Consider the following 288,358-nt stretch of genomic DNA (forward strand, 5'->3'; position numbering starts at 1 on the left):
CGATTCTCAATCGTATCTTGGAAAATCCAATTCGTCGATTGGACCGTTACGAAATGTCCATGTATTATTGTGAAGAGCCAGGAGGACCCAAAGAGGTTATTCAGTTATATATTAATGAAACCGAAACCGAGGAAGGAAAAATTCCCGTCTACGTTATTTTTAATCTTTTCGAGTTTATTAAAATTCATCGCAATTACTGTTTAAACTATTCCACTTCGAACAAGATGCTAGTAGATCAAACCAGGAACACGATCAATATGAACACCTATTATGCTAATCAGGTCAATGTAGATCAAACTCGATTTTATCGTAATGAAACGACATGGCAATTATTATTCATTTTTACTTTACATGCCTTGGCTCATTTAGATGTGTTTGATTTATACGATCACGCTTACTATGATACACACCAGCACGTTCGAGATTCAGTTTTCTTCCGATTATATTTCTATGGACAAGTCATTTGGGGAATATAAAGCAAAAAAAAAATGTCTTATCCTTCCAAAGTTCCTATTGAGTATGTTCAAAAAGTGTTAGAAGAGAAATTAAATCGAAACGTGCATCGTTCTGAATTGACAGGGACATGTTCGTTGGGGCACGTTTTATTCGACTTGTCTCATTTACAAAAATTTTTTCCCCGCTATAGTCCAGAAGAGTTTATAAAGTTTCGAGACGATAAATTTATAATCATTCCGGGAAATTACTGGTATGACGCTATGAGTGAAGAACCTCGTGTCCAAGACTATGTAAAACGTTTCTTAAACCGTAATAAAGTAGAAATAAATCCAAATATGCGGCGTCGATCTCAACGTCAACGTTCTAGAAGTCGATCTCAAAGTCCAACGAGAGTCCGAACACGATCTCAAAGTCCAACAAGAGTCCGAAGTCGATCTCCAAGTCCAACAAGAGTCCGAAATCGATCCCGAAGTCGCTCTTCGAGTATAGATATACCCATTCGGCATTACTTGGCTCCTCTACCCAAAAAAAGAGGGAGAAAGAGAAAGTCCAAACTCAAAGCTCGTGTTGGCTACGATCAAAAGTTTATAAAAGCCCTCGAGACAAACGAATCAGGTCTGATTCTAAAACCGACTCGAGGAATGGCTCGAGATTTAAATTTGCCGGGATCTATTTGTCGGGGTATTCGCCAAGTCTGTCGCTACAAGGATCCTCAAACGAAACGTTACATCAATTTTGTTCGTGACGGGAGTGAAGACGATGAGTACGTGCTGCAGCTGGAATATTAACAAATGATGGGATTTTCTAACGGATTAAAAGCCAGCGGGACAAGAGCCTTCCAGTGATCCGAATAATATAAATTATAAGGATCGTAATCATATACATAAGACGGTAAAATGGCTTTATCGGTATGATTCTTCCAAGCATAATCATCTCGAAGGGACAATAATACTGATTTAGAAGTGCACGGTGACAATAAACCTTGAATCATGCGTGTTTCCAGTAAAAGAGATGAACGGGGTCCAAAATATTCGGGATCCATAATTTGATGAGTGATCTTGGCCGTTTTATAGTTATACACCCATAGTCGTATGGACTGGGGTAAATATCGAATACTTTCGTCGTGAGTTAAGTTCAAAAATTCTCGAATGGCAGGAATGTTACTATTCAGATACATTATGAAATTATAAATTTGTTCTTCGAACATCTTGTATTTAAACATATCAAATTCAGCAAGATGGTGACTGGACAGTTTAACACGAAAACATTTTTCCGGATATTGATTTATATTAAAATCTTTAGGATCGATTTGTCGTCGAATAACCAATTTACGACTCTCGTCCGAAGTGATAAATTCCAGTTTATATGGATTGGGTTCTTCTAAATATCTTTGATTCAACTCGAAACATGGGGAGTCAAATCGTTTTACTTTCCCGTCTGATTTATAAACCTCTTTGTAATAAATATCCATGACCACATAACCCAATAAAATGGGATATTTTTTCTGTTTCAATAAATCGAGGACGAGTTGTTTATAATCCATCTTCTTGTTTATCTCGCAGAAAGCCACGTTCGAATGAGTTGACGAATAGGCTCATGGGGCATGAGTTCTTGAAAAGTATCTAAAACCTCGGCCAGACTGCGTTGTCGACTTTTACAAATCAGTTGATGCGTTACATCGTTGAAGACGACTTTCTCGGAGAGAATGCATTGACCGCGACATTTCTTCTTAAAATAATCCGGATGCATGAGTTTCACGTACCGAATAATGTCTCGAGTCGTTCGTCGTTTCAAGAACCGATGCCATTTCTTCTCGTTTAAAAATTCTCGATGACCGATGCGTTCTCTCTTTTCCACATTCAGAGCTCCAATATCCACGAGCACGGGATGATGGTCCGTGTACACAAAAGAACATAATTTTAAAACGGGAGCCGTTCCTCCGAGTCGATAACAAATACTACACAAGAAAACAATGAACGTGTAAAACGTTTCTGCTAAATATTCCGGTTGAAGAATGCGAGCACTATAAAGTCCAGGATTCATTTCAAAGAGACCTATTGTATATCCCGAACGTTCTCGGAAATGCGTTGCAAAAGGCAACACATACTCCGAACTCAATTGTCGATGAAGAAGGATCAAATCGAAAAAATTTTCGGGCAAGTCACAAGAGCTGCTGGCACTGTAAGATCTCCACTGCATCGAGTGGGAAGTAAACAGGCAGTGTCTTTGATTGAAATTATTTAAAATGAGGAAACAGGTATAATCAAAATGCCAAGGACATTTGGAAGGAGCATAATAAACAATTTCTTTCACGTGTTCAATAATAGTATGAGTGGTGGATCGACTCATCTTCTTCTTTCTTTAAAAAAGAAAGATGGTGGTGGTCTGTGTCTTAGATATGGATGAGACGCTTGGATACTTTGAAGGAGAAACATTTCAAATTCGACCCAAAACCAATTTCCTGATCCAGTTTTTACGTCTTTGCAATATCGATATCATTTTGTGGAGTAAAGGTTCGGATGATTATGTCGAGCGAGTGATCAACAGTTCATTGCACGATATTGCACGATATGCGTATCGGATATTTGGCCGCACACAATGTGAAAAGTCGTGCCGAAAGTATAATATTTCAAAATGTTCGGAACATATCAGAGTCTTGTACGATTACGACATTCTTTTAATTGGGGTCGATGATAACGTCAATGAAAATATGGACGAGCGCTATGATTTAAGAATTCACGTGAAGCCGTACAAGCAGATAGATCCCCGTGATCAAGAACTGTATAAAGTCGTGGAAAAAATTACCCAATTTTGTATAGATCATCAACGAGAGTTGTAGATGAAGCGAGATAGGGTTTTTGCTATGTCAGCTGGGAACCCCATTCCGTATAGAGAAGTGAATACGAGAAAGTTATGTGTATATAGTTCTTGAAGCAATGACGTCATTTTTAAACAAACCAATAGTGAGCCAGTTTTAAAAAATGATGATTGGGAAAAGGTCGGTTGAAAATCTGGCTGGAAAAAATATGTCAGAAAAATTTACAACCATTAAAAAAAAAAAAAAAAAAAAAAAAAAAAAGTTTTGTTAATTTTTATCATGTTTTCTAGACATGATAAAAATTAATGACCCCCTTTTTTGTTTTCAATGATGTCTCAGCACCATGTTTCTAAAATACACCATGACTCACCATTTCTAAAAATAAAATTCCAAGAAAAGAATGAGTCATAGTTTATTTTTAGAAATGGTAAGACATCATTCAGAGACAAAAGGGTGGTAGTGTTAATTTTTATCATGTCTAAAGACATGATAAAAATTAACAAAAAGTTTTTTTTTTTTTTTTTCCTCCAGATATTTTTCTTCCAGCTCTCACAAATTTTTTTTTCCACTCGACTTCATCAACCAAACAAGACATTGCAAAATTCTTTCTAGAATGAATTCTCGCTTATCTATTTAAGTCATCCCATTTTCGCTTCAGATCAGTTTGTGCTGCTGAAGAGGTAACATCTCCTAAGGCCAGTAGTCTAATAACCAAGATACTACATTCTACTTTGTTCGAAAAGAAGAAATCTATTGAGTAAGAATGGATTATTCGTTGATTATCAAGAATATTCTTTCTTCTCCCATCCTTGAGAAAGCTATCGACGAATTAAAAGAACGTCAAGGTGCTCTCAACTTAATATGTCCCGACTGGGAAGATGTTTTAAATCACGATCCGCTGTACGAGACACATTGTCAACAAAAAGTTCAATTTTCCAAAGGAACTCGAAAAGATACTGTTCACATCCGAAACATTATTGGTTTACAAAATTGCTATAATGTTCTCGTGGCTGGTTATTGGTATTTGAAACCGGGGGAGAATAATAAAACAGGAACTTCGTTCATGACTCGACTGTGTGCTCCTTTAACTAAAATTGGCGAAAGCATGAAAGAGAATCCGCAACACAAATTTGCGGAGAATTGTCGTTTTTTCATGGACCGGTGCGATCCCGCGTTTTGCTCTGCTTGTAAAGGAGCCCAAGATAAATTTCAAATTCATAGAAATATGTGGTGTATACGAAAGAGTCGGATCTTTAATGGAGAGGGTTTAAAAAATACTTTTCAGTGTTCGATTGAAAATATGTTTGGTACGACGACTTCTTTTCTAGGTATTCTAAACCTTCAAATTTCTAACCGGTACACGTTCGGAGAAAATTCGTACAAGGTAGGAGGTTTAGTTCGCGAATTTATCTTATTTAAAGAATCTGTTCTGTTCTCGACCGATCTGGATATTGAAACTCCTCTTTCCCTCCCTGTAGTCGAAGAGATGGAAGAAGGGAAAGAGAAGTGTCCCGAAATTATCGGCATTCCCAATTACTTCAAACCCGTTACTCATTTTTAAATAAGAAGAAAGCATTTAGAAATGGATTTATGGAAAATCCATCGTCGACATTTATTATCCAAACGACGTTACCGATTTTTTGCCAAGATGGCTCAAAAAGAAATGGATCAACTTCCCTATCTCACCCCTCATAATATGTTTATTCATCGAGGTTTATCGGAATCGCTGTTGAGTAACAGTTTTGTGATTACCGATCATATGCTTTCCAGCATTATACACCGAAAAGATAATATTGATCCTCAGTACAGTCAATATTTGAACAAAATCGTTCCTTGCCGCAATTTTAATCAACCTCTCCTCCTTCAGTTAATAGCCACCTCGATCGCGGAAAAGGTGAAAACGGAACAGAAAGAATTACCGATGGACACAAGAGGACTTCCTAAAGACCCAATAGAGGATCCAAATGCTAGGAAAGTAAGTGTTATTAAGGGGGGTCCAGGAACCTCCACGGAGGATGCACTGAATCAAATGTTTGGCGTAAACAAGTAATTTAAAAAATAATGGACGACCCTGTCAAAATGGTAAAGGTTCAACGAAACGATATGGTCTACAGTGTTCGAAAATATTTATTATCGATCCAGAATCTACAAACCAAATATAAACTTTTGCAATATTTTGAACAAATAGGGGCCCAACGAGACAATGCCGGTCTGGTGCATGAAGATCGAGGCGATAAAATAAAAGTTGTGAACCTCTATTGAAAAAAAGAAGATGACGCTTTGGATATTTCTTCTCGTCTTTTATCTTTACCTGATCATGATCTACCTGTTTCGAAACGAGTCCCAAACGACTACAACCCATCCTTGGCAATCCATTTCTTACCACCCTCCTCAGCGGACGACGCTTTATTCGACTTGCATTCACGCAACCGATTGTGACGACGATCAAATATGTTTTCGGGGTGAATGTTTTCCCAAACTCCTTCCCCATGCTACTTGTTCTTCAGCTACGGGAGAGTGGGTTCTGGTGAATCAAAAAGGATTGAAATTCGCGACCTGTTTTTGTAAATACCCTCATCTCGTCACGCAAAAAGAACGCGGGGGGAATTGTGACGTAGACATTGCTTGCGGACCTCACGGCCGATTAGAAAGTTTAGACAAAGATCCTTTGAAAGAAGGTAAATGTGTTTGCGATTTTGGATACAAGCCGCTTTTGCAAGGTTTCGGGTGTGAAGAAATGACCGCTCACGAACGATTAGCATTTTCGAAGGAAGAAGAAAAAAACAACGTATGGGATCCGACTGTATTTTCCGAAAAGTATCTCGCGTCTTTCCAAAAACCCGGTTACTTCCAGCAGCCCTGTTCCTTCGATGCTTTTACAGGTCAGCCTTTAAAACATACTTTTTATCATGCAGAATTTGGAAGTTGTGTGTGTGATCCGAGGTATGGGAATATCGGGGTGCGACTCGATCATCCCTATTATTTGAAAAATAACGATAAGGGCTATAATGCTTGCGCGAATATTTTTAAAAGCGAACCCGATTCCCAGATCCATCATGTGAAACTGTTTGCCTATTTCTACATGTTTGATTATTCACCGGTCGCGTTCATCGAATTTGAAAATTTAGACCCGACTCAATTATCCTATCCTTTCAATTATTACGTGGTCCAATCCAAGAAACACCATCTACAAATCGAAGAAACGTGGCCTTTTGACTACATGCAATATGTTTTTAAGTACCTTCCCTTTACGGTGCATACGCGTCACTGCCACGAAGATCCTATTTTTCATGTTAAAACGTGCTACGAAACCATTATTCGACAAAACCAGCTCACGCGTTGCCAGTTGATCGAGCAAGAACTGGATGGAAAATTAAGTCAACACGCGAACGCCTACACGCTCCTGTATCGATATCCCGTATGTCTTTTTTCAGAGGAGGATCGACGCGTTCCCGAAATTTATCAAGGCCATGTCGTTCTCAATCCTTTCCATTTACTGTTGAAAACCCTCCCAAACCTTCTTCGATCGAACGGTATTCAGATGAAACCGAATGAGGAAGGCATGTGGCATGTTACGTTTGCTCGAGCTCCTTATGTAGAAACATATGCGGCGACGTTAGATCCAGCCGTCTTTCCCGATATTAAAGGAGAACCCACGAAAGCGTTGGAAAAAGGTAATTTCTTTTAAAGAGAAAGAGAGAGAAAATCAAAATAAAAGAAAGGGAGACATATAATCAAAATAAAAATGAAACGCGCTCATGAAGAATCCGAAAAGGAAATGGACCATGAAGAGGGGGAGAAGGAGGAAGAAGAATCTACCCATAAACGAATTAAACAGTCGGACGTGTCTCTATTATTAGAGCTTCAAAATAAACACACGGATCCCGGTCAGCAAATGAATCGAGAATTGGAAACGGCTCGCGAAAAATATCTCGTTTCTTATCTACGGAAAGTCATTGAAAAACTGCCCATGAGTAAACACGTTCTAGATTCAACGACCGAAATTCCAGAAGGCTACGAAGGATTTTTAAAAATGTACAGTATCGCTAAAACATGCGTCCATTCGGAAATTCAGTTAAAAAAATTGATGGCGTTTAATTCCATCTTTGACATGTTGAATGGCGTGATCGGGAAAGTCATTCACGATAAATATATCGCTCCATATTTAACGAAACTCGTTACCGATCATGATTTGAATCGGGCTTTTGCCGTATTCCAAGAAACTCTGCATGCAGACGATACGAACGTATCCACGGAACTCCATTGCGTTTCGTTTTTGATTCAAGACGAATTGTCGAAGAAGGAACCTCTCAAAGTCCCCAATCCTTTGTATAATCGTTTCACACAGCAAATGTATGCCGTCAGTAAATACGTGACAAGTATATTAATGGCGATCGCAGCGAATCATGCAACTGCATCTACGCCTGACTTTGAAATGATCGGAACACCTAGAAAAGGAGAAAAATAACCAATGAAAAAAAAAAGCTTAGGAATACGAAAAGTCCATTAGTAACAAAACATGACAATGTCAGTTGGAAAAATTTTCTAAGAGCTGAAAAAAAAAAAAAAAAAAAAAAAAAAAAAAAAAAAAAAAAAAAACTTTTTGTTAATTTTTATCATGTCTGAAGACATGATAAAAATTAACTCTACCCCCTTTTTCTTTTTTGTTGTGAATGATGTCTCACACTTTCTAAAACTAGATTTCTAAGCAAAAGAATGAGTCATATCGTTCTTGGAAATTTATTTTAGAAACATGTTGACACCTGATTCAAACCAAAATAAGGGGTGAGGGGTAGTAAAGTTAATTTTTATCATGTCTAAAAACATGATAAAAATTAACAAAAAGTTTTTTTTTTTTTTTTAATATTCAATTCGATGTGGACAAGAAGTTACCCTTTTTTAACCAGAATAAACTTTCACTTAACTAGTTAAATCGTCAGTCAGTGCTGTGGACTGGATCCAAGCTTATACTCCATCATAGGAAAAACCTTCTTATTTGGGTCCACATTCTTAAAAGAATTTCTTTTTTTGAATGTCTATTCTCCATTCGATAAACCACGCAACCAACACCAGAAACACGATCCATCGAAACTGAAATATATAGAAGAGTTTAGGAAAGAAATGAAATCCATGGAATATAGTTTCGGCCGCTTCATGGTATCGTAAACGCCGATCAAGGTTGACGAACTGTTTAACCGGTTCAGGAGCGATTAATAATTGTCTGTCTTGATTCACCAGAATCACGGAATGAGCCCAATCCACCTCATTTAAAGAATCCACGTTGAATTTTTCTGCCGAGGGGTAATTGGGATAAACATGTTCCGTTACATATCGTAAATGCGCGTCTAAGAGTTGAGCTGTAAAAATAATATTTTTGGGATACGTCAATAACAATTGACTTCTTAGAAATTGTTCCTGATAAGGAATCCAAGCTGATGAACGATCAAGAATCGTTTCCATCATGATATTATTTCATGTACTCTGTTTTTTTCTTCTTTACCTATTCCAATATTTCATGTACCGAAATTTACTCGTCTATTATTCGGGACAATCGATCCCTTTTCATTTCAATCTTCTTCAATGGTATCGACAAGTCCATCAAGAAATCACATAATAAAGGAATCATTAGTGGATAAAACAATGTTTGGTTTTAATCTTCGTTCGACTCTCGCCATAACCATTTTAATATGTCTGGTGACAACACTGGTCATCATGGCCCTCATCGTATATCGTCTCTCCTACGGCAGTGTGGCTTTCGTTTACGATGCTGCTGATCCGAATAAAGTCACGACCAAAGGAACGACAGCGAGCGATTTCTGGACCAACAATAAAATGTTGCTCATTGCTCCAACGGTTGTCAATGTGATCAATATACTAATGGTCGGTTTATTACTTTACGTGTAACCGAAAAGAGAATAAAGACTAGATTCAAAAATACATCACGATGGATACAAAGGCTATCATGGTAATTATCTTATTAGGAATTGTATTTGTCTCGTTACTCAATTTCGGCTACCTGGCAACAGCTATTTACAGTGATGCGACACCCAAAACAGGAGCCGAACATTTTAATCAACGCAACTGGATGTTTTACGGAAATATAATGCTACATATTATTGCTCTGATGCTAGGTGGAGGCATTTTTATGAAAAAGTACTGATTTAATTTAAAAAAATATGACAAGACCTACCCAAGATGAATCCAAAATCTTTCAGAGAAATACTTTCATAGATAACGATGAGTCACTCGTATTCATAAACACGTTCAAGGTGATGGACGGGCGTAACTTCAATCCAAGAAGAAATATACCAACAACTGCTTTTATTGACATCTTGCCCACTCAAGAAGGAAGAACAAGAATGATCAGAGTCAGCTAGAAAAATTTCCCAAGAGCTGAAAAAAAAAAAAAAAAAAAAAAAAAAAAAAAAAAAAAAAAAAAACTTTTTGTTAATTTTTATCATGTCTTCTAGACATGATAAAAATTCACTCTACCCTCCTTTTCGTTTTGAATGATGTCAACCTGTTTCTAAAAATGAATCATACTTTTCTTGGAAATCTATTTTTAGACACATGTTGACATCATTCAAAACGAAAAGGAGGGTAGAGTTAATTTTTATCATGTCTAGAAGACATGATAAAAATTAACAAAAAGTTTTTTTTTTTTTTTTTTTTTTTTTTTTTTTTACTACTAGAGAATATTTTTCTCAGCTCTCAGAAATTTTCCCAGCCAACTCGATTGACCAGACCACCATTTTTTTACAATAATGAACTTTCACTTATTTATTTAAACCATCCCAGTTTCACTTCAAATCAGTTTGTGCTTGAATACAAGCTTCTGTTCAGGTATGTTAATAATATATTTTTTGTTTCTTTGGCTTTTCGCGTTTAGTTTATGTGATTCGTCTTTCGCTATAGAGATCCAATATTTTATAATGGCAATTTTGATTTAAGATGGTCACCATTTTCGCCATTTTCCGTAGCGCTTGATCTGCTCGAGTGTCCATGTTGCGTCTATCTTCATAAGACATATCTAAATACAGCTCATTGGCGTTCGGTTCAATATTTAGGTGATACACTTCATGATTGCGTTCTTTGTCCATGAGAAACTTGAACACATCAAATTCATTTGGCCGGCGATCGGATTTGAACGGTTTCAGGACTCTCGGACTGTAAAGTCGTTTCCCCTTCGGATCAAAGACGAAACCCGGACAAGGTCCACCTTTTTGAGAACGAACTTCCACCTCGTCCGGTTCGACATCTTCTTCGATCTGTCGGCCATTGTCGGAACGATACTGTAATTTAAACCGTCGCCAATTGTCAATAAACGCGTCGAGAGTATCCTCCGATTCTGGAAAATATTGTCGGTAAAGCGTTTCGGCTTGAGTTTGTTCTTCGGGTAATAAATTGGCATACTCCACATATTCAGTGAACAATTTCCGGAAAATAGGATCTTTCTCACTTAAATAAGTGGCCATTTCATCCAACGTCATTTCGTATAACTGTTCGACAAAATTCATGATGGAAGTGCTTTCTTCTTCTTATTATTATTGAATTTTCAAAGCGGACATTATATCTTCCATTCTCTCACATTGATAGCGGTATTTTAAATATTTGAAAGATGTGATGGCCATGAGCGCTAGAAAAATGACGAGCGTTAAGACCGTGAAATGAAATTTAAAGTGAGTTTCTTCCTCATGCACAATCAACACGCAAATGGAATAGAGTAATCCGCCCGCTAAAGCAAAGATACCGAACGGTTCTAGCTTCGAAATATTCATGGGGATCCTAAAAGCGACTGGGCAACTCTCAAGTTAGTAAATACTTTATTCCAAAATTCTTCGTGAATAGCGAGCGAATTTTCTAAAGAGGCCTGGAAGTTTCGTACTGAGGCAGAGTTTGAGCAAACTATAAAATACAGTCTTTGGGATTCTGCATCGGCGTATGAACTAACCATTCGCGTAACCGGTTCCACGTCTCGGGCCAACATTGAATTTCTTGGTTGAACCGATCGGCAATCGAGGGACTGAACGTTTCATTCAAAAACCAAGAAATGCAAGCTACAGTTTGTTTCATAATCGTTTCTGAATTCATGGTTCCTTATTTTTAAATATTTTTTTCATTTATTTCAGAAAAAGAAAAAGAAGAGCAAAGAATGAATCATTTAGACGAATTGTTTCAGTACCTTCTCCAACACAAGAAAACAATTGTGTTTGGGAACCTGAGTCGATTACCCTATGTGATCAACGATTACATTTCCAAACATTTATCCCACCTCACCATTTTTGTCATTTGTCCCTTTTATACGTACCCGTCTTCCCCTCATGTGCGTGTGATTAAACCGGAAGAATTGAGCACGAACACGTGCGATTTATTATTCTACATTGAACCTTTTCCGCATGCCGTTTTACACCACGACATTAAAACGGCTCAACACCTCGTCATTTTAACGAGCCACATGATTTTTATCGATCGATACCATACGTGTTCCTATTTATCCTATTTTCATTTCCCGGGAAGTTTAGAAAGGTATATGGAAAAAACCAAACAGCTGATGGATTTGGAACAGACGTTCCTTTACAAAACGGATCTACCCGAAGTTAAAGAGTCCAAGAAAGCTCTTTCGATCGGTCCTAGTCCTACCCTGGATCGATGGATCAGTCCCGAGAATCCCGATCCGACTCCCTTAGAAAACATGTCATGGATTTTAATCGATCTCACGTCCTTCCGGAATACGTCGTCACTGTTATTTCATTTTTGGACAGCTTTTGATTACATGCTGAATCATATTGATCGCATTGAAGGCTGGCAATTGTGTTTTAAAATGTCCGCGGAAGCTCGTGCTTATAAGAAACTCGTTCAGAAATGGATCGATTATCTCTGTTGTAGGGAATTCCAGCACGGGAACGTGTTACAATTGAATGAAATTCTCTCCCTCACGCCTTTTTATCGAGCAGGGACGGTCGATCTTCCCATTATTTTAGAAAAGAAACGATTCGGACCTTTGGAATATATTCTTTGCACATCGGTTCAAGATGCGTATCGAGCTTCTATGCGATATAACTTAGATCCTGTCGTTGGATCCGTGTTTCGATTGAAATAAAGTCAGAATGAATGACCCTAACGAGGATGATGTTTCGAAGGAAATTCCACCTCTTGGAACACCCGAAGTTATTTATTATGACGATATTCTACCTTCACAAATTCAAAACCAAGTCGACCTTCCCGACGATTTAGAACTTCAATTTCCTCTCCACACGTATGCCAAATACGATGTAACCACTAGCCCTTACATTATTCGACCGTCCGTTTCTCCTTCTTCTCGAAGTTCGAGTCCAAGTTCAAGAAGAAGTCCAAGAAAACGCAGTCCGAGTCCAAGAAGGAGCAGAAGTCCAAGTCTAAGCAGGAGCAGAAGTCCAAGTCCAAGAAGAAGAAAAAGTCAGAGAAATCGTAGTCGTAGTTTAGAAATACGTCATTCTAGAAGAAGAAGTCCTGTAAGAAGAAGTCGTTCGGCTTCCTTTTCATCGTCTGCATCTTCTTCTTCCTCTCCTTCCAATATCAATCGTAGAGGAACACAAAGACCCATTCGTAGAAGACCTATGAGAAAACGTCGAGGATACGTTCTTGGATCTCGAACCGTTCGTGTGGGTCCTAATCGATTGCTTCATAAATATGGTAACCATTCCATTACGTTTGTGACCGAAGGTGGGGCCCACATACGAAATAAGAAAATTCCCAATAAAGCTTGTCGATATCTATTAAGTCATTGCTCACGACGGCATCCAACAGCTCGAGATCGATTGCCACGACAAGCTCGTATTGTTTTGAGAAAGAAAAGAGCTTAAACACAACGAGTTGAAAAAGAAACAATATCCAAGCAATTCAACAAAATAATAAAGTTCACTTACCAAAATGTGTATATAATAGACTTTAACTGAAGCTCTTTCGAGGCTGGTATCCAAAGCACAGACTGATCTGAAACCAAAACTCGAGTAATTTAAATAGTTAAGTGGAAATCCTTTTTCTGGTTTTATCGATCGAACCAACTGCGAAAAATTTCCAAAGCTGTATTAAAAAAAAAAAAAAAAAAAAAAAAAAAAAAAAAAAAAAACTTTTTGTTAATTTTAATCATGTCTTCAGACATGATTAAAATTAACTATCCCCCCTTTTGTTCAAATGATGTTAATCTGTTGTCTCGATATGTTTCTAAAAATAGAACATGACTCATTTCTTTCTTGGAAATTTATTTTTAGAAATATGTTCGAAAAGATGAGACATCATTCCCAGACAAAAAGAAGAGAGAGTTAATTTTTATCATGTCTAAAGACATGATAAAAATTAACAAAAAGTTTTTTTTTTTTTTTTACTACCCAACTTTTGTTTCTCCTTTCTACCTCCCCCCCTTTCGTTTCACAGTATATAAACAGCTGGAGCTGAGACGATTTTCTCATTTCATACTGAGGACAAGATGGATCAGGAAAACACTGTAACCCTGGAGCCTTTGACATTACCCTTGAAGGATCGTCTCAAGTACGTGTTGGATGAAGTCGTGCTGGAAGAATTTAATCAATCTAATTTGTTTACGACTAAAACCACCGTTCAGTTGAGAGTTTTAAAAAGAATAGCTAATATGATGATGTTTCCGTGGACCTTGATTCAAGATTTGAAACCTCTTGTACCCGTCCATCGATACTGTTTAAATACCATTTGGCGTTTATGGATGGATGTGCAACAGCAGTTGGTACAAAATAAAACCATCTCCATGCCAGATGAATGGAATATGATCGAGAAAGTTTTATCTAAAGACTATTCTAGATCGACCGATCTAATAAGACTTTCCAACATCTTATTCAAACGACAGGAAATACCTAAGATAGAAGTGTATAAATTATTTGCCGTAGACGGATTGCTGGGCGAGGATCTGCAAAAGTATGTTTTTAATCTACAGTACGGAGGAGATGAAAAAACACCTTTAAACGAACAAGAAGCTCTAGATTTTAAAGCAGTTCATGCTCGAATCGTCCGTTGTTTATATCACGAAGTTTCCAAACGATCGGAATCTCTTCTCTACGTGGATGTGATTCGACGTACTATAGAAGAAATAATAAACACTACACCTTCTACCATTGATGAAGTAAGCGAATGGGGTGCATTGTATTTAAAGTATCTTGGAGAGGATCTATTTTCAAATATATTTTACGAAATTAAAGTCTGGAAGACGAAAGAATTGGAACAATACCAGGCGAAAAAGAATCAACAAGAAAATAATTCTCAAAAGAGAAAGAATGTGAGAGAGGATCCTAGAATCAAGAAGAAAAACAGAAATAATATGTCGGACCCTACTTTAGCTTCGAGTGATTATTTCGACCCTTCGATTGTCGATTTACAACCTGTTCGTTATCCTTCTCCCAAGAGTCCACCTCCATCGGAAAAGGGGGAAGAAGATCCTATTTCTCCCGAGAGTCCACCTCCATCGGAAAGGGGAGGAGAAGATCCTGTAGAAGCTTCCTTCGAAAGACTAGAGTGTGAAGACGAAAATCTAGAAACTACAAGTAGTGAACAAGGCAAAATGAACCCCTAGAGACTCGGAACATTTTTTCCATGGCTCTTTAATGGAATATAAAGAGTGGACAGTCCAATAATACATTGAAGGTATGTGGGAGACTATATATATATTTTTTGGAATAGATTTAAATACTTTAAATGCACAAATATTAGACGAAATGAACTTGTTTTTGTCCTTTACAAGAAGAACTACTAACCATGATAAAATGTTTTTCGAATAGCATCCTTTCCAAAATATTTTTTCATCAGGTTCCATCCTCAACTGTAAAAACTGATTTTGACAAGATTTTATAGATAAGATAGTTCATTAAAAAAAATTTTTGAGAACTGGTTTTTATCGCTATTCCATACGCAACTGTAAAAACTAAAATTTATAGGATTTTATAGTTGAGACAATTTATTTTTTAATTAAAAAAAATTTTTTTTTCGAACTGGTTTTTGTATATGTTCCATACGCAACTGTAAATACTGAATTGAATCTCATTTTATACTTGTTACTATATAAAAAAAAAGAATCCTTTTATTTTTGTTGTTAAAAAAAAGCAACAACATCGAACATTTTTTCAATATATAGGAACAAAGCCCTCCTCCAAGATGAAATGGGATTCGTTTCAAAATAGAAATGAATATACTGTCACTTCTTACGATCTCGATCACGCTATTCGGTATGCTCAAGAAGCGACTCAACTCTATATTTACGAACAAGCTCTTCAAAGTCGGTACGCTTTTATTTTTAAACATACCACCTTCCAAATAAGAAAAGCCGACTCCAAACGGGATTACTACATACCTAAAACTCTCGATCCGGAACAATGTCACGTCGTCGAAAAATTTGTTTTTACGCAAACGGGATGTGACATGATTGCCTGCTTCCCTTTCCAAGAAAATTTAGAATCGTGTTTCCCGGAAGATGAACCGCGATGGATTCGACTCGGAACGGGTTTCAGTTTAGCTTGCCAACCCGCCTGCGATCGTTTATATTCCAACACGCAGCAGAGTATGGACACGGAATATCGAAAGGCAAAATGTGTAGCCGTAAATCTCGCCAAGAAATTATTAGCTCTCTTGCCCGAACAAGTTTTCTTTCAATCGAATCATCCTTCTCTTCCTCGTCATAATGCCGGCCTCAATCTCGTCGAGGGTCATTTACGACTCAACCAGCCTTATTGTGAAGCGTACGGTCTTGTTTTCAACGGGTCTGATTGTGTGACGACGACGGGGCAAGATATTGGCGAATTTTTCTTGGGAAGCAGTATCTATCGATCTATTTCCACTCTGCAAAAAAAATCATACATTACCACCATATCCTCCTCATCTTCCCGACTTTGTACAAAACTGGCCCAAGAAACATGTGAAACGGTCCTTGGTTCATGAATTGGCGATTGATATAGGGATCGATATCGGATTAGAAGCCGCGCAAAAAATCCTTGAAAAACGGATGCCTAAACTCTTAACCAAATTGAGTATGCAGTCTCTTCCCATTCAATCGGCCATCCTTCAAGCCGTCGTTCGGACCCAATTAAGTACGCTCGCAACACTTTCCAGAATCGCCGCGACAGGATTCTCGGTTACTTCCAATGTGCTGACGGGTATAAGTATTCTGTCCGCCGTACTCGATATATTGGATCCGTTTCATTTCAATAAAGTGCTGACCGCTCGAACTCTTTACGATATCGACTGGCGGTTAGACATTCAGTTTTATCAATCGGAAACGGACCATGTTCTAGAAATCACACCCGATCTTCTATGGGACGTGTTAGAAGAAGATGCGAGCGATCGATACCTCTTCTTTGCCGAGAAAGTGCAAGAATATTTAGATGCTATCCATAAAGTACCCATGACCGATCGACCCCAAACGCGAATGTCATTTCTCCAAAAATCACGAACAGACGAAAGAACCCCGAAAAATTGGATTTATTTCACGATAATTGTTTATTTGTTAACAGGATTCATCTTCCTATTTCAACCCTACATGCATTACTTATGCGTGACCATATTTTTCCTATTTGTGTTTTATTTTTATCGTCATTCTAAATGAAAGCTGAAGATTTTTGGAGGGGAAAAAAACGAATGACTTGGAGGGAGAGTAACTAACCAGTGAATAAACTAAAAAATCAGTTAGTACTTACAAATTACAAGATGTTTCTTCTTTCACAGCACAGAGTGATCTGAAGTGAAACTTGGAGTTTAAATAGATAAGCAAGAATCCCTTCCAGAAACAATTTTGACATGTCTGGTTTTGTGGATCAAGTCGGCTGGGGAAAAACTGTAAGAGCTGAAAAAAATTTCTAGATTAAAAAAAAAAAAAAAAAAAAAAAAAAAAAAAAAAAAAAAAAAACTTTTTGTTAATTTTTATCATGTCTTTAGACATGATAAAAATTAACTACCTCCCCCTTTTGTCTGGGAATGTAGTCTCACACTTTCTAAAAATAGACCATTACTCCTTTCTAAAGAATAGAATTCCAAGAATGAGTCCTGGTTTGTTTTTCGAATGGGTGAGACATCCTTCCCAGACAAACAGAGGGGACAGTTAATTTTTATCATGTCTATAAGACATAATAAAAATTAACAAAAAGTTTTTTTTTTTTCCTTCAGCTGTGAGAAATTTTTTCCCAGCCGACTCGATGGACAAGATACCATTTTTTAATAATGGACTCTCGTTTACCTATTTAAGCTTTCCAAGTTTCGTTTCAGATGAGTCCGTGCTGCGGATACTGTTCTCCTGAAGATCTTTCAATAATACCACTTTCTCGGATAAAATTCATCACCATTCGCTTTTTTAGCATAACTTAGATAGATATAGAGAAATTCCTCGTTTTTATGATCTTTCGGGTAATACTCATTTCCATTTTCGTCTCGTGCATATCGGATGTAATTCGTCTCTGGCTTTTCCCGAATTCTATCCTGTATATAATATTCTTTTCCAATGCTGGATTTAGGATAAATCTCTCCTCCCCTCGCATTGACAGCATACGTTTTCACATTTACATCCAATGAATTTAACGGGTATTCTCCTCCATTGTTTAATTTAGGATAAAACTCGTCTCCGGAATTGGATTTGGCGTACCGACGAGGAAGCGCTATATATTCATGACCCCGATATTCCACAGCGTAATATTCATTTCCATGCTCGTCTTTGGCAAAAATAGGTCGATTGTCATTATCGAAATAATACAGCTCCTGTTTAGGTTTTTTAGGATCTTTCGGATATCGTTCTTTTCCAAATTCATCTATGGTGTAAACCGAAACCATGTTTTTTTCCTTTACCGATCTTGATATTTACATGAGTCACCTCCGATTATCCAGTTATCTTTTGATACATCTTTCGAATCCAGTCTTCAATCGATTGGCCCGTCGTTTTGAGATGTTCGGAATTATGAACGGTCAAATAAGCCATGTAAGCGGCTAGACCAAACGTGAGGACTAATAAAAATAAAAAGATGAGCCGGTTTTTTAAGAGGGTGACTGCGACTAGGATGATGCTGATATAAACCGTAGAGTAAAACAATATGCCTTGACCTAAATAACGATCCATTTTTTTCTACTTTATTCCATTTGAATCAACGAGTCGGCCGAGACCGGATAGTCATCGGTCGTGACGGGCTTTTCGGTCATTTCACCCGTGTACAACAACGTCATGTCAGGATCGGGGAGGGCTTTTAATTTTCGGTCTTCCCAGTAAGCTGAACGAGGATGCGTGACGAGAATTCTAAAAAACAATTTCATGTCGCGCTCGGTCCAAATTTCATAGACTGAGGTAAGGAGGGGGATACCTTCGGGATGCTGCGTCGCATCAAAAACAGCTTCTCGTCCATCTATTTTATATCGCGCTCCATGTTCCGGTACAATACGACTCAGCTCTTGAACTTCAAGTCGAAGGGTTAATCCAACCGGTAAAATTCCTTCATAGGCTTCTTCTTTGGGTACGCATACGTGATACCCGTACGGAGTGGCTCGAATTCCTTCTGTGGAGGAAGAAGAACAAAAGACAAAAGGTTGACGCCAATTACAAGTGGCGTATAATACGGAATCGGGAATAAATCGTCCCGATCGTATGCGATGGCCTTCACGACACGTTTCGGGAACGCTATAAGTCGAAGCCTGTTTCACGAATCGCTGCGACCAAAATTTCAAACCTTGCCGTCGAACGCGTTTCTTTCGAATTTTTCCCTTTTCGAAAAGACACATGTGAGGAGAAGTGGGTAAATAAATAGCTGTTTTCAATTGTTTGAGGAATGGGTACGGCGTGCAGTCGGGATGAGAACAAATATTATAGCCGGGAATATAAACTTCTTCGTTGATTTCGTCACAAGAGGCACGAGGTTCATGATCAAGAGTCGTCCAGGGCCGAATCCAATTCGCAACGATCGATAAATGATCGAATTTAAACACATCGAGATGCCGATACTGAAACGCGCCGGGGATGCGCGGTCGACATTCATTTCCGTCAAAAAATGTTTGAGGGGGACACGTTTGAATTTCCCTCCGAGCGCAATCAAAATATCGATCGCTCGTATCGCCTATCGCGAGTTTTGACGATGACGACTTATCCTCACAAGCCCATTCAACCGTATATTGATCCGACACTCGATAGCCTGGTTCTAGAACCGTACGTTTTCGGGTTGGATCACACGTGTAAGCTACAGCTCGATCCAAAGATGTTGAAAATGGATAGGACGGGAGATGTTTCGTATACTCGTGAGCGGGAACGACAGTTCCTTTTGAGCTCGATTGAACATTTTCACAGAAAAGAGGCGGTTGACATGTTTGGGACGTTTCGTCGTACACCATCGGTAAATGGAATAAGGCATCGCCGATCCATGTATCCCAGGAAAGAGGACAGGATATAGTGTCGCGAACCATTCCGTTTTCACAAATCGCGTAACCCGGAGAGTACAGAAAAGATCCTTTTTGGACGATGGGGAGAGGTCGTTGCGTATTATCCGGAAATCCGTCGCAGAGATCAGACACGCATCGCCGATAATGTGTCGAATATTTTTCTCCGGGCGAACATCGAAACATTTTCGGTCGATGGCCACGACACTCGATATACGTCACCTCGTTAATCGGAAAACGTTGACCGTCTTCACAGTAAGATACGAAATGTTTTCGCGAAGTGCAAGCGTCGTAGTAGAAAAATGTCTTGGGCGGACAGGCGATTCGAATCGGTTGTTCGTTCTGGCATTCGTAATAAAAACGTCGATTGGTTGGATCGGGTAAAACCGATCCGTCATGCTGATCGATGCAGGGATTGACGGGAATGCAGGTAGAAGGAGAATGTTCTTCTTGACACATGAGCACGTCTAGAACACGACCGTGCCGACATCGATAATAATAATACATCATGGACTTTTCGCGGGGTACAAAACTCTGCGATCGTAATAAAAACAGGTAGAGGTTTTTCCACGTTGCGGGGAGCTGAGTATCATCGGGCTGTCCAAAACATTCATCTTTTTCCCAAATCCGTCCTTCCGCGAAATAATATTCGAGTGGGAGAGGAAACGTCCATGTTTTTCCCGTGGAGGTGTGAAACGAAACCTCGTTGTCGTTTGAGGTCTCGATCTGATATTGGAAACGCGTCGTTGTCGTCGGAGGAGAAGAAGGAACTTTCGGGGACGGGACCGAAAAATTATAGAAATACAAGTAGCAGTAGTATAAACCCAAAACGAATAAAAGTATGGCGAGCATCCAGCCTTTATTCATAAACGAGATGTGCCAATTATGGAAAGAGCAAAAAATTCCGAAAAAGGACGCAGCAGCGTGTTGTTCCAAACCGAATTATCGACATTTTTTAAAACAAGATCGCGCGTTGGATGAAATGCCGGCTCTGTATCGTGAATGTTTATCCTGTCAACAAAAAAGAAAGATCTTGGCGCGATAAAAAAGTAAGTCAGAATGGATTCGTATCGTCTAACCCGACGTTATTTTCGTCAATTGCAACGGCTTCACTTCCTCTCGCAAATGCGGCAACGCGATTGGTATCATCATATCGTCATCCAATACGTGATGGATCCCCAAAAAGGACGCCATTTCACACTCTTTCATCCGGCTATGGATACCCATACAGAAGAGTCGCTGGTTTTCTTTGGAAAACGTCGCTTGTTTCTTACGTTTATGTTGAAACGGATCGTTCACCAAGGTTTGAATGCCGAACAACGGTTACAACCGAACGCGTTATTACCTCTCAAATCGCTCGACGATCCCGTCTATGAAACACAACGCAAGGCTATTCAAAATATTTGGGAGGTCGATGCTCATTGGTATACTACGGAGAATAAAAACGATATTGCCGTGAAGAATACGGCTCCTTTCATCAAAACCGAACCTTAAGCTCTGTAATTTAAAACATCCATCGGATGGGTGAGATGATTCGGATACGACACGATTTCAATCGTATGAGGCCATTTTAGCATGTATTTATAATGTAAAAGATCGTGCCGTCTCAGCGTATCGAGCCAGATAGCTGAAATATAGGTTTTTTCTTCGTTGGTTTTCTCGTACAAATAACAAATACCTTGATCGACGAACACGTAAACGTCTTGAGGAAACAGTTGCAGAAGCAACTTGTCCTTGGAAAAGTGTCGAATCACAGTATAATGAGAACTCGTAGGGATTGGAACCGGTTCTAATTTATAAAGGAGGAAAGAAAGAAAAATGATACACCCGAGCGCGATCATTCTATGCATTGTATTTCTAGTGACTCTCTTGAATCTTTTTTATAAACCCGATCTCCGGATGCCTTCTATTCCTCCCTCATCATCATTAGCCTTACCAGAAATTTCAACCGAGACGTATTGCCCTTTCCAAATCTTTCAGTGTCCCGATAGCCATTGCGATTGTTCTCAGCTCTGTGAAACAAATCCCACGTTTTACGAAAAACTCACTCTTTCTGATAAAACATGGAATCATCTCGAACCGGGTACTTATTGTATTCCCCAAGGAATACGGACCGCTTGTCTTTCTTCCTCGGAAATTCCTATTTTTTCGGCCTCGGGATGGCTCTGTGCTCCTCGTTCCTCTTTCACTCATCCCTGTCAACATCCAGAAGCCCGTGATCCTTCTCTCAATGTTTTAATAGATCGTCGAACCCAACAACCCGCTCAAGAAGTAGCCGATTATTACGAAACGTTAGAAGATGGATCGTTCCGATACCAATGTCAATGCCATTCTTTAGATCGACGAGGTAATCGAATGATTCAAACATCGCCGTGGGTCTGTTCTGTCGATTACAGCGTTCGAGATTTGTGGAACGTGCCCGGACTAGGATGGGACGCCGAACGACACGTCTGTGAATGTGGACCCTACGTGCATCGAGTTCTGGGTGATCTATCTTCCCCCTGTGTTTTGGAATATACACACATAGACGAAAAGCATAGGTTAACGGGAAAACGAGAATGTATGACCGACCAATCTATTGAATTCCGACCGATTTATTGTCCAGAGAATCAGTCGGTTTTACGGTTCACAAAACGGGTCTTGCGAGGCAACACAGCGTACGATTATGTCATTGTACATGGAACAAGTGTTCCTAAAATTTCGAGAGGTCAAGAATGACATCTCATTTCAAACGAATCGAGAAAAATTTTCAAACGGACCAAGAATTGAATCGGTTTGAAAAGGAAGACGAAAGCCCCAAAGAGGAAGGATGGTCGAAGAGACAAACGTTCGCCATTCATTTACTACTGGTAACGGCGGGTCCTACGATTCTTTTTGCTTTACTGGGTAACGTATTGAAGATTCATTATTATGTCGTCTGTTTAATTCTATTATTTTACTTTGGAGCTCTGGCCTACTTGATACGATACCGATTTCAGTGGCTATTGCAAGCTTTTAAAGAAAGCCAGAAATATATTCGTTGAATATGGGACTTGAAGAGTGGATTATATAAAAAAAACTTTGAAAAAAAAATGAAGAGGGAGAAGAATAATAAAAAAGGAAGAAGCAATAATTTAACCATGGCGATGGATCCTGTACTTATTCATCTATCTCCCAAAAATTCTGAAGGTAAAGAGTTAGATTTGGAAATATGGATAAACCCCGATGATACGGATGACAAGATTATAGAAATACATCGTCATAATCGCAAAGACAAAACGAAAGAATTTGAACCCTGTTGTCAAAATCCTTTTTTAACTCCTGCTATCCTCCAACGTAGAGAAAATGAAAAGAATAAGACGATAGATAAAACATTAGAATTGACCAAAGAAGCCATTCACATGTTGAAAGAAGTCTTTTCGGGAAATGGAGAATTCAGTACAATGGAATTTGATGCATCGTCCACTGAGGTAAGAGCTGATTTTAGACAGCCGACCAAAGAACCTGAAGTTGAGAAAGCAACAAGTTGTCAAGGTCGTAAACATAAGAAAAGAGTTAATAAAAAGAAATAATACATTTAAAAAGACCTCCCCATCCTTCTATGAATTTCTTGAACAATGAACTGTTTTCACGAGACTCAATCCACATCTTTGCTGGATCTAAAGAGAATATACACACATAGACGAAAGGCATAGGTTAACGGGAAAACGAGAATGTATGACCGACCAATCTGTTGAATTCCGACCGATTTATTGTCCAGAGAATCAGTCGGTCTTAAACTGTTTCCAGGAGAACTGAAGTGCAGGCTTTTTCAACAGCACAGAGGGATCTGAAACAAAACTTGAAATGCTGAAATATATAGAAGAGAAATTCCATTCTTAAAAAAAACTGGGATGTCTTGTCAATCGAATCAGGTGAAAAAAAAACTTTTTGTTAATTTTTATCATGTCTTTAGACATGATAAAAATTAACTCTACCCTCCTTTTTGTTTTGAATGATGTCTCACCTTTCCTAAAAATAGATTTCTAAGAATGAATCATACTTTCCTTGAAGTCTATTGTTTACAAACATGTCTAGACAACATATTGACATCATTCAAAACGAAAAGGAGGGTAGAGTTAATTTTTATCATGTCTAAAAGACATGATAAAAATTAACAAAAAGTTTTTTTTTTTTTTTTTAAGGTTAAAGAATTTTTTCTCCCAGCTCTCAATCAAAAATATTTACGATGTCTCGATACTTCTACCTACTTTTATTTCCCCCCTCCTCCTCTCTTAGTATATAAATGGTTGAAAAAGAAATCGGAGTTCATTCTGTTTCGTAAAAAGATAGCGAACACATGGCAACGGATAACTTAGTCATTTCATGTGAAGAAGATCCCTTTGAGGATATTCCAGATACGGAACCCACTTTCTATGGACCATTTTCACCCGTCTTCTCCTTCTCCAACTCATTCTTTGGAAATACTGTCTTCTCCTCCCTCGTTATCCACTCATCAGTGCTCTAGAAAGAAGAAGTCCTCACAGACCAAGCTCCACCAAAAAATTGTTGGTGTGTTGGCTGTCACCTCTGATGGATATACTCTTACGAACTGCGTCCGGTTTATAGCCAGAGACCTGAAAACACATACGAAGGAATTTATTCAATTGAATGCGGATCTGGAACGACTTCATATTGAAAAACTCTACGTGGCGAATGAACCCACTCGAGAAAAAATTCATCAAAAGGTACATCTCAAGTTTTTATGGACTGTTATTTACAAACCTCAACATCGTCAGCCACAGCAATGTCCATCTTGTCGATCGAAATCTTGTCATCGATTTATGGTCATGCTAGCGCTCCAACAATTAGTGAAATTTGCTGTTCATAAATGTATTCATTAAGTGGATAGGTAATCAAGGAATTTTTCTCTCTTTTTCCTTTTTTCAGATGATCCAGAGAAACAAATACTCTACTTCATATGGTTTAGTGGTAAAGACCGCATCAGGACAGGTGGTGATGATTCATCGAAAAATGCCATACTGTTTTCAAAATTATTTAATTCAGCTTTTAAAAAATAAACGTATCGAACCACCCTTCGATTTGGAAAAAATATCGGTGCTTCAAGATGAATTTGAAAACCATATTTATCCAACTCTCCATCCCAATTTATATCCAATATTATACGATTATGATCGGTACAAGGCTAAATTAGCTTATGAAGATGAATGGGATTTCCCGCATGGACAAATGGATAAAAGACGCTTCAAGAAAGACGACAACCCTCGATTCAAATGGTTCAGAGTTGCGTATCAGGAATTTGAAGAAGAGTCCGGCTACCGATTCGCCTACCAACCCTCGGACGTGGCTCAGTATCCCTTAATCAAACTAGAATTTACGGGATTAGATCAATGCATTTATACACAATATTTTTTTATAGTCGAACATCCTAAACATTTACGCCGTAATACCTACTTTGATAATTATTCTCCTTTCCAATCTCAAGCTGCTTATAGAATGGCTCTCGAACGCAATATCGGGAGTATTGATGATCGGATGGTCTATCGGGGTTACTTAATTAAAATCGAAGAGGCTCTAAAGTATCTAACACGTCAACAGGAAATGAAAAAGGACGGGAAGGATCAAGTGTTGCTATATTTTTAGAAGGAGATAAATGGAATCCACCCGATTCTATTTGTTATTTAGAAAAGTAAAAAAAAAATGGAATAAGATCCCTTAACCACCCCGCATTTCTCATTTGAAGAATCCATCCTATCTATTCTTTTTTTAAATGTCTAGGGATGTCATCCGACGCATTCTCTCCACCAAAAAAAAAACGAGTTCCTCCCACCTACCCCAAAAAGAAGAAGAAGAAGAAATTTCCCATGAGTCTTTTCGAGAACCCTCCCCCCTCTCTCTTCCTATATATAAAAGAAACCGAGAGAAAAGTTGTCTTTTCTTTTTTTTTCCATCTCATCCTCAGGAGAAAGAGAGAGAGAGAGAGAGAGAAAACCAAATGCCATGGAGTGGTTACGGCGACAGTCTTTTTATCTCGCGATTCGTTTCCGTTTCGCCAAGACAATTCCCCTCACGTTTTACTTGGGGTCGAGCACGCTCTATTTTCGAGGATCGGAACTCGTGACTTGCCTCTCCCAGCAAGGGACTTGGATGAGTTCGAAAAGTCAACGGACTATTCAGCAATGGATCTCTCGAGCCCCTTTTCGCCCTTACCGATCCTTAACGACGGATCTCTGGATTGATACGTCGGACCGCCCTAGCCGGATTCTCCGCTATACCCCTTTTATCACCTTCGATTCCCTGGAAAGACTCCTCAACGATTTGGGTCCAGACGCTCTCCTCTTTTCGACCTGGCTTCAGAGTTGATGAGAGAACCTCTTCAAATCCAAGAAGATTCTCAGACCGGGGAAACTTATTTTAGTCCCGTGGAGAACAAGGTGATGGACTTTTAGTTTCAAAATTTATCGGAACTGTTTCAATGTGCTTTATGTTTTTATTCTTCTTAAAGAGGAGTGGGGGGGAAAGAAAACCTAAAAATTGTAGAATAATCATAAAAAATAATTTTGTTTTTCTTTAAAAAAAATATTGAGATAGTCCAATCTTGTGGAGGTGGTGGAAAATTCAAAATTATTATCTAAAACAGATATGGCGGTCAGTCCATTTCGATCCACGGAGGAGGATATGTGTGAGATTCTCTGATCCATAGAGGGTTTCAGGAAAAAAAAACTGCGAAAGTTTCCCCCCTATCTCCAAAGAATGGGTATCCAGGTTGAATGCAGAGTACAGACTGATGGGAAGCCGAAACTCAAGTTCCTTAAATAGAAAAAAATGAGAGCTCCTTCTAGAAACAATTTTAGATGTCTTGTTTGGATGAGTGAGTCGACTGGGAAAAATTTCTCAGCGCTGTGGAAAAAAATTTTGAGTTAAAAAAAAAAAAAAAAAAAAAAAAACTTTTGGTTAATTTTTATCATGTCTTATAGACATGATAAAAATTAACTATCTCTTCTTTTTGTCTGGGAATGATGTCTCACCGTTTCGAAAAATAGAACATATCCCATTCTTGAAATTCTATTATTTTAGAAAGGATTATGAGTGATGGTCTATTTTTCGAAACGGTGAGACATCATTCCCAGACAAAAAGAAGAGAGAGTTAATTTTTATCATGTCTATAAGACATGATAAAAATTAACAAAAAGTTTTTTTTTTTTTTTTTTTTTTAATTTAGGAAATTTTTCTCTGAGCTTTGCCAATTTTTTTCCCAGCCAGCTCCATCCATAAAACAACACCTCTCAAAATCTTTTCTCACTTATCTATTTAAACCACTCGAATTTTTTTGCTTCCAATGAGTCCACGCATCTTGGCCTTTTTTCCACTCTGCTCTGAGAAAGATAAGGTAGATTGTTTTGGGTGGACCGTCCTGTTGACGCTTCCGATTTATATAGAGAGTTATATATAGATAGGGTCCCTCCTAACTCCCTCTATTATGACTATTAGTCTTTTCTTCTTTTTTTTTTCCAAGAAATATACAAAGAATGATCCACAGTTTTTTTTTCCGTTAATGAAAAAACAAATATGCTTCTACCTTCCGACTTCTTTTTAGTACCTCTTTAGGTGTCTCCTCCTTCTGGATCTTTTCCTTCTCGTCTCTTCCTCGCGAGCAGGGAATTGGAAATGCTGTTCAGGATGCAACGCTCGTAAAGACTCCATTTTCTTCCTGGAGAGGGCGTCTACGGCAAACAACGTCTTGTCATAAAATTGGAGTTGGTAGTAAAGAGGTCCGTGAATAATATACACGGAGCGAGCTCGCAGTCGATAGGGAATCATACGATACCCGTCGGCTTCTGATTCCATTTCCCATCCATAAAGACGGATAGAAGCTTCTCCGGTTTGAAGAATATGAACCCACTCGGGTGAAACGTAAAACAGTTTTAAAAAGGTTCCAGCATCGACGGCGATCACATTTTCCCATCGCAGATAAGCGTGTAAGCGAAAGGTTCCTGCCTCCATCATCGATTGGAAAGCAAAGTGCTTGAAAACTTCGATGGACGAAAAATAATGCAGGATTTTTCCATCGTAACAGGATAAATAGCACATGGTTTCTTGGACGATTTGTTCCATACGCTCCGGGTCCCGAAACCATTCTTCGAAACGGGAGAGAGGTTCCCATTGATCAGCTACTTCGAGATGACAGACGGGCGTGATTTCCACCAGGGTAGGTAGAACTGCAACGGCATCGGTCGACATTTTAGTTTTGCTCGGTTGGGAAGAAAGAACGAGAATGAACCCTGTAGGCAGAAAAACTCGGATCTATATAAATACTAGAGGAAAAAAGGCGGGGGGAAGGGAAGTTCTTCCTTCCTCCCAAAGAATAAGAAAAGTGGGTGGAAAGAAAAAAATCATTTCACTCTCAGGAAAAAAAAAAGAATTTTTTTTCTTGTCAACATGTTGTCTAAACATGTTTCTAAAAATAGATTTCCAACAAAGGTTCATTCTTTTCTTAGAAATCTATTTTTAGAAAAAAACTAACATATCCTTCACAACTAATTTCTTTTTTTCCCTCCCTCAAGCAGCCAACTGGATGGGTAAGCATTTCGGGTCAGATCAGTCCGTGCTGACATTATTTTTTTTAAATACAATGGAATTAGTATAGGAATGTACTAGAAACTGACCCAAGGTTGAAAAGAAAATATCAAAATCAATACTCACTTCTTAACGATTTCTTTTTCCAAAAACCTGTCGAAGAATTCTTGATGGGTTATCCAATCTCTAAACCTGTCTGAAGGGAATTCAATCTAAGGTGAGCGCGCATTTACCTGACGCGAAACTCGGAATATCTGCATAAATAACAAAACGTCCATTCTTAAAAACTTATAGTCTAGTCCATTGAGTTGGTTGGGGGAAAAAAATTCTCAGAGCTGTGGAAAAAATTTTCTAAGTAAAAAAAAAAAAAAAAACTTTTTGTTAATTTTTATCATGTCTTATAGACATGATAAAAATTAACTGTCCCCTCTTTTTGTCAAGGAAGGATGTCTCACCGTTTCGAAAACGAAACCAAAACTCATCCTTCTCATGGCAATTATTCCAAGAATGAGTCACGGTTTGTTTTTCGAAACGGTGAGACATCCTTCCCAGACAAAAAGAAGAGAGAGTTAATTTTTATCATGTCTAGAAGACATGATAAAAATTAACCAAAAGTTTTTTTTTTTTTTTTTCATCACTCAGAAATTTTTTCCAAAGCTCTGAGAATTTTTTCCCAGCCGACTCGATGATCCAAACAAGACAGATCCAAATTGTTTCTAGAAGGAACTCTCCCTTCTCTATTTAAACCACTCGTGTTTCCAACATCAGTTCAGTCTGTGCTGTGAATTCGACCTGGATACGCACTTCTCCCTCCTGGAAAGAATTTCTGTGAAGGTATGCGAACATTTTTCTCAGCTCTTAGAAAAATTTTACCAGCTGACTTGATCGACGAGAGACATCTCGAACATTCTGTTATCTGCGGAAGTCGTTTCATTTTCGTGCAGTCCATGCTGTGGACTCACCTGAATATCCATTGCTCCCTCCCCCTTCTGGAAAGAGTCGTAGCTTTTTTAGATCCTCGTCGCTCTTTTTACGTTTCGTTGGATATCTAGGACGAACATTTTTACCTTATTCCTTTCAAACTCTAATATTGAGGTTGGAGAGCCGTCATGGAAAATCAGCCATGATTCTGACGAATCTAAACCGACTCCTTGAAAGCAGAGCTATGTCATGTTTTTTTTTATGACAGATTTCCAAGCTCCGAGTGATGAGAAATTTAGAAATTTTGCAGTGTTAACGGAAAGGAGGAGACAGAAACCTGGAGAATGGAAATGAAGCTGAGAAAAAATGCTAAGAGCTCAGAAAAAAAAGGCTCTTTCCAGGAGGGAGGAAAAGCGCAATTCTAGGTTGAGTGCACAGCACACACGGATCTGAAGTTGGAAACGCGAGGGGTTTAAATAGAGAAGCGAGAGTTTCTTCTAGAAACAATTTTGGATGTCTTGTTGTTTGAATAATCGAGTCGACTGTTTGAATAATCGAGTTTGAATAATCGACTGACTAATCGAGTCGACTTCAACATTTCGTTGCAGGGGAAGAATCAGTTCTCTCACGACGTTTAGATATTCTTTCAGAATGCTAGAAAACTCATTCAAAGAAGAAGTATCTAAGGGTGGAGTTGCCGGTTGAGGAAAATTCACGAGTCTTGGAACCGGATTATGCGAATCCGTCTGTATGCCAAACTGTAAAGGAGAACCACCCGCTTTAGGGGAGCATATAATAGTAAGATCCATCTTTTTCCAATTTTCTGGGAAAAAAAATTCTCAGAGCTCTGGAAAATATTTTCTGAGTGAAAAAAAAAAACTTTTGGTTAATTTTTATCATGTCTTCTAGACATGATAAAAATTAACTGTCCCTCCTTTTTGTCTAGGAAGGTTGTCTCACCGTTTCTAAAAATAGATCATGACTCATTCTTGGAATAATTGCCTTGAGAAAGGGTGAGTGATGGTCTATTTTTAGAAAGGGTGAGACATCCTTCCCAGACAAAAAAGAAGAGAGAGTTAATTTTTATCATGACTTAAGACATGATAAAAATTAACCAAAAGTTTTTTTTTTTTCAATCTCATCCAGAGAATTTTTTCTAGCCGACTCGATCGACAAGACATGACATGACCATTGTTTCTTTTTTTTTAATAATGGATTTTCACCTATCCCTTTTAACCCTCCGAATTTGGCTTTGGATCCGTGTCCTTGCTTCCACATTCAGAGCTCTTTTCTTCAACATTTCGTTGCAGGGGAAGAATCAGTTCTCTCACGACGTTTAGATATTCTTTCAGAATGCTAGAAAACTCATTCAAAGAAGAAGTATCTAAGGGTGGAGTTGCCGGTTGAGGAAAATTCACGAGTCTTGGAACCGGATTATGCGAATCCGTCTGTATGCCAAACTGTAAAGGAGAACCACCCGCTTTAGGGGAGCATATAATAGTAAGATCCATCTTTTTCCAATTTTCGATTTGAATATACTTGTTTCTTCTTACTCGGAACATTTTCCTTTTTCTTCCTCCTCATCCAGGAACTGAATTCCAGGTGGAACGGAAGCATTTGTAATAAACTGTTGTTTCTTGGTTCCACACGCCTGACATTTTCCCGTGACCATCGGCCGTCGATTTTTCGACATGCGATAGTGGACGTCGACCGTATCGGTCTTGGTTCGGCATTTCACACACCAAATCGAATACGAAACAGGTTCCGCGTCAGAATGCTCCATTGCAGTAACACACTCTTTATTATTTTCTTCTCTTTTGATAGAGAGAGAGAGATCTTAACCAGAAGTGTAGATATAAAATTTAGGATACGTTTCGGATCCGTCGGCTCTTTTCGCATACCCCACTTCTTCACAGAGGTATTCCGTTTGCTGATCCGCTCTTCGAGGATAAAACTCGTTTCCCCAAGCATCACGAGCATAACGAATTCGATCGCCGGCCGTTAAACAATATTGGACTCCATCCGCCTTTTTAGGATACATTTCATGCCCCGATTCGTCTTTGGCATAAGGGAATAAAACAGACGTATAAAGCGAATACTCGTCCCCATTTTGAAATTTCGGGTAGTATTCTCGTCCAAAAGACGTTCGGGCATACCGTCGAGGAGCTAAAATGTATTGCTTTCCGTTTAAATCTACCGCGTAATACTCATGACCATTTTCGTCTCGAGACAAGATAGGATTTCCTTCAGGATCCGTAACGTATAATTCGTAATGAGGATGTTGGGGGTCGGTCGGGTATTGTTCTTTTCCCGATGCGTCTACTCGATAAACAGACATGCTTAGTTCTCGTCGCCTGCTCCTTCCTTCCTCCCACTCGAGACCCGTTGAGATGAGGGTATGAGGTTGATATCTATAAAATGGGTTGACCCTTTCAAACTATTCCATTGTTTAAAGACGGGTGGGTTAGGAAAAAAAAATATTAATAAAAGCAAATATCTGAACGGTTCAACACAACGGGTGAATGGAAAAAGGAATAGTTCTCTCTCTCCACTCACAGGATGGTTTCTTCTTCTTGAACGGCTCACACTCAACTGAAGCGAAACTCGGAACTCGAAATGTTTAAATAGATCGTAGAGTCCATTCCAGAAAGAATCCGGAGATGTCTTGTCCATCCAAGTCGGCTAGAAGAAAAATTCTCAAAGCTTTGAAAAAAAAAAACTTTTGGTTAATTTTTATCATGTCTTATAGACATGATAAAAATTAACTGTCCCCTCTTTTTGTCTGGGAAGGATGTCTCACCCATTCGAAAATTCGAAAAAACAAACCATGACTCATTCTTGGAATTGTTGCTATCAGAAAGGGTGAGTGATGGTCTATTTTTAGAAAGAGTGAGACATCCTTCCCAGACAAAAAGGGGGTTCATTAATTTTTATCATGTCTAGAAGACATGATAAAAATTAACCAAAAGTTTTTTTTTTTTCAGTGTAACAGAAATTTTTTCCAGCCGACTCGATCGACAAGACGTCCCCATTTTTTATTTAAGAATGGATTCTTGTTTATTTGTGTAAGCATTCCGAGTTTCGTTTTAGATGAGTCTATGTTGTTGAAGAGGAAACATGGGTACCCTCATTTTTTTTTCCTATCTGATTTCTAAGATGAATTCAGTGAGTTACCCTTGACCTTTTCAAATTTTGTTTGTTTACTTTTAGCCCAGAGGTCGACGGATAAATCGTTCTGATTTTTTATATATTTTTTTTGTGTCACTCTCTCTCTTTCTAAGAAACCTATCTCGTTCCAAGTCTTCTCGAAGTGCTATTGGTTCGTTTCGAGACGAGGTCATTTCACACACACCCCCCTCCTCAAAAAGTATATGTATATAAATTAAAGGAAGTGATTTTCTATACACAGACTTCACCTTTTTGAGTGGTGTCACGATGAGCCTATCCAGTAGAGAACGTCTTAGGGAAAGAATGCGTGAACAGAAACGACGCTGGCGAAGCAATTCAGCTAAAAGAGAGCGAGAACGAATACTTCAAAGGGAACGTTATGCTGTTCTTAAAAAGAACTCCCGAGCGCGAAAGAAACATCTTCCTCCCAAGCAGTGGGAAAGCTATACGAATTTGCAGTATAAGGATATGTGGTCCGAAGAAGCCTATCAAAAATGTATTCGACAATGTAATAAAGAGCAATACAATTTCCTGATCTACGTTCTCGTCCGTTTGTACACCTATTACGCGTTACCTGAATCGAAACGTCCCCCTCCTCTGGATATTATTGTGCAAGGATCTGCCGGAACGGGTAAATCTTTCCTGATCCAAGCTTTATACCAAACTCTGATTCGAACGCCTCTTTTTAGCGAAGCGTGCTCGGTTCTCAAACTCGCACTTAGTGCTCAAGGAGCGGTTTACATTACGGGAGATACTTTGCATCATGCCCTGCGTCTTCAAATGAACGGGACTTTTGTTCGACCTCTGACCCAAGAGACTTTAGACTATTACAGACCCCTGTATGCTCCTTTACGGATGGTGATTTTGGATGACGTTTCCACAATCGGATCCAATTTATTTTCGCGCCTCGACCAGCAACTTCGACAATTGTGTCATGTGCCGGATAAACCGTTTGGGAATGTGCATAGGATTAAATTCGGAGATTTGCAGCAGCTCCAACCGATTCGAGACACGCCCATTTTTTATTCTGAAGGGTGGTGGACGCCTCAATCCACGCTCTACTATGAACTAGTCGAATGTATGCGATTCTCTCTGGATTACGAGGAGAGACTCGATCGTTTAACGAGAAATCACTTTTTAGAACCGGACGATGTGGCATTTTTCCAGTCCCGCGTTCGCAGTTTCGACGAAATTCCTCGCGAAGCTATTATTCTCTGTTTTTCGAGCAAGGATGCAGAGAAATATAATATGAAACGTCTCCAATCCCGAGGGACGTACTGTTCGTGTCTGGCTCGAGACGTGATTTATTCCGAGAGCGAAAAATTGCGGAAGAGGATGATGAAACGGAGTCAACATTTACATCGATCTCAGATGGCGAATCTCGAATCCGTCCTCCATTTACAAAGAGGAGCGCGATATCAATTGACTATAACGCTCGACAGATCCAAAGGATGGATGAATGGAGCGATTGGAACACTACACCAAATAGACCAGGATGAAGACGGAGTTGTGACGCGTGTCTGGCTGCAATTTTCGAATAGTCTAGCTCCTATCGATCGCGTCTCCATTCGTATTGACACGTGTTCGACAAAAACACTCGCATTTTATCGCGAACAGTTTCCTTTGATGTTAGCCGAAGCGATCACGGCTCATAAAGCCCAAGGAGCCAACTTTCCGTCGATCGCAATTTACATGCACGGACCTTTTAATCGATTTCAGCAATATGTCGCTTTTTCTCGAGTGACTCAACCCCAGGGATTGTATATTCTGGACCAGTTTCGTCCCCGCATGAAATTGGCGAGCAAGCAAAAATACGAGGAGGAACTGGAGCGATTGCAAAACATGTCCCGGATTCCGTATGATATATCGGCTCGAGAAGAGAACCAAGATCCGTACGAGTTTCTCATGAACCTTCTTCAATGTGGGAATCGTCTTTCCTTCCATCTTTCCAATAGAAACATCTCCCAAGAAAAAGAAGTCGTCAAACTAGAAGAAAAACCTTCTTTCCATGTAAAACCTGTTATAAAATGTCAATCTTAAATCTTTTTTTAAAAATTCAATAAAAAGAAATATTCTCCATCAAAACCCCTCCATTCTTTCAAAGCTTCACAAAACGCTCAACAATGTCCACACAATGGGAAGAGAAAAATCGATCTCAACGGTCCACACAACATGTTGACTCCTCAAAATATCTCTCTCCCAAGTGACAGGATGCTTCTTCTTCAACGGCTGACACTCATCTAAAGTAAAACTGGGAATGCTTAAATAGATAAGCGAGAGTTTATTCTTAAAAAAAATGGCGCTGTCTTGTCAATGGAGAATCGAGTCGGCTGGGAAAAAATTTTGAGAGCCGGGAAAAAAAAATTCTCTAACTCTAAAAAAAAAAAAAAACTTTTGGTTAATTTTTATCATGTCTTCTAGACATGATAAAAATTAACTCTACCCTCCTCTTGTCTGGGAATGTTGTCTCTCCGTTTCTAAAAATAGACCAGAACCCATTCTTGGAATTTTATTCTTTTTAGAAAGGATGAGTGATGGTCTATTTTTAGAAACGGTGAGACAACATTCCCATTCCCAGACAAAAGGGGAAGGTAGTTAATTTTTATCATGTCTAAAGACATGATAAAAATTAACAAAAAGTTTTTTTTTTTTTTTTTTTTTTTTTTTCAGAGTTAGAAAATTTTTTTTCCTGGCTCTCAAAATATTTTCCGAGCCGACTCGATTCTCCAATTGACGACACAGCGCCATTTTTTTAAGAATGGATTCTCGTTTATCTATTTAAGCATTTCGAGTGTCACTTCAGATGAATGTCAGCCGTTGAGGAAGAAAAACGCAGATTCCCATTTTCTCATTTCCTTCAGAGAGAGAGGCCTAGATTTTCGAGACTCGATGACTTTTCAAGCACTTTTTGTTTAAGCTATTCGACTTCATATTTGTCTGACGTTCAAGAGTATGATCTCTCGTGGATGGATCTCTTCCACCTCATTCTCTTTCCAGTCGATTTAGAAGGGGAAGGGGAGATTTTTTTCCCTCATGGAGGATGTCTCCTGAATACCGTTCAAAGAGTCTATGGAGAAATTATATGGTCAGAGTCACGGATTTCCAGGGCAATCTGCTTCTCAGCTAAAAAAAGGATCTCTCTTTCCCAGTCTGTCTTCGATTGCCTCGTTAACTGTGAAACCCATCGCTTTTCCGATTTTATGGTTCTCCCAGTATAATCAGACAGTCGGTCACAAAAGTATTCGAACACCGGTACCCTATCAGAAAATGACAAGATGGCGTTTTTTTTCTCTTTCTCTCTGTGTGTCGTGTTATTCCATCCTAGGTTTTCTTCTCCCCCCATCTTGGAAAAAACTGGAAAAAATTGGTCACGATCTCTTTTTGAATGGGGAGATGCCATTTTGAGAAAAAGCTGACGACCCTATCTTGGAGAATGAACATGACCGCTCTACACACCCTTTTACTCTCTCTCTCTCTCTCTCTTTGAATTGGGAAGCCATTTTGGGAAAAAGCAGACGACCCTATCTTGGAGAATGGAAATGAACGCCTCTCCCTCTCTCTTTGAAATGGGAAGTCATTTTGGGACCCTCTATTCTTGGGGAGGGAGAAAAACTGAAGTCTGCATTTCGCTGTCTCTGAATACGGAAAGCCCTTTTGGGAAAAGCGGACCCTCTTCTTTTGATCTTGGAGAACTGGAAATGAACGCTCTACACGATCTCTCTTTGAATTCAGAAGGTATTTTGGGACCTTCTAATGTTGGAAAACTGAAATGAACGCTCTACACCTTCTCTCTCTCTCTTTCTCTGAAATGGGTAGCCATTTGAAAACTCCCTAACTTTGGAAAAAACAGAAATGAACGCTCAACACCATCTCTCTTTGAAAATGGGGGGGGTGTCATTTTGAGACCTCCTTCCCCTAAACTTGGAAAAAAAAACTGAAATGAACGCTCTACACTTTCTCTCTTTGGACATGGGTAGCCCTTTGGGGACCCTCTCCTCTTGGTAGAAAAAAAAAGAACTGAAGTGAAGGCTCTACACAATCTCTCTTGGAATGGGATCCATATTTCGGGAAACGTGGATCACCTCATGCTGGAAAACTGAAGTGAACCACCAAGATTGGACTCTATATAATATTTTTTTTAATTGACATCATGACCCTCCTCCCATTTGTTATAAAAAAAATTTTTTTTGTTTTGGTTTTTATCCCATTTCCGATGTGATTTCAGAAATGCAATTCCATAACAGTTCAATTTCATTCGAGGTTAAATGATCTAAACAGTCTTTGACCCACCCATCCGTATGATTATTTTCTTCTCCTTCCTGTTGCACCAAATTTTGTAAGTCCATAAAATCATTCCATACGGGAAGGGTTGGATCCTCACAAGGCTGTCTTGAAACACTTGGAGTCTCTTTGGGATGAGTGGAGGGATCTAGGATGTCTGGACCCGGCTGAAATTCTACCTCCATGATTTCTGGACCCGTTGGAACTTGTTTACCCGGCTGAAATACTACCTCCATGATTTCTGGACCCGTTGGAACTTGTGAACCCGGCTGTGATTCTGCCTCCATGATTTCTGGACCTGTTGGAACTTGTGGACCCGGCTGACATTCTACCTCTACGATGTCGGGACTTTTTGAAGCTTGTGGACCCGTCTGACATTCTACCTCTACGATGTCGGGACAGGTTGGAGGAGAAGAAGAAGAAGAAGAAGAGGATACTGGAAGAGGTTCTGTCTGTGAGGAGTCCGAAAGAGGTTGCCTGTTTGAACAAGTCGGGGAAGAAGAAGAAGAAGAAGAAGCTTCTGGATTCTGAAGCGGATCTTGCACGCCAGGTAGGTTCCGGTAAGTCGACCGTTTTTTAAGAGGTAATTTTTTTCTTCCTCCTCATCTTCAATTGTGATGACTTCAATTTCATTCCGTTGCCGGGTCGATTTTGTTTCGGAAAATAACGGTTTGGTCCAGCTCCTCTTATCATCTAAGGAAGGGATGGGTAAAGGTGGCGGAGGGTTTTCTTCTTCTTTTTCTTGAAACATCATCGGCGATTGGAAAGAAATCTCCTCTTTCAATTGTTTCCAAAGCGAGTACGAGCACCGATCGACGAGAAAGAGACTCTTCTGGGTCGTGACGATGAGATATTGCGTTTTCGGGGGAACGGCATAGTTTTGAAAAGGTCTTAGAATATATTTCTTATATTTCATCCTGTCGCTGACTTTAAAACTTCTTTCCTTCAGATTGGGGGACGATGATTCGTAATAGGCGAGAGGAGCGGCTGTGGTTTGAACAATATGAACTTCGTCCTCAGCCGTCGTTCTCACTCCAAACGTAAAATATCGTTTCGTGAGAAAAATATTCTTCCACCGAAAACTCGTGCGCGGATCTGTATATCGCCGGTCTGTTTGAATGGGCCGTCTCAAAGCTCGATCCATCCGATTCCAAGAGAAGGGAGTTTCCTCTTTCGTTTGTTGCGATTCGAATAAATTTCTGTATATATTCTGAACGAGCAGGTTGGAGGATTCGACATCTTGGTTGAAAGAAACGATCGCTTGATGAGGTGGTAAATGCGGAATAAATGTCGCACAATGACACGCCAAAAAAATTTTCAAGTTGGAGATTTGCTTTAGCGTCTTCAAATCCTCCCCGTTCGAAATCCGTTGAGTTGGAAAAACGTCTAATAGCGACATGGCTCCCAATGGAAAAGAAATGATCTCGCACAGTACTCTCGTCTTTTTATATATCTATATAGACACACACAGACACACATAGAGGCTCTATGACGTCCCTTTTATTTGTTTTTTTTTTTTTGATTCTCTCTCTCTTCTTTCCAAGAAATCTTATCTCCATGACCTCTTTTTCTTTTCTTAAAAAGATGAATGTGTGTGGGAATGAGGAAGTGAAAGTAATAATTTAATAAACAAAAAATTATCCAACCATGACCTTCTTTTTTTCAAAGTCAACCTTTCCAATCCAAGGACGTCCAGAGGTAGAGGAAGCAGGGAGAGAGGAGGAGGAGGGAAGGGAAGGTCACACTCTCTTTCTCTCTATAAATAAAAGGGGAGAGCCCCAAAGTCGTATTTTTGTCCAAGTGGATCATGAGGAGGCATCCCCAGCTCACTACGTGTATTCCTTTCAAATATAAATATGTTGATCTTTCCTTTTATATCATCCAAGGAGTCGTTTACCTGAAAGCCTCCGATTTTTCAAAATGTGCGGGTTATTATACCGTGGGGAGTTATCAAAAGATGCGGGACGAATTTTTGTCCGACGAAAACGTGTTGATGGCTCGTGACATTCCACCTTTGGATGCACAAATTTTGTTAATGAAACGAGCCAAATATTTTTACACGTCCCACTTTCTAACCGTCTCGCAAATGAATAGGATTATGGATCGTCTTGAGAAGACAAAAGGGATTCTCGTTCATTTTAGTGAATGGTTGCACAAATGTTTGCACGAACCTCTCTCGATCGAGAAGACTGGGAAGAATACCTATTATATTCTTCTCGAGGACTCTCCTCCTTCGTCTCATCATAGAGAGGCCACGACTTTTGAAAAAATCCTCGAGCAAGAAAAAATAGAATGGTGGAACAACTACCCCATCCCTCTCCCCGAGCATCAAGAGGAGCCTGTTCAGAAGAAAAAGAAAAAACCTTTCCAAAAGCCTATCCTTATCCTCCTCGATAATGATGGGGATGAGGAGAAGCCTGTTCAGATTCCTCTCAGTTTGTCAAAATCCGTCGAGGATGAAAAACCTCTCCCTTCCTCAAAACCCCTTGAGGAAGAGAGACCCCTCGAGAAGGAGAGATCTCTCCCATTGTCAAACCTCCTCGAAGATGAAAAACCTCTCCCTTTCTCAAGACCCATCGAAGATGAAAAACCTCTCCATTTATCAAGACCCCTCGAAAATGAGGGACCTCTCGATTTGTCAAAACCCCTCGAGGATAAGGGAACCAAAACTTCTCTCTCTTTCGAAGAGGAGGGACCTATCAATTTGTCAAGACCCCTCGAGAATAAGGGAACCGAAAATCCTCTCCCTTTCTCAAGACTTCTCGAGGAGGAGGAGGAGGAAAGACCGCTTCATGTCTCAAGACAGGACCCCCCTCTATCTCTTGAGGATCCGAGGGAAACGATTCCTATTGAAAAACCATCTATCGACGATCCCCAGAAAAGGTCTTCGGAGGAGATTAGACTTCCATGTAGAAAACGAATCTGCCACAATCATCATCATCATCATCATAATAATAATAATAATAATAATAATATACCCCTTCTCAACAACAGAATCCTACAACATTTGCAGATAAATGCATTCAAACTAATCCCTTTATAGTAACCCTTTTGATTGGAGAACCCGTGCATTACCCTCGAAAAATAAAATGAGATTCTAGACTGTTTCTATGACCAGAATGTTAAACCAATAGATAGGTCTAGCTCAGAATTTTTCTTTTAAAAGAAAATAAATAAATAATTCAAAGACTATTCGTAAATATAAATGGTAAAGTCTTGAGTCGGCTGGAAAAAAATTTTCAGAGCTGAGAAAAATTCTACAACTCAAAAAAAAAAAAAAAAAACTTTTTGTTAATTTTTATCATGTCTTAGACATGATAAAAATTAACGACCCCCTTCCCTTTTCGTCTGGGAATGTTGTCTCACTCTTTTGAAAAACAAATCGTGATTCATTCAGGGAATGATTGCCATTAGAGAAAGGATGAGTCATGGTCTATTTTTAGAAAGGGTGAGACATCCTTCCCAGACAAAAAGGGAGGGTCATTAATTTTTATCATGTCTAAAGACATGATAAAAATTAACCAAAAGTTTTTTTTTTTTTTTTTTTCCAGCTCTGAGAAATTTTTTTTCTCCCAGCCGATTCGAAACTACCATTTTTTTTAAGAATGATTTCTCTCTGATCTATTATTTCAAAATTCCAAGTTTCGCTTCAGAACCATCTATGCTGTTGAAGAAGTAACGTGATATATGTATTTTTTTTTTAATGAGTTCTGTCAAGATTGAATTGTGCAGGATCGACCTTGCGAATTTCTTCTCTGTGTCTTTAAATAATAATGATACCTAACTGCTTTTTGTAGAGCGCAATGGAAAAAACCTTTTGTATGGTTAGGACAATTCATGTGTTCGATCCCATTGTATTTGAGAATCTCTTGCGTCGATCCCGAAATGTAATAAATGGATCTTTGCAACCATTTCTCTAAAAACCGCCGTTTCATTTCTCCTCGCACCCAAATCATGGAAAAAGGTTCCGTCAACATCGTTAACACCCATGGAAAATAACTGTACGGAATTTCTCCTTCGTACCACGACAAGCCGTGATAATAATCACTCGCCCACACAGCGGTTCGTTTTTCTTTTTCGGTGAGCATTTGCCATGGAAACGGGGATTTAAAAACAAATACCCCTCGAGAAGTACCGTCCAATGTGACGTAAGCCAATTCTTTCACAATAAAGGCTCCTTGAGAATCGTAGAAACCTTCAAAGTCGAGCACGAGTTCCATGTTTTTTATTTCTTTTTCTTTCCAAGGTGACCTTTATTATTATGATGATGGATGTGTATTGAGATACGCACGATATTATTCAAAAAACAAATATATATACGAATGTGACCTTTCCCAGAATTCATACGACCTGTCACGTGCAACCTTCTCTCTCTATATATATAAAAGAGGAGACGGCGAGAGAACGCTATCCATTTTTTCCTTCAGGACACACAGCGAGAGAGAGAGAGAGAATTTTGTTTTCTTTTTTCCTCAATTGAAGAAGATGGACATTTTGAGTGCCAAACCTCTCAAAGATTCCTACATTGTTCTGGACATGGAATACTTTCACTGTTATGATGCAAAGACGGGAGATATATGTTTCATCTTGAAAGAACTGGGCTACATCACTTGCGATTTAACCTTATGCGGATCCATGATTTTTCTCCCTCCTGTCCATTACGATGACTTATCGTCCCGCAATCAAGCTGTGGTCAACCAGACTACAAATAACCGACACGGCCTGCAATGGACCGAGGGTCGTCTTTCCTACGAGCATCTTCCTACAATCCTGAAAATACTGGCGGAAAATGTGGAGGTGATCTACGTCAATGGATACGATAAAGCCGAATTTTTCAGCAAGCTCTGCCAGCGATCCGTTTATGAGTTTTACATCCCAGGGAAAACCGAGTGGCGGAACAAGTCGAAATGCACGCGACAGCAATATTTCCAAAAGATGATTCATTGTGCCGAGAACAAGGTGAGAAATTTTCGATACCATTTGATGGAGGGTAGTTACGTTTTCCGGAAATTACATTGTAACCCCTCCGAGAGCAAAGCTGTCGAAGACGAAGAGGAGGCGGAAGAATCTCCCCAGGAGAACTCGTGCGACGATGAGGAGGAGGAGGAGGATGAACTTTCTAATAATAATAATAAATGTCTAAGTTGGGATGCTTTAGAGACCCAAGAATATTGGTCTCAACCCTTATCTCACCTAGACCTGAAAGAGGATCCTCAAGTGTACTCTTTGTGGTCCTCTTCTAAAATTTGGTCTTGGAGAGAACCCTTGAATGTTCATGAATGAAATGGTATGTAAATCCCTAGAGAAAAAAAAATAGAAAAAAAAAGTTCCTTTTTTTTGTAATATGTTGATTTCTTTCCAATCCCATTTCTTTTCCATAATTCCACCCCAATCGACGAGAAGAAGAAGAATTTTCCAAGTTACACAAGACGTAGAAATATTTCACAAGGATTTATAAATTACACGCTCCCACATGATATATGTATAGAGAGAAAAAAACCCTCTGTTCTCTAGCCAATACGTCAAGACTTCCCTAAACTAAGAGAGATCATGAGTACCGAGGAAACCTTAGCAGAGCAAGTGGAAAGACTTTCAAAGAGATTAGAAGAGTTAAGACGGGATAGATTTACAGTTCCGCCGACTAAAGAGGAAACTATCATCGATTTCAACAAACCGCTGTACTTTCAACCCTTACCCCAAAGAATGAGACGAATGGACTCGCCGTTGAACAGTTCCAATGAGAAACAAAATGTCACTTATTTGAATAGCCAATTTCAACACATGAATATTTCATAAGTATTTTTTTTGTTTTTTTCCCTAAAGCGTAGGGAGATCGGATCAGTAGTTTTTCCCTTTCCATCGTCGAAAAAGATTGGGAGGAAAAATCTTTCTCAGCTCTCTCAGAAAAATTTTTAAGCCTTAAAAAAAAAAAAAAAAAAAAAAAAAAAAAAAAAAAAAAAAACTTTTTGTTAATTTTTATGTCTTAGACATGATAAAAATTAACTCTACCCCCCCTTTTGTCTGGGAATGTTGTCTCACACTTTCTAAAAATAGACCATCACTCCTCCTTTCCTAAAGAATAGAATTCCAAGAATGGGATCTGGTCTATTTTTAGAAACGATGAGACCCTATTCCCAGACAAAAGGCGGGTAGAGTTAATTTTTATCATGTCTAAAGTTCAGGGTCCATCCATCTTCTTTTGTGAAACGGTGACCCTGACAAGATCAAGATAAACAAGTCCTGTGAGTTGTTTTGTAATCTTGACGCGATCCAAGAAAGACTTTTTATTTTTTTTTTTTTGAAATAGGCGGGGGGTGGGGAGAGAAAATATTCTCACGACCCTCAGATATCTTTTCATAAATATATTTTTTATCAAAGTGTTTCTTTCATTCCGATCCTTTTAAGAGGTTGGAATGACCCTGACATTTAGATGGGGTCGCGATCCCGACAGATGTCGCGCGAGTATAAAAGTGTGTATCCTCCGCGAGGTTTCTTCAGAGAACAGAAGAAGACGTGAACTGAGCTGGTAAGTCCCTTTGGTCCTATGAATATGGTTTAATCATAACTTCATTTAAAAAGACCTTTGAAACTTTGAAACTTCTTAACCCTTTGAAAAGAACAATGTCTCTTTCAAGACGACGACTCTAAAACGTTTTATTGTTTTTTTTCCCTTTCTAGATCTTCCCTGTTATACATATATACCTTTTCGATTCTTTTTTTTGCTCCTGTTTGTGGAAGACATCACCGTATTCATCGCCATGGCGTGTTCAGAAAATTTTATCGTGCTCGATCTAGAGGGTTTCCAGTCCTACAACCACAAGAAGGGTGAATTTACCTACGTTTTAAAAGAATTGGGCTATGCGACAAAAGATTTTTTGACCGTGGGATCGTTGACGTTTGCTCCTCCTCACCCCTTCCACCAACTGAATGAAAAAAACCAAAAGACGAATGCCTGGCTGACGAGAAACCGGCACGGACTTCGTTGGAACGAGGGTCATATTCCCTACAACCATTTAGGACGCATTCTCCAATCGCTCACTCACAGCTTCTCCACGATTTATGTGGTGGGATGTCAGAAAGCTAAATTCTTTGCTAAAGCCTTGGATTATCAAAAACCCGTGACGGAAATTTATGTGCCAGATGGAATCATTTGGAAGTATCGGGAAAAATGTGCCCGACATCATCAAAGGATGAAATATTTCCATTGTGCCGAAAACAAAGTGCGCAACTATCGATGGCATATTACGGAAGGAGATTTTCATATCAATCACGTCTATCCAGACGGAACGGAGAAAGAGGAGAGGATTCAGGAGGAAGCAGACAATCCTCTGCAAGCTTTTGATAAGGCCTACGATCAGTTAGAGAAGGATCCGTCCCCAAAAGCGTACGATAACCTCATCCAGAAATGGGATAATCTGTCCTGTTTCCAAGTGATGGAACATCCGGATGAGCATACGCCTTTAAACTTGATGGGCTCTTCTACTTCTTCTTCTTTGTCGTCAACTTCCTCCAATAACTCGAGGAAGACGGAGGGTTGGGGAGACATACCTGAAAATATTCCCCATTACGATCCAGCAGCCTGTTGGGACGAACCTTCCAAAGAATCTCATGAGACCCCCAAAATATCTTCAGAGGATCCAAAGACAAAATCCACTGAGTGTTGGGACGATGATCGGACGACTCATGCTCTAAAATCCACTAAGACTATGTCCACTGAGTGTTGGGACAATGAACAGACGACTCATGCTCCAAAATCTACTGAGACTATGTCCACTGAATGTTGGGACAATGAACGGACGACCCATGCTCCAAAATCGACTGAGACTATGTCCACTGAGTGTTGGGACGATGAAACCGAAAAGACGACAGAGAATTGGGATGACCGTTCTCAAAAGTATTTGAATTGATATATACATAAACTCAGGAGAAAAAAAAAGAAAAGATTTTTAGAAATAAGTAGAGAAAGGTTCTCCGCTTTCCCTATATTTATGGAAATGGACTGAGGAGAGAGAAAGAGAGACGAATCAGGAGACCAAAAAAAATGGTCTTGGAAGCAATGAGTGCAAATGCATTCGATTCCTTCCGAGACCCATTTTTTTTGGGTCCCTCTCTCATCCAATCTTGGAAAAGAACTTTGTCCTATTTTTCTAGGTCCATTCAAAAAGAAATGAATCTATCCATAAATTTTCTTAAAAGAAAAAAAACAAAAAGATCCTTTACCTCTTGACGGTCCAAAGTCGAGAATCTTGGAAAAAGTTATCCACTCTCTCCATCCAGTCAAGCTTCTCTGTAGAAAATCTAGTAGGTGCATCTGCATTCTTGAACACCCGGCAGTTATTATTGGACGCGAAACGTCGAATGCTGAAATAGTTAACAGTGAGCCCATACTTAAAAGAAACGGGGATGTTTTATTCATCCAGTCGAGTGCGGAAAAATTTCTGAGAGCCGGAGAAAAATTTCTATGACTGAAAAAAAAAAAAAAAAAAAAAAAAAAAAAAAAAACCTTTTAGTTTGAAAATTGATGTCTTCAATTTTTCGAAAATTGAAGACATCAATTTTCAAATTTTCAGACTAAAAAGGGGGGTAATTTATTTTTCAGAAACTTTTCCCAGCCGACTCGATGTGAATAAAACTTTACTGTTTGTTAAGAATGTTATTTAATGGATCGATTTCAACCTATCGAGTTTCGCTTGAGTTCCGGCCGTGCTGTGGGCCCACCTGGATACAAGTTTTCCTCTTTTGGAATAGAATAAAACTTTACTGTTTTTCAAGAATGTTATTTAATGGATCGATTTCAACCTATCGAGTTTCGCTTGAGTTTTAGATGTGAATAAAACTTTACTGTTTTTTAAGAATGTTATTTAATGGATCGATTTCAACCTATCGAGTTTCGCTTGAGTTCCGGCCGTGCTGTGGGCCCACCTGGACACAAGTTTTCCCCTTTTGGAATAGAATTTCCGTCAAGGTAGGCTACTTTTCCTCTTTTTGCATTTTTCATGTCATTTCATTTGTATTACAATATACTGAATACGGGCGTTCGAACTGATTTCTAGGCTATTTCTATACAAATGGAGCTCGATCCAAGAAAGAAATGATGTCTTTTTTTTTATTTTGTGGACTGCCAATTTGTATTGGAATATACTGAAAACGGGTGTTTGAGTCGATTTTCAGTATATTTCAATACAAATAGAGCTCGGTCCAAGAAAGAAATGATGTCATTTTTTTTATTTTGTGAACTGCCAATTTGTATTGGAATATACTCAAAACGGGTGTTTGAGTCGGTTTTCAGTATATTTCAATACAAATAGAGCTCGATACAAGAAAGAAATGATGTCTTTTTTTTTTATTTTGTGGACTGCCAATTTGTATTGGAATATACTGAAAACGGGTGTTTGAGTCGGTTTTCAGTATATTTCAATACAAATAGAGCTCGATCCAAGAAAGAAATAATGTCTTTTTTTTATTTTGTGGACTGCCAATTTGTATTGGAATATACTGAAAACGGGTGTTTGAGTCGGTTTTCAGTATATTTCAATACAAGTGGAGCTCGATCTAAGAAAAAAATGATGTTTTTTTTTATTTTGTGGACTGCCAATTTTGTATTGGAATATACTGAAAACGGGCGTTCACGTCGGTTTTCAGTATATTTCAATACAAATGGAGCTCGATCCAAGAATGAAATGATGTTTTTTTTATTTTGTGGACAACCAATTTTGTATTGGAATATACTGAAAACGGGCATTCACGTCGGTTTTCAGTATATTTCAATACAAATGGAGCTGGATCCAAGAAAAAAATGATGTCTTTTTTTTATGTTGTGGACAGCCAATTTTGTATTGGAATATACTGAAAACGGGCGTTCACGTTGGTTTTCAGTATATTACAATACAAGTGGAGCTGGAACCAAGAAAAAAATGATGTCTTTTTTTTATTTTGTGGACAGCCAATTTTGTATTGGAATATACTGAAAACGGGCGTTCACGTCGGTTTTCAGTATATTACAATACAAGTGGAGCTCCATCCAAGAAAGAAATGATGTCTTTTTTTTATTTTGTGGACAGCCAATTTTGTATTGGAATATACTGAAAACGGGCGTTCACGTCGGTTTTCAGTATATTTCAATACAAATGGAGCTCCATCCAAGAAAAAAAATGATGTCTTTTTTTTATGTTGTGGACTGCCCTATTTTGTATTGGAATATACTGAAAACGGGCGTTCGAGTCGGTTTTTCAGTATATTCCAATACAAATGGAGCTCGATCCAAGAAAAAAAATGATGTCTTTTTTTTATTTTGTGGACAGCCAATTTTGTATTGGAATATACTGAAAACGGGCGTTCACGTCGGTTTTCAGTATATTACAATACAAGTGGAGCTCGATCCAAGAAAAAAATGATGTCTTTTTTTTATTTTGTGGACTGCCAATTTTGTATTGCAATATACTGAAAACGGGCGTTCACGTCGGTTTTCAGTATATTTCAATACAAATGGAGCTCCATCCAAGAAAAAAATGATGTCTTTCTTTTATGTTGTGGACTGCCTTATTTTGTATTGGAATATACTGAAAACGAGTCGGTTTTCAGTATATTCAAATACAAATGGAGCTCTATCCAAGAAAAAAATGATGTCTTTTTTTATGTTGTGGAAAATGAATTTTGTATTGGAATATACTGAAAACAGGCGTTCGAGTGCTTTTTCCGACTATTTCTACACACATTCCACTATATTAAAATGACGTCATGGTTGAGTCCAAACAGAGTCGTCCCCGGACAGAGTCGTCTCCGGACAAAGTCGTCCCCGGACAATTTTATACCGAATTTGTATAGAGATATACTTAAAATGGGCTTGGAGGGGAGGGCGCTTTCTAGTATATTCCTATATACATTCGGTTGCATTCAGAAACAAAAAGAATGTCTTTTTGATGGACAAAAAACTTTTTGTTAATTTTTATCATGTCTTCTAGACATGATAAAAATTAACTCATCCCCCTTTTGTCTGGGTATGTTGTCTCACCGTTTCTAAAAATAGACCAGAACCCAGTCTTTTCTTGGATTCTATTCTTTAAAAGGATGAGTCATGGTCTATTTTTAGAAAGTGGGAGACAACATTCCCAGACAAAAAGGGGGGGGGGTGAGTTAATTATTATCATGTCTAGAAAACATGATAAAAATTAACAAAAAGTTTTTTTTTTTTTTTTTTTTTTTTTTTTACATTTCAGAATTTTTTTCTGAGCTCTGAGAAATTTTTTTTCCTAGCCGATCTCATTTCGTTTTTCGACTTTCACTTTCAACTCTTCACTTTTCTATAAAAGCATTCCACGTTTCTGTTCAGAACAGTGTCTCTCTCTACCCAAATCTGAAACCCTAGTCACGAGAGAATATGAGACTAGAAAAATAGTTTAGCTTATTGATCTAAAAAATGTCCCATGCTAGAACTCAGAATTCTAATCAGAGCGGGGCTTTCCAGTATCCACTTCCAAGATTTTAGATTTGTCATGGGTGACATGTTCCCAAATTCATAAATTCTTCAATTATAGTCCCCTTCTTTGACAAATGGCTAAGAAATTCTTAAAGAATATCATGATAAAGATTTAGCTATCTATATATAACATTATGTTTTCTTTTCAAAAAAAAAAAATCCAGTCTTGATCGAAATGGACTTTACGCACAATTTATTGTATCCCCACCTTTCCAAGATTGGTTTGAAGAAGTAATAAAAAAAAATGGGTCTGGAAGGAAAAGGGTGCATTTCGAGAAAAGAAAAGAGGACCCTCTTTTTCTCGCAATGCACCCGTTTCCTTCCAGACCCATTTCTTTTGCCTCCTCAGAACTCTCTTTCTTAAGAGGGATTGAAAGAAAGAGGCTAGATGGAAAAGTTTCTTTTTTTTTCTTTCGAGAAGATAAAAAAAAATTTGGAGGAGGGGCAAATTTTTTTTGGGTGGTGGTGGTTGTTTTTTTAGAAGGTGATAACTTTAGTGACATTTAAAGAGACCACCAGAGGATCCGTTTGAGTCTCGACGACCTTTTCTTGACGGGGGTCTGTCTGGAAATAAGCGCTGGCATATTGTTTAGGGTAAGTAGAAGAATCCGTCATGCCTGGATGAGGCGGTATGTAGCGCACTCCCAGATTAAAGAGGGTGATGAAGGGAAATTTCTCCCCCGGATAGAGCAGTCGGTAAACGGGTTGATTGGGTACAACTCGAACCAGCGGCTGAGTTAAAATGCTATACACCCAGGCCAGAAGCTGATTATTTTTAGGATTATTTTCGGCCAGATGTAACATTTCTTCGCTGGAGAGGACATATCCCTCTTGACAACTGCCGAGACTCTCAAGATCTTTTATTTTCCTGAAGACGTGGTGTTCGTCGAAAAACACGGAGAGAATGTCCCAGGTTCTTTTACTGGAAGTATGAATCAGAGGCAAAATGTCCGTAGCGTTCCAAAACAATCTTCCGTCATCCACATAACAGCGAATGCTCACAAACTCATTATATAAGACGCGGATCATCATCTTGAGTAGAAATATGGATACGCACAGCAGTCTCTCTCTCTGTCTTCCACTAGCCTCTCTATATATACGAGAAGACCACGTGATGGGTGACGTGACGGTTGACTTCTAGAAAAAAAAATCAACTTTGTCTATCTCTCTCTCTATGACCTTCTATTTTTTTCCTAAAGGACACCCCGTCACCTTTTCAAAGGTCATGGGATTGAGAGGAACGAAAGAAAAAAAACAACCATCCTTTGTATACTACTTATGACCTTCTCCTAGAGACCCCTGTCATTTTCTTCTCGAGAGCTACGTGATGAAAGCTTTTTTTTTTATTCTAAAGTTTATCAACTTTGTAGACACATGACCCCGTCACCTTCTCAAAGGCCATGTCGTATGGAATAGGACCCTTTTGGTTTTTTCTTTTGAGAAAATAAAAAATAAAACAACTCTATAATCATCTCTCTATGACCTTCACAAACACTCATTTCGTTATCATTTTTTTTATTTTAGAATTCATCAACCTTGTTCCTCCTCCTCCCCTCTCCCTCTCTCTCTCTGAGGAGTCTATATAAACGGATCGCCAGAGAGCTCTTGTTCATATCAGACGAGTATTTCGCCTTGAGAACGGAAAAAAAAAATACAAATGCCATGCTGCTCAAACTGGAATATAACGATGACTATTACGTGCACGCGTATGTGGATCTAGGATTCCTGTACTGGAATGCCAAAGATATCTTGACTCTCTTGCCTACTAACGTCTCGCATACGACGAGTGTTCTCCAAGTCTTTTTTCCTAATCGACACCATTTTCTTCGACTAGGCGATTTGGACAACTACTCCAAAGAATGGGGTCAACCGAACCAGATTGTCCTCACTTCGAATGAAGCGGCCTTCGTCGCTTCGAAATCCCTGCATAACAAGTCGCTCTTCCCTTGGATGTGTAAAATATTCATGAGACCTCTGACGAAAATTGAGGAGGACGGGGAAACGTATATCACCCTCCGAGAGACTGTGCAAGACGAACAAGAAAGGAAAAAGAGTCCTCTCTTTTTCATCACTCAATTCGGGATCCATCATCTCCCCAAAATCATCCAGAGACATCAAGCCTTCGTTGAAAAGTATCAGAAAGAGGATGATGATGATGATGATGATGATGCGATATGGTCTCCAGTCGCTTAAGGAAGGGGAAACGTTCTCCGCTTTCCCTATACCATAGACTGGAGAGTTGAATCAGGAGACCAAAAAAATGGGTCTTGGAAGGAATGAGTGCATTTCAAAATGCATTCGATTCCTTCCGAGACCCATTTTTTTGGGCCACTCTCTCCTCCAATATTGGGAGAGAGAGAGAGAAAAGAAATTTATCATCTCCTGTCCACCCAAAAAAGAAACTATGTATTTTTGTTTTTCTGGATGCGGCCGAATTTGTAGAGGAATCGTCCAGAAACCGGCCCTCAAGCCCATTTTCAGACTATTTCTATACATATTCGGTCATCAAGATGGTCCGGGGACGACTTTGTTTGGACATCATCTCTATATAGATGGTGAAATTTGTATAGCCATTTCTAAAGAATCTCAGAGAAAACTAAAAGCGAGATTGCAAAAAAAGAAATAGCCTCCAGTGAACACAATTCCAACGACAGTGGATAGGAAAAGTGAAGAGTTGAAAGTGAAAGTCGAAAAACGAAATGGGATCGGCTAGGAAAAATTTCTCAGAGCTGAGACAACATACCCAGACAAAAGGGGGATGAGTTAATTTTTATCATGTCTAGAAGACATGATAAAAATTAACAAAAAGTTTTTTGTCCATCAAAAAGACATTCTTTTTGTTTCTGAATGCAACCGAATGTATATAGGAATATACTAGAAAGCGCCCTCCCCTCCAAGCCCATTTTAAGTATATCTCTATACAAATTCGGTATAAAATTGTCCGGGGACGACTTTGTCCGGAGACGACTCTGTCCGGGGACGACTCTGTTTGGACTCAACCATGACGTCATTTTAATATAGTGGAATGTGTGTAGAAATAGTCGGAAAAAGGACTCGAACGCCCGTTTTCAGTATATTCCAATACAAAATTGATTGTCCACAACATAAAAAAAGACATCATTTTTTTCTTGGATAGAGCTCCATTTGTATTTGAATATACTGAAAACCGACTCGAACGCCCGTTTTCAGTATATTCCAATACAAAATAGGGCAGTCCACAACATAAAAAAAAGACATCATTTTTTTCTTGGATGGAGCTCCACTTGTATTAGAATATACTGAAAACCAACGTGAACGCCTGTTTTCAGTATATTCTAATACAAAATAGGGCAGTCCACAACATAAAACAAAGACATCATTTTTTTCTTGGATGGAGCTCCATTTGTATTGAAATATACTGAAACCCGACGTGAACGCCCGTTTTCAGTATATTCCAATACAAAATTGGCAGTCCATAAAATAAAAAAAAGACATCATTTTTTTCTTGGATCGAGCTCCACTTGTATTGTAATATACTGAAAACCGACGTGAACGCCCGTTTTCAGTATATTCGAATACAAAATTGGCTGTCCACAAAATAAAAAAGAGACATCATTTTTTTTCTTGGATCGAGCTCCATTTGTATTGGAATATACTGAAAACCGACGTGAACGCCCGTTTTCAGTATATTCCAATACAAAATAGGGCTGTCCACAAAATAAAAAAAAGAAATCATTTTTTTCTTGGATCGAGCTCCACATGTATTGTAATATACTGAAAACCGACGTGAACGCCCGTTTTCAGTATATTCCAATACAAAATTGGCTGTCCACAAAATAAAAAAAAGACATCGTTTCTTTCTTGGATGGAGCTCCACTTGTATTGTAATATACTGAAAACCGACGTGAACGCCCGTTTTCAGTATATTCCAATACAAAATAGGGCTGTCCACAAAATAAAAAAAAGACATCATTTTTTTCTTGGATCGAGCTCCACTTGTATTGTAATATACTGAAAACCGACGTGAACGCCTGTTTTCAGTATATTCCAATACAAAATAGGGCAGTCCACAACATAAAAAAAAGACATCATTCTTTCTTGGATCCAGCTCCATTTGTATTGGAATATACTGAAAACCAACGTGAACGCCCGTTTTCAGTATATTCCAATACAAAATTGGCTGTCCACAAAGTAAAAAAAAGACATCGTTTTTTTCTTGGATCCAGCTCCACTTGTATTGTAATATACTGAAAACCAACGTGAACGCCCGTTTTCAGTATATTCCAATACAAAATTGGCTGTCCACAACATAAAAAAAAGACATAATTTTTTTCTTGGATCCAGCTCCATTTGTATTGAAATATACTGAAAACCGATGTGAATGCCCGTTTTCAGTATATTCCAATACAAAATTGGTTGTCCACAAAATAAAAAAAAGACATCATTTCATTCTTGGATCGAGCTCCTTTTGTATTGAAATATACTGAAAACCGACGTGAACGCCCGTTTTCAGTATATTCCAATACAAAATTGGCAGTCCACAAAATAAAAAAAAGACATCATTTTTTTCTTGGATCGAGCTCCACTTGTATTGAAATATACTGAAAACCGACTCAAACACCCGTTTTCAGTATATTCCAATACAAATTGGCAGTCCACAAAATAAAAAAAAAGACGTCATTTCTTTCTTGGATCGAGCTCTATTTGTATTGAAATATACTGAAAACCGACTCAAACACCCGTTTTCAGTATATTCGAATACAAATTGGCAGTCCACAAAATAAAAAAAAAGACATCATTTCTTTCTTGGATCGAGCTCCATTTGTATAGAAATAGCTTAGAAATCAGTTCGAACGCCCGTATTCAGTATATTGTAATACAAATGAAATGACATGAAAAATGCAAAAAGAGGAAAATTAGCCTACCTTGACGGAAATTCTATTCCAAAAGGGGAAAACTTGTATCCAGGTGGGCCCACAGCACGGCCGGAACTCAAGCGAAACTCGATAGGTTGAAATCGATCCATTAAATAACATTCTTAAAAAACAGTAAAGTTTTATTCACATCTAAATCTCAAGCGAAACTCGAAAGGTTGAAATCGATCCATTAAATAACTTTCTTAAAAAACAGTAAAGTTTTATTCTATTCCAAAAGGGGAAAACTTGTATCCAGGTGGGCCCACAGCACGGCCGGAACTCAAGCGAAACTCGATAGGTTGAAATCGATCCATTAAATAACATTCTTAACAAACAGTAAAGTTTTATTCACATCGAGTCGGCTGGGAAAAGTTTCTGAAAAATAAATTACCCCCCTTTTTAGTCTGAAAATTTGAAAATTGATGTCTTCAATTTTCGAAAAATTGAAGACATCAATTTTCAGACTAAAAGGTGTTTTTTTTTTTTTTTTTTTTTTTTTTTTTTCAGTCATAGAAATTTTTCTCCGGCTCTCAGAAATTTTTCCGCACTCGACTGGATGAATAAAACATCCCCGTTTCTTTAAGAATGGGCTCACTGTTAACTATTTCAGCATTCGACGTTTCGCGTCCAATAATAACTGCCGGTTGTTCAAGAATGCAGATGCACCTACTAGATTTTCTACAGAGAAGCTTGACTGGATGGAGAGAGTGGATAACTTTTTCCAAGATTCTCGACTTTGGACCGTCAAGAGGTAAAGGATCTTTTTGTTTTTTTTTTCTTTTAAGAAAATTTATGGATAGATTCATTTCTTTTTGAATGGACCTAGAAAAATAGGACAAAGTTCTTTTCCAAGATTGGATAAGAGAGGGACCCAAAAAAAATGGGTCTCGGAAGGAATCGAATGCATTTGCACTCATTCCTTCCAAGACCCATTTTTTTTGGTCTCCTGATTCATCTCTCTTTCTCTCTCCTCAGTCCATTTCCATAAATATAGGGAAAGCGGAGAACCTTTCTCTACTTATTTCTATAAATCTTTTCTTTTTTTTTTGTCCTGAGTTTATGTATATATCAATTCAAATACTTTTGAGAACGGTCATCCCAATTCTCTGTCGTCTTTTCGGTTTCATCGTCCCAACACTCAGTGGACATAGTGTCAGTCGATTTTGGAGCATGGGTCGTCCGTTCATTGTCCCAACATTCAGTGGACATAGTCTCAGTAGATTTTGGAGCATGAGTCGTCTGTTCATTGTCCCAACACTCAGTGGACATAGTCTTAGTGGATTTTAGAGCATGAGTCGTCCGTTCATCGTCCCAACACTCAGTGGATTTTGTCTTTGGATCCTCTGAAGATATTTTGGGGGTCTCATGAGATTCTTTGGAAGGTTCGTCCCAACAGGCTGCTGGATCGTAATGGGGAATATTTTCAGGTATGTCTCTCCAACCCTCCGTCTTCCTCGAGTTATTGGAGGAAGTTGAAGACAAAGAAGAAGAAGAAGTAGAAGAGCCCATCAAGTTTAAAGGCGTATGCTCATCCGGATGTTCCATCACTTGGAAACAGGACAGATTATCCCATTTCTGGATGAGGTTATCGTACGCTTTTGGGGACGGATCCTTCTCTAACTGATCGTAGGCCTTTTCAAAAGCTTGCAGAGGATTGTCTGCTTCCTCCTGAATCCTCTCCTCTTTCTCCGTTCCGTCTGGATAGACGTGATTGATATGAAAATCTCCTTCCGTAATATGCCATCGATAGTTGCGCACTTTTGTTTTCGGCACAATGGAAATATTTCATCCTTTGATGATGTCGGGCACATTTTTCCCGATACTTCCAAATGATTCCATCTGGCACATAAATTTCCGTCACGGGTTTTGATAATCCAAGGCTTTAGCAAAGAATTTAGCTTTCTGGCATCCCACCACATAAATCGTGGAGAAGCTGTGAGTGAGCGATTGGAGAATGCGTCCTAAATGGTTGTAGGGAATATGACCCTCGTTGCAACGAAGTCCGTGCCGGTTTCTCGTCAGCCAGGCATTCGTCTTTTGGTTTTTTTCATTCAGTTGGTGGAAGGGGTGAGGAGGAGCAAACGTCAACGATCCCACGGTCAAAAAATCTTTTGTCGCATAGCCCAATTCTTTTAAAACGTAGGTAAATTCACCCTTCCTTGTGGTTGTAGGACTGGAAACCCTCTAGATCGAGCACGATAAAGTTTTCTGAACACGCCATGGCGATGAATACGGTGATGTCTTCCACAAACAGGAGCAAAAAAAAAGAATCGAAAAGGTATATATGTATAACAGGGAAGATCTAGAAAGGGAAAAAAAAACAATAAAACGTTTTAGAGTCGTCGTCTTGAAAGAGACATTTTTCTTTTCAAAGGGTTAAGAAGTTTCAAAGTTTCAAAGGTCTTTTTAAATGAAGTTATGATTAAACCATATTCATAGGACCAAAGGACTTATCAGCTCAGTTCACGTCTTCTTCTGTTCTCTGAAGAAATCTCGCGGAGGATACACACTTTTATACTCGCGCGACATCTGTCGGGATCGCGACCCATCTAAATGTCAGGGTCATTCCAACCTCTTAAAAGGATCGGAATGAAAGAAACACTTTGATAAAAAATATATTTATGAAAAGATATCTGAGGGTCGTGAGAATATTTTCTCTCCCCACCCCCGCCTATTTCAAAAAAAAAAAAAAATAAAAAGTCTTTCTTGGATCGCGTCAAGATTACAAAACAACTCACAGGACTTGTTTATCTTGATCTTGTCAGGGTCACCGTTTCACAAAAGAAGATGGATGGACCCTGAACTTTAGACAGATAAAAATTAAACTCTACCCGCCTTTTGTCTGGGAATAGGGTCTCATCGTTTCTAAAAATAGACCAGATCCCATTCTTGGAATTCTATTCTTTAGGAAAGGAGGAGTGATGGTCTATTTTTAGAAAGTGTGAGACAACATTCCCAGACAAAAGGGGGGGGTAGAGTTAATTTTTATCATGTCTAAGACATAAAAATTAACAAAAAGTTTTTTTTTTTTTTTTTTTTTTTTTTTTTTTTAAGGCTTAAAAATTTTTCTGAGAGAGCTGAGAAAGATTTTTCCTCCAATCTTTTTCGACGATGGAAAGGGAAAAACTACTGATCCGATCTCCCCTACGCTTTAGGGAAAAAAAACAAAAAAAATACTTATGAAATATTCATGTGTTGAAATTGGCTATTCAAATAAGTGACATTTTGTTTCTCATTGGAACTGTTCAACGGCGAGTCCATTCGTCTCATTCTTTGGGGTAGGGGATGAAAGTACAGCGGTTTGTTGAAATCGATGATAGTTTCCTCTTTAGTCGGCGGAACTGTAAATCTATCCCGTCTTAACTCTTCTAATCTCTTTGAAAGTCTTTCCACTTGCTCTGCTAAGGTTTCCTCGGTACTCATGATGTCTCTTAGTTTAGGGAAGTCTTGACGTATTGGCTAGAGAACAGAGGGTTTTTTTCTCTCTATACATATATCATGTGGGAGCGTGTAATTTATAAATCCTTGCGAAATATTTCTACGTCTAACTTCTACGTGTAACTTGGAAAATTCTTCTTCTTCTCGTCGATTGGTGTGGAGTTATGGAAAAGAAATGGGATTGGAAAAGAAATCAACATATTACAAAAAAAAGGAACTTTTTTTTTCTATTTTTTTTTCTCTAGGGATTTACATACCATTTCATTCATGAACATTCAAGGGTTCTCTCCAAGACCAAATTTTAGAAGAGGACCACAAAGAGTACACTTGAGGATCCTCTTTCAGGTCTAGGTGAGATAAGGGTTGAGACCAATATTCTTGGGTCTCTAAAGCATCCCAACTTAGACATTTTATTATTATTATTAGAAAGTTCATCCTCCTCCTCCTCCTCATCGTCGCACGAGTTCTCCTGGGGAGATTCTTCCGCCTCCTCTTCGTCTTCGACAGCTTTGCTCTCGGAGGGGTTACAATGTAATTTCCGGAAAACGTAACTACCCTCCATCAAATGGTATCGAAAATTTCTCACCTTGTTCTCGGCACAATGAATCATCTTTTGGAAATATTGGTGTCACGTGCATTTCGACTTGTTCCGCCACTCGGTTTTTTCCCCTGGGATGTAAAACTCATAAACGGATCGCTGGCAGAGCTTGCTGAAAAATTCGGCTTTATCGTATCCATTGACGTAGATCACCTCCACATTTTCGGCCAGTATTTTCAGGATTGTAGGAAGATGCTCGTAGGAAAGACGACCCTCGGTCCATTGCAGGCCGTGTCGGTTATTTGTAGTCTGGTTGACCAGAGCTTGATTGCGGGACGATAAGTCATCGTAATGGACAGGAGGGAGAAAAATCATGGATCCGCATAAGGTTAAATCGCAAGTGATGTAGCCCAGTTCTTTCAAGATGAAACATATATCTCCCGTCTTTGGATCATAACAGTGAAAGTATTCCATGTCCAGAACAATGTAGGAATCTTTGAGAGGTTTGGCACTCAAAATGTCCATCTTCTTCAATTGAGGAAAAAAAGAAAACAAAATTCTCTCTCTCTCGCTGTGTGTCCTGAAGGAAAAAATGGATAGCGTTCTCTCGCCGGCTCCTCTTTTATATATATAGAGAGAGAAGGTTGCACGTGACAGGTCGTATGAATTCTGGGAAAGGTCACATTCGTATATATATTTGTTTTTTGAATAATATCGTGCGTATCTCAATACACATCCATCATCATAATAATAAAGGTCACCTTGGAAAGAAAAAGAAATAAAAAACATGGAACTCGTGCTCGACTTTGAAGGTTTCTACGATTCTCAAGGAGCCTTTATTGTGAAAGAATTGGCTTACGTCACATTGGACGGTACTTCTCGAGGGGTATTTGTTTTTAAATCCCCGTTTCCAAGGCAAATGCTCACCGAAAAAGAAAAACGAACCGCTGTGTGGGCGAGTGATTATTATCACGGCTTGTCGTGGTACGAAGGAGAAATTCTGTACAGTTATTTTCCATGGGTGTTAACGATGTTGACGGAACCTTTTTCCATGATTTGGGTGCGAGGAGAAATGAAACGGCGGTTTTTAGAGAAATGGTTGCAAAGATCCATTTATTACATTTCGGGATCGACGCAAGAGATTCTCAAATACAATGGGATCGAACACATGAATTGTCCTAACCATACAAAAGGTTTTTTCCATTGCGCTCTACAAAAAGCAGTTCGGTATCATTATTATTTAAAGACACAGAGAAGAAATTCGCAAGGTCGATCCTGCACAATTCAATCTTGACAGAACTCATTAAAAAAAAAGTACATATATCACGTTACTTCTTCAACAGCATAGATGGTTCTGAAGCGAAACTTGGAATTTTGAAATAATAGATCAGAGAGAAATCATTCTTAAAAAAAAATGGTAAAGTCTCGAATCGGCTGGGAGAAAAAAAAATTTCTCAGAGCTGAAAAAAAAAAAAAAAAAAAAACTTTTGGTTAATTTTTATCATGTCTTTAGACATGATAAAAATTAATGACCCTCCCTTTTTGTCTGGGAAGGATGTCTCACCCTTTCTAAAAATAGACCATGACTCATCCTTTCTCTAATGGCAATCATTCCATGAATGAATCACGATTTGTTTTTCAAAAGAGTGAGACAACATTCCCAGACGAAAAGGGAAGGGGGTCGTTAATTTTTATCATGTCTAAGACATGATAAAAATTAACAAAAAGTTTTTTTTTTTTTTTTTTTGAGTTGTAGAATTTTTCTCAGCTCTGAAAATTTTTTTCCAGCCGACTCAAGACTTTACCATTTATATTTACGAATAGTCTTTGGATTATTTATTTATTTTCTTTTAAAAGAAAAATTCTGAGCTAGACCTATCTATTGGTTTAACATTCTGGTCATAGAAACAGTCTAGAATCTCATTTTATTTTTCGAGGCTAATGCACGGGTTCTCCAATCAAAAGGGTTAATATAAAGGGATTAGTTTGAATGCATTTATCTGCAAATGTTGTAGGATTCTGTTGTTGAGAAGGGGGGTATAATATTATTATTATTATTATTATTATTATTATTATGATGATGATGATTGTGGCAGATTCGTTTTCTACATGGAAGTCTAATCTCCTCCGAAGACCTTTTCTGGGGATCGTCGATAGATGGTTTATCAATAGGAATCGTTTCCCTCGGATCCTCAAGAGATAGAGGGGGGTCCTGTCTTGAGACATGAAGCGGTCTCTCCTCCTCTTCCTCCTCGAGAAGTCTTGAGGAAGGGAGAGGATTTTCGGTTCCCTTATTCTCGAGGGATCTTGACAAATTGAGAGGTCCCTCCTCTTCGAAAGAGAGAGAAGTTTTGGTTCCCTTATCCTCGAGGGGTTTTGACAAATCGAGAGGTCCCTCATTTTCGAGGGGTCTTGATAAATGGAGAGGTTTTTCATCTTCGATGGGTCTTGAGAAAGGGAGAGGTTTTTCATCTTCGAGGAGGTTTGACAATGGGAGAGATCTCTCCTTCTCGAGGGGTCTCTCTTCCTCAAGGGGTTTTGAGGAAGGGAGAGGTTTTTCATCCTCGACGGGTTTTGACAAACTGAGAGGAATCTGAACAGGCTTCTCCTAATCCCCATCATTATCGAGGAGGATGAGGATAGGCTTTTGGAAAGGTTTTTTCTTTTTCTTCTGAACAGGCTCCTCTTGATGCTCGGGGAGAGGGATGGGGTAGTTGTTCCACCATTCTATTTTTTCTTGCTCGAGGATTTTTTCAAAAGTCGTGGCCTCTCTATGATGAGACGAAGGAGGAGAGTCCTCGAGAAGAATATAATAGGTATTCTTCCCAGTCTTCTCGATCGAGAGAGGTTCGTGCAAACATTTGTGCAACCATTCACTAAAATGAACGAGAATCCCTTTTGTCTTCTCAAGACGATCCATAATCCTATTCATTTGCGAGACGGTTAGAAAGTGGGACGTGTAAAAATATTTGGCTCGTTTCATTAACAAAATTTGTGCATCCAAAGGTGGAATGTCACGAGCCATCAACACGTTTTCGTCGGACAAAAATTCGTCCCGCATCTTTTGATAACTCCCCACGGTATAATAACCCGCACATTTTGAAAAATCGGAGGCTTTCAGGTAAACGACTCCTTGGATGATATAAAAGGAAAGATCAACATATTTATATTTGAAAGGAATACACGTAGTGAGCTGGGGATGCCTCCTCATGATCCACTTGGACAAAAATACGACTTTGGGGCTCTCCCCTTTTATTTATAGAGAGAAAGAGAGTGTGACCTTCCCTTCCCTCCTCCTCCTCTCTCCCTGCTTCCTCTATCTCTGGACGTCCTTGGATTGGAAAGGTTGACTTTGAAAAAAAGAAGGTCATGGTTGGATAATTTTTTGTTTATTAAATTATTACTTTCACTTCCTCATTCCCACACACATTCATCTTTTTAAGAAAAGAAAAAGAGGTCATGGAGATAAGATTTCTTGGAAAGAAGAGAGAGAGAATCAAAAAAAAAACAAATAAAAGGGACGTCATAGAGCCTCTATGTGTGTCTGTGTGTGTCTATATAGATATATAAAAAGACGAGAGTACTGTGCGAGATCATTTCTTTTCCATTGGGAGCCATGTCGCTATTAGACGTTTTTCCAACTCAACGGATTTCGAACGGGGAGGATTTGAAGACGCTAAAGCAAATCTCCAACTTGAAAATTTTTTTGGCGTGTCATTGTGCGACATTTATTCCGCATTTACCACCTCATCAAGCGATCGTTTCTTTCAACCAAGATGTCGAATCCTCCAACCAGCTCGTTCAGAATATATACAGAAATTTATTCGAATCGCAACAAACGAAAGAGGAATCTCCCTTCTCTTGGAATCGGATGGATCGAGCTTTTAGACGGCCCATTCAAACAGATACAGATCCGCGCACGAGTTTTCGGTGGAAGAATATTTTTCTCACGAAACGATATTTTACGTTTGGAGTGAGAACGACGGCTGAGGACGAAGTTCATATTGTTCAAACCACAGCCGCTCCTCTCGCCTATTACGAATCATCGTCCCCCAATCTGAAGGAAAGAAGTTTTAAAGTCAGCGAAAGGATGAAATATAAGAAATATATTCTAAGACCTTTTCAAAACTATGTCGTTCCCCCGAAAACGCAATATCTCATCGTCACGACCCAGAAGAGTCTCTTTCTCGTCGATCGGTGCTCGTACTCGCTTTGGAAACAATTGAAAGAGGAGATTTCTTTCCAATCGCCGATGATGTTTCAAGAAAAAGAAGAAGAAAACCCTCCGCCACCTTTACCCATCCCTTCCTTAGATGATAAGAGGAGCTGGACCAAACCGTTATTTCCCGAAACAAAATCGACCCGGCAACGGAATGAAATTGAAGTCATCACAATTGAAGATGAGGAGGAAGAAAAAAAATTACCTCTTAAAAAACGGTCGACTTACCGGAACCTACCTGGCGTGCAAGATCCGCTTCAGAATCCAGAAGCTTCTTCTTCTTCTTCTTCTTCCCCGACTTGTTCAAACAGGCAACCTCTTTCGGACTCCTCACAGACAGAACCTCTTCCAGTATCCTCTTCTTCTTCTTCTTCTTCTCCTCCAACCTGTCCGACATCGTAGAGGTAGAATGTCAGACGGGTCCACAAGCTTCAAAAAGTCCCGACATCGTAGAGGTAGAATGTCAGCCGGGTCCACAAGTTCCAACAGGTCCAGAAATCATGGAGGCAGAATCACAGCCGGGTTCACAAGTTCCAACGGGTCCAGAAATCATGGAGGTAGAATTTCAGCCGGGTAAACAAGTTCCAACGGGTCCAGAAATCATGGAGGTAGAATTTCAGCCGGGTCCAGACATCCTAGATCCCTCCACTCATCCCAAAGAGACTCCAAGTGTTTCAAGACAGCCTTGTGAGGATCCAACCCTTCCCGTATGGAATGATTTTATGGACTTACAAAATTTGGTGCAACAGGAAGGAGAAGAAAATAATCATACGGATGGGTGGGTCAAAGATGGGTGGGTTAGATCATTTAACCTCGAATGAAATTGAACTGTTATGGAATTGCATTTCTGAAATCACATCGGAAATGGGATAAAAACCAAAACAAAAAAAATTTTTTTATAACAAATGGGAGGAGGGTCATGATGTCAATTAAAAAAATATTATATAGAGTCCAATCTTGGTGGTTCACTTCAGTTTTCCAGCATGAGGTGATCCACGTTTCCCGAAATATGGATCCCATTCCAAGAGAGATTGTGTAGAGCCTTCACTTCAGTTCTGTTTTTTTTTCTACCAAGAGGAGAGGGTCCCCAAAGGGCTACCCATCTCCAAAGAGAGAAAGTATAGAGCGTTCATTTCAGTTTTTTTTCCAAGTTTAGGGGAGGGAGGTCTCAAAATGACACCCCCCCATTTTCAAAGAGAGATGGTGTAGAGCGTTCATTTCTGTTTTTTTCCAAAGTTAGGGAGTTTTCAAATGGCTACCCATTTCAGAGAAAGAGAGAGAGAGAAGGTGTAGAGCGTTCATTTCAGTTTTCCAACATTAGAAGGTCCCAAAATACCTTCTGAATTCAAAGAGAGATCGTGTAGAGCGTTCATTTCCAGTTCTCCAAGATCAAAAGAAGAGGGTCCGCTTTTCCCAAAAGGGCTTTCCGTATTCAGAGACAGCGAAATGCAGACTTCAGTTTTTCTCCCTCCCCAAGAATAGAGGGTCCCAAAATGGCTTCCCATTTCAAAGAGAGAGGGAGAGGCGTTCATTTCCATTCTCCAAGATAGGGTCGTCTGCTTTTTCCCAAAATGGCTTCCCAATTCAAAGAGAGAGAGAGAGAGAGAGTAAAAGGGTGTGTAGAGCGGTCATGTTCATTCTCCAAGATAGGGGCGTCAGCGTTTTCTCAAAATGGCATCTCCCCATTCAAAAAGAGATCGTGACCAATTTTTTCCAGTTTTTTCCAAGATGGGGGGGAGAAGAAAACCTAGGATGGAATAACACGACACACAGAGAGAAAGAGAAAAAAAACGCCATCTTGTCATTTTCTGATAGGGTACCGGTGTTCGAATACTTTTGTGACCGACTGTACACAATTCTGGGCAGTTTGTAGCTTTTTCTGGCAGATTTGCACGAATACGGCCAAACCGGGCAGGCATAACAAAGTATGGGACGAAACATGGATTTATAATAAGTAGCTTGTTGTCTATGGAAAGTACACTGCTTCGAGGAATTAAGGGAAAGAGTAAGCGTTTACATACTCGAAACTTTTTAAAGATAGATGTAATGTGTGGATACCATGAAGGAGCTTTCCTGAGGATCGCCCCAAGATAAAGGACTTGCTTCGCCCAGGGGATAGATACTCCGTACAGTTGCAGGTTATATTTTAACTTCTTTCTTTTCGTGAAGAGTATAGCTTGTGTATTCTCGACATTGACTTTAATTTTCCACTTGGTCAACCAAGTCTCAAGTGTATCTATGTAATCTTGTAGGCGTTGTACGGCTGGGCTAACAAATGCCCTTTGAAAGAGGATCGTAGTGTCATCAGCATACATCGCGAGTGTCGTGTTGGGTGTAGTAGGAATGTCGTTCACGTATGTATTGAAAAGTCTGGGTCCAAGAAGGGACTCCAGCCTGGATGGGCCTGCGAGTGGAGAGTGTTCCTGTTACTTGAAAGACAAAGTTCTACCGATCAGGTAGGATTTAATTATGTTAGTGATGTATCCTGGGAAACACAGGCTGTGTAACTTGCATATGAGGGCATTCAGCCACACACGATCGAAAGCCTTGGCAATGTCCAAGAACAGGCTTCCAGTAACAATCTTTTTTCTTGTCTCTCACTGATCATTTCAACCACTCTGTAAAGTTTGTCGTAGAGTGCTGGCTTCTAAATTCAAACTGGTGAGGTATCAGGATATTGTTTAGCTCCATATGCTGGTTGACTCTCTTCAGAATAATGGCCTTCGTGATCTTGCTCAAGGATGATAACGGACTTATAGGGCGGTAACATTCGGGAACATTTGGTGGCTTGTAAGGTTTCAGGATTCATGTGATCTTGACGGGTTTTCAGCTATCAGGGAAGTGTTGCAATTTCAGTACGAGATTAATGATCTTGGTGAACTAGAGTATAACTTTAGGAGGGAAGCTTTCAACCAGCCGGTTGTTGATTCCGTCGTTTCCAGGACTTTTATTTTGCTTCAGCATTTTGATGTAGGTGCAGACTTCCGATGGCATGACTAGAATTATGTTGTCTGTGTATGGGCTTGTTTTGTAATTCGAGTGAAAGTCATCAATTAATTGCTCAGTGGTATGATAGTTATGTTGTTTATGCAAAACTGAGATTCCAGATGTTGAGCTAAAAGTTCTGCTTTCTCAGTTTCAGTGTAGAGGATCCGTTGGGGGCCATTAAGGAGCGGAATATTGTTGTGGTATTTTTTGTACTTTTAACTGCTTTCCACAGAGAATTATCATCTGTGGTGAGGGATTTAAGGTAGTTAGTCCAGCGGAGTTGTGCATAGTAATTTGTGATTTGACTGCTTTACACAGAAATTGCCTCCTGGCAGCATTTCGTTTCTGATGAGTATATTATCACCTTGGGTCTGGCTTGTTTATGCTGTTTAGCTTCCTTTTGCGCTGCTTTATACACATCCTGGATCTTGCTGGTGAAATTCTTTACTAAACTGTCAATGTCATTTTTTTACTAAACTGTCAATGTCAATGTCTTTTGTCTGGTGTAGTATAACTACTGATATTCAGCATCATACGAACTGGATAATTCTCTAATGATAACTCGTCCAAAACCGAGACATCCAGTGGGACGCTGGTGTTTTTGAGGAGGAAGTCAACGATGCCGGTTGTAACAGCTTTAAATATTATTAAAATCTTGTAGTTTAAAATAAATAATTTAATTAGATGAACATTAAAGTATATGTGAATGGCAATGTTTGAAACCAGGTTTGAGTGCCACGTGCAACTCTCGCACGAAGAATGTATTTTATTTTAAAATTTTAGAATTCGTTTCTTTTTCTTGTTTTGTATGTCGCCATTTTGAGTGCTAAATAAAGTTTTTTTCTGTGTTCCATCAATGGAGTTGCTTCATGTTGCCAAAGAAGTATCACACTGTGGAACCAATAGGATACCAAGTTGGTGTTTTAGGAGCTGCTATGTAGAAAGGAGTCTTATGAGCCAAGTTGAAGATTACATCGCCTATAGTATTAGAATTTTAGCACTTCCACGCACGGTACTTGCGTTTAGGTCTCCACCTATGATGATATGTGTATCAAGTGTGCGCAGAACGTTGAAATCATTTTCAACTATTGCATATTGTTTGCTGGGATGTATTATAGGTGGAGATAAAAGTGTATATTGTGTTAGTGTTTATTGTGATGGAAATAGCTGTAGCCTCGATGGCTGAAAACTGTGGACTTGTCATATGAAAGTGGGGAATGCAGCGTTTAACAAGAAGTGCTGTTCCTCCTCCTCTGGGTCTGTGAGCAGTCGGATCTCTGTTGGTGCGATAGACACAGTAGTTGGCAACATAAAGTGGAATTGAGGGGGCAAGGTGGTGTTCTTATAGGAAAACATGTACTCATTTATAAAAATCCCGCAGCTCATTGAGTCTACGGAACAATCCATTTGCGTTCTATGTAATTATGTTTACACAATTATTCACAATAGACATAAACAATTCTATATTCCTAGAAGTAAAGATATCTTCGAACAAGGCAAAATTAGTGAACAATTTGTCAATAGCATGCTCAGCAGCATTCAGCTTTGAATTTTTCAGATATTTTACGAATAATATTGGCGATAGAAAAACCTTTAAACATGTCACTAAGTTCCTTGATAAATTTAAAAATATCAGCAAAATCACCAAAGCCTACATCAGTAGGTCTCTTTTTGTCATTACCATTTAGAGTTCTATTAGGCACATTTACATTATTATTAATCATTTCAGTCCTTCATTTAGCTGCGCTAGCATAGCTAACACTTGATTTGACATTTGAACTCTTATTAACATTAAAGTATATTAACAGTTTCGTTACCAGTAGCAGGTTTCTGTAACCTTAGATTTGTCTTGTACAATATTTGATTGTCTTACAAAAGGGAATTTCAGACACCCACGATAGTTCGCACTGTGTCCGGTTTGTTTACAGTTACAGCACATAGTAGTATCTAGCATTTTAGCTGAACAATTTTCAGTTTTGTGAGGCCCTGCGCATTTAACGCTACGGGGCTTCAATTTGCAATTATCAGAAGACTGGTGGAAGTGTTGGCAGTTGTGACACTGCACAACACCTCCACTTGTTTGATATGGAGTAACACTGACATAAAAACAGATAAAGTAATTTAAATCATAAATTTTGTCACTTCCAAGTAAATTTTCCAATTGCACTTGGAAAAGTGGCATGGGTACTTTAGATTTAACTCTGTGCATTTGGAAAACCTTTTCACTTTATGCCCAATATTTTCAAGCTCTTCTTACTCTTTCATCAAAAGAACAGTCGACTGGGAGTCCTCTAAATGCGACCTTAATCGGTCTTTGCAATTTGTTCGTAATGATATAATAGTATATCTTCTTATCGTCTAAGTACTTAAAAATGTGTCTGTGATTAGACTCAGTCAGTGGAAAAATTTCAAGAAACTCACCAGTAATTTTGAAGGCAAATTCAAGTTTTGTTTCTGCTTTTAACACTTTGATAAAATCTGAAAACTTGACTATAGGTTTAATTATTATTAAGAATTTTATTTTAGGGTGCACTATTTCCGCAACATCATGCTCAAACTGTATATCCATAGCATTATTATCATTATTAGCATTTACATTATCAGCTAAACTATCGAATTTATTATTAGTAACAATATGAACATTACACGTCACCAATTTAGCTGGCGCGGCTGGATAAAGCCATCAGTATCTAACAATACATTAGCACTTCTTTCTGATTTTTAGAGGGCCTTTTTGGCTTAATATATACAACGTGAGGAATGCTTTGTACAATACTTTTGATACAGATTTGATACAGAGCTAGAATCATTTCTATTTTTACATGCACCTAATTCACTATTTTTGGCAAAAACCTCATTAGCAACATCATGAACAGATATATTAACATAAGCAGGATTAATCGCACAAAAAGATTCACACTTACCTTTAAAGAGCTGGAGAAGTCCTTTGGGCGAAACCTTTTTTTTTTCATGATAAGGAGAAGGAACCGTTTTATTTTCCATGTTTAGTTTTAAACACAAGGAATCGATTATTCATATCCATATCCATTTATTTAATACACGATTTGAGAGTCGAAATTTGTTGAAGAACGCTGAGATAGTCCTTTATAGAAAATGTATCTTCATTTATTAATTAGGTCCAGTTGTCGTCAGGTAGAGTATTAGCATAATTATGAATTTCATCCGAAAGGCCTGCAACACGTTTTCGATCAGCGGCAGCTGTATCCGTAGAATTAAGCGGAGAAGATTCACTTTCCTCCATATCACGTTGTGATCACAAGCAGGAAAAACTGATGAGCACAATACAAAAATTTACACACACTTTAAATCGAAGTAATTCACTGGTAAGTAAAGGGTGTCCCATAATTAACGCAAGATTTGAATTAAATAAAAAAAGGCAGTTTTTTCTTTAAACTGTTATTTTTTTATTGAATTGTAAAGTACACCGGATAGGGTTATGTATGGAATAACACATCGGGCAAATAGCCTCCACGGTTTTGCTGTTATATACTTAATTTTGTCGAAATTTTTCATGACCATTTTACATAAATGTGGTTGAATTTCGTTGATCCACAGTTGAATTTTCTACTTCAATGCATGTGTGCTTGAGGGCTTCTTGCCATAAACATTTGACTTCAAATAACCCCATAAAAAGAAATACAGTGGTGTTAAATCACACGACCTAGGGAAGCGATTCCCATTACCTAAACGAGAGATTACATGGCCAGAAAATGTCTCACGCAGTAATTGAATTATTTCGCGAGCTGCATGGCATGTGACACCGTCTTGTTAAAACCCAATGTCGTCCACGTCCGTATCATCCAATTTAGGCAGAACGAACTGTGCTATCATCCCGCGATATGCAGCACCAGTAGCATTGACTGCTTGACAAGTTTTAAGGCCCAATGATGCCTCCAGCCCAAATTCCTCACCAAACAGTGACACTTTGAGGACGCATTTGTTTTTCGACAGTCACATGTGGGTTCCTGGAACCCCAAATGCAGCAATTTGGAGGATTAACAAAGCCATCAATGGCTTTGTTATGGCTTCATCGAAATTTTCGAACTATGGCCGCCAGACTTTCATTAGTACTAAAATATTTTTCAACAATGAAAACACGTTGTGCTATCGTGTGATGCTTCTTTTCGAATACCCTAAACTATCAGGTATCAAATTTTATTTTAATAAGGTTGCCAACATATAACTGCACAAATAGTGCAAAATTCAAATCTTGCGTTAATTTTGAGACACCCTTTAGAAAACACAGCACGAACATATAGACGGCTGCTTCTTAATAGCGATACATGCGCTCACTGAGGAGCTCTTGAAAACACAACCTACTCCTACAGTGTCGAACGGTAGAACGGTCGCTCATCTACTGATGAAGGCCCTAATTTCCTGTTGTAAATATGTATTAGGGTGAGTGAGATGCAAAAAATACTAACCTAATCTAAATGAAAAATGGTAAAAAAGAAAGAGAGGATTGTAACTGAGCACTCCTGAACATTTGTTTCTTACCAGAGGAGAAAAAGAAGTTAAAAAAACTCTGATGAGGAATGTGAAGCTTTGAAAACTCTTTAAGTGTGCTTGAGCTAGTTGAAAGCACCGTCGGAAAAGCCAAACGAAAAAAAGAATCGGAAAGGTTTCCGACTTTTACGGTTATCCAAAAGAGCTTGTTAAGCTTTTAACGCTCTCGCTGAGTTCGCAGTCTACCAGTCTGCTGTTATAAGCACTATACTACCCTGTTATAGTCTTTTTAGCTTTGTTATTAAGTAATATTTTGTTCGCACTTTTACCATATACAATTCAACAGCAAAATAGAAAAAATTTAAAAGCAGCACAGCAGCACAAGTTTAGAATTTCCGATGCAGCGTTAAATTTTACCATACATTTTACTTTTTTTTTCCTCTCAGTTTTTTCTTAGTTCGTCATATCAGTGTTCAGATTCACAGTTTCGTAGAAACGTTCGTAGACATTACTGATTTCAAGGAGCAAAAACTTCTCTTTTGCCTTCAAATACTGATCGTTCGATAGGCATGTTACCACAACACAATCACATGAATTTCGTTTCGGTTTAACGTTAATTTGATTAATTCTTGACAAGCCGGTTTAATTTTCATAAAGAAGAATACAAGATATATTTTTTCTTTGCATTTTGAAAAACTTACTACTGTGTGAGATTGAATGAAGCGGAATATTTTCAAAGGTGGAGAACTGGGGCAGTGGCGTAGCTAGGGTGGGGCAAGAGGGGACATCTGTCCCCGGGCGCAGCATCCAGGGGGTTCCAAATTGATGCTACGAAAGTTTTTAATGGTATGTTTTCCATTCTTGGCACACAGAAAGGGACGAAAATTCTTCAGTTGTCCCCGGGCTGAAAACCGTAGCTACGCCACTGAACTGGGGCATCATAAAAAGCCATAATAGGTGGCATTAAAAATAGGGGTAAACAAAAGCTTTGTAGGATGAAAATTATGATAAGCAATTTAAGTGTTTCATATGCTAAGTGTTTCATATGCTATATCCATAATTTGCATCTCGTTATTATCCAAGTAAATGAAATAAATTTCATTTAATCTTCTGCTGAAAGGATTGGCAACATCTCAGCTCAATTTCATGATAATCTAAATCAGCGTTTCTTAAACTGTGGATCGCGACCCCTAAGCGGGTCGCGGGACCTGCAGCAGGGGGTCACCATCACTGAAAAATTTAGCAGTTTTGATATTTCTTTAACTTATTATAATAATTTTACAATTATCAAATATTTTTACACAGTGTATCTGAAAATAGATTAAGACAAGACAATACAAACAAAGAAAAAAGGAAATCGTTTTGACGCATTCTTTTTATAACAGAAACGTTCATTTTACTTGCTTTGCACGTGGCGCTGTCATTTCGTCTGTTACTTATTTAAAATTTTCACATTGTTCTATGTCTTAAAATTAGAAATGAAAGTTAATGAGCTAAAACTGCAGTAGTATATTACAGTACAAGTGAAAAAAATTGACAGTTTCACACAAGCGTGTGTCGGATTTGCGCAATGATTATGGGGTCACACAAAATTTTCGTAAATATTGTGGGGTGCTGGGGATAGCAAAAGAATCTCAATGCTAAAAAGGGGTCACGACTGAAAAAAGTTTAAGAAACCGTGATCTAAATTGACGGCTTTTATGATTGAAATGTTTTTTTTCGTCTAAATCTTACATAATTTTAAGTGTAGGAGTTTTATTTTCACGTTGGTTGCAAATAAAATGATTAAGCGAGCTATCCAGATAGTGTAAAATTTTTTCAATAATTTATGGCTACAAATTTAATCATATCAAAATTTCCTACGTGAATTCTGTTTAAAATTTTTAAGAGCTTAGGAAGGGAAAGCTAATAAACATTCCAAATTAAAGCTGATAATTCCAAAGTTGTGCAAATAAGGTTAAATTTGGGACAGCTAAGGCATTTCTTTCCACATTTAGTGAAATTAAAGGTACTTTCACGTTATCCGCCCAGCGGAAAGAAGAATTACCGGGCAAAGCGCTATGTCACCAAAGTAGGCAACCCAGGATAAAACGGAACATGTATTTTACCTGACAACCTAGTAATGGTTTCGTATATATATGCTAGCATGGGATGCTCGCCATTTGGGAACTGGAGGATTATATTTGTGGTTTTCCTCTGACTACTGTATGGTTTTTTCTTGTAAGGAATTGCAATGAATTTGTGGATTTTGCCTGTTAATGAAAAAGGCAGTGTTTATAAAAATTTTGCTGAACTTAATTTTTGAACTATTCTCGGCTGATTCTGATAAAAGTTTTCTCCGAATAAGTAGAATTTTCTGATTTTTTTTTTGAAGTTAAAACATGTCGACGTGTACATGGAGAACACTACCAATTTGCACTGTGATGCCGATAATTCTGAAATTTTCTGATTTTTTAAAATTAACAAGTTCCTGTGCACACGAACTAAAATAAAAATGTACGCGTTTTATTATGAACATTTGTTGACTTTTTTATTTAGTTAATATATTACTAGTTTATAAGGTATTTCCTCCGCCTTCCTGGCGTGCCTTCGTGGTGTAGTGGTCAGCACATTGAGCCGGTATTCAGAGGTCTGTGTTTAGATTCCAGGCGAAGGCGTTTCTAATTTTTCATCTTGCCTGCTTCCAAAAAAATACCTAATGTCCCTACAAGTTTATGTAAATTTGAGTGTTACGTTGTGGATGTTTGTTAAACAATTTTGACGGCTTAGTTATGAATGCTTCTTGCGCTTTTAATTTCGTTACTCTTTCATATTACTTTGTGATGGGTGCCACCATTTTTACTTCCTTGTACGAAGTAGAAAGTAAGTACTGTAATCAAGAAAAATTTCGGGTATCATATTTCAACAAAAATATCCATTTTGACCGCTATCGAAAGCAATTTAGCGATCCGTTTGCTTGACATCTGTAAGTAAGGACCCTTTTTCGTAAACGAATTATGAAACTGATTTAAAATGGATTCAGCAGGGGCTCCAAATAAGGGAGATTAATCCTTGCAAATTTACTGTCTTAATTTTTACTTTCTGCATCAAGCTAAATATCTTAAATACTTAGAATTTTACATTGATGTTTATCACGTATTACATTACTTGGTAGAATTCATGTCTTCTTACTGATGAGTTGCATCTCTCCTTTTAAACTAAATTTCAATTTTTAATAAAGATATTTTGAGTTTTTAGGAATTTTTGCTTTGTCACGAAGTGAAAACTAATTAATTGAATGAAAAATGCATCTCTAATGAAATTCGAGGAAGTAAGTTTAAAATAAAGGCAGGGAAAATGCTTATAATTTAATACTCCGTACAAGGAAGTCATGTGGTATACACACCAGATTTTTTTAAAGTTAAAAGGGAGCTTATATTACAGTTTTTTTCCTTTAAAGTAGCCCATTGCCACACTTTCCCATTTGCGATCGTAATGCATGCCGTCATCATCGCCTAGCATCATTTCCTTTACCTCATTTCAAACTGTAATTTCAGTCAGTCTTCACTCCCTTACTTTTCTTGATGCAAAACAAGCTAAGTGGAAATGGAATGGACGCCTTTTGGAAACCATCTGCCATAGTTGTAATTCCCCTGTTTACGAGGCAAACTGGACAGTGAACCCTTGTACTTTTTATAACTATCTAGCTTTGAATAGAATATCACATAGTTACTTCTGTGGTTATTCATCTAATCTAACAAATATTAGATGGATTCAATTCCTTGCTATGAGGATCACCTTAATTTCGAAGACGAACTACTTTCCTATAAAAGAATCTTATCTCTTACAAAAATAATAAATTGACATGCGCAGTCAAAGGAAATGTGTTTATTTTAAGATTGAATTTAAAATTCAAGATTTCATTTGTCTGCATAAAGAAATTAAAATATGTATTTCCACTTTACCTTAAACAATTCGAAATAATCAGGCATCCAATTATGGTTGCATTTCTGATCAAACAGCCTGATAGCGAATAATTATTTTTTTTCACGATCAAGCCAATACAAAATATTAAGATAAATAAATAAAAAAATAGGTAATAAAAATTCTGAAAGCTTTCATATTTTAAATTACGCACAAAGGGACTTTTTTTAACCTTTTTTGTGACACTTTTTGTGTTATTAAATATCATGTTCTTGGCACTTAAACCATAAAATTCAATTCAACAGCCAATATCGCAAAATAATTTTAATGCAAAACAAGCCACGTGGGCAATTTGTTAAAATGTTAGTAAAAATGTTAATTACACACAAGTTAAAATGAGCATATCTTTAGAATTTCCGATGCACAGTCTTGCGCACTGGAGATTAAAAAAAAAAAAAATTTTTTTTCTCGTACAGTTTTGTTATTGCTCGATTTGAAATCGTCGAGTTTCTTAATCAAAAATTCGTTGAAGTGTTACAAAATATGAAATCGATAATAAAACAAATTTCAAACTGCAAATTAAGGCTTCCAGATACCCATATTCGGTGGAAGATTACGTTATTCAAAATTAGATGTTTGTAACCATTGTTTTATCACAATGCTAGGTACCATTGTTTTATTACAATGCTAGAAACATACATATATGTATGCAGATTCTTCATTATTTAACTTCTTTAAATATAAAACAGGGCGATAATGATTGGCGGCAACAATTTGGAAAGTGAACCGACATTTGTTTTCAACGCAAAATGCCAAAGCGAAATTAATGGCTCTTCCGGGCTAACGCTGTTTGAGCTAATAACTCACCTTGTCTAAGTGATTCAAGATAGTCTAAGAACATCAGAATTCGTGATCTGAAATGCATAAAATTGTCATTTTAAGCATTTAGATTAACAGACAATTAATAATTATGATAAGTCCGGCATACAGCAGAAAAGTTATGGAGTAATTTTCGATAATCCTTTTCAATTTAAGGTGGTATATTCAAATGACAAGGAAGTCATGTGAGGTATATGGAGTTCATATTAATTAATAAATTAGGTATACACTTATCAGACATTCCAATTTTATTAACGAACCTTTTCATAACTATTATTCGATAAATATTTATAAAATATAAACAATAAAAACTTACAGAAAAAACTCTCTATAGAAAATAAATAAAAATATATTCATAAAATATAAATATTATTTAAACAAAAGTTAAAAAGACAAATATTTTTTGCAAGCATTAACAAAAAGGTTTTTGGACAAAAGAACGTATACATTCTATGATTTTCTTTGTGCTGAGAAGTCCAATATATGAATGCAGAATTATCGACATTATTGTGCATAAGTTCCAATATAGTGTGAGAAAGCTTTAAATCTCTTAACAATCAAACTAAAATGGCACAGATCCAAGCATGTTTCTTCAGACTTCATAACTCAACAATTCTGGAATGTTGCAAAAGTATTTCAGACTTTCCGGGTTCCTTATGTTATTAACTTGCGGAATCTGATTGGTTGCCACTATCTTCCGAACAACACTTTCCATTCTTTTGTTATTCAGGTTGTACTGAAAATAATATTTAAAATATTAATTTTTTAGGTCTGCAATGGGAAACATTACTCACTTTTTGACAATAAAACATTTAAAAAAAATCTAACATTCATAAACTAATCGGAAACAGAAATGTCCGTAAATAATAATAATAAGAAATCTTGAATTCAGGTTAATAATTGAGGTCAAATGCAAAATACAAAAATATTACCAAAGACAGAACTCGAAATTCGAATTAATTTATTTGTATTGCAACGCAGGAAAATCATTCACTGAAAGAATTATTAGTTACATAAAGGGTTAATAATGTCTTTACAGAATAAATATTGATAAAAAGACTCTTTGTAGCTCTAATCTCTATCTATTATTAAATAACGAAAGGTTTATATGCATGTTCTTGGCACTGCGGGAAAACGAAGTCACTTAGAACGACCAATTTTAAATCCCACTCGAATATGTGCACTTAGACGCCAGAATTTTCAATAAAAATACTGTTAGCTAACTCAGTGAATTAAAAGCAATGCGTTGCCACTCGCAAAGCGTAAGATATTTATGTTTCAAATTTAATCGAGAAACTCGGATATTTATTAGAAATACGTTGCCACTCGGCAAACAGCAAGATACTTGTCGTTCGAATTTAATCAACAAAAATCAGCGATTTAAAATAAACGTGTTACCATTGCCCGAAATAAAATATTTTTTATCTTGTATGCACCACTGTTTTGCCATTCGGCAAAGAGTAAGAATTTTTCTTTCAAATTTAATCTGTCTGTTACTGAATGCTGGCCGCGGAAGCGGTTAGTAATTAATAAAGATAGATAACTGCAAAATCTGTAAACAACAGCTGACAAATTCTTTTACGTAGATACACAGATTTATTTTAATATTTCAAATAATAATAAAAAAAAAACTTACTAAAGAATCATTACATTACGCACTTTTCACATAATCTATAAAATTACTTTTAGAATATATGTAATATGTTACCTACATAAATGCCACTCTTTACATAATTCATGTAACATGAAATATACATAATTCATGTAACATGGAATATACATAATTCATGTAATATACATTATTCATGTAACATGGAATTCTTAGTTTAACTTGTAATGCCACTCTTTAGATATATTTTTGAGTTGGTTATTTTCGTTTCAATTCTAAAAATAATAACATGCTTACAATAAATATCTCTGAACTTCATTATTTTAGAATTAATCCACTTGCTTTTATCCTTGCACAGTGTTAATGGCACAATTGTTTTCATAACGGCAAAAGTGATCTAAAGTCTTTTAGGCAGTAATAATATTAAAATTTACAATCCAGAGCCTTAAATGTGAATTAGAAATAAAGCGGAACCGTAACTTCAATATTTTTAAATCTAACATTCTACGCACTTCTTAATCTCGCTTGCCTCTGTACTGCCAACGCCACACGCAGCTTCTGTGCTATTGTTAGTTGCATTTTTATCAATATGGGAAATCTGTGCTTTTTTTTGTTTTACTTAGATACATACTAGCGGAAGTACCCGATGCCAGTTAAGTTAAATTGAGAGTAATGCATCTAACACGAGAAAGAACGATGCCGCTGTAATAATTTCTCTAATAAAAATGCAAAAAATACGATTCATAGTCATACATTTTTCATTCTGATGAAATATGGAACCCACATAAAAATTTCGATAGAAAAATAAGCTAATTATATCAGCAACAATCACAAGCACTTTTTAATGATTTTCATCTTTCTAATCAAATGGTCGTATTTCAGTCAAATGGTCAAGCGCAGGTTCAATCAAAAGTTCAAGTTCCGTTCAATATTTCAACTGTATATAATTTTAGTCAATTAAATGTGGTAGACATAACAAGCAAACACAACAGACATTCTTCTTTATACTCGTATGTATACATTTTGTAAAACTTATAAATTTTTGATTAACAAACTCTACGATTTGAAAGCGAACAACACATTTCGAAATAAAGCATTTTTATCTCCAACGCACGAGACTGTTGGCACTTGGAGAAGTAAGTGCGAAAATTAGCGTTTTCAGAGTTTTTAATTAATATTTCGGCTGATTAAAGTCGTACGAAGATGGGAATAGTCCAAATGGCTTCCCACGAATTTTTGGAATCGGGAATAATGTATTTAATGTTTGGCAATGCTATTTTCATTTCATTGTAAAACTTAAGAAATTTTTTATTAATAAACTCAACTATTTGAAAGCGAGCAGTGGCAACAACTTTCGAAATCAAGCAGATTTTCATCTCCAGCTTGCGCGACTGTTGCCACTGGGAAAAATTATAGTTTTTCCGAGTTTTTAATTAATATCTATTTTTAGCTATTTTTGAGGGGGAAGTGGATGTCGACCTTTTCCAGGACCCAGAAAAGAATCGCAGAAAGTTTGGCGACGGTAACTATAGTAGTGACTGAGTTATTACAGGACAAACACAAAAACTTTCTTCTTTATATATATATTATAGATTATTCAATGAAATGCTCTTCAGTAAAGATGATCGATGAACACTTCATACATCCATTTCAGTATTTTCGACTGTAACCGTACAAGGTAGTTCTTCCCTCATATCCAGCTGATAATTAAGAGGTCCTCAATTCGAATCTTGGCGACGGCATTGAACCTTTTTTACGTCTCTTCCGAAATAAGAGGCTGAATGATCTCTACAACTATCCAAAAATTTACGCTATTGACAAACGATCATTATTGGCAATGGTTATTGACACATCTCTATTTGCTTTCATTTAAGCTTTGCTGTCTTTCGAAAAGAAGTTTGAATGCAAATTTTTTTTTCATTTGGTTTGTATGGCAGCTGATATTTATCGTTATGGATTTAGTAATTAAGCAAAAGAAACAAAAAGTTTTCTTCGCTAAATGAAGGTGTTACCAAATATCTTTTATTGCAAATAAATATGTTAGTCTCCATACTCTCTAGATCTGGCGCATGCGGAGACTTTATGTGTCAAAGTAAAGTTAGATATTACCCACCGCGCCAAGATCGCGATTTATCACCAGTTATGGGTAGGCGTGAAGTAACAACACAATCATAATAATATCTTCACTTTCGTTTGATGTAATCCCGATCGAGTCTTGAAAAGTCACGTTTCATTTTTATGAATAAGAATATTAACTAACTTCGGTATTTGAAACAGATGAATAAACTTTCGGACTTCCTTTCTGCAGAATAGCAATCAGTGAAACATTTTTTAAGTTATGGGGCATTACCATTAAAAAACAAACGCGTGTATTAATGAACTCGATTTGGTCAACAGAATATGGCCGACAAAACAGTAACAGACTGGAATATTAACCTATGAGAAGTTTATACTCATAGAGTCCTAAGCAGAGCTTCCAGTAAAATTGAAGATTCTAACAAAAAAGTAGAAATCGATGAAAATCTTTATACGAAGCGGGTCAGATACTAATTATTTATTAAACATAGAGGATTTACTTCATTCAGAATTCTGCAGGAAGGATTGGCGTAACTTTGGTAGGATCTCTGCTAATTTTCATGGTTCAATGGTAGCCAACTTCAGTGGTCTACGGGATAGTACGTAAGTACCGATATCGCTTCAAATCGTTTGCGGCAAGTCCACTGTTTTAGCTCAACTGCTTTGAGCATCATGCTACGATCTGAATGATCACGGGCTTTCTTCTGAACAGTTAAGAGTATCGACCTTTACGGATACCATCTATCGGCGAACCTTGCCATTAATAACTGCGAGTTGCATAGAACAACCAAATGACACTGATTACGAAATATAGACGAGGCTACGAAACTTGCATAGTCTAAAACTTACAGATGAACACCACCTACTGAAATGCCACACACTTCAGAACACTGAAGGACAATAGCTTTTAAAAGCTGACATGTGCGAAGATGGTTTGGTTTATTTGATTATGGCTATCGACTCAAAGGCTATCTGCCAAAGGGAACAGGATGCTTTCATTGACGACTTCAAGGGGAAAACTGGCTTGTATCCATTGCACACATAGAGCGAATCATGAAAATGGCACATGCAGAACTGTTCCCCTGGAATATAACTCAGATCGAATTACCCGTGTTGAACGACTTTACAGCTCGGCGAACTTTACAGCGAAGAACAAATCTTATGTGCATAGTAAAAGATTATCGGCATTGGGAAAGAAATGTGTGTAGGCACCTAAACAGTGATACAGGTTTTTACTTCAGATATTGTTGTTTTGTGAACTCGGTCTTAAAAACTTTATATATTTATTGTGTACCTGCAACTGTCAGGAGATTAAAAAAATACCTTTAGATATCTTTGACGAAATAAAATTTGACCACTTACTGGTATGTCAGGCACTTCAAGAATTACTTGCGGTACGCAGTCCTCCCACAGTTCTCTGTCAATTGTTCGGGCGATCTTTTTCCTGAGGTCGGATGTGAACTCATAACCTGGCTTCAACTTGACGAAGAGAACAGCTCTGCACTCACCATCACTCCTGCTCTGGTTCACGCATATGTAGTCCATTATTTCTTCCATCTCGTGGACTGAAATATAACGCGAGACCATTAATATAAAACAAAGATAATTTATTGTTAAAATAGAAAATAATTTCTCTCAGCAATTTGGTTTGCTTTCAAGAAATTAGAAGTAACTTTAATTACTTTTTGTAATAAGAAGTATAGTTTAACAGCGTACGATTTGAAATCAAATTTTAATTTAGAAGGCAGAAAGAAAATAAGGGAATAAAGCAATGTATTTCCCGTGTTTTGAACTTTCATTGCATTGAATATTTTTATTTAAACATAAGGAATTAGAGTGAAAAATACTTTTTTAACACAATAATGCATAGAAAAAGATGCTCAATAATTTCAACTACAGAGGATGTCTCAAAGAAAAATTTACCCAGACTGAACCGAAAATCATGCAAACTGATTTGTGCAATTAATATGTTACATACAGGGTGTCTCAAAAGGCAGTTGCTAAACTTAACATGCTGGCCTGTCGTACCACGACAAACAAGATTTTCACTGGAATTTGTGTCCGAAAATGTGAACGGCGAACGCTAGAGGGCAATGTTCGCAAGCTTATGGGAGAGTGGTAAGTGTTGTGACATGGTCACATAGATACTCTTTGTCTGGTTGTCCAGGGGCACTGACACACCAGACGATAGATCTCCGACCCAGTTCCATATTCTAGAGGACCCATACAGAGTTTAGATATCTATGGCCCAAGGAACCTCATCCTCGCGGGCGCAATCCCCGCAGTCACCGTCCGGCTTTTACAAAGCATTGGGCAGAACGAAACGTTGCTATGTTAAAACTTTGTCGCCTTTCCTCCGGGCACCACTTCATCGGCAAAACTTACATTGTTGTGTGTGCTCTGTCCACTCTGTCAGTCTCCGCCACGAGAACTGAATGGGCTCAAACCCCCGGGGATTCGGACGACGATCTCCGATCTAGCTTCACCCCAGCCGAAGGAACAGACACGACAATACGGTCCCTGCCAAGCCTGAACCAACCTGAATACAATACTCGGGTTCTAGTCTTGTGAAGTCAAATTATATACCCCCGTGGTTGAGACTGCCTAGGTACAGATCCTAACCAGTACTTCCCAGGCGTTCGCCTGAGTCAACCCCCGGGGAGGATGTCCAGGGGGACTGATTTCCGAATGCAGTGGTACCTCTTTCACACCAGAGGAGATATCCTGTTGCATCGAGGTCACTTTGTTAATAATTCTGTTTTCGGCCTCGAAGGTCACTCCAACAGTTCCAGAAATAAAAGAAGGGGTTCAGAATGTGGACAATTTGTTTCATGCTAGGAGAGGAATTTCTCCCTCCCCCCGGTTTCAGCGGAAAATTCTTAGATAATGAATCACGGAAGTCAGAGAAAAATTTCAGAGAAAGTTTAATGATTACGAAATTAGAGACAGGGCAGTTCATAAACTAATAAATAAATTTAAAAGAACTAGATCCGTAAATGACGAGGTGAAGAAGACAGCCAAGGAGAGACTCAAGAACGAAAATGAAAAAGTCCAACAATTGTTCCAAACTAAACTAGCAACTTTGGTTGGGAACGCCAGTCTGAGACACACAGGGCTTAAGACAGCAGTTCACAGAGCCTTGCTTTCTACACTTCTGTAAAAGGCCTTCCCGTTCACATTCCGTTAGTGTATTCCCTTCATGAAGATTATCCAAATCGAGCTTGAAACATATTACTTACTTAGGATAACAAAGTTACTTTTGTATTTGTTTTCATTTGCCCTTTAATAAATTTCTGAAATTACGGGACTGAACGTATCCAAGTCCCATATCGACATGAAACGCAATTGTTAAAAGTCTTTTTTGAATTAAAGTTCATGTTATTGTTAGAACTTGAGTTAGAAGGTTATTTCGACTCTCGATTATAACAGCAGCTCTGGGTAGCAGATTCGACCACTACACCACAGTTTAGGCGAGGATGTTGGAGGAAAAGGATGAATCGGTTTACTAACTCAGTTCTTTATGGACATTTTGTGTGATATTTTGTGGAAAGAGTGTTGCTGGATCTGTTGGTTGAATATGTAATGCAGCCAAATTAGGTTTTGAATCAGATATTAGAAATACTTGATTCAAAATTTTTCAATCAGCAATGGCTTAAAAATTTCTCCTTTTTAATCAGCAATGGCTTAAAAACTTCCCTTTCTAACTTTGAAATAAAGTTAATTCTAATTATAATGACGTTTGGATTTTGTTTTAATTGCAAGTGGTTTTCCTTTCTTAAAAACTTTAGCAATCCACACAAAGTTCATAAGGAATTGAGATAAATATAAAATAAATCTTCTTTAAATATATACGCTCTGAAAAATTACGAGAATTTGCCTATTATGCCTATTTTTTACCAAAAATACTAAACCAAAGATACTAATTATCCTCCGAACAACTATGCAAGTATTCAGAGTCTAATATGTAAGCGTACACGTGCGTGTCTGAGCAGCTGCGATTGTGGAGGGGAGTGAATGAACCAGGGGTTTTCGGCGATTTATGTGTTTTGTTCCTTCACGACATTCGTCGTGTTTCTTACAAGGGTTGGGTAAAATTTATAAGGCAACAGGTAAAATGAGAAGCCGCGAACATATGGATGACGGTATGAGATGGAGAATGGTCGGTAGATTGGAGGTAGGCCAATCGCAAGCGCAGGTGGTTACAGGAGCTCAAAATAACGCCCAGTGTCATATTCAGTTCATGGATACAATTTCAGAATACTGGACTCTTATCGAGAAAATGTGGACAAGGTCGATCAAGGTCCACAACATGAATGAGGATCGTTGGCACTTTCAGCCCGGCGGCACAGGATTGTTATAGTTCTGGACCACGATGCTATCCTTAATACGGTGGTGGAGATATAAAGGTTTGGGCGGGCATTATGTTGGACGGCCGTACACCCCTACATGTGTTTGATGAAAACCCCTATGAGATACAATTCTATGTGGTACAGCGAAGAGATCTTAGAGCCAGTGGTACAGCAAAGAGTCCGACTTTTCAGGGAAGCAGTGGGTCCTGAATTCTTGTTAATGGACGACAACGCCCATCCATAGGACGATTATTTGAAAAGTGAGGATATCCGCTGCATGGATTGGACAGCCAGATTTCCTGAGCATTCCTGACGTTAATTCTGAGCATATCTGGAAGGCTTTCGGAACGACAATTTCATCTCCCCTTCCCGTCCGAGAGCTTCTGCTTTGCTGCAGGAGTGGTGTTGACTACCACAGGGACTCCTCAACTGCCTCCTGTCCAGAATGCTGTCACGCTAAGCGACCTGTCTGGCTGTAAGAGGGGACCGTACTTTATATTAGACTTGTTTTCAGTTCGATATTAAAACACGAATTTTGTACATCCCTGCAGTAAGAGCTTTACTGATAATTATACGTACATAAAATAACTTTTGAATGGCACATCTCATTCTCTGTTATAAATGTATATGCACAGCAAATTTCATTAAAATCTCACCATTAGATTTTCAGAAATTCGACATAGACATAATGAGCAAATTCTCTTAATTTTACACAAGTTGTATTATTAACAGGTGTGATGGTGAGTTTATGAACAATATTAGTGTTGTCATAGTCTATCATCCTTCGCACCCTCTGCACATATATTTTAAAATAAGCTATTATCTTTTGCAAACTCAAAATGGTTTGCTTATTTTTTCGTACTAGTTACTGATTTCTTTTAATTTAATTATTTATTCATTTTTATTTTTATTTATCGCTTGGATATGATACTTATAATTACTGAATTCACCTGTGCCATTTATCTTACACAAATGTTTTTAGGTAAGAGCTAATTATTTTTAAACATTTCATTACCAAATTTACTTATTTCTGTAGGAATACATAAGCAACATACTAATGTAATGTACTTGAGATATACTGTAATTCTGGATTGGTTCCATGTTTAAAATTTGTTAATTTTCAAAAATTCAAATTAGTTTCCGAATTTATTTATAGATGACAGAACGTGTTATAAAATAACTAAATTGCATTAGTTTCGAGTTTATTTTGTGATTAGAAATATTTTTTTTTTAAATAACCAAAAGCCATCTTACTACAGTCCCCCAAATTATTGTATAAGATATGTCATAGGAAATAGCTTTTTTAATTTCATAATTTGCGTAAATATTTATAAAATATTCAAACTCTTAAGAACAATTTTTTTGTCTGCTACCTATCTAAGCACGCATTTCATAATCTAATTTTATTATATTCTAATATCCTATAATAAATAGCTATCATTTTAGCGACACTTCCGCAGCAGGTACATTTAGATTTCTCAGCTGGAATTTACGAAATATACTTTGGGAAAGTTATAACATGGAAGCGAAGTTTATTTTATAGAGGATTGATGAACAACATATCATCATGCGACATGCAACATGCGACGAAGGTCGTGGGCACCATCCTTTTACCATATGGTTAATTGGTGTAGCGCCACGTCCACCAGTGTCTATATAAATATCAAGGACTCGGACGCTAGGTGCATTAGATTTCACTTATTGCGCCTGACTGGCGTAAGATAAAATATTCTACTGTACAAGGTTATATACATGCAGGGGTAGGATATGGAAACAGTAAGATGATAATGCATAAAACAATTATATGTGGAGACATGCTGAAATATAACATACCAACACAGATATCATAGATACATTAAACATACCATCATAGAAATTCGGAAAATTGTTAAAAAAATCGGTGTTGTGTGAATTGTAAACACACCTATATTCTATGCTGCGGGAACTATAAAAGTCGCCGAAATACAGAAAATCGAAATTACCATGCTAGAATTAAAAGAAAAAAAGGCTTATCACAAAATACATTTGAAGTGTTTATTAAATTACTACTTACTAGCAAAATAAACATCCGCAGCTCCAAATCGCTCCCCGTTTTGAATTAGGGTATCATCACTAAAAGAAAAATTAAGCAAATATTAGATTGTCACGAAAATGTTATAACAAGACCATTATAAAACAAGGTGAATTTAGAAGAAATGTGTTATCTTTCTGCAAAGCTTAGGATATTATGTTTGAAATTTAATCAGAGACCTCAACAATTTAAAAGAAACATGTTGCTACTGCTGAAAATAAAATATTCGGCAAGTAACTGTGGAATAAAACATTATAAAAGACAGCTCAGCATATAAAACTTTTAACTTATTGGTTTGGTTGGTTTATGAGGTTACGGCAAAGCACTCGAAGGTTATCTGCTTAAGGGTAGAGAAGCCTTCGTGAGGGATTTTTTAAGGAAAACTGAATGGTATAACAGGGAAAACCACGAAAATGCCCGTGCTGCCAGCCCATTTGTCGAATTCGAGCCTCGGATCGAACTACCAGTGTTCAACAACTTTACCGATCGGCCGTTATTGGACCCTGGCATCAGATGTTAAAAAATATGTTTTACATTCTAAGGATGAGCTTTTTACTAAATGCAACTGTGGCAAATCCTCAGTAAGATTGCAAGCGATTTATCGCACTTGGATGAAGCACAGAAATGTAAGAAGAGTGTAAAAGACCCCTTTATTTAAAACTAAATAAGTTGAAGAAGTTGAATAACAGAAAGCACACCTGGTGCTTACAAATCAGTCAGGTATTATGGCCGGAACTCAAAGCGGAATTTAAAAATTTAAAACTAAACGTAAATATACAATAGCTAAAGGCTATGCAGAGTAATTTAAGCGTGAAAGTTGGCTCTTAAGCTTACACCGACACAAAGTACTATCTGGTAGAATAAAACAACGCGAAAGAGAGGAACGCTTATCTTAGAATAGGCAACTGGTAACGTGGCCTTCAGCAGGCTGAACACGCTCTGTCTAAACAATCTCAAACCCTCACTTAAATACGCGAGAGCCAATTTGCCGTCTCGTAGGAAAATGGAAAGAGAGAAATGAGAGTACAGATTCAAAACATAAAATAACTGGCTAATTAACATAAATAAACCCTACAACATCATAAAAATAGAAAAATACAGTACGACCAGAACCAACTCACCAGCGGGCAAGCGGTAAAGTAAGTTAGTTTTGACTGTGGTTCCCATCCCGGCGAACGGTCTGGTTGCGTGGTTGGTTTTCGTAGTTTTTCCCATGTGTAACGTGTGTCCGAGCCAGCTCCCCTTAGGAAGTCCACCACGGAGGCATCTTCCCTTTAGGCAGATAGCCCTCGAGTGCTTTGCCATAATCAAATAAACCCAACCAAACCAATCGCGGAACTGTGCTACATGAGATTTTATGTTATATGAGATATATTTGTGTTACATGAGATTATGGACGCTAAATACCGTTTCGAGACTAATATCCCGTTCGGGACTAATGTGCCTGTTGGGCTAATAAATAAAATTGGCAACCAAACAAAAGAATAATTTTCATGTCATTTCACACATACATACTGCTAATAGATATATTTGCCTACCTCCTTCCAATGACGACAAGTCCCCCTGTTTCTGGATTGATCCAACATTCATCGTTCTGACACCATACTCCTGATAAAAAAAAGAAGATACTATGTTTGAAAGCATGAAGAATTTACCTTATCAAAGATAAGATTTAAATTAAAAATCAAGCCATTCTCATTGGAAATGGTCATCGACATTTACCTGGATACTTGCTGAGAAATGTGTTTTTCAGTATGGTGTTATCGACATCTTTCCACAGACAAATGGGAAAGGATGGACTGGGCGTGGCTACCACGAGTTCTCCTCTTTCACCGATGACAGAGCGGCCTGTAATGAAAGGCATGCAAGTTTCAGTTTCAAGAACGCAAATTTCAAGCTGATGTAAAATTCAACATAATTAGATTAAAGAAAGTGAATCGCTTAAAAATGGATAATTAAGATCACGGACATAGTTTTCTTGAAAAGGCATAAAGTATTTTATCCCTCTTTTCTGCATGTCTTCGTGGTGTAACGGTAACACACTCGGCTACCGTTACACTCAAAAGGTTCAGGTTTGAGTCTCGGTGAGGATGTTGCACATTTTTCACGTCTCCGTTTACAAAGTCGTCTGTAAGTTTTACAAAGTCTATACAAAGAAGAATGCTTATTCGTTTGTTTTTCACGTTCTGATCAATTATGATAAATTTTTGTCACATTTAATCAACTAAAATTGAATATAGGTGAAATATTGAATAGATATTCAATTTTTACGACCATTCAATTAGAACGACAAAAAATCATTAAAAACAGTGCGCCATTGCTGCAGATATAATGAGAATTAGTTTATTTTCCTATGGGAATTTTTTATGTGGGTTCCATATCGCATCAAGGGAAAAATGTATGACTATGAATCGTACTTTTTTTTTCATAGTTATTAGAGAAGGATTTCAGCCGTAGCCTTCTCTCTGCTGCTAGATACATTACTCTCAATCTAATTTTACTGGCATCGGATACTTCCACTAGTATGGAATAATTTAAAGAGGTTAATGAAGAAAAATCATTCTTTTAAAACAGTCGATGCAAGAAAAGGGTTGAAAAATTTCTGGACTAAGTTATGTCTCATCCAAAAAAACTAACCGAGGTATTAAATCAGGCTGTAGAGTCATTAGGATTTTCGATGCTGGAAACGTGAAACATGTGCAATGACCGCGTCGGAATTCGAAATCCGGATCTCCCGTATGTGCTTCGAGTGAGTGGCCTGTTGGTTGCACCACGAAGTTATGCGAAAAGGAGGAAGAAATGCCTTATATACTTCCCCTTTTAAAGGGCGACTGGGAATGAACGGACCCAATAGCCAAATCCAGGTGGTGACAAATTATCTATCGCCCACCACGTTTTATTTCGGACATCATTTGTAGAAATATTAAGATTTTCGATGCTAGAAACTTGAAAAATACGCAGTGCCTTGTCTGGGATTTGAATTCCGGACCTCCCGAATAAGTGTCGAGTGTGCTTCCAATTACACCACGAAGGCATGTAGAAAAGAGTGAAAAAATACCTCCTAAACCGAGAAGAGAATGAATTACTTACCATTGCAATCAACAATCCTGATATCCATTCCCAGAGCGAAGGCCTGAACTTCGCCAGCATAGCCAGGTAAGTTATAATCGAAGCCAGAAAAGGTTCCAAATGTCTCAGTGGCTCCTAAGAAATAATAATAATAATAATAATAATAATAATAATTAAAAAAAAGACATACTAATGAAATTCAATTGTTAAGTTTTTTGTTCGCAGTTTGTTGTTCCATTCGTTGAGTTTATTAAGCAACGCAGTATTTTAAATTGAAAATAACTTGACGATCTCATGCCATATCAAATGATAATACCGCTTTAAAATGGCTATTTCTGCAGCCTTATTGATGGTAAATAAAAGAAATTATGCCATTTTTGAAAGATACAACACAGTTCAATGGCGCGTGCATAAAAATAGCATGCTAAAGAAAAATAATGCGAAGGGTGACGGGAGAGGGGGAAAAAAGAAAGACTAAATTGTGGATTCTTCTAACGCCCGATAAGGAAGCTTTTTGGGGTTAGGTTAGGTTATTTGAATGCGTCAAAGCAAATGAGAGTTTCTGTCTCAAGGGGAGATGTTTTCGTCAACGACAGTGGCTGGCATTCAATTACATATGGGATAAAAAGTTACAGGATGAAGCAAAGCGGCACCTGTGCATACAAGGTAGGCATATTAAGCATTGCCAGCCTTCGCTAACTGCTAAGTTCCCGCCCCGGATTGAGTTCTGAGAAAGAACACACTAGAATGCGGTCCGAGGGTCTCTCACTAACTTCTCGAGATGAACTCGGTTCGTACTGTAATTCCCTTTTATATTTATATATACACGATCTCGGTTCCTAGTAAATTTGGCGTCCCTTGCCGCACACACACTATATCCTTACAAATATCCATGATTTCTCCGGGATTCGAATCCCGGCTCGTCAGTCAGAGTCTTTAATCACTATCTCGTCTAGGCGGCGTATGGGGTAAACGACGAAAACAACCATGTAGGTCACGTTCGTCTGGCCTCAAGCGACTATTCAGAGGCCTTAGCCACGGCCACTGATGGAATAAAGCTGTTTTGCGAAAACAGTTTATAACGTTGCGCGCCTCCAACTTGCACGCAACCAAGGGTGACTGTGAAAGCTTGTATAAACCACAGAGTCTTGTAAAGGGTTTAAGTCCCTTTTTATTCAACGTAATAAATTAAATATTTGTAAGCGTCCTCTTGACGCTTACAAACTGTGCCAACTTGGCAGTCAAAATAAAAGTAATAACCTGAAAAGAAAGTAAAGACAAGATTCTAACTACGAGGCTCTCTAAAATAACTAACTCACCGTGTTTTACAATACCGCTGCTAATTCAGCAGACTTGAAGCTCACTGGAACAATTTCCACTACTTCCCGCCAAGCACATAGGCCGCAACACGGGGTTCTTCAATTCTCGCTAACTACCTCCGCGCTCGCTAAGTAAGAATCTCACACACCGAACTTGTTTCCTTCTATTTAAATCAGAATACTTCCGCTGATAATTTGAATCCTTGCGCGTTCTACTCAAATTTACATATTCTGGCATTGGCAGTTCCAGGGGAAAGTAAGGCTTGACAGGAAAGATGGTTTAAACTTAAAATAAATGTTAGTTAAAATAAATATAAACCCTACATTTGCCGCTGCCAGAATTTGGAAAACTTTGAAGCAGGTCCTACAAACGACCTGTTGTAAGTTTCTCTAATTCTGAACTAACTGGCGAGAACCTCGTTTACACAGAAAAAAAAAAAAAAAAAAAAAAAAAAAAATCTTATGTCACAATTATACTAAAATTCTGTTGCTCGTTACAAAGCTTTCTTCTTACAGCAACTTTTCCTGGACTTCATCAATCAATCTTGGTCTTTCCTTCCAGCATCTGGAAGGAATAAGTATCAGTATCTTTCTACATACATTATAATTTACACTTTCTTGACACAATAAATTTTTGTTTTTTAAACGATTCGTTTTTCTTAGTTATTGCTTACTTCACATTCATTCAATTTTTCAAGCATTAATTTAACTTTACCCTGGCTCTCCACCGTGTGTGGTGTCAAACCGGAATATTCGTGTTTTAGTCTTACAACACTTCCCCTAACCACCATGATTTGTTAGAATTCAACGACCAAATAGACACACCTTACTCGACATTCTACAACTCAATGAGCTACTTTAATAGTCTTAAAAATTCAAATGTAGGTGGAGAACCCTACAAAATACATTCATTCTAACTTCCCCCTCATTCATCTTTAAACATGCAGGCTTTCGCTCTAAAGCATGACTTTATAGTTTAATACTTAAATTTTGACTTCATTGCTTTTAAGCATTAACTTTTAGCATCTACAATTTTATGCTTCTAGACTAAATTCTACTTTTACATAACCTTCAAGTATTTACATACATTTACAAATTTTTAATACATATGCTTTTTACAATTTACCATAAAATGAATAAGAGAAAATAAATTTTTACTTTACTCATTCTTCGCCAAGCTGGCGGCACTGAAAGTAAAATTCTTATTAATACAAGAATACGAAGTTATTTTTATCTTCGGCCAAATTTTGGCTTTAACATAACAGAATTAGTCTTTCGACCAACAGAAAATGCTTGTTTTTAGCTTTTACACTCAAAGAAAATAATACTTTTGCCTTAGCTAAATAAAGTAAAACAAAACTAAGTCTCAACCGAGACATATTGACTTTCGTCAAAACATAGAACTTCGTACTTATGCATAACATTTCGGAACAAAAGAGAGAAAAATTTATAGAAGGTTTTAACTTATCTTTGAGTTTTCGATGCTTGAAACTCCGTCATCCGTTTTTGGCAAAATTGATCCCAAGTTAGAGGTTTCATGGATGTCAATCTTCTCCTTATTGATCTCCGAGTGTCGTCCCCGTTGCTCTTTCTTTTGCGTCCTCTACATGCTGGCCTCTTGACGGAGTAATCGTCTGGTTGTTGGCCTTTGCGTTTCTGCCTGGGACGGCTGGTCTTGACGTCCTCCGGTGTGGAGTCCTTCTTGAATTTCTTCTGTTCCTCGTATTTTTGTGCCTCCTGCTGGCGTTTCAGTTTCCGGAACGGCGGCCTTGCTGGCACCTGACTCTGTGGCCGTGTGCGCGTTCTCCTTGATGTGTAATTTCTTCTGCCATCCTTTGTAGGTGGTGTTTTTCTCTTTACCACGGTTTCTTTACCCGGTTCATCTGTATTTTTGTTTTTCTTAAACGCCGGAGTTTGAAAATCATTTTTTCTTTTTGATACCGACGTCCGGGTTGTAGAAGTGCTAGGTCTCTCTTCAGTTCTCTGTTTCTTGGGTGGTGGAATAGTTGTTGTAGTCTCTGGCCCTTCTATTTCGTTTAGACTTGAGTCCTGCAAGAAACTTTTAAGGATTTCAAAATCATTTGGATTATAGTATTTTTTCACCTGGTCGGGACTTGCTTTACAGATTTCCCCTCTGTCGTTCTTAAGATATAATACTACCCCTTTGATTTCCTGAATTACATAGAGGCCTTCAAACTTTGGAGCTAGCTTTGCCATGAAATTGTCTGGAGCACTTGATAAAGAAAATTTCCGCTTCAATACTTTATCCCCAACTTTAAAATCTGCTTCACGGCGTTTTCTATCATAATAAAGTTTCTGCCTATTTCTTGCCGTATCCGAGGTTTTAAGCGCCTGATCAATCAACTTTTGCACATCTTGTTGTTTAAACTCCTGCTCTCTTTGTTGCACAAAGAATAATTTATCTAAAGGCGTAATTAACTTTCTGCCTAAAAATAATTCTGCTGGAGTTTTTCCCGTAGTATCATGATGTGCCGTTCTTAAAGCATAAGCTAATTCATTTATGTAGACATCCCAGCGCTTGTGATGTGTGCTAACGTAACTGCGAATTATTTTTACAATGTTTTTATTAACTCTTTCTGCTATGTTAGCCTGTGGTCTATACGGAACCATTTTGATATGGCGTATGCCAAGTCCATTGCATATGTTTTCAAATATTTGACTAATGAACTGTTTTCCGTTATCGCTAATAACTTTTATCGGTGCACCGTATTTTAAAATGTATCTGTGTAAGAATGCATCTGCGACTGTTTTGGCTGACGCGCGTTTAAGAGGAACAATTTCTATCCATTTTGAAAAATGATCTACTATTACTAAAAGAAAACGATTTTTATTTAACTCGCTCTGGGGGAAGGGACCAAGGAGATCTATGCCTAAAATTTCATTCGGAAATGTAGCGCGAATGCTATTTAAGTACCCGGCCGGGCTGTAATTAATATCATTTATTAACTGACATTGATTGCAGGACCTGACATACGCCGTTACTATTTTGTATAATTGCGGGAAATATACCGCCTCGCGTACCCTTTTTATAGTCTTTCTGACCCCGAGGTGGCCCGCTGTTTTTTTTTCGTGCAACTCCCTCAAAATGCTTAATCGAAGCGAGGCTGGGATGACTGTCAAGATTTTCGTTTGTTGTTTTCGTATAGAATAATAAATTATCTATTATTTCATAGTTTTTTGCTCTATTTCTTATCGCATCGATATCTGTGTGCTCAAAGCTTTCGGGGTCTTTCAAATAAGCATAGATATTTCCAAATTCAGGATCAGCTTTCAGTTCAGTAATAACCGTATCTCTAGAATCTAAAATTTTTGAAGTCAACACAGCGCATTTAAGTTCATTTCCTTCGTCGTCCAGTTTTATACCAGAAAGTCGTCAGCTACATTGTTTTCCTTACCCGGTTTATATTTTATTGTGATATTATATTCTTGGAGTTTTAAAGCCCATCTTATTAACCTGGGCGTTAGATTTTTCCCCGAGTAAAGTCTACCAACAGCCGCATGATCCGAAAAGACTGTTACTGGCGATTTGCCGAAATAAACTCGAAATTTGTGTACAGCCATTAATACGGCTAATGTTTCTCTTTCTGTAGCTGTATAATTCCTTTGTGTCTGATTCAATGTTTTACTAAAAAATGCCAGCGGATGGTTATTTTGCATAAGAACCGCACCCACCGCATAGTCTGACGCATCTGCTGCAATTTCCAGGTTTTCGTCCCCCTCAGGGAATTTTAAAACAGGGGCATTAATAAGCGCTTCTTTTAATCTTTCAAAAGCTGTGTTAGCTTCCGCTGTCCACGTAAATTTACTCTTTTTTCTTTTGATTACTAAGAGTGGTTCAACAATATTAGCGAAATCTTTTATGAAAGATCGATAGTAAGAACATGATCCAAGGAAAGACGAAAGTTTCTTGGCGGTGTTGGGCGGTGGGAAATTCTTAATAGCTTTTATTTTTGAATCTTGCGTTTCTATACCCTTTTGCGAAATTTTATAACCGAGATATTTAAGTTCTTTAGTTGCGAACTTGCATTTTGAGGCGTTAATTGTAAGACCGGCCTCTTTTAATAATTTAAAAACTTGTTCGAGGTCATTAATGTGTTGTTCCAACGTACTACTCGTTATAATTATATCATCTAGATAAATTAAAGTTGATTTTCCTAGGACAGGCTTTAGAACAATGTCCATAGCTCTCTGGAATGTTGATGGGGCCCCACACAACCCAAAGGGCATGCGTAAAAATGCATAAGTGCCCGATTTTGTTATAAACGCGGTTTTGTGTATATCTTCGGGTCTCATAGCTATTTGATAGTAGCCAGACGTTAAGTCCAAAGTAGACATATATCTTGTCGATTTGATCTGTCTAATGATCTCGTCTATAACCGGCAAAGGGTAAACTGGAAATTTAGTGATACTATTTAGTTTTCTATAATCGATAGCAAACCTCCAAGCCCTTTTATCTGAAGGAGGAAACTCGTTCTTTTTCCTACATAGTACGACTGGACTCGCGTACTCACTATTTATGGGCGTTATTATTTTATTCTTTAACATCTCCTGAATATGTTCTTCGATGATTAAGTCTTTTTGTTTATCATAGCGATACGGTTTAGTCCTACAAGGTTTTTCGGCATTTAATTGAATCTTGTGAGTCACGATTTGACAGTTTCCTGGTTTTTCTGAAAACAAATGAGAAAAATTACTCACCACTTGCTGTATTGCTTTACTTTCCTGGTCATTCAAATGGCTAAGGTCCACTTCAGGTGTCTCCACAGGTTCCACCACCCTCTGGTCCATCTCCAGCACCACGGAACTATCTTGAAAATTTAATTTGGCCCTCGCGGCTATTAAAAAGTCCATACCTAAAATAAGAGAGTGTTGCAGGTGTTTCACCACAAAAATTAATACTTTGAGATTTTCCTCTTTTACCTGTACGTTTAATGATACTTTCCCGATGCAGTGACATGTTTTTCCTTGCGCCGCTATAATTTCCGTATTTCTGGTTTTAAATAGTCGTATCCTATAAAAATTCTTTTTGAAGAACTTTTCACTCATGAAATTTCCTTCTGCTCCTGTATCGATGAGGGCTTCTACTGGTACATCGCCAACCAGGACTTGTATAATTGGTAGCTGTGAGTTTTTTACGATGACTGTATTTAAATGTCTATTTGAGGGTTTTTTTAAAACTTCCGGGGTCTGGACCCTCCCTTTCACAGGCCCCTCTAGTCGTTTAAAGCTTTCCTTTCAATCTGTGTCTTCTGGGTACGCGGATGCTTATTTTCAAATTTTCTTTTTGGGCCTTGACCTTCGAGTTTCGATGCGTTAGCTTGATAGTTCTTTCCCCCATATGAGCGATTTCCATTTCTGGTTTCCTCCTTCCTTCGGGTATGTTGAGAATATGTTTCCCCTCTCGCTTTTTCCGCTATTCTGCGATTTTGAAACTTCACCGCCAATTCGAAAAGTTCCTGCAATGTGTTTGGGTTTCTAATTTCAAAGTAGTCTTGGACAGCGGGTAACAATCTTGGTAATATTATTTCAATAATCTCCGCATCGGGTTTTTTCCCATACAGCATATCCGTTAGCTTGATTTTTCGTAAAATAAAGTCCGTCAAATCTGCTGTATCCCGTTGATAGAAACTATATAGCTCGGCTTCCAGCCGTGCGAGATCTTTCACTATGGAGAAGGCCTTTACTAACGATTTTTTGAAATTTTCAAATGTATACGTCGGGCTTCCAAATTCACCTAGAAGAAATTTGCCTATATTTTTCCACCATAGCGCGGCCTGTCCTCTTAGTGCTGATGTGGCGATGGCAACTTTTTGTCTTTCAGGCACAGGGTAGAGCTGAAAGTGGTTTTCTATACCTTCTAAAAATACCGCCACCGAATTTTTTCCGTCGAAATAGACGTTTGGCTTGATTGATGCTCTCAAAGTCTGGACCAGGTATCCAAATCCTTCTAACTGAGTTGTCATTTCTTGGTGTTGTCCAGCGGCTTCCATACAGTTTTCGGCCATTTCAGTCCGATAAGTGTTCGGGCGCCAATATAACGTTGCGCGCCTCCAACTTGCACGCAACCAAGGGTGGCTGTGAAAGCTTGTATAAACCACAGAGTCTTGTAAAGGGTTTAAGTCCCTTTTTATTCAACGTAATAAATTACAATTGCGTCCTTTTGACGCTTACAAACTGTGCCAACTTGGCAGTCAAAATAAAAATAATAACCTGAAAAGAAAGTAAAGACAAGATTCTAACTACGAGGCTCTCTAAAATAACTAACTCACCGTGTTTTACAATACCGCTGCTAATTCAGCAGACTTGAAGCTCACTGGAACAATTTCCACTACTTCCCGCCAAGCACATAGGCCGCAACACGGGGTTCTTCAATTCTCGCTAACTACCTCCGCGCTCGCTAAGTAAGAATCTCACACACCGAACTTGTTTCCTTCTATTTAAATCAGAATACTTCCGCTGATAATTTGAATCCTTGCGCGTTCTACTCAAATTTACATATTCTGGCATTGGCAGTTCCAGGGGAAAATAAGGCTTGACAGGAAAGATAGTTTAAACTTAAAATAAATGTTAGTTAAAATAAATATAAACCCTACAAGTTAAAAAATATAAAGCATATAAGGTTTTTAGTTTCCCACCCTCAAATACTGTTGCAAGTTGCAAAGTTTTCAAGCTGTTTTTTTCCAAATCAGGAATGTAGTATGTCATCATGGCATAATTCCTGCAGAGACAAATTTCTCACATTTTCTTGCCATGTCACACATTAAGAAACCACAGAATTACTTGTGCAGGAATGATAGTTTGTGAAGGAAATTTTACGGGAAACTAGATCGCAATTGCGTTTTACATGGAGAAAAACACCAACAAACAGCAATGTAGTCAACCTGTTCGACAGGATACTGAACCCAGTTAGAATTTCAATGAGGTCAGCAATCTTATCATTCAGTCATTGTCCCAAGCCTGAAAAACATGAAAATCATCTATCTGATATGTTATCTTGTCAGTTTCCTCCTCAAATTGCATTCATCTAAAAGGTGTAGATTTAACGATATTGTAGCAGATTGCTGAGGATTGAAGGATATGATTTTGGGCTTTAAGATGAAAAATATTTCAGTGTCATTATTCAAAAACTTGAAATGATAGCACTACTAAAACCTAGGAGTCCAAAAACAAGCAAAGGGTATAATCGGTAACGGTAAAACCGTCAGCCAACTGATGGAATCATCTACCATCCGCTACATTTATTAATGAATTTTGTAAAATATACCTGAATAATAAGAACATAAAGTTGTAACATAGTAATTGTCTTAAAACATAACATTTGGAATTTTTTAAAAGTAAAAATTAAATAAGAAATTAAAAATAATGATAATGGAGAAGTATTAAATGAATTTTAAAAAATCAAAACTCAAAGAGTCTTTATTCTGTAGAGTTAATAATAAAAGGTATATAGAACACGTCTGAATTTGAAGTGTCTGATGAGACTAGTCTTATAGTGTCAAATAAATGAAGTCTTTGATAATTATAATTCTTGACAGTATTGGAACTATGCACTGCTTGATGAAGAAGACGATGAAGAAAAGGAATTGAGAAGATGGAAGGAGACGATGTTATAGTCTAAAAATAAAGTACATGGCAATAAACGATGATATATATATATATATATATATATATATATATATATATGATATAGGAAAGCGATGATGATGTAGATGATGGATGAAAAAAAGAGATGATAATGAGGTTGGGTGACGAAGAAGTGCTATGCAGGACAGTAACAGAGGATGAATGTGTTGATAAGTAATGATAATAGAAGACTGACGAAGATGGATAAAGATGATAGATGATGATGATAGTTTCTTGACATTATTGAAGCTCATCATTGCATGATGATCAAGACGATGAAAAGAAGGACTGAGAAGATGAACAAAGGTAGATAGATGATGGCAGATGATAATCATTGACAGATAACGTTGATAGATGATGAGTTGAAAGAAGGCAAACGTTGACAGATGATTTTGAAGGAGCATGACGATAATTAATGATTGTGAAAGAATTAAGTAGCTTTTAGACTATCGCAATTAGTCGAAATATAGTTGATAAGATTGATGACTGATGGACTATGGAACGTAGTGGAAGAGGAATGAAAATCGTTAGGCCTGAAAATTTTATGAAAAGCCCTTTTATCACAGAAATTAGGATGCACATCTATGGTGCAGAAAAGGGCTGACGAATCGAACATTAAAAAAAAATATTCTTTGCATTTTAAACTGTAATTAAATGGCCCCTAAATCATTCTAAAAATGTGTAAACATCTGAATTTTTAACGTTTTGATGGCTTGTATATTTTGACAACTCATCTGAAAATAAAAATGATACCGAATACTGCTAACGGCTTGCCGAAGGTTTAGTTGTGTTGTAACTGATGGGTGTGACAATGGTTTTATACTGTCAGTGTAAATAACACGTAAGTATAAGGTATAAAGTTGAGAAGCTTTTTCGTTATTAATATTGAAATAAACCTACCGTATTGGCTACCCATGAATAAATCCTTTTTAATCCTGTTCTGTATGTACAGAAAATTTTGAATTTTGGCAGGACAGCCACCGATAAACAACGTCTTGAAATGGTCTAAATTTGAATTTTGGCCTGGAATGGTAAAAAAGAATTATAAGCATTTGAATTAGAAGGAAGTAATAGTAAAGATTTCAGAAACTGCAATTTCGGTTGCTGAAATAAGTGCTTGCCATAATTTGAAAGATTATTATTTTATTATAATTTGTAAATAAGCAACTTAATTAACAAATAAATAAAAAGGAAAAGGAAAAAAGGGGAAAAAATCTGAAAGATTTAGATTTTATATTACCCCCAAAGGGGCGTTTTTTCATTTACACTCACACACACGTTTGGAGAGCATTTAGGCTAAAGTTCCTTTGGGCTAAAAGTATTAATAAAAAGCATATTTTTAGAATCTGCGATAGACAGTGTCGCGCGCTGGAGATAAATTTTTTTCCCCCCACAAAGTTGCAATGCTCGATTTTAAATCGTTGAGTTCGTTAATCAAAAATTCGTTAAAGTTTTACATAATATGAAATAGATAATGAAACAAATTCCAAATTCCAGATTCGGTCTTCCAGGTGCCCGTGTTAGGGTGGAGGGTTACGTTATTCAAAATTGGATGACTCTAGGTACCGATATTTTAACACAATGTGAGAAACATTCATACACCCATGCAGAATTTTCATTATTTAATTTCTTTAGATATAACACAGGACGATAATATTTGGTGGCAACAATTTAGAAAGTGATTCTTCGTTTATAGTGTATTACGCAAAATTCCATTTCGAAATTAATAGGCCATTCGGGCTAGTAAATAAATAATTAAATATTTAAATTCTAAATTTCACTTACTGAATATTTATCAAAACTTTCATGAGCAATGATAAGAATTGCGGAAAGGAGACAATCCAAATTTACATTGATTTTCGATCTGAAATCTAAAAGTTGGTACTTGCAAAAAATTTCTGTTGGTTAAACTTTGTTATTAAAAATCTTCGAAATCATTTCTTCCATATTTCCTTAACTTACCTACCATTTTTTTCAATTTATTCATTAGCCTTAATTTTTTATGCATAAATTGGAACCAAAGGCACAGAACACTACAAGCTAAACATTCTTCATGGTAATTCATTCATTCATGTGTGTCTACGACATCTCATCACAAAACAAAATTATGTAGTCATTTAATATGAATTCCAGAGCATTATATAAAGACTTACTCGGCACAATATTCAGTTTCTCCAGTTTGTCTACAATACTAGTTACCAGAAAAGCATATTTGACTTTGTATCGAGCGATGACATCCCATATATTCATTCCTTCTTTCATTATATAGGGACTACCGCAGTACAGCAGCATTTTGATGCCCAGAGCCAGACATGGAACGAGACTATCCCAAAGACTCCAACCCACCTAGAAATTACACAAAACAATTATAAATCTGTCAGAAAAAGAAACATGAAAATCGAATAAGGAAAGTAAGAGTAAAGAAAAAAAAGGAGTAAAGAAAAAAAGAGTAAAGAAAAAATGAGTAAAAAAAAAAAGAGTAAAAAAGTAAAAGTAGTAAGAGTAAAGAAAAAGAGTAAAAAAGTAAAAGTAAAGAAGCAAGAGTAAAGAGAAAAAAGAGTGAAGACAAAATGCGTAAAGAAAAAGAGTAAAAAAGTTAAAGTAAAGAAGTAAGAGTAAAGAAAAAAAGGCTAAAGACAAAATGTGTAAAGAAAAGAGTAAAAAATTAAAAGTGAAGAATTAAGAGTAAAGGAAAAAAAGAGTAAAAAAGTAAAAGTAAAGAAGTAAGAGTAAAGAAAAAAAGAGTAAAGACAAAATGCGTAAAGAAAAAGATTTAAAAAGTAAAAGTGAAGAATTAAGAGTAAAGGAAAAAAAGAGTAAAAAAGTAAAAGTAAAGAAGTAAGAGTAAAGAAAAAAAGAGTAAAGACAAAATGCGTAAAGAAAAAGAGTAAAAAAGTAAAAGTAAAGAAGCAAGAGTAAAGAAAAAAAAGAGTAAAGACAAAATGTGTAAAAAAAAAGAGTAAAAAGTAAAAGTGAAGAAGTAAGAGTAAAGGAAAAAAGAGTAAAAAAGCAAAAGAAAAAAATTAAGAAAGAAAATCACAAAAAAATCGGTTGCTACCGTCTCATTGATCTGTTAAAGCTTTTTATGTTCTTATTAAGCTCGCATTTGATCAATCTGCTCTTTGACCCAATCCTGCTGATACACGTGTTTTCGGCTATTAAACTTTATTATTAAACATCCCTTTCTTCACACTTATGCCACATATAATTTAACAACAAAATCAGAAAAATTTTTAAAAACGGTATTTCTTTAGGATTCTAGATACAGTGTTAAGTGTTGCCATATATTTTTTTAGCCCGGAAGGGCTATAGTTCTCGAACATCACTTTTGTGTCTAATCACTTTTGTCGTCAGTGGCACTTTACAAATAACTACCCGCTTTCGTGGCCAGCGGCCTAAAGTAGTTAATATAAAAAAGGAAAAAAATATAATGCTTTAAATATATCAATCTAGTGTTATTTTGTAGTTGTTTATTTTAATTCATAAAACAAATAAAGAACTGCATTTATTGCTGTTAAATCGCTTAGGGTAACAAACAGATTAAATTTAAAAGAAAATTTAAATACCGTATTCTTCGTTAAATGGCTAAAAAATGGTAAATGGTATAATTTTAGAATTCCTGATAAAATATAAAATGCTGATATGTTTTTTATATTCACTCTATTATTTCTTTAAAAGTAAAACAAAAGAAATACCATTTAATAGCAACATCCTTTGTTGCCACCGTCAAAAATGCATTCCTTACTGCGATATCAACAGTTCGGTTAATATAATCTAAATATTATCGAATATTTTTTTTAATTGATAAGTGTATTATACATTTATACAGATTCTTCGTTATATAATTTCTTTAAAAATAATACAGGGCAATATTATGTGGCGGGGACGATTTGAAAAATTATTCTAACGAAATATGGATTTAAAGACTTAAAAATAAATAAAAGGCAACTCGCTATTGCATGCAGTGTCCAAAATTTGCTTATAGTGGACATTATGTTCCATCTTTTCTTTGTCAGCGCCTTCAACAAACGACATTACAGAACAGAAGAGGCTACAACTAATGAACTTGGGCGGTGAGGGGAACGTTCAAAACTTCTGAACAGATACATCCCAAACACGAATCCAATGTTTGTTTCTCTATGTCGAGCTATGTGGCATCAGCTATTGCTGTCCGCATTGGTTACATAGAGATACTGATTTTGTTTATTCTCTGCAAAATAAACGAAGCTTCAATTCTTCTTGAAACGTATGTTGCCCATGCAATAAATGTGATTTTGATAGCTTTAGTCTCCCGTGCATATTTAAGGGTAATATTAAGTGCATATTTACTGGTTAGCACAGAACATTTAAATTGTATGCTTTATATATAATGATTTTCTGCTTTCTTAAAATAATGTAAAATTGAATTACCGCATAGGGTGCCATAGTAACATCACCGCTAGTCAAATTGTAGTGGAAAGCAATGTTTTCCAAATGAGTGATCAATGTCTGAAAATAGAAAAATGAATATATTTCAGGATAGCAAATAAAAATTGCTTCAATAAATTAATAATAATAAAAAATGATAACTAAAAATTATCGCTAAATCTATGCAAAGAATATGTCTTATTTTCTTTTACATTTTCCGTTTCCAAGTAAAAACAATAAAAAAGGAATAAAATATTCTAAAGAAAAGAGATCAAGTAAAATTCTAAAACTAAATTTAGCATATTTTACTGAAACTAAACATGATTAACTGTGTGTTGATTATTGTAATTAAAACAGTTCTGCTTCATTTACATTGTAAACTATTTGGGCATAAATTTTAATTTGGATTAATTGATATACAGGATATTCACAAATGATGTGTGCAACTTCATCGTTCTGTACAGAAAAAACACCTCCCTTTTTTTCCCATTCTACAGAAAAAAAGTGACAACGTCATAGTTTAACAAAAATGCTTTAGCACTGTGACGAGTAGCTAAGCTAGTAGATTCAGTAAATGGAAATGGTGGTCTCAGTTATCAAAAAATTAATCTTACGGCTATAATAAGCATGTGGATAAAATTCACGCATGTTGATAATCTTCGAACATTCTTTACTTCAGCTTTTCGATATGCCATTATTTGAGAATATTCAATGCACACACAAAAAGGGGGGAGTTCTATATCTCCCGTTCTATTGGGCCGATTGACGAAATTTAACTTGCATTTTCCATGTCTCGAAAGCACGACTTAAAATATGTAATAGATTTATTTATACACAGCATTGTTCTACATTAGGAAATTTGATATAAAATCGGAATTTTTCTGAAGTAAAATACCGATGTTTTTCCATATTTCGTTTCTACGACTCAAATTATGCCTAAATATCAAATTTTATAAAATTTGGAGCGGAATTTATGGAGATTAAAAATTCATCTTGGGGGCACTTTTTTTCAGTTTGTGCAAAATGGCGAATATGCGAGTGGCAAGAATTTGGTCTTGAGAAGTATATTGTTTGAAGGATTGAAAAAAATCTCCCAAAACAATTACTAGTTTACCAAGCAGAACAATTCATTTAAAATTTATACTGATCGAGACTCTTTACTTTTTGTTGGTTTAAAGTTGGCTTTCTTGTTGATTTTTGTTGGTTTAAAGTCGTATTGCTTGTTAAATTGCAGTACTTTCACATTTAACACAGTTTTCAAATAAACTTTTGTTACTCTTCTATAAGCCTTAAACATCAATACAATAATAATGTGATAAAAATTTGTAAAATATGAATTGTAGATTTTGCATTAACTTAAATACCTTTTCTGCTTTTGGAACAGAAAGATTATAGAATTACAGCTTCGGTCTATAGAATTATAGCTAGAAGGATAACTGTCTAAGAGGAATTGGTATAGTTAAGAATTATTGATAATTTTTGAAAGCATCGAGAGCTTCAGTTTGTGAATTAACTTGGAAACTGTAATGCAAGCAGTTGGCTTCTATCATCCTGAAAATACATATGTAGGCTTTCTCAAAACGCACCAGCTTTTTCTGCGTTGAAGTTTTCCTGGCGCTTTTTATAAGTATAATTCATATTGCGTAGAAAACGAAGCTACCCTCTTATAAACATATGTTTTTCCATTGGCGGGCATATGCCGTTATAGACGTTGGTCACTACTAAGCTGATCTATTTATTATGGAGGTACCTAAACTGGGGGGGGGGCACCGCTCTCTCCTACGAAGGGACAGACAATTTACATCCATACCTTCTCCAGGATTCAATCCCGGGGCCTTCTGTACTCTAGTCAGAGGCCCCAACCACTTTCTCGTCTGGGAAAAAATTTAAGATAAAGATTTTTGTGCGAAAAATTGTTATAAAAATCGTTATAACCAACGTATTTCTCCTGAGTATAAGATGCACTTTTCTCTTTAAAAATTTCATGTCTAAAAACTAACTTTGTCTTATACAACGGTGGTGCCTGCGCCTATGAGTGAAAGAAACGAAGGGTAAACTATCATTGACGACACAGATGGGGGCATGCGTGTTAACTCTTAGCATGCTAAGCTCCTCCTCTATGGAATGGTGTTTGCTACATCTGGGTGCCTGAGCTATAGGCTCTACCCCATGTAGAATAAATTAGAGATTTCGAAAGATGATATAAATTAACCTAACAAATCAGCATAATTTTATTTAAATATTTTTTTTAGATTTATGCTAGTAGAAAGTTCAAGGCCTAGTAACTAAAAATGAGCATGATCTAGCTGGGGAATTAATAAGCTGTTAATGACTACAGACGCGAGAGGCTCTCGAGCTGGTGTGATGTCACAATATAAGATAAGTGCAAATATTGGGAGTCGGAAATAACATATATATATATATACAAGCAGAATACACAATATGCATGGTATAATCATAAAGGAGAAAGCAAAAACATAATACAGAGAACACAGACAGCCAACTTGCGGTGACACATAACATTTGCAGAGACACGGAAAGAAAGTGTGAGTGTTTACTTTATCCAGATATTTAGTTCGGCCCTGAGCCTGTCAGTGTTGTTCAGGTTATTGTAGTCATAATCACATAACTTTATACTAGGGTTATAGGGTTATCCATAAGTTGTTGTCTATCGGAAAAATTTTTTGCTAGTTTATAGTAATGAGTTCTGAGCAACTCAACACTAAGTTATTGTTGTTTCGAATGTACCATTCAGCATTTATAATTTGCCTCAGTACACTGTTTAGCATGCTAAGGCCTACGCTCAACTTTTTTTTTTTTAAATCGAAAAAAAATTTCATTTGAGATTCACAACAGTTTCTTCCTCCAGTTCATTAACGAACAAACTGATGTGAAAGTATCAAATGATGTCGCTTCTAGTTCCTAACAAAGGAGCTTTCCTCTTGAGTGTACTAAGTCACCTTTAATCTAAAGATAAGGAACCACAAAAGAGTCCTTTTAGGTCAAGACTGTGTTTAATAATGATGAACGGATACGAGAAACTGCACTTTAGGCCATTGTGTACTTTAGTGGTACACAGATAAGGTCCACACAGGTCCAGCTAATGGATTGGAGCTCTGACAGTTATAGCGAGTTGCATACTGAATAAACGTACATTTTAATAAGTTTATGTAATATTTTTTTCCTATTAAACTATAGTCTAACGGGCTATTAAAAACCTGCGTCTATACCAAATAATTATCTATTAATTTTTTTACTTTTCCGAGTTCCAAAGTCAAGATGCGTCTTATACAAGGGGAAATATGGTACATTAGATAATATTACGCGGGCATTTCGAAAAGTAAAGATACACCGTACGCCAGAGGAAAAGAAAAGTTTTGGTGAGCAAGTTAGCAACACAGGTGTTAATCTTGAACCGTTAGCTTTCTCCTCGCGGTCGTTCGGTATTTCAACGTTGATTCTGGATGGAGTAGGTCGTGTTTAAAATGCCTGCGCCGATTCAGAATCCCGCCAAATGCGAAGGGCGCTCCGTCATACGTTTTCTTCATGCAAAAGTTCAGCGACCAGCGGATATTCAGAAAGAAATTGTTTCTATTTATGGGAACATTATGAATCGACAAAATATAACGAAATGGTGTCGTCATTTCTCTGAAGGTAAGACCGATGTTCATGACGAACAAAGAACAGGTCGGCTCTCTGTGATCTCTGATGCTCTTCCTCAGAGAACAGAGGAAGCAATTCGTGCGAATAGACGTCTCAAATTGGAAGAATTGCATCAGATCATACCGGAAGTGTCAATGACAACTTTTTATGAAGTTGTGACTGTCAAGTTAGGGTACAGAAAATTGTGTACGCGCTTTGTTCCAACAGGCGGCAACCTTCTGTGACTGTGGGATACAAAAGCTTGTGCACCGACTTAACAAATGTATGGATAACGGGGGTGATTATGTCGAAAAATAATAAATAATACAGTTAATAAGATGTAACTGACGTTTTCTAAATAAATGTTTTTTTTTAAGGAATGCGAGCCATTGTATCTTTACTTTTCGAAATGCCCTAGTATATATAACTAAAATTCAGAAAATTATCTGCTAGAATAAGAAAATATGAAATATGAACGAGAATAATGCGTTCCATCAAAGCTTATATAATTTTTATAGCAGGAGAGAGATAGCGAAATTAGATCCAATACTCATACACATTTAAGTCAGTTTTTTAATTTCCCTATATTAAAAAGAAAGTTCACATTCTAGTGTAACTTTTCTGAAGATTTATATACTACAGCGTTAAAATGAAGCACATTGTAACATCCCGAATACTTTTTAATTCCAAACACGAGTCGGAAACTGAAATTAATTACATTACAATAACAGATAATTTATGTTATTGTAATATAATTTAGCTAAAGAAAAAAAAGCAAGTTTCGATATATATCGAGAATCACATGATAAATTTTTATAATGCAGATGCTATGACAATCAGATGGAAAAAATATCATAATTACTCCGGCTGAGTGTACTGGTCCTTTCGGAAGACCTGTAGTACCAGAAGTGAAGTTGATGCAGATAGGGTGATTGAAGGGAAGCTGTTCGAACATTATATCTGGAATGCTACCATCTGGATTTCTTCCAACTTCTAGAAACTGCTCCAAAAAGCAACTGGAAAACACACAAAAAATTAAATTAATCTTAACTGGACGTTTTCTCAATGCATACTGAAACAAATTGTGCAGATGCACTAAAAGCTTTAAGGTTACTAGGTTTCCATAGACCATTAAAATGAAAAACAAGATATGCATTTTTAACGCGAGGAATATCTATAAAAGTAGAGCATGCTAGTTTTGGTACTTACGTAAGTACCAAAACTTGGCGCAATATGAGACTCTTTTATAGATGAAAAAATAAAAATTATTTACCGGTGCGAAGTTGGCGTTTTCCCGGACTTTTTTTTAAAAAAAATTCAAAAACTATCTACATTAAAAAAGAATAATAATAATAAAAAAAAATTAAAATACAAATTTAAATCATTAGCTAAGGAATCATCATGAATTAAAACTAAAAACCCGTTTTTCACCTAATGCTTCTCTAATTTTTTTTAGTGCTGTTCTTCTCCCCATGTAGACAGCGATCTCTTTTCGCTTTAAAAAATTCAAAAAATTGCACAAATTCGATTTTGCGCACTGTTATCTATCAACACATTTTAACCTGTTCCCTTTAGCAATTTTGAGGCAAAATAGCAGAACTTGTACCACCGTTTCTTCGATTGTTGGCAAATTCCACAAGCGGTATTTTAAAAATGAGTTGAAGGCGAAAAATAATAAAATTCGTCTGTAATAATCGTTTAAAATTGGAAAAAATGCATGCGAAAATGACGATATTTTTAATAATATATATAACTAATTTTTAATAATATGATATAAGACTTTTATGAGCATGGTCACTTGAAAAATGTTTATGCTCATGCTGTCGGAACATTTTGAAAATCTGGCAACATAAATTCAAATTCAACTAACTTTTTTTTTATGATTATCTCCTCGGAAAAGAAAAGAAAAATTATTTTAAATTGAATCTATTTGAATAAACTCTTAAGAAGATTTAGTGAAAATTATTAAACTAAAATATGTAATTAGACATAGAAGAAGTTTAAAACTGTAATGTAAATTATCAAAAATTCTACAAAAAAGCATGCAATTATATAAAGGTATAAAACACAAACGCACAAACTAAAAACGTGTTAATTATTGTTGATCTCGTAGAAGTAGCTTGATTTAGCAAAAAGAATTCAGCATTGTTCCTTAAAAAAGACACGCGTGCGGTTTTTCTGTAATTCATTCATGAAGTCTTCTTGCTTCTCAATAACGTTGATCCAACCTATTAAAATGCTTATTATTGCAATTAGGACACCACTTTTGTTAAACTGCGGTATCTGATATGCAAATTAATACTTTCAGATATGTCCTCCAAGTATTGTGGTGTTGCGAAGTACCCAGCGGCCACGCGGTGAGATAGCTTAGCGGGCTTAGGGTTGCGAGAAAGTGGTAGGGAAAGTCAGGGTTGCTAGATTTGGTCAAAACCACCAATTTGGCAATTTTTGGCGACAAAATTGGTGATATGTCATAGGCGGAGTGAGAAGATTCTAGAAGACATTTTTAGCGGTTTTCTCGAGAATATTCTTGAAGGTAGGTTAAAGCTATATATACCCTGCCTGTCCTGGGAGAGTGCAGTATCTGGAGTTCAGAGAATAGCTTGAGAGCGATCGACCGAATCGAGAGCTGTATTTAATGCTTAGCCGTAAAGTTGTCTTCACTCTATAGCCTGAAGGTTCTGCACTGTTTGTTTCAGCATTTTATCGTAGTTATTGCCGAGTGTAAACGTGTTTTTGGAAATGTCCTGTGTAACAGTGCTTACTGACGAATAAACTATGATTTGATTCTTCTTTACGTGCTATCATTAATTACTGCAAATCCACGCAATCCGTAGAACGTGGCAGTGGTTAAAACGTAAGTGGTGTTTTAAAGAGTAAGTCCAAAGGACAAAATTTCTTCGCTTTTGTTTAAGAACATTTGAAGTTTAAACGCTATTTTCATTATCTGCCAAACGCTTAGAGTATCAGAAAGTCCATATTGAAAACGAGAATAGTTTTATTACGTAAACAAAATATCTAAGAAATTAACAATATCTGTATGTTTCACACTTAGATCTTGATCACCTTTACAAGTTAACATATACTGTCGAAGTTTTATCGAACTGAAAACTTGAAGCATTTGAATTAAAAATACCTGTGTCATTTTATGCTCAACAAATCCTAACCATAATATTGATAGCACATTTTTTTTTCAGCCAGGAAAGATCAGAAAACTTATAAGGTTATTATTCAGTAACCAGTTCATTTATAATTTCAGCTTTATTATCAGTTCTCCTTTCCCATTGCCTCACCAGGATGCATACCATTTTAAGAGTATTTAAGTAGAGAGATTTGGATTGTAAGGCAGATCGAGTTTCTCTTTCTCACAGTCGCATTACTGCGTTCAGAAACTCTGATAAGGTTGTAATTCTTTAGCTTTGCGTTATTGCTGCCGATATTTAAATTGTTACGCCGGTGAGAAGTTCTGAGCCAACTTCGATTTAAATCAGTTGTAGTGTAGGCTTTAACTACTAGGCTTAGTTTGAATTTGAATTTGTCTGTTACTTTAAGTCACACCGCTACTAGTGGTGGTTGATTTGTAAGCACGCTACGTGTGTTTTATGTTCAAGTTCTGATTTCATAAAAAGGTTTCGTTAGACCTTTCCAAGACTCTGTGGTTATTTCAGGTCAAGCGAAAGCTTCAAGTCTGTTAGAACTCCGGTTTATACTACCAAAGAAAACCAAACTCTATAAACTAATGATTTAACAGAGAAAATTAAAATGATCACCAAAAGTATCACCTGTTTCGGATGTGTGAAATTCCATCAGCCAGAGTGTCTTCTCTAGTGGGAATAACTATGATTTTTTCAAGAGTCGAACAACCTGGAAACAATAATACGTGAAATTATATTAACTTGTAATCTCAATCTATTAAGTACGTGTTAAACTTACTGGAGGTGCTAATGCAACAACAAGCAATATTATATTCATACATATTCAGGACTAGTTTCGAAGCTATAAGTACAGAATATACTTCTTTATCTACATAACTGCAAATGAGGAAAGAGAAGCCTATGCTCAGGTGATAAAATGGAGAGGAAAGCAATCAGACTAGTGGCACCATCTATTAATAAAAAATTAAAACGACTTGTCTTAGAGCCTCCAATAATTGCTAGTCTGTGCGTTATTTTAACTCAGATATGCTAAAATATTCAGGAAAGTAAACAAGCAATAAAAAGAGATTCGGATAGTTGTATAGGTATCATAAGACAATTAAAATTAATACATACGAAAACGATAGTGCGTGATTACATATTGCGTTGTTATAAAGATAGTGCGAGTATAACTATTAGTTTAGGGTATGTGGAGCTGGGTTACTTACTATTTGCTATAACAATTGTATTTTCCAAAAGATTGAAATCTGTTCCATTGTCTACATGATGATCGACGATGATCAAGAATTTGGGTTCCATCTTGTTAATAATATTTGCTGAAGCCTGGAATTAAAAAAAAAAAAATATTTATAAATGTTTTCGACTCTCTTTAGAAAATTTTAAACAATTATGACTCAAAAGCTAATGAAGAAGTGACATGTTTAATAAAAGCGTATTGTTGTACTAGGCTTTAATTCAAAGATAAAATTTGATTTAACTGCCTTTTCGATATGATGATTCTAGATTTTAAATTGTTTACAGATCACATCTAACTTTACCATAATTAGAACGGAAAAAAACGGGAGAGAAGCAGGTTTCTAGACGTACTATATTAAAACATTTGTTTGAATGCCGAAAAATTATTGAATTTAAGAGAGGTTTTGCGTTGGTATTGCTGCTAAGTGAACTGAAATGTTTTAGCATATTTATGCTATCTTCCTAGAGCAAAATCCATTGTTATGCTTTCAACAAACGGAAGGTGTTATCTAGACGAACAATGAAAAACAACACACAACACTTCTGTTTCATCGCTATATAATTTAGTTTAGTTGAACTTAAATTCATTTTAAGAGTCTTCATCGAATATGCCCTTAATGTCTTTGATATTTTCAATTTGTGACTGCAAATTATTGGAAAACGTAGTAAGAAAATTTAAAGAGTAAAAAATATATCATGTGGTTCCCTATTGCAAATATAGGACGAACAGCTAATACTTTAGAGTACTAACAAAGTCTAATTCACATTAAGCTTTTGTGTATTTTTCTATCTTTATGTGTTTTGCTACCGTTCTAGTGTGTTTAAGAGGAACAGGTGCGGCAAACATACATTGTTTTCATTCTTGAAGACCCCTATCTGCACGTCAGTACCGTAATAATTGGTTCCACTGATGTAAACTTATTCACGAATGATAACTGATTAAAATTCGAACACAGTTCAATATTTGCAGAAACGAGACACTAGGATGTTTACTCCAACAACAGGAGGAATAGAGGTAAAATCATAATATCCCATTCAAAATATGACGTGTGGTCAATCTAATGTTTCACAGACATGACAAAAGTCATAGGATAGAAGTATGCAAATTTACAAGTGGTTCTTGAAAAGTGTTAGATAAGAATCAGATATTTGTTGGTGCCGTTTGCTAAATTCTTGTGAAACGTTTAATAACGAGATAATTGGCCATCGAACAAGAAATAACCGAGTTTAAACACAAAATTATAGCTATTGCTTGACATACGGGATGCAGCATTTCAGAAGATGTGACATTTTTAAGATTCTACGCTCCACTGTGTCAGGGGTTCTTTGGGAGTACTTCATTGAAAGCAATGTCTTTCACAAGAAACAGCGTAATGGCCGGCCACATCTGTTGAATGAATGAAACCGGATATCTAAGAAAACGCGAACGATGCTGCGTGAATTGTTGCAGCTATCTATGAAGACACTGTAGAGACATGCCTGTAAGGATTTTGCAACGAATGTGGCGTTGATAGGCTATGGCAATAGAAGCGAGGCGAGGGCCTTTACTCAAATCATAGCAAAGACTTCAGCACCTCACCTGGTCTTGAGAAAATTGCATTGGATCCGACGTAAGCTGAAGATGGTAGCTTGATCCGATAACTATGCTTCCATTTGTTAACGAAGTGACTGCTGACTTTGCTTGCGGTGCAAACTCTACGAGACTTCAGCTTTTTGATAAGGCAACATAAAAGCTGATAAGAGTTCGGTAATGGTTTGGAGCATGTTTCATGAGAATTTATTAAAGATCTCTTAAATACTTTGAAATAATTATTTTGCTTATCAATTTGTTGTATGGAATAATTCTGACATAAAATGTTGCAAATAGTTATGCACAAATTAATTTTATTTGATTACAAAATATTATTTTTTAGTCCGTCGCAGATGAAAACGTAAACGAAGAAGGTCAGAAATAGGTCGACATACATTAAAATGCTATATTTGATATTCATTTATCATAGTAATTTTTTAATAGCCGAATTTCACACGCAGGTATATTTATAGCATTGTAATCAAGTTCGAACACGGCATCTATAAAGATCGGTCAAAAAATAATGTACGATCCACAGTAGTGTAAGCACTAGATAAATGAAATTTTGTAGGTATAAGCATCGGCCCTTTACCACTTAATGTATAATCCAACTTTTATTTTTTGTTGCTAAAAGTAAGCCACCATGGATGACCAACATGACTTGCCATTATGCTAAAATGCAGTGATCAAATTCCTCTACAATCCAGGCATAATTCAGCAACATTAATTAACAATAAGCATTACCAATCTATGAGGGCAGCGCAATGAATCAAAGTAATGCGTATAAATGGCTTTAGATATTTCAGAGTGGTGATTGCCCAGGACCAGCCAAGGGCAGGTAGATCGTCAACCATTAAAGTCGATGAAAACGTATCAGTCATCATGAAGTTCCTTCAAAATGACAGATGAAGACTTCAAATGACACAAGATATATCGTGTCAAAAGGATTTGAGTTTCCAGGATTGAAATACAGGAAATCTTGTGCTTGTTGTGTCCCACAGCTTTTGACAAGGATAGTAATGAAGATTTGGAAGAACATGTATGATCATCTTCTACAAAGTGTTTTTTGGGATTATTAAGAAGCTCTCAAGGAGTCATCATGTGCTATGAAATTTGGTCGTTTCATTTCGATCCTTAGATCAAAAGCAGTCGATGGAATGGACGTGCATCCGCGTCACGGAAACAAGATGGTTACGGTGCAATAAAGCAGACGGATCATATACTGAGCGAAACTTCCGAAATACCGAACGACCAATGTTTCTAACTACAAAATTTCATTTCTCTAATACTTTTCAGGCTACAGTGGGTTGTGCATTACATATTGACCGACCTATGTTATATTGGCCACGGATCTAAGTTGAAGTTCGTCTAAGGATATGTAAATCTAGTGCTTTACTCTTATTGGATGCGTAGTTATTTGATTGACAGCTTTGTCAAATATAATATCTTCACTTAGATGGTAACAGTACTACACACTATAAAAAGGATAAAGACAAATTAAAAGCCTGCTGCATTTTGCTAATACTTACTCTTGCTCCATAATATGGTTGAGGTCCACTAAAGATTGCACCGATGCTTGTTGCTGCCAGCATGGTAAACAGTGCTTCCTTTCTGTTTGACATGTAACCTGTAAAGAATTTTCATAGAAATTTTACGGGAAATTTTTATCATTCAAAAATGTATTCAATAATAGTCATAATCAGCCATTCCAGAAAGTAAGGAGATAGCCGAACGTCAAAAGAGACAGGATACTATAAAAATCAAGGATAGGCAGTTATTTCGATTTTTAGACCTTCGATAAATCTCTAGGTACTAGAATGCAAGGCATATGAATCATTATCCTGATTCGAATTCCAAACAGTTTGTACACATTCTAAGTGAAGGTTATTTTTTCAAATTTTTTTTCCTTCCAAGAGGATTTTATTTCTCCTTTTCACTTTGAATTGCTTCAGTGTAACTGACATTAGAATCTGATGCCGACGTCGAATGTCTTCCGAAACGCGAAGCATTTTCCAGATAATCTCATACATAAGGAACTCCTTATTAGTACTTCAAAACTTTAATATGGTGGCTTTATTAAAGCCCATATAAAATCTGATAAGTGCTCTTTGCTGCACTTTTCAATTTCATCTGAGCTATAGGACACATATCCGAACTCAACGTCATTCACTACAAGAGTTAGCAAACAGAACATTGTTCGGCGCACCTTTATGGACTGAAATTTATAGCTATCTCAAGCTCAAGTTAGTAGTTATCTCAAGCAAATGGAGTATTAATTGGGCGTATAGTTATGAGTGAAATTGTAGGCATTTCAAGAAAACAGAGTATTATATCAGCGCATTTTTATGGACAGAAGTTTTGTGTCGGCGTTTGTGTATGGACCGAAATTAATTATTCCAGTCTTACAAACGGGCACTATTGGCGCAGTTTTATAAACTGAAATTGTACCTATTCGGAGTTTACAGATATTCCAGAAACCAAACTTGTATCGGAGCATCTTTATGGATTTAAATTGTAATTATTACCAGTAAAAAGAGCATTGTAACGGCGCATCTTGTACCGAAATTTAGCTATTTTAAGTTTGTAGTTATTCCAGAAATGGAGCATTTTGTCAGTGCATCTTCATGGAATAAGTCTATTCTATTCTAAGTTTGTAACTGTTCCAAGCAAACGGAGCGCTGCGTTTCTCTACAGATTGAAACTGTAGTTATTCTAATTTTATAGCTATCGCAGAAAAAGAGCATTTTATCAACGCATGTTTACGGACTGAAATTTCAGCTATTCCAAGCTAACAGTGCATTCTATCAGAGCACCTTTATGAATGGAAACTGTAGCTATTTTAAGTTTGTAACTATTCGAGAAAATGAAGTTTTATATAGACGCATGATTATGGACTGAAACTGTAGCTGTGAGGATTTCAGGTATCTTCACAGAATTGTTTTACATAGCTCATTTTTTTCCACACTTTAGGTTTCTCGCTTAATTGCAGGATCAACATGGCACATTTAGTTGTCTGTAACATACGGATTTTGCTCATTATTAGTTACTTTGGATTTTAAACTTGCAATTCGGTAGTTACCTATGGATATTATGACGTTTATAATTCCACTGATAGATGGCGCCACCACTAAATCATTAAAGACGGACGGTTGTTATCTTTGTAAAAGTGCATTTGAAATTTATTGTTTTTGCAATTCGAAAATCGCGATTTTTTTATTATTTTAACCGATAAGTAAGACGTGATAGAAAACGGAAAAATAAAATTAAAGGTGTATTTGGGAAAAATAGTGTTTGATACTCTTTAAAGACATCGTATTTGTAATTTCTCTTAAGCATTTGGAAATTATGATATCATCTCATTTTTTTGACATTTTATCAGGAGTTAAAGTACAACAAAAGAGTGATATTTATTAAATGATGTTATATATAATTGTTCTATTTCATGTAGTTCTATAACATCATAATAATAAAGGATCATAATTAAAAAAAAAAAAGTTTCATATAATTTTTTCGCTTCATGTAATTCTGTAATTTCCTGTAATGCTAGACTGTATTTATTCAAAAAGGTTTTCTGGAATAAATTTAAATAATTCTTAAAATAATCTCAGAAGCTAAAAATTCCGGGAGAAATATTGCAATGTCTCAAAATACATTACAATGCCTCAGTTATTGGAAGATGTTTTATTCACTTCTTGGGGAGAGGGTGAGAATAACAGAACTGTACGAGATCTTCTTCAAACGCTTGAACTATTTCTATAAGAAGAATTTATGTTTACTAATCTCTTTCATTTAAATCTACGTATATGAAATTTCATACACGAATACTTTTATCAAAACAGATTTAAAATCTTTATTAATTTGAGCTCAAGAATCTACTCTTGTTGAGCTAGAAATGCAGCCCAAAAACGCTCAACATCCTGGAAAATTTTGCTGTAAAAGTTTTAATTAATTTGGTTTTTCAAAACCATAATCCATAATCTAAACGTATTTTACGAGGACGAAAATAAAATGAAACTCACATTTATACTAAGTAAAGAAGTATAATAAATAAAGTAATTTTTTAGAGAAAATAAAGGAAAAATGTTTAGTTTTCAAGAGTGCAGCTGTTTTGTACACCGACGTGTTAAATTTCATACATTTCACACAATTATCATTTTGCTTTGTTTGCAGCTTAAAATAAGAAGAACATTCTTGAGACCAGTTTCCAATTTTGAATTAAATTGTACTTACTGTTTTTTAAATTGCTACTTACAAGCCACTCTGTCTCCTTTTTGTAATCCATGTTTTCTGAAAGCCGCTGCATATAGTTTGACTTCTTCGAATAGCTGAGCAAAAGTCACAGTTTCTTCGTACCCATTCTCCTCTGAAAAGGAAAACAAAATTACAATGTGTTCAAACAATGTTTTAATTACAGTTCTTTTGAATTCCTGGTTCAAAGAAAAGGAAGTATTATAATCAAGAAAATTTTCGGGTACTATATTTAAACAAAAATATCCATTTTGATGTCTCTCGAATGCAATTTAAAGATGGTTTTTAAGTGTCATCTGTACATAAGGAAAGAGTAAGGATCTCTTTTTGTCAAAACGGATTTAAATTGGACTCAGAAGAGATTTTTTTTCGTGAAGTCTGTACGTACGAACGTATGTATGTATGTATCTTGCATAACTCAGAAACGAGTAGCCTCAGAACGTTGAAATTTTGTATATAGGCCTACCACTATAACATGCAGTTGTGCATGTCCCTTTTAGGTTGCAATCGGACGCACCAAAACTATAAATAAATAAATACATATATACCCTGTTACTCGGCTTCATGACCTCATTTTTTAGTCTTATATGTTGGTAAACTGTGCATTTTTTGCTTTCAAAATTATTGCATTATGTTGTTTTTATTTTCCAGTTTTTTTTAAGTTAAGGTTTTATGCGTTTAGTTAATCTGCATGCAATAGCTGTAGAATTATCAACAATTTAAATTTGTTTAAGTAGGCTAAGTCTATTCTTTTACCATAGCAGTAATACTTGTTTACATTAGACACTTTGCAGAATTGGGAATTAAGTCAATTTCTGCACCTTCAGTGTCTTTTCGCCGAGTGGGAACAAAAGTAATCTTTCAGGTTTGTGCACCGAAAAATCTGCCTTCTTGCCCGATGGCCGAAGTGCTTGTTTTTGAATAGCAACTCTAATTTTTAATTGTAAAAATAGTTTTTTTTTTAAATTGTTTTAACTGTATTTGGTGTTTTATAGTTTTCAAATTTTAATAAAGATATGTATTTTCGCCTTACCACGATCTGAGAATTGAATGAATTGAATGAGAAATATATCTCGAACAAAATTGGAGGAAATGAGTGTATACGAAATGCAGCAAAAGATGAGTATAATTTAATATTCCGTGCGGGGAAGTCATGTGGTGTACACATCAGACTTTTTGTTGTTAATAACTAGCTGCTAGCGTCATCAGCCGGCTGAAGTAATCATTTTAAAAAAGAAAAGAAAATGTGTAGTAATTTTAAAGACCTTAATTTCACCATAGAATGGAAGAACTGCGTTTATTGCTTTTAAATCGCTTAATTTGCTAATCAACAACAGAGAGATTGAATTTAAAGGAAAGATTAGATATATTGCTTGAAGATAAAAGCGTTTTATCTCCGGCAGTGGAAACGCATTACTTTCTGTGAGGATTTATTTATTTATTTTGACTAATAGTTAATTTTGAGTTAAAGCAACTTTCTTGTCGCTCTCTTTTTCACCCAGGCCTTTCATGCCAGAACGTCAATTAGATAGCGCGGATCAATATAGAGAGATATAGAGATATAGAGAGATAGAGATTCAGATATAGAGAGAAGGAACTGCTATTAAGCAAGGGTTTTGCAAGCTGATTTTAGAGCGCGTTCTGCCTACTTGAGGCTATGTGGTTACAGTGCCTAAATAGTAATTTTGGCCTAAATTTTAATTAGTCTATGGCGGAGTGCTTCTAGCCATTAAGCTTGTCTCGCCGGCTTCTACGAGCCATAGCCTTTCTGCGCGTATACTTTATGCTGTCAACCATTAGTCTAAATACCCTTTTATTTAATGTTCAACATCATTTGTTTCGCGAGTTGATTTTAGAGCGTGTTCTGCCTACTTGAGATTATGTTGTAACCGTGCCTAAATAGCGATTTGATTCTATGGGGAGAGCTTCTAGCCATTCGGCTTGTCTCGCCGACTTGTAAGAACAGAGCCTTTCTTTTAATTAGATGCACTTTTAATTTAATCGGTAAATTTATCACCAGATTTTATAAAATTTCTTATTTAGACATAATTTGAGTCGCAGAATTGAAATATGGAAAAAAAAAAAAAATTGGTATATCTTATCAGTAAAAGTCCGATTTTGTGTCAAAGTACCTATGTTAGAACAATGCTATACATATATTTAATATATATCCCAAGTCGCTTTTTTGAGATTTCGAAAAACACAAGTTCACTTTTGTCAGTCAGCCCAGTAGGCGCGATATAAAGGACTGCCTCCTCCTTTCGTTTTGTGCAGAATGTACGTACGCAAATGCATGTACAAATACACGCATACATGCAGATTCCTCATTATTTAATAATAAAGGCACTGATCGTGAACTGCACATGAAAGCGCAGTGATCGTAAAACTATTCTCAAAACAATTTCAGTATTTTGAGAATTTTATGAATAGTTAATGATTAAGATGAACTGGTGAGATTAATTACCAACGTAAATAAGAGCAACTCTGTCATCTCTTATCCTCAGAATGTTTTCCGCGTAATTGAAGAGTGCACCGGGAAACCATTCATTGTCCAGGAAACCATCGCCTGTCTTGACTACGACCTGAAAAAAGAAGGCAATGTCTAAAAGCTGTAACACGAAACAAATAAAATATGCAAAAACTACAGTTTCGTGTAAAGTACTGAGTGAGGCAGAAAAAACTTTAAAACGAAACAACAGTAAATATAAAGAACTTCAAAGAAATTATTTTCATTTTCCGCAAGCCTATGCTCTGTTATGAATTTTGTACATTTGTAAATAATTTTAGTGAAATTGCAGCATTTTTTTCTGGATAATGTAACCATGGACCTTATAAGAGGTAGACTAACACAGTGGGCGGGGCGCACGTCACACACATGTCCGCAAGAAAGAGTAGGGACAATCTGGTTTACTTTAACACAGAAACCTATGACGTTTGAATCAAATAATTGTTTTTAATTATTAAATGTGATACGTTCCCGTCTAGCAGGGGCTGTCGATAGAAGGGATAACCTCTTTGTTCAGCGCCTGTTAGTATTCGTCAATGAGGTTTAATTAGGAGCCATTAGGTTTAATTAGGAGTTTAATTAGTTATCTTTGTATACCTTCGGCTAAAGTTGAGCAAGTTAGATTCGTTTCTTATCTTCCATCTTAAGCTAAAGCCCAAGTGGAGGCTTTCCTGTAAGCTCGAGTGGAGGCTTTCCTGTAAGCTCGAGAAGGTGCCGACTTTCATTACTTCTTTGAGTGAATAAAAGGGTATTTTAGCCCTTCTTTGGATTTATATTTTATAGAATTGTAAGGAGACCAGCGAATAGTCGCTAGGCACTGCCATAACAGTTCTAGTAGCCAAGGACACGTAAATAAATTATAACTTTATAGGCTAAAAATATCATAACAATACTAACACTGTATGAGGAATTCTAAAATGAGCTGCTGTTAAATATTTTGCAATTTTTCAGTCTTAATAACTTGTAATAAAGTAAAAAAAAAGTAAAAATAAAGTAAAAATAAGTTGTGTTAGTAGAAGTAAGTCCAAGAGCTGACTGATGCACTGCGAACTCAGTGAGAACCTAAAAAACATTTGTAAACTTCCTAATGCGACGTTAAAATGTAAGTACTTTAAAATTTGCGACGTTAAAATGTAAGTACTTTAAAATTTACTTTCTTTTTTAAAAGTTAAGTTCATTAGAAATAATACATCCAGCAGTCTTATCTTTCATTGGGTAATGATTAAATAAGCACGTTTTTGTAGATGATTGTTTGGTAGATGATTGTAGATGATTTTTGTAGATGATTGTTAAATTCCTCATTTCATTGATGTCTTAACAATTTACAATTGCTAAATATTGGTTGAGATTACATGAGCAATGGGCTATTTAGTGTACAATGATATCAACTTAAAAGAAAACTTACAAATACATTTTAAAGGAAGATACTCAGAGGTACTAACAATTTATACAAGGTTAAAAAAAAATAATGTTATAATAAATTTTAATGATAGCTTTACTGATTAAAACTGTCGCTTACGCAGCCAGCCGCCTAAATTAGCAATTATAAAAAAGAAAAATATCTAAAGAAAAGGATAAAAAAAATCTGAAAGTTTTCAGGTTTTATATTACCCCCCCCAAAGGGGCGTTTTTTTAACGTTTGTGTTAATTTTATTTATTAAATATCATGTTCTTCGCACTTAATCCATAAAATTCAATTCAACAGCAATATCACAAAATTTTTAAAAGAAGCATATCTTTAAAATTTCCGATACACAGTCTTACGCGCTGGAGAAAAAAAAAATTTTTTTTCCTCCAGTACAGTGTTGCCATTGCTCGCTTGGAAATCGAGTTTGTTAATAAAAAATTCGTTAAAGTTTTACAAAATATGAAATAGATAATTTCAGATTTCAAATGAATTTCAAATTCGAAATTTAGGTTTCCAGATGCCCATATTAAAGTGTAGAACTACCTATTTTAAAATTTGATGTCTGTAGGTATCAATGCTTTTTCACAATGGGAGAAATAAATAGCTCTTCTAGGCAAATTACTCTTTGGGCTAATAATGATTTTAATGAATCCGGCTATTGCACTTTCTTAGGTCTAGCTAGCAATTAATAATACGTATTTGGGTTTATTACTTTTGGATCGCTTAGTTTGTTAATGAATTACATTGTAAATTTGAAAAAAAAAATTAAACATCATACCCCTCAGCAAACGGGAAATGGTAATGAACAGGAAGTTGAATGAGCAATGGCAACATATTTCTTTTAAAAATACCGAGATTTATGATTAAATTGGAAACCTAGATATCTTACGTTTAGGAGAGTGGATACACAAAACTTTTATACTGTTGAGTTTTTATTTAAAAGTTTTTTAAATTTTCACAAAATAAGAAATAAGCAATAAAGTATTTCAAAATTCGGTTTCGAGGTGCACGTGCTCGGGTGAATCAGTTCAAAATTTGGTGGCTGTGGATGCCGCTGTTTTCCTACAATGTGAGTAATTTCGAAAGACAAATGCATTTCATTTTGCTAAGTGGCAACACACTTCTTTTATTTCGCAGAGTCTTCTAATTAATTTGCAGAGTGGCAAAACAAAGCTTTTAAATCGTTCAGCTTTTAGTCAAAAGTTCATTTAATTCGCATAAAATATGAAATAACTTAAAAAACAAATTAGAATTTGAAAATTCGGGCTTCGAGGTGTCCATGTTCTTGTGGAGGACTACGTGTGTTCAAAATTGGATGGCTTTAGTTGCAGCCATTTTTCCACAATACGAGGAACAAAATACAAACAGTTTCTTCATTATTTAGTTATTTCATTAATAGCCCAAAAGGGGGAAAACTGTAACGAATTTTTGATTATCACACTCAGGTATTGCAAAACGTGCAGTGAGAGCACTGTACGGAATAAAACAGTTTTATCTCCAGTGCGCGAGTCTGTCTATCCGAAATTCTATTGTGATTTTGCTGCTGAATCGAATTTTGTGTGACGTAAGCGCCGAGAAAATTATATTTAATAAATAAAGTAACCACACAAAACGTTTATAATAAAAGGACAAAAAAGTATTGTAAAGCCATCACTAAGAATACCGAACATTGATATGATAAAAAAAAAAAAAAAAAAAAAAAAAAAAGGGTTAGTATGAGTGAGTGTTACACAGCAGAATTGCAGACTGCCAGCCAGCTCAGAGAGAGCACAAAAAACCTTAACAAACTCTTCTGGGCGATTGTTAAAATTTGAAACCTTTCAGGTTTTCTTTTCTTTTTTTATTTAATTATTTTATTATTTATTTTATATTTTTCGAGTCACAAAATATTTTTACTCACACTATTGTTTTAGTTAATTATGCTAGAAAAAAAGTAAATTAAAAATATGGAAGCGAAATCTTACCTTATCGTAAGGTTTGGACGTAATGACCCCAAAATAATTCCATATTTCTTCCCAGAAATTTGCGTAATTCTCGACAGACCATTTATGAAAATCCCAGTAGGAATCTGTAATTGAAACCACACTGCTGTATTAGCACTCAAGGTAACAATAAAGCTATCCTTTTTCTCTGTGACGTTGCCAAAAATCAAGAACCATATATCGAAAATAATACATTTTTCCAGTATCACAACAATAATATAATATCAATAAAATAACTTTTCAATCAAAAACTAAAATTCTGTTGGTAAACACAAGGGGCTCTAAGCAACACACTCGAGCTCAAAGTTCGGGTCTTACTCGGTGTAAATATCGGTTGACAATAAAAATTTTAAGAGTTAGGATTGAATGTTATCTCGACTGCATTCTTATCTTCAAAAGAAATGTCACATTTTGCAAGTAATAAATTCTCAACGTCTTGTCAAAACGATGAGAAAGCTACTTTGAAATTACAGAATGAGTCAAGGAAAACACAGCAGAACTAGAATTCTTATCAACAGGCTTATCAGAAAATATGCAAGTATTTTTAAAGTTCCGGTTCTGGAAAGAAATTATCTGTATGAGATAATAATTACACTTCAGGTAAATAACATTTGTTTATAGTTAACCTTCAACTGGTACGGCACCAATTACTAAGATGTCTTCGGAATTATTTAGAGTGACAGCCCAATTTCCTGTAAACTAGATTAGAAATATTTTATCGAATGCTATAATTTTATTTAATCCTATAAAATTTCAGTTATAACTTCTAGCGTATAAAGTATAGAAATACCCTAAAGATATGTGTAGATATTCTTTACAACATTGTGCAGAGATTCTATAATAATTTGTATAGTTTCTGAAGTTCCCACGTCTAGAAGCTTATGTGATGTACATAGAATCCATTAATAGAATTAATTATATTGAAAATGTCACACGCATTTCATACAAAAATTGGTCTATATAAAGTAGTCTATATCAAGTCTATTTCAAGAATATCAAGTAGTCTATATGAAATATGTTAAGTAATCTATATCAAGTATATCAAGTAGTCTATATCAAGTTTATCAAGCAATCTATATCAAGTATATCAAGTAGTCTATATCAAGTATATCAAGCAGTCTATATCAATTACACCAAGTAATCTATATCTAGTCTATATCAAGTATATCAAGCAGTCTATATCAACTACACCAAGTTATCTATACCTAGTCTATATCAAGTATATCAAGCAGTCTATATCAATTACACCAAGTAATCTATATCTAGACTATATCAAGTGGTCTACATCGAGTGGTCTATATCAAGTATATTAAGTAGTCCACATGAAGTATATATCAAATAGTCTTTATCAGGTGCATCAAGTATATCAAATAGTCTATTCAGGTCTGCATCAAGATCTATATCAAATGTAGAAAGTAATCTATATCAAGTAGTCTGTATCAAGTATATGGGGCACTCTATATTAGGTATGTGATGTATTATTTCAAGTTTGTCAAGCAGTGTACATCAAGTATATCAAGTGCTCTACATGAAGTGGTCTATATGAAGAAGTCTGTATCAAATATATCAAGTAGTGTATATTAAGTATATCAAGTAGTCTATATCAAATGTATCAAGTAATCTATATGAATTACATCGAGTAGTCCATATAAAATGTATCAAGTAATCTATATGAATTATATCAAGTAGCCTATATCAAGTGTAACAAGTAGTCTATATCAAGTAGTTTATATCAAATGTATCAGGCATATCAAAGATATCAAGTAGTCTATATCAGGCCTATGCTAATTAATCTATACCAAATCTAGCAAGTAGTCTATATCAAGTATATCAAGTTAAATGTATCAAGTATATCAAGGATACCAAAGTAGTTTATTTTAAGTACATGAAGTAGTCTATATCAAGTCTGTGTCAAGTATTCTATTCCAAATATCGAAAACAGTCTATATCAAGTATATGAATTAATTTGTATCAAATAGTGTGTATCAAGTGTACAGCAAATAATCTGTATCAAGTCTATATAAAGCAGTAACATAGAAAACTTTTTAGCATGTGCTGTTCTATAACAGAAAAGATTCCACGAAGCTTTCAATTATATATCATTCTTAAATTTAAAATGCAAATGAAGGATTTTATGATTTAAATATTTACCAAATTTGTATTCGGCATTCATTTAGACTGCGAAAAATAATGCCAGCTCATCATTGGCTATTTATATTGCATAAATCTACATTACACATACTAAGTTTTAGCAATAAACGGTTCAAATATATTTTGTAACATTACTTATTATAAAATAATGTTTAGTTAACTTGCCGAAATGTAGCTTGAACTTCTCCTCCACGACTTTCTTAAATTTATCAAGCTCTGTGTTCGACACTTTTTTATTCCACACCAGTGGAGGACGACTTCCTAGGCCATTCGCCAAACTCCTCTTTGTTTTCTTTTCTGAAAGATATAGGATAGAGCTGTTAAAGATATGGTGTTTTTCAAAAATATCCAAAATGGTATAGTGCCTAAACAAGGATAAATAAAATCTATCTATATATATATATATATAAAGGTAAAATAAATCTAAAATAAAATTTAAAATAAAAATTGCCAAAGTGTTGATAAATGTTACCAAATCAGAGCTTAGGTCTCCAAACAGCTTGGTTTTTGATTTCAGTCAGTCATTTAAAATTAGGTAACAATGTAACATTTGTTTGACGTAAATTATGGATATCGATTTTGAGGGCTATCAGATATAAGCCTTTCTTCTTCAGTGGAAAAAAATAATCTGTAGGCCTTTTTCTCTTTTGGCGTGGGGAGAACGAATTTTCTGAAATCATCTATGATAAATTAAGGGTGATTTTTTGCATAATTTAAATTTTATGTTCTCAAATTCCGTTCTAGTTATGCATACCTACCGAATATTTAATTATGCATGCCCTTTACGAAGGGTTCACAAATGAACATTTTCATTAAAAACATTACAAACAGCTTAAAAAAATAACATTTGCATTTTTCTATTGAAAATGCTGTTAAAATACCTATTAATACGTTTTTGATTATATTCATATTAAATGTATTCAACCCCGTTTCTATTCAGAAGGCTATTTTTACCGCACCGTTTAATGTAATCATTCAGTTAATGTTATCAAAATAGTGGTGGACAAACATGATCAGATTAAGTGGCGCGTAATGTACATAATTTGTTACATATAATTTGAATATGAAACCGGAAGATATGAATTTTAATTCACAATCTACAAAATGATATTTTCTGTTTGACATAGTAATCTGTGTATCTGTATTTTATAGTTTATATAGGCTAAATATACGTAAATAGGAAGAAGAAATTTCATGAAAGGGTTACTTTTCTATGGGGTAAGTCATAAAAGCTAAAATAGCCCAACAGCTGATTATATCCTGGTTTACTTTTTAATGGAAGTGTATAGTGTCTTCGCGACATGAGGGTACTTAAAATACACTAAAGGTCAAAAGTCTTATCGAGAGATTGGTGGAGTGAGAAGAAGGGTAAAAGGCTTTCGGATTTGACCCGGGAAGGGATTCTTCTTCGAAAATGGGGCATAACTTGAAAATTCATACATTCACCTATAAGGTGTCCAAGGTGATAATAACCTTATAGAGTGTAAGACAACTATAATTCTTAAAAATTTAGAGTGATAATAGAAAATATTTATAATATTAAGGGAATCATCATAACATGATTCTGAGTTATGCAATTGGGAAAGAGAAACCAGCCGATTGGTTTGATGCGAGATTGCCTAAGTAGAAGAAGTTAGTAAGTAGTAGTAATATTAAAAATAATACTCAAAGTAAAATATAATACACATGATTATAAAGTATGGTATATTTAGTATATTGAAATTTAAATTGTGAAGTTCTTTTCGCTAGATCTGTGTCACGAATAACATCAATTGCCCTCCAAAAGCCTCGCTATATATTTGTTGTAAATCTAGAACTCTTACATAAAAAAAGTATTCATCATTTAGAAATAGCGCAATATTATGTAAATAAACGGATAAATATCTTAAAATACACACAGAAGTGAATAACGCTAGAGTAAAATTTAAAATTAGGCGAAAAAAGCAAATCTAGATTGGCACAGATTAAAAACAAAATAATTTGTTTAAAATCAAACAGACAACCAAAATAATTTTTAAAAGTTGAACAAATGCTCAGCTTTTACAAATTATGCAAGTTGAACAAATAATAAGTAGCACAAGTTGAACAAATCAATCATAAAAATTAGTTAAATCAATCATACACTTAAAAAAATCAGTCATACAAAGTTGAACAAACGAATCAATCATACAAGCTGAAAAAAATCAACGAATCTTACAGGTATATGAGTTCAGTTCTACAAGTTGAACAAATAATTTGAATAAGTTGAACAAAATAATTTGTTTGCTTGCAGATTTTGAACAAAATAATTAATCACAAAAATATTCCCCCCCCTTTTCTCCTGAAGAAGAGAGACCTAGGTCTGATCCCCCTCGAAATCAATAATTTTGTTCAAAATCTACACCAGTCTAAGATAGCTTTTTTGTTTAATTTTAAATTTTACAGCAATGCGAAAAAAATAAAACGTATTAGCAAACTTACTTCCATCCATTTTATTTCTCTCAAAGAATTAAAAATTAAATGTAAAAGGGAGCAGAAGACTGCGTTATTATATAGTGGTCCACTGTTGGGCTTCAAACTGATAAAAACGATGTAACAGAAATGATTATTTAATTATCGTACTGATTGTTGTTGCTTACAGGCACCGTAAACAAAAACGTGGTACACAATCGCTATAGTCGCATTTTAAAATTTGTCCTCCAAACTATTGCTGTTGCTCATTGTCAAGGATGTTACTATATTTATAACGCCATGCCAAAAACATTTGGTAATGCTCAATGTCATCTCAGATAATGGAATGCAATTTCAGCGTTATATTATCGACAAAAATATCAAAATTTTGTATCAAAATAAAACTTCAATGTTTTAATTGATAAAGATAATAAATACGCATTTAAAGGCAGAGACTGGTTTTTGTTTGCCTCGTTTCTTTGCATCCCATTTACAGCATTTTATATATAATATCGACTGTTCCTTTTTCGACATGCTAATCCAGCTAATAAGCGTTTTAAAAGCAGCGTTGCCACTCGGCAAAGCGTAATAAGCATGTCTTTCATATTTAATGAACAAACTCGGTGAGTTAAAAGAAATGTGTTACCGCTGTCCGGAATGAAATATTTTTACCTTCCAAATTCCAGTGTGTTGCCATTCAGCAAAGCGGAAGATATTTATCCTGTTTTCCAGTATGTTTCTTCTCTTTTTACTTCCTTGTAAAGGAAATATTGCAATCGCGAAAATTTTCGGGTATCATATTTCAACAAAATTTTGACTGCTCTCGAATTCATCTGAACGATGTTTTTGCTTGAGATCTGTATGTACGGACAAAATAAAGAACTGTTTTACCAAAATGAATTGTAAAACGGATTTAAAATGGAATCAGAAGAGATTTTTTTCGCTGCGTCTGTACATACGCATATATCTCGCATAACTCAAAAAAGATTAACTGTAGAACGTTGAAATTATGTATATGCGACGACTATAACATCTAATTGTGCACTTCCCTTTTTTTTTATTAAAATAGGGAACTAGCAAAAATATATATACCCCCTCCCTCCTTACCAAAAATTAAAAGTCCTTACCCGGTCTTTATTTTCGCAAACGTTGGTCGTAGTCATATACTTCCAATTACAGAAGTGTTTTAAGTGATAAAAACATTTCTCTTTTGGTAATATCAAATTTTAAAAAAGTTAATTTTCTAAAAATAACGAAATCTAGTTTTTAGTGCGTTTCCGGTCGTTATACGTATATTTGGAAAAGTTTCTTACTCGTTATGAAAAAAAATGAGGTTCGAATTCCGCGAACGGGCTGGCTGCATGGGTATTTTCGTGGTTTCCCCCATGTGTAACGTGTATACAAGCCAGTTTCCCTTAGAAAGTCCTCCACGATAGACATCCCTTCCCTTTGGCAGATAGCACTAGTGTGCTTTGCCGTAATTAAATACACCGTCACACCACACCGTTATGAAAAAATAAAATTATAGGAAAATTTTATTTTTTCACAAAAATTGACCTTGACAAAAATTGACCTGGATATTTAATTTAAAAAAGTGGCATTTTTTGATGTCATTTTTGACTTGCCTCAAGAGATCGAATAATTACGTTAAAATAATTTCAGGAAATAAGTTTAAACGGAGTTCAGCAAAAATGCGTATAATTTAAAAGGATGTACAAGAAAGTCCTGTGGTTTCCGCATCAGATTGTTTTCACTAATTTTATCGTAGCAGAATTTAATTTCTGACGCACATGCTTATAGTAAAAACATAAAAAATGAAAAGTAGTCATGGTAACAGGCAACTATTTCTTTAAGAGAAAGCTACATTCGAATAAGAATACATAGTAAATATTAGCAATGAAATATCTCATAAGATACATTCACTTCAACTTCCCTGTTATTTTAATCTCACTCGTTCTTATTATTATCATAGCTGCTCCTCACGTTCAAATTTGTCTTGAAGAACTCCTTTATGCTGATTTCTAATATAATTTCGTATATATTTTGATGCTATGTTTGTATCTGTAAGAAAAATGATAGCGCTGGTTTCAAAATATACATAATTGTATTGTAAATATTTAGACAACTGAAAATTAATGATATTGATAATGATGATTGTGTATTTTATGTATTTAGTTTATTATTTTGCTTTTATATGTTCACCTTCTTTTCCTTTTTTTTTTTTTTTTTTTTTTTTTTAAATTTTGCACTGGGATGACATTTAATTCCGCATAGTTCGACCTAAGGTAGATACTGTTCTCTGTGTTACTCCTTCTTTACACCTCAAATCATACATAAATAATTATAGAAGATTTTTTTTTTGGTTTATGTGATTACGGCAAAGCCTCGAGGGCAATCTGCTTTAGGTGAGGGATGCCTTCGCAGAGGGCTTTCTAAGGAAACTGGCTCGTATGCGACTTATACGGCCCACCAACGGCCTAGCGGTAAAAGCCGCTGAATACTGGTAGTTCGTTCCGGGGTTCGAGTCCCGGCAAACGGGCTGGCTGCATGGGCGTTTTCGTGGTTTTCCCCATGTGTAACGTGGATACGAGCCAGTTTCCCTTAAAAAGACCTCCACGGGGCATCCCTCCCTTTCCGTGTAGTGCCTAAAGGCGGAGCACGTAATAAATAAATAAATAAATATGCAACTTACACATGGGGGAAAACCACGAAAACGCCCATAAAGCCAGCATGTTCACGGGATTCGAACCTCGGACTGAACTATCAGTGTTTAGCGGCTTTACCGCTCGGCCGCTGGTGGGCCCTAATTATGGAAGGTGAATGTTCAGCCTACTCGATGAAATCATAGTCAATTCATATTTGATTCAACGTGATGGGTCGGTTCTTGTATTAGGCTAGCAGAAAGTTTGATAGTTAGAAGGGCAAGGATCGGTGTGAACTTCTCAGGTAGCTTGAGTGGTCCATCCTTGTTAGTGAGACGAAAACAATCCCTACGTTCATGTATTCTGTTTAAAATTTAGGGAAGCTGTTTCGTGAGGCAGGGGAAATTTAGACGAATAATTTTTGAAATTTGCAGAGTCTGGCGCTAAAAAGCAAGAAGCAGAAATACGCGACGAAGCACGGTATTTATTAGCTCAAAAGGCGTTAGCCCAGGAGGACTATTAATTTTGTTTTGACATTTTGCGTTGAAAACTTTAAATATCGGTTAACTTTTCAATGCCACCCAATATTATCGCCCTGTGTTACATTTAAAGAAATTAATTAATGAAAAAATCCGCATAAATATATATATGTTTCTCGCACTGTGAGAAAACAACGGTAATTAGAGCCATCCAATTTTGAATCATGTAATCCTCCACCGAACATGGGCATCTGGAAGCCCTAATTTGGAATTTGAAGTTTGTTTTAATATCGATTTCGTATTTTGTAACACTTCAACGAATTTTCGATTAACAAACTTAACGATTAATTTAGAAGTCAAACAACAAAAATCAGCGTTATATTTACAAATCCTGATGGTTGAAAATGTAACGCCGATTTTTTTTAATACTTGTTAGGCGTGTAATGTTGTATCTTAACGATTTTAAAGCGAGCAATGGCAAAACTGTACAGAAAAAATATATCTCCAGCGCGCGAGACTATGTATCGGAAACTATAAATATATGCTCATTTAAAAATTATATTGAGATATTGCTGTTGAATTGAATTTTATGGTTTAAGTGCAAAGAACATTTAATAAATAAAGGTAACACACAAAAGGTTAAAAAATGTTCCTTTGGGCTCAGTGTAAAATTTGAAATCTTTCAGATTTTATTTTCTTAATTTTAAAGTTCTTTAACTTCTGTTTTATATAATCTAGCGGGGGTTGGTAAGAACAATATGGGAAGCAATGTTGTCACAGTATATGAATCTGAGCAATAATCCACGCAAATATTAAATTATTACTGGTCATTCTTTGAGTAGGAAATAATTTCACGAGTCTCAGATTTTCCATATATTCTAACTTTTTTTGGATTACTCTGGTTTCCTAACATTAAAGATAACTAACAGTTTAAAATAATTATTATAAAAGGAAAAATATATAATGACTTTAATGAGTCCAGTGTGTGTCATTTCACGGATTTACCTAGTAAATTATAATAAGAAATGAAGAAATGTTTATTGTTTTAAAATCGCTTGATTTGAATAAGACATTGAATTTCAAAGAAAATCTGAGTATCTCCCGCATTGTCGAATGGCAGCTCACTGGCGCATGTATTCTAAAAACATTTTTCTTTCGTGCAGTGGCCATACATTTCTTTTAAATCGCTAAATTTGTTGACTAAATTTAAATCGCTAAATTTTCGCTAAATTTGTTGCGATTAAATCGCAAAATCGCTAAATTTGTTGACTAATTTAAGACAAACATCTTACGCTTTACTGAGCGGCAATATATTGCTTTTAAATTATAGAGTTTTCTGATTAAATTTGAATTATAAATACTCTTATGTTTTTTATTGACTGGTTGCTCTAGAATTCCCGATAGAGTGGTAAATGCTGCCATTAATTCTTTTCAGTACATCACTTTTCTTAATGAGATGACTTACACTTTTTTTCTTTTTATGATTAACTTTTGTCTTTTAACCTTACGTAAACTAATACGTAACCATATCTTTACATGCTACATAAAATTCAACAGCAAAATTTTACGCTTCGCCAAATGGCAACAAATTGACGCGTGGAAGACAAATTTACATTTATTTTACATCTGGCAGTGGGAACATATTTTTTACTCAAAAACGATTAGCCGTGGAAATTTGAAATTTTGCATATGCAGTTGCTGTAACATCTAGTTATGCACCTCCCATTTTTATTGCAATCGGAAACTACCAAATATATGTACTGTAACCTCCTTACCCAGCTTTTATTTTCGTAATCGGTTGTCTTAGTAATATAATTCAAATTGCAGAAATGTTTTAAATGACGAAAAACATTCACGCTTTTCATGTTTTGGTAATGTCAGATTAATTTTTTTTTCTACAAATAATAAAATCTAACTTTTAAATCAGTCTCTCGGTTCCTATAGTTAAATAAGGGAAAGTTTTATACTCGTTATGAAAAAATAAAATTGTAAGAAGTTTGACTCCCGAACGATAAATTTGACCGGCATGTTTGATTTTAAAATTTGCAATTTTTGATTTCATTTTCAACATGCCTCGACGAATCTTTAATTAAGTTAGAATAATTCAAGGAAATAAGTTTAAAAGAAGTGCTGCAAACGATTTGCATAATTTAATGGGCCGAGCAAAGTCATGTTTTGTCTACAGCAGATTTTGTAAATTACTGAAAGATAAATATCTTATGTTTGCCGAGTAGCATTACATACTTTTTCAACTGAGATTTTTAATAAAATGTCGAAACCAAATAAATTACTCTTTACTCAGTGGCAGCACATTTCTATTAAACTTTGGAATTTTTTTATTATATTTAAAAGACAAAAGTTTTACTCTTTAGAATTAGAATGACGATAAAAGGAAGATTAGAATGGCGAAGATTACAGTTTTCAAATTCGTATCTTTTACAAGATTGGCAAGATTCTAGGATTGGAATTTCATTCTCGATTAAAACATTCCAGTTCTCAAACATTTTCGAACAAACTTTCTATTTGGAGTATTTTAAGAAAATTAAACTATTATGAAAAAGAAATAAGTTATTTACCTTTGACATCTCCTAAACTGCCTTCAGAATAAGGTAATTTGGTTTTCGAAACTGAAACTGGCATATTGTATATTGAAATAACTACTGAATTCAGTCAAAAAGCTTACAGGCAATGTGTGGGTGCCTCGCACTTTAAATCAACTGATTACTGGAGTCTCCAACATTCGATCTTTAAAGCTTTATTCTGTTGCTTAATGTTCACTCCCCCTTCATCACGTTCTAAAGTCATTCGTTCCACTTCTTTGATCATGGCAATGACGGTATCTTACTACAAGCATTTGTAACTCATTCTTCGAAATGAAAATTCTTTTTTTTTTTTTTTTTTTTTTTTCCTTTCCTTTTGTTAAGCAGATGCTAAAAGACATTCACTCTCTGGAAATAATAAAATTTATTTTGCATTTAGATTTCAATTATGTTATGTGATTTTTACTTGCTTTCTGCGAGATATAATAAACACCTTTGGAATTACGATTCAAGTTATGTGTTTGGATTTTGAGAAGAAATTTTGCTACAAATTCGGAAAATAATATTACGAAAACTTGGTTTTTTTCGTATAAATGGCAAAGCATAAAAAGTGTAGAAAATATTATTACAGTAAACTCCGCTTAATGTGATCATATTTGTCCACCGCTATTTTTAAAACATAAACGATAATATTACCATACAAGAAATAAATGTTCTTCTAAATGGCAATAGAATTTTACGTATATAATATAAAATATCATTAGAAGCATATAAATAGGTATTATTTTCATATAATTTTAATTAGGAAGAAGAGCAAAAGTATTGTTACGACATTCACTGTGTTGCTGACGGCCGAAAGAGGACGCTGCTCGTATTCATAAAACACTAAAAATAATTAATTTCTACTTTTAAATAAACCATGTTATTCGATGAGTTTGTTTCAGAGATGTGGCAACACGCAATTATTAGCCTAAAGGGGCAATTTCACAGAAGGGCTGTTAATTTCGTTTTGGCATTTTACATCGTCCACTATGTAACGGCGTTTCACTTTTCAATTTGTTGCCACCAAATAAATATTAGAGCCCTGCACAATATTTACAGAAATTAAATAATGAATAATTTGCAGGAATGTGTGTAAGTTTTGCGCACTGTGACAAAATAACGGTATCTAGAGACATCAAATTTTGAATAACCTAGTCCTCCACTCGAATAAGGGCATCTGGAAGCCCAAATTTGGAATTTGTTTTATTATCTATTTCATATTTTGTAGAACATTAACGAGTTTCTGATTAACAAACTTAACGATTTCAAAGCGAGCAATGGCAACACTCTACGGAGGGGGAAAAATTTCTATTTAACTCCAGAGTATATTTTTAAATATTACTCTTTATTTAACTATTTAACTCCAGAGTTGCGAGACTATATCGGAAATTCTAAAGATATGCTCTTTTAAAATTATTTTGTGATATTGCTGTTTAGTTGAAATTTATGATTTAAGTACGAAGAACATGATATTTAATAAATAAATGTAACATACTAAACGTTAAAAAAAGGCTCATGTATACGGAATATCAAATAAGAAAGTTTCCAGATTTTTTAAAAAATTTTAATTATAACTTTCTTCTAAAGATGTAATGTTGTGTTTGCATTTTGTATGTTGAAGCAAAGTAAATATTTGTGTTATTTATTGTATAAAGTTTGATTTCCATTCCCCTGTATAATGAGGTGAACAAATATGTTTAGCAACTGTTTACAATGCCTTTGACGCAAGTTGATATCAGAGATCTTGATATCTATCGAGAAGAATGGAATAAGCAATACAACTTAAGGGCAACTGTCCAAAGGGATTGGATTATGTTATTTGGATTATGGCAGATTACGCTAGGATTACTTGACAAAGAGGAGAAATGCCTTCATGAAGAACTTTATAATGAAGAAGGTTTTGCAGACTTAAATTTTTTGAAAAAAAATATATATGAATCTATTCATTAGAAATCATAATAGTAAAAAATTAGCTGTTAATGTTCTATAGTTAGGAAATTGAAAATTTTACGAGATTTGGTGATTACAGGACTTTTTGGCGAATTTCAGAATACAGTTTGAAAATTTGGAATGTCGCCAAGCTGATCAGTTTACAAATCGAAAATACAGACTAATGAATGGGAAAAAATTGCTGCTAATACACAGCAACTTAAAATGAAAGATTAAATAGGGTTAATGATGGAAACTTAATCTTTGAAAATTTATATCATAATGCAAGAAATTTTTGAAATCCTTTTGATGTGGAAGATATCTCACACCGTAGTTATTTTAGCGCATGTTTACGCTGTACTTGATAATAAACACACTCATTAAAGCTTGACTCTGTAGCCCAGACAAAGTTCAGTAAATAGAGGATCAAAGCAGTAATCAGGTTTACAGCAGTTGCAATTAGAGTACGGAATCGAAATACAGACGGTGCAAAAATTAACCTTTTAACTGCCATGCCCGAAATAATCTCGGGCAGAGAGTTGGTATTCCAAAATGTCACGCCCGAATATTGCTCGGGCTAATTTTTTTTGACTGCATCATATTGTTATACCCGAATATATATCGGGAGAACTTTATTTCGGCTTCAATTTAACAGATGGCAGAACTTTACTGGAGGTTTCAAAGGATAGAGGTTAAAGTTCAAAGTACGCGGCATTTAAAAAAAAAAAATTGACTGCGAGGCAAATATTCCATTTTTGGAATAAAAAAAATTGACAATTTATTCACCCACATCATCAAAACAACTTGACAGTTAAAAGAAAGGCCACTGGCAACCGAACCAACATCTGAACACAGCACGGACTGACTACTACATGGAGTTTTGCGTGGTTTTCTTCATGGGTAATGCAAATACGAGTCGTCTTACTTAAAAAGCGGCCCACCAACTACCGAGCTGTAAAAGTTGTTGAATACTAGTAGTTTGACCTGGATTCGAGTCAGACGAAAGGGCTATCTGCATGGGCGTATTCGTGGTTTTTCCCATGTCTAACTTGGGTATGCGCCTATTTGCCTCGGAAAGTTCTCCACAAAGGCATTCTTTCCTTTGAGTAGATAGCTCTCGAGTATTTCGCCATAATGAAATATGTAAAAAAATATATCAATATACAAGGGTGTAAAGGACCTTTTATTTGACCGAAATAAAGTAAAATAGTCGGCACGATTCGTGCTCATAGAAGCCAGTGTTTATGGCTCGAATCAAATTAATGGATAAACTAAAACTAAAGAAATTAAGTATGGCCTAACGGCTTCACAGTATAATTAACGCGCAAGCTGTCTCTGACCGAAGTCGGCGTAAAAAAGCTTAATGGCAAGAATAACTCAACGCCGTAGAATACTAATCAAGAGAATCAAAGTGGTCTTCAGGCAGCCAGAACACGCTTTGTTTTTATCCTCTAGAACCTTCCTTTAAACACTTTCTACCTGATTTGAATATCGCGCGAACCAGAAATTTACATTCTGGGAGGGAAATGGAATTATAGGATAGCTATTTAATAAAAAATAACTGGTTACAAATTTAAATGACTCTTCATAATACAAAAAAATAAATTCCTTTAATTTGAATGCGAGTCATTCGATTTCTTTCCACTTTCTTTAAAAACAAAAACACTGTAGTTTTTTTACACATGTTTGGTTTTATTTTGCACATTCGAACGAGCAGTATTTACATTCTTTTAATCACATTTTTTTAAAAATATTTTGTCAGAATTTCTCGGCATTTGCCTTAAAACCCTGTGATACATGATTGAAACTTCGTTTCTTTCCTTCTTTTCTCTCTCTGATATTTTGAGTTTTTGTATAAAAAACATGGAAAATATATCATTTTCCATAATCAACAGTTCGGTTAATATGATCAAAATATGATAGAATAAAATTTTTAAAATGAAGTAAAGATACTAAATAAAAGATAAAGTCGCCAAAAGGCATTACAAAAGGCCAAAAATACATTACTGGCAAGTTACAGAGAAAAGTGACCAAATGAAGGATTAATTCGGCAAGCACCTTAATTTAGTTTTAGTTAACCATTTAAAATTAAGCATAAAGTAGCCATAGTTTGACTTAAATTTTCAACGACTCTATCGATTTTGAGGGAATCAGACACAGGTCCCTCTTCTTCAGGAGAAATAAAAACTGCCAGCAAAATTTTTTGTTCCTTAAAGAAAAGAATATTCTGCGTAGATATATTGTTCAAACTAAGGTAGCTTTCTTGTCTAATTTTGAGTTATATGAGTTATTTGAGTCTAATTTTGGCACATTTTGAGTTATACATTTTGAGTTATACACATTAATTTTGAGTTATACTAGATGTGACTCTGTAATCTTTTTTTTTTTTTTTTTAAATTTAGACTTAATAAATGTCTGCAGGGCGGACATCATACTGCAAGGGCTTGTTCCCGGTCAGTAGTCCTCCTTAGCAGTGTAAAAGTAAAAAAAAAAAAAAAAAAAAAGTTATACATTGGCAGACTCTTTTGCTATGAGATATGTTCTCCGAGTATTAGGATTAAGAGACAGAATCGGTCAAATAATTTCCAGAAATATTATGAACCAGAAAGCGGAATCTTAGGTATTATCCCGACGAACGTTAGCGGAAATTTCGGCAACGGTCACCAGTCGCTAATCGTTGTAGCAGAATTCTAAAAGACACCGTCACCCATAATTGGCGCTAAATCGTTCTGCTTGGCCGATCGACGGAATAATAGGAAAGTGCCCGTTCATAAATGAACTTTTGCATTAAAAACATTATGAGCAGGTCATACACAAACGTTTACCATTTCCTAGTGAAAATGCTTACTTAAATGTTTGCTGATTTTTCCATATTAAATTAGTTAACTTTCACTGCTGTTTCGAAGGATAATTTTTCTCATCTTTAAATGTGTCATTCGGTTAATGTTATCAAAATAGCCTAGAAAAACATTATCACCTTGTTTATTAACATTTAAAAACATTATCGCATTAAGTATTTAAGAAGCAGGAGAGATGAAAAATGAGTACTGCCCTCGCCGGGACTCGAACCACGAACCTCTTGATACGCGTCGAGCGTGCTGACCACTACACCATGAAGGCATGCTAAGAAGGCAGGAGAAATACCTTGTAACCTTATGCATAACCTATTACACCAGTTTAATACCTAATGTTCTTAGGAAAACGAAATACATTCGTTCAATTAAGTATAAGTGAAGTCCTAAAACATACTAAAACAGGACAAAGAACTTTAAAATTTATACCAAATGTTTCAGCTAAACTGATATCATCATCTTTTACTATTACAACATTTTTAACTGGACATGGTCCATTTCTAAACATTTAAATAGATTCAAACTCAAAGGTACGGACATTTGCAATTGTGGCGAAATAGTTCCGACCTATTTTTTGAATGTGAATATACAAAAGAGTACCACTTAAATAAGTTTTGGAAAGGAATGGACAGAAACATTTATTAAAACAGCCTGCTTTATGTAATAAATTTTCAGGAACAATAGGTTACCGTATCAATCTTAACAAATAATCTCAACAGTTATTTCATCAACTAATTTCTTTTTTTGGATTCTGATATTAAACAATAGCATTCATTATATATTTTAATTATTTATTCCGTATATATCAAAATTAACCTATTCAATGATCATTTAGAAAAATGACCATAATATTCGGCCTAAGATCTAAATTGGAACTATAACTGATGTTTATATCAATCAAGAAAGACTTTCTGATCAATGGACCAAGACCTCACCCAAGATCATCCGAAACATTGAACTGCTGTAACATTGATCATCTGAAACATTGAACTGCCGTAGCATGCAAATGCAAAGAAGACTGCAAATAATTTTCACTGTCATGAAAAATATTCATTTTAAAAACTCTGTAAAAAGTATCTTTTCAATAAACAATTTCCATTGGGTGGGCTTTTTCCATTAGGTATCACCTTAGGTCGGTGCAAAGTGCAAAGTATACGTGAAGAAATAAGTTATATTTTCTATTTGGGTTCGCAATTAGTTTTACGTGTTAGATTAGTTTTATGTGTTTATTGACATTCAGCGTGATTTCCTTCGATTATTTTTGATGATGATGTCAACAAAGATCAAATCATTACCAAGGTCAGCTAAAGTGATTGTTAGCCATTTCAGACAGATAAAATTAATCTGAAAAATAGAACGGTTGGCGGAAACAAATATACAAATGTTTAATTCAAATTACTTCTTTTTTCAGATAAATTCTCTAAACGAAAGTTTGAAAATGCTTATCAAATTTACGCAATTATATAAAAAAAAGGTAAAACTACTTTTGATAAATATTTGTTAGCAGTTAGTAATTTTGGAAATTAGTAATCGTACGTTATCAATTTTGTAAATTATCAATTTTAATTCATTAATTCTGCAAACAAGGTAAAGTGTGGAATTAAATTTTTGTTATTTCGAAAAGTATGTGGTTTTAATACCACCCTTAAAAATTATCAATTTTAATTCATTAATTCTGCAAACAAGGTAAAGTTTGGAATTTAATTTTTTTATTTTGAAAAGTATGTGGTTTTAATACCACCCTTAAAAAATGGTTATTTTTTTATAAACAATTTTTAGTTTTTTTCTGCTATTATTTTCAGTCATTTTCCAGAAGGACTATTAATTTCGCGTTTCGTTGTTTGACTATAAATGGCGTTTCACTTTTCAAATTGTTGCCACCTAATATTACAGCCCTATATTATATTTAAAGAAATTAAATAATGAAGAATCTGCAGTAATGTGTGTGTGTTTTTTGCACTGTGAAAGAACAGTGGTACCTAGAAATATCGAATTTTGAATAACGTAGTCCTTTACTCGAATATGGGCATCTGGAAACTAAAATTTGGAATTTGATATTTGTTTATTTATTTATTTAATTTTTAATTCGATGACGGGTACTCGCTTATTCAGCATTGGCCACTCCTAAGGTCAGAATTGGTGGCCATTTTGCTGTGGAGGCACCTAATAGGCGTTAGTTAGTGATTTGCTCGTTTTATCTGGTGCGTGAAAATTTAAGTTAGTTTAATTTTAAACTTCATTATTTTTCAATGCAAAGACAAAATGAAATGTAAGAAATATCCTCTTCTGTCAGTCATCACAACAATTCATTAAAATGATTATACTTCATAGAAATCATTCTTTCATTCATTATTTACAACGTATTATTAATTATCACTTTTCAATTCATCTTCACTATCGCTTTATATTATAACTCAACCAACGATCGAACGGATAAAGGCAGCTCAATGCTAGTATTTCGTCAAATGTCAGTTAATGGGCTGGCTGCAAAGGAGCTTTAATGAGTATCTAATAGGTGTTACGTGAATAAGAGCCAGCTTCCCTTACACAGTCTTCCACGAAATCATCCCTTCCCTTAGGAAGATAGATCTAGTAAACTTTGCCGCAGTTTAAAAAATATAAATCCCTTTATGCTGCAGTAGAAATGAGAAATGCATGAATTGACAGTGATCCATGCTTTTATTATATTGAAGGCGTGGCCATATTGCATCTTTTTTTATCCTTGAATGCGGCTCTCGTCATAAAAAAGAATAGTTCTCAGAGTACTTTTCTGCCAATAGGGTGCCTGACTCGCCGAATATATTAACCTGTTGAAATCGCGTCGTGTTACACACACGCAATGTCAAGGCTGTGAGCGATGCCGAATTTCTGCAATTCTCTGTATTTTTTTAAATATTAAAAACAGATTAATGTGCACTCGAAAGAGTTATAGAAATGTACTAATTTGACATCTCTGACAGCTTCGTCATTGGTACGACATAATTTCTCAATAAACACTAATTCCAGTTTTAAATTATATTATACGAATGCTAATTTTAAGCAAATTCAAACTCCATTTCTGGGACTTATGACCGTAAAAGCTATAAAACAGGCGATGGCATAAAAGGCAAAAACATTAGTAAGATATTTCGTTTTTGATATACCTAAAATTTTATTGAATAGCGCTGGGATTATGTTTCATTATAACATATATTCCAAGCAACAAAATTTTTCCGATACCCCAGTTTCTTTTAAAGAGTTAAAGATTAGTTTTTATCTTGATACATTAATAGGCAGTGCAAAAGATATAAATGTTATTTTTTTGCGAAACCCTAACTACGTTTTCAACTTATTTTAATTAATTTTAATATATCGAACTACAGTTTGTGCGTTGAATCTCATTTATTTTAAAGCTAGCAATAAAGACTGAATAGCTTTGCTCTTCCTATCCCTGCGTTATTCTTCACTGAAACGAAAATGTTTTTTACATCGCTATAAATTCCCTATGTGTTATTTCTTTACTACTTCCTACGCAGTAGAGAATCATATTTCAACAGAAATATCCATTTCGACCTCTTCGGAATATATTTGAGAGATTTTTTTTCCGTGACATTTTTACGTACGGACAGAGAAAAGGACATCTTTTTTCAAAACGGATTGTAAAATGGTTTTAAAATGGATCAGAAAGGGATATTTTTCGTGACATCTCTACGTAAGTATGTACCTCGCATAACTCAAAAACAATTAATTGTAGAAGATGAAATTTTGTACATGGGACTGCTATAGCATCTAGTTATGCACCTCTCTTTTTTTGTAATTTTCAGTACTAAATACACAAACACACGCACACAGACACATATATATGTATACTCCTCCTCTTACCCAGCTCGGTGAATGCTCTATTTTATTCTTCTAAGTTGGTAATGTTTTGCTTTAAATGTGACTCATTTAATAGTTTCTTATATTCCGGTTAAGGTTTTTATGCTTTTAGTTAATCTGAATGCAATAGCTATAGAATTATGAACAATTAAAAAAAGTGTAAGGGGACCTAAGCCTATCGAGTTAGCCTTTTTTTAAAATATGTAACTCTTAGTAATCTAGTGAAGTAAGTCAATTGGTGCACTAACTTCAGAGCCCAGTGGGACTAAAAGTTAACTAAATTTTGGTGCACTAAAGATTTTGTTTTTTTCCTCCGTAGACTGAAATTTCTACTTTTAAGGAAAAACTCTAATTTTTAATTCAAAAAACTTATTCTTTAATAATTTTTAATTGTATTTGGTGTTTTCGTTTTTCTGTATTTTACAATTTTTAATGAAGATGTTTGAGTTTTTATGTATTTTTACCTTGCCGCGCGGTGAGAACTGAATTGATTGAATAAGAAAAATATCTGTAAAGTAATTCGAGGAAATAAGTTTAAATGATGTGCAGCAAAAATGTGTATAATTTAAGAGACCATACAAGGAAGTCAAGTCGTGGTTTACGTGAGATTTTTCCATTTTATTCTTGTTAAAATTAATTGGTAGTTGTAATCGAAATACTTTCGGCTTAATAACAGGATTTTCATTATGTCGTACAAAAGTACGAAATTTGATTATAGTAACAAGCATACTTTCTCGAATATAGTGCAACAGCAGTAAGAACTATTTATTCATATTTTACGAAATAACTGTATTAATCATAAAATGCAACATTGTGATTAAATTATTTGAATCACTTTTTTATTTAAATTTACAATCGTTGTACTGCTTTTAAAATAAGATAAATTATGCAGTTGTGGCTGTTAAATAAATTTATTTGCTTCTCTTCTGTTTCCTTGGATTCTAACAGGTTGTTCCTACTGTACGTGAAGTTTGCCATCCCACTGCTGTATTGATTCTCCTTCCTTAATTCAGCTACTTGCAGACTGTAAATGTTAAGCGCAACTAATGACGTCATACGTTAATAAAACGAAACAGATTAGATATGAATTGTAATTTATTTGCAGAGCTGCGTTTAGCTGGTAACTTTGGTTATTAGACCGAAGGAGCAATTTGCCTAGAAGGGATAGTTATTTCGTTTTGGCCTTTTGCATCGTACTCTATAAAACGGCGTTTCACTTTTCAAATTGGTGCCACGAAATATTAGAGCCCTTCTAATATTAATATTCTTAATTGTACATTTCTATTTAAAGAAATTAAATCATGAAGGATTTGTATGAACGTTTGTATGTCTCTCGCACTAGAATTCTACTAAAAATACCAGTTTCAATTTATGGAAAATTAGATCATAATTCTAAAGAGTTTTAAACATGTTTCCTTGTTTATTTTTTTATGAAAGGTCCTACACAAGCTGTTTCTAAAGTCAATACATTTTTGGGGGATTAAAAAGAGGAATTAAATTTTCATTTGTGCATAGAATTTTTTAACATTTTCTAAATTTTGAAGTATGTGTGGCACGAAAAATAGGATATAAATATTGAGCACATATGTTTCCTGATATTGAGCACATATGTTTCCGATATTTTTCGCGTTTGCAAAACTTCTTTTACTTCGTACGAGGAAGTAAAAAGAACAAATTTTCGAGATTTCAGTTCCTCTTTCAATTGAAAGATTAATTTTGAATGAACGAGACGTCACCATGTTTACCATTTCTAGAAAATCTCTATCTGGTATCTCCCTGTATCCAATCCTATCCAGATTTATACAAAGTATCTATTGAAATCAAGAAGAATGGAAGAAAGAAATGTGCCGTTATATCGTCTGATATGGTGACTCATATATTGAATAAAATGTAGAATTTTTCTCCTCTGTCGATAACAGATACATATTCCCAATTAATAATTTTTGCTTTGTTTGTCTGATAACGGCAAAACGTGTAATGGCTATCAAACTAAAAGAAGGGATTCTTTGGAGGAAAACTTCCTGACACAAGCTGGCTCCTATCTACGTTACGCATGCAGAAAAACATGGGGAAAAAATCTGAAACCTGTCAAGTTTTATATTAAGCCCTAAACAGCGTTTTTTCCCCCGTTTTGTATGTTAACTTTATTCATTAAATATTACCAACCAACGGTACAACGAAAAACCAACGGTACCTAGAGATATCAAATTTTGAATAACGTAGTTCTTCATTCAAATATGGGCACGTGGAAGAACGAATCTAGAATTTGTTTTATTATCTATTTAATATTTTTTAAAACTTTTGTAAATGAATTTTTGATTAACAAACTCAACGATTTCAAAGCGAGCAGTGGCAACACAGTACGGGGAAAAAAAAAAATTATCTCCAGCGCGCGAGATTGTGTCTCGGAAATTCTAAATATATGCTTTTTTTAAATATTTTGTAATATTGATGTTGAATTGAATTGTAGAGCTTACGTGCGAAGAACATAATATTTAATGAATAAAGTTAACATACAAAACGGGGGAAAAAACGCTCTTTTGGGCTTAATATAAAACTTGACAGCTTTCAGATTTTTCCCCCATGTTTTTTTGCATGCGTAACGTAGATAGGAGCCAGCTTGTGTCAGGAAGTTTTCCTCCAAAGAATCCCTCCTTTTAGTTTCATAGCCTTTACACGTTTTGCCGTTATCAGACAAACAAAACAAAAATTTATTAGTTGGGAATATGTATCTGTTATCGACAGAGGGGAAAAATTCTACATTTTATTCAATATATGAGTCACCATATCAGACGATATAACGGCACATTTCTCCTTCCATTCTTCTTGATTTCAATAAAGATACTTTGTATAGATTTGGATAAGATTGGATACATAGAGATACCAGATAGAGATTTTCTAGAAATGGTAAACATGATGACGTCTCGCTCATTCAAAATTAATCTTTCAATCGAAAGAGGAACTGAAATCTCGAAAATGTGTTCTTTTTACTTCCTCGCACGAAGTAAAAAGAACACATTTTCGATATTTCACCTACTTCAAAATTTAGAAAATGTTAAAAAATTCTATGCACAAATGAAAATTTAATTATTCTTTTTAATCCCCCCCAAAATTTATTGACTTTAGAAACTGCTTCTGTAGGAACTTTCATAAAAAAATAAACAAGGAAACATGTTTAAAATTCTTTAGAATTATGGTCTAATTTTCCATAAATTGAAACTGGTATTTTTAGTAGAATTCTAGTAACTGATTCTATATGAATTATATAAGATTGTATGTAGGAGAAACTCTGTACAGATTTTTACAGGATGTTTGTACAAATCTCTGTTGAGGCCGACTAGTAAAGTCGCCGAACGCTAGTTATTCGATGTGGGCTCGATTCCAAGTGAACGAACTAGCTCGATGTGTGCTTTTGTGGTTTTTCAAGTGGATCAGTTTCCCTTAGAAAGTCCTTCCCGAAGGTATCCTTCCGCTTATACAGATAACCGTTGCGTAATTTGCAGTAATCAAAAAATCATATCTCTATAAAACGTCTACATATATCTCTATAAAATCTTTAGATGGAGAGCGGTAAAGTAGCTGAACAATGGCAAAAAATAGGGGATGAATTTTTAATACATTTCCTTATAAATAATAGTATTTAATAGGAATTGAAATATACCAATAATCAGTCTTATTCTAACTTTCGTCGACTATATTCTTTTTTATAATTACATTTATGCGTATTCGGTTGTGTATGCTATATTCGGTTGTGTTTTCTGACATCGCTTTTTTACACGTGTCATAATTCTTCCGGAACGGCAATATTTTGTCCAGTAGTTTGAACTGCATACATAACGGATTCTTCTCTTTGGGGACAGATTAAATTTTTTCTATAATGAGAAGCTTAAAGGAGTGGTGACCTCCTCAAGGACAGATTCGAACTTGGAAAGCGTCTTGCTTGATTTAACGTAGCGGTTCATATCGGAGTGCGTATCGGTTGCTGTTTTGCATGTTAATATTTTGGTAAAAATTTAAATACTGAGCAGCAATTATTATTAAACGAGATTTTAGTTTATTGCCCCCAGAACGTTTTTAGAAAAATATACTCTAGTCTTTATGCCCCTAATGGGTAGTTTTATGTATTTTTCTTACATGCTAAGCCATATTTTACTAGAAAAAAGACAGAAAAGAACCAGGTGTCGATATTTGCATATATTTGCATCCCCGAATGTTTGTACTGGAGAGCAGTGGTCTTAAAACTCAAATTGCATAGAACTTAACGCACGGATTTGAAAAAAGTTCACGGACCGAAGTATTTTTTCTTCCTTGTACGAAGTAAAAAGGAATTATTGTAATCGCGAAAAATTTCGGGTATCATATTTCAACGAAAATAACTATTTTGACCGCTATCGAATGCAATTTAACGATCTTTTTGCAGGACATCTGTACGTAAATACAGAATAAAGGACTCTTTCCTCTCAAAAAATTATAAAACTGATTTAAAATGAATTTTGAAGAGATTTTTTAGTGGTGTCTGTACGTTCGTACGTACTCGCATAACTCAAAAACGAGCAGCCTCTCAGAACGTTGAAATTTTTAACATAGGACATCTATAACATGCAGATGTGCACCTCCCATTTTGGTTGCCATCGGCCGCTCCAAAAGTATATGAATAAATGTATATAGATATCCACTCTGTTACTCGGTAGACTTCATTTTCTTTATTCTTATATGTTTGTAAATTATGTATTTTTTTGCTTTAAAAATGAGTGAATTATGTTTTTCATATCTTCTGGTTAAGGTTTTTATGCCTTAGTTAACCTGCGTTCAATAGTTGTGGAATTATCTAAAATTTAAAATTTTTTTAAGTGCGGCTAAGCCTAATTTTTGTTTAGGATAGCAGCCATATTTGTTTACATTTGAAACTTAGCAGAATAGTTATAGTTGATTTGTTGCCAGTCTAGAGAAACTAAGTCTGGCAACAATAAAATAACGTCTTATCCTATTATTGCGAATTAAATTATACTTCATTCATTTTGGAATTATCATTTAAGTTATTAGCTTGTTTTTGCGTATGAACTGTAATTTTAATTGTAAAAATTGTTTTTTTAATTGTTTTAACTGCACTTGGTGTTTTATGTTTTTCTATATATTTCAATTTTTAACAAAAATATTTAGAATTTTTATGTATTTTTGCCTTACCGCGAACGTAGAACTGAATTAATTGAATATGAAATATATCTCTAAGGAAATTCGAGGAAATAAATCTAAATGAAATTCAGCAAAAATATGCATATAATTTAATATTCATTAGAATGAAGCTACGTGGTCTCCACATCAGATTATTTTATATAAATTTAGAAATTATTCGCTTAGATTATTGAACATTTATTGTCGATTATTTATTCTTTCAGGAAAGTTTGTATTAATGTTTCAGTCACGTTGTTTACATTTTATACGCTATTTTGTCTAATATATTATCTATAATTTTTCGCATAAATAATGGTACAGTAGAGCAGCGCATATTAATTATGTATTTATATACAGTCAAAAGTCGTTAATCCGGACTCGTCGTGTAATACTTCTTTGGCGAAATGAAGCAACTCCAATGATGGAACACAGCAATAACTTTTATTTAACACTTAAAAAAAAAAAAAAAAAAAAAAAAAAAAATGGCGACATACAAACAAGAAGAGAAAACATATTCTATCATTTAAAAATAAATTACATTCTTCGTGCGAGAATCGCACGAGGCACTCGAGTCTGGTTTCAAATATTGCCATTCACAAATACCTTAATGTTCATCTATTTAAATTATTTAAACTACAAGATTTTAATATTATTTAAAGCTGTTACAACCTCTCCCCCAACGAAGAGACTTTTACCTCTGTAAATTTCGAAAGTTTATAAGCTCGGCTTGCTCAATTGCTTAGAGAGAAAAGATAACTTCTCTCATAAGTTTTCAAATTTTCAGGCCGAAAATTTTAAATTTTAAACAAACATTTTTACACCACATTTAAATAGGAAGAAAATGGACAGTGTTCAAATTAGTCTTCTTTTTTTTTCTTGACGGCGCCTAGATCTCTTCCATGGTGGACCAGTTCCTCGCCTATAATTCACAGCAAAGCCTTTCCTCAGTTCCTCTGTGCCTTTCCGATAATATTCAATTCCCATTTGCTTTAGGCAATTGTTTTCTTCGTCTATTAGTAGTGGCTTTGATAAACTGCTTGGAAAAAACTGCTTGGTTCATTAATTACCTCTATCCGCAATACTTTTGCAGAACAAGAAGTGTACTGTGCAAGTCTGCAAGGAAAAATTCAGCTGCTGCAACAGCAACTCAGCGTAAATGATAATCGTTCTTTAACAGTTCCGGCCACATCAGAAGACCTTCCAGAACAGACGGAAACAGAAGAAACCCCATTTACCGAAGTCAAAAAGAGAAAAAGAAAAGCACGAACTGCGCAACTTAACAAACAGTTATCAGACCACGTCCTCCTATTAAAAGCAAAAGAAACAGATAGAACTCCAGAACAAGTCAGAACACAACTGACTACTGAACTTAGTGCCAGGGAACTGGGCATTACTGTTGAAGAAGTGCGGCCCACACGCTCTAACGAACTTTTAATTAGGTGCAGCCACAGACAAAATATAGAAACACTCAGGAAAGCGATTGAGGAAAAGCCCTCACTCTCAGCAGCAGTCATGCTCAGAGAGCCCTCTTTCAGAAAGTCCACAATAATCGTCTTTGGTACCCCCACATCCGCAACAGCAGATGACATACGTGAAGCTTTTGCGAGCCTGGTGCCCTCAGCAAGTGAAGAACAAATACATCCAAGAAATCCTATTCGCACAACTATCGGCCACACCTGGATCGTCGACCTACAGCAGAATCTGTACGAGGATATTAAGGACCTTAGAAGAATTCTTATAGGATTCAGCTCTTGTGCTTTCAGAAAATACTTTCAAGTTGCAAGGTGTTTTAATTGTCAGCGGCTAGGACACTTGAGTCATTCTTGTAAAGCAGCGTTGGCCTGTGTAAACTGTGGACAAGCTCATAGCCAGGATAACTGCAAAGCAAAGACTCCACACTGCGTCAATTGCGCAACTCACAATAAATCCAAAGGCACTAGCTTCGACACCACACACCCGTCTAGTGCAAGACAATGTCAAGCCTACAAGGCATAACTATTCAGAATGAAATCAACGGCGCAGTGGTAGATGAACAGCAAGCTATTGCATATCCAAGTACAGTACATGGTTTTGCAATTCTTCAAAGCAACTTGCAACGCAGCCAAGCCGCAACTGTCCATGCAGCCCAGGTTATTCTAGAAAACAATGTAGATCTAGCCGCACTACAAGAGTTTCATTCCATTAACAACAGGATCACAGGATTCAGCAACTTCAAAACTTACCATTCAGTAGGCAATCGAGCAGCCATCGCCTACAATGGTCCACTCACGCCCCTGCTAATGCATAACGGAGATTACACAGTTACTGTACAACTGGAAGGGCCTTATGGTCAAATTGCCATCACCAGCGTGTATTTTCCTCCTTCGCACGACATTGTCACTGCACTCCAGGAGCTGGAACAAGTCATGATGATTCCGACTAGGAATAAGATAATCGCTGGGGACTTTAACGCTGCTAGCCCTCTATGGGGTGCGCCAGAGGAAAACAGGCGTGCTTGCCCTGTCCTTGACTTCATCACTTCTCATAACCTTGCAGTCGTCAACCCCACCGACAGCCCTCCTACATACTGGACTACCAGGGCTCAGGGGTGGCCTGATATCACTTTAGCCACCACTGGTATTCTTAATAATATTCACAATTGGAAGGTTAGCGAAACTCCCTCGTTCAGTGACCATCGCTACATTGAGTTCAGAATAGATTCGGAGCACCAATTTATAACAAAGAACAGATGGAAAACGAAGTATATAAACCTGAACAAATTTAAAGATGCACTTTCAACCCATATTGAAAGTCTCGTGGCACAATGTAACAATTGCAACAGTAGTAAAGACATCGACGCCATGCATGAAGATCTTATGCAAACACTGCTCTCAGTGTGCGAAAAAGTCTTGAAAAGGAAACATTACGCAGCCCCGAAATGCACTCCTTGGTGGAGCACCACGCTGACTGCTGAACGCAGCAAAGTCCGTGCCCTAAGGCGCAAAATGCAAGCATGCAAGGATCCCTTAGAAAGAGAGACACACTCGCTAATTTTTCGAAAGCACAGAGCTGCTTACAAAAGACAGATTGCAAAAGCGAAGTTTTCATCCTGGGAAGAGTACTGTACCAACACTGCGAATAAGTTCGGAACTGTCTTCCGTATTGCACATGACAAGATGTTTACACCTACTAATCTTACTGCCACAATAAGCCACGGAGCAGCAACTAGCACAGAAGTAGTTGCGCACATTCTGGACAATATCTTTAGACCTGATAACGCAGACACAGATAATCCCGCACAAAGAAATATCAGAGCCAGCGTTGAGCAATATTACAATACCAAGAAAACAGATTTTGAACCACTGCCTAACGCCAAAGAAATAAGCGACATTGTTAAAGCGTTAAACACCAATAAAGCACCAGGTCCTGATGGGATAGATAATGGCATTCTGCAAACCATTAACGTATGCATCCGGAGTTACTGCATGCCTACATCACTGCATGTTGGCGCAACAGATATTTCCCAACCGGCACGAAACTTGGTGAGGTGGTGCTCTTCCTCAAAGCGAAAAAAGACCCTAATGTACCAACGTCTTACCGGCCTATTTGCCTTCTTCCTGCCTTGGGTAAAGTACTAGAAAGAGTCGTCCTTCAAAGACTTAAACACTATATCCTATCTGGACAAAGCATAAATGACAAACAATACGGCTTCATTCCTGGCAGATCGGTGGATCACGCGCTGCAGCACCTACGAAAATTAATAGCAAATAACAGAATAAATAACCAACATAGTCTCATTATCTCTGTGGATATACAGGGCGCTTTCGACTCGTTGTGGTGGCCCGATTTACTGAAGAGATTACAGGACATGGGTAGCCCTAAGATTCTCTTTGACCTTATTTACAGCTACCTAAGTGATCGCCGCTTACAAGCCACTACGGACGCAGGAGTACACTCACGTTCCATCAATAGAGGCTGTCCTCAAGGATCCTGTCTGGGTCCACTGCTCTGGAATCTTGTAGCGGACACAGCGCTGACCCTCTTTAACACAGATCCTCACACGGAAATACTGGCTTATGCCGATGACCTTTTGCTGGTAACCAAAGGGCACAGCCGCAACGCATATGAGACTAGGGCACAACAAGCAATGGACAAGATGGCCAAATGGGCCAATGACCATAAGTTAACTATTGCCAACTCAAAAACCCAACGTATGCTTATCTGTCCAGGTAAGCGCCATCGAAGAACCCCGTGCATCAACCTTCATGGGAAAAATATTAAAATAGTCAGAAACTTGAGGTACCTTGGAGTTATAATTGACGACACATTGACTTGGATGCCACATTTAAAGGAGGTCAAGGCACGACTTCACAGGATATTTCATTCCATGCTTAGAACAGCAGCACCAACATGGGGAGTTTCTTCGAGGATGCTTAAGACGTGGTACTCTGTAGTTGCTGAACGTATTGCACTACATGGAGCCTCCATGTGGGGCATAACGATCACTACTAAAATGGAGAATCTGCTACGCTCAGCACAAAGACCATTCCTCCTGAGCATTACCCGAGGATATAAAACCTCGCCCACTAATGCTCTAAACGTGATTTCAGGACTACCGCCTCTGCATCTCTTAGCTCAGCGCGAGAGTGCAATAGTGCGAGTGCTCCGACTCAAAGAGACAATAAGTTTATGGGATAGGACTTATGTTTACACCGACTATGAGCAAAGCATTCCCGAGCCACCTTGCCACCCGGCCGAATTCAATATCTCGATTAACTGCAGGTCACCAACGTGGTTCAACACCACTGCAATCTACACCGATGGTTCCAAAGGAGAATGTGGCACCGGTAGCGGATACTGTGTTCTACTTGGGAACCAGATCTTAAAGACCTGGGAAAGAAAGCTTAAGCACCACAACTCAGTTTTTCAGGCTGAACTGATTGCATTAAAAGCTGCACTTGTCTACGCACTGGAAAATAACTATTCCAGTATATATTCAGACTCAGCCTCTAGCCTCCAGGCAATCCAAGGCAAATGTAGTAAAAATCCACTCGTCAGGGCCATACAAAAACTCTTACTAAGAACACCTAAATACTATAGGCCTGAACTCCAGTGGGTACCTGCCCACACTGGAATACTGGGTAATGAAATTGCAGATGCAATAGCCAAAAGAGCAGCAACTGACCCCCACGTTTGCACACTTGACGTGCCTCTCCCGGGTTCGTTCTTAAAAGCTGAGCTCGAGAGAGAATTACTCAAACGTTGGCAACATCTGTGGGAGACAGAAACCACCGGCAGAAGAGTTTACAGATTTTTTCCAAAAGTCTGCCGGCTTCTAAAATCTGGCTCGTCTCACTTCACTCAGTATCTAACAGGACATGGACGCGAAAACGAGCATTGCTCATCCGGGATGGTAGGAGATCCGGACCACTATCTGTTCGCTTGCAGAGAGACCGCTAAATATCATCTTAGGCAACCAGTAGCAAACCACATCCATGCATGGGTCGAAGCTACTTCAAAAAATCGCAATGCATTGAAACGCATATGCGATTGCATAAACATTGCACGCATAATCTCAGACAGGCTGGAGTAATTCTCAGCCACCATCCTCGTCACCAGCACAGCCCCTGTATGCTCTGTACCTGTAGCGAATTAATTTTATCTTAAGTTAGCTTATTCGGCTTTTCTTATTCCCTGTATATATTTATCTTCTTGAACTGTAAACCTTGAATTATAAACCTTAAACTATGTATTTTGCCTTATTTTATGTATTGTTTCTACTGTTTTGCCTTTTTTTTATTTTATGCATTGCTTTACTTTCTAGTATTTTACTTCTTATTACTTTTAGTATTTGTAACCACCTATCCATTACTCTGTAAATATGTAACTGGAATTGCTCTTCACGCCCGCAATGCACCCTTCTTCCATCATGCGCTATCGTCTTCGTCCAGCATTTGTTTGCACTGCCCCCAGCAGTCGTCTTGAGCACAATATGTATTTATAAGTGTGTCTTTTGTTCAAGTTATTTCCGTCAGCGGGGCTACCTGGCCGATATGCTAACTACCCAGTGGACCGGCTGCCTCGCTGTCGGTGGAAAGAAAGAAAGTGGCTTTGATATTAAATCGAAAGACGAAAGATGATGATAACGCTGCGTTGCAAAATGATTCTCGATATTAATTTTTTTATCGTTTTTCAAATTTTCGTGAAAATCTTCTATGTTTAATTCCGGTGATTTAACTTCTTCTTCAAAGATATCTCTGGATGCTTTATTTTCTTCCTTCATCGGTTTCAAGATCTACTCTTCAGCTGTTTTTCTTTTCCTTTCAGCTCTAGTAAAAACGGCATTAAAATAGTATCGCTAAGTTTACGTTCAAGTGATGAACTAATAAAATAAGGCAATTCAATATTAACAGGAAGTTATGTTCAGTGATGAACTAATAAAATAAAGTTATTCAATATCAACAGGAAGTTACGTTCAGTGATGAACTAATAAAATAAAGCAATTCAATATCAACAGGAAGTTACGTTCAGTGATGAACTAATAAAATAAGGCAATTTAATATCAACAGGAAGTAATAATCTGGTATCACTAATATTACGTTCAGTGATGAACTAATAAAATAAAAATACGCACGATTATTCGATCTCGGTCGGTGCCTCCAAAATAATTATGACTGTGATACTTCTTTGGCGAAATGAAGCAACTCCAATGATGGAACACAGCAATAACTTTTATTTAACACTCAAAAAAATGGCGACATACAAACAAGAAGAGAAAACATATTCTATCATTTAAAAATAAATTACATTCTTCGTGCGAGAATCGCACGAGGCACTCGAGTCTGGTTTCAAATATTGCCATTCACAAATACCTTAATGTTCATCTATTTAAAATTATTTAAAGCTGTTACAGTCGGGACTTCGGCGATTCCGGATTATCGATTTTTCCGGATTATAGATCATCAGTTTAAATCTCGTAAGATGGCATGCAGGAATTCTAAAATTAAAAATATGAAACCGTAATTTATGAAATAAAGAACAATTATGATCTAAAGGGTATCAAAATTTACAAAAAAAAAAAAAAAAAAAAAAAAAAAACCCTTAATATTTATTTGTTTACTTTATTAAACTTTTTTCAATGTAAGTTGTTTAAGTTGCTTCGTTTTCTGTGATAATACTTTCTCTTTAATTCTATAAACAGACATAATTTCTTGTTCAGTTACAAAGTTCCGCTGTTCAAGTCCCGTAATTACTGTGCCGAGAATACCGACTTACTTGTCAATCGAAATGTTTTCGTTTTCAATAACCTCTGGGTCACTTTCTTCACTATCGGAAGCGAATTATAATGACGAGGAACTTGATTTAAATCATATCAAAGACGGAGTACATCGAGATGAAATACTACACTTAGTAAGGAACTATAAGCCAAATAAAATAAAAACATCTGCCCTGAAGATAATGATAGTGCTGACAGATCAACTTCCAATCAGCGGCGTGAAATTGATAAAAAGATTTCGGATTTCAAAACATACTTTCGCTTTGTAGATACAAATTACATATTAGTAAATATATATCGGAAATTCTATTTGACATAATCGAAAGTTCAAGCTTACTTTTATGAAATTGCTCTAACAGTCTGCAAAAAATAATAAGCCGGATCCAATTCGAAGATTAAGGAACAACGCAATCTGCAACATTAACTGAATTAAATAATTTTAGCTTAGCTTATACCTCCGTTACACATTAAACGCGCATGCGCACAAACATATTCGCAGCCGTAAAGGTCTTACGCGCTCTCGTAGACGCCTGTGCGCATGCGTGAACGCGACGCATGCGCAGAAAGTTTGTAGCTTTGAGGTCCGGATCATTCCGGATTATCGGTGTTCGAATTAACGACTTTTGACTGTATTCCACCTTTACGAAGGAATCGAGGAGGATTGCTGTATTTAGTCAACCGCTAATAAAAATGCACAATTGTGTACCTACTTGCGGCGCACAACCTATTCAAATCAAGATATGTCTTTGAAGTAGCGCATGCGCATTAGATAAGTGGCGCTGAATTGTCTGTGAAAAACTGTTTCCTTTTTATTTGTTTAATTTCTTTTATGCATCGTTTTAGATTTAATATAGTATTTGAATAGAACTTGTGGTAATTCTTCAGATGATATAATTTTTGTGCACTCCAAGTTATAAAATGAATGAGATGTAACGCTGTTAAGTGATGCTAGCGCCGAAGTATTGCTATGGTAAATAAATATAGTGAACTTTAAAGAGTGCATTTATTCTATCGTTATTTATGCGCTATCGACGAAGTAGATTTAATTCAAAATTCGTTAACTGTTAATTTATTTCATGGTTTATTGCTTCTGTTTTAATAACAATTAAAAATTTCTTCATTGATAATATGTACAAAAATACCGAAAATAAAAACAATAAATATTTTTGGAATACAATGAGCTTTTAAATTAAATGATAATTATAATGATAATGACATTTATTGCATGAAAAGGAGAAAAATAATAAACTAATAGTTTGATAAAAGAAAAGGTTAGAGAATATTCATCTACAATTTTATACCGCGAATGATAAATGCGTGGAATGCCTAAATTCCAGAATCTGTCAGTTTAACTGCAGTGTCAGATGTATAAGACATTACCTTTTAAAATTTTCTGTTCACTTAATAGCATTGTCAAATGTAGAAGTCATTAACTTTTTTAATTTATAATGAGCGCTTCCCGCTTTCATCATTCGTGATATAAAATTCTAAGTGAATTTAGTTAGTAGAATTATTTAATCTATTATTTCTATTAAAGTATGCAGAATCTGTTAGCATATTTTTTAGACCATTTTGTTTTGCTGTAAAAAAAAAAAAAAATATGACATGTACACCACATGACTTCCTTGTACGAAGTATTAAATTATACGCATTTTTCTTGCATTTTATTTAAACTTATTGAATTAAAATTATTTCGTCGATAGCGCATAAACCACAATAGAATAAATGCATTCTTTAAAATTCGGTATATTTGTTTACCATAGCGACACTCTGGCGATAGGTTCACTTAACAACGTAACATTTCATTCATTTTTTAACTCAGGATGCAAAAATTTTATATCATCTTAAAAATTATCTAATCGTTGCCACATGTTCTATTCAAATACTATAATAAATGTAAAACGATGTATAAAAGAAATTAAGCAAACAACAAACAATAACACCAAAAAAGAAACAATTTTTGACGGACGATTCAGTATTTATCATTCAATTAATTCAGTTTTCACTTCGCGACAAGGTAAAAATACATAAAAACTCAAAATATCTTTTTTGAAAATTATGAAGTAAATCCTAAACACTTATTTTCTCGAATAAATTCCAGAATGGATTAAGCATGATTTAATTCGAAATAATAAAAGAAGGCGTTATCTTTGTTATTGCAAAGCTTATTTTTTCTAGATTGGCAACAAATCTGCTATTCTGCTGTTTCAAATGTAAACAAACATGGCTGCCATAACGAAAATAATAAGGCTTAGCGGCACTTCAGCAACTTTTAAATTGTTGATAATTAGAAAAATATATATTGCATGCAGATTTACGAAAGGCATAAAAACTTTAACCGGAAGATAAGAACAACATAATTCAATCATTTTTAAAGCAAAAAATGCACACTTTCCAAACATAATAATAAAGAAACTGAGATCACTGAGCCGAGTAACAGAGTGGATATATATACATATATTTATATACCTTTGGTGCGGCAGATTCAACAAAAATACGAGGTGCATATCTACATGTTATAGCACTCCTATATACAAAATTTTAACGTTCTGAGGCTACTCGTTTTTGAGTTATGCCAGATACGTTCGTACGTATGTACATACGTACGCACAGATGCCACGAAAAATTCTCTTCAGAATTCATTTTAAATCAGTTTTATATATTTTTTTTTTGGGGGCGAGGAAGATAGTTGGGTAATCTCCGCACCCTACCTCACGCGCTTCATTAACGGGTCATGGACCTTTCCCGTCTTATTTCAAAGACGGAGGCATATATCTGTGTCTTCGGCAATGAAGGGTCGCCTGATCATTATCTTGTGGAATGCCCTTTAACACAGAAATGGCACATTAGCTTCGGTGGATCTGAGGTATTGTTCAAGCGCTTTCTAATAAAACAACCGCGCTTTCTAACAAAACTTACAAATAAAATTAAATGTATAATGGATAAGCTCGAAGCGCTTGGACAAGAGCTGTGTCAAGCAGAATGATGTCTAAGAAGCTCCAAGTAGTGAGCTAAGTTATGTGCAGCAAAATATTCGCTTAGTAAGTCTATATTTATATGCCTGGTACCATTACATATGTACTGCTTGACGTTCTGTTTTTGTCTTTTTGTACTAATTCAAAAAAGGTAATGTCAAAGAAAGGTAACTTTTAAAAGGTAATGTCTTATACATCTGACACTGCAATTAAACTGACAGATTTTGGAATTTAGGCATTCCACGCATTTATCATTCGCGGTATAAAATTGTAGATGAATATTCTCTAACCTTTTCTTTTATCAAACCATCAGTTTATTATTTCAAACGATGTATAAAAGAAATTAAGCAAACAACAAACAACAAGTCATGTTTCTGTATGCAATGTTGTGTAGGCCATGTATGCTATGACAATATGCTATGCTATATTCAATCACATTTGTCTATGCTATGCTATGCCCACCTGCTGTACTGGTCATGTTATGCTGTTTATATATATATATTTTTTTGTTTATTATAAAAATGGTTTGTCAATATATATGCCTCTAAACTATGTTCATATGCAAGGCTATGTTCTGTATGCCGTGCTGACTATATGACGCTGTGTATTTTATGTCGTAAATCTGTGGTGTCAATATGTTATGTCGCATTACTATGTATATTATGTCTATGAGATGCTATGCTATGTCGCTACGCTATAGCCATCTTTCATGTAGTTACGTTGTATATTTAATGCTGTAAATATGTAATCCTTATTCTATACTATGTCACATGATGGTGCAATGTTAATGCTGTGTCATGTTATGTCTACGCTAAGCTATGATATGTCATAGTGTCGCATAGGTCATGCCACACTGCGAATTGTATGTTGTAAATATGTAACCACAATATGTTATGTCGCTATGTCTTATCTATGCTTAACTATGTTATGTTGCTATTCTATATCCACCTGTCATGTAAGTTACATTACGTTGTGTATTTAATGTTGTAAATATGTTATGTCACTATGCAATGACTGTATTCTACACTATGTCCCGTGAATGCTATGCTATGTTATGTCTGTGCTGAGCTGTGTTCGCCATGCAATGCTCGCCATGCAATGCTCTCCTGTCGTGTAGGTAATGCAACTCTAGGCATTTTATGTTGTAAACATGTTATGCTCTAGATGGAGCGGGTCCCGGACTATACCCGATTAGTCTTTGAAAGCCGTCCGGGTGTCCGGCTCTGCTGTCACCTATCACCTGTACGGATGTCACGCAAAAACATTGTTAAATTGCATTGAATAGCAATCAAAATCGATATTTGCGTGGTAATATGATACCCGAAATTTTTCGCGATTGCGATACTTCCTTTTTACTACATAAAAGTAAGTAAAAATCCTCTCGGAATTTTTTTTTAACTGCAACTATATATTTGAAAGTATATATTATCATTTGGTTCTTGACAATCTTGTTTTTATGCAAAATGTCGCTTTTAAAGAAGCAACGGATGAAAGGCTACGTTCGGTAGTTAATACTGTCAACAAGAAAGGAAAAAACTTCAAAGTTTGGCTTCGAGAAGAAAAATTGTTCCAAACACATTTCCAAGGAAAAAAATTGTGTGTTTCAAATATTGCAAAGATCCTTAATGTTAAAAGAAAATCTGCCAAGTTAAAGAATTGCAAAATCCTTAAAATGATTCACGTCAACTGGAAACAAAGGGATTAGTGCCGATTTGAATTTTTAAAAGGTGGAAAAGTATAATGGGCATTGTCATTCCTCCACAGCATATCGCCGAATAAAGAACGCGCTGCAGGATTCTTCATGCGAAACATTTTTCCGGATAAAAATGGAAAAATGTTATCATAATAAGTGAATCTTGGGTGTATTTAAATTATACGCATTTTTCTTGCATTTTATTTAAACTTATTGAATTAAAATTATTTCGTCGATAGCGCATAAACCACAATAGAATAAATGCATTCTTTAAAATTCGGTATATTTGTTTACCATAGCGACACTCTGGCGATAGGTTCACTTAACAACGTAACATTTCATTCATTTTTTAACTCAGGATGCAAAAATTTTATATCATCTTAAAAATTATCTAATCGTTGCCACATGTTCTATTCAAATACTATAATAAATGTAAAACGATGTATAAAAGAAATTAAGCAAACAACAAACAATAACACCAAAAAAGAAACAATTTTTGACGGACGATTCAGTATTTATCATTCAATTAATTCAGTTTTCACTTCGCGACAAGGTAAAAATACATAAAAACTCAAAATATCTTTTTTGAAAATTATGAAGTAAATCCTAAACACTTATTTTCTCGAATAAATTCCAGAATGGATTAAGCATGATTTAATTCGAAATAATAAAAGAAGGCGTTATCTTTGTTATTGCAAAGCTTATTTTTTCTAGATTGGCAACAAATCTGCTATTCTGCTGTTTCAAATGTAAACAAACATGGCTGCCATAACGAAAATAATAAGGCTTAGCGGCACTTCAGCAACTTTTAAATTGTTGATAATTAGAAAAATATATATTGCATGCAGATTTACGAAAGGCATAAAAACTTTAACCGGAAGATAAGAACAACATAATTCAATCATTTTTAAAGCAAAAAATGCACACTTTCCAAACATAATAATAAAGAAACTGAGATCACTGAGCCGAGTAACAGAGTGGATATATATACATATATTTATATACCTTTGGTGCGGCAGATTCAACAAAAATACGAGGTGCATATCTACATGTTATAGCACTCCTATATACAAAATTTTAACGTTCTGAGGCTACTCGTTTTTGAGTTATGCCAGATACGTTCGTACGTATGTACATACGTACGCACAGATGCCACGAAAAATTCTCTTCAGAATTCATTTTAAATCAGTTTTATATATTTTTTTTTGGGGGGCGAGGAAGATAGTTGGGTAATCTCCGCACCCTACCTCACGCGCTTCATTAACGGGTCATGGACCTTTCCCGTCTTATTTCAAAGACGGAGGCATATATCTGTGTCTTCGGCAATGAAGGGTCACCTGATCATTATCTTGTGGAATGCCCTTTAACACAGAAATGGCACATTAGCTTCGGTGGATCTGAGGTATTGTTCAAGCGCTTTCTAATAAAACAACCGCGCTTTCTAACAAAACTTACAAATAAAATTAAATGTATAATGGATAAGCTCGAAGCGCTTGGACAAGAGCTGTGTCAAGCAGAATGATGTCTAAGAAGCTCCAAGTAGTGAGCTAAGTTATGTGCAGCAAAATATTCGCTTAGTAAGTCTATATTTATATGCCTGGTACCATTACATATGTACTGCTTGACGTCCTGTTTTTGTCTTTTTGTACTAATTCAAAAAAGGTAATGTCAAAGAAAGGTAACTTTTAAAAGGTAATGTCTTATACATCTGACACTGCAATTAAACTGACAGATTTTGGAATTTAGGCATTCCACGCATTTATCATTCGCGGTATAAAATTGTAGATGAATATTCTCTAACCTTTTCTTTTATCAAACCATCAGTTTATTATTTCAAACGATGTATAAAAGAAATTAAGCAAACAACAAACAACAAGTCATGTTTCTGTATGCAATGTTGTGTAGGCCATGTATGCTATGACAATATGCTATGCTATATTCAATCACATTTGTCTATGCTATGCTATGCCCACCTGCTGTACTGGTCATGTTATGCTGTTTATATATATATATTTTTTTGTTTATTATAAAAATGGTTTGTCAATATATATGCCTCTAAACTATGTTCATATGCAAGGCTATGTTCTGTATGCCGTGCTGACTATATGACGCTGTGTATTTTATGTCGTAAATCTGTGGTGTCAATATGTTATGTCGCATTACTATGTATATTATGTCTATGAGATGCTATGCTATGTCGCTACGCTATAGCCATCTTTCATGTAGTTACGTTGTATATTTAATGCTGTAAATATGTAATCCTTATTCTATACTATGTCACATGATGGTGCAATGTTAATGCTGTGTCATGTTATGTCTACGCTAAGCTATGATATGTCATAGTGTCGCATAGGTCATGCCACACTGCGAATTGTATGTTGTAAATATGTAACCACAATATGTTATGTCGCTATGTCTTATCTATGCTTAACTATGTTATGTTGCTATTCTATATCCACCTGTCATGTAAGTTACATTACGTTGTGTATTTAATGTTGTAAATATGTTATGTCACTATGCAATGACTGTATTCTACACTATGTCCCGTGAATGCTATGCTATGTTATGTCTGTGCTGAGCTGTGTTCGCCATGCAATGCTCGCCATGCAATGCTCTCCTGTCGTGTAGGTAATGCAACTCTAGGCATTTTATGTTGTAAACATGTTATGCTCTAGATGGAGCGGGTCCCGGACTATACCCGATTAGTCTTTGAAAGCCGTCCGGGTGTCCGGCTCTGCTGTCACCTATCACCTGTACGGATGTCACGCAAAAACATTGTTAAATTGCATTGAATAGCAATCAAAATCGATATTTGCGTGGTAATATGATACCCGAAATTTTTCGCGATTGCGATACTTCCTTTTTACTACATAAAAGTAAGTAAAAATCCTCTCGGAATTTTTTTTTAACTGCAACTATATATTTGAAAGTATATATTATCATTTGGTTCTTGACAATCTTGTTTTTATGCAAAATGTCGCTTTTAAAGAAGCAACGGATGAAAGGCTACGTTCGGTAGTTAATACTGTCAACAAGAAAGGAAAAAACTTCAAAGTTTGGCTTCGAGAAGAAAAATTGTTCCAAACACATTTCCAAGGAAAAAAATTGTGTGTTTCAAATATTGCAAAGATCCTTAATGTTAAAAGAAAATCTGCCAAGTTAAAGAATTGCAAAATCCTTAAAATGATTCACGTCAACTGGAAACAAAGGGATTAGTGCCGATTTGAATTTTTAAAAGGTGGAAAAGTATAATGGGCATTGTCATTCCTCCACAGCATATCGCCGAATAAAGAACGCGCTGCAGGATTCTTCATGCGAAACATTTTTCCGGATAAAAATGGAAAAATGTTATCATAATAAGTGAATCTTGGGTGTATTTAAATTATACGCATTTTTCTTGCATTTTATTTAAACTTATTGAATTAAAATTATTTCGTCGATAGCGCATAAACCACAATAGAATAAATGCATTCTTTAAAATTCGGTATATTTGTTTACCATAGCGACACTCTGGCGATAGGTTCACTTAACAACGTAACATTTCATTCATTTTTTAACTCAGGATGCAAAAATTTTATATCATCTTAAAAATTATCTAATCGTTGCCACATGTTCTATTCAAATACTATAATAAATGTAAAACGATGTATAAAAGAAATTAAGCAAACAACAAACAATAACACCAAAAAAGAAACAATTTTTGACGGACGATTCAGTATTTATCATTCAATTAATTCAGTTTTCACTTCGCGACAAGGTAAAAATACATAAAAACTCAAAATATCTTTTTTGAAAATTATGAAGTAAATCCTAAACACTTATTTTCTCGAATAAATTCCAGAATGGATTAAGCATGATTTAATTCGAAATAATAAAAGAAGGCGTTATCTTTGTTATTGCAAAGCTTATTTTTTCTAGATTGGCAACAAATCTGCTATTCTGCTGTTTCAAATGTAAACAAACATGGCTGCCATAACGAAAATAATAAGGCTTAGCGGCACTTCAGCAACTTTTAAATTGTTGATAATTAGAAAAATATATATTGCATGCAGATTTACGAAAGGCATAAAAACTTTAACCGGAAGATAAGAACAACATAATTCAATCATTTTTAAAGCAAAAAATGCACACTTTCCAAACATAATAATAAAGAAACTGAGATCACTGAGCCGAGTAACAGAGTGGATATATATACATATATTTATATACCTTTGGTGCGGCAGATTCAACAAAAATACGAGGTGCATATCTACATGTTATAGCACTCCTATATACAAAATTTTAACGTTCTGAGGCTACTCGTTTTTGAGTTATGCCAGATACGTTCGTACGTATGTACATACGTACGCACAGATGCCACGAAAAATTCTCTTCAGAATTCATTTTAAATCAGTTTTATATATTTTTTTTTTGGGGCGAGGAAGATAGTTGGGTAATCTCCGCACCCTACCTCACGCGCTTCATTAACGGGTCATGGACCTTTCCCGTCTTATTTCAAAGACGGAGGCATATATCTGTGTCTTCGGCAATGAAGGGTCGCCTGATCATTATCTTGTGGAATGCCCTTTAACACAGAAATGGCACATTAGCTTCGGTGGATCTGAGGTATTGTTCAAGCGCTTTCTAATAAAACAACCGCGCTTTCTAACAAAACTTACAAATAAAATTAAATGTATAATGGATAAGCTCGAAGCGCTTGGACAAGAGCTGTGTCAAGCAGAATGATGTCTAAGAAGCTCCAAGTAGTGAGCTAAGTTATGTGCAGCAAAATATTCGCTTAGTAAGTCTATATTTATATGCCTGGTACCATTACATATGTACTGCTTGACGTTCTGTTTTTGTCTTTTTGTACTAATTCAAAAAAGGTAATGTCAAAGAAAGGTAACTTTTAAAAGGTAATGTCTTATACATCTGACACTGCAATTAAACTGACAGATTTTGGAATTTAGGCATTCCACGCATTTATCATTCGCGGTATAAAATTGTAGATGAATATTCTCTAACCTTTTCTTTTATCAAACCATCAGTTTATTATTTCAAACGATGTATAAAAGAAATTAAGCAAACAACAAACAACAAGTCATGTTTCTGTATGCAATGTTGTGTAGGCCATGTATGCTATGACAATATGCTATGCTATATTCAATCACATTTGTCTATGCTATGCTATGCCCACCTGCTGTACTGGTCATGTTATGCTGTTTATATATATATATTTTTTTGTTTATTATAAAAATGGTTTGTCAATATATATGCCTCTAAACTATGTTCATATGCAAGGCTATGTTCTGTATGCCGTGCTGACTATATGACGCTGTGTATTTTATGTCGTAAATCTGTGGTGTCAATATGTTATGTCGCATTACTATGTATATTATGTCTATGAGATGCTATGCTATGTCGCTACGCTATAGCCATCTTTCATGTAGTTACGTTGTATATTTAATGCTGTAAATATGTAATCCTTATTCTATACTATGTCACATGATGGTGCAATGTTAATGCTGTGTCATGTTATGTCTACGCTAAGCTATGATATGTCATAGTGTCGCATAGGTCATGCCACACTGCGAATTGTATGTTGTAAATATGTAACCACAATATGTTATGTCGCTATGTCTTATCTATGCTTAACTATGTTATGTTGCTATTCTATATCCACCTGTCATGTAAGTTACATTACGTTGTGTATTTAATGTTGTAAATATGTTATGTCACTATGCAATGACTGTATTCTACACTATGTCCCGTGAATGCTATGCTATGTTATGTCTGTGCTGAGCTGTGTTCGCCATGCAATGCTCGCCATGCAATGCTCTCCTGTCGTGTAGGTAATGCAACTCTAGGCATTTTATGTTGTAAACATGTTATGCTCTAGATGGAGCGGGTCCCGGACTATACCCGATTAGTCTTTGAAAGCCGTCCGGGTGTCCGGCTCTGCTGTCACCTATCACCTGTACGGATGTCACGCAAAAACATTGTTAAATTGCATTGAATAGCAATCAAAATCGATATTTGCGTGGTAATATGATACCCGAAATTTTTCGCGATTGCGATACTTCCTTTTTACTACATAAAAGTAAGTAAAAATCCTCTCGGAATTTTTTTTTAACTGCAACTATATATTTGAAAGTATATATTATCATTTGGTTCTTGACAATCTTGTTTTTATGCAAAATGTCGCTTTTAAAGAAGCAACGGATGAAAGGCTACGTTCGGTAGTTAATACTGTCAACAAGAAAGGAAAAAACTTCAAAGTTTGGCTTCGAGAAGAAAAATTGTTCCAAACACATTTCCAAGGAAAAAAATTGTGTGTTTCAAATATTGCAAAGATCCTTAATGTTAAAAGAAAATCTGCCAAGTTAAAGAATTGCAAAATCCTTAAAATGATTCACGTCAACTGGAAACAAAGGGATTAGTGCCGATTTGAATTTTTAAAAGGTGGAAAAGTATAATGGGCATTGTCATTCCTCCACAGCATATCGCCGAATAAAGAACGCGCTGCAGGATTCTTCATGCGAAACATTTTTCCGGATAAAAATGGAAAAATGTTATCATAATAAGTGAATCTTGGGTGTATTTAAATTATACGCATTTTTCTTGCATTTTATTTAAACTTATTGAATTAAAATTATTTCGTCGATAGCGCATAAACCACAATAGAATAAATGCATTCTTTAAAATTCGGTATATTTGTTTACCATAGCGACACTCTGGCGATAGGTTCACTTAACAACGTAACATTTCATTCATTTTTTAACTCAGGATGCAAAAATTTTATATCATCTTAAAAATTATCTAATCGTTGCCACATGTTCTATTCAAATACTATAATAAATGTAAAACGATGTATAAAAGAAATTAAGCAAACAACAAACAATAACACCAAAAAAGAAACAATTTTTGACGGACGATTCAGTATTTATCATTCAATTAATTCAGTTTTCACTTCGCGACAAGGTAAAAATACATAAAAACTCAAAATATCTTTTTTGAAAATTATGAAGTAAATCCTAAACACTTATTTTCTCGAATAAATTCCAGAATGGATTAAGCATGATTTAATTCGAAATAATAAAAGAAGGCGTTATCTTTGTTATTGCAAAGCTTATTTTTTCTAGATTGGCAACAAATCTGCTATTCTGCTGTTTCAAATGTAAACAAACATGGCTGCCATAACGAAAATAATAAGGCTTAGCGGCACTTCAGCAACTTTTAAATTGTTGATAATTAGAAAAATATATATTGCATGCAGATTTACGAAAGGCATAAAAACTTTAACCGGAAGATAAGAACAACATAATTCAATCATTTTTAAAGCAAAAAATGCACACTTTCCAAACATAATAATAAAGAAACTGAGATCACTGAGCCGAGTAACAGAGTGGATATATATACATATATTTATATACCTTTGGTGCGGCAGATTCAACAAAAATACGAGGTGCATATCTACATGTTATAGCACTCCTATATACAAAATTTTAACGTTCTGAGGCTACTCGTTTTTGAGTTATGCCAGATACGTTCGTACGTATGTACATACGTACGCACAGATGCCACGAAAAATTCTCTTCAGAATTCATTTTAAATCAGTTTTATATATTTTTTTTTTGGGGGCGAGGAAGATAGTTGGGTAATCTCCGCACCCTACCTCACGCGCTTCATTAACGGGTCATGGACCTTTCCCGTCTTATTTCAAAGACGGAGGCATATATCTGTGTCTTCGGCAATGAAGGGTCACCTGATCATTATCTTGTGGAATGCCCTTTAACACAGAAATGGCACATTAGCTTCGGTGGATCTGAGGTATTGTTCAAGCGCTTTCTAATAAAACAACCGCGCTTTCTAACAAAACTTACAAATAAAATTAAATGTATAATGGATAAGCTCGAAGCGCTTGGACAAGAGCTGTGTCAAGCAGAATGATGTCTAAGAAGCTCCAAGTAGTGAGCTAAGTTATGTGCAGCAAAATATTCGCTTAGTAAGTCTATATTTATATGCCTGGTACCATTACATATGTACTGCTTGACGTCCTGTTTTTGTCTTTTTGTACTAATTCAAAAAAGGTAATGTCAAAGAAAGGTAACTTTTAAAAGGTAATGTCTTATACATCTGACACTGCAATTAAACTGACAGATTTTGGAATTTAGGCATTCCACGCATTTATCATTCGCGGTATAAAATTGTAGATGAATATTCTCTAACCTTTTCTTTTATCAAACCATCAGTTTATTATTTCAAACGATGTATAAAAGAAATTAAGCAAACAACAAACAACAAGTCATGTTTCTGTATGCAATGTTGTGTAGGCCATGTATGCTATGACAATATGCTATGCTATATTCAATCACATTTGTCTATGCTATGCTATGCCCACCTGCTGTACTGGTCATGTTATGCTGTTTATATATATATATTTTTTTGTTTATTATAAAAATGGTTTGTCAATATATATGCCTCTAAACTATGTTCATATGCAAGGCTATGTTCTGTATGCCGTGCTGACTATATGACGCTGTGTATTTTATGTCGTAAATCTGTGGTGTCAATATGTTATGTCGCATTACTATGTATATTATGTCTATGAGATGCTATGCTATGTCGCTACGCTATAGCCATCTTTCATGTAGTTACGTTGTATATTTAATGCTGTAAATATGTAATCCTTATTCTATACTATGTCACATGATGGTGCAATGTTAATGCTGTGTCATGTTATGTCTACGCTAAGCTATGATATGTCATAGTGTCGCATAGGTCATGCCACACTGCGAATTGTATGTTGTAAATATGTAACCACAATATGTTATGTCGCTATGTCTTATCTATGCTTAACTATGTTATGTTGCTATTCTATATCCACCTGTCATGTAAGTTACATTACGTTGTGTATTTAATGTTGTAAATATGTTATGTCACTATGCAATGACTGTATTCTACACTATGTCCCGTGAATGCTATGCTATGTTATGTCTGTGCTGAGCTGTGTTCGCCATGCAATGCTCGCCATGCAATGCTCTCCTGTCGTGTAGGTAATGCAACTCTAGGCATTTTATGTTGTAAACATGTTATGCTCTAGATGGAGCGGGTCCCGGACTATACCCGATTAGTCTTTGAAAGCCGTCCGGGTGTCCGGCTCTGCTGTCACCTATCACCTGTACGGATGTCACGCAAAAACATTGTTAAATTGCATTGAATAGCAATCAAAATCGATATTTGCGTGGTAATATGATACCCGAAATTTTTCGCGATTGCGATACTTCCTTTTTACTACATAAAAGTAAGTAAAAATCCTCTCGGAATTTTTTTTTAACTGCAACTATATATTTGAAAGTATATATTATCATTTGGTTCTTGACAATCTTGTTTTTATGCAAAATGTCGCTTTTAAAGAAGCAACGGATGAAAGGCTACGTTCGGTAGTTAATACTGTCAACAAGAAAGGAAAAAACTTCAAAGTTTGGCTTCGAGAAGAAAAATTGTTCCAAACACATTTCCAAGGAAAAAAATTGTGTGTTTCAAATATTGCAAAGATCCTTAATGTTAAAAGAAAATCTGCCAAGTTAAAGAATTGCAAAATCCTTAAAATGATTCACGTCAACTGGAAACAAAGGGATTAGTGCCGATTTGAATTTTTAAAAGGTGGAAAAGTATAATGGGCATTGTCATTCCTCCACAGCATATCGCCGAATAAAGAACGCGCTGCAGGATTCTTCATGCGAAACATTTTTCCGGATAAAAATGGAAAAATGTTATCATAATAAGTGAATCTTGGGTGTATTTAAATTATACGCATTTTTCTTGCATTTTATTTAAACTTATTGAATTAAAATTATTTCGTCGATAGCGCATAAACCACAATAGAATAAATGCATTCTTTAAAATTCGGTATATTTGTTTACCATAGCGACACTCTGGCGATAGGTTCACTTAACAACGTAACATTTCATTCATTTTTTAACTCAGGATGCAAAAATTTTATATCATCTTAAAAATTATCTAATCGTTGCCACATGTTCTATTCAAATACTATAATAAATGTAAAACGATGTATAAAAGAAATTAAGCAAACAACAAACAATAACACCAAAAAAGAAACAATTTTTGACGGACGATTCAGTATTTATCATTCAATTAATTCAGTTTTCACTTCGCGACAAGGTAAAAATACATAAAAACTCAAAATATCTTTTTTGAAAATTATGAAGTAAATCCTAAACACTTATTTTCTCGAATAAATTCCAGAATGGATTAAGCATGATTTAATTCGAAATAATAAAAGAAGGCGTTATCTTTGTTATTGCAAAGCTTATTTTTTCTAGATTGGCAACAAATCTGCTATTCTGCTGTTTCAAATGTAAACAAACATGGCTGCCATAACGAAAATAATAAGGCTTAGCGGCACTTCAGCAACTTTTAAATTGTTGATAATTAGAAAAATATATATTGCATGCAGATTTACGAAAGGCATAAAAACTTTAACCGGAAGATAAGAACAACATAATTCAATCATTTTTAAAGCAAAAAATGCACACTTTCCAAACATAATAATAAAGAAACTGAGATCACTGAGCCGAGTAACAGAGTGGATATATATACATATATTTATATACCTTTGGTGCGGCAGATTCAACAAAAATACGAGGTGCATATCTACATGTTATAGCACTCCTATATACAAAATTTTAACGTTCTGAGGCTACTCGTTTTTGAGTTATGCCAGATACGTTCGTACGTATGTACATACGTACGCACAGATGCCACGAAAAATTCTCTTCAGAATTCATTTTAAATCAGTTTTATATATTTTTTTTTGGGGGCGAGGAAGATAGTTGGGTAATCTCCGCACCCTACCTCACGCGCTTCATTAACGGGTCATGGACCTTTCCCGTCTTATTTCAAAGACGGAGGCATATATCTGTGTCTTCGGCAATGAAGGGTCGCCTGATCATTATCTTGTGGAATGCCCTTTAACACAGAAATGGCACATTAGCTTCGGTGGATCTGAGGTATTGTTCAAGCGCTTTCTAATAAAACAACCGCGCTTTCTAACAAAACTTACAAATAAAATTAAATGTATAATGGATAAGCTCGAAGCGCTTGGACAAGAGCTGTGTCAAGCAGAATGATGTCTAAGAAGCTCCAAGTAGTGAGCTAAGTTATGTGCAGCAAAATATTCGCTTAGTAAGTCTATATTTATATGCCTGGTACCATTACATATGTACTGCTTGACGTCCTGTTTTTGTCTTTTTGTACTAATTCAAAAAAGGTAATGTCAAAGAAAGGTAACTTTTAAAAGGTAATGTCTTATACATCTGACACTGCAATTAAACTGACAGATTTTGGAATTTAGGCATTCCACGCATTTATCATTCGCGGTATAAAATTGTAGATGAATATTCTCTAACCTTTTCTTTTATCAAACCATCAGTTTATTATTTCAAACGATGTATAAAAGAAATTAAGCAAACAACAAACAACAAGTCATGTTTCTGTATGCAATGTTGTGTAGGCCATGTATGCTATGACAATATGCTATGCTATATTCAATCACATTTGTCTATGCTATGCTATGCCCACCTGCTGTACTGGTCATGTTATGCTGTTTATATATATATATTTTTTTGTTTATTATAAAAATGGTTTGTCAATATATATGCCTCTAAACTATGTTCATATGCAAGGCTATGTTCTGTATGCCGTGGTGACTATATGACGCTGTGTATTTTATGTCGTAAATCTGTGGTGTCAATATGTTATGTCGCATTACTATGTATATTATGTCTATGAGATGCTATGCTATGTCGCTACGCTATAGCCATCTTTCATGTAGTTACGTTGTATATTTAATGCTGTAAATATGTAATCCTTATTCTATACTATGTCACATGATGGTGCAATGTTAATGCTGTGTCATGTTATGTCTACGCTAAGCTATGATATGTCATAGTGTCGCATAGGTCATGCCACACTGCGAATTGTATGTTGTAAATATGTAACCACAATATGTTATGTCGCTATGTCTTATCTATGCTTAACTATGTTATGTTGCTATTCTATATCCACCTGTCATGTAAGTTACATTACGTTGTGTATTTAATGTTGTAAATATGTTATGTCACTATGCAATGACTGTATTCTACACTATGTCCCGTGAATGCTATGCTATGTTATGTCTGTGCTGAGCTGTGTTCGCCATGCAATGCTCGCCATGCAATGCTCTCCTGTCGTGTAGGTAATGCAACTCTAGGCATTTTATGTTGTAAACATGTTATGCTCTAGATGGAGCGGGTCCCGGACTATACCCGATTAGTCTTTGAAAGCCGTCCGGGTGTCCGGCTCTGCTGTCACCTATCACCTGTACGGATGTCACGCAAAAACATTGTTAAATTGCATTGAATAGCAATCAAAATCGATATTTGCGTGGTAATATGATACCCGAAATTTTTCGCGATTGCGATACTTCCTTTTTACTACATAAAAGTAAGTAAAAATCCTCTCGGAATTTTTTTTAACTGCAACTATATATTTGAAAGTATATATTATCATTTGGTTCTTGACAATCTTGTTTTTATGCAAAATGTCGCTTTTAAAGAAGCAACGGATGAAAGGCTACGTTCGGTAGTTAATACTGTCAACAAGAAAGGAAAAAACTTCAAAGTTTGGCTTCGAGAAGAAAAATTGTTCCAAACACATTTCCAAGGAAAAAAATTGTGTGTTTCAAATATTGCAAAGATCCTTAATGTTAAAAGAAAATCTGCCAAGTTAAAGAATTGCAAAATCCTTAAAATGATTCACGTCAACTGGAAACAAAGGGATTAGTGCCGATTTGAATTTTTAAAAGGTGGAAAAGTATAATGGGCATTGTCATTCCTCCACAGCATATCGCCGAATAAAGAACGCGCTGCAGGATTCTTCATGCGAAACATTTTTCCGGATAAAAATGGAAAAATGTTATCATAATAAGTGAATCTTGGGTGTATTTAAATTATACAATGAAAGAAAATCAGTTTCTTTTCATCAAAGAGGACCAAAAAAAGAATCTTAAAAATAAATAGTCCAGAGAATCTAAAGAAATTTTTTCCAAAAGGATTTATGATTGTTGTTAGTTTTTGATATAAAGATAAATAAAAATTTTTAAAAAATGGTTGGTTTGGTTTGGTTTATTTAATTACGGCAAAGCACACTAGGGCTATCTGCCTAAGGAGAGGGTGCCTTCGTGGAGGTCTTTCTAAGGGAAACTGGCTCGTGTGTGTGTGTGTGATCATGGCAAAGCCTCGAGGGCTATCTGCCTAAGAGGAGGTATGCCTTCGTGGAGGACTTTCTAAGGGAAACTGGCTCGTATACACGTTACACATGGGGAAAACCACGAAAACGCCCATGCAGCCAGCCCGTTCGCGGGAGTCGAACCTCGGACCGAACTACCAGTGTTCAGCGACTTTACCGCTCGGCCGCTGGTGGGCGGAAACTGGCTCGTATACACGTTACACATGGTTTTTTAAAAATGGAGAAAACTGTTAAGACCAACTCCATGTGATATTATCAGGAACATATTTTATTCCCAAAATTTCAAATATGAAAAATCTTCTCTTTACCCACGCTGCCATCAGTAGAGCTGCATCAAGACTGAGCAAGCAGCCAGTTGTCAAAATCCGCTGTTAATTTCTTGAAAAAAAAAAAAAAAAAAATAGAACAAGAAACTAGTGCCAAGGTTATATCCTTCTCTTATAACCCTACTAAATCACCCGGTAATTACCTCATGGATATTTGAAATTTTGGAAGTTTAAAAAGTGAATTGTTCAAACGTCAACCTACAACACGCTTGGACTTTGGAAAGCTGTTCCAGAAGAATGGTATAATTAGAATCTTGGAAATTACAGTGCAGAAAGATAGCGAAGAATAAGAGTTATCAATAGAGCATTTAAAACACAAAAATTTTAGGTAAAATACTTCTGTAACTACATAGAAAGTCGTCTGAAAAACGTGCAAACAAGCTTCTGTATAATAAAAGATTTTTCTTTTTGTAGTGTATTATTTTCCAAAAGCTCCTTTTATAAATATTTTTTTTTCAGTTGTTAGTCCAAAAGGCCAGTCTACCCTGAAGGACTATTAATTTCGTTTTGGCATTTTGCGTTGAAAACTATAAACGGTGAATCACTTTTCACATTGTTGCCATCAAATATTATCGCCATGCATTATATTTAAAGAAATTAAATAATGAAGAATCTGCATGAATGTATGTATATCTCTCGTATTGTTATCAAACAATGGTACCGAGAACCATTAAAATTTTAGTAACGTAATCTTCCATAGAATATGAGCATGTGGAAGCCCTAATTTGAATCTGAAATTAGTTTTATTATCGATTTCATATTTTGTAACACTTCAACGAATTTTTGATTAAAAAACTCAACGATTTCAAAGCGAGCAATGGCAACACTGTACGAAAAAAAATTATCTCCAGTTTGCGAGACTCTGTATCGGAAATTCTAAAGATGTACTCATTTTAAAATTATTTTGCGATATTGCTGTTGAACTGAATTTTATAATTTGAGTAGAGCATGATATTCAATAAAGATAACACAAAACGTTAAAAGAAATTCTCTTTGGAAGTAATTTAAAATCTGAAAACTTTCAGATTTTTTGCTTTGATTTTTTTTAAATTTTTATTTTGATTGGGAGAAATTACATTTCTGATTTTATGAAAATAAACTTAAAACAATGCTTTTAAAATAGTTAAAAGCATGCTCTAATCGCCCAACAAATATCCTTTATTTTCGATGATGCCTCAATATCCAACAGCATCAAAATATAACTGTCCTCTTCTTTTCTAGAAAAGCTTTAATTACTAATATCCGGTAGTTCTCCGTAAAGTTTCATACCAGTGACCCCAACACAGAGATTGCCAATGTTTACTACCTTTGACGTAAAAAGTCGTCAAGGTTGGATTGCTACGTCGAGGTCATAGTTACGAGTTGTAGTAAGTTCCGTTGAAATACTATACGTAAATAGATACAGGTGCTTATATAAGTGGTGTCATTAGTTGCAGAGTTTTTACGTTAAATGTTCCCGAATAAGGAGAAGTATTTAAGGTGAATTAATCACTAAGTTGTTTATATTGAAGTTAGTTTTTTATATTATTTTCAGTTAGTTATATTTTTTGAAGTCTTGCGTCATTTTTAATCTTAAATTGACTGTGGCTCGCTTAATATCAAGAATGATCATTACATTATATTTAAGCACTTAGTAAATTTTTAGTTTTTGCCATTCACTGGTTGTCATAATATTAACAGAAACACGACGCGAAGCGTACTTTTTGTTAGTTGTCTACAGTTTGTTCAACAATATTATCAGCTTGGTGATTAATTAACATTAAATAGTTCTGCTTATTCTAGAACATTCACTTAATTAATTCTCAATATCATGGTTTCATTCATTTCGATAAATCCTAAATATTATCTATAGAAAATGCTAGAGTCTGACGCTGAAATAGCTTAGTTACTTGGTATTTAATTACGCTTATCTATGAATGCTTCTGATGCTTAATTTTTAATTAACTAGCCGCTTATGCGGTCAGCCGCCTAAAATTGTTCTGATAAAAATAGGGTACTATTCGGTTTCGAGGGCAGTACAAAATCGCCAAACTATTGTTGATGCCAATGCTGCCAAAAATAATTGCGGCAACCCTAATAATTGCGGCAAGAAAGGAAGTATAATAGTAAATAACTATCTAAGATAGATGTTTTAATTTAGATGAAAGGTTAATTTCATATAATACTTTTTTATTATTCTAATTTATATGAAAAAGGTTGAACATGACTGAATGGAAGCATAAGAGTAAATAACTATTTCAGATCATTATTATAATTTATATAAAAATTGCTAAACATAACTGAATGGATGCCTGCATCGCTATTTCGCTACCGACTTATCGCTAGAGCATAATTTCATCTCGTTGGTTGTTCAAACGTAATTTTCTATCATGAATGATGCCTTTTCTTTGAAAATATTCTCGGTAAAGTGCAGAATCTCACTTATTTGTTCGCCGCTTTTTACAAGGGTAAAAACAATTGGATTTTTGTCAATTTTCTTTTATTTTTTAAGTGAAAATAGGTCGATGTGTACATAGATAAAGTCAAGGGTGTGCGCAGTGCCATTTTTGTGCAATTCTAGGATTTTTTTTAAGTGAAAATAGGTCGATGTGCACATGGATACCGAGTACGTGCAATTCTTAAAAACGCGTCAAGCAGTGGGTGATTCTGCACTTTACCCAAAATTCTATTGCCGACTTTTCGTCAATTCCCAAATTGTTAAAGCCATAGGATATCAAAAAAGGATTTAAAATCAAAAAAGGCTTTTAAAAATTAAACTAGTATTTCAATGGCGTCTTAAGAAATATAGAACTATATAAACTTACGCAATCTGAAATCAACGCGTACGCTAGATTTGGCGCGCTGTTAAATGAGCACGTTTGCTAGATTTGGCGCTTTTGCGCATACATTTTCGCTGCAATTTTTTTTTACGGCCCTCAAAACAGAATAGTACCAAAAATAGAAATATATGTAATGATTTGAGTGAACGCAGGTAAGGTCATTTCACGTTTCCATGTAGTAATTAATAATAACTGAAATAAATTTGCTTTTATTACTTTTAACTCGATTAATTTGTTCATTAATAACAGAATAAGTATAAACGAAAAATTGATGAGGTCAAGCAAAGTCATTGCACATTTTTCACTTCTAATGCTTCAAAATAACCTAATGACTCTAAGTGCGTCCGACCTTAGAGGTGATGAACAATAATTCGTCATCATCAGGATTTGACGACTGAATGCTTTTCTCCCCCTTTCGCCCTTTAAACGAGAAGTATATAAGATATTTTATCGTCTTTCTAACATGCCTGCATGGCGTAAAGTAACACACTCGACGCATATTGGAGAGGTCTAGATTCGAGTCCCGGCAAGGACACTGCACATTTTTCACATCTCCTGCTCCTTCATCAAACTAAATAATATTACTGATATAGTGAATTCGCGGTTCACAAAATTAATTCGTTCCTAACAAGTAGAATGCCGACTATTATTCATACGCAGACGTTTTACATGGAAACACGTACACATGGCGTACGTCTGCTATGCGTACGACTTCTTTCCTCAAGCCATCTGTCGGCGCCCCCGCATATACCTGGACGGCATCCGCAAAGATTTAAATTTTGGAACATTAAATATGTCGATATATATGTCATGCTATATCAGCGTCATATTGGCACATTTTGACTTATTTTTCTCTGCTGCGTTATTATGGAAATCGTAAGCAGGATAGTTAGAAGAAAATAATTAAGGCGGTTTGAAATTCTCAAAAATAAACTCACTAGAAATCTTGGGATCTAACTTGGCCCTTTTCCCACTGAAAATTTGTTCAATGTGATTTGTTCCTGTCGGCGTTTCAAAATGTTCCTGAATTGAGACAATTTATTGCTGCTTTATCAGAATAATAAATTTTATGAGCATTTGCATTCTATTTTGCACAAATTTCTCGGATAAAATATGCAGGAACACCCTCTTTTTAATTTCTTTTGAAGGTTATATACTGCTCTAAGGTGCATAAATTATATATTCGAATATCATTTATTGCAACCTTACTTGCTCGTTTCTCGGGACATCTTCCCTCATCCACCATTTTTCGTTTAAAAATTTGCCCTTGAACCAATTAACTCATGAACCAATACGTTCGTGAACCAACGTTTCACTTGTACTCTTATTAATAAACATCGCTTTCTTCGCACTTATGCCTCATAAAATTCAGCAGCAAAATCATGCATTTAAAAACAGCGTCCCAATTGAGTGTTAGAGAATTAATTGAGTGTTTAGAAATCCCAATTGAGTATTAGAGAAAGTTGCATACATTTTTAGCCCAAAGGAGCTCTCCCTGAAGGACTATTGTTTTCGTTTTGCGATTTTCCGTTGGTTCATTATAAATGTCCGTTTCACTTTTCAGACTGTTGCCACCAAATGTGAGAGTCCTGCATTATATTTGAAGAAATTAAATAATGAAAAATCTACATAAATGTATGTAAGTTTCTCGCATTGTGGTAAAACAACGGAATATAAAGCCATCGAATTTTGAGTGAGGTAATTCTACTGCGAGTATATGCATGTGGAAGTTCAAATTTGAAAGATGGAATTTGTTTTATTATCGATTTCCTATTTTGTAAAACTTTAACGAATTTTTGATTAAAAAACTCAAGGATTTCAAAGCGAGCAATGGCAACGTTGTACAGAAAAAAAAAATTATCTCCAGCGCCCGAGACTGTGTATCGAAAATTCTAAAGATATCTGTTATTATCCTTGGGGGCAGTATCCTTTTATTTGGGTTGCCATGTATGTTTTTCAAATCACTGTATTTATTGTTTTTAAAATAATACATGGTAATAATGTTTGCGGACAATATCTTTTTATTTGTTCTGCTAAGCTCTTTTTTTTATCTCTGTGTTATTTCTTTAAATAATACATGGTGATAACATTTGACGGAAATATCCTTTTATTTGTGTTGCCATACATTTTTTAAATCGTTATATCATTCCTTTAAAAATAATACGTGATGGTATCAGGTATCATGGTATGATGATCAAAGTATGAAGTCTCTCTTTCTAATTTTAATTTTTAACATAAATGATTCTCTATTTAGTACATAGAAAAATCACAAGGATTGCAAGTAAAATGCTTCAAATTCAATAAAATGAAATACATGAAAATGTGTAAATAGTAACTATACTCCATGATAAAACGTATTACACCAGTGGAAATTTCAACGGTATTTTACGCAAATTATACCTAAAGACATTTCTCTGAGTCTTTGGACGTTGATATTTGCTTTTAAAGTCAGTGTAAATTTATTTAACAATACGTTTCACACTCTTACCCCTAAGCTGTGTGCCGGCCATGATAAGTCGTGATGTAACGTTGTTGCCATTACCTTGGCTTCATTTTTGTGACGTCATGCGTACGCCATCTATTTTAACCTCCTTGGCGATAATGTCTTTCTATTTGTGTTGCCATACATTTTTTTTTATAAATTGCTGTTTTATTTCTTTAAAAATAATATATGGTGATAACATTTAGCGGCAATATGTTTCGAAATGTGTTGCCAAAGCTTTTTTGAGGAGCCCTCAGGGACTATTGTTTTTGTTTTGCGATTTTGCGTCGAATAACTCTGAATGTCCGTTTCACTTTCAAACTGTTGCCACCAAATATTATCGCCCTGTATTATAGTTGAAGAAATTAAATAATGTAGATTCTGCGTAAATGTATGTATGTTTCTTGCGTTGTGATAAAAAAGGTGCCTAGAGCCATCCAATTTTGAATGACGTAATCCTACTGCGACTATGGGAATCTGGGAGCCCAAATTTAAAATTTGGAATTTGTTTTATTATCGATTTCATATTTTGTAAAACTTTAACGAATTTTTGATTAACAAACTCAAGGATTGCAATGGCAACGTTGTACAGAAAAAACATTTTCATCTCCAGCGCATCAGATTGTGTATCGGAAATTCATATAATTTAAAATCTGAAACCTTTCAGATTTCTTTTTTTTTTTCTTTTTTTTTTTTTTTTAATTTCTGTTTTGTTTCTTTAAAAATAACACATGGTGATAACATTTAGTAGCAATATTCATTAATTTGTGTTGCCAAAACTTTTTTTAATGTCTATATCGTTTCTTTAAAATAGATGTGTTCGTTCGTCATCCGAGATTTTACGTTGAAAAATTTGTTCGTTAACCGATTTGCTCATGATCCAAGGTTAAACTGTAACTTTAAACGGTAGGTTTCAAGTAAACATTATAAAGACCAATGCTAGAAATAACAAAATTTTTTTTTCTTATACTACTAGATTGTAATCTGAAAGATCAGCTTGCAAGTGTTTTTATTATTTTTTTTCCTTAACCAATTTTGTCTTTATTTTTCTCTTTTCGAGAATGAAGAAATTATTGAAATTTATTTACCGTAAACAAAAGATTTAAATTGAGGAAGTCACATCAATCTTTTTATTTTTCTATTTTTGTAATTTCTTTTCTTAAGAATGGGAAAGAAATTTCTTGAATGTCTCTTTTGTTTTTTATATGTCATTATTCGCTTTTTTATGTGTTTACAGAACGAAAAGTAGAACACAACTTTTGCAACTTCCCTTAATTCGATGCATGAATAACGCGAATTTTCATTGAGGGGAAAAATGTGCCTTCATCAGTTGATAATAATTCGGGTGTTGGTAATGCTAATTATGTTCTGGCTGCTCATTTCCGCTGCTGAATACTTACAATGAATGAGATAAAAACTTATTGTTGATACATCAACTTACTGAATTTTATAATGTGTTTATATGTACTATTAAATAAAGAATCTGTATGTGTGTATGTTTGTATGTTCCCTGCATTGGGGAAATACGACAGCACTCAGGGCCACCAAATTTTAAACCAAATAATCTTTCATCTGAGCATGGCCATCTTGATGCTCGGATTTTTAATTTGAATTTTTTTTATTTATTTCACATTTTGTGAGAATTAAACGAAATTATGACTAAAAACTCGCCAGTTTGAGAGCTTTGAGCTGACAGTGTGCAAAGCGTAGTATATTTTTGTTTCGGTTACAGGCGAAAACCATCGTGGCAAAGACATCACTGACGAAAACGTCGCAGAGAAAACATCGCCCTGCGAAACATCGCGGGAGAAAAGAAAGGAAAAAAACATCATGGTAAAGTCATCGTTGTCAAAAATAAAGAGATTCAAAAATCATCGCGGTTTTAAAGCATCTTCGTAGAAAACATTGTCATAAAAATATGAAGCACCTACAAATCATTGCTTGACGATAACATCGCAGACGTGTGTTTTTCAGGTTTTAAAAGTTGTAAATGTATATTCGCATAACGATTTGTGAGTCCAAGAAGGAATGAGGAATACTTTTAGCTCTAGATTTCATATTTTTGAATTATTAATAATTTTTTCCTTCAGCACGGAATTCTCATCGGTGAATCAAGTCATTTTCTTGTTAAATTTTCAACTGGGAAAAAACTCTCTTCATATAGTATAAATGAGTTCCGAACAAAGACTTTATTCTTAGCGCAAAATTTCCTAAGTGAGCATACAGATGTTTGACAAGTACGAAAAGTTACAAAAATGTTTATCTTCACGTCTTTGAATAATATTGTTGCGTGCGTACGGGTTCGCAATAGATTGAAAGCACACAGATCCGATGATAGGTTAATAAAATTTATTTTTTATAAGATGAAACCCTCAAAGTTCTGGAATATTCGTTCAGGTGTTTATAGTATCACAGAGTACAACCAGTAGTTACACTTCAAACTACTACGAATGTTAAACACAACGAAATGGAAAGCCTGAAGGGAAAGCTAATTCGTTCACGCTGAATCAACAACTCACAGCAACAGCAATTGGGAGCACATGTTCTCTCAGGTCTTACAATCGTTTTCAACCAGCCGCCGAAATATTTCTAGTACTTTTTGCTTCTCGAAATTACCGGAAAGCACTACAAGGCTTGAACTACGGTTACAGCTAATATAGTGGTCAATTACATTTATTCAATTACAATACCTATTACGGTGATAGAGGGATAGCTCGAAATTGTCGCCAAATGCTCGCCAAGTTTGGCATTTTTTGGCGTATACCGCCAAATTTGGCGCTAAAATTAGTGGCCACAGACGTTGTCAGTTTGGAGAGATACCTAATTACTCACTGTTAAATGGACTTACCCCTATATTCTTATTTTTCCGGTATTTTGTCTCCATAAGTTTTTGTTTTCGCGTTATATTACACAGAAAAATAAAACAATTTCACGTATAGTTTCACTAAAATCATCTATCTATGCATAAATTTCGCAACACTATTATTTCACATTGTAAATGAATTAACTCCAGTCATAGATTTTCTGGTGCGTTATTCATATTCGTTTTTCTAATGGAAATGAAAATAATGTAAATCAGTACTGCAAACAGCTATAATTTTGAAATCTTGGTAACGCCACATTTGCAGCAAATACATAACTCAAATGTCGTCAAGGGCTGCCAGTTTGAGATAAGTGATTTACGTCACAGCAGCTCACATAGGGAAATGTCTCATTGTCTTATAACTCGAGTTTTTAATTTCGATGAATCTTTTTGATTTGTGTTCCTATTTCCATGCTGTTGTACTGTAGTACATTTGCTTGCCATTGATGTATGATTAGCTTAACTTGAAAATTATTGCTTATATGTGCAACAGTGATAGATCTTCAGCTATTTTAACCTCTTATAATTATCATATTTTCCCCGAATCACCCGATAAGTAAACATTCAAACACACATAACTGCCTATAGCAAAAAACGTGCCGTATATTACGGCGTATAAAGGGTATCTGTAATTTCAAATTGCCTTTCTTAATTTTTAGGTATATTCGCCGTATAACGCAAGCTCTTTTCGTTGAACAATATATATGTGAAAGAAATGCTTGATGGAGTAAATAATTCTGCAAAGAGAGTGGGCTGTATTCAGTGCAGGTGTGCACAAGAATGTTAGTCTAGGGTTTCGAGGAAAGGGGGGAATAATTTAGGATACGCAAATATTTCCGACCGGAATGAATTCTCGGAATCAAAAATCAGGTGTTTTCTTTTTCTGTATTCATTTTAAGCCATGATTTTGAAGTGGCTTTAGTAAATCGCATTTGCTTTCACTTAAGTGCAGTTCATTTAGTGCTCATTTTAATAGTGATTAATAATTTGACCTTTTAGTAGTAAATATTGCTCTTGTCGAACGAAACAAACAGAGTACTGGTTTCGAATGCAAAGTCATTCAGTTTGCGAAATAAAATCAAAACTGTGCATCAGAAGGGATGTTTGATGGTGGTGGAAGTTCCACACGGGAGTGGAAGAAAAATTATATCACAAATATTTAATATGTCAAAGAATGAATGTGCTTTGAGGAAAGGAGTAACGAAACGGCTTATCCTAGAAGAAAGTGTTGTGAATTGGGTCCTAGAAAATCGCCACTGATAGCAATTAGGTACATTGCGTAAAAAAAGGGGGGGGGGCAGTTCTCCCGTTTTACTCGGGCTATTCTCCTGGGCCGACTATACCTCCCGTTCTACTGAGCCGACTGACAAAATTTAAATTCCGATTTTCATGTCTCGAAAGCGAGACTTATGATATATATCTGATTTATATATAGCGCTGTTCTAATGTAGGTATTCTGACACAACATCTGACTTTTTCTCAAATGACATGTCAATGTTTTTCATATTTCGATTCTACGAGTAAAATTATGCCTAAATATTAAATTTTGTAATTTTTGGTGAGACATTTACCTAGAAATTAAAAAAAATTATCTTGGCACATTTTTTTTTTTTTTCTTTTTTTCTTTTTTTTTTTTTCAGTTTGCGCCAAGAAAAATTCACTTGGTGTACTTTTTTTAATTCATGGCAACCTATTTTGTTTTCCTTTTTTTCACTGTACACGAGGGTAAAAATGGTCATCATTCGTACTTTCAAATAATTTTAACAAAGTGCGTAAACATTTTAACAAAATTCGTTATAAGCGGTAATAATACCACATTTGGTATTATTACTGCTTATAACGAATATACCAAACTTCAAAACGTGCGAAAAATGTGAATTCACGTATATCTTCGGAAATTTTGAATAAAAAACTACAATTTTTTGCAGGTATGCTTAGAAATACATCTACTTTAAGCAGATGATAAAAATTTTATAGATTATAATTCAAATTTTTTTTCGAAACATTTATAAAAATTATTTAAAAATACAAATTTTAAAAATAAATCATAAAAATAGGCGAATTTTATTTGAAGGCCCCTAAATTTCGAAATATCAAATGAAGAATCAAATAAATTTTATAAAAAGAGAGATATTAATAAATATATATCAAATTCAGTTAACACTGAGGAGCTAAAATTTTAAGAGTTAACTTTTTAAAAGCTACTCCTGCGATTTTTACAAAAGTTGGCAGTTTGGCAGAATTTGAGTTCTAAAATGGAAATCTGGAAAAAAAAACTGGCATGTCATTTCAGAAAAAGTCCGATTTTGTGTCAAAATATCTGTATTAGAACAATGCTATATATAAATCTAATACATATCCTAAGTCGCGATTTCGAGACACGAAAAGTGCAAGTTGAGTTTCGTCAATCGGTCGAGTAGAACGGGAGATATAGAAATGTCCCTTTTTTTGGCGCAGTATACATGTACAAATCAAATTTTTGTGTGCCCGTATTTTTCATATTTTAAAATTTATCATATTTATATCCGCCGTATAACCTGCACCTGTAAATTTCGATTTCAGGTTATACACCGGAATATACTGTACTTTTATTTTTTTTTCAAAATAGTATACTTTCCTATTAAGATTGTTCTTGTTGAGAATGAAAACATCTGATCTTTCTTTAATTTCTACCTCATTTTAATTGTTTAAATATATTGAGTTTCTTTTATAAAAGAGAAATATATAATGATTTTAATGAATGCAGTTAGTCTCATTTCATTACAAATATTTAACGTTTTTAATAACAAGCGAAAAGTTATCTTTTTTGTTTACACTAATATATCCAGTCGTTCCAGTAGCATGATTCTGGACATAAGATAAAATTTAAATTATGCTGTGAGCTTAGTGAATTTCGCATCCGAACCTGCAACATCTTAAATCTGACAATTTTCTTTAAATATGCTCTGGAAAAGCCCGAGGTGAAGAAAAATCTATGAAAGCGTTTTATGTTTCATAAAGCAGCTTAATCTTTATCAATTTTTAATAAAGGTAATAAAAAATTTACTATAAATAATTTACTATAAAAAATACTATTCGGTTTTGAGGGCCGTAAAAAATCGCCAAACTATTGTTGATGCCAGAAATAATTGCGGCAACCCTAACACAAGAAAGGAAGTTTAATAGTAAATAACTATCTAAGATTCATGTTTTAATTTAGATGAAAGATTAATTTCATATAATACTTTTTTATCACTATAATTTATATAAAAAAGGCTAAACATGACTGAATGGAAGCATAAGAGTAAATAACTATTGCAAATCATTATTATAATTTATATAAAAATTGCTAAACATGGATGCCTGCATCGCTATTTCGCTACCGAGTTATCGCTAAAGCATAATTTCTTCTCGTTGGTTGTTCAAACGTAATTTTCTATAATAAATGATGCCTTTTCTTTAAAAAAATTCTCGGTAAAGTGCAGAATGGTCCACTTATTTGTTTGCCGCTTTTTACAAGGGTAAAAACAATTGGATTTTTGTCAATTTTCTTCTACTTTTTAAGTGAAAATAGGTCGATGTGTAGATAAAATCAAGACTGTGCGCAGTGCCGGTTTTGTGCAATTCTAGGATTTTTTTTTTTTTTTTTTTAAGTGAAAATAGGTCGATGTGTACATGGATACCGAGTACGTGCAATTCTTAAAAACGCGTCAAGCAGTGGGCGATTCTGCACTTTACCCAAACTTCTATTGCAGACTTTTCATCATGGGCAATTCACAAATTGTTAAATACATAGGATATCAAAAAAGGATTTAAAATCAAAAAAGGATTTAAAAATTAAACTAGTATTTCAATGGCGTCTTCAGATATATAGAACTATATAAACTTAACGCAATCTAAAATCAGCGCGTACGATAGATTTGGCGCGCTGCTAAATGGGCGCTTGCGCATACATATTCGCTGCAATTTTTTACGGTCCTCAAAACGGAATAGTACCAAATTTTCATCTTATATTTTTCCTTCAGGCGTTATCAACTATGCTTCTACTATTCTCGGTACGTTAATGTACGTTTTAGTACATACTGGCAGAATGGATAGAATTTTAAGTATCAATTATTTGGCTCTATTGTTTGTTATAAATGAAGACTGCGAACACAAATATCATTCTGAAATAATCATCACATATATTACCGTATTTCCTCGTATATTTCTCCCCTAGCTTTTCAGAGCTAGGTTAGGAAATTAAAAATATATTCACGTAATTTTCGCCTTACTCAATTTGTTCACGGAGCGAGCTCTCCTAAATTGTAAAATGGATTCATCCATTTTAAAATTTAGTAGTAGTGGTTTCGTCTTATTAACAAATGCAAAACCTCGCAAACTGTCAAATCTACGGATCTTATAATCTGTGAAATTTGAAACTTTATATCTGACATACTTTTAGATGTTTAGATTGTTAAATCATAAACTTCAAATAGTCTAATTGAGCGTGATAAAAAATAATAGATAATAATAATAAAAATAAATAAAAATTCGGCATAATATTTAAAAAAGCGTCAAAAATCCAGAAATTTAGTTACAGTTTTCCATACAAATTTCATAAAAAACGCTTTTCTTCTCTATTCCATGTTGCGAACAACAAATTCTGATATGCTTAGCTTGTTCGTTAAAAGAAGATATGTAGGAAAAGTCGTTTAAATATCAAGCAAAAAATCTGAGGGGAGACACCTTATGACTTCCTTGAATGGCGTATAAAAATATACATATTTTTTGCTGCGCATCATTTAAACTTATTTACTCGAATTATTCTAACTTAATTAACTGATTCCTCAAGGAAAGTTAAAAATCACATCAAAAACTGAAAATTTTCAAATTAAATACCTCGGCCAATTACTGCCGCAGGGGAGTCAAATTTCTTATAATTTTATTTTTCATAACGAATATAAAACTTTCGCAGGTATGAGTATAGAAACCTGGAGACGGCAGTAGAAGTTAGATTTCGTTATTTGTCCAAAACTAAATTAAAAAAAAAATTGACATTGCCAAAACATTAACTTATTCGTCATTCAAACATTTCTGTAATTGGAAGTATATGACCATAAACAACAATTGCGAAAATAAAATCTGGTTAAGGATTGTTAAGCCGAGTAAGAGGTGGATATATATATATATACGTTTGGTACTGCCTATTGTAATAAAAAAGGGAGGTATACAACTAAATATCCTAAAATTCCCATACACAATGGTTCAACGTTCTGCGGGCCCACCAGCGGTAAAGACGCTGAACACTGGTAGTTCGGTCCGAGGTTCGAATCCCGCGAACGGGCTAGCTGCATGGGCGTTTTCGTGGTTTTCCCCATGTGTAACGTGTATACGAGCCAGTTTCCCTTAGAAAGTCCTCCACGAAATGCATCCCTCCCCTTAGGCAGATAGCCCTAGTGAGCTTTGCCATAATTAAATACACCACACACCACCAAACACATCAACGTTCTGCGGCAAACAGGTTCTGAGTTATGCAAGATACATACATACGTACAGCAGTCACGAAGAAATCCATTTTACAATCTGTCTTGGAGAAAAACGTACATGGGAACGGTCAAAATGGGTATTTTGATTGAAATGTAATACCCGAAAGTTTTCGCAATTTCAATACTTCAAAAAAGGAAATAAAAATCTAAACTGAATTTTGAAAACATCTCTTTGTGACACTGCATTTTCACTGATAAAGTGTGTACAAGTTCTGTACTCGACAGCTTGTTAGGGAAAGGTTAAAAATCGATGACAGATTTCCACTCAGAGTGAAACACTATCAGTAAACTAAATAAAAGATGAAGAGTCATTAAGTTTTTTTTAAACAGGAGCCTTAAAAAATGTGCAATGCCCTCCCCGGGATTGGAACCTGGACCTCTCGAATACGCGTCTAGTATGCTTCCAGTTACACCCCGAAGGTAGGAGGAAAGGAGAGAGAAAATATCTTATTAAGCTTATAAAAGTTTCAATTACTTTTGTTTTATTTAAACAATAATAATCGTAGCATTATATTTAGCAATTAAATGAATGCCCTTTTTAGTAAATACATAATCCATTACTCACAGAAATATTCAGTTATCTACTTTTGAGTCAAAATGTGTTCACTATTTTAACTGAAAATGATCATGATGCGCTTTTAACACAAAAATGTCATTGGCTTAGGTATTTAATGCCGAGCAATGAGACTTGTATCAAGGGATTTCCAATATGAAGGTTAACTCAAATATTTCAGTTAGTACAATTTCTTTTTTTCTGTTTCATTTTAAGCGTCTTTCCATACCGATATAACCGATTTTGTTTTCTTATTATTGCTTTCAAGGACTTTTCTGAAGTATCTACTTTTTACGCAACATTTAAGACAATTAATTAAAATTCAGTTTGTTTTAGAAGATATGAATCATGGATGCTTCGAATTCAGCTGAGATTTTCTACGCCAGAATGCTTGATGTGTTCATGCGCCGATGGAAAACATTATCGATCTTTGTTGATAAATTGCTTCTTACGAAGCTTCTGAATGCTGAGTTGAATGCTGATGAATGTGACTTAAAAACGTCGAAGCATTCAGAAAGCAGCGAAGCGAATGCATTTGTTCTTACGAATATCATATACTTGATTGGTTTCTAATCTTAAAAGGAATTGTATTAATTGCTTATTGAAGGTAATAAAGAATAAATTATTCAGTAGAGATTTTATTGAAGGTAACTGTAAACCAGATGAAAATATTAATTACAGCATGTTGTTCCACTAAAGGAATATTTGATGTGGACACCACATGAGTTCCTTGTACGCCTATTGAATTATACACATATGTTGTTGCACTTCATTTAAACTTACATAATTAAATTTCATTAACGATATATTTCTGATTCAATCAATTGAGGTCTCACGTTTCGACAAGTCAAAATTACATAAAAAATCATTCAGGCAAGTCAAAAATAATAATAAAAAAATCAATCTTCATTGAAACCTATAAAATGCAAAAAATCTAAAACACCAAATAAATTTAACCCTTTGAGCGTTATGACCGACTTTATCCGGTCATCAGAACTTACGCTACTTGGCATTAATTAGCTTATAATTTAAGATATTTTGCTTTCTTACTTTCTTTAATCCTCTAAGCGGCAAGGCCGTATATATACGGCTTTGAATATTTTTTGTGATATTTGTAAGAACGTATATATACGTGAATATTAAAATATGTCAAAGAAATTTAGGCAATATATAAAAAAAAAATCCTGGTATGATATACCATTTTTAGAGGAGAGGTTTTACATTAAAATCAAAAAAATAATTTGTTCTCATAGTAGATTTGGGAAATTTGTGCTTTCTTAGCGAAAACCCTGGCCGCTCAGATAATGCAAATATCATCTTAATGTATGTAAGTTTGTGAAAATATGAACTAAAATAAGTATTTACACAAACTCAATTAATAAATGCTGTTTAAATACCGGTTTTTATAACAGATCTGAAATTCTGTAAAGCTCAAAGGGAGTTAAAAATATATATATATAATTAGTTTCTACATCAAAGCAAACAATATGGCCAGCGGGCAGGAACACAAAATTTCCGCTGCACAAAATTGGAAGTTAACTTAATGGTTCCACTGGGCAAAAAGACACTAGACTGAAAGTTAAATTTCGGTGCCACTGTGCTAAAAGACGCTGAAATTGTTGCACCGACTGAATTCACTGTTCTACTAAGAGTTTCAAATGTGAACAAATGACGGCCTGTTACGCTTAGCAGTACTTAAACTTTGTATTGTTGATAATTCTACAACTATTGCATGCAGATTAACTAAAGGCATAAAAATCTTAACCGGAATATCAGAGCATAATTCAGTCACTTTTAAAGCAAAACATGCACAATTGCTATGTCGATTCTAAATACAGTTTCATGTTATGGCAGGTGCCGTATACAAAATTTCAACGATCTACGGCTACTCGTTTTTGAGTTATGCGAGATACATACATGCGTACGTACGTACGTACAGACGTCAGGAAAAATATCTTCTCAATCCATTTTAAATCCGTTTTACAATCCGGTTTGGAAAAACGATTCCTGTATTCTGTCCGTACGTTCAGATGTCACGCAAAATCTTTGTCACAAATGTATTCGAGGGAGGTCGTAACGGATATTTCGTTGAAATATAATACCCGAACGTTTCCGCGCTTACAATACTCCTTTACTTGGTACAAGGAAGTAAAAATGGTGCAAAAATCTAATCTAGTTTAGGTTAGGACTGTTAAGCACGTAAACATATTTATGTCCAGTGGTATCAAACTGTTGGCTCACATGTGAATCGCAGATCTGCGAAAAATTGCACGATCTGGCAACATTGCGCTCGAACTAAAAAGAGGGTGGCTGATAATTTGTCATCACAAGGATTTGGGGATTCGGTTCCCTCGTCTCCAGTTCGCCTTTAAAAGGGGTAGTACATAAGATAATTTCTCCCTCCTTTCAGTATGCCTTCGTGGTATAATTGGAAGCACACTCGACTCGTATTCGAGAGGTCCGGATTTAGTGGCTCGGATAATGCAATGTACATTTTTCACGTCTCCTACTTTAAGAAAATCTAATGACTCTACAAATTCGTCCCACGATATTCTAAAACTGACATTAAGACTCGCTGAATGCAGATCATAAAATTAGATCATAATAATAAGACTTTGAACATCCTATTGGCCGTATTATTGGAATCTTAAAATTCACAGTTCTAAATATATAATAATAACATCTTATATGTTTTCCTACATAAAAGTGTAAACACTTTGGATTCCATTTTCAATAGCTTTGAAATCGTTGCCATTCTCAGCTTTGAAACAAGGAGTCCAATGAATTAACTATTTTGAAATTTTCTAGTGTTTTTAAATGCTGAGTTAGTATTTTTGTGTGGCAACAATTCGTATAAGCTCTCCAGGAGAGCCATGGAGAGCAAAGAAATGAGCTGAAAAGTTTGAATTTACTTTACACTCCAAGCAATAACAATTTTTACACATGAAGATGTTCAGAGCGAATACGGATATCTAATCAATTTGCATCTCAAATGTAAATAGTGTTTCGATTATAAAAAAAGTATGGCAACACTTAAACACTCAGTAAACGTTAACATTGATCAGCTGTATGCTTCTCGCCACACACAATTTTTTTCTCTTAGCTATTTCTAATATAATATTGTTTGTTTAGACCTCAAAATTTGAAGTTTTCCTGCGACGAACACTTTAATGAAGGGGGATCTTGTGGATATGAAAGGTCGCCAATCAACGATGATTAAATTTATTAGATGCTAATATCTACAGAATATATAGTGGTTTGTATGGAATCCAATTCTGATGGTTGAATTGCTGATTCCATGAATTTACGTGCTCTGCATAGTTATTCAATAAACTCTTCAGATTCATATCGATTCATATTCCAAAAGTGTCTTCTGAGGGAACTCTAGCTTTCGATTTGGAGATTTGTGTAATTACTTTTATTGGATTTGAATGCATTAGTTTCGCTTTGGTGCTTTTTATTGTGCAAACATCACTCTTAATATGTCATAAATACGACAGTCAACATGTATCTTTATTTCCCGAGAAATGCAATTAGTAATAAACGTTGCGAATAGAAATCATGTCAACCATATTAATAAGAAATGAGAACTATGTCAAGTTCGATAATTTAGCGGAAAGAGTTTCTTAATGAGAGCTGTAAATATACGTGACCAAAACCCGATTATATTAAAATTCTTATTCATAGAATGCTAAATGTTTACCAAAATAAAATAAAAAAAGCATTTAGACAGGTTACTTTATTCTTATATGCACTATTGTAATAATTATATTTTAATTAAAATACATAAAAAAATCTGAAAGGGTTTAAATTTTAACGCCGCAGTCTCGCGCGCTGGAGGCATATTTTTTCTTCCGCATAGTGTTGCCACTTCTTGATTTGAAATCGTCGAGTTTGTTAATAAAAAATTCGTTAAAGTTTTACAAGGTATGAAATAGGTATTAAAACAAATTAGAAATTCCAAATTCGGGTGGAAGACTACTTTATTCAAAATTGGATGGAGCTAGGTATCGTGGTTTTTTTTGCAATACGAGAAATATGTATACATTCATACGGATTCTTCATTAGATAATTTCTCTAAATATAATACCACAGCCATAATATTTGTTGGCAACAATTTGAAAACTGATATGCGGTTTATAGTGATTCAACGCTTCAACAGTAATATCCCAGTCGGAATTAACGTCCCTTTGGGTTAAAAATATTAAATTGTGAAAAGTTTAGACGACAAGATTGCGTTTGAAATCATATAAATTTCTTCGTTCTATCATAAGCAAAATTTTTGCCGGTTTGTTATGTTTGGCAAGTTATGGCAAAGCATATAAACGCTATCTCTTCAAGGGAGAGGGGATACCTTCATGGGAAAATTTCTAGAGAAAACAACATGTGATTCATACCAAAATCACAAGAACACTTGCACATTTTATTTTACTTAATTTTATCAAACTTATTTTAAATTTAAAGCAATTGTTCTCTCTTTACCGGTATTACATATTCAGCAATTAGTTCAAAATGCATGATATATAACGCATACATTTTTTGTAGTTTTTTATTTTCTGTCAGTTTCTGGAATTTTCTGTAGCTCAAAGTAAAAAGATAGAAGTATTACACTAATGCAATAATTGAAAAACATATTTTAAGTCTATATATGAAGATTTATTGTGCAGAAATAAGTTTCCTTTATATATATGAGCTACCGTTTTTTGGTGCTTGGGAGAGCAAAATATTAAGAGATTACATAAATTAATGCTGGCGGTATATTATAAGGTAATTATTATAATAGTAAAAATTAAAAATATAAATGAAACACAAAGTTAAAAGAATTTAAAATTATTCTTCTACAAAATAATCTGAACATGTTTTTCCGAATTTCAAAGCCTTCTGCGTAATCGTACATCTTTATGATTTCCTAGACTACAAAATTGTGAGGCAGTAAATATGGAAATAAAAAAATCTCGTAAAACTTTTTATCAGGCATGAATAATCAATATATAGATAATTTTTCCGTATTCTTCGGACTTGAAAATGCTTAAATTAATTTTTCAATCCTCAGCTCCTTTTCCCATCGGTTTTACACCAAGAGAAAAACAACTTTGTCCTTTTGGAGGTCAGTTGTTATTGTGTGTGTTCATCAATAGATGGCACCACTATTACATATTTGGAGGGAAACCGTTTTTTCGCTTCTAATAGTAATTGCGTAAAACCATTTCGTTTCACGTAAATCTATTACAAAAAAAAAAAAAAAAAAAAAAAAAAATCTGAAATGTTTCAGATTTTAAATTACGTCCAAAGGGGCGTTTTTTTAACATTTTGTGTGTTACCTTTCTTTATTAAATATCATGTTCCTCGCACTTAAACCATAAGATCCAGTGAAACAGCAATATCGCAAAATAGTTTTAAAACGAGCATATCTTTAGAATTTCCGATACAGAGACTCACGCGGTGGAGATAAAAATGTTTTTTCTGCACAACGTTGCCATTGCTCGCTTTGAAATCCTTGAGTTTGTTAATCAAAAATTCGTCAAAGTTTTAAAAAATAGGAAATCGATCATAAAACAAATTTCAAATTTCAAATTTGGTCTTCCACATGCTCATATTCGTTGGAGGATTACGTTATTCAAAATTCGATGACTCTATGTACCGTTGTTTTATCACAATACGAGAAATATACATACATTTATGCAGATTTTTCATTATTTAATTTCTTCAAATATAGTGCAGGACTCTAACATTTTGTGGCAACAGTTTGAAAAGTGAACCGACATTTATGAGTCCGACGCAAAATGCCAAAACGAAACTAATAGTCCTTCGGGATTCAAATCCCTTTGGACTAAAAAGGGGAAAACAAAATCAGTTTGGAAACCTTAAATTACAGTCTAACATCTCGAACAGTTTATCATTAAAATCCCAAGAAATTAAAAATAGATATATTTCATTATTTAACTATTTTAATATATATATATATATTAAAAAATTAAAAAAAAAAGCATGGATAAAAATAAGAAAAAGCTCGACCTGATATTCATATGCAGAATTCAGTTTAATACCTGAAACAGTTTTAAGCTGAACAGAATGAACCCTGCTAATTTTAGAATTAATGTCACAGTAATTAAATGTGTGGAACATAACATCTTACTTTTAAAGGCAGATGTGAGAAACGTCAAAAACCAAATAGCACAAAAACTTCCTAGGCTGTCGCTTCATAAGAATTTAAGGTATTAGGATATTTGTGCAATTATTTTACAAAGGAGCGTATTCAAGAACGTAGCTGTGGATTTAGTTCATCGGATCGCGTGTTCACGAGGCTTGAAACAAATATTTGTTTTAAGTAGAAATACTTCGTGTTTCTAAGTAATTATTAATTTTTTATTTAGGATTATCTCCCAGGAAAGTAAATATAAAAACAACTGAAAAGCAAACTGAAATTAGGAAATGTAAATACTTTAGAAGACTGTGTTAAAACTGTAGAGTTATTTCCGAGTGGACTGTAATATAATTTAAAATGCAAACACAATTTAACATTTTTTAATAATTTAATTTAACTTTTCAAATCATATTTCCAATGAAGCAGCGAAACAAACGAACGCAGCGAAACAACTGAAAGTTTTTCTTTTCTTTTTTAAACTGCATTATCGTAGCAACATAGCGAAGCCATATTAAGCAGTACAAATATAGCCAATTTAATGGAGCGGACGATTAACTATTTCACAAAGTGGTGTTAACAAAAACTAATAAATTGCAAGGTATGTATTGAAATAGTACATTTTAAAAAAGCAAAAATACATGAAAGTAAAGTAGAACAGTACGTACATAAAAAAGTAAATATATTATCGGAAAGTAAAGTAGAACAGTACGTACATAAAAAAGTAAATATATTATCGGAAAGTAAAGTAGAACAGTACGTACATAAAAAAGTAAATATATTATTGGAAAGTAAAGTAGAACAGTACGTACATAAAAAGTAAATATATTATTGGGAAGTAAAGTAGAACAGTACGTACATAAAAAAGTAAATATATTATCGCTGGTTTTCCAGGAGAGGTTGGACATATTAAGGGGAATTTAATCCTCCCTCAAAAATATCGAAGAAGTTCTTTTATGACACCCTGTATCTTTGTTATGTAAAATGAACGAAGAAGAAAGTAAAAACTGATTCAAAGTTTCCAAGTTGCGAATTGGTCATCAGAAATCTGTTTTAAGGTCCGCCATCGGCCGAGCGTTAAAAGCCATTGGACACTGCTACTTCGATCCGGATTCCGAGTCTCGGTGAACGGGCTGGCTCCAAGGACGTTTTAGTGGTTTTCACCATGTGTAACGCGGATACGAGTCAATTTCTATTAAGAAGTCCTACACGGGTCATGCGTCCCTTTCCGTGTTGTGCCAAATGGCATAGCACGTAACAAATAAATAATAATAATACAACAAATAAATAATAATAATAAATTAAATTTTTTGATTGCACCCATTTCACTCATTGCTCACATCACTAAAGTTTTGTCGAGTTTTCTTTTTGTTCGCGTTTTAGCATTTTTTAATATTAATTTCTTTAACACTACGAAAGTTGATAGCAGATTTTAAAAGATAAGAATAAGATAAAGTGGTGTGGTATATTTAATTATGGCAAAGCACACTAGGGCTATCTGCCTAAGGGAAGAGATGCCTTCGTGGACGACTTTCTAAGGGAAACTGGCTCGTATACACGTTATACATGGGGAAAACCACGAAAACACCCATGCAGCCAGCCCGTTCGCGGGATTCGAACCTCAGACCGAACTACCAGTGTTCAGCGACTTTACCACTCGGCAGCTGGTGAGCCTAAGAATAAGATAAGAATATTCATTAGGAAAATTCCGGTTTTCAAAACTATAAAAAGGTCTGTAGCTTAAAAATTTATTCCTGGTCAAAACGCGTTGACGATAAATCAGGGAATTATAACAATACAAAACTGAATTTAAAATTTTTAAGTAAAATCTCAAAGTTTCCAGAATTTTTATTACGCCTCAATGGGCATTTTTTCTTTTACAAATATATACATGTTTCGAGAGCATTTATTTATATTACGCCTCAATGGGCATTTTTTCTTTTACAAACATATACATGTTTCGAGAGCATTTGGGCTAAGGACACATTGGGGCAAAAATATTTAAAATCAGCATATCTTTAGAATTTCCGATAGACAGTCTCGAGCCAATAGACATTCTCGAGACAATGTTTTATTCCCTACAGTGTTGCCAATGCTCGCTTTGAAATTGTTGAGTTTTTAATAAAAAATTCGTTAAAGTTTTACAAAGCATGAAATAGACAATAAAACAAATTTCAAATTTGCGCTTCCAGGTGCCCACGTTCGGGTGGAGAACTACGTTATTCAAAATTTGATTCTAGGCAGCACTGTTTTTTAACAGTGTGAGAAACATACATACATCCGTGTAGATTTTTCATTGTTTAATTTCTTTAATATAATACAGTGGGATAATATTTGGCGGCAACAATTTGAAAAGTGAAACGACATTTATAATGAACCAACGCAAAATACCGTTTCGAGACTGATAGCCCTTCTAGGATAAAGCCCATTTGGGCTAATAACTAAAGCTATTATATATTCCGTGTGCTACTGCCAACTGTTTGAGCATTTTGGGCGAAATGTTCATCAGATGCAATTACTTCTTTTTCCCTACGTCTCCATAAGAACAAATCTCTCAGTAATATTTGCTCTTTACTTCGACACAGTGCTAAAATATAAATTTGCTGCTTTCTTCCTTGAGTTGCTTATGCATAGAAAGCGATTTATCGCTGTATCTAAGATGAACATAGAAACGTAAGAAGGTTGTAAAAGACGCTTTCATTTAAAACTAAGTAAGCTGAAAAGAAGGCACACCTTATGCTTACAAATCAGCCAGCAATTATGGCGAGAACTCTAAGTATAATCTTAAATTAAAAGATTAATGGAAATATAAACTAACCAAAGGCTATGAAGAGTAATTTAAACGTGAAAGTTGTCTCTTAAGCTTCACCGGCTTGAAAACCATATCGGCAAGAATAAAGCAAAGCAGCTCCGAATTTTTATTTTAGAATAGCAGATTAGTAACGGGGCTTTCAACAGGAAGAACACGCTCTGTCTAAACACTGATACTGATTTTGAATTTGCTTATGTGGCCCCAGAAGGGGCCTGAATAATACAGGTAAGAAAGGTAAGCCACTAACGGGACATGACTTTATGGCAGAAGCTGTCGGGTGAAACTCCAGGAACAGTCAGGAAAGTTAGGTAATAGTTGGGAGACCATTGTCTCCTTTACTGCATGCATGCCAATTTAAAGCAAAGCGACGAGAGACAAAAACATGTTCAGCCTCGTGAGCACGCGATCCGATGAACTAAAAATCACGCAGCGTAGGAAAACAGGTACTCGTCGACAGTCAAAGCTAGGTCACGAAGTTGTATTCTCTAAGCATGTGAGTAGCAAATGGTCTGATTAAATTACTTTCTGGATTGATCTGGTAACTAAGAACTTCTGAAAAATTTGCAGCATCACAGCTAACTCCAGTTTCGAAAAAAACTGCTCATCAAGTATAGTAATGTGGTTCACTTACAGGGTCGATTTTCAAGTCGTCAAGGATCAGTTTGTAAGATTCTCACTAGCGTAAATCTCAGTTACTGGAGAAAGTGACGAATCTTAAGAACTAGTTAGCGAATAATCGCTTAAGTTCGTGTCCCAAGAAACAAGAAGATGGAAGGGTAACTAACCCTTTATTATTCCAATAAGATTTAACAAAACTCCGTCTTGGAGTGTACAATCAAAGCCGAAACTTGCGCTTGAACTTAAGAGACTAAATATTAAACTAAAACTAAGATTAACTAAAGAAATATAGCCGAAGCTATCAAGATTCTGGCTCCTTAACTCAATTTGACTACGAAGCTTAACAAGCGCCTGAGTACGGCCGAGCGTAATAACAGCTTTGAGAGAGAGAGTGGCCAAAAGGCAGATGGGCGTAAATCAGAAACTCTGATTCTCTCTAACTAAGAATAAAGAACTTCGCGGTTAAATACCGCTCTTCCTCATTATGTATTCAGACGTGATTCTAAAACAACGTTCTGGCCGGAAGTAGTAAGTTGAAGTTAAGAATTTGACAGGAAAGGAACTTAAAATTTAACTGTTAATAAAATTAACTTAATCCTTGCAAGTTTGTTTCTAATCAGGTAATGTGCATTTACAGTTCTTCTCAGAGTCTTATTCTGTACAGCCTGAAGTTTGTGGAAGTCTATCACGTTTGTGGCTGACATCCAGTCTATAGCACAGAATTGGCCTTATAGAGTCATAGCACAGAATTGGCCTTATAGTGATAAGGATATACTTATAATGTATATACTGTCTCTCAACAAAAAGAAATAATTATACTATCTCTCTCAAAAAAAAAAAAAGATAAGGATATACTTATAATGTATATACTTATCTTTTTGTTGAGAGACCGTCTGGACCAACTTCCAAAGAGTGCAGAAAGTTGGTTAGCCGTACTTACAGACTTTTCCTGTGACGTGTTTAATATGACAAGTCCATGTGAGCCTTTGGTTAATGATAATCCCTAGATAACTTATATTAATTTAACGGCTTATAGTTTTCCCAAATAAATAGACGCTGTTCAGTGCTTTATCCTAAAGCTTGCGCGTTCTTATTGGTAAGAACCATATGAGGATTCTCAGCTATTTATACTAAAACTCCCGTTTCCGCACCCGCCCTCAATATCTAAAATAAAATATTGGAGTTTAGAGATGTCATTTTGAGTTGGCTAGAGCTCACGTCTACCGCCGTATCTTTGGCATAGCAAGTTAACAGACAGTTATGATCTCTGTCTAAACAATCTCAAACACTCATCTAAATAAGTGCGAGCTGTATTCTGGCAGGAAAATGGAAAAGAGAAGTAACAGTGTAGATTCTGAACATAAAATAAAGACTTATTTAATTTCATCAATTGGAATACTGGCTTATTTTAATGACTTTTCGATTGACAAATTTGACGATTTGAAAGCGAGCAGTGGCAACACTGTACGGAATTAAATATTTTTCTCTACAGCGCGCAAGACTGTCTAGCGGAAATTATAAAGATAGGCTGTTTTTAAATATTTTGTGATTTTGCTGTTGAATTTGTGTGACGTAAGTACAATGAGCGTGATATCTAATAAATAAAGTTAACACGCAATACATTAATAATAAAGACACAAAAAGTTTTGCAAGCCATTTTACTAAGAAACCTGAACGTTGATATGATGAATTGAGAAAAGAGTGAAAAAATTAGAAAAACGTATGTCAGCAAACACTGCATAGGGAATTCTAAACTTATGCTGCTTTGAAAATTTTTGTAATTTTGCTATTGAATCGTATACGGCGTAAGTTGGAAGAAAATAGTGCTTGATAATAAAGCTAGTAGGAACAATGAAATAGCAGGCTGGTATACTGTGAGATTAGGAATACCATAAATAACCTTAAATACTTTTAAATTAATAAATTTGTTTTAGATTTCGTTATTTCCTAATTTTTTTCCTGATTCATCAGTTACTTTTAGATCGAGTACCCGGCCCTCTCGCAATGTAAGTTTCCGACTACTGGTTTAAATGACATAAATATCCATGTTTTGACATTTTTACATTTTAAAACAAATTTGTAAAAGTTGCCAAATCTAACATTCATGCACACCTTTGATACCTGCAAGTATATTTAGTAAAACTTTATACTCATCCAAAATGCAAAGCGCAAAATATTCGACTACATTATGACATAAATTGCTGTTAATGATTAATTTTAAATTTTAGAATTTTTGGTGACTTTGTTATAAGAAGATCGTCAAGAATTCTGTACTATAGCCATATCTAACATTGCTTTCTATGCTACAGCTTTCCTTTAGGAGTCGGTTCAAAAATAAATTTTAATCAATTTCTTGAAGTAATTAATTGAAATTTTTTGTGCTTGGCTAATAAGCAACATTGTTTAAAATTTGACGTCTTATTCCGGGGTCGTGCAGAGAATAAAATATTTGCATACGTATGTAGCTAACAATGAAATACATCAACAAATAAAATGACATGAAACAATAAATAATAATGAAAATGATGAGTATTTTTATGTCGCGAAAAATCTTCCCAGTATTAAACATTGGTACGAATTTTGTATATATGTAAATAATTTAGTGTAATTATATGTGAAACTGGAGTATCTTTCTTGAAAAAGCGAAGCTCTTTCAAGAATTTCAGGTTAATAATAAAGGGTAGTCATGAAAAGTAAAGTTACAGAGGCAAGTCTATATAACATTGAGGAATAGGTTTTGGTGACTAACTTTGTCGCCAAATTTGGTGAGAAATCGTCAAAAGTCTCGGAATTCGGTGACCATTTGGCTACATTTTGGTCTGGTCCCTGCATGACTATAATTGGCTTTTTATTTGAAATGTGTCTAGTCCTTTCATGTAATTTAACCGTATGTGCCTCCTAGTAATTTCGAGAAATGGAAGGTTCTAGATATTTCTCGAAATTAGAGATTTTCTTACAAAATTGCAAAAATTTTAAAAGCAGCTTAGGAATATATCTTAGAATTCTCGATGAAACGTTAAGTGTTAGCATGCTTTTTCCGTTAAGTCTTTTTCTCAGTTCGTAATATCAATATTCCGTTTTCTGACTATGGTTTAAATTTTTTTGTCTTTTTAATATAAACATAAATTGCCCTTGCCCCTAGAAAAACGTTTTCTGTGTTTACTTCATTTATTAAATATCACGTTCTTAGGGCTTACACTACATAAATTTCCATTCAACAGAAATATCACAAAATATTTAAAAACTGCATATTTTTAGAACTTCCGACACACAGTCTCGCGCTCTGGAAATAAAAATGCTTTATTCCGTAAAGTTTTCCCACTGCTCGCTTTGAAATCGTTGAATTTGTTAATAAAAAAGTCGTCCGTTAATTGAATAAGATTATTTTCATATTTTAATTACATAGGTTTTACAAAATATGAAATGGATAATAAAATAAATTTGAAATTCAAAATGCGGGATTCCAGGTAATCCTGTTGGGTGGAGGACTACGATTTTTAAAATCTGATGTCTCCAGGTGCCATCGGTATTTTCACAATACAAGAAACATCTATAGATTTATGTAGATTCTTCCTTATTTAATTATATCTTTATTCTTTTTTAAATATAATGCAGGACGATCCTATTTGGTGGCTACAATTTGAAACATGATACGCCCTTTATAGGGATTCAACGCAAAATGTCATTTCGTGACTAATATCCCATTCGGGACTAAAGTCCCTTTAGGCATAAAAAATTTGCGTTTTCAAATTTTTGAATAAAATTATATCACACTGTAAATTACTTTTCTTCATTTATATATTTTGTGGTGCGTTATCAACGTTCGTTTTTAATGGTAATGAAAATAATGTACTCGGACTTCAAACAACTAAAATCTTGAAGTTTTTCCAACAAATACATATTTGAAATGCGTTCGAGAGCTGCATATGGGCCACCAATTTGAGAACTCTGATTTAAGCATTTGACTCAGCAATGCATAAAATTGAGCAATGCAGCAATTATTAGACTTCAGTCAAAGACTGTCTGAATTCTAATCGTTGCTTCGTTTTTACATCTCTGATTCTGAATGATGAGATATACAAAATTCGAAAACAGTGAGCAGATTAATAATTTTTATGTATTTATTTCTTAGTTTTGACGTTCAACGAGAGAAGCTACATCATATCAGTAAGCAGATCCTCCAGATACTGAGAATGCTTATTCATTGTCGTCCGGATATTACCAGCGAGGACTTCAAAGATATCTTTTGTAATGTTCATGGTTTACGTAACAAGTTATTGCGTCAGCTCAGAGCGAAGATTCGTAAATCTTCAAAGACATATCTTGATTTGAATAGGTTGTGCTTCGCAAGTAGGTACATAAGTGTGCATTTTTATTAGTGGTTAACGAAATACAGCGATCTTCCTCGATTCCTTCGTAAAGGTGGAATACATAAATACATAATTAATATGTGCTGCTCTATTCTACCATTATTTATGCGAAAAATGATAGATAATATCTTAGACAAAATAGTCTATAAAATGTAAACAACGTGGCCTTAACGTCAATACTAAACCTTCCTGAAAAAATAAATAATCGACAATAAATGTTCAATAATCTAAGAGAATAAATTCTAAATTTATATAAAAAAATCTGATGTGTACACCTCATGACTTCCTTGTACGGAATATTAAATGATACGCATTTTTTCTTGCATTTCGTTTAAACTTATTGGATTTAATTAAATCTACTTCGCCGACAGAGCGTAAACCACAATAAAATAAAGGCATTCTTTAAAATGCAATCTATTTGTTTAACATAGCGACACTCTGGCGCTAGGTTCCGTTCATATTATAACTCAGAATGCACAAAATTTATATCATTTAAAGAATTATCTAATCGTTGCCACATGTTTTTTTCAAATACTATAATAAAGCTAGAACGATGTATAAAAGAAATTAAGCAAGCAAAACAAAAAAGAAACAGTTTTTCTCAGACGATTAAGTATTTCTCATTCAATTAATTCAGTTCTCACTTCGCGACAAGGCAAAAATACATGAAAGCTCAAACTATCTTTATTAAAAATTAAATTACTAATTATTAAAAATTAAATTATTAAAAATTAAGTAAATCTTAAACACTTATTTCCTAGAAAAAATTCCAGAAAGGATTAAGCATGATTTAATCGCAGTAATAAATGAAGGCGTTATCTTTGTTGTTTCAAAGCTACGTTTTATTATTAACAAATCCACTACTCTGCTGTTTCAAATGTAAACAAGCAATGACCGCCATCAAAAAAATTATTAGGCTTAGTGGCACTTAAACAACTTTAAAATTGTTTATAACTCTAAAAATATTGCATAAAGATTTACTAAAGGCATAAAAACCTTAACCGGAAGACAAGAACAACATAATTCAATCATTTTTAAAGCAAAAAATGTACAATTTACAAACATATAAGAATAAAGAAACTGAGATCACTGAGCCGGGTAACAGAGTGGATATATATATAAATATATTTGATGCGGCCGATTGCAACCAAAATACGAGGTGCACATCTACATGTTAAAGCAGTCCTATATACAAAATTTCAACGTTCTGAGGCTACTCGTTTTTGAGTTATGCGAGATACGTACGTACGTACAGGCGCCACGACAATTTCTCTTCATAATTCATTTTAAAGCAGTTTTATAATTTTTTTGGATTAAAAGAGTCTTATTCTGTCCTTACGTAAAGATATCAGCAAAAACATCGTTAAATTGCATTCGAAAGCGGTGAAAATGGATATTTTCGTTGAAATATGTTGCCTGCAACTTTTCGCGATTACAATACTTCCTTTTTACTTTGTACAAGGAAGTAAAAATCTGATGTGGCGACCTTATGACTTCCTTCTATGGAATATTAAATTATATGTATTTTGTTTGCTGCATTTCATTTGCACTTATTTCCTCGAATTTCATTAGAGATATATTTCTCATTCAATTAATTCAGTTCTACGTTCGCGATAAGGCAAAAATACCTAAAAACCTCAAAATATCTTCATTAAAAATTGAAAAATATAGAAAATGATGAAACACCAAACACACTTAAATAATTTAAAAAAAATACATTAAAAATTAGAGTTTCTACGCAAATCAAGCAATTTGGGATGGGGGGAGGAAGAAGACAGATTTCCCGGTGTACAAAACTGAAAGTTTACTTTTGGTACCACTCTGCAAAAAGACAAACAAATATGGCTTATGTGGAACCCAAAAAGGACGTGCACAACTACATGTTATAGCTGTCCTATATACGAAATTTCAACGTTGTGAGGCTACTCGTTTTTGAGTTCGGGATCTGTCCCTTGAATCTTCCTTCTCAGTTTCAAAGAAGGGGGAGAAAGAATTTCTCCTCTCTGATGGGTTTCTTCACTTCCCGTGGAGCATCCTGGGCAAAGTTCTTGGTCATGGGATGGCTAGATGACCGATGGATATTGTCCATTTTCGACACATGCATTAAATTGCAAGTGTTGGGCTGTTTCGAACAACATTAAGGAAGAGTAAATCCTCTTACACTTCAGTAACGATTTTTCTTTTTTCGTTTCGTGATAGCTTTAGTAGTATGTCTGGATTTTTCTGTGACGTAACAATACGCACCAATAATTTTCTGAAGACCGACGTATGCTCCAAATTTTTCCATCAGTTACCATTAAATAAAATGCGTTGCTCTTATATCTTACCGCACTTTTCTTGTGTTTCAAATTAAGTACGGTCATTTAAAAGGTTTTGAAACGTGTCATTTTATTTCATTCTTTCCTTTACTGATATAGTTAACTTAAGAGATATTTTCTCAATTTAAAAAAAATTTAGATTTTAAATTACGTTCAAAGGGCCCTTTTTTTAGTCCAGAGAGATTTGAATCCCGAAGGACTATTAGTTTCGTTTTGGCATTTTGCGTCGGACTCATAAATGTCGGTTCACTTTTCAAACTGTTGCCACAAAATGTTAGAGTCCTGCATTATATTTGAAGAAATTAAATAATGAAAAATCTGCATAAATGTATGTATATTTCTTGTATTGTGATAAAACAACGGTACATAGAGTCATCGAATTTTGAATAACGTAATCCTCCAACGAATATGAGCATGTGGAAGACCAAATTTGAAATTTGAAATTTGTTTTATGATCGATTTCCTATTTTTTAAAACTTTGACGAACTTTTGATTAACAAACTCAAGGATTTCAAAGCGAGCAATGGCAACGTTGTGCAGAAAAAACATTTTTATCTCCACCGCGTGAGTCTCTGTATCGGAAATTCTAAAGATATGCTCGTTTTAAAACTATTTTGCGATATTGCTGTTTCACTGGATCTTATGGTTTAAGTGCGAGGAACATGATATTTAATAAAGAAAGGTAACACACAAAATGTTAAAAAACGCCCCTTTAGACGTAATTTAAAATCTGAAACATTTCAATTTTTTTTTTTTTTTTTTTTACTATTTTGTGGGTTACTTTTATTTATTAAATATCACGTTCTTCGCACTTAAACCATAAAATTCAGTTCTACGGCAATATCACAAAAATAAGCATTAAATATTTCGTACATTTTTACCGCTGCTCGCTTTGAAATCGTTGAGTCAGTTAATCAAAAATTCATTAAAGGTTTACAAAATAGGGAATCGATAATAAAACAAATTCAAAATTTCAAATTTGGTCCTTCACATGCCCATATTCGTAAGAGGATTACGTCATTTATGATTCGATGGCTCTATGTACCGTTGTTTTATCACAATGCAAGAAATGTACATACATTTATGCAGATTTTTCATTATTTAATTTCTTCAAATATAATACAAGACTCTAATATTTGGTGGCAACAGTTTGAAAAGTGATTCGACGTTTATACTGATTTAACACAAAATCGCAAAACGAAAACAATAGTCCTTCAAGGAGAAAGCCCCTTTGGACTAATAATAGTTTACTTCCATGCCTCTCGAATTATTTTACATTGTCCTGCGTTGGCAATACGCTTTGGGATTTGTCGTCGACAGAATTCGGTCGCTAGAACGTAGCTGACATGTAACTGTTCTAATACTTATTTTAAAATTTTAACTGTGTTATTGGAATATTACTAGATGTTTACCGTATGGTTATTCCATTATTATGTGTTTGTAGTTTGGTTTGAATAAACTGAGAGTAGCTGAATTTGTTAATATTTTGAAGCGAAACTACTCTTTCGGTTTCCGCGCCATTCCAATATAGAAATTTGAACAATAATTATAATTAAAATAAATAAAAAAAATCTGAAAGTTTTCAGATTTTATATTACAGCGAAAGTGGTCTTTTTTTTTAACTTTCTGTATGTTACCTTTATTTATTAATGCACTTAAATCATAAAATTTAGTTCAACAGCAATATCACAAAATAATTTAAAAAGGGCATACCTTAAGAATTTCCGATACACAGTCTCTCGCGCTGGAGATAAAAATGTTTTTTTTTTTTTTTTTTTTTTCTTTTTTTCAGTGTTACCATTGCTCGCTTTGAAACCGTTAAGTTTTTTTAATCAAATTTTGTTTAAGTTTTACAAAATTTGAAATAAATAATAAAACTAAATCCAAATTCCAAATTTCGGCTTCCAGATGGCCATATTCGAGTGGAAAACTACTTGCCCCTTTGTACTAAAACACACAAAGGGACATTTCATCAAATCATGGCGTGCAAGAATTTGATAAAACGACTACCTACACAAAATTAAAAAGAAAAAATACTTTAGATTAATCTTAACTGCATTGATTATATCTTCTCTCTATCTTTTACTAGATTTTTCTTTTAATATTTTGCTGTCATGGCAATGAAAACTAACAAGGTTTAAAAAAAGTGAAACACTCAAAACATTTTAATCGAAATAAGCAACGCAGTAGTATAAATCAAGAGCTACGCAGTTTTGCCTTGGCCTAATTTTGGATAAAAGGTACTTCAAAAAATGAAAATAAATGCTTAAATTTACATGTGAAATATATTCATTATGCAGTCAAACTTCGGTTGAAAATTTTTAACAGTAAAAGTTACTTACACATAAATAAAAATGCGTTAAAAACGATCACATTAAGTGAAGTAAGTTAACTAGAGTTTTAAACACGTATCCTAAATTCATTACATTTTATGAAAGATAATTTAAAGTAAGATAAAACGAACAAACAGTAAAAGATCTATGTGGTCAAAAAATTTTGCGCACTGTGCTGCAAAATTTAGAAAAAAGGTTAAAAGAGAAATCCTAGTCCGTACGCTAAAAAGCCGCTGAAATACTAATACAGTGGCTCAGTGAAAACATTAACATAAGCAAAATAAGTTGCAATGAAATGTGTTACAAGAGAAAAAAATACAACATTTGAATATATACAAGTAAAAATCAATACTAATAGTAAGCAATATGCTAATCTAATAAAGGTAGATTTAAAACATTAGTAAAAGTACTAACAAATTATTTGAGCAAAAACATAAAAATATATACAAACTAAGAAGCGGTAAATGGCAGATTAGCCTAATTCGAATCTCATTATGGCTCATCAGGGAAAATTATTTTTTAATGAATTTCGAATCAAGCTAACTCCATATCGCGTTTCGCCGAAACAGACAATTGAAACTGTACGCGAAAAATTTTTTAATGAATTAAAAAAAACTTTGTCAATATCTTAAGTCTCAATTCTCTGTTCCGATTCCCCGACGGGTCCGCTTGAAGAAACACATTAAGCTGTAATAAAGACAATAGATAATGGAATGTTAATGCCGATGTACAAAATAAAATAAATAGTAATTTGCTATTAGTCAAAATATGCAAGATTTTATGGGAGGACATACTAGCTTAAAGAGTTAATACTTTGTAAAAGTACCAAAAAATTAAATTTAAAATTATAATAATAATTAAACAGAGGTATTGAAGCAAGGGTCTGGCCAAGACCAAAAATTTTTTCAAGAGAAAAAATATTGTTCAAAACCAGACCTGGAGAGGCGTCGTCATTCCGTGTTGCCATATTACGGGAAAGATGTAAAATTATCGTTATGAAAGATAATTTTACATTTTTCCCGTAATATGGCAACACGGGCCAAACAACTTTCTCTTCAAAGATATATGCGCCAGGTTGATACTTTACGGAAGAAAACTTACTCTAATCGTCAGTTTATTGCCCACCAGAGGCCGAGAGGTAAAAGCCGTTGAACACCGGTATTTCGGACTCGGAACATTCCCCGAATAGTCTATGAAAGCCGCCAGACCCTGTTCTCACGTGGTATTTTGATCTGAGGTTCGAGACACGGGGAACAGGTTGGCTGCATAGGCGTTTTCCTGGTTTTCCTCGATTGGCAATGAGGATACAACCACTTCCCTTCAAAATATCATCCACGAGCATCCCTTTCTTTCCGTGTAATACCTAATGGCGGAAAGGTATTAAATAAAAAAAAAATAATGAGTTCATTTTAGTCGTGTTAAAACTGTCAGCTTATTTGCACCATGTAGGGTTTAGTTCTCTTCAGTTTTTTTAGTCCAAAGGGGCTTTGTCCCTGAGGGACTATTGTTTTCGTTTTCGATTTTGCGTCGAATCACTCTTCATGTCCGTTTAACTTTTCAAACTGTTGCCACTCAATATTATCGCCCTGTATTATATTTCAAGAAATAAGTAATGAAAAATCTGCATAAATTTATGTATGTTTCTCGCATTGTGATAAAACAACGGTACCTAGAGCCATCGAATTTTGACTGACATAATCCTACTGCGAACATGGGCATCTGGAAGCCCAAATTTGAAATTCGGAATTTGCTTTGTTATCGATTTTATATTTTGTAAAACTTGAACGAATTTTTGATTAACAAACTCAACGATTTCAAAGCGAGCAATGGCAACGTTGGACAGGAAGAACATTTTCATCTCCAGCACGCGAGACTGTGTGTCGGAAATTCTAAAGGTATGCTCAATTTAAAATTATTTTGCGACATTGCTATTCAACTGAATTTTATGGTTTAAGTTTAAAGAACATGATATTTAATAAATAAAGGTAATACACAAAACGTTAAAAAAATGCCCCTTTGGACGTAATTTAAAATCTGAAACCTTTCAAATTTTTAAAAATTTATTTATTTATTTATTTTTTTCTTTAGTCAAACTGGGATGGAGAACGGAGAGAAAACTTAGAGCTTTGCTTAAGATCCTAAGACAAAATGGCAGTTGTCTGCTTCGTCTGAAGAAAGTTCGCCACGGCTATAGAAATACTGATTCGAGAAATTTCGATTATATTCATGCGTAATGTGGGTAAAAACCGTTTCCGATTAGACAGAAATTTCCAACGCATTCTTTCTTTAGGAACAGATAATATAATTCATGAATACGTTGTGGACAGACTTCGGAAGTGAATTCAGTGCTTTAGGATTGAACATGCACCATGACCTTAACCTTTTGAGTACTAATTATTTGAAGATTTTTATTCCTATGGGACGGATTTAATTTGTCGCTATATGAATTAAGATGTAAAAGTAATACATTTTATTTGGAATATATTTATATTGGTGACATAGATATATTTTCGAAACAGCATTTTAGTTACAAAATGTAAATAAATATATAAATGAAACAAAATAGAAATATTTATACAGAACAAGAACTAACTAAACGTCTAATAATTTTGTGGAGTGGAGTTTTGTACTTTACAGATGGAATACATCTGTAAATGGTACTTTACAGATCTTAAGGCAGAATGGATTTTGTCTGACAGTCGTAGCGCTATCAAATATCTTTCAAACTGGCAAAGACTTGGTGATAGGGCCGGAGCCGAAATTCTTTGCAAACTTAGGCAGGTCTCGTCACTCTGTGAAGTGCATGTTCAGTGGATTCCTTCCCATGTTGATATATGGGGGAATGAAATGGCAGACATTCTGGCGAGGGAGGCTTCTGAAGAACCTTTGCCAATTATCAATTCACTGACATATCTTGAACTGCATTCCATTAGAAGACATGCTGACAGGCAAATATGGCTCGTTCCCCCGAGTCATCCCTAGTATCAAGCAGATTGTCTTGGAAGATCCCCTGCTATGGATTGCGAAAGATGTGTTCAGACAACACTTTCCCGATTCTTCAGTGGGCACCTGAGGGGACTTACTTTTGAGAGTGGTATCAAGATGCACCCAATTTGTTCTAAGTGTCACAATGCAGCCGCATCACCGGCACATATCCTTGAGTGCCTGGAGTTGTCTCTTGTGGACCTTTACGGGTCTCCTAAGCTTGTTTTCGATTTTTTAAAGGTGAATGGACTCGTGGACCTCGTCTAGTATATTCCTAGTAACAACAACAAGAATAATTTTGTACCGTGTGGTATTTTTCAAAACATGTCGGTAAATGTAAAGGTACCTGGCATTGTTCGCATTGCCAAGTGGTTTCTTTTCTTATTTTATGTTTATAACATACGCGACACCATTTTGTAGGGCATTTCTTTAATTCTGTTGCCGAAATATTGTCTGGAAAATGTGCCCAATTTCTTTCTCCTTCTCAATCTGCTTCTTAAATTCAAATGACGAGTCTCCCTCGTAAAATTTACCCAAAGAGTTTACAGTGCGCCGTCAGACAAACAGTTTGGGTTTGAGGGAAAAAAAAAAAATCTGGAATGCTTCAGATTTTAAATTACGTCCAAAGGGGCGTTTTCTTAATGTTTTGTGTGTTACCTTTATTTATTAAATATCATGCTCTTTGCACTTAAACCATAAAATTCAGTTCAATAGTAATGTCGCAAAATAATTTTAAAATAAGCCTATCTTTAGAATTTCCGATACACAGTTGGACGCGATGAAGATAAAAAGGTTTTTTCTCCCCCGTAGATTGTTGCCATTCCTTGCTTTTAAATCGTTGAGTTTGTTACTCAAAAGTTCGACTTGTTAAAGTTTTACAAAATATGAAATCGATAATAAAACAAATTCCAAATTTCAAATTTGGGATTTCAAATGCTCATATTCGCAGTAGGATTACGGCATTCAAAATTGCATGACTCTAGATACCGTTGTTTTATCACAATGTGAGAAATATGCATACATTTATGCAGATTTTTCATTGTTTAATTTCTTCAAATATAATGCAGGACTCTAACATTTTGTGGCAACAGTTTGAAAAGTGAACCGACATTTATAGGAGTCCGACGCAAAATGCCAAAACGAAAGTAATAGTCCTTCGGGACTGAGATCCCTTTGGACTAAAAAAAAAAAAAAAAAAAAAAAAAAAAACATTACGGACGAAAGATGACAAGGGAAAAACCTCGCCATGCAAAACATCTTAAGCGAAAACAGCAAGGGGAAAAACCTTGTGGCAAAAAATAAAGCAGTGAAAAAAGTTTTAAATGCTCGTTGTGCAAAATATCGTGTTAAGAAATAAACCACCCACAAATCATCACGTGATAATATTGTTGCATTTTACGGATTCGTGGATTTGGAGTGATTGATCACAACACTTGTTGAAGAATCAAAACACAGTTTATTCGTCAGTATTACACATAACAGTTCCAAAGACACGTTGCAGCCGTCTAAAAACTACGACAAACATGCTGAAACAATCAGCAACACAGCCTTCAGGCTATCAGGCTATGATGGTGAAGACAGTTTCACGCCAAAGCACTAAGATACAGCTCCCGACCCGATCGATCGCTCTTGAGCTGATGTCTCAATTCAAGACACTATTTACGGAATTCAACATATTCAAAATACTTATTCCACATACAGGCAAGGTTACATATAGCTTTTGAGCTGCCTTCGAGAACGTTTAGGAAAAAACCGGTAATAATTCGTTCTAGCTCTCTGAGCTCCATGACCGGCTTTATCCGGTCATGAGATTTTTGTCACTTTATAAGGTATTTCTCCCACTTCCCTACCGTGCTTTCGTGGTGTAACGGTAGCACGCTGGGCCGGTATTCCAGAGGTCCGTGGTTCGATTCCCGAAGGCGGTTGCATATTTTTCATCTTTTCTGCTTCCAATTAACCTAATGACTCTACAACTTGTTATATATTGTCTTAGAGTTTAAGATATTTTGCTTTCTTACTCTCATTAATAATATAAATGCCATCTTGATGAACGCAAGTTTATGAAAATAGAGACTAAAATAGATAAATATACATATTTAGGCTCTTTAAATGCAGGTCTTCATGACAGATTCAAAAACCCGGGCCACTCAGAGGCCTATAATGTTGTCGCTCCATCTATGGCATATCACCAATTTTGTCGCCGTGGGCGATTTTGCGCCAAATTTGGGAACCCTTACTCCGCTTTGCGAGGAAGCTATCTTACCTCAGCTGGGAATTTCGTAACAGTAACATCGCAGAGATACGTTTTCTGATTTGTGAGTGCAAGATGTAATAAATATTTTTACCTCTAATATTTTAAATTTTTGTACTAACTAATAATTTTCTGAAAAAGCATTAAGGAAACTCGAGCACTCTTTCCAATCTTTCCTGTCATTTTTTTTTTCATGAAAAATCTACTAATACGTTTTTATAAAAGACGTTACTTAATAATGGCTTTTAACATCTAAGAACATAAGTTTAAAATGCTATTAAGTGTTATAAGTTTTACTAATTTCTAAAATTTGAAAACTTGATTTCCCTTCTCGCTTTTTCAATAAAGTTTATTCGTTAGTAAAAAATATGAAATAAAGAGATAAAAATACACTTCCTTTTATCTTCTGCTCACAAATCATTACGCAAAAATTCACTTAAAATGTGCTTACATGTCCACTATTGTATAATCATGCAATGATTTTGTTGCGTGCGTACGGGTTCGTAATAGATTGATTGAATGCACAAGTCCAATAAAAAGCTAATAAAATTTATTTTTATCGAAAGAAATATTTCAGAACTCCGGTATTTAATACAGAAATATTCGTACAAGTGTTCACAGTATTACACACTATAATCAGTAGTTACACTACAGACTAGTTTTCAACCGGCCTCGAGATATTTTTAGTACTTTCTGCTTCTTGAAATTACTGGGTTCTCGAAATACGAGGGTGGAATTACGAATTACTGTTACAGCTAACATAGCGGTCAATTACATTTATTCAATTTCAATACAAATTACCATTTACTCAATGTTAAATGCACATGCCCTGTATTCTTACTTTTTCAGCATAGCTTTCTCTTAAAATTTGTCTCACGCTAAAATAGACAGACAAAAGTACAACAATTTTAATTATAATTGTACTAAAATTAACTATATAAATACAAAATCATCAACAATATATACGTTCGTCATTTTTATCACTATTTTTATGGCGATATTTTAAAAGCGGCGACGTTTTAGAACTGCTTTGTTTTCCACCAGAATGTTTTGAAAATTATCGTTTTCCCAATGCGCTCTATTTTCACCGCGTTGTTTTTATTCCCGTTTTTTTTGATAGGGTATTTTCGGCGGATGCCATAATTTCTAATAAAGAAAAGTATCACAGATCTTATTTCCCTTATTTATCAGGTTTGGTTCCTGTGGTTTACTTTCTTTTCCCTTTAAGTGAAGTCTCACGTGAAATGTTATTAATTTAACAGCACTGAAGAGATTCAGGAAATCGTAACCAGAAACTCAAAGGATGTATTTTGTGTAGGAATAAATCATTTATATGAATACGCCAAGCCTTTATAGACCAATGATTCTCAACTCCCCCCCCGTAAGCATGCCTTTCATATCATTCCCCCTTCTTTCCAAAACTCGAAAAATGTATATATGCATTTATTTAGATTTAGAAGATATTTTAACGTGTTTTAGAAATTAAATAACAAAAATGACAGAAAATGTTAATAAATACCATATCATAACTAAAAGTACTTTTTATATTCATAAACTAAAACTAAATACTTAACAGGCTGATGGCATTCCCATCCCCTGAAATCAGAAAATTACCCCTGGAGTACAGAACTTACAAGGATTGTACACAAGATGTTTGCATAGTTATAGCACCATTTTGGAGGCATTTAATTAATGTTTAAAACAGTAGGAGTATTTTTTTAAATATTCTATCTTTGTTGCTGTTATAGTTTTGTCCATGTATTTCATGGAAGAATGGCTGCCAGGGCCTCAAAGAGGTAGGATTTCTACTTCCACTCCAATTTTGAGGGACAGCACCCCGAGGTAGGTCCGAGGATCTGCCACCCCTCTCCTTTCCACCAAATCACAAAAGAGGACTTTAGGATCGCCATGTATTTAGCATGCCCCCATGCCGCAAAGACGCTACACATTTACAAACGTGTATGCCTTCTCCGGGATTCGAACCCAAGTCTTTCGGTACCGTAGTAGGCTCCCTTAACCTTCTGACACTGGAAGACAGTAGTCATAAAGTCTATATAAGCTAGTTCAATATGTCAGCAACAGAGTATGTGATATACATGTTCAATATGTAATTTTGTATTTATGCTGTGCCATGTTCTCATACATAAAGTTCGTACTGTATCTGAAAATGCTGTAATGTATCTATACATGTTTATATCTTTGATTTATGGTACCTAATTTATACTAAGGATCACGCGTACCTCAATGGCATGCTTCTTGTAAACTTTAACTATCATGATAACGTATATGTATGGGTGTATATATCAATATGAGTGAGAGTATGTATACTTTTATTTGTTTCGGAATATCTATGTATGTAAGTGTGTACTATATATCTGTATATGAGTTGGTATTTATATGTATATACATATATTTTGATTGTACTCTTCTTCAAGTGCCTTGTATGCACATGTATATATATCTTTGTACATTGTTGCCCTCTTCTTCAAGTGCCTTGTATGCACATGTATATATTTCTTTGTACATTGTTGTACTCTTCTCCAAGTGCCTTGTATGCATATATATATCTCCTTTTTGCATTTTATAAATGTCGTCTGCTCAGCCGGGGCTGCCCAGGGCTGCGGCCTGGTAGCTAGTGGTTGACTCTCGCCGAGTTGGTAACCAATTCTGCATGGATATATCTATACCTGGGTCGAAAGCCAACTCAGCGGTTTACCTCCCTTAACCACTATACCGTCTGGGCGGCAAATGTTAGATCTGATAAACTCTAATTATGGACTATAAGTCTTCATTGTGGTTTCCATGATAAAAGGGCTTTTCGTAAAATTTCCAAGGCTTTTGATTTTGAATTCTTTCCACAAATTTTCAGAGCTCATTCATAATGGTGAGTTTAGAAAGAGCATTTCTCAAGGAATCAAATGCACAGTAGTCCATAGGTTAAATATCATGCACCTTTGAAAGGAATAGGTTGAAAATGTAAGTATGCCATACCTGTAACAGTCGTTATTTTTCAAGGAATGCAGTGGTACTTTTCGAAGTATGACTTATTGTTTTGTCTGGTTGAAATATCACTCTTTGAAAGGTAATTGAGATAAAGAAACAGAATTTCTTCTGGAAATATCGGACGTATTACTTTATCTTGGGAAGTATGTCGAGTTTACCTTAGCATTTTTTTTCTTACTCTTCTATTTTAAATTTCCCACTGTAAGAGAATTCTGTGACAATCATAAACCGTCTACAAACATTTTCTTTGCATCCACGGAACCAAGTTTGTACAATCTGCTTTCTTCGTTTTAGATCACAAAAATAACTTTTCTCTATTACAGTCATTTAGATAAAGCTATTATCATCGAGAGACACGATGCATTCCTATTTACTTTCTGTTAAATAATTTTTTATAGGTTTTTACGAATTGCTCTTCGTTGAGTCGCTCTCCCCATCAAAATCTAGTGAACAAGACATTTTTTAGCTTTTCAAGTTGTTAAGTTTTTTATTTTATTTATTGTTGCTACAAATGCGTTTAAAAATTTCGCAATTGATTTCTGTGTCGGAGGATTTTCTCCTACTACTAACGATTTAATTTTAGGAATGTTAGAAACAGTATGTACATTTTTGGAATAATCGTTTGGAGTCGTCTTTCTATGCAGAAGTAATGATGGATGATTTACCCCTATCCGTTTAATAATTGTTATTTATTTTGTGTTTAGAAATTTTAATACCGTGCAATTCACAACGTTCTCGAATTATGAAATAGGACTATTTCTCTTCGGAAACGGCGAAAACATATCCTGAAATCCGCAATTGTTTACAAGCGACATTTAAAAAGACGAATTAATCTGAAAGTATGTTTCTCATTTCAGATAACTAGCTGTTGCCAGAAATTTTATTTCCAAAACATTTGCTTCTCTTAAATTCTTTACCGAAATCGGAATTCAGGTCTAAAAGACCGCTTATAAAAATTATAAGGAGCTCATAAAGTTAAACTCTTTGGAGAAAGTACATTTCGCATTATTTACACAATGTGTACAAAATATCCCGTTGATCATGAAAGTTCGCGGAGATCCCACTATAGTTACGCTAATCGTTCCTTCGGAATTCTGAAAGAATGGAGACTTCTTTACTAATCAATAATTACTATTTCACCCTCTTCGTAAGACGTCTTTGGACCTTTTCTGCTATTTTGTTAGGCCCAGCGATTTTATCAGAAGCTCTGCTTAGACCACTATGAGCAGACACTTGTTGTTATCGTGTCCATATTACATGGAAGAATGTTTGCCAGAGCCTACTCCAAGCAGAGACTGGACTTCTATTCCCCCCCCCGAATTTTGTGGAAGAGCATCGGGGCGTTTGCCATCCCTCTCCCTTCCCCACAATCCACACGAGAGGACTTTCGCCTCGTCGCATATTTAGTGCCCCCATGCCGCACGGACACTATACACTTACAAACATCCATGTATTCTCCGCGATTCGAACCCGGGTCCTTCGGTACCGCAGTAGGTTCGCCTACTGCCGTACCGTCTGAGCGTCGAGTACAGATTTTCCGCAGTGTTAAAAGTTATAACTGTTTTGTCCGCCATATTCAAATGGCTATATCATGTCCATTAACACACGCCTTTTTGATCGTAAGATTCTAATTCTTTGAAAATAATACACTGTTTGCAGGTTTTAAATTTTAGTATTTTTTTCTGAAAATGCAAGAAAAAGTGCCAGCAGAAACAGTTAATTAATATCCTTGTTCATACTAAAACTATCGTAGATTAGCGATAACTAATCGGGGCTACATCAAACCCAAAAGCGCAGATGTTATAAGTGTGCTGTTACGTCGAGTTTATCCATAATTGCTACAAAATTGCGCGGCTTGGCGATCGTTTCACCGTCGACGGGATAAGTACCGTTTATACTTAATATTCTCATTATCATTATTTATCACTCAAAATCATTAGTTAGCGGTCCATAGTTATGGTGAGTAGTTTAATAGAGAAATATGCTACAGCAAATTTTCTCTTTCGCTAACATTTTTAGATCGTTCATATTATTTTACTTAAAACTAAAATCTTTGATTCATAACATTTAGCCATTTAACGAAAAGTCAAGAACTGTAAAAAAGAGCGTGGAACATAGCTAAGCTATTCTGCTAGCTGTATAATGAGCCACGTTAGAAACATCACTTATTAATTGCAATAATGCAGCAAATATTAAGTGAACGACGAAATATTAAGTGAAACGACGCAAAATGCCGTTTTGCGACTAAAATAGCCCTAAGGGTCTGGCGCCTCTTTGGGCTATCAATTTTTAATTCTGCGACATTATGTGCAGAAATTCCTTGAATGGCTGAAAGAAAGTCTGAAAAAATAATATTTTTCATTTGGGGTTTTCTAACATTAATTTATTCTTTTGAAACTCTAATTGCCTTCAGTTCTGATTCAAAATGTACTGAACTGATTCAAAATGTACTGAAAGAAGAACAGAATGCAAAAAGCTCTGAATACACACCAGCTCCGATTTTATCGAGCATTTTCGATACATCAATATATATAATCTATATCTATCTATCTATATATATATATAGAGAGAGAGAGAGAGAATTATTCTTTGGTAAGCGTAGAAGCAGAAAAACATTCTAAGAATTCGGAAATTTCCGGAAAATGAAAGCAGGAATATTGAGGGGCTTTATTCTTAATTATATCAGAAACATTATCTTTAAATTAATAAAGATAATTTATCTAAAAACTATTTTTTTTTAAATTTCATTTACGTATAACGTTACAAATTCAAATACGTTTTATTCAAAACTTACCTACGGAGAACATAGTGTACGTCTCTTATATCAGTAAAATCCTGAATTTCGGCTCTCTCTACTAAGCGAACTGCCTATGGAACTGCAATAGTTTATCTTCTCTGGTATTTTATGTATCGTAAACTAAAAATGAAGGAAGTTGGTCGCAGGAGTTACGCAATAGAAAATATTTTAATACATACATTTCAAGGTGACATTAAAAAGTTCAAAGCTTGTAATTTAAGTAAATAAGGAAGTTGTGTTGTAAACAAAACTATTTTTTTTAATATACAGAAATACGAGGTGAACGAGGAAAAGGCCGTTGGCCATGCCTTGATTTGGATCATATTTCAAGGACATTAAGTATAATAAGGTATCGAAGAAAAACGTTATTGATTTAAAAAAATGGCTTTATAATTAAGCATGCAGAAAGAAAATGGATACGATAATATCTTTGATCTGATTAAGAATTTAAGTAAATAACGAATACTTAATTTGAAATTAACGCTTAAAATTCTCTTTTTTTATAGGCTACGATAGCGTTGTAAATATTTATCCGAACTCAAGGGCAAAGTGAAATTATAATTAGAAATATGTAAAAGTGGACCGAATCCTACATATTCTCGAATCTTTCAAATCCTTCTAATACGAATAATAATGAGAAGAAACCCGAAAAAAAAGTGTTTTTCTTAATATTGTTACGAATATTGTATTTAGACAGCTAATGTCAGTAGAAGTATAATTAAAATTGTTTTACTTCCGCGCGCAGTGCAGCGCGAGACGAGCTTTGAGAGAAAGCTTTACCTAAAAATTAAAAATATAAGAGCATGTGCATTTAACATTGAATAAATGAATATTTCTTTTATTTGTATTGAAATTGAAAAAATGTCATTGCCTGCTGTGTTAGCTACAACCGTAATTCCATCCTCTTGTTGGCTTTCAGAAATCTCGAGAACCAAAGAAGTTACTAGAACTCTCTCTCGGCAAACTGAAAGCTTTAAAATGCCAGGGAGAGACATCTCAGCTCAGTTGTTTTAATTAGCTGCTGTTGTTATTGTTGATCAGGTTAGCTTTTTCTGGTCATAGGTCACCACTTTAGTAAATGGTGTACGACTAAGCGGTCTTTACCACTCTATACCCTCCGGAGTCGACGTAGAGAACTCTGCGAAGCTACAGGCTAAGATCTGTACCTAGGCATTCTCGGTCCCGGGGGTATAATATTTATGAGCCTGGCGGTTCCCGATCATCTGTGGGGTGGGGCTTATCTCCACTCTTCACGCGTCGTATATTTCACAAGTGCACACAAGCGTAGCCACTGAGGGAGGGGTTTCGAAAATGGACCAATGAGCTGCTATTGCTCTTGTGACGCTAAATCTTTGTGCATGTGAGCGTATGTTGTTTACGTTTCAATTTGCATTTTCGCAGTTATAAATATACTAGAAAGCCCGGCCGTCATACGAAATGACCGCTGTTCCAGATATTATAAATTGTAATTAAAATGATTTGTGCAAAGGTGTCTGCTAATTTAAACTGAATTACCCAGGGCAGGCGGCGAAGACGCCGCTTTGCTTACTGCCCCGCAGGCTTTCTCCCTTCTACTTTCTTAATTGCTTAAAGTACAGTGCAATGAAGGAAACCACTGGCGGTACATTTCTTAAGAGCCATCGCTAGCGCAATAAATAAAGGTGATTTAAATAATGAAATGTTAATTCACATGACAAAGATCTCTTTGTTCACAACATTTCTCGTGTAGATCTTTCCATCATTTTTCAGCTCGCTTTGCAGAGGACCATCCATTATTTTTAATTTTACGTCCGTTCTTTCACGAATTCTTGTACAGGCAACATAGAGTTGACCGTGTCCAAATCCAGGCTCAGGTAAAAAAATGCCAACACACTTAAGCGTTTGGCCTTGAGACTTATGGATGATCATAGCAAAGGCAAGTTTTACAGGAAATTGTATACGTCTCAATTGAAACGGCAACCCTGTGCCGTGGCATCTTCACCCCATTGGCTAGTACAGTTACGCAAGCAACCAATAAAATATCGGCGACAAACAGACACTTAAGTCGCATATATATATGGGGTGAAGTAACATCATCTCCTCCGAAACGGCTGACTCCCTGGGTTAGCGAAACACACCGTTGGATTCCACAGGTCCGTGGTACGCCATTTTGATCATTCGCGTCTTCTTGGGACTTTAATTAGCCGAGATATCAATTAAAAACTAATTTTCCCCTACGTTTTCTCTAGATTTTCCACTTTCTTTTTTGGGTTTTCCCTATTAGAGCATATAACTACGGGCCAAATTCTTTTTTTCTCGAATATCTGCGGAACGGGGCCGAGTTGAAATTCGAGACACGTATCCTCGGATTCCAAAAAATTCTCCGAATCCATCGATACGGTTCACATCTTAGCACGACTTTAATCGGCCGAGATATTAATTAAAAAAACTGTGGAAACGTTAATTTGCGATCTCATTTTTTCGACTGGCAACAATAAACTATCGACGACACACACTTTAGCCGTTTATATATATATAAAGAAAAAATATGGCGTAATAGTAGAAAATCTCGTAGTGCTTTCGTTTTCTGAGTTTGATTAGTCGCTGACATTTCCTCGCGATTTTTATCACGCAGGAATATTAGGATTGATGTTCACGGCATATTATGTGGATTAAGAGAATTCAAGTGGAATTCAAGTGTATATATATTTTTTAATTGAGCTGAGAATGACTGAAAGTGTTACAATGAATCTAGTGTTTTCTTATTTCAGTGCTTGCTTTCTTTTGATTTTTTAAAGTGTAAGATGCAGAACACATATGATCTGATTATATCCATTGTTAACATTAAAAATTATATATGAATAAAGTGAATATACTCTTTGTGAATACGATAAATTCATTCTGATGAATATTTTCTGGTGTAGACAGTACATTTAAGAGTGAGCATTTATTAAATGTGAAATTTAACGCACTAAATGTATACGAATACGAATTAGTAATTTTCACTTTGAATAAAATTCTGCATTGGTTATTATTATAGAACATCTTTTCATATAGACTGCAATAAAAAGTGCTGACTTCTATTTACATATATAATTATACTCTATTTACATATATAATTTTTCTCATACGCATAGTTTTATGTAAAGATTGCATTTGGGCTCAGATGTTTATCACATATTTCTCTCTTCATTTTATTTACCACTTATTAAGTAATATTTCACATCGATATTTTTGCGAAGATCCAATATGTGTTTGCATTTATTTTAACCAGGTAGTGAAATCTTCATAATTTCCTATATTGGATCTAACTTCGCAATGAAAAGTTTCAGAAGCAATCGACGATGCTTTAATTATTTTATACAGAAAATTGTGTGGCAGAATATTTTCATCCATCTTGCTTAAATCGTAAAGCATGCGAAAGGTCATGTGACATGACAGAAATATTACTGGATGCTTATTGGTCCATCGTAGAAGCCACTGCTTCGGTGGCTATGCAAATGTGCACTTGTGAAATATGCTCACGGGTCGGGTGGCGGAGATCTCAGTAACTAGGGCATCGGTAGTCAAATAGCGCCTGGGCCATTGAGCGCCCTGTTAATGCTGTCCTTGGTATTCCGTGTAAGGCCTGGAGGAAGGGTAGCCCGTGTAGTACTGGCGGGTAGCATCATCGACGACCAGTCATAGCTCCAGGCATTCAGCCCACCCCATCGTGGTCTCTGCATGGAGGGTCTCTGATAGCTGGGACGGAGGTCTTGGTTGACCAGTGACCAGTGTCTCCACCTGCAAAGCAGGCCGGTGGGCCTGTTTTGCAGGTGGAGATATTTTTGAAGCTATTGTTCCTGGTGATTTGGGCTCCGGGACCTCAGTTGGTATGTACGAATCATCTCCAAGGTGGCTTTTTGCTGAGATGCCCGCCCCGTGCCTAATATCAGGGGAATGAGTTGGGTAATGCCTGCCGCGCAGTGTCATTAAGTTGTCGAAGCGTGTATAAATCTCAGGTAGATACCACTCTATATTTGTCCCTTTCGGGTAATCCTGCATAAGAAAATAAAAATCCAAAATTTTGGAACTCATTTATGAACCATTCCTGCTGTAGTCTTCCATAAAGGCAACTGTGGTAGATTAGCAATATAACAATTACAAAGGCAGTTAGCATTAACCCTTTAGCATATCTTTGCATATCGCATACCTTGAGCTGTACGACGTAGCGACCTACTTCCATGGCGTTTCGTAGGAGACTGAATATCGCCGTGTAGAACTAATAGAATATTTTTAAACACATTAACATACAGTGATCAAAGTCTATAATCGCTTTGACCGCTAGTTCTTATCCTACATTTCCAATAATTATAATAAAATGAATAAGTAAATGAAGAAATAAAACTGAAGAATAAAATATTTACACTATGTACAATGATCACCACAATTCGTTGTGATGGATCGTTCTTGGTCTTTTGACCCGCTGTATTACTATGGCATTTTCGTAATTGCCACATTTGGTGTAGAAATTGTGAGAATGCTTTAGAATTTCGCTGTCTAATGGCAAAATGTTTTAATTCGTGATATATTACAGTGTTTCTTACGAACCGAGTAGTTTAAAGAATAACTACTTATAATTACTGATTTCGTTTTCCAGATGCCCATATTGGAGTGGAGCACTACGTTACTCAAAATTTGATGGCTCTAGGTAGCGTAGGTTTTTCACAATGCGAGAAACATACATGATAATTGTTTGATATTGTTGATAAATTGGTAGTTAACCTTTGGTCTCACTGGACCAAAGACACTAAAGATCATGCGCGAACTGACGTAATTCATTATTCTGTTATGAGTTTCAAATGTAAGCAAATGGCGGCCTCGTTAAGCCTAGCGCCTCTTAACCTTTTAAACTGTTGATAATTCTACAGCTATTGCATACAGATTAACTTAAGTTTTAGACCTTATTGGGAACATAAGAACAGCATAATTTAATCATTTTTAAAACAAAAATATGCAATTTACCAACATAAAAGAATAAACGTTGCCATTGTGTTGTCATTCGGCAAAACGTACAAATTGAAAACGCCTGTTGCCGATGAACAAACTAAGCGATTTAAAAGCAGTAATAACGCAGCTCTTCATTTCGGTTGTCATTAATTACAAGCATGACTCGGGAAATGACACTAGTTGGACTCGTTAAAATCGTTATGCTTTTGGCATAATATTTAGGTTCCTAGCCGTGAAAACAACTATTTATATTCAAAACGAGCTTATAATAGATTAAACAGATGCCACAATAATTCAAAAATAAAAATTGAGTTATTTCTGTGCATACCAGAAGCATAATCTTGCTTCATTCAGTTATACAAAATCAATAATTGAATTATTTCTGTGCTTACCGGAAGCTTGTTTCATTCAGTTCTATAAAATTAGTGATTGAATTATTTCTGTATTTACTAGAAGCATAATTTTGCTTTATTCAGTTCTATAAAATTAATATTTGAATTATTTCAGTGCATACCGGAAGCATAACCTTGCATTATTCGGTTCCATAACATTAGTAATTGAATTATTTCTGTATTTACTGGAAGCATAATTTTGCTTCATTCAGTTCTATAAGATTAATAATTGAATTATTTCTGTGCATACCGGAAGCATACTCTTGCTTCATTCAGTTATACAAAATTAATAATTGAATTATTTCTGTGTTTACTGGAAACATAATTTTGCTTCAGTTAGCTCTATTAAATTAATGATTGAATTATTTGCTTCATTCAGTTCTATAAAATTAACAATTAAATTATTTTTGTGCTTGTCGGAAGGATAACTTTGATAATTTTGTGTCGTTGAGTTCTATTAAGTTAATAATTGAATTATTTCTGTTCTTACCGGAAGCATAATCTTGTTTCATTCACTTGTATAAAATTAATAATGGAATTCTTTCTGTGCTTTCGGGAAACAAAGCATCCAACGAAGCGTGCATTTTCTGACTTCAAATTAATTGGTAACACCCGACAGAAAAATAAGCGTCAGCACTTTGAAGGTTATGATTCTCTCAAAATGAAATATTTGCCGATTCCTGTGAAGAATTCAATCGCTTGTTAAAAGGAAGAAAATTGATGAAGGAAATGCATGCGGTTGATAAAAACATTGAATAAAATTACATTGATTTCTTGGTACCTAATTCTTTTCTTCGTTAATTTGCGTTCCTTGCCGAATTTTTGATGAAATAAGTATTAAATATTGTTGTAATTGAGAACCTTGTTTATCGAACTATAAAGAGGAAATTCAGTTATTCTGAGAATGACTTAACGCTGTTAATTCGGATGTTGATGCAGTTCATCAGACAAAATTCCCGTCACTCTGTTCCTGGAACTCATGTACACAGAACAAATTTATTACTCATTTTAAGGCTAATAAAAGTATTATGCGTTGAAATGCTGAGTGCATGAAATCCAATTGTATAACATTAACTTAAGTCCTTAAGATCCTATTAGACTGCCAAGTAAAATATTCCTCCATCCGATAACGTACGACAAAGTCTTATAAAGGTTGCAAATAAACCTTTTTTTAAATTCGAGTTTGAATTCAAACAGAAGGGGGCATAGTACGGTCAAAGTGCGTACGGTCAAAATTCTGCCACTTGCGAGTATTAAAATTACAGGTACAGATAGAAGCTAAGTCAGCACCTCCGTAGTACCATTGGTGACTGAGGTACTGTCTGTGTACGAAAAGAACAGCTGCCACCATAGTGTCTGGCGCGTGGCGGTCGCTATAGCAACAAGGCTAGTACATTTCAAATAGGGCCGAACTAAGGGTTGCTTTACAGTTATTTTGTTTTGGGCTACTGTTGGCTGAGGGGAAAAGAGTTATCATTCGTCTTCAAGACACCCCTACGGAAAATGGGTCAAGGAGCGATTCTACTGCAACAGACAGCTTCAGACTAACTGGCGAGAGCTTTTCTTCTTATGATAGACAGACTGTAAGAACTGTTAAACTTTCGCCCCTATTCTGAGGAAGAACTTCCCGGGGTGGGCCGATCCGAGGGTCAACTACCTCTCTTCCCTTACCAACAAACTCTCGATAGGACTCACAGGTTAGACATGGATTTCACTGGCTATGCTTGTCGTTGTATAATGTAGAATTTGTATGTACAGGGTGGTCATAAAAATCTCCTCCGATATGTGAAATCTCAGCGGTCAATCGGCTCAGCCAACGGAAATGAAATTTCAGATATTTAAAGTTATAATAGAGCTTGTGATGATTTAAAAGTCATGGATATAGTGAAATAATTTCAAAATTTTGGAAAGACAACATCTGTTTTCGTCTGCGCAAATGGATCAGCACACTAAAATCAAGAAATGGTGTTGGAACGATATGAACGTATGACGAAAATTGCAGACGTAAAAGATTTGTAAACAACAGCATTATAAACGGCCAATGATAAAGCAGAAGAGGAGAGGGAAAAAAACCTTTTATCGGAATTACAAGTTCATTCCTTGCCTACCTTCGCAGACGATAACGTTTTGCATGCAGGAGATTGTTGAAAACAATAATAAAGATAATATGCAGGAGGAATATGTATGACTTCACGTTTTATGGCATCTTGCAGTTCTGGGATACCTCGTGGATTTGATATGTGCACTTTACATCACAGACGACTCCGAACCAGAAATTCATCAGAGTGAGGTCGGTGGGTTTCGATGGCCGCGAAACTGCAAAGTTTACGAGAGATGAACCTTATCTTGAAACGTAGACATATTGAATTTTTTCATCATTTATTTTTTACATTATTTCTTATTATATGCGTTGCATAACACAATACTAATATACGAAATGTAATTCAAAATTGTTTCAAAAGAATAAAGGAAAGTTAAATTAAATTTAAATAATTCTCTTGCGCCATTGCTGCAAGGAATGAAATTTGAATTTAACAAACATTCTCTATTCGTAAAAAGCAAATTTAAAGTTAATTAAATTTTAAATGAAATTGAATTACAAATCAATGATTAATAATCTACAATATCAAACTAATAAACTAATCTACAATATCATTTAAATTCTAATTAAATTTAAATTCTAAATTAAATTAAACTATTAAACTAATCTACAATATCATTTAAATTCTGCGAGCATATGTAAATCAAGTGCAAGTATCAAATCTATGAATATATAATAATAATAATTTTTTTAATCCTAAAAATTTATAAAAACGCATAAGTGAATGATTGTTGAGCAGGCAGGAGACAGACTTATCAAGGGGAAGTTGCCTCCAAACCTAACTCTTCAATTATTCAATTCGTGTTTCGTTATCCATGTAGGCAAGGGTAAAAGGAAAAATCCAAACCAAAAGTAAAAGCAAATGTTGTGAATTACTAAAATGAAATTTAAACAAGTGGAATTTTAAGAAATTAGCAAGTAAAGACTAGAATTAAAATAAAAGTCAATAAAGTAGAAAAACAAATGTTTTAGAAAACCAAATGTTTTAGAAAACCAAAGTAACTTAGAACCTCTTGCCTACAAAAAATTGGGTTTTCTACTTTATTGACTTTTATTTTAATTCTAGTCTTTACTTGCTAATTTCTCAAAATTCCACTTGTTTAAACTTGTTTCAATTTTGTTTTAGTTAGTAATTCACAACATTTGGTTTTACTTTTGGTTTTGATTTTTTCCTTTTACCCTTGCCTACATGGATGACGAAACACGAATTGAATAATTGAAGAATTAGGTTTGGAGGCAACTTCCTCTTGATAAGTCTGTCTCCTGCTTGCTCAACAATTATTCACTTATGTATTTTTATAAACTTTTAGGATTAAAAAATTTATTGAAATTATAGTGTATTCATAGATTTTGATACTTACACTTGATTTACATATGCTCTCAAATTTATATGATATTGTAGATTAGTTCTCAGTAATAATTAATCATTTATTTGTAATTAAATTTCCTTTAAAATTTAATTACCTTTAAATTTACTTTTGGCGAATAGAGAATGTTTGTTAAATTCAAATGTAATTCTAAATATATTTAATACTTTTATATAGATATATCTACAACTAAACGCATTTTTATAGAAATCAGATCTCAAAGTCACATATATATTTGAACGGTCGCTTAAAAGGGCATTCTTGAAGTTTAATATAAATATACTGGTGTCCGCCGATAACATCGCGGACGAAAACGTCGCAGAGAAAACAACGCAAGGCGAAAACGTCGTACTACAAAACATCGTGGGAGAAAACATCGCAGTTCTAAAACATCGTGGTACAAAACATCGTCGTACAAAACATCGTCGTCGAAAATAAAGCGGTTCCAAAACTTTGCAGTTTAAAAACATCGTCGTCGAAAATATCGTGGTAAAAAATAAAGTATCTACAAATCATCGCGTGACGATAACATCGCAGACATGCTTTTTTTCAGACTTTAATAACTGTAAATAGATATTCCCATAATAATTTGTGAGCGCAAGATAGAAAGAAGGATAATTTGTTTTTCATATTTTATATTAACTACTAAATTTTTGCTGAGAAAATAAGAAGGAAACTTAAGCATACAAAATTAATGCAACTTATAGCACTTAATAGAATTTTAAACCGGCATAGTTAACTAACAAAGACCATTAATAAATAATTTTTTATAAAGTTTTTACTTGTAATTTTTCATAAAAAGTATAATCTATAACTCGCATTTAATTTTCTATGCTTAAGTTTCCTTCTTACTTTTTCCGCAAAAATTTAGTTAATAAAAAAATGTGAAAGCAAAAATTATCCTTCTTTACATCTTGCCCTCACAAATTATTATGGGAATATCTACTTACAGTTATTAAAGCCTGAAAAAAAGCATGTCTGCGATGTTATCGTCACGCGATGATTTGTAGATACTTTATTTTTTACCACGAAATTTTCGACAACGATGTTTTCAAACTGCGAAGTTTTTGAAACGCTTTATTTTCGACGACGATGTTTTGTACCACGATGCTTTAGAAGTGCGATGTTTTCTCTTTGCGATGTTTTCTCCTACGATGTTTTGTAGCACGACGTTTTCTCCTTGCGTTGTTTTCTCTGCGACGTTTTCGTCCGCGATGTTTTTGCCGTGATGTTTTCGGCTGTAACCAATATACTCACGGCGGACACTAGTCATTTTTAGGCTTTCGGCACTACAAAGGCCAGAGGCGGTGGTCATTTTTTATGGATGAGGCACCAAAAGGTGACTCCCGTTATCTCCTACGAAGCAACAGCGAATTTACGGGCAGACATTTTTTCGGGATTCGAACCCAAGCCCTTTGTCATTGCCGTAGGCTGCCATAACCACTATACCGTCTGGGCGGCTGAAGTTTAATATGGGTTGTCGGTAGAGATTATCAATAGAGATAGCATGGGTTGTCGGTAGAGATTATCAATAGAGATAGCTTGGGTTGTCGGTAGAGATTATCATTAGAGATAGCTTGGGTTGTCGGTAGAGATTATCAATAGAGATAGCTCGGGTATAATAGCGAAACATTTAAAGGATACTATACGAATAGACACTTAGACTATCATCAGAATATACTACATGCTATTCCGTATATTTGAAAAGTGGAGCATATAACATCATTGTATAAAAAAAACTGAATCACATATGCCGTGAGTAAAATGCATTTTTACTTCAATTGATACAAACATATAACATTCTTAAGTATCTATTGCTTTTAAGGGCACATGGAACATAAAATGGTTAAAAATTTCAATTTCCAATTATAGTATTAAAAAATAAAGCAGATGCTGACGATTCGATAAATTTATAATTTGTATACGTTTGGGATATTCATTCATTCATTATTCTTATCGTCGAGATATTGCATTTAAGATGCAACGTGTCCGACTCAATGATACTTAAGCTGCATGACGGTGATCTGTCTGGGTCGAGTAATAGAGTCGGAAGTGGAAAGACGGAGGTGACTACAGGACATCATAGGCTAAGAATACGACAAACAGAAATAAAAGACCAGGAGGGGTTGGCATATATTATAAGGTATTTCTCCCACTTCCCTAGCGTGCCTTCGTGGTGTAACGGTAGCACGCTGGGCCGGTATTCCAGAGGTCCGTGGTTCGAATCCCGGAGAAGGCGGTTGCATATTTTTCATCTTTTCTGCTTCCAATTAGCCTAATGACTCTACAATATAAGCATCTAAAACATTGTATTTAAGAATGTAAACAAATATTTCACGTCCCCCTCGAATAAGGGGTATATGGTTTTTACGTCTTGCTTACTGAAAAAAGCAAGTCCTCTTTTTATTTTATCCTATGGTTTATTCTCGTTATATAATTGTCACTCCACATAAACACATCCCCATATGACATATTAAAATTTATATGGGCAACATAGTATTTCGACGAACTTTCAACTGTGTCCTATGGATTTGGAAACATGGTGTAGCTACTATAAAGCCTTAAAAAAGGTGAAAAGTATAGTCACAAATACTCCCTGCCAGAAACCGTTAAAAGTGTTTTCCGTTTTCTGTGTGACAGAAAACTTCTGCGCAAATGGTAGAATGGTTAGAACTCAGAATCCAAGTGCGAGTTTTAATCTTTGTTTATAGAAACGCTTACCTAAAACTGTGTCTCAATAACTACTTTGAAAGCAGGTATTTTAGATGCCGTAATTTATTTTAACGAGGGTGTTTACTACCGTACAAAAGTTCTAAAACATTTGAGAATTGAACCGGGCCATGTTTTGAAATATTCACTGCAAACAACTGATGAGGCTCGAGTTCGAGAGACATCCTTGAGTTTCCAAAAACATTCTAAATAAGCCAGAGTGAAACCTAAAACGATAAAAGAGAGAGAAATTGATGCAGAAATAATTAAACAAATGGATTACGGTGTTGGAAGGTATTAAAATAGTACCTTTAAGCATTGCGAATATGCATATGGTTTTTCTGCCTTCTAGTCAAAACGTGTTATTTTAATGCCTTGGTGGTGTTGGTGTTGGTGTATTGAGAATACGGCAAAGCACACTAGGGCTATCTGCCTAAGGGAAGGGATGCCTTTCGTGGAGGACTTTCTAAGGGAAACTGGCTCGTATACACGTTACACATGGGGAAAACCACGAAAACACCCATGCAGCCAGCCCGTTCGCGGGATTCGAACCTCAGACCGAACTACCAGTGTTCAGCGATTTTACCGCTCGGCCGCTGGTGGGCTTAATGTTTTGGAGGGCCCACCAGCGGCCGAGCGGTAAAGTCGCTGAACACTGGTAGTTCGGTCTGAGGTTCGAATCCCGCGAACGGGCTGGCTGCATGGGTGTTTTCGTGGTTTTCCCCATGTGTAACGTGTATACGAGCCAGTTTCCCTTAGAAAGTCCTCCACGAAGGCATCCCCCCCTTAGGCAGATAGCCCAAGTGTGCTTTGCCATAATTAAATACACCACTACACCACGTTTTAATGCTTTGGTACACTTTTCTAAAACTCTCTTTAAGGTAGAGTGCCTAAACTTTTCCAAACTGTGCAGCTAACTTGTTTGTTTAAAAATACCTAACATTATAGATGAGAGGAAAAAATTTGAAAATAATAAAAAACATGTTCTTAAAATGTTTAGGATATTCCGAATTTTCGAGTCAAATATTTTTAAGTTAATTTTTTTAACCAAAATGAAAACTGCCACCATACCAAATTTTAAGGTGATAAATTTAATAGTTTTTTAGAAAATGTGTACCGGACAGACATATTATTCAAAAAACTTTATATAGCTATTATATAAAAAGTTAATTAACTCTTGCAAACTAATTTATCCAGATTAATTAATTTATTTTTAATTATATATGAGCTGTCATATATTTACATATTTACTGTGGAAAGAAAAATTTCAGTTATATCTGTATCTCACAATAAAAGAACGTGTTGTTGAATCTTTTCCTAAAACTGCTTCATTTCTCCTGTCTAGATAATCCATGTACACTTAAATATCTTATTTTGTTATTCAATAACAGTCAGATTCAATTAGAAAGGCAAAATGTGTACATTTTGCTGAATGCAGCAGACTCGAATAAAAAGCAAAACAATGCTTTTCGAGATTAATAGCCTTTTCGGGCTTAAAATATAAAGAAGGGGAATCGCCCACCGTAACATGGGATTTACCCGTTTCGAATAAAAGATGTTAAAAATATCCCCCAGAAATATTGCGAAAGAGAGCATTTCTTCGAAGCAATTTTGAAAAGTGAATACTTGCTGAAAAACATTTGCTATGAAATAAATATTCTAGAACTATTTATTTCAAAGAATAACACATGGGATTTCCGTGCCGACAGCGACAGTGAAATCATATTTTACCATTTCTGTCAGCGGATGCAACATCTCATCTCCCGATGAGCATTCTTTTTTGCGGTCGCTTCTTTGAGGAAGGAAGAATCCCATTTAGCTTTTTTCATGCATTCTTCCTTCTAGTAACCAGAAAAGCAACAATTTATAGTCAGCGAGCAACAAAAAAAAACCGCAAGATATTTACGTAAAATTAAAATCAAGAACAGTATAGAGTTTCGAAAATAAGGCAATTTTTCTTTGACGAGTGAAAAAATAAAAATGAAAGGAGGATAAAAGATTGATCTTACAAAGAAGTCAGCTTATTAATGGGATTGATCTTTGACTTTCAGACCGAAAGAAGATTTTAACCCCTTCTAAAATTATTCACAAAGTCCGTCCGAACCAGATGATAAGCACGATAACTGTAACCGCAACAACAAATTTCATTCTTGTTCGACTTCTTTTCATCACTAAAGTTAATTAAAATGTCGCTTAATTAAATTTTTCATTCTATTAACTTCACTTTATTATAGGAGCCTATATATATACATATATAGTATATATATATAGGCCATATATATTGTATTTTTCTATTTTGCTCTTTTAACACATTTCATTGCAATTAATTGTGCTTATGTTAAAATTTTCACGGAACCACAGTCTTTAAGCAGCTTTTTAGCGTGCGTACTAAAATTTATCTTTGAATTTCCTTAATTTTGCAGCACAATGCGCAAAATTTTTGACCACATAGGTCTTTTAGGTGTCCGCCGATAACATCGCGGCAAAAACATCGTGGACGAAAACGTCGCAGAGAAAAGAACGCAAGGTGAAAACGTCGTGCTACAAAACATCGTGGGAGAAAACATCGCAGTTCTAAAACATGGTGGTACAAAACATCGTCGTCGAAAATAAAGCGGTTCAAAAACATCGCAGTTTAAAAACATCGTCGTCGAAAATATCGTGGTAAAAAATAAAGTATCTACAAATCATCGCATTACGATAACATCGCAGACATGCTTTTTTCAGGTTTTAATAATTGTAAATGGATATTCCTCTAATGATTTGTGAGCGCAAGGTGTAAAGAAGGATAAATTTTACTTTCACATATTTTATTAACTAATAAATTTTTGCTGAAAACGTAAGAAGGAAACTTAAGCATAGAAAATTAAATGTAACTTATAGATTATACTTTTCATGAAATATTACCAGTAAAAACTTTATAATAATGATTTATTAATGGCCTTTGTTAGTTAACTATGTCGGTTTAAAATTCTATTAAGTGCTATAAGTTGCATTAATTTTTTATGCTTAAGTTTCCTTTTTATTTTCTTAGCAAAAATTTATTAATTAATAAAAAATATGAAAGTAAAAATTATCCTTCTTTCCATCTTGCGCTCACAAATCATTATGGGAATATCCATTTACAATTATTAAAACCTGAAAAAAGCATGTCTGCGATGTTATCGTCATGCGATGATTTGTAGATACTTTATTTTTTACCACGATATTTTCGACGACGATGTTTTTAAACTGCGATGTTTTTGAACCGCTTTATTTTCGATGACGATGTTTTGAACCGCTTTATTTTCGATGACGATGTTTTGTACCACGATGTTTTCGAACTGCGATGTTTTCTCTTTGCAATGTTTTCTCCCACGATGTTTTGTAGCACGACGTTTTCGCCTTGCGTTGTTTTCTCCGCGACATTTTCGTCTGCGATGTTTTTGCCGCGATGTTTTCGGCTGTAACCGTCTTTTATCGTTTTTTCTTTCTAGTTTAGTTTAAATTATATATATATAATCTTAGGAGATAAATTATATATATATATATATATATATATACTATATACTACGTATATATATATGTATATATACTATATACTAATATATACGTATATATGGTATAATATATATATATATATATATACATAGTATTTATTATACATAGTATATATATACTATGTATATATATATATGTAGTATAATATATATATACTATGTATATAGTATTTATATATATGTAGTATAATATATATGTAAGATATTAATTAGCCGGTAGGATTCGAACCTACGCGGGGAAACCCCAATGGATTTCAAATCCATTGCCTTAACCACTCGGCCACGACTATATGTAAGATAAAAATGTATGAATCAGAATTATAATATAACTATAAACATTAATTCTTCCTCTCTATTCTAAAATCGTAATAACTTATCTGCATTGCGTCATTTAAATTAATCATGCGATCTTACGTAACCGTTAATACCAGATGCCTCTTAACAACCAATCACCGAATTGTAAACCAAAACTTTTCTCTTCGCGTGCTTCCATCTTTCATAACTAAGCACTTCAGCTTTTGCCCTCTACTCTGCTAAGTTGTAATTTCGCTGGCTTGCTTTCTATCTCAACAATATCAAAAATGTAAATCTTCTGTGGAAAGGCACGACTAGAGTGCCAAGTGATTGTGGCCACAAATATCAATTGGAAATAAAAATGGAATTAAAACTGCCTCGACTGCCAAGTTCTTTAGATGTTACCAAGTTTGATTACTAGCATACTACGCAATCAAAATCTTCTTCAATATGGGTCTAATCACGCATCTACACTGTTCCGTCATTTCCTTTGCTCTTATTATTACATATATACTATATATATATATATATATATACTATGTATATAGTATATACATAGTATATATATATATATATATATATACTATAGTATATACACTATAATCATTATAGGAGCCTATATATATATATATATAGGCTCCTATAATATATAATATAATAATAATATATAGGTATATATATATATACTTAAGACACAATAACACGCCGAATTTGATTTGCGGTTTTGCAGCTGAAGATGATGGTTCGATAAAACCATCGAAACTAGTCCTGTGAAAATTTTGTAAATTAACGCTGATTTTTGTTGTTTGACTTCTGAATATATATATACGTTAGAGCGTCAACTTATGAAATTCTTTTGGGCCACCGTGAAAAACTGAGACCTTTCAGATTAATCATTTTATTATGTCGAAGGACGAGAAATAATTTGTTTCATCTAGAGCTCATAGGATACATAAGTTTTGACTCGCGTTCAAGGTATATTTGCTTTATAATTTCGATAAAAGATCAAAATTATATAGCATATATATCTTGTTTCGCTGCTAATTGTAAACAAAGTTGAAAGTACCTGCTGTTGCTGCAAGGAAAAGTAATACACATGTTGACTTTCCTGCAGCAAAAATTAAAATAAATTTGTTGGCGGACATACGCCTAGTAAATATAACATCTCATCCATTTAAATTCCCTTTAATAATATTTAAATATTAATGTCTGAAGCAAAATTTCCCGACAAAATGCTTAAAATTCATCGCAATTTATGATTTTTCTTTTACGAATACATAACTTATGTTGTTTTTCATTTTTATGGGGGGGGAGGAACTACCCATGTTTTGAAGAAAATGTGTCAATCTGAGCATCCCTTGTTCCCTATAACTTAATCAACAGAAGAGCGTTGCCATCTCTCAACTCAGGTCTTAAGATGGCAGCTTCAGCCAAAGTGTGTGTATGATAAATGCCCTTGTAACGAAACTCAAGGTGACATAAAGACATTCAGAATGAAAAGACATAAGCGTTGTATAGAAGTTTTTCAGTGGAAAATAAAGGCAGAAAAAAACTACATTTTCAAAATCCTGTTGTTTTTAATCAAGTACTATATGATCGTTCAAAATTCTACAAAACTTTCACTGCCTACGTGCTGTCTCACTTCAATGTTAATAGAAATTCTATTTTGCAATTTTCTTAGGACGCAATTCTTTAATATTTCAAATAATTAAAAAAAAAGGTCATTTTTATTCTGTCTTTCGCCATAATTTTACATTTTAATTAAACTTAGAAAAAGGTACTGCGGGTTTCAATTCTGAATGGTTTTGGAAATAGAGTATTTCGCGAAATGAAATTAGAAAACCAGTTTGAATGCAATAACATTTATTACGTAAGTTCTTTATATTATTGTACCAATTATTTTAATAACAGTGCCATATAAGTTAGTGGCAATTTTCACTCAAAACGGAAATCAGGCAAATACACGTTAGAATTAAACGCTTATTGCCGGAGCTCTATCCTTCTGTTAAACTGATTTAAAACTTTGAATGTCGCAACGGAAACGTATCTAAAAATTAATCGAGCTAAATTTATTTCATATTTAAATATTTTATTTTATTAATATGCAATATATGTGTAATTCAGTGAGATAACTTTAAGTTGGAACTGAGAAAAATTCCAAATATGAAGAAATTTTTTTTTTATGATTGCGTAGAAATTTAGCGTTTAGTGGTATTAAAAATGATATAGATGGCTGCGTACTTTTTAATGCCGTTTATTTATAAATGCAGAAGGTGCTTCAAAATTACATTGAAATGAGAAACGTTTACAGAATTCTGTCTCTTTGAAGTAAGAAGAAAGAAAGGTGTTCTCCAGAAGCCGAGCAATAAATATTGCTGAACACTAGTGCTCGATCCAGGTAAATAACACTGGGGAAGAGGTTGGCTGCATGGACGTTTCTGAGAAAAATTCCAAATATGAAGAAATTTTTTTTTTTATGATTGCGTAGAAATTTAGCGTTTAGTGGTATTAAAAATGATATAGATGGCTGCGTACTTTTTAATGCCGTTTATTTATAAATGCAGAAGGTGCTTCAAAATTACATTGAAATGAGAAACGTTTACAGAATTCTGTCTCTTTGAAGTAAGAAGAAAGAAAGGTGTTCCCCAGAAGCCGAGCAATAAATATTGCTGAACACTAGTGCTCGATCCAGGTAAATAACACTGGGGAAGAGGTTGGCTGCATGGACGTTTCTGAGAAAAATTCCAAATATGAAGAAATTTTTTTTTTATGATTGCGTAGAAATTTAGCGTTTAGTGGTATTAAAAATGATATAGATGGCTGCGTACTTTTTAATGCCGTTTATTTATAAATGCAGAAGGTGCTTCAAAATTACATTGAAATGAGAAACGTTTACAGAATTCTGTCTCTTTGAAGTAAGAAGAAAGAAAGGTGTTCTCCAGAAGCCGAGCAATAAATATTGCTGAACACTAGTGCTCGATCCAGGTAAATAACACTGGGGAAGAGGTTGGCTGCATGGACGTTTCTGAGAAAAATTCCAAATATGAAGAAATTTTTTTTTTTATGATTGCGTAGAAATTTAGCGTTTAGTGGTATTAAAAATGATATAGATGGCTGCGTACTTTTTAATGCCGTTTATTTATAAATGCAGAAGGTGCTTCAAAATTACATTGAAATGAGAAACGTTTACAGAATTCTGTCTCTTTGAAGTAAGAAGAAAGAAAGGTGTTCCCCAGAAGCCGAGCAATAAATATTGCTGAACACTAGTGCTCGATCCAGGTAAATAACACTGGGGAAGAGGTTGGCTGCATGGACGTTTCTGAGAAAAATTCCAAATATGAAGAAATTTTTTTTTTATGATTGCGTAGAAATTTAGCGTTTAGTGGTATTAAAAATGATATAGATGGCTGCGTACTTTTTAATGCCGTTTATTTATAAATGCAGAAGGTGCTTCAAAATTACATTGAAATGAGAAACGTTTACAGAATTCTGTCTCTTTGAAGTAAGAAGAAAGAAAGGTGTTCTCCAGAAGCCGAGCAATAAATATTGCTGAACACTAGTGCTCGATCCAGGTAAATAACACTGGGGAAGAGGTTGGCTGCATGGACGTTTCTGAGAAAAATTCCAAATATGAAGAAATTTTTTTTTTTATGATTGCGTAGAAATTTAGCGTTTAGTGGTATTAAAAATGATATAGATGGCTGCGTACTTTTTAATGCCGTTTATTTATAAATGCAGAAGGTGCTTCAAAATTACATTGAAATGAGAAACGTTTACAGAATTCTGTCTCTTTGAAGTAAGAAGAAAGAAAGGTGTTCTCCAGAAGCCGAGCAATAAATATTGCTGAACACTAGTGCTCGATCCAGGTAAATAACACTGGGGAAGAGGTTGGCTGCATGGACGTTTCTGAGAAAAATTCCAAATATGAAGAAATTTTTTTTTTTATGATTGCGTAGAAATTTAGCGTTTAGTGGTATTAAAAATGATATAGATGGCTGCGTACTTTTTAATGCCGTTTATTTATAAATGCAGAAGGTGCTTCAAAATTACATTGAAATGAGAAACGTTTACAGAATTCTGTCTCTTTGAAGTAAGAAGAAAGAAAGGTGTTCTCCAGAAGCCGAGCAATAAATATTGCTGAACACTAGTGCTCGATTCAGGTAAATAACACTGGGGAAGAGGTTGGCTGCATGGACGTTTCTGAGGTTTTTTTTCTCCCATGTTTAACACAGATACTAGCCAATTTCCCTTAGAATAATCTCCACGAAAGCATCCCTTTTTTAGGCAGATAGCTGTCGCGTGTTTTATCGTATAAGAAGATAAACACGCCAGAGTGAAACATAAGATTAACGAGCGACACGTCAGCCATCTGTAGCTGATACTAGATTTTCCGTTTAGGCCGCGTGAGCCATCTGTGTCTGACACTAGAATTTCCGTTTAGGCCGCGTCAGCCATCTGTGGCTGCACTAAACTTTCCGTTTAGGTCGCGTCAGCCATTTGTGGCTGACACTAAACCTTTTCGTTTAGGCCGCGTCGACCGCCGCTGGCTGACAGCGTGTAACATGATATATAACTATAAAATTTACACTGTTTTATGAAATTACACAAAATTTATTTAAAATTTACTTAATTTTGATTCATGATTTGATTTTCATTCATTGAAACATGGTAAACATAAAATCGGTTCTTCATTACAGCTATTACAAAATGTGACAACACTCTTTTAGTCTTTTTTCTGGCCATTACTCTACCAGCTTCTGTTGCATTTTTATCATAACATAATTTACAATATTTTCGTACTTCAGAGGCTTTTCCCGGTTTTCTTCGGAGTTTATGTTGTCGTTTTCTAGATATTCTTGCATTTTTGTTCGACGGAATGTCTTCTTTTTCACAACTTGTTGCTATCTTCTACCGCGATACGAATCACTGGCCGTACAATACCAGCGCTTTTAAGCGAAGCGCGTGGCCTGAACGGGATTGCCTAAAACATACGCGTGGCGCTTAACGTGTTAAGCAAAGCCACAACCGTGTGTTTGGCGTAGATTTTACTCAAGACTCAAATATATATCGATATCGAGGACAAACAGGTTCAGGTCCTTTTTATCAAGAAAAGAGAAATCTACAACGAAGGAAAAGCCAAGATTATGCATACTAACAAAAGGAGTAAAGCGAACGAGAAGGCAGCACCATCTATCGGCAGAAATAGTAACGAAAATTAAACAATTAAATTAATAGAATTTTAAGAGCGTTGGGAAGACCTGGATTGGAATTTCTAGTCATTTCTAGCCATTAATAAGCCATCAATTAAACAAGATTTGTGAATGTAAAAAGCTTCAAGAAAATATAGTGGAAGAAGCTTTTTAAGTCACTAATTGTGATTAAATTGCCAACTATAATTAGCTGCCTAAGACTTGTTAATTTCGACTTTTCGGATATAAGATCCGTGTTCCTTGATTCCTTGTGGATTTAGCGCCCTTTTAGTTTAGCCGATATATCTCAAATTGCGTTGGCTAGATATGATATAAATTCCGCAAGAATAAAATTCGAAAATGGTATATTTGAAAATCGAGTCATGAATTTTTTTGACAGGCGAGAAAATGAATTTAACTTCTGAAGAATCCTGCCATTTTGTAACTGACAGAATTCTGACGAATGTTTCAGTGATGAAGAATATTTCATCAGCTTTGTGAACTTGGTCAGTGGCAAATGACCTCAAATAATTTTACCTGAGCAGTAAATCAAAATAATTTGATCTTAATTAAATGACCTGAGCTTTTCTCCCGTAACTATCGATAAAAACCTTCAAAAAATTTTCATCTTGCCACCAAAGAAGATATTCCGATGCTAGAAATAACATTAATAACACGGTCGTGCTTCCGTTTCATTGTCTGTTAGTTATAAAATTGCACGGATTCTACAGAAATTCAATTTTTAAGTCATTTTCTCCGCAATCAATAAAATCCATGGATCGATTCTTAAAGAATCTATTTCTGAATTTAATTCGTAAGGATTTTATAGCATATATTGTCAGTGTAGTTTGAGATATATCGGCCAAACTATAAAAGCGTTGATGTTTCGCATCCAGGAACAAGAATTCTATGTCCGAAAAAGCGAGATTAACAAATCTTCGACACCTAATCATAGTTGGAAATTTAATTACAGTCTTGACTTTGGGTCTACAACAATTATCCAAAAGCTTCTTCCCTTTTGGATTTTCCATTTGGGCTAATTGGATTTTCTTGCAGCTTTCAGATCCACAATGTTTTATCTTGTGTAGTTAATGATTTTAATTCCAGTCCAGTCCTTCCTAACCTTTTCCAAATTGTATTAACTAAATTCTTCCCTTTTCGTTAATATTTCTGCCTATAGATGGCGCCATCTTGGGATTCGCTTTACTCCTTCTCGGATATAAATACAGTCATGGTTTCTTTTCATTGTAGATTTCTTTTTTCCTGATGAAGAAGTATCTATATCTATTTGCCCTCAAAATCGATACAGTCGACTAAAATGTAATCCAAACACAGAGCATGTTGAGTTGTAAGATTCTAAGATGACCAGCTACAGAATATATATTTGTTGAATAGAATTTCTGTAACTTGAAGAGTCCAACAGCGGCCGACGGGTGAAGTCACTGAACACTGGTAGTTTGGTTTGGTGTTCGAATCCCCGCGATTGAAGTTTTTTGAAAGAGCAATCCCAGTGCACTTCTTTTCCGACATATCTTACACGATAATTGGTGTTGTAATTTTTACTGTCAAAATTCGCCGAAACGTAAAGCTTCTGATTGTTGCTGAAGAAAACGATAGATATATATTTTTTCCACATTCCATTCTTAACTACAATAATTTATACCTCACTTCGAAACACAAGCTAGCTGTATATATAATCCGAAACGAAGACTATTTTATGACAGGATGCTATATTCCAAAGCCCCTACCTTACTCCCGCTTGTACAGAAAATGTTGCTTTAGAATTGTTATGGACCGAAATGTGGATGATATTATTTAGGACGATAATGATGGCGATGATAATGGGGAAATGTAGAAAGAGGCCATTCATCAGGATCTACTGGTAACAAAGAAAGAGAGATTTCCTGGAACTACTTGAAAATTAATACAAGTTACAAACTACTGATACTGAGAATTTTGATGAATGTATATCAGGATTAAATAAAATAAAAATATTACTTTTTCAATTGATTCTAGTTATAGATATTTTTCAATTACCCAAATCTGTGATTGAATTACGAAGTTATATTTAATTAGCTAAAAATTTTCAGTATTTTATACATGGAAATGTATGCAGTATTTGAGAGTTCAAATTCAAAATGAAATTTCACGTGCTTATATTTGTAAAATTAAAAATAATAATTATACAAAAAAGAATTAAACATAAATCGAATTAACGATTTTTTTTAGTCAGACCTTTTTTTCCTTCCTTAATCTAACTGATACTTTTAATTTGCTTGTCTTATAATTATGCGCATTATAGAGAAATATTGCGCATTATAGAGAATTGCGCATTATAGCGTATTTCGCATTATAGAGAAAAATGTCAGGGTGTCTGAACAGGGATTTCGATGCAGAAAAAGTTTAAAAATTTTTATTTTGAAGAATATCATCAAAATGTTGCGGACCGGCGGAGGAAGAGTGTTTTAGAATGTTGGAATTAAGGTTTTTAATGTTAGAAATATGCATAGAATTTTTGTTTATTTACTTATATACTGTTTCGATATTCTATAAATCTTTCTGCACGCACTGAGAAGAGGGCAAACGGACCTCCCCGGGCTGCAACATCTCTGGTTGTAACATTGTTGCATCTTTTCGTATACGTTCAATCACAGATCAAGCGGCATCTGGTGGCTAAAATTGTAACAAAAACGCCAAAAGAATTGTTTAAAGAACTGAGTTTATGCAGTTCCGTATTGTTTGCGTGACGAAGAGGAGTATATTCATGCTAAAAAAGCTAAAATATTTAAATACGTTTTCACTGATTCATTTTGTATTTACAAAAACAAAAATGAGAAGAGGAAATATGCAAATCTATGCCATGACACTGCCTTTTGGACAGTTACAATGTTGCTTAATTCAATACTCACTTTTGAAACTGAGAATGTTAAGGCATACGTACCATTAGATCATCAGATTTGTTATCTAATGTTGTGTTAACTCGGTTAAAACAGTATTTTGTCACTGAAATTATAGCTGTTATTTTTACTTTTAGCGAAAAGCTTTCTTAAGCGCATCTTTATGAATTTTGCTCGAAAAGGTGCACATTTTTAGCACTAGAAGTGCTATTAGTCCCAAACCTCACTTTTTTCTCTCTATCACTTTTTAAATGACAGCATCAAATGTTATAATCATGTATTATTTTTAAAGAACTGATGTAATGAATATAAAAAATATATGGCAGCACAAATATGAGAATGTTGCCACCAAATGTTATTTCTATGTATTATTTTTAAAGAAATAATATAGCGAATGTATAAAACGTTAACGGCAACACAAATAAAAGCATATTATCACCAATTATTATTCTTAAAGAAATAATACAGTGAACATAAAAATAGACGGCAACACAAATAAAGGAACATTGCTTCCAAATGTTACCTTTATGTGTTATTTTTAAAGGAATAATACAGCGAATGGAAAGAAAAATGTATAGCAGCATTTAATATTTTATCTAGAATTCTAAAGGTATCCGATGTAAAATATTTTTAACTCCCAGCCACAGTTTGTTGCCATTTGGTGAAGCGTAATATTTTAATGTTTTTTTTAAATTTTATCTGCCGGTTATTGATAACTAAACGATTTCAAAGCGATAAACGTAATTCTTTATAGCTTTTATAAGTTACTAGTTAGACTCGTGAAATGAAACTAACCGGATTAATTAAAAAATATACATATGTATATATATCTTTTTTATAGTAACTATTCTAGGTGGTTAGCCGCGCCGGCGGCTAGTTATTTGAAAAGTAAATCGGAAAGAAATGTGATTCGACATTCGTTCGACATCGGAAAGAAATGCGATTCGACAAGTGAGATTCAGCCCTTTTGAATTAAAAAAGTACATGGCACAATTTAAGACTATATCGGGAATTCTAAAGGTATGCTGTTTTTAAAAAAAATGTGTGGTTTTATTGTTGAATTTTATGTGGCGTAAGTTGGAAGAAAGAGATGCATAATAATAAAGCTAAAAACACAAAAAAGTTGTGTCATCAGGAGTGAGTCTAAAAGCAGGCAGGTAAACTATGAACTCAACGAGGGCACAAAAAGCCTTAAAAAATCCTCTTGTGCAATGTTAAAATCTGAATTCTTTTGGATATTTTTCGTTTTTTAAAAAAAATTTAAACTCTAATATTCATGAAGTGGAAATTTTGAAATCTGAGAATTAAACAGCATTAAGCATAATTGCTCGAAATATTTTTAATATTCATTGCACATAAAGTATGAAATAGCTAATAAATTTTATTACGGAGAAAGAGAGGAAAACAGGATCATCAACCAACTAAAATTGTACTAATTTAAATGAGAAATTCAAATTCTGGATCTTCCACATTACTAATTGGATGCGCTAAATACCTACATCACAAAAGCAGGCAAGTGGGAATGCGATAGTTCTTTACATTCTTCCCCCACTTAAAGGTCGACTATAGAAAGGCATTATACCAACTAAATTCAGCTGACCAGAGATTTTTTTGTCCAAAATATTTCCTTTCGTACGCTGCAGTAGAGATTAAACTTTTAGGAGAGGAAAAATCCCTTATAGTCTAGCCAGGATCCGAACCAAGATTTTCCAGTTTACTAGCTTATTTACTAACCATTTACGCCACAGAATAACGCACGAGGAAATATAATAATTATTTACATTCCCTCTCTCTCTACAGTTGGACTGCAGTGAGGCACGAGGCTCAGTGAACCAAAGTGGTGACAAGTTGTCATCTATCGTATATTATATTAGTTTGGGGGGCCAGTGTAGATGCCATTTTGTTTTCAGAAGCTTGTAAACGTGATAAATCAATTTTGCCGTCTCCATGACACAAAGCATAGATTATCTAATTTGGTAGCTAGATGTCATGCGCATGAATCTTCAAATGCGGCGACTTACACCATAATACCACGCATAATTAAATGCGCGATAATTCCTGACAGAATAAGAATTCAAGTAATAAAACTCTCTGTAATTAAATTAAAAAAAACATTCGCTCAGCTAAGGAGAAATGAAGCATAAAACGTCTGTTTTTATCCTTCTAATGAGTTCATTTAAAACAGAATGTTTCAAAGAAAGGGCGAATTGCATAATTCCGAGAAAGCTTGATGAGATATATATAAATATCACAAAATAACATTTTTTTTTCGCAAAAAATAATCACAAATCAATTTCCTAAATGAAGAATAGCAATATATGTCCTTTCTAATGCTTCATTAAAACTTTGTTGTAGAATTCCAACAATAGGATGTTTTGAAGTACAATTAAAAACGAAATGGCACTGCAATTCTTACACGGAACGTTAAGTTCTTGGAAGGAACATCAAATGTTAAAAGAAAAGGTATTGAACTGGTATCCAGGTTACCTTTCAGGAACACTGTGGATAAAATCACAAATTTTTCACAGTAGCAATTTGCCAGTTATAGGGAATTAAGCATTATTGGTGAGGAAAGGTTTAGTCTATGTGTTAAATAATGTTTTATAATTCAGTCAACCATTAAGCTTGTAAATATACTTTTTAATTGAATCTTTGAGCTCTCGTAGAATTTTTCACGCTTGAAATCTGTATGATTCTGGTATGTTTCCTGTCGCTAAGCACTTTTACTCCCTCATACTAAGTAAAAGAATTATTGTAATTGCGAAAAGTTTTAGGTATCATAATAATTCGAGAGGAACATCCAATTTTGACCGTTCCCGAATCCATTTTGATATATTTTTTTTTACTTAACGTCTGTACGTATGGACACGATAAAGGAAATTTTTCCAAAACGGATTGCAAAATAGAATTTTCTTCTCGTATATACGTATGTACACTGCGGGGGGGGGAAGAAAAAAGGACAGTTCTACATCTTCAATTCTACTGGGCCGATTGACCAAATTCATCTTGCGCTCTTAATGTCTCGAAAGCGCATATGTGTATTAGATGTAAGGATATATAATTAGATGTATGTAAGAGTATACGTATTATATATATGTAAGGTTATGTATGAGATTTATATATAGCATTGTTCTACTATAAGTACTTTGACACAAAATTGGACTTTTTCTGACATGACATGAAATTTTTTTTCATATTTCAATTCTACACTTCCAATTATATCAAACTGCCAAGTTTTGTAAAAATCGCCCGAGTAATTTTTAAAAATTTAGCTCTCAAAATTTTAGCTCCTGAATGTTAATTGAATTTGATACATTTTTATTAATCTCTCTCTTTTTTTTAAATTAAACTTACTTGATTCTTCCTTTCATATTTCGAAATTTAGGTTCATTCTAAATAAAATTCGCCAATTTTTTATGATTGACATTTTAGATTTGTATTTTTAAATAATTTTTGTAAATTTTTCGAAAAAAAGTTTGAATTATAACCTATAAAATTCTTACCATTATCTTTAAGTAGATGTATTTCTAAACACACCTGCAAAAAATTAGAAATTTTTATACAAATTTTCTTAAGATACAGTGAATTTACATTTTGGCGCGTTTTGAAATTTGGCTTATTATAAGCGATAACAATGAAAATGTATTCTACGCACTTTGCTAAATTAATTTGAAAGTATGAGGGTGACTTTTTTCCTGTTGTGCACCAAGAAAAAAGTTAGAGGGAAATAGGTTGCTGGAAATTAAAAAGTTCGCCAAATGAATTATTATTGGCCCAAACGGAAAAAAAAATTCGCCAAGATAAAAGTTTAAATTTCTCCATAAATTTCTCACCAAAAATTACAAAATTTCATATCTAGGCATAATTTGAGTCGTAGAACCGAAATACGGGAAAAAATTGGTATGTTATTTCAGAAAAAGTCCAACTTTGTGTCAAAATACCTGTGTTAGAACAATGCTATACATAAATATAATATACATCGTAACTCGCGGTTTCGATACATAGATTTTTTTTTTTTTTTTTTTTTTTTTTTTTTTTGTGCAGTGTAAATATCTCGCATGACTCAGGAACGAGTAGCTGTAGGAAGTTGAAATTTTGTAGATGGGACTGCAATAAAATGCAGTTGTGCGCCTCCCGTTTTTATTGTAATTCGCGGTACTAAACATATGTATATATAGAGAGATGGATAGATACAAAAAGAAACATAATAATAGGCTAAAAATTAAAAACAAAACTTTTTAAGTTCGTCCTGCACTGTAGCTTCTGGATTGAAGTAAAATTAACTTCTAAATTTAAATTGGAATCAAAACAAGGCAATTCCTCAACGATATTAATAATTGTAACCGTGTATGAGAGGTTAAACACAATATCTAAACATATCTAAATTAAAATAAGAATTCTTTACCAGAACACACTCTAAAAATAAAAATGCGAAAGGAAAAATGTACAAAATATAAAAATATAGAAATTAACCTCTCTTTACTGAAACTCCAATTCAGAACTCATCAAGGGAACATGAATTAAAGTTTCATAAAAGTCGTATAATATGTTTCGAAAACATGTTTCGTTCTCCTGATTCATTTGAGATCAAAAACGAAAAAAAAAGGATTCAATTAAATTTTCATTTAAGACGTTAAAATTCATATAAAACCGAAAAGTCGAAGAACCGAAACATTCAGAATTTTCCCTAAATGCTTTTGAAACTCTTGGGGGGAAAAGAATAAAACATTACATGTGCCAAATTGACTACTAAAAAAATCAGAGAACTTTACATTATGCAAATTGACGATTAAAAATCAAATTGGTCTAAAAACATTATATGTAAATCCGATATTCAAAAGCAGTTGCAAATATAGAGCAAAAATATAATTTAAACTAAAGTGTCATTTAAACAACACTAAAAAATTGAGTGGTCCCTGATTATGCTTACCAAAACTTTTAATACCAAGAAAACGGAAAACATTTTATAGAGATTTCTATAAATAATAAAATCTAATGCGAGCCTTAAACAGCTAAAAAACTAAAAACGTATTTAAAACAAAAAGGAAATAAACCCAAATTTGAGAAAAAGGAAATAAACACAAACTTGCTGAATTCTTAAGATGATCAAAATGTTTTCCTTGAAAAAGAAAGTTGAATTCAGTGTTACTTTGAATTCAGTGCTACTAAAAGTTTTATAGTTCTTGAGAAAAATAAGGTTCAAAATGTCCAATAGCGGAACTAAGTATTTTAACGTGTGTTCAAAATGTCCTATCCTGTTAAGCTTTGTGTGTGTGGGGGGGGGGTGCCAAACGTTGGGTGCGGTCTGTAAACATTATTACCGAAGAGGATGGTGAACGTCAACTCCAAAATGGCGGCGTAAGAAACTTCTAAAAGTTGCTTTCCTCTGTAAAATCGTAAAACTCGGAAAAAATGAACTGGTTCAAAGTTGAGGAAAAGTAAAAATATACGTTAGTAAAAGAAGTTTTCACATAATCAGGTTACAATACGTCTTTGAAACTAGAAGCTCCATTTTTTTAGCAAAAGCAAGATTTGCCGGTTATTAAATTTGCAAAATGGTAGAATAGTTTAATAGTCGTTATCAAAAAATAAAATTATCAGAAGTTTAACTTCCGTACAACAAAAATTGACCAGGATATTTAATTTCAAAATTTGCAGTTTTTGATGTTATTTTCAACTTGCTGTGAGGGATTCTTTAGTAAAGTTAGAATAATTCGAGGAAATAAGTTTAAATGAAGTGCAACAAAAAGTGTACAATTTAGCAGACCATACAAGGAAGTCATGTGGTGTCCACATGAGAATTTTTTCCTCTTTGAAGGGGAAGTATATAAGATAAAAATATATGAATCAAACTTCTAATTTCAATTGGCAATGTTCTCCTTACATTTTTCATTTATTTTGGACGTTTCCCATTTCCGTACTAAAAATAATGACTGTTTATAATATATCAAACTAAAAAATGTGTTATTTAGAAATTATTCCGGTCATGTCATCTTACATAACGCTGCAATAAAGGGAAGCTATAGCCAATCAGGTGTCAGATCTCTTCTCGAGCTTCCTCTGAATGTTCCTGTTTTGCTTTCTTTCGCTTTTACTAACGCACGCCGCTCATTTCTCTACATAGATAGGACAAATCCATTTTTAAAAATCGTAATTTTATACAAAGGAATTTGATGCTAAATGAAGAAATTTTATTTATAATACAATAGATAGATGATTTCATTAAAATAAAGAAAGGGAATTTCAAGGATTCAGATTGATACGTAGCATCATTGGGATTCTTAAGCCTCTCGCTGAATTCGCAGCTTATAAATCTGCTTTTGCATTCATACCTGATGGCATAACGTTTTTTTCTTTCTATTTTTATTATTAAACGTCAGTATTTTCGTCCTTACACCATATAAAATTCTTCAAGAAAATAAAATGTTTAAAAACAGCATATTTTTAAAATTTTGGATAAGTGTTACGTATTGGTATATATATATGTTTGTTAAGGAAAGACCCATTTCTGAGTCGAATGACTTGTGTAGTCCCTTTCACTTTACAAAAAACTAACGCGCCAAGTACCTAAAATTGTTACTATAAAAAAATCTGATGTGAAGCCCACATGACTTCCTTTTATGGCCTGTTAAGCCATACATGTTATTTGCTTCATTTCACATAACTTAGTTCACTGAATTTCATTAGAGGTATATTTCTCTCTCAAAATTCAGTTCTCACTTCGCGGCAAGGCAAAAATACAAGTACATAAAACCCCGAAACAACTTCATTAAAAATTATCTACAATTAAAACGGTTAAAAGAAACCATTTTTACAATTAAAGTTAGAGTTTCTACGTAAAACAAGCGATTCGACCAGCGGGCAAGAATTTTTCGGTTCACAGAACTGAAAGTTCTCTTTTGGTTATTCGGCAAAAAGACAGTTAAAGTGCAGAAACTGACTGACTTCATTATTTTGCTGAGTTTCAAATGTAAACAGATGGCGGTTCGTTAGGCTTAACTTGCCACTTTTAAACTGTTGATAATTCTAGAACTATTACATGCAGATTAACAAAAGGCATAAAAACCTTAACTGGAACAGAAAAACAACACAATTCAATTACTTTTAAAACAAAAGATGCACAGTTTATCAACATATAAGAATAAAAAAAAACTAAGCTCGCCTAACCAGATAACAGGTATTTATATGCAATCGGTGCAGCCGACTGCAGCGATAAAGGGAGGTGCACAGCCACATGCTTTAATAGCACCACAAACAAAAATTCAACGTTCTACGACTACTCGTTCTTGAGGTATGCGAGATACATGCATACGTACGTACACAGACGTCAAGAAAAAAATCGCTTCTGAATCCATTTTTAATCCATGTTACAATCCTTGCTGGCAAAAAAAGTATTTTATCCTGCCCGTACGTATAGGTATCGCGCATAAATATCGTTCAAATAGTTTCGAGACCGATCGAAATGGATATTTTCGTTGAAATATGATACACGAAATTTTTCGCGATTACAATTTCTTCATACAAGGAAGTAAAAAAGGAAAAATACATAATGCTTTCAATAAATCCAGCTAGTTTCATATTACTGGTCCAGCTGTCAATTAATAAACGATATAAACAACTACGTTTTTTGTTTTGAAAACGATGAGTTTAATCACTGAATGATATTGTTAATCAAGAATAGGTAGATTAAATTTAAAAAAATAGCAATAAATATTTTACGTTTCGCCAAATGGAACAAATTTGTAAGGATCTTAAGTTTTACTAACGTTTATTTTATTTTAAATCTTTACTATCACTTCTTATTTTCTACTTCCGGCCAGTATTATAAGCGTTAAGGTTTTTATGCAAAGTTTGTCTGGCGAACGCCAAGTATTTAAGTTGTGGCTTTTTGCCAAGCGAGAGAGAGGAAGCAGAGAGTCGAAGCAGGCCGCTTACCTTAGAAGTTACGCAGTTGCTTGTTGCCTTCCAGGCCAGAGGTTTTAATCCTCTTGATAAATTTTAAACGTATTGTAGTATTCACAGTTCTCTGTACTACATACGCTTCCTGTTAATATAAGGCCAATCTTCCACGTCTATTATTCTAAAGTTAAATTAGAGTTTAGTTTTATTTTTATACTTTTACGTTTTGACCCCAAGTAGCGGGTCGGTGTATTCCGAAGTACGGAAGTCATTGTAAATAGAGAAAAAATAAAGGGTTTGTATACCCTTCTTGTGTATCCTGTTTACTTACCACAGTTTTGAACATAGCTTTAGTAAGCTCTCTGTTCCGAGTCAGGTCCTTGCATGTTCCCGAGGAAGGTTAGAAGGAACATTGAACCTGATAGTGGCGCCCAACGAAGAAGAATAACCATGGCCGAGTTTCAAGAAGAACCTGTGCTGCCTGCAGAAGCGGCTCAGAATCCAGAAATGCCAGCTGCCGCCCTGGAAGGATTTGGTTACATCGTCCAGACCATGCGCGCTTCGATGAAACCAGAAGCAACATTTAATGGAAACTCACCGGTAACCAGTTTTTTGGAAAAATTGGATAACCACTTCATGCTCTACCCCGTGCACGAGTTTCAAAAAGTTACCTTAGCTACCAGCGCTTTGAGGGGCCAAGCGCTTAACTGGTTCAAATGTATAGGCAGAAGTCTCTTGGGTCAAGCAGGAAGTCCCACCTATACTTACGAAAATTTCAAGACTGCCCTACTAAAAGCCTTCCCTGTTGTAAGGGATCGTGCGAAATTAGAAACGGAACTTTTCAGTATACATCAACAAAGAATCGAAAACCTCTCGAGCTTTATTTTAAGAAAAATTCACGTTTTCAAGCTCTTGTATGGAAACCGTCCGGATCCTGAAATAATTCAAGTGATTTTGCCGAGGTTACTACCCCAAGTGCAAGACTTTATTGAATTGAGAAATCCGACTACACTGGAAAAGTTATTTGAGCTAGCAATCCAGTTTGAAAGTAGAAGAACGGCGGACGTCGAAAGAAGACCCCAATATCAACAGCGAAACCAATTTGGTACGCCAAGACTGCAGCAAACTCAAGCACACGGCTACGGAGAAAAAGCGAATCAGTGGGCAAGGAAACCCGAGCATTCAAAAACAGCCGGCGAACGTCGACAGTTCAATAGCAACCCAGGAAAAAAGTCTCAAAGCCAGTGGAAAAAGAAGGAAAGCACGGAAAGGAAAAATAATTTAAACTAAAACGGATTTCTGCTGACGGGAGGGTGCGGAAATCCGAAGGCCAAAAAAACCCCTCTTCCTACAAGTTAAATACAGTAATGGTGAAAAATTTGACTCTTCCGAAGATTGAAGTGTTGGTGAATAATATCCCAGCCACCGCACTCCTGGATACAGGCGCGCAGTGTTCCTGTGTGGCAGAAGATTTTTTTAGGAAGTATTTTCGCAAATACCGCATATATAATTCGGATAATACGACAGTGTTAGCGGCACAAGGAGAAAAATGTAAGTGCGTAGGTAAAGTACCGTTGTATATCCGTATCAAGGACGAACAAGTAAAGGTGATGTTTTTTATAGTATAGAATCTGCAAGCACATATAATTTTAGGAATAGATTTTCTTTCAGAAGCACAAGCTACGCTGGATTTTAATGAAGCGTCCTTTAAGCTGACAATGAAACCAGTTCGTACAGAAAACGCTGAACCGCCGATGTTAAAACTTGACCACCTCTCTAATGACGAGCAAGGAAGAATCCGACAAGTGGTAAGTGAATTTGCTTCGTTATTTAGTGATATTCCAGGATTTACTCAGGTTACTAACCATAGTATTGACACCGGAGATGCAATGCCAGTTCGTCAAAAACCATACCGGTATGATAAGAATAAGGAAAAAATTATAGAATGGCATATTACCGATATGCTACGTAAAAAGATCATAACGCCCATCTCAAGTAGTTATGCTAGCCCGGTGGTTTTATGTAAGAAAAATAATGACTATCCTTTGACGCATCCAAAAAGATGGAGATTCGCTATTGATTACCGTAAATTAAACTCCATAACTAAATATCCGGTATATCCGTTACCGATCATAGAAGAAATTTTAAGGAACATAAAATCAACCAAATTTATGACGACTTTAGACTTAACGACTGGTTATTTTCAAATAGGGGTTAGGCCTGAGGACGTGCCTAAGACTGCTTTTATAACCAAGTCTGGCACTTATGCATTTTTGCGTATGCCGTTTGGCCTTTCAGGGGCCCCGGCAACATTTCAGCGATGCATGGACAATGTGTTAAGACCTGTTCTTGGAAAGTCCACATTTATCTATTTAGACGATATCATTATTACTAGTGATAATCTCGACCAACATGTACAGGATTTAAGACAGGTGTTTTCTTTATTAAATGAGGCCGGTCTAAAAGTTAATGTCGAAAAGTGCAAATTTGCAGCCCCTGAATTAAAATATTTAGGTTACAAAATATCTCAAAAAGGGATCGAGACAGATGAATCAAAAATAATCGCTGTACAAAAGTATCCGACTCCAAACACGGCAAAGAAGCTGTCTTCTTTTCTAGGACTTTGTTCATATTATAGGTCCTTTATAAAAGATTTTGCGGCTATCGCTGAGCCATTGTTAAAATTAAAAAGGAAAAAGGCAAGATTCTCGTGGACGGCCGAAGCCAATAGTGCTTTCGAAAAATTAAAACAAGCATTAACGCAAGCCCCTGTGTTGAAATTTCCTGAAAAGGATGAGAATTTAGAAATTTCAGCGGATGCTTCGGATTATGCGGTAGGAGCGGTACTTTCGCAAAATCAGCAGCCCGTGGCATTTTTTAGCCGAACTTTAAATCAAACACAAAGAAACTATTCCGCGACCGAGAGAGAGGCACTTGCAGTTCTGTTAGCAGTGCAAAAGTTCCGAGTCTATTTTGGAAAGGCGCCGATAACAGTGTACTCTGATCATGCGTCGGTAACTAGATTGTACTCAGGGAAACATTTATCCCCAAGGTTAATAAGATGGGCACTCAAGCTGCAAGAATATAATCTGGTAATCAAGCATACCCCCGGAAAGGAAAATATCGTAGCAGATGCCCTATCAAGAATTAAAATAGACGAACAAGGTAATACCGTAAAGGTGGCAATGCTTACAGCATGTACAATAAATTCCCGAGAAACTGTAATAACCGAACTGGGTAAGGATCCTGAGTTTGGAAGTATTTATGAGTATTTAAAGGATCCTGAAAATTTTAGCCACCAAGATATTGTGGCGATAAGAAATAGGGCGGCCCATTACGAACTAATAGATGGTCTATTATTTATACAAAAACTACGAATTCCAACAACGAATTTCGACCTGTTATCCCAGCTAGTCTTAGATTAAATATCCTGCAGGAGTTGCATGACAGCCCTTTAGCTTCTCATGCTGGTATTCGAAAAACTATACAACGCGTACGCGAGGCACTCAATTTTCCTGAACTGCAAAAGTTAACAAGGGCGTATGTCCAGTCCTGCCCAACATGTCAAGCAGTTAATTATATTAATTTCCGCCCGGCCGGGTTTCTAAATAGTATTAAATCCGAATTTCCAAATGAAATAATTGGCATCGATTTATTGGGCCCTTTCCCAAAAAGTCAGTTAAAAAAAAGTCGCTATCTCCTTGTTATGGTTGATCATTTTAGTAAATGGACCGAAATTGTTCCCTTAAAACGAGCCTCCGCGAAATTAGTTACTGATTCTATTTTAAATAAATATATTTTAAAATACGGGGCGCCCCTAAAAGTTATATCGGATAATAGTCCTCAATTTGTAAGTAATATATTTGAAGACATGTGCCAAAAACTGGGCATACGTCATTTAAAAATGGTCCCGTATCGGCCGCAATCAAATATAGCGGAACGGGCCAATAGAAATATAGTGAAAATTATCCGTAGTTATGTTAAAAATTTTCATAAAAGCTGGGATAACTATGTCAATGAATTTGCTTTCGCCCTTAGGACCGCAAAACATGATACAACGGGCAAAACTCCTGCTGAGTTATTTTTAGGCAGAAAGATTATAACGCCGTTAGATAAATTATTTTATGTGCAACAAAGAGCCCCAGGATTTAAAATGGGTGATATAGAAAAACTAATTAAGGAAGCAAAGAAGAATACGGAAGTAGCACAAAGAAAACAGAAGCTCTATTATGATTTGAAACGACGGGGAGTAACTTATAAAGTAGGGGATGAAGTTTTAAAAATTAAGCATTCACTTTCTTCAGCACCAGAAGATAAAACTGCCAAATTTTTTCCACGCTTTGAAGGACCATATGTTATAGAAAAAATAACTCACGCTGTAGTAGTGTTAAAAGCCAGAAATGGTGAAACCTGTTCCGCAAACATTGATGAAATCAAGCCCTACTTCGATCGTAATAAAATGCAAATATTTTCAGATCTTTTGCAGGATCCGGCACGGCAGACACCGCAGGCACAAGCTCCAGAGGTAGAAAAACGACAAGTACAAGGGCAAGCCAATAAGAGGCAGGAGCAAGTGAAAAGAAAATTGCCCCGCGGAAAAATTGAAGGTAGCAAGAAAAAGAAGCCGTTCCACCGTCCAGAAAAGAGAGTTCACGAACACCCCCAGAATGAAGAAGGGAGAAGGACGACGTATGTGAAGAGAACCAGGAGAAATGACGGCAACTATAACCCGGCTCTAAAACGGAAGATCTACTCATCCGACAGGACTCTCCGCAGCAAAAGTCGCCGAACTGCGGAAGGGCCATCAGCGGCGGAGGAAAAAGTACAAGGAAAATTTGAACGGCCAGCAACGAGGTCCAAGCAGGAACACAACAGAAGTTTCCCGGTTCCGCCAAGACCAGCTGCCATCAAACGGCCAAGACCACAAGCAGAGGAGAAAAAGAAGGTATTCAAGCGTGACCGAACTGGTGAAAAAAGGAAGCTTCTAGAGGAAGGCACTGAAGGGCGAGCCCGTACAAGAAGGAGGATAAATCAAACTACTCTCTGCAATACCTTTAAAGACTGGGCCCAGAAAAGGATGTCCGAATATCACAAAGATAAGTAAAATTTTATGTTACTTTGCAAACTTAAGTTAATCTTTCATTCTTACTGCAAGTGGCAGATTTCAAGAAGTTTTACCTCATGCGAGGTCAACCTTTATCGCCAAAAGGGCGAGAAATCAGTTGTTACCGATTTTGATATTATGTTTTTCAATTACTCGCGCGTAAAACTAAAGTTGATGTATAATAGCGTTGTGTAAAGACTTAAATATTGTAAAACGTTATTGTATAAATTTTATTTAAAACATTCTAGCAAGAAAGAAGTTTAGTCTGAAAGACTTTTTGAAATAGAAAGAATTGGCACTTGCTTTGAAAAGAATAGAAGTTAACAATGTACTACTAATGTATGTTTTCAAATGTGTAAAATTAACGGCATGTTAATATGTTCTTATATATAATGTGAACTGTTATTTTAAATGTTAAGAAATACCGTGATATGGTAAAAGTGAATGTTAAAATTTTTTCTTATTCGTGTGACTGTAAAAAGACTAAAGCATGGCGAATATGTGTTAAAGGTTGAATGATGTAGTTAGGCTCTCTGACGCTACACTTTAGAGTTAGACACTTTCAGAATAGTACCTCAGGGTTTAGAGTTGAAATTAGGGTGTGTTAAGAGGTCTTGTTATGTTGAATTTTAACACGTTAGTGTTTTGATTGTAGGAGGAAGTGTGGAACACGTAGACAGAAACACATTCGTGTTTGGTGTTCTTTTACAACACATGTCAGAGAGCACGGGGAGAGATAATTAAAATAGTCATGAATGAAATAAGAATGTTAAGGGAAGTATAATTGTATATGTTACTTGCCATTTCATTGTGTAACATTTCATTAAACTAGTTTTTCTTCCAGATCTCTGGAAGGAACCAGAATTGAATAAAAGCTCCTGTTTAGATCCAGTACAGATGAAAAAAAGTTTTGTATCCTGGGAGCTGCTGTTGTAAAAAACATATTTCTTTCTTTTAAATTTCTAGTTTCTAGCGAAAAATATTTGTAAAAGATTGGCCTCGCGTTAGATTCTAGAGCTAAAAGTTTTCAACAAGGTCGTTTTAGACCTCAGTTTCAAACTAATTAACTCTGGCGGGAAGTATGTAAGGATCTTAAGTTTTACTAACGTTTATTTTATTTTAAATCTTTACTATCACTTCTTATTTTCTACTTCCGGCCAGAATTATAAGCGTTAAGGTTTTTATGCAAAGTTTGTCTGGCGAACGCCAAGTATTTAAGTTGTGGCTTTTTGCCAAGCGAGAGAGAGGAAGCAGAGAGTCGAAGCAGGCCGCTTACCTTAGAAGTTACGCAGTTGCTTGTTGCTTTCCAGGCCAGAGGTTTTAATCCTCTTGATAAATTTTAAACGTATTGTAGTATTCACAGTTCTCTGTACTACATACGCTTCCTGTTAATATAAGGCCAATCTTCCACGTCTATTATTCTAAAGTTAAATTAGAGTTTAGTTTTATTTTTATACTTTTACGTTTTGACCCCAAGTAGCGGGTCGGTGTATTCCGAAGTACGGAAGTCATTGTAAATAGAGAAAAAATAAAGGGTTTGTATACCCTTCTTGTGTATCCTGTTTACTTACCACAGTTTTGAACATAGCTTTAGTAAGCTCTCTGTTCCGAGTCAGGTCCTTGCATGTTCTCGAAGAAGGTTAGAAGGAACATTGACCCTGATAAATTGACACGGAGGTTATAACAAATATTTTATACCGGAGAGTAGCAACACATTTCTTTTAAATCGTCGAATTTTCTGATTAAATTTGAAATATAAATGTCTTTGTCGAATGCCAACACATTGCTTTAGAATCTTCGATACAATGTTGTTAAGCGTGCCTTTGACTTTTTTTCAGTCTTCGTATCAATGTTGACTTTCTTTCTTATAACTAACACAACAGTTTTTTGTTTTTTAACTTTATTTACTAAACATTACTCATTTCACTGTTACTCCACATAGAATTCGACAGCAAAATCCCAAAATAATTGAAAACAGCATATCATTAGAATTCCTGACAGAAGGCTGAATATTGCCATACATTTTCTTTAAAAATAATGATACCAGTTTTGATAGTTAGCTAACTTTAGCAGAATTTTAAATAAAATTGTTTTATTTCCCCGTACAATACAGCGCGAAACAAATTTTAAGAGATAGCTATGCCGGAAAAGTAAACTTACAGGGAAACGCGCATTTAACATTGAGTGAATGGACATCTCAGCAATTTGTATAGAAATTGAATAAATATAATTGACCACTGTGTTAGCTTTCCAGAAATCTCGAGAAGCAGAAAGTACTAGAAATATCTCGCTACCGTTTGAAAGCTATAAAAGGCCGGAGAGACAGCGTCCGAGTTCAGACTTGCTTGTTCAGTTCTCATCACTTGCAAGAGAATCGCGGCATATCAACGGTAGTTGGAGTCTGAGTTCAGTTGCTTAGTTACTGTTTAGTTCCGATGAACTGAGATATGTGAATTAGCTTTCTCTTTAGATACATTTGTATTGCACTGTATTTAACGTTTTTAGCGTGAAGTATAAATACTGATTATATTACGTAATAATGTGAACCACTTGTTGACTTCTTCTGTGGAAATGCCAGAGTTCTGAAATATTTCCTTTCCTAAAAATAAATGTCTAATAACCTATTATCAGACTTGTGCATTCAATCTATTACAAATTCGTACGCACGCAGCAATAATATTTGATGATAAAAACTAGTGGCAACATCTTTTTGTTTGAAAAGTGTTGTAAACACAAAAAATGCTAAAAAAAAAAAAAAAAAAAAAAAAAAAAAAAAAAAAAAACTGAGATTAAAAGTGAGCTAATTACAGCATTCTAGTTACCTTTTCTTAAAATAATTTGTTAATTTTTATAAAAACGTTCAATAGAAAATTACACTATTACAGTAAAGTGTTTTTGGTAAGAAATTACCCAGGATAAGGAATGTAAATATGGAAAGATTGAATTATTAAAAGAAAGGATTACTTTAAACGAGAGAATTCCCACGAGAATTAAAGGGGAAAAATGCTTCGGCAGCTCACCTCTCTTGATAACCAATTTATGTGATCGAAATCAAAATTTTAATATTCATTGCAAGAGGATATCACAAAAGTCCTCATAACCCAAGCAGCATGCATTCGTCAACTGCATGCGCAAAATGCACGAAATTTATTAATGATATTTTGTATAAAAACCTGATGTGGACACTGCATGACATTATATTACAGCCAGTTAAATTATACACATTTTTTTTTGCTGCACTTTATTTAAACTTATATCCTAGAATTTCATTAGAGATATAGTATTTCTCATTCAATCAATTCTCTTCCCAATTCGCAGCAAGGCAAAAATACACAAAACTCAAAGCATCTTCATTATAAATTATAAAATACAGGGGAAAAAAAATAAATAAAACACCAAATATAGTTGGAAAAAAAATTTACAATTAAAATGAGCGTTTCTGCGCAAAAGCAAACAATTTCGCCAAAGGACAGAAAGAAATAATTTTTGGTGCACAAAATTGAGAATTAACTTTTGGTCCCATTGGACGAAAAGACATTGAAGTTGGTGTACCAAGGGAGACTTAATTCAATGTTCTCTAAGAGTAAACAAATGGCGACCACCTTCGGCCTAGCGCCACTTAAACTTTTAAATTGTTGATAATTCTGCAACTATTGCATGCAGATGGACTAAAGGCATAAAATCTTTAACCGGAACATAAGAACAACATAATTCAATTGTACTTAAAGCAAACAATTTACCAATCTATATGAATAAAAACACTGAACTCACCGAGCCGGGTTAGAGAGTAAGAATATATATACTATATATATAATACACACACATGTATCGCTTTTCAGTTATGCGAGATGAATACGTATGTATGTGTACATATGTACAGACACCGCGAAAATGGTCCTTTCTGAATCCATTTTGACCGCTATCGAATGCAATTTAACGATGTTTTTGCGTGATATCTGTACGTAAGGACAGAATAAAAGACTCGTTTCCTCCAAAAAAATGATAAAACTGCTTTAAAATTAATTCTGAAGAGAATTTTTCGTGGCGTCTGTACGAACGTACGTATCTCGCATAACTCAAACACGAGTAGCCTCAGAACGTTGAAATTTTGTATATAGGACTGCTATAACGTGTAGATGTGCACCTCGTATTTTGGTTGCAATCGGCCGCACCAAACGTATATAAATACTATTATTATATATATATATATTCACTTTGTTACTCGGCACAGTGATCTCAGTTTCTTTACTCTTATATGTTTGTAAATTGTACATTTTTTGCTTTAAAAATTATTAAATTATGTTGTTCTTATCTTCCGGTTAAGGTTTTTATGCCTTTCGTAATTCTGGAAGCAATATTTGTACAATTATCAACAATTTAAAAGCTGTTTAAGTGCGGTTATGTTTTAAATAACATGGCGGACATATTTGTTTGCATTTGAAACAGCAGAACTGTAGATTTGTTGCCAATCTAGAGAGACTAAGCTTCGCAACAACAAAAATAACGCCTTCATTTATTATTGCGAATTAAATCATGCTTAATCCTTTCTGGAATTTTTTTGAGGAAATAAGTGTTTAAGATTTACTTAATTTTTAATAATTAGTAATTTAATTTTTAATACAGATATTTTGACCTTTTATGTATTTTTGTCTTGTCGCGAAGTGAAAACTGAATTAATTGAATGAGAAATACTCAATCGTCTGTGAAAAACTGTTTCTTTTTTTGTTTTGTTTGCTTAATTTCTTTTATACACATTTATAACTTTATTATAGTATTTGAAAAGAACATGTGGCAACGATTAAATAATTCTTTACATGATATACATTTTGTGCATTCTGAATTATAATATGTGTGTGTGTAATTATGGCAAAGCCTCGAGGGCTATCTGCCTAAGGGGAGGGATGCCTTCGTGGAGGACTTTCTAAGGGAAACTGGATCGTATACGCGTTACACATGGGGAAAACCACGAAAACGCCCATGCAGCCAGCCCGTTCGCGGGATTCGAACCTCGGACCGAACTACCAGTGTTCAGCGACTTTACCGCTCGGCCGCTGGTGCGCCCGAATTATAATATGAATGAAATATAATACTGTTAAGTGAACCTAGTGCCAAAGTGTCGCATGTTAAACAAATAGAGTGAATTTTAAAGAATGCCTTTATTCTATTGTGGTTTATGCGCTGTCGGCGAAGTAGATTTAATTAAATCCAATAAGTTTAAAAGAAATGTAAGAAACAAATGCGTATAATTTAATATTCCGTACAAGGAAGTCATCGGGTGTACACATCAGATTTTTAGTTCCCATATTCGTACAATTTTGATAAAAAAATTATGGAAAGTTCCTCTAATTTTTCCTGTGCAGAAACGCGCATTTTGGTATGTAAATCTTAACTGTGTTTATATGCATATTATTTTTATTAAAAACTTGAATTTATTTTTATACCTTTTTAAAATATTTTGGTATTGTGTTTTTTCTAATATGCACATAACAATTAACACGCCAAAATATCTGTTTGAAAGCATATTATTTTGATATGTCCATGCTTTCAATTACGAACAACTGAAATAAAATATGCATGAGACATAACTATACGTTTAACAGAATTTGCAATACTTATTCCATAATTTATTAAATATGAGAAGCTAAAACAAGAAACTGAAAACTTGTTCATTAAACAATATTTAGTTTATATTAAGCTTCTAAAAATATATTAATTTAATATTCTAAAAATACAATTAGGAAAGAGAAATCTTTGAATTTTGGAAAGAATGCGTAAATTTTTATTCTGAGGCCATTAAAAAGGAAAAGTGATTTCGGAAAATAAATAAGTAAATAAATAAAAATTGTACATGACCTCGGTTTTGGATACTTAACTTTATATTCTTATGACATAACAGACTGATGTTAACTTTTATGAATCCAGTTTCGTTTCACGGTCACTCGTTTTATTGGAGAAACGTATCGAAGGACAACTGCAAGGCCAAACGTAAATAAGATGAGTGAATATTAAAGCTTTTCTTTTTCAAGATTTGTAACTTTCTATAGCAATAGATAAGAATATCTTTAATTGATCGTTTCTAATATTTAAAAAAAAAAAAAAATATATGCACGGATGTATATTCCTCGCAATGTGGGTGAACGAAGGCGCCTACAGCCACGCCTCAATTCGAATACGTGCACATCGAAAAGAGAATTTTGAATTTCGAATTTTTTTCTGACCTATTTCATACCTTTTACAAATTTAGTGAACATTTGATTAACAAATACAGCAATTTAAAAGCTAGCAGTGGCAACACATTTCGAAATAAATAATTTTCCTCTCCACAATGCCAGTTGCCATTTGGCAAAATGTAAGATATTTATCTTTTTACCTTGGTGCTATATCGTTCTAAATAAACAAATGTTCTCTTCGAATATTTACTGTAAAATAACTTTATTGCATTTAAGTTATTCTTTACTATGCTTTAGCTAGACGAGAAGGAAAGATAAAAAAATATATAGAAAGGGAGATTATATAATGCTAAACCTTCTCTCTTTACATGGACTTTGAATCTCGAGGAACGAACTGGATGCATGGACTTTCTCGTAGTTTATCCCGTGTGTAACACGGATACGATTCAGTTACCTTTAGAAAGTTCTTTACGAAGGTATTCCTGGCTTTAGGCAGATAGCTCTCGAGTGCTTTTGCACAATGAACATAAACCAAATAAAAAATCTTTGTGTCTCTCCTGGTCTATACACATATATAATTTTTTAAAATAATAACTATCGTAATACAGTAATTAGGGGAAGTTTGTGGCACTTAAAATTAATTTAGGTTTTTCGATAAAATCATTGACATCATAGCCTGTAAATGCTTGTTGCTTCGTTTCTAATAATGCGTTGATTGTTATGACGGTTTTAAGTTAGGGATAATAAAAGGTACAGGCTGTTTAAAAGCAATGCCTCGCCACTGCCTGAAATTAAATGCTTCATTTTCCACGCTCCAGCGTGTTGCCATTCAGTAAAATTTAAGATAATTCACTTTAAAATTTAATCTGTCTGTTATTGAGTAAAAAAAACGCAAGCGATTAAAAAGCAATCAACCTTTTCATTTGTATGGAATGTTGCCTCGTCAGAAAAGTGAAAAATTTACAAAGTCATCTTCTTTCATTTGCATTGCAGAGCAAAACTGAAATAGCTTGTCATTGTTTTGGAAATATAACTGTAAGGTCTTATACAAACGGCATTCCATACAGTCATTGTTGGAATTTCTAGCTCAAGTGCAGTGTTGCGTATGGATTATCTAGGACTTCTTGTCAACACTTCTCTTACTCTTTCAATATTCCTTACACTAATACTACTTACATTCACTACTTTTCTGCTTCGCACAGAAACATCTAGTTTGAACGAACTTTCCATGCCAGTTGCAGACTGCCTGGTTAGAGCCACTTCTCAGCACTTCTTAAATGTTCTTTGGACATCCATTGAACTCTTAGTTTTGTCAAACTGTTGCACATAAAAGGCCTTCTCAGCTCTAGAAAGCACCATCTTGCTTCTGACACCAGCTAGGGATAGTATTCGGAACTACTATTTAGTACACCTGCAATAATAAAAAAAAACTTTCATATTTAACTTTTGAAATTACATACTTTCTTACTTTCTATTACTAATAATTTGCCTACAAACAATAATTTTTTAAAAGTATTTCCGTACTTTACGTACGCCGAGTATGTATTTAAAAAAGCAAAGAAAATTTGAAAGGATTCAGATTTTAGCGTCACGCCAGAAGACCCATTCGTGCCAACACAATTCGTTTTTGTCTTTTGAACTATTTATCATTATTTTTATTTATCAAATGCCTGGCCGATAACCATCAAGTCATTAGGCAACGAGATCTCCAATACTTCTTTACAATAAAGTCCACACTGTTAAGTGCAGAGGAAACGTCCAGATGAGCAATGTCCATGACTTGTCCAGGCACATAAAGGTGAGAAAGATTAAAACGAAACAAATGAGCACCAAGGCGATGTCCGGTCAATAGTCTAAACTTAGCCACAGCAGCAGCAAGAGGAGAGCCCGAGACACAGTCGGATTTTAATAACACCCCCCATGACTTATTTTCAGAATCACTAACAGCAGCATTAAGAAAGGATATTTTGCAAATCCTATTGATTTCAAGTTTAGCAAGTTTCAAGTTTTCAAGTTTTTGGAAGACTTTTGGGGAATTTCCATACCTTTTTTTCTGCCAAAAGGTCCACCATTTAATTTTCTCAAAGTCCACAGTGTGATGGAAACAACCTTTGTCCGAATTCCGCGCAACAGCTCCCTGCAGCTCTGGACACCAGCATTTTGTTTTCCTAGGTTACTCGCTAAGGCCTGAAGAGCAGAACTTGAGTCCGATAAAATTACAGCCTTATCCAAGAGGTGAAAACTGTTGAAGGGCTAAACGGATGGCCCCCGACTTCATCTTCAAGACAGGTTGTATAAGAGCCAACATGTAGATAAAAGGCAAACAGATCACAGAAGACGCCAGCACCAGCTCCCTGGTTGAAATCCAAAAGGGAACCATCAATGTAAATAGTATGAAGCCACTCACCAGGAGGACAGTGAGTATTAATTTTAACTTTATCATTAGGCATGGCTTTCTTCGCACTTACGCCAAACAAAATCCTAAAATATTTCAAACCAGCATAGCAGCATTTGTTTCTCGTAAATCAATTCGTTATAATGAAGAGAATTTGAAGAAAATCTTATGATTTTAATGACTCGAAGTCCAATTTTATATTATGTTCATTGTTATTAAAAACGAACTTAGGTAAAGCTGCAGAAAATTTACAAATGCAGCTAATTAGTTTGCATTGTGATCACCCTGTTTCCTCGCATATTTTCCCCTCCTTGTTTTCACTGCTTTTATCATCTAAAAATCGAGGTGGAGAAATCTCGTGAATTATTTAATTTCCGAAGGATGCGATTGCAGTAAGAGCATAGCTAATGAAAAGTTATAATGGTAAACCACAGGTTAACTATTACCATACTGTTTCTTTAAAAGAAACCTACATCTCAGTAAGAATACATAGAAATATTAACATTACAGTATCTAATATGATAGGCATGATTTCAAAGTAAATCCTGTTCGAAAATAAAAAAGTAGAATTTTCTTACCGATTTTATTTTTATACGAAAGCATGCACCTCAGTCTGTTTTTCTACATAATTCCCGCTAATATTAAGGCTTTATCGTATCGTAAAACTAGTTTTTAAATCTCTTCTTTACAGAAATCTGCCACCTGATTTGATATCCACTGCAGTGTGGTCGTTTTAATCTCATCATCGTCGTTGCGGCGAAGAACGCCCAGATGCTTCTTCAAATGCAGGAACAGGTGTTAGTCACTCGGGTCTAGATCGGGACTGTAGGTAGGGTGATCAAGTTGGGTGATCAAGAGGGTGATCACTAAATCTTCAATAGGGACAAAAAAGCGCCCACTTCGCTCATCTTCATGAACATTTTTGGGGCCATCTTTAAAAGCTCTAATCTATTTCAGTACCATTTCATCTCTTATAATGTTTTCTTCGCTTACTTCACTGATCTGACGATGAATTTCAGCCGCTTTCACATTTTTAGCCCTACGTAAAGGAATCACCAATAGTATTTCGCAGTCAGTTGAATTTTCAGTCGACGGATCTATTTTAAATACTTAAAAACAAGAGTTAACAGGGTTGAATGTTTCCGTAATGGCGCCTGTGGCTTACCAACAGATGCAAATAAACTGCGCGAAAGCGTGGAATGCCGACCGAAGCGCTGCCGAACCGAAATTTCAAAAGGGTACTTACTTATTTTAAAACATGCCCCGCATTCTCACTAAAACTTTCCTGTAGATTGAATCTCGCTCATTTTTATGGTTGTCTGAGCAACTGGTGGCAAAAGGTACAGAAAGGCAGAAGAGCCATTAGATTTATCCCAAACATCAAAGGGGAGAACAGTAACATTAACTCTTACATAAACTGGACATGGGTGGACATAGCCTTTTCCATTTAGTTCTATGAAAGAAATATCTCTGAAAGTGATACATGTGTATGTGTGTATGTGGATATAGGAGAGAACCAGAACATTGCATTTTTGACTGTCCTATAATAGAGGAACTACATTTTAAAGCCGACTCAGAACTTGGAACCATTTCTAAGATATGCAACAGCAAATGAACACCTTCGTATAAAAATACAAAAAAAAAAAATAATCGAGATCTTAGCAACAAAAGGACAAAAATTATGTGCCTCCATGTAACGCAATCCCTCTCAGTTTCTCTCACAACTAGTTATACTATAACTAGCGAAAAGTACGAAAGCGCAAATCATCCACAGAACTTTGTATATAACAATTGAGTACTTGTACAATCATAAAATATGTTAAAAATTCAAATTAATTTAACTGCACTACAGCATGTATAGTTAATAGAACATATGTTAAATAGAATTATTATGGTATAATTTTTATAATGTGGACTTTTGCAAATTATGTGATTATAGCAAAATGAACGCAAATATAAGCTCTATGTAAAAAGAATTCCTTGCAAGAAATGTAAGCACCACGAACTGATGGAAAGTACTGTAGAACTTCAACCCACAAAATACTGAATCAAACAAACACGTGAAAACAATCTTAATTCATATGATTTAACAGTATGCAACAAATTTGTAACTACCTTGTAAAATCATTGTTGATACAACTGATTTTACAAGGTAGTTACAAATAGAAGCAATATTACATACTACATAGAAGCAATATTTGTGTACCGCCATACATACTGTAACTTTCCATAGATATATATGTTTAAACGAAGCACTCAGGGCATGCGGGACAAGCCCCTAATGCACTGCTGGCAGTGGTAGTGCCCGCTGTGAAGCGTGAGCCGGACATCATCTGTTTTAAGCTAGGCTATTCCGGAAAGTTAGTAGGAAGGGACAACACCTGATCACCTGTCGGTAAATATTTGGTGTCCTTCCTACTTGTACCTGTACCTGGTTGTCTCTGCTACTCCTTAGGACTCAAATAATTCTTCATAAATTAGAGAAGGTGAATACGCAGTGGATTTTGAGAAATCGTATACTCAATGTCAGTTTGTGCTTGCCTCGCTGGGATGGATCGGTTCTTGTAAAGCTAAGATAAAGGTCGACAGTCAGAAGGAAAATGTTCGGAGTGATTTTCGCAGGTAGTTTGCAAGTGTTTCTCTTAGTGAAACGAAAACAATGACTACAGAGACGAATCTATTTAAAATTTAGAAGATGTCTTTCTCTGAACCCATCGCGAAAAGGAAGGGGAATTTTGAAAATCATAAATTTTGAAAACCTAGCGCCTAAAACCTGGGGGAGGGGAACAGTACTCGGTGAAATACGTTTATATACGCTAACAAAAACAAAACAAACAAAAAAAAAAACAGAAGAGAATATATTAAAATTCTTAAAAGTAATGTCTTGAACCGTACGCAGAACGAATGTTCTGATCTGTCCTGGAATTGAGTAAATAAACCTATATATGTTCCTGAATTAACTGACGAAAGAAAGAAATTATTCGTCTCTATGATGTTAAGTGAATGATTATCCAGAAACGAAGAATTATACAGCTTCAGGTAACAAACATTTAGTTCCTTAATTGCAAAAGCTAAAATAAGAAGTTATGCTTGGGATTTAGTCTCAATTGGTAAGAAAAACAACATAGAAATAGAATTATTCCCAATATACAAGGAAATCTGCACGTATATGTACGTATATTTGCATTAATTTTTATGTAAATATAGCCGGAAATATTAGTAATTTCTGATATGCAGCAATTGTGCGAATTTGTTGCAGGTGTAAAATCAACCGGTTTTCTATGCACCTTGACAAGTTGCAGCGTGAGAATTTCGTGTTCACAACTTTAGTTTTTATATACTTTTAAAGAAAGGATCGCATGGAAGGATTATTTATTGCAGTTGTAATATTACTTGAAAATTATAGGGTTTATGGGGGGAAAAAAAAAAAAAAAAAAAAAAAAAAGCAATATTTACAATAAATTAGAAACCCTGTGTTAAAAAAAGTGTAATATATTTTCATATTTTGTAAAATGCAAACCCATCATAATGATATTCTCAAGGAGGTAGACTATTATTTTAAAGCCGAGAAGTTATTTTAATTTTTTTTAAGCTAGCTTTCTTGTTAATGTTTTTAAGCTAGAATGTGTTTCTTGTTAGAAACTCATTCTAGCTTAAAAAAATTAACAAGAAACACAATATCTTGTGTTAGCATTAAACACGAAAAATGAAAAACGAGATAAACACATTAAAGAATTCAAACACTCGATACCTACTTTTAATCAGTTTGTAAATTTAAAATTCCCCTGGTTTATAACTAATTACCTCTTGTTTTTCAGAATTTACATTTTTTTTTTGCTTTCTGGCAGCTTTTAAAATTTTTCACTGCTTTTTAAAGCCAAATCAGGGAATGTACTTCACTAGACTTTTTGTTTTGCATTGCCGATACTGTTAACATTAAACCTTGCATACTCGTTTGCAGTGTATCTATCTATACCTATAAATGAATTAATGAATAATGATTAATGAATATTACTATAAATTAATGAATGTTACTCATAATAAATAAAAAACAACGCTTATCAGCAATGTAAACACAGAATCTAAACCCGAGCGAAAATGCGTTATTGAATTCATAACATACAGCTTGAAAATATGCTAGAACTTTGTTTTGTTGCCATCGTAAGAATACTTTTTGGCCTTTAAAATGCAATCAAATAAAGTTTCAAGCCCCGAAATAAAAAGTAAATAACTCTGAGTCACCCACCTTCGGCCTTTAAAATATTTACATCTTGTGCACTTCTGGTATGCTTTTGGAGGACAAGATGTCAAATAAAGTATCATAACTTCGGTTTAAATCAACGTAGGAACAAAATTCAAACAGTTTTGGAAACATAAGACTTTCATCAAGTGTAAGAAAAAAAATGGAGGTTTTGACCAAAATCTCGGTTTCTAAGGTATACAGCCCCCTTAAACTTACTAGATTATTTTTTTCACAGTTCGAAATTTGGGTTCAATATGAATAAAATTTGCAGCTAGTTATTGATTTTTTTAAAAAAATTTGTATTCTTTAATAAGTTTTACAGATTTTTCGAAAACCTTTTTGAGTCGTAACTATGAAATATTTACCATAACTTTAAAGTAGAAATATTTCTAGGCATACCTGGAAAAAGTAGAATTTTTTTATTCAAAATTTCCCAAGATATACGTGAATATATGTATTGGCGCGTTTTGAAATTTGGTATATTTGTTGAAAGCTATAATAACGCCAAATGTGCTTTACGTACTTTGTTAAAACTATTTGAAAGAATGAATGAAGAAACCTTTTTTTCCCAATCATGCGCAATGAAAGGGAAATAGGTTATCATAAATTAAGAATTTCGCCAAGTGAATTATTCTTGGCGGGAACTGAAAGAAGTGCGCCAAGATAAATTTTTAAATTTCTCAGTAAGTTTCTCACTATTTACAAAATTTAATATTTAGGCATAATTTGAGTCGTAGAATCGAAGTAGGGAAGAACATCGGTATATCATTTTAGAAAAAGTCCGATTTGGGTTAAAATAACTATATCAGAACAGTGCTATATATCACTCTAACATATATACTAAGTCGAGCTTTCGAGACACGAAAAATGCAAATTAAATTTCGTCAATCGGCCCTGTAGAACTGAATATGCAGAACAGTACCCCACCTTTCTTGGGGGGGGGCAGAGTGTACTTTACAACGGTCAGTATCACATCTAAAGTTTTAATTAGCTCCATGTTTCATAAGGATTTTTTTCCAATAGTTTTTCACTGGGATTGTGAGTGGTAACGTGCGAACTTTTACTTTTTTTGCATGCTGTGAAAAGAATAAAAGATAGCTTTTATTTTTTCCATAAAAAGGTTGTTTTTCTTTCGATTAAATGCCCTAAATGTTCACTTTTCCGAACGTACGAATGTTGGTAGTATTTATATTTACAGTCAGTTTATTTCAAAGCTTTGTTGACATGAAGCCCTACACAAAGGAACGGCACAAGCGGCCAAGTTGCTGAATATTGGTAGTTTGGTCTGTGTTTTGAATCCTGGCGAACACGCTGGCTGCATGGACGTTTTCATGGTTTTCCCTACTTATAACATTTATACAAGCAGGTTTTCCCTAGAAAGTCCTCCACGAAGGTATCCCTTCCCTCAGTCAGATAGCCCTAGGATGCTTTGCAGTAATCAAATACACTACATCAGACAAAGGAATAGTGAGTTTTCATCGAGAAAATTCATTGCAAGTACTTAAGAAACTTCGGGCAATCTCTTGCACCCAATGAAAAAACAGGTCGCAGACTGATAAGCAAATTTCAGGATACCATTTTTTCACCAGACTTAAAATTCTCCCCCCCCCGTTCCCGATCTAACCAGTCTCTTGAAAACATCGCTATTTTGCATGACAGTGTTACTGCAAGACCCAGAAAATCCGAAATTAAGGAGAAACAACCAAAAGACTTTAAAAAGAAATTGAATGTGTCATTACGAATTTCATTGAGAGAACCATGCTGCAGATCAAGTCATGGAGGACATATGGCTTAGATTATCTTAAACTGGAACATTTACCCGCTGAAAATATGTTAAATATTTTCCATTTTCTAAAAATAAGCATTTTATTGGACGTATTATATCCGGCGATTTTGTTGGAACACCCTATAGCAGGGATAGTAAACCAGTGGATGTGGCACGCTACGGGTATATCCGCGGGACGCCACAGGTACATATTAAATTGCTTTTATTCACTTAAATTCACTGAAAACTATATTTCAACAAAGAAACACGGATAGAAAGATAGGAGAAAAGAAAGAAAAAAAGGGAAAAAAGATTTGAGACTAGAGGCATTAAAGGCAGATTCAGAAACGAGCACGACCGTGGGCACCATTAATAACTGAATGGCTGGTTAATTACTAAATAAAGAAGTTAATAATTAAACAGCAAGTCACTTTTGATGACCACTAGTCTCAGATTACTATTTAGTTATTAAGTTGCTGTTTAATTATTAACTTGCTTGTTTATTTATTAACTTGTTGTTTAATTATTGACTTTCTTATTTAGTACTAAACAACAAAGTTAATAATTAAACAGCATGTTAATTACTAAACCGCAGACTGAGACTAGCGGCTATCAATGGCGGATTCAGAAACGAGCGCGATCATGGGCACCATCAAAAACTAAATGGCTAGTTAATTAACTAAACAAGCAAGTCAATAATTAAACAGCAAGTTAATAACTAAACAAGAAAGTTAATAATTAAACAGCATGTTAATTATTAAACAGCGGTTCAGAAACAAGCACGAGCATGGGCACCATTAATAACTAAATGGCTGATTAATTAACTAAACAAGCAAGTTAATAATTAAGCAGCACGATCATAGCTAAACAAACAAGTTAATAATTGAACAACAAGCTAGTAGCTAAACAAGCAAGTTAATAATTAAACAGCACGCTAGTAGCTAAACAAGCAAGTTAATAATTAAACAGCAAGTTAGTAGCCAAACAAGCAAGTTAATAACAAATCATGCCAGCCATGAAATGTGTAAACGTGCATCTTTGTACCATTTAAAACATTTGTCTAACCACATGACCTCCTTAGAAGGCTATTGAGGCCCACCAGAGGCCGAGCGGTAAAGTCGCTGAACACGGGTAGTTCGGTCCGAGGTTCGAATCCGGCAAACGGGCTGGCTGCATGGGTATTTTCGTGTTTTTCCCAGTGTGTAACGTGTGTACGAGCCGGTGTCCGCCGATAACATCGCGGACGAAAACGTCGCGGAGAAAACAACGCAAGGCGAAAACGTCGTGCTACAAAACATTGTGGGAGAAAACATCGCAGTTCTAAAACATCGCGGTACATATCGTCATCGAAAATAAAGCGGTTCAAAAACTTCGCAGTTTAAAAACATCGTCGTCGAAAATATCGTGGTAAAAAATAAAGTATCTACAAATCATCGCATGACGATAACATCGCAGACATGCTTTTTCAGGTTTTAATAATTGTAAATGGATATTCCCATAATGATTTGTGAGCGCAAGATGTAAAGAAGGATAATTTTCACTTTCACATTTTTTTATTAACTAATAAATTTTTGCTAAAAACGTAAGAAGGAAACTTAAGCATAGAAAATTAAATGCAACTTATAGATTATACTTCTCATGAAAAATTGCCAGTAAAAATTAGATAAAAAATATTTATTAATGGCCCTTTGTTAGCTAACTATGTCGGTTTAAAATTAAGTGCTATAAGTTTCATTAATTTTCTATGCTTGAGTTTCCTTTTTATTTTATAAGCAAAAATGTATTAGTTAATAAAAAATACGAAAGTAAAAATTATCCTTCTTTCCATCTTGCCCACACAAATCATTACGGGAATATCCATTAACAGTTATCAAAGCCTGAAAAAAGCGTGTCTACGATGTGATCGTCATGCGATGATTTGTAGATACTTTATTTTTTACCGCGATATTTTCGACGACGATGTTTTTATACTACGAAATTTTTGAACCGCTTTATTTTCGACGACGATGTTTTGTACCACGATGTTTTAGAACTGCGATGTTTTCTCTTTGCGATGTTTTCTCCCACGATGTTTTGTAGCACGACGTTTTCGCCTTGCGTTGTTTTCGTTTGCGATGTTTTCGCCACGGTGTTTTCGGCTGTAACCGTACGAGCCAGTTTCCCTTCGAAAGTCCTCCGTGAAGGCATCCCTCCCCTTAGGCAGATAGCCCTCGAGGTTTTGCCGTAATTAAATAACCTAACCTAACCTTATAGTGCTATTGAATTATATACAGTTTTTGTTGCAGTTCGTTTTAATTTATTTCCTCGAATTATTTTAACTTAATTAACCAATCCCGCAATGAAAATTGAAAATTACGTAAGAAATTCAGAGTTTTGAACTTAAATACCCCAGCCAATGTTTGCCGAACGAGAGTTAAACTTTTTAAGCTTTTATTTATTTATTTATTTTGGTAACTAGTATAAAACTTTTCCAAATATAAGTATAGGAATAGAGAGAACGCATTAAAAGCTAGATTTCGATTGTCAAAGACAATTTTTTTTTTTTAAATTTGGCACTGCCAAAACATGAATACTTTCGTCATTTAAACCAATTCTGTAATTGGAAGTATATGACTACGACCACAAAGACTTTAAATTCATGTACGACTTAAAAGACGCCAAATATATTTTTGGAATTGCTGACTGCAATATAAAGGAGTAGATACATAACTAGATGTTATAGTAGTCCCATATGCAAAATTTAAACGTTCTATGGATAGTCGTTTTTCATTTACACCGGATACATAGGTATGTACTTACAGAAGTTACAAAAAATTCCTTTTTGAATCCATTTTACTCTCCGTTTTGGAGTCCTGTACTCTGTCCATACGTACAGACGTCCCACAAAAAATAGTCAAAATGAATTCGAGATTGTTTAAAATTGATTGTTTCTTCAACTAAGATTCCTGAAATTTCTCGCGATTACAATAAAAATGTACGCTGAAGAAGCTACGAGGTATTCTTTTATTTACAGCAAACACATTCGTTTTTGTATTACACATTTGTTTAATAATAAGATTTCTATAACATTTTGTAATTTACCCATAAGTGTTATAAAAAAATGTAGTATAGAAAATTTCAATAACTTATTGTGAGAAATCTATGTTTAATATTACAACTCTGCATTGGATTTCCTTTTCATCCGCTTGATAATAACTTTTCCATGTATGCCCGATTTTCGTCCTCTCCTATTACATTATGGCAGCAGCACCTGTCTACTCGAATAACGTTTATAAATCCTAAATTTCCATAAATCAAAAGAGCAACTCTGCATTTAACCTTGAGCTCAGAATTAATTAAGAATGACCGCAAGAAACTTTGAACTAAATAATGTGAATCTACTCGAATACTAAATTGAAAGGAAACGCATGAGAAAAAGATATTCGAAACACAATACTTGATCATCAGCATTATTTTACACTATGATGTGAAACAAATTACAGGGATTTCTCCAAAGTTTCACTGTATACGTTTCAAAAGATTGAATTTTTTTACTGCTTTCCCCTTGTAATCAAATCTAAGGCATGATTACCGCTAGGCAGGCAAGGCCAATGCCTAAGGCGTCAAGGAACCCTCAATAATCTCTATAACCTTGTTTTTAATTGATAAAAAAGGAACGTGAGTGCTAAGGATCTCCTGATAAAAAGCTGCTCCTATGACCCCGAAGAGATTTACTTACTTAAGGCTTTTGATTACCTCGCTATGATTTGCGTATTTAAACATGGGAAATTGTGTATTTAAATGCATTTTTTGATGCATATAATCTGGCCATTAATAGTGTTGCTAGCAATGGATACATAGCTGTTTCTGTACAATAACTCCGAATGAGAGGAGAATTCACAATTTATTATAAATAAAAATGACATGCAGCAAAATAAATAAATCTGAAAGTTTTCAGATTTGATGCCAGAATATCCACTATTTGGGTTATGCGCTTCCTCATATGGCTATTACTGTTGGCTCAGTAGGTTTTAGAACCACTTTGGAGGGAGATACACGAAGCAATAAGTCTAGCTGCAGAGGCAATAAGGCTACGGATGGTGTATTGAGGAATGGCTCTTTGTTCCTTGACAACCATTGCCACAGTTCATCTTTTGAACGCAACAATGGCTGGGTCCGCAAACGGCGTCCAATCACATCCCAAATGGTAATCACATCGATTGGTAAGAGAGCAGGAGAAAACGGTGACCAGAGAAGCACACCTTTCAGAGCACGTTGCTTAATATGAGTAGAGTGTGCTCGGACGTTATCCTGCTGATAAAAGGCATTGGGTATTCCGTGAAGGTAGGGGAGTGCCACCGGCCGCAATACATGATCGACGTATCGTTGGGCTAGTGGTGATCACCTATTGTTGGGTACGAAATAGAGGTGACCTGGAATCGTACGCAATTGCTCTCCAAACCATCATGCCGCGTTGTCACGCGGTGGGGCGTTCCAAAATTACTCTCAGATTGGACCTGTCTCCACATCGACGTCACACTCGTACGCGGCGAATATCATTAGAGAAACAGATGCATTACTTATTTGAGAGTACAATACTGTACTATTCCGTCGTCCACATCGTTCGAGTTTGGCACCATTCCAGTTTTCTTAACGGACCCCACGAGTGTAGGTCACTAACCACCAGTCGACGGCAGATGGTTCTAATCAATATGGGAACATCCAGAGTGTCTTGAACATACCGCAGAATGGAGGTAGAAATGATTTTCCTGTGCGCCCCCCCCTTGTCGGCGGATGCGTCGATCCACGCGTGCTGACGTCACTCTGGCCTCACCGGCACCTTTCGAACTTGCCACATTTCCTTGCTGCAACGATCGTCGCCACAGCCGGTGCAATATGAACGTATCCAGGTGTGTGCCAGTTTAGATTTTGCCCTATGAACCAACCGGCCCTTCTCAATCCGATCACCATGCCCCTCGTAAAATCCTCTGTCTACTTTGGAAATGCAGCCGTTGACGAGGCCAGGCATTCCCTGCTATTACACGCGTCCTCTGAGACAAGAACAAATTTTGTACGAAGATTTCCATTGAAAAAATAACGGCAAGAAAATTGAATATTCTGTAGGTTCCTTCCCTTATATTTTCTTTAACGAGCACTGAGGAACTGCGCATTTCACATCATTCGCATAACTCGGTGACATGCGTCTACCCTAAGGTTTGCATAATTTTCGGGCCACTCTTTTTTGGTGTTGCATTTTCAATGTCGGTTAGTGTATCTGATATTCGCTATAATATATAGCAATAACATTTGGTAACAAAATTCTCTTATTAGTTTTGCCATACATTTTGTTTTTATTCGCCATATTATTTCTTTAAAAATAATATATGATAGTCATACATTTCTTTAAAAATAATACATTTTATGGCAATATCCTTTTATGTGAAAAGTGATAAGGACAAAATAGTAAGGATTTTGACTAATAGCACCTTTTGTGCTTAAACAAAGTACTCTCCCTTCTTTTTGAACACAGCTTATAAACGTTTACTTTCATACTAATAATTATTGCTCTAAAGATAGCATAATATGTTTTCGTCAAGGTAATTACTTCAAATTTTAGCATAATTTTTCGAATATGTCGCAATCAAATGACGTCACGCAAATACATTAATAAGTTCATGTCACCGAATTTGTCGACGATGGACATGTTATTACTGAGTCGTAAGAAAAAATTTTCCTTATGAAATGTCATCCGATGATGCCGATTCCTACAAAAAGAGAATTCAATGCCAAAGTTGTTCGTAAAACGTGCACGACAGTTAAATTTTCTCTTTTACCACACAGATCGTTGATAGAACTCCACCCAAGTATTTTTGGATAAAACGAACCGTTTTTGGAATAAATTAGTTGAAATTTCCTTGTTTATTGAAATGAATAATTGACCTTCGATTTATAGGCTGGGAAAATTCTGGAACGGGAATTATTAATAAAGCTCTTTGTACAGCCCCGATGATTTCATTTTTCTTCAGTTCAAGATGATATACAGGATTGCCTCGACACTTTTGGGTTCGAATCTGGTTTACTTAGGCAAAGTTAATTTCTCAAAAAGAAAAGAGTTACACGAAGCTTTTAGTTTTCACTACAAGCAAAAATTGTAAATCTTTACATTCTGCAACTTATAAAGCAATAAAGAGCGTTTTCTTTGATGTCATTGGTGCATTCGCCAAATGAACACTTTTAATTCAAAATTTAAAAATAAGCAAAAGATCAGCTTTAGGAAAGCGTAGATTTGGAACAAAATTCTATTCATTTTGAGCGTGGTAAGACACAGGTCCCATTTCTTCAAGAGCCCACAAAACATTTTTCTGCATTTTTTCCTTATTTAAAATTTTACATTGGCATTTTTTTTTTCAATTAGAATTTTAATTCTCTTCAAGAACTTTTTCTTTAGATTCAACTCTAAACTTGTTTGACACAAAAGGTCTGATTTTCGTCATTCATAGACCCAAAGGGCTATTAGTCTCCAAACGGCATTTTAGGTCATTTCACTTTCTGCGTTGGTTCACTTTTCAGACTGCTCATTTTCCATATTTTCTGCATTCAAAAGTAACCTAATAACTCTACCGTGGCGTCCGAACTAGTAGATGATGATTCTTCACCACCAAGGTTTGGCGATTAGGTCCCCTAATCCCCAGACGGGGGAGTATACAAGGTATTGTTCCCTCTTTTTCGCATGACTTCGTGGTGTAACGGTAGCACACTCGGCGCGTATCAAGAGGTCCGGGTTCGAGTCCCGGCTAGGGCAATGCTTATTTTTCATGTCTCCTGCATAAAAAGATACCTAATGAATCTACACGTTACATAGAGCCATCCAATTTTGAATAATGTAGTTCTCCAAAGGAACATAGGCACTTACCTGGAAGCCCGAATTTCGAATTTGTTTCACCATCTACTTCAAACTTTGGAAAACATTAACGAATTTTTGTTTAACAAACTGTAGGATTTCAAAGCGAGCAATGGCAACACTGTCCGAAAAAAACAGTTTCGTCTCCAGCGCGCGAGACCGTATATAGGAAATTCAAAGATATTCTGTTTTTTAAATATTTTGTGATATTGCTGTTGAAAGGAATTTTACGTATTTTAAGTGCGAAGAACATGGTATTTAATAAATAAAGGTAACGCACAAAAAGTTAAAAAAACGCCCTTTTGGGCTTAATATAAAATCTGAAAGCCGTCAGATTTTCTTTTTTTTAGAAAACTTATTTAAAACGTAAAATGTATTATCATTTTGTTCCTTAGATTAACGTAGCAGAATTTTTTTTCCTGTTTCACGTGGGCTATAGAGATTAATTTGTTATGCAGTGAAGCCATTTACCCAACTATTCAATCAGCAAGGAGCAGAAAAACAAATCCCCAGCATTACCATTTCCTACTCCGCATTTGGTCGCGAATTTTAAATCTCCACAATATATTAAATTGATTGATTTATTTAATGTAGTGAAAGACTACATTAAATAAATTGATTTATTTAATGTAGTGAATGAGACATAAATGTCCTAGTCCTCCAAGGAAAGGTCAAGATATAATCTCCAGTTTTTTTTATCTAAAACGAGAGAGAAGGAAATCTGGTTCATATGCTCGTTACACATGGGAAAAGCCACATAGTGTCTTGTATGCAGTTCGTTTGATAGTAAGGCAGACAGGACTACGAAATATTGGCTATGGCAAATGTATATTGTATCCACGGTAGTTTAAGATAACCTAACGAATGCATCGATCCAAAAACTGTGGAAGGATGCTTCTAATCTTCGATGTGAAAAATAATTTAGAATTAACCGATGGATTAATTTTGTGATTATTTTAACTTTCTAATAAAATTATTCAAAATTGTTTATAGAGACACTAATGCTTTTGAGTTGGGGGAGAATAAAATTGGAAAATTCAACTGCACCCTTACCGAAATTTGGGCAACGGTTCTTCTAGTGCTGGCCTTACGTGTTACCAATCACACCACTCGAGTACAAAGAGAGGATAATATATTCCTTATAACTTCATTTAGTGAATTATATATCCTATTTCTATATATATCCTAAAGGCATTTTGTTTGTAAACCAAATCTAGTAGTCGTTCAGACGGTCAGAAGTATTTTAATCCTTTAACTGCTTAAGACGTTTTTAAACGTCATCGGAGTTTATCGAAGGTGTTCTAAACGTTAAGCATTTCAAAATTTCTCTAAAGTGTTTATTGCTTAAGACGTTTTTAAACGTTCTCAGAGTTTCATCCAAAATGTTCCAGACGTTTTTACACGGGGCTCTGATTTACTCGATAGTCTTTAAAACGTGTTTAAACGGAGGCAAAATTTCTCCATATATGCTTAGGACGGCCGAGAGTTGACAGAAAGTTTTTTGTAAGATATGGGGTGTGTTTGAATAGCGTATTTACGCGGTCCTCGAAATGAAGCCTTATATTCAAACTTCATGCGTATATGATTCTTCTGGCCATTTTCAACGTGAGAATAAAAGTAAATCGTTTTACAACGCTTTGCCGTATATTAATTTGTCTCTTTGCCTAATGAAAATGAGACACAATTGTTCTTTGTTACATATATCATTGAATATTAGTAGCTATAAGAAAAAATTCAGGTTGTATTAAAACCATCTTTATGCCTTATTATCCATCTTTATGCCTTGTACAAAGTAAAGAAAGTATTGTAATCGCGAAAGGTTTCGGGTATCATACTTCCTCGAAAATATCAATTTTGACTACTCTCGAATGCATTTGAATGATATTTTTGAATCACATCTGTACACAGGGACACAATAAAGAACTCCTTTTTCTAAAACGGAACGTAAAATGCATTTAAAATAAATTCAGAATAGACTTTTTTTTCATGACATCTCTATGTACTTACGAATGTATATCGCATAACTCAAAAACGAGTAGTCTTGGAATGTTCAAATTTTGTATAGGGCAGTATTATAAACGTCTAGCTGTAAATCTCCATTTTTCGTTAAAATCTGTCGTATCAAAACGTGTACATATATATTTCCACACTCTTACCCAGCTCGGTGAGGTTAGCATTTTTATTGTTATATGTTAGTCAACTGCGCATTTTTTGTGCTTTAAAAGTGATTGAATTTTGTTGTTCTTATATTCCATTTAAGATTTTTATGCCTATAATTAATCTGAATGCAATAGTTGGAGAATTATCAAGAATTTAAGTTTAAACGGAGCTAGACCTAATGAGGGTACCGTTTGTTTACATTTTAAACTTAATAGAATAGTGAATTCAGTTAGTGCACCAACTTCAGTGTCTTTTTGCCAAGTGGGACCAAAAGTTAACTTTCAGTTTTGTACACCCAAAATTTTGTCTTCCTGTTTTTCGGTCGTTTTGCTTGTTTGGGCGTAGAAACCCTAATTTTAATTATAAAAATTGTTTGTTTAACTGTTTTTAAGTGTATCTTGTGTTAGGTTGTTCTGTATTTTACAATCTTTAATAAAGCTCTTTAGTGTTTTTATGTATTTTTGCCATGCGGAAAGTTAGAACTGAATTGATTGAATGAGATCTAATGAAATTCTAGGAAATAAGCTTTAATTTATTTCCTAGAATTTCATTAGACTGAATAAGATCTAATGAAATTCTAAGAAATAAGCTTCAATTAAGTGCAGCAAAAAATGTATATAATTTTTAATTAATCCTTTCATTCTTATGAGCAATCTTGTTTTGTTGCTTAACTTTTTGTTTTGTTTTTTCAATAAAAAGAATTATCACTACGGCTTTGCTTTTGTTTTCTATGTCACATTACGATACGTTCTTAATTCCTCTTTAGTATTCCTCATGGCACTCTTAGTCTTCCTGAAGTTATGTGAGTTTGTTTCAGAGGATCGCATTCTCAGTATCATGATATAGGACACACAAAAATATGTCCCTGAGTTTGCTAATGAAAATGATTCACTGGTTTTGTGAAATTATTCATTAAATCGTATTTATTCGCTTCTGTTTTGAAAACATAGTCTCGAATTTCTGAGGAAACAGCCGATCAATTTGTATGCGAAGCACACTAAATCTTAGGTTTTTAGATCAAAAAGAATTTCAATATCACCAGTTAATTCATCCGAAACCATACGAATGATACGGAAAAATAATTCTTCTCGGGACGTTAAATTAGAGATAAAATGAAACTGAGAACTTTTTTTAGCCTCCAAAAGGTATTATTTTCAGCTCAGAATAAAATGCTGTTCGTTTTAATTATGCATTTTTAGTAATCCACGATGCGTGATAGCCTTCATTTATCTTCAATATTGTAAATATATGTTGCCTACAAATGAAGGTAAATAATTTGAAAAATCATTTTATCAGAAACAAGGTATTATAATAGAAATTATTTTGTATCAGGAAGAAAGTAACTTAAGGGGGCTCATACACTTTAAACCCCTTATGATCTTCGAATATGTGACTGTTGCAAAAATTGGGATATTTTATTTATTTTAAAAGCAATTATTTCCAACTTTTTACAGCTGATTACATAATATAGCTGCTTTGGGAACTAGTAACCAGAAAGTTTGTGTTGCCACAAATATTTTTGTAATTTATTTAATCCGCTTTGTGACAAAATGTTTCTTCATGTTTCCACCTTGCGCGCAAGATATTTTAAAAATGGCTAATGGTACATATTTGAAATTTGATGGAAATCTTACTACGGGCACTATCTTCTAATTGAATCAAAATATGAATATTTTAATATCAAATGAATACTTTAATATTATATGAATATTTCAATATTAAAAAATTTTATGCACGAAAACATTACAGTTTTTTTTAATAAAATACGTTTTATAATCTGAACTCCAAATAAAATAAAAGTTAAACATGAAATTCTTATAATTTTTGGTTCACAGTAGTTTCCAAATGGTATAAAAGCTACATATTAAATATGGAATTAAATTATGCAACAGAATATTTTAAACTGTGCGCGCAAGGTGGAACGCGAAGAAATATTTTGTCACAAAGCGGATTAAATTATAAAAAATATTTATGGCAACACAAACTTCTGATTACTATATCAGAATGCAGCTATATTATGTAGTTAGCTGTAAAAAGGTGGAAGTAATTACTTTTAAAATAAATAAGTTATCCCAATTCTTGCAACAGTCACATATTCGAAGAGCTTATGGGTTTTAAGGTATACAAGTCCCCTTAAATAATAAAGAGTGTTAATAAAAGGAAACGCACAACGGGCTTGTTAAAGTTTCTTATGCTCTGGCTGAGTACTCAGTTTATCTGTCTACTCTAGGATTCTTACCTGCTGACACAACTTTTTTTATCTTCTTACTTTTATTATTGAACATCTCATTTTTTGCACTTACACTACATGAAATTCAACAAAAAAATCGCAAATTGTTTAAAAGGAGCCTACCTTTAAAATTCCGAATACAGTGAAGTATTACCATGTATTTTTTAGCTCAGAGATGCTAATATTCTTAAGCTTCATTTCTGCGTAAAATGACTTTGTTGTCAGTCTCACTTTTCAAATAACTACACGCTGGCGCGAACAACACAATAAAATATTTATTATAAAAAAGAAAAAATTATGTGTAATGCTTTTAACAAACCCAGCTAGTGCATTTCTTTCGTCCATCTAGTAATTAATAAAACAGACAAAATCTACGTTTATTGCTTTTCAGTCACTTAGTACATTAAGCAATAACATGCAATTTAATTAAGAAATATTAAATTACTTTAAGCTTCAACAAATACCATGGCACATGGAAGTTAAAAATATTTTATGTCGACTAGCTTTAGAATCGTCGATAAAATGTTAAATGCTGCAATGCATTTTTAATACACGCTGTATCATTTCTTTAAAATTTCTATATAAAGATATTTAAAAATAACGAGCACGGTGGCTCAGCGGCTAGCGCAACTTTCAGCAGCACCACAGATCCGGGGTTCGATTCCCGGGCTCGGCATGGTTTTTACTCAAATCTCTTCCGTTCTTAATGCTGTCTTTGCTACTTCTTAGGCCTCAAATCATCCATAAATTATTACAGAAGGTGGATGTGCAGCTGACTCGGAGAAATAATACAATAAATGTGAGTTAAAGTTTGCTTCGCCGTTATAGTTCCTTTCTCGTATTAGGCCGAAATAAAGTTGAACTGTTAGAAAGGAAAATTTCGGCCTGACATTCGCAGAAAATTTGCTAGAGTGTGTCTTTGTTAGTTAAACTAAAACAATCCCTAGCTGAACAAATCGAATTAAAATTTTGCAGAGTTTGTTCTCTGAACGCATTGAGGAAGAATAAAATGGCGCAATTATTTTTTATATTTACAGAACATGGCACTAAAATATTAGGACGGAAATACGCCAGAAATGCGGTAACTATTTTGTTAAATTTGATTAATTAAGATTAGAGCAAAGCACACGAAGGCTACCTAAGGGAACTCGTTTTGGGTATACACGTTCCCTCAAACATTAAGTCGACACTACGCGGCCAATCCAACCAGAGAACCAGACACAGGAGTTGGAACAGAACCAGGCACAGGAGTTGGAACAGAACCAGGCACAGGAGTTGGAACAGAACCAGGCACAGGAGTTGGAACAGAACCAGGCACAGGAGTTGGAACAGAACCAGGCACAGGAGTTGGAACAGAACCAGGCACAGGAGTTGGAACAGAACCAGGCACAGGAGTTGGAACAGAACCAGGCACAGGAGCACACCCCTGTCCTCGCACCTTGGAGAGGACGGACACCAATCGCCATACGGCGACGTGGGTCATCAAAATTTGCCACCTGCCAGTCACACGGGCTGACTGTCGCTGAAGGATATTGCCCAGAAAACTCCGGGTGCCACTCCCCCGGGAACTACCCTGAACACCACCCCGGGCAACTAGAACCTTAAGGAATAGGACCCGCCAGATCCACGGGCCGACCGATAAGCGATCTTTCTAGGGCATTTAGAAACACCAGGTTCGTGATTTTATACTCTCGAGGCCGAGACTGCCTCGGTACAGATCTTAGCCAGTAGCTCCACGTCGATCCCCGGAGGCGGGTTTCCTAAGGGAAGGGATGCCTTGTTGGAGATATTACAATTTAAGGAGAAATGGTTTGTTTTCATTTTACACACAGGGAGAAACCTCGAAAATTAGTATGCAATCAGCTTGAACCGGGGTCGAACTACCAACGTCTAGTTGTTTCATCTCTCAATTGGTTATTTTTATAAGGGAAAAGAATAAACATTTAATTTAACGGAGGCCAACTTATAATATTGGAGAATTATATCTAATTAGGCGGGGTATGTTCTGTAACGAAAAAAAAAATTATTTCATTTTACAAGAAAGTCGTTTTTATCACAATTGTGTAACATGTCTCACTATATTATAGCGTATTTCTGTGCTTCGCTAGACTACGTTTGTAAGATTTCCTAGATTGTATGTAACAATTTGGCACGTGTAGTCATGTTTTGATAGACTTAAAAAGAGGAAAACATTAATTTAATCCTTGTGGATCCTTGTATTACAACCCGAAGCTAAGATTTCATTGAGCCAAGTTGTCTAAACTCCGCTCATAAATAAGTTGAAAGCTAAATCTCTATTTTATGATAGATTACTATCTCTTAAATATATTTAGATCTTGCAGAGATTAAGAATGCAAATGAGAAACGAGAATTAATCTCTTACAAAAATGCAACATTTCCTTGCCATGCTCTATCGATTCAGGATTCATAGTTCCTCCTTATAACTAAAAACAATGAATGATAAAATTAAGTTTTAATGCACTAGAGTAACATTAAAATAACTAACTTTTAATTCACTAAAGTAACACCAAAATAACTAACTTTCCTTTTAGACAACGTGGCTTTAAACAGTTGATTGCAATCATACTTTCTCACAGTTTAGTTTCAGCGTTCGTGCATCTGTAAAATATATGTAATTTTTAAAAACATAATTAATTTAATTTTAGAAAATACTCTTAAATGTTTTTGACTTTATAACTCTTAATTTTCTTACCTAATTAGAGCGTTTGTTTAGAATATGAACTCATATGCTGTTCCAGTGTAAAAAACAGCTGAAAATTGTGGTGGTGTGTGTTTCAGATGGGGATGTAACATCAATATTCTGCCGTTAAGATGACGCGCCTATTCGCAGTAGGAAAACAGTTTAAGTCACAATGTGAAGCTGGTACAAAAGAATATCGACAGTTATCGACGTGATGCAATGAAGGATGAAGCACATTGCCAAAGTTGGACTCATGGCTTCTTTGAAAAGAGAGACAGTTAATAACACAAATTCACAAGCGACTAGAAGCTGTAGATAATGAGAAAGTTTCTGGTCAAAGTCTCTGTATTTAACTGGGTTAGAAACTTCAGCTTCGCAAAGGAATATGTGGTTAAAAGTATATGCATATGATCAAAGTTGTACTACATGACTTCTTCCGAAAGAGAGACAGTTAGAAGAATAAATTTACAAAAGGTTGTATTTATATTAAGCAAGCTCTTACCAAAATCTACACATTTAACTGGATTAAGAGCTTCAACTTCAAAAAGGAAAATGTGGTGTTAAGTATATGCACAGGGTCAAAGTTGAGTTACATGATTTCTTTTCAAACAGAGACAATAGGTAGCATTAATTTACAAGAAACTGTATATAATGAGCAAGATCTTGCTCAAAATCTCTACATTTAACTAGATTAGGAGCTTCAGCTTTGGAAAGGAAAATGTGGTGAAAAGCATATGCACAAAGTTGAACTACATATGTAACTTCTACCGAAACCCAGACAGTTAGTAGCATAAATTTACAAGAGGTTGTATATAATGAGTAAGTTCTTAGACAAAATTTCTGCGTTTAACTAAATTAAAAATGCTGGACTATAAGCATTTAACTGGATTAAAAACTGGATTACCTTTGGAAAGCATATGCACATAGTCAAAGTTGAACTACATGACTTATATCGAATCCCAGACAGTTAGTAGCATAAATTTACAAGATGTTATATATAATGAGTAAGTTCTTATACAAAATTTCTGCATTTAACTGAATTAAAAAAGCTGGACTGTAAGCATAACTGGATTTTTTTTTTAAACTGAATTAACTTTGGAAAGGAAAATGTGGTGAAAAGCATATGCACTAAGTCAAAGTTGAACTACAATTTTGACTATGTGCAATTCCGGTACAGTGAAACAAAATCTGCATTGTCGACGATTGGCAACTAACGAACAACTGCCATGAAGTTGTCTATGCATGGGCTTGCTGTTATCCTAAAGAGTGGTCTACTGCAGCCATTTGAAAACTTCCTAGCTAAGGGAAGCTTTATCCATTTGATGGAAATTACATGTAATATTCAGCTATATATTCTGTCATCTTATATGATTATTGAACTACCCAATTTTGCCTGCACTTAAACTTCCGAACCAGTGTCTTGTTACTGGACAGATAGTCATGCCCTTGAAGACTTTTACTTCGATTCGAATTCAAATCCTGTCAAAAGGGCTTATTGTATGGATGTTCTCGTGATTGTCTGCAAGTATGATGCAAGTACAAGCCTTTTCGTTTAGAAAGGCCCCAAGGAAAGTATCCTTCACTCTACCGTGTTAGTTTTTTTCTTTTTACTGCATTAAAAAAATAAACTTTTGATAATGACGCTTAGGAAGATAGTCCAAGCGTAATTTGCCATGAATTGATTATGAGATCCATATAGTATATTTATTTATATGGATCTTATAATTTAATAATTTAATATGGTTTAATTATAAGATCTTATAATTTATTCGGTTTTAGGTAATTTAGCAGAAGTTCTCTACAATAAACATCAACAGATACGATGAAATTAATTTAAAAATCTGATGTGGTCACCACATGACTTCCTTGCACGGCCTATTCAATTAAACACATTTTCGCTGCATATCAATGAAACCTATTTCCTTGAATTTCGTAAGATATATATTTCTCATTCAATTAATTCCGTTATCACATCGGCGTAAGGGCAAAATACATATAAACCCAAAGCTGTAAAATATAGAAAAACATAAAGCAAGCAATTCTGTCAGCGGGGAGAAAGACAAAGTTTTCGATGCACAAAACTGAAAGTTTACTTTTGCTCCTACTCGGTGAAAAGACACTGAAGTTGATGCGCAAAGTAACTTAAATGACTATTCTACTAAGAGATTCAAACGTAAACAAATGGCTGCTTCGTAAGGTTAAGCAACCCTTAAACTTTTAAATTGTTGATAATTCTACAACTATTGCATGAAATTAACAAAATTTAAGAAACTAACTTCAGAAAATAACAAATTAACACACTTTAAAAAATTAATTTTAACAAATTAACAAACTTAATTTTTTGGCAGAGTCTGGAAAAAACTGTAACCAGGTTAATTCGATCCCGGATATTCGGGATCTAACTGTAATAAACTCTTAAAGAAATAACTTAAAAGGTTCTTTATTATAACTTAAAGGCCCATTTTTAACTAAGCATTGTAATTAGTTGAAAGAGCAGAAAACACGTTATTTGATAACGGTAAGAATAAGGAAAAATTTTATTTTGTCAGTCTTTCAATAACCAGTTTAGAGCTTCGGATAAATTGTGGACACTTTGCAGCAAGCGAAAGAAGAAGCTTTTAGCTTGTTATGTAGCGTTTGAAGTTCAAAGATACAATTAACAGACAATTATTATTGCATGCCAATGATTTTAAATGTACTGCAGAATGTTTTTGACAGGCGGAATAAGAAATATAAGGAATGAAATATTACATTAGTACAAAATAAAAAACACCCTTTCATAATAAATAGGATACGGAGTATAATTCGTTCAGCATGAGGTTAAAAGATATATATTTAATTAACGCTGCTTACTTGCACTTGCAAAAGAGTCTAGAAATGCAAGTAAGAAATATTAATTTATGTTATGTATAAAAAATTGTGTTTTCCTTTCGAGATATTTATTATTGCAGTTATTTTTCTGCCAGTCACACTCAACCGTCATAGCCACCTCAGTTGCATTCCGTCATTTTTAAAATTATATTTGTTTGATTTAGAAATCGCTGATGATAAACGCGATGCAAAACATTAGTCATTGTTATTTCTTCTAATATACACTGTCGTTGACATCCCTCAAAAGTAAAAAAATGATTCTCATTACATACCAGGTATTTTGGAATAAAAAATTAAAATCAAAATTTTATATAAATGAGGCAAAATAAGAACTTCCTATCCTGAAATTCAGTGTGCCTCGACAAGAATTGAGACCGAATTCATCAAATTATCAGAGTCTTGGTGTTGGCAAGTATAGGTAAATGTGAGCGGGACGCCATAATTTTGCCACTGGTCGTACAGGTATCTGGTAACTGGAGAAAGGGGCATGACCCCCCAGCCCGCCTAGCCGAAACTACGTTCAGCCATAAGGCTCACAGGAGCTTACCCAGCCAGCAGCCACCGTAAAACTTAAAAATTTAAAACAAAACAGAACAAACTTAAAAAGATCAGATCTGAAATTGAAAAGGGTAGAATTGAAAGAGTAATTGAAATATTCATATCTGAAATTGGAAAGGTAATTGAGAGGGGCACAACCCCAAGCCCATCTACCCGAAACTATGTTCAACCATAAGGTTCGTAAGGTTAGCCACCGTAAAACTTACTTAACTTTAAAACAAACTTAAAAAGGTGGCTCATGAGTATAAATTCATCAGATCTAACATCCACACTTTAAAAGGGGCCTTTTAATATTCACTCTAAGGGGGAGTATATAAGGTATTTTCTCACTCTTTTCTGCATGCCTTTGTGGTGTAGAAGTAGCACACTTGGCCCGTATTCAAGAGGTCCAAGTTTATCGTTCTTGAGTCTCTAAACGTTTTTGTTCAATGCAAGTTCGTTATCCACCTTCAAGTTTTCACCTCCTGCTGCATTGAGCTAAAATTAAAATTCTACATAAATCGCTAAAAATTTCAGAAAATAAAGAGCAATGTAGGCTTACTTATAAGTTTTGTAAACCTCTGTTAAATTCTCTGAAAGCGAACATTATGACAGAAGAAGAAGTTTTGGTAAAAGTGTAAGAATTCATCAAGGAGTTACTGTTTTTCCCAGTTGAAAAGTATCTGAAAAAAAAATTGCCTTGAATGGCTGCCATACTATTTTTTTCATACTATCCAATTGAAGATACAGAGTCTTACCTTCTTTTGAAGAATAAACCAACTTGAGACTCAAGAAGAAGTAAGCGAATTATTGCTACTTCTTCGAAATTGCAAAAAGAGACGCACTAAGGGTATAAAAGACACTTATATTAAATTCAATAGATTAAACGAAGGCATTTCTTGTGCTTACAAAACTAGCCAGCATTTATACCATAACTCAAAAGTAATTTAAATTAAATTAAATAAATAAGTTAGCCCTTAGCTGTGTTCATTTTTCATCAATAGATGGCGCCAGAAGCTACAGTGGTTTCGCTTTTTGTTGCAACTTTCTCGAATCTTCTACTATTGTTTTCATTGGTATCGCTGAGTACAGGTTTCCGCCCTTGAAGAAGAAAGTTCTGCGGTAAAACATTCGAAATTATTTTAGAAATCTTTAAAAATTATCGATGATTCATGTTGTTTGAACTTACTTATACTTACAGTTGATTTGCTGACTGCTTTTTTACTTCCATTTTGTTTGGGTGGGAATAGAGGATTCATTCAAAATTGCTTCGAAACCGACAGAAGCAAGAAATACTCCTTTCAATACGCTATCAAGAGAAAGAACGTTATCAGATAAATTATCCAGAGATAAATAAAATGAATAAATAAAATAATAACTACAAAAAGCAGCTAATAAAAAAGACGTACTGTTCTACTGAGAAACGTTATACTCTGGAATTTCAGATGGTGGAAAGAGTAAGTCCCCTGAATATTGGTAGTACAATCGGTTTCAGATTGCGCCGAACGAGCTGGCTGCATGAGATTCTCGTGGTATAACATGTGTGACGTATTACCAACAAGTTTCCTTTAGGAAATCCTCAATGAGAGACTTTCTTCCTTTAGGCAGGTATTCCATGCATACTTTGGCATATTCAATCAAATAAACATACAATACTGAAGCTTAAAGAACAAGAACGAATAAGAATAAGAGAGAAATTCTATTTTTTTTTTATTTTATATATATATATATACATATTACGGATTAATACGCGACAAACAATTTTCCGCAGAAAGGTGCAGGAACAAACTTTTCCGATAAGCTTTTCCATCATCAAACTGAATGTGATGTGCTTATGTCTTATAGCAATGTTCTTGTTTCTGTGATAGTAAAATATTGCCGAATAGCGTCGAGTGATAGGATCGCTGAACGTTGGTAGTTAAAACAAAGTTCAAATCTTGATGAAAGTGTCAGAAATGTCCTCCATTAAAATATCCTTCCTCTTAAAAAAATAACCCTTGCGTACGTTTCCATAATCACAACAATCCAATCCAAATAAGTCAATAAAAAGGTTTGGTACTTACGTATTATCTCGTCGACGAGGAAAGTTAGCTGCCATAGAACCATAAGAGTTGGCGGAGATTTCGCAAAATTTTGAAAATCATCCTCGCGGATTTCTCAAAAAGTTGACGCCTCGACCCGCTTTTTAAAAAAGCTCTCGTCGATTTCATCTCTTTTATTAGGTCCCACCGATATTTTGGCCCAAGAGCGGTCGAGTACTAAACACTGGCAGTTCGGTCAGGCTTAAAATTCTAGCGAACGGGCTGTCTGCGTGGACATTTTCATGTTTTTCCCCATGTGTAACGTGTATACGAGCCAGCTCCCTTAGAATGTCCTCCACGAAGAGACAGGTCTCGAATATTTTGCCATAACTAAATAAAACAACCAAAGCTCTTCGATTTTACCGAAAGTTCTATTTAGAAAGCTATGAGTATAAACTTCCCGCAGGTAATTGTTTTCTTTTATTATTGTTCTGTCAGCGATATTCAGCTGACATTTTCGAGTTTTTAATATACTACATACTTTTTTTAAAGATAGGATCCAGTAAATTTGGAAAATAATTCACTGCTTATAGAAGTCAGCCGCAAATTTTTATAATTTTTTTTCAAGAGTAAGGAAACAGAACACCATTACCAGTAAACTTATATCCTTACTAGAAAGTCCAGCGGTTATACGAAATGACCGCTGTTCTAGATATTATAAATTGTAATTAAGATGATTTGTGCAAAGGTGTCTGCTAATTTAAACTGAATTACCAGGGCAGGCGGCGGCCCTTTGCTTACTGCCCCATGGGGTTTCCCTCTTCTACTTACTTAATTGCTTAAAGTAGAGTGCAATGAAGGAAACCACTGGTGGTACATTTCTTAAGAGCCCACCGCTAGCTCAATCAATAAAGGTGATTTAAATAATGAAATGTTAATTCACATGTCAAAGATCTCTTTGTACACAACATTTCTTATAAAGTTGACCCTGTCCAAATGCAGGCTCAGGTAAAAAATGCTAACACGCTTAAACGTTTGGCCCTGAGACTTATGGATGGTCATAGCAAAGGCAAGTTTTACAGGAAATTGTCTACGTATCAATTGAAACGGCAACCCTGTGCCGTGGCAACTTCACCCCATTGGCTAGTATAGCTACGCAAGCACCGCAACCAATAAACTATAACGCAAGCACCGCAACCAATAAACTATAAGCGACAAACAAACACTTAAGCCGCATATATATATATATATATATGGGGGTGAAATAACATCATCTCCTCCGAAACGTCCGGATCCCGGGCTTAGCGAAGCACACCGTTGGGTTCCGCAGGTCCGTGGCACGCCATTTTGACCATTTGCGTCTTCTTGGGGCTTTAATTAGCCGAAATATTAATTAAAAACTAATTTTCCCCTACGTTTTCCCTACATTTTCCACTTTCTTGGGTTTTCCCTATTAGAGGGATTTGGCTACGTGCCAAATTCTTTTTTCTCGAATATCTACGGAACGGAGCCGAGTAGAAATTCGAGACGCATATCCTCGGATTTAAAAAAATTCTCCGAATTCATCGATATCGTTCACATCTTTGTACGACTTTAATCGGCCGAGATATTAATTAAAAACTGCGAAAACGTTAATTTCCGCGCTCACTTTTCCGAGTGGCAACAATAAACTATCGGCGACACACACTTTAGCCGCTTATATATATAAAGAATTTAATAAAAACCAATTGTGGCTTATCGAAAACCTTTCGGGTTTCATCAAACTAAACTGCAGATGTTAAGAGTGTATTGTTACGCCACTCTCATCCACAACTGATGCTACATCACTTTGTTCAGCGATAGTTTCATAGTCGACGAATAATACGTAAATTCCAAAGATTTTAACGTGCGTCATTCAATCTAATTTATTCACTGAAATAAATAATTCGCTACAGTTTAATTGAGCTGATGATGAAAGTAGGTAATTTCAATGGCACATATATTTTTCTACAGAAAATTGTTTGGCGCGTATGGTGCTCTGACAGAGAAAATCCACATTCTAATATTAATCTTCAAACAGAAAAATCCGATTTTATTTCTTAATTCTTTTTATATTATTTATAAAAGCATAATTCACCAGGAGGAAATGGGCACCCAGATCTTGCAAGCGGTATGGTAAATGGTAGTATGTGTCCTTTCAAAGCAATATATACTAAAAGTAACGTAAATCTTTAGAGAATATCGTATTTATTACTGCTAATGACGGGTTAACATTATCCATCCTGGAAAAGACTTCATCGTGCAATTTGTTGGACATTTCCACGAAAAGAAATGTAACACTACTATAAAAACAATACTATATAATTTGCAGGCATCTTTAATGGCCTACGTAAATAATTCCTATAATTAAGCTCGCAAAGAACTTTCTTTCTGCATTACGTAACACTTTTATCTAGAAATTTTATTTTTTATAGACCGTGTTTGTGTAGAGTTAAGCATAATAAATTCGATTTCTTTGAGTTTTTTCTGCTTTATTCTAGACAGTATTTATGAATATGTTATTTTTCAAGATATTTGTTAACATGTACATGTTTTTTGAGACCCTTCATAAAGGAAAAAAAAAATTGGGGCTATTTAAATTCTTCCTCATTAAATGTTTTCGGGAGTTATGAGAAATTTTCTCCCACATTTTAGTATGCAATTGTGGTGTAACGGTTGTCACACTCGGCCCATATTCTAGAGGTCCAGGTTCGAATCCTGGTGAACGCATTGCCCATTTTTCACGTTTCCTGCTTCAAAAAATCCTAATGTCTCTACAATGGCGCCCGAACTAAGAGGTGGTGGATGATGATTTTTCATCACCACTATTAGGCGATTGGGTCCTCTAATCACCAAGCTTTAAAAGGAGGAGAATATAAGGTATTGACTCCCACCTTTCTGCATGCCTTCGTGGTGAAACGGTAACACACTCAGCGCGTAGTCGAGAGGTCTAGGTTCGAGTCCTGGTGAAGGCATCGCTCTTTTTTCACTTCTTCGGAATGGAAAAAAAAAAAAAAAAACTGATGACCCCGTTGCGCTTGAACTAAAAAATAGTGGATGAGTAATCTTCATCACCAGGACTGGCGACTGGGTTCCTTAATCCCCAGTCGCCCTTTTATTTTCTCTCTTCTTCCAGCATGCCTTCGTGGTGTAACGGTTAGCACACTCGGCGCATATTCGAGAAGTCCAAGTTCAAGTCCCGACGAGAGTAAGGCTCATTTTTCATGTACTCCTTCATCAGAAATTCAAACGAATGTCGCCTACCCATTCTTGGGCAATTGCAGACTGAATAACGTTGCCGAAAGCGTGCTACCAGAAGGAGAATCGTAGTCTTACAAGCACAGTTGCACACACTGCACTACAGACGACATGCTCTTTGAGTGAGAAGGATGGATCTTTGATTCTCAAAATAAAGATCTATCAGTTTCGTACGCTGTTTAAAACTCAAATCTTTCAATGGTGTGACTCACAAATGTACTTCACAGTCCTGAAAAAAAAAAAAAAAAGTAAACAAATTACAAAAACAGATTGGAGGTATTGCAACAAATGCGCGATTTCTGCGTCACCCTGTTTAAGCACAGGAACCCGGAGATAGCATTAAAAGTTAGATTTCGTTATTTGTTAAAGATTAATTTTTTTGAAAATTTGATATTATCAAAATATGAACATTTTCATGACTTAAAACCCTTCTGTATTTGGAGGAATATAAGTACAACCAACGATAGCTAAAATATAGGCTGGGTAAATAGTGGGTGTGTACAGAGGATGAAACGGAAAAAGCGGGAAAAATTTTATGAGGTTATATAACTCAACCTTTCAAGCGATATTCTTCATAGAATGTGTAGCTGGAACGCAAGCGGTGAGAAGTTAAGAGGTAGTTTTTCACTATCACATTTAAAGAATTAACAGAGGAAAGGAGAGGAGATATTTCCGACAATATTTTATTAACAGGAAAGTAATTGATGTACATGCTCAAAAGACCTTTTGCCAGCTGTAATGCTGCGTGCACGCACATTTGTGAAGACACCAGGCACTTCCCCATTATCGCCGGCAACAACGGTGAACCTGGCTACTAGATCCATATTCGTTTCAACGGGGCATTCGTAGATTATGCTTTTCATGTGGCCCTACAAGAAAAAGTCTAAACACGACAGATCCGGGATCTTGGTGGCCAAGCTATGGGACCACTTCGACCAATCCATCGCCCTGGAAATTTCGTGGTTCGTATAACCAGCTATCGTCTCGGCAGTCCACGGTAGAAAATACCGTTGGGTGCGAAGACCGACCGTTTTTATAGCATTTACAATGCCACCTAGCGGTTCGCCTTTTGCGTTCCTACCCCCAGACTTTCTATGACGAATACTGATAGCTACGTTCGTGGATACGTGGATAGCTACGTTCTATCACTCAGTTTTTTGCCCACTTTTTCAGATTCGGCTTGTCTATATATATTATTTTGCTGTCGATTGCAATAAAAAGGGAAATGCACAACTAGATGTTATAGCAGTCTCATACATAACATTTTTACGTTCTGCGGCTAATTGTTTTGAGTTATGCGAGGCACATACGTACGTACAGACGTCACGAAAAAATTCTACTTTGAGTGCATTTTGCAGCTCGTTTTGGAATATAAAGTTCTTTATTCTGCCTATATATACAGAAACCATGCAAAAAAAAATAGTCAAAACAGACTTGGTAACCGTCAAAATGTATATTTCCGGTGAAATTT

At 35.1% G+C, this 288,358-nt stretch overlaps 1 protein-coding gene and 1 non-coding gene across 4 annotated transcripts; both read right to left on the minus strand.

The window, feature by feature from the left end:
* Positions 1–73,631: 73,631 nt before the first annotated feature.
* Positions 73,632–213,258, minus strand: LOC118201942 (acetoacetyl-CoA synthetase-like). 3 transcript variants are annotated; one of them, XM_085819896.1, is made up of 18 exons: positions 213,177–213,258; positions 122,009–122,140; positions 119,675–119,778; positions 116,261–116,378; positions 113,801–113,911; positions 111,078–111,175; positions 107,951–108,065; positions 107,370–107,451; positions 104,450–104,603; positions 99,949–100,026; positions 97,692–97,884; positions 96,439–96,561; positions 86,597–86,710; positions 85,229–85,354; positions 85,045–85,114; positions 83,489–83,547; positions 78,449–78,651; positions 73,632–74,137 (listed from the first exon to the last, which is right to left on the minus strand). In XM_085819896.1, the coding sequence occupies exons 1-18, from the start codon at positions 213,187–213,189 to the stop codon at positions 73,994–73,996; spliced, it is 2,037 nt and encodes a 678-aa protein (XP_085676022.1). In that variant the 5' UTR covers positions 213,190–213,258; the 3' UTR covers positions 73,632–73,993. The 3 variants fall into 3 exon arrangements, with proteins under 3 accessions (XP_085676022.1, XP_035229989.1, XP_035229990.1); XM_035374098.2 differs by lacking the exon at positions 213,177–213,258 and adding an exon at positions 129,971–130,120; XM_035374099.2 differs by lacking the exon at positions 213,177–213,258 and adding an exon at positions 124,304–124,411.
* A 15,205-nt stretch (positions 213,259–228,463) lies between these two features.
* Positions 228,464–228,545, minus strand: TRNAS-UGA (transfer RNA serine (anticodon UGA)). The gene has a single exon. It is a non-coding gene; the product is annotated as a tRNA-Ser (tRNA).
* Positions 228,546–288,358: the final 59,813 nt, after the last annotated feature.

Source organism: Stegodyphus dumicola, chromosome 7, assembly GCF_044657685.1.
Source record: "Stegodyphus dumicola isolate Sdum_Otavi_A_Nest chromosome 7, ASM4465768v1".
Lineage (NCBI taxonomy): Eukaryota > Metazoa > Arthropoda > Arachnida > Araneae > Eresidae > Stegodyphus > Stegodyphus dumicola.

Coding starts and splice junctions, on each gene's coding strand:
- LOC118201942 (XM_035374098.2), bottom strand. CDS start 130,034: ATGCCAGTTTCAGTTTCGAAAACCAAATTACCTTATTCTGAAGGCAGT. Junction 104,604..107,369: donor ATTTCACACATCCGAAACAG/GTGATACTTTTG, acceptor TGTGTTTTCCAG/TTGCTTTTTGGAGCAGTTTC. Junction 97,885..99,948: donor TTACTATGGCACCCTATGCG/GTAATTCAATTT, acceptor TGTAATTTCTAG/GTGGGTTGGAGTCTTTGGGA.